General features: G+C 41.6%; 2 protein-coding genes, 1 long non-coding RNA gene and 2 other non-coding genes across 5 annotated transcripts; 3 read left to right on the top strand and 2 right to left on the bottom strand.

Moving 5' to 3' along the window:
* Positions 1 to 29,238: 29,238 nt before the first annotated feature.
* On the bottom strand, positions 29,239 to 29,319 carry Trnaa-ugc. The gene has a single exon. It is a non-coding gene; the product is annotated as a tRNA-Ala (tRNA).
* A 17,059-nt stretch (positions 29,320 to 46,378) lies between these two features.
* Positions 46,379 to 207,594, top strand: Shc3 (SHC adaptor protein 3). Its single transcript, XM_042686878.1, has 12 exons — positions 46,379 to 46,864; positions 112,065 to 112,135; positions 139,131 to 139,194; positions 142,635 to 142,754; positions 147,206 to 147,259; positions 156,141 to 156,192; positions 160,161 to 160,287; positions 170,884 to 171,034; positions 172,844 to 172,931; positions 180,361 to 180,519; positions 183,611 to 183,906; positions 207,422 to 207,594. The coding sequence occupies exons 1-12, from the start codon at positions 46,379 to 46,381 to the stop codon at positions 207,548 to 207,550; spliced, it is 1,797 nt and encodes a 598-aa protein (XP_042542812.1). The 3' UTR covers positions 207,551 to 207,594.
* On the top strand, positions 156,918 to 157,022 carry LOC122113909. Its single transcript, XR_006148477.1, has one exon. It is a non-coding gene; the product is annotated as a U6 spliceosomal RNA (small nuclear RNA).
* Positions 207,595 to 216,953: 9,359 nt separating the features above from the next.
* Positions 216,954 to 229,815, bottom strand: S1pr3 (sphingosine-1-phosphate receptor 3). The gene is made up of 2 exons (XM_042687045.1): positions 229,622 to 229,815; positions 216,954 to 220,393 (listed from the first exon to the last, which is right to left on the bottom strand). Exon 2 carries the CDS (start codon positions 220,248 to 220,250, stop codon positions 219,114 to 219,116), a length of 1,137 nt encoding a protein of 378 aa, XP_042542979.1. The 5' UTR covers positions 220,251 to 220,393; positions 229,622 to 229,815; the 3' UTR covers positions 216,954 to 219,113.
* Positions 229,816 to 236,662: 6,847 nt separating this feature from the next.
* LOC122113840 lies at positions 236,663 to 239,652 on the top strand. The gene is made up of 3 exons (XR_006148470.1): positions 236,663 to 236,796; positions 237,252 to 237,615; positions 239,452 to 239,652. It is a non-coding gene; the product is annotated as an uncharacterized LOC122113840 (long non-coding RNA).
* Positions 239,653 to 288,358: the final 48,706 nt, after the last annotated feature.

Raw genomic sequence — 288,358 nt, 5'->3', positions numbered from 1 at the left:
GGGAGTCTTTCAGACGCTGTGGAGCATGTCTGATATGAAAATGAAAGTACTCCTCCTATGGTGAAGAACTTGGAAACAATTCCTAGTCTGTTTTGGGTACCTGATGACATATCAGAAGACAACAGTGGAATAATGAATGGGTAAAGCAGGCAAATCTTTCCACGGAAATGCTACCTTACTTGGCTGCCAGGCAGTGCTGGGTGCTAGCATGCACAGAGAAAGGGAATCTTAAGAAATGCTGCCTTTTACTGAAGTGTCCATGTACATTTAAATGTAACATACAATGCTGCTATAAGCAGAACAATACACATTTCTTATGAGTAATTTAAATTATTTTTATTCTAAATTTCTTTGTGTTTTAAACGAGTCAGCTAGTAAAACTACATTCAGCAATGATTTATTTTGAGAATGTCATAGGTAATAAAACATTAGAATGTAGGGCTACAAATAACTTTTTGAATATTTGTAATTTCAAAAAAAGTTTGCTTTTTTGGCTGGGAAGGTGGCTCAGTGGTAGAGCGTTTGCCTTGCATGCCAGAGGCCCTGGGTTCGATTCCCCAGCACCACATAAGCAAAAAGAAAAAAAGCCGGAAGTGGTGCTGTGGCTCAAGTGGTAGAGCGCTAGCCTTGAGCTGACGAGCTGAGGGACAGCACCCAGGCCCAGAGTTCAGGCCACACGACCAGACTTCCCCCCCACCCCCAAAAAAAAATTATTCCTTAAGTTTGTTGTTTGGGTAAATTAAAAGTATGATCTACATAAATTTAACCTGTGAAAGTAGACTATTGGCCACATATTCTATTCAAGTGTTAGGCTTAAACTGTACTTACAAAATCTATTGAATGGAAATTTTTTTTGTGAGTAGTAGGGCCTGAACTCTGGGCCTGGGCACTGTCCCTCAGCTCTTCAGCCCAAGGCTAGTGCTCTACCACTTGAGCCAGAGCGCCACTTCCAGCTTTTTTTCTGCTTATGTGGTGCTGAGGAATGGAACCCAGGGCCTCAGGCATGCAAGGTAAGCGCTCTACCACTGAGCCACCTTCCCAGCCCACTTCCAGCTTTTTATGTGGTACTGAGTAATCAGACCCAGAGTCTCATGCATGCGAGGCAAGCACTCTACCACTGAGCCACCTTCCCAGCCCTGAATGGAAATTTTTGTAAATTTTTTTTTTTTTTTTTTTTTTTAGTGAGAGGATTAAAATATCTGTCATCTTACAAAGATCTTTCAATTAGGAGGCTGGATGTGAGAATCATTGTTCAAAGCCAGCCTGAGGAAGATGAATCCATGAGACTTTTATCCCCAGTTAATCAGCAAAAAGCTCCAGGCATGGGTTGAAAAAACTGAGGTCCTAAGCTGAAGCCCTGGGACTGGCACTAACACAAAGCAAACAAAAAAACCCACCACAAATAAGATAGTAGATCATTTCCTAAATGTGGATAAAAATATTTTAATATATCTAAGCATATTATTAAATAATTGAATTTGAATGCTAAAGTCTTTAAAAGTCTCAATTAGTTGATTCTGACCAGGGGGTTTCCATCTATAAATCTAAGCTATCTATTGGAAGTAGAAATAGGATAGATGGATGTTCAAGTTTGAGACTCCTTTTTCTCATAGCTGAGCTATGCCAGGAAAAAGCAAGCCAGGCAGGCAAAAATTGAGACCCTACTTGTCCAGCAAGTATAATGCCCTAAATTCAAACTCCAGTATTAACCCCTACCTCAAGTTAGCTGACTCTAGTTTTCTAGTATTAGCCTTAGCCTAGCAGCTCTGCAACACCTCCCATGTCTACATAGATAACTTTTTTTGAATGGAGGATCAGGTCACCATTAATAACAGAGCAAAGTATTAATACAGATTTTAAAAATATATATTCATTAGGAAGTAATTGAGAGTTTTAAAAATCTATAGTCATTGCTTTCCTTGGGTTGGTTTGTGTTTCATTTATGGTACTTTTAGAAAATTATGCCTATTCTTTTGTGTACTGTATATTGGAGACTCTTCAAAATGATGTGTGTTGAATGTGTTTATAAGATATATCCAACAAGTACTACCGCTGCCTATAACAGTATTCTTTTATTTTGCTTTTCTGTATGTATATATATGCATATATATATGTGTATATATGTATGTATGATTGTGTGTATTTATTTATTTTGGCAGTGCCAAGGATTGAACTTGAGGCTTCAACTTGCTAGGTAAGCAAGTCTAAGGGGCTTGAATCAAGCCCTTAGTCTTTGGCTATCTCTTTAAAAATTTACTTGCTATTACTGTGTGCTGGTGGTTCATGCCTGTAACCCCAGCTACTAAGGAGGTTGAGATGCAAGGATCTCAGGTTTGAAACCAGCCTGCTCAGACAGTCCCATCAATCTTTTATTCTCTTGTTTTGGTCCTTGAGCTTCAACTCAGGGCCTGGGTGTTGTCCCTGAGTCCTTGAGCTTCTTTTGCTCAAGGCTAGTGCTCTACCACTTGAGCCACTTATCCACTTCTGTTTTTTTTAAATTGTTTATTGTAGATAAGAGTCTCACAGACTTTAATGCTGGAGCTGGCTTCGAACCATGGTCTTCAGATCTCAGCCTCCTGAGTAGGTAGGGTTATAGATGTAAGCCACCCATGCCCAGCCTTTCAGTCATCTTTAAACACCGTAGTTTCTCAGCAGTCTCACTAGCATTTGGTATTGTTATTGTTTTCACTTAAGCCAGTAAAACATGTTAGTTGATAGTTCTTGTGGTTTTTGTTTGCCTTTTCCTAATGACATTGAACATCTTTCCATGTGCTAGTCACTTGTCTATTTTCTTCAGTGACATGTTTGACTCATTTGTGTCATGTTATCATAGATTATTTGTTTTTTGTAATGTTGACTTTTGAGAGAGCTTTATATGTTTTAAGACATACAAATCTTTTGTCAGACATGTGATTTGCAAACGCCTACTCTTCCAGTTGTAACTTGTGTTTACATCCTATTAACAAAACCTTTCATAGGGTAAAACTTTAAACTTTAACGAGTTGTAATTTATTGATTTTTTTCCTTTCGCAGATTCTGTTTATCAAATCCAAGAACTCTTTGCCTTCTTTGAGTCCTACAAATTTTCTCCTTTTGCTTAGACATTTTATAATTTTACATTTTATATTAAGTTCAGGATTCATTTCAAGATGGTTTCTATTGATAAGATGTCAAGGTTAGTTCTATATCTTTTTCCTCCAATTCCAGTTCAACTATCATAAGAATTATCCCTAGGAAGCAATTCCTCACAGGGGCAGAAACAGTTGACCCTTAGGCCACATAAGGCTCTTAAGATCATTTGGTAAACTGGGCACTGGTAGCTCATGTCTATGATCTGGCTACTCAGGAGGCTGAGATCTGAGGATCACGGTTTGAATCCAGCCCAGGGGAAAATGTCTGTGAGACTCTTATCTCCAATAAGCTACTCTCACTCACACAAAAACTAGAAGTAGAGCTGGGGCTCAAATGGTAGAACACTAGCCTTGAGCATAAAAGCTCAGGGATAATACTCAGCCCTGAGTTCAAGCCCCAGGACTGGCACCAAAGAAAATAATTTTACACATGAAAGGACAGACAGGTATACATCCTCAGAAGTTATTATTAATTTCTGCCCAGATGGACTATATCAGTAACTGTGCCTTAGATGTTGACATGGGCCACTTACTGGATCTTTGCAGCTGCCTCTGGGTACAGATCAGCTAATCAAAGTGACCATTGACTAAGTGATCAACGACCAAGATCCTTGCTTGGGTCACCACTAGGTCTCTATTAAGTGATCTCTCTCTCTGTCTCTGTCTCTCTCTCTCTCTGTCTCTCTCTCTCTCTGGCCAGAAAAGTGAGAGAGGGGGAACTTTATTATTGTGTGAGGACCCTAGCTACCCGTGAGAACTATGACTGGGAAGTATGGTTGGATGGTATGGACTTAGGGATGTGTTTAAGAGTAGAGATGTAGGGGCTGGGAAGGTGGCTCAGTGGTAGAGCGCTTGCCTTGCATGCCTGAGGCCCTGGGTTCAATTCCTCAGCACCACATAAGCAAAAAGAAAAAAGCCAGAAGTGGTGCTGTGGCTCAAGTGGTAGAGTGCTAGCCTTGAGCTGAAGAGCTGAGGGACAGCGCCCAGGCCCAGAGTTCAAGCCCCCCGACTGGACCAAAAAAAAAAGAGTAGAGATGTAGGAATGTGTAATCTTCTCTGAAGGCAAGTGTGTCATTGACATTTGTTTTGCAAATTCTTTATTGTGATTAAGTGATTATGTAATTTCACAAATTTTACAGTATTGAGGGATAATGATGCTTAGTTAAATTTACAAACACATTCTAACTTTCATGGGGCAAATTGTCTATCGTGGTCTATAAAGTTTATGAGTTCTATGAGCTTTGACAGTACAGTTATTTCTTCCACATCGGGTGATGTGTACATTCCTTTCCTTTTGCATAGAGTAGCTGTTCCCTCTTTCCCACTTGTTTCCTCCCTCCCATCGCTGCCACTGAGTTGCTTAGTTCATTTTGATCAATGTCCAGTGCAGCTGATGGGTCCCGCTGTTTTATGTTTTTCCCTGATTCCCTCTAGCTCTGTGTCCTTTTACTAGTTTCCCTTTCTTTTTTTTTTTTTTCCGGTCGTGGGTCTGAACTCTGGGTCTGGGTGCTGTCCCTCAGCTCTTCAGCTCAAGGCTAGCGCTCTACCACTTAAGTCACAACACCACTTCCGGCTTTTTTCTTTTTGCTTATGTGGTGCTGAGGAATTGAACCCAGGGCCTCATGCATGCAAGGCAAGCGCTCTACCACTGAGCCACCTTCCCAGCCCATTCTTTTTTTTTTTTTTTTTTTGGGTCCGGTCATGGGGCCTGAACTCTGGGCCTGAGCGCTGTCCCTCAGCTCTTCAGCTCAAGGCTAGTGCTCTACCACTTGAGCCACAGCGCCACTTCCCGCTTTTTTCTTTTTGCTTATGTGGTGCTGAGGAATTGAACCCAGGGCCTCAGGCATGCAAGGCAAGTGCTCTACCACTGAGCCACCTTCCCAGTAGTTTCCCTTTCGTATGCACATATATACCATATGTGTGATCAGCAGCATGGGGTTATTTAGGAGTGATTTGAACAGAGGAGTAGAGGTCCTTTCTTTCTCATGTCTTGTTAACTTTGTCTTATCACCTTTCATTTTGGATTTAACATCCACTTATCGGGGAGACTATGTGCTGTTTGTCTCTTTGCTCTTGGCTTACTTCACTCAACATGATTTCTTCTAGTTTCATCCATTTCCCTGCAAATGCCATTATTTTGTCCTTTCTAATGGCTGCATAATATTCCATTGTGTATAGATACCACAATTTTTGGATCCATTCATCTGTAGTGGGGCATCTGGGTTGTTTCCATATCCTGGCTATTGTGAACAGTGCTGCAATAAACATGGAGGTGCATGTGTCCTTGTATCCTGGTTCCTGTTGTTCAGGATAGATGCCTAGGAGTGGTATGACTGGGTCATAGGGGAGGTCAATATTTAGCTTTCTGAGGACCCTCCAGACAGCTTTCCAAAGTGGTTGTATTAGTGTACATTCCCACCAGCAGTGTAATAGGGTTCCTCTTTCTCTGCATCCCCTCCAGCATTTGTCGTTGGCTGACTTTAGGATGTGAGCCATTCTGACTGGGGTAAGGTACTATCTCAGGGTTGTCTTTATTTGCATTTCCTTTACAACCAGGGATGGTGAACATTTCCTCATGTGTTTCTTTGCCATTTTTATTTCTTCTGAACAGTCTCTCTTTAGTTCCCTTGCCCATTTAGTAATTGATTTGTTGGGTTTGGGAGGGATTAGTTTCTTAAGTTCCCTGTATATACTGGATATTAACCCCTTGTCTGATATATTGCTGGTAAATATTTTCCCCCAGTTAGTTGGTTGTCTTTCTAGCTTGGTTACTACGTCTTTAGCTGTGCAGAAACCTTTTATTTTAAGGTAGACCCATTTGTCGAGTCTCTCTCCAACTTGTTGTGACCCTGGGACTCTGTTCAGGAAGTTCCTTCCTGTACCTATTAGTTCAAGTGTCTCTCCTACTCTGTCCTGCAGTAGTTTCAGAGATTCAGGTTTGATGTTAAGGTCTTTAATCCATTTTGAGTTGATGTTAGTGCATGGTGACAGGCTGGGGTCCACTTTTAGTTTTCTGCATGTGGCCACTCAGTTTTCCCAGCATCAGTAGTTGAAGAGGCTGTGCTTCTTCCACTGTATGTCTTTGGCTCCTTTGTCAAATATCAGCTGACTGTAGGCGTATAGTTTTATTTCTGGATCTTCTATTCTATTCCATTGGTCTTTGGACTGTTTTTGGACTGTATGTCATTGGGATTTTAATAGGAATGTCACTGATATTTTTAAAGCCAGGTTTAATGATTTTAGTAATACATGACCCACTAAATCGGGCTTCTTTCCAGGCAAAATAACCTTTAGACAAGAGTCGGTTTGTCTAAATGGCCTGCAGAGGTTTTCCCAGGCTCTACATAGTCAAGAGGTTCTGGTTGATGTAAGCCTGGCTTGTCCAGGAAGCCCTCTCAGTGGGATACATGCCTGGGCTCTGGAAGCTGGAACTTCTTGTCATTCTAACATAGATTAAAAATCAGAGGAAGGAAAGGAGATAACAATGCATGCACAATGCCCCCCCACTTGCTTTATTTTTGAACATTTTTCTTTACTATTTGCAAGTTTTGATTTATATGGCAACAGATCATGTGCTGAAAGTCAGATTTCTGTAACTTTTCTAAGTTAGACTTATACCTGTGAGGAGTTCCGGGCCAATTTCAACCTGACAGTATACACCAAAAGGGACTTCTCTGCATTGATGGAAGGAAAGAGATCTTGTAAGTGAGCAAGAAAGAGTCCTCCATGGGCCTCCCCAAAACTGATGTAAACAGTTGAGAAGTGTTGAGAATGGGCAGGGAAGCCCCATGGAGACTGGATGGAGGGTCACATCTCTGTGACTGTAGGCATGATGCAAATCAGAATCCAGGGTTTCTGAGTAAGTAATTGCTTAGCTTCTCTGACAACAGGCTTCTCCTTTCCTTCCCCAGTTTGTAACAGCTGTGCACATAACTTCACGATATTATCTGACTTGGGAGGCAGATATGATGTGTTTGAATGTGGTGTATATATGTGTAGTTTATGATGTGTGTGTGTGTGTGTGTGTGTGTGTGTGTGTTGCTACTGGGACTTAAATTCAGGGCTTTGTGCTCTTAGCTTTTTCATTCAAGGCTGGCTCTCTACCATTTGAGCCACACTTCCACTTCCAGCTTTTTGCTAATTAGTTGGAAAGCTCAGACTTGTCTGCTGGACTGGCTTTGAACCTCCATCCTAAGGTCACAACTTCCTTACTAGATAGGACCACAGGCATGAACCATTGGCATATGGCCCTCTGAACCTTTGTCCAGAGAATTGCCAACTGTCCTCACACAGTTGACAACTGTCATTTCAGCTGTGATGGGCCTGAGCACACTGGGCCTCATGCAGTTACTGAGTGGCTGAAATGACTGGGCACAGAATGCCAGATGCAGGGGGTACAATGTAGGGTGGCATTGCTTTTTGCCACCTGGGGTGGTGTGTGTGTGTGTGTGCGTGTGTGTGTGTGTGTGTGTACCAGGCTTCCCATAAGAACACACCAAGAATACTTTCCTCTTACAAATGGGAAGAATGGAAACCACTCCACAAATGGTTTTTGCTTTTGTCTGCCTTGTTGCTTTGTCACTGACTGGATCTTAAGTTCAACTTCATCTGGAGATGCTGTTTCCAAGTGTTACTGAACAATGAGTGTGCAAAACTAGCTAAGACTTATCTGTGAAGCAAGGTCAGGCCCCAGGATAAAATGATCATTGCTACCAGGTGCAGATTCATTTGCCATGAAAAATCAAAAGAGCTTCCAGGGGAATCAGGAGGCCCCTTGATTGGGGAGTTGTAGGCACAGAGATGGTGTCCCCCCAAAGGACAAATATCCTGGCCAAGTTAGCTGTCTGCTCTTCTCTAGACTTTCCAGGGTCCTATTGGATGTGTGGACAAAGGTCCCCAAGGAGTAGTGAAGGAGTTGAGAGGGCAGCTTCTCCAGAAGCTGCCATTCATTCTAGGCCAAAGGAATCGTGCATCTATACCTGGCCCTGTTGTGCTCTGAGTGGCCCAGGCTTGCCCCAAAGTTGTGGCTGCCTTTTCTGCTAGTTACCCTACTTGGCTTCAATTTGCACCTGGTAGACATGAAATGGATTCTCTGGTGGAGATGAGCCTAGGCATAGAATATTATGGTCTGGTAGCAATCTCTCCTGTCTTTAAGGGAAGGTCTGGAGGCCTGGAAGCAGGTCTAACATAGTGTTCCAGGGCAAAAGGGGTCCAAGACAATCAGGACCAATTAGCTATCAACTAAGTTAGCTAATCTCCCTATTTGGATTGTGATGGTAGAGTCCTGCATAAGCCCTCTCTCCCTCCCATCTATCTTGCCTGCCTGCTTGCCTGCCTGCCTTCCTGCCTCCCCCCATCTCTCTCTCTTTCTCTCTCTCTCTCTCTCTCTCTCTCTCTCTCTCTCTTTCTCTGTGCCCACATGCACGTGTGCACCTGCACCTGCAGTGCTACTAAGTCTTGAACTCAAGGACTTGGGCACTATCCCTTTTTTTTACTCAAGACTGGCATTGTACCACTTGAGCCACAGTTCCACTTCAGTCTTTTTGCTGGTTAATTGGAAATTTGTCTACCTGGGCTGGCTTTGAATACTGATACTCAGATCTTAACCTTCTGAGTAGCTAGGATTACAAATGTGAGCTACCAGTGCCTGGCTTCCTCTTTCTTGTCAAAGAAAACTACATTGGACTATCAGAAGCTGAGGAAACTGGAATCAGGCAATGGGTCATTTTCAGGAATTATCAATAACAAAATATGTCCCCAGCAAATAAGAGTCAATGAGAGTTGGCTTGGTGGAACAGTCTGGATTCTAATCAGGATTTCTGATGAAATGTTACAATCTGCTTGCCAGAATATGGTTTTTAAAGACATTGAAAGGGAGACTTTAAAAATATTTTGATTTGCTTCATTTGGGGCTTTCTAAACATTTACCATTTTAAAATATTTCAGATTAATGATTCAAAATGCTATTTACTTCTGACAACTTATGTTTGGTGTATACTTGCCATTTATAAATGTTCAACAAAACCAGTCTCATGTGGCATTTTAGTAAGGCTTGTAATTGTTATTATTGATTTGTCATATGACTGCAGTGTGGATGATGAGATGTCTTGAAAGGAAGATTGATGCAATTGCAAGGGCATAAAAGCTCAGAGGATAACTAGAGAAGGTTCATTTCCCCATTATCTCCTCCTAGGACCAACTTCTTAGCAGTTTCTGATAAATTCATTGTAAGTGATGGAAGAGAATAGCCCTAAATTGAATCTAAATATGCTATCCAACCCAGCATCTCAGGCTAATACCATCTCCAGGCTACAGATAACAGGATGATGTACTACTTACAGGATTCCCCCCTTAGCAACAGAGTTGCCATGGAAACGTATGGTGACTCATTGAGAGGAAGGAAGCAAGAGCAGGCAGGAGTTTGAAGGAATTTCTCATTGAAATAATTACTGTCGTTTTTTTAGTGTGTTTAAGAATTTTTTTCTCTCTCTTCTCTCTTTCTCTCCAAAACAAGTCCTTAATAGTCTTATAGTCAAAGAGTATAAATCATTGGCTTAGATTTAAAATAGTTCTAAATTATAGAATTTATTTTTTTGGAAAGCATATTTGGAAGCACTTGGAGGTCAATTATTTCCTTTTGGGGTTACAGGGAATCATATGTATTTAAATGCTGATCCAGACATGAAAAAAGGTGGTGTACATTATTTTTTAAAGAAAAAAATCTTGTTTCCATTTCCTGGAGTTAATTTTGATAGATATTTATATGATCAAAGGCACATAGGCATTGCACCTTTGTGTTCTTCTCCTAAGAATATCCTCCTTTGGTCTAATTGTGTGTGATTAATTTGTTAGCCTGACATGCTCCTTTCCCCAAGTTGGCTGACAAGGGGACCTTTTGGAGAAAGCAGCTGAATAACCCGCTCCCTCCCTCTCACCTTGGAGTTGCATTCCATTTGGTCAGTCACAGCCATAAATGGTAACAGCAGGCCCCCTTATCTACTTTTTGGGCAGCTGCCATAAGTCTTAGCCCACCATAATGAAATTCTCTGCTTGCACATCCTGCATGAATTCTGGCCCTTACCTCTTCTAGGTTATAAAACCCTCCTTAAACTCAGAACAGCACCATTTCTCCCTTTCCTATGAGGGAGGTGGCCTTGTCAGCCCCTGCTGACAATAAACTCTTTTTGCTGTACGTGACTGTGTTCAGGAGGTCTTCTGGGATGGGTGATTTTTATGTCTAAAGTCCTATATAATTTATCATGTCCTTGGAACCAACCCAGATGCCCCTCAGTAGATGAATGGATCAAGAAGATGTGGTATATATACACAATGGAATTCTATGCCTCCATCAGAAAGAATGACATTTCCCCATTTGTTAGGAAATGGAAAGGCTTGGAAAAAATTATATTAAGTGAAGTAAGCCAGGCCCAAAGAAACATAGGTCCCATGGTTTCCCTTATTTGCAATATCTAGTATAGGTATGAGTCAAGCGGAAAAAGTCAGATAATGTGATGTTAGGAAAACAAAACCTCAAATATGTATTTTAATGTTTTTGTTTCTTTCATGCATGTGTTTCTAACGCATTTATAAGATTATTTCCTTGTTGCTTTGTATGTCCCTCCCCCACAGTGTAACCCCCGCTTTCACTATATTTGATGTCAGTATAACATGTGGAGGAGATGGGGACAAACAAGTCGTTTAAGGATTCAGGTGGACCTGTTGCAACAATGAGAAGTACAAAATGTCATGTCAAAACCAGCTTTACAATGTCGGTGGGGGGGGGGAGGGAGGGTACGATTGGTTGGGAGGGAGGGGGGAGGCCGGGAAGGGAGGTGAAGGGTAAACAAAGGAGGAGGCTGCAATGCTTGGTAAGAAATGTATGCATTATCCTGCCCATGTAATTGTAACCCCTCTGTACAGTATGTTCTCAAATAAAATAAAATAAAATTAAAAAAAAAATTTATCATGTCCTGGTGGCAATACTATTTTGATGGAATTTTATACATTGGTTTAAATACTGTGTATAATAAAGTATCACTCATTTTTGGTTAATTGAGTTTGTCCTAGCATGTCTATCTGCTTAGCAACTGCTAAATGCCAAGTCATTTAGGAAAGGTTGGGCTGTTGTGAAATCTTTTGTTTAGAAAACATCAGGGGCTTGTCTGAATCAGAACTAAGGGAGTAACAAAATGGTGTTTAATGAATTGTTCCTAATTTTGTTCTCTGTGTGTGTGTGTGTGTGTGTGTGCATGTGCACAACAGCCTGGATGATGTCCCTGTTTTTTCACTCAAGACTGGTGTATTTCTGCTTGAGCCACAGCTCCACTTCCAGCTTTTTAGTGATTAATTGAAGATAAGAATCTTATGAACTTACCTGCCTGAGCTCCCTTTGAACCATGATCCTAAATTCACAGCCTCCTGAATAGCTAGGATTATAGGTATAAGCCACCAGTGTCTAGTTCTGTAATTCTTTAGAGTAAAAATGTGATTGTTATACATATTATATATTTATTTGTTTGTTTATTTAGTGGTGTGTGTGTGTGTGTGTGTGTGTGTGTGTGTGTGTGTGTGTGTGTGTGTGTTAGAACTGGGGCTTAAACTCGTGACCTTGTGCTTTTTTTTTTTCACTCAAGGCTGATGTGCTACCGCTTGATCCACACCCTTAGTTCTTTGATGGTTATTTTAAAAGTAGCTTTTCTTTTGTTCTACTTTTGTAAGGTTTTTAAAATAACATCCTTGTTCAGAGAACACCAGTCTTTCGTCCATTAGTCTGTTGGCACCTCCACTTGGAGATCTCAGGGAACCTCAAAACCAGTGTTTGATTGCTTCCCCTATGTGTGTCTCTTCTTTCTATTATATGTGAACAGACATCTACAAACAACTAAATGTGTTCACAACTGTAGTTTTTACTCAGTAACTAGAATATTTTTGGTTATATAAGTTTTTAAAAACCAGTTTAAAAAAACTTTCCCAGATGCCCTACCACTGATGAGGGGATCAAAGAAAATGTGGCACATATGCACAATGGAATTTTACTCATCCATTAGAAAGAATAATATTATGTCATTTACAGTGAAAAGGATGAATCTGGAACAAATCATGTTAAGTGAAATAAGCCAGGCTTAGAGAGACAAACAGCACATGTTATCTCTCATATGTGGAAGCTAGATCTAAAATACAGATAAGCACAACATAATACAGGGCTTAATGCATTTACACATAAATGAATTGACTAAAGGAGTGGACACAGGAGAGGAATTCAAGGCCTGACTCCTGAACAACTAAAGTACTGCTTATCAAAACAAATACTAGGAAATAGAAACATGTTTTTTGGGGGGTGGGGGAGGGAGATATAGGAATGAAGAGATGAAAGATGAGAAAATGTAGTTATTGTAGTCAATAGATTAATGTTTTTCTTGACCTATGTCACATGTGGATAGAGGTAAACATAGCTGAATTAGAAAACTGAAAAGCACAAAGAAAAAATATTTTCTATAATCCTTTCAATTACTGTATAATTCTGGTATGTTTTCAACTAGCTGCTCTCTCTCTGGTCTCTCTCTCAGTACAGGGATTGAACCCAGGGCCTTCTGCATGCTAGGCAAGTGCTCTACTACTTGAGTTACAACTTCAGCCCCTATCTAGACTCGTTGTATGTGTATTAATACAATACTTGTGTTTTAATAAAAAGTGTGTCTGATAAAAAAATGAATATGTAACTTGTGGGTAGGGATAGGAGGTTTGAAAATCAAGGAGAGTGAGGGAAGGGGTAATTGTCTAAGAAGCATTGTACTTATAACCTGATTTACAGAATTGTACCTTCTTTGAACAATTACTTAATAAAAACAATTAATCAGAAGTTAAGCCAGACACTAGTGGCTCACGCCTGTAATCCTTGCCTACTCGGAAAGCTGAGATCTTAGGAACACAGTTCAAAGCCAGCCCTGACAGGAGAGTCTATGAGACACTTATCTCTAATTAACCAATTAACCACTAAAGCAGTTAGGCCTTTGGATTCCTCTTCTACAGGAACTCTCCTTTAGTCAGTTTGTTGTGTGTAAATGCATTGAACCATGTACATGTTATCATGCCTATCTGTATTTTAGATCTAAAGTGGAGCTCAGGTGGTGGAGCACTAGCCTTGAGCCCAAAAGCACAGGGACAATGCCCAGGCCCTGAGTTCAAGCCCCAGGATTGTAAAAAAAAAAAGTTAAAATAAGTTTGTGGTTTTTTTTTGTTTCCTTTCTTGCTCTCCTGTCTTGTCTCCCCAACTCCGTCAGGTGAAAGAACTCAGAATGTCTTTATAGTTCCAGCAAAGGTCACCACATTCCTCTCCTTATCTCCATGACCAGCAGCGAAGGAACGTTCAGGACAAGAAGGAATACAATTCTAGAGATGAATGGTCAGTACATTAAGAAATAAACAGGCCCAAAGTCAGTATCTGGCCAGTAGTACATCCACTGGGAAGCACATGTTCCCGGGCTTTGCTGTAAGAAACATCATTCATACCCCCACTCACTAGGACTGTGCTTCTTTCTGAGATAATAGCTCATAGAGTCCTCATTTTGTCCAATCAAATGAATAAGCTTTGAGTTTCTGTTGTCCAAGACCTTGATCTCATTATATGTGAATTGACATTGAGTTCAGAGGAGTGAATTTCTGGAAACATTAAGTCTTCCTTGGGTGTGTGGAACACCTATCCATGCAGGCATACACTCATGAGAGAGCTTATGGGGGCAACTTGGACATGTCCTCTGCTGGAAGCTGAAAATGGAGCTGCAGCTCAAGTGGTAGAGTGTTAGCCTTCAGCAAAAAAAGCTCAAAGACAGTGCCTAGTCCCTGAATTCAAGCCCAGAACTGGAAGAAAAAAAAAAGTAAAATTACTTTCCTTTGCCCTGATGGTTTTGAAGAAAGAGCAGAAATCTGCACTTATCAGTTCATGTTTAAAGGTAGAGATAATGACTATGTTTGGGACATGGCTTGTGTCCTCTGAAACTCATGTCGAAATTTAATACAACACCAGGCTAGCCATTTAAGAGGTGATTTAGAGGTCTGTCCATCTAAGTGGATTCCTTATATGCTTAATGGAATGCAAATAAACTAGTTGATAAATCACCCTGAGAGTGGGTTGGGTACAAGTCATTTTTTTTTTTTTGTCCATTGTAGGGCTTGAACTCTGGGTCTGGGCACTGTCCCTCGGCTCTTTAGCTCAGTGCTAGCTCTCTACCACTTGAGCCACAGCGCCACTTCCAGCTTTTTCTGTTTATGTGGTGCTGAGGAATGGAACACAGGGCCTCATGAATGCAAGGCAAGCACTTTACCACTGAGCCACCTTCCCAGCCCCAGCAAGTCATTTTTTAAATACCCATATTTCCTACCCCTCATCATACCATGCACCATGCCACCTTCAGGACTCTGCTCATAATATCATCACCAGATGTAGCTCCTCTACCTGTGACTTAACTGAGTCAAATCTTTTCTTTCTTTCTCTTTTTTTCTTTTTCTTTTTTCTTTTTTTGTCGGTCATGGGGCTTGAACTCTGGGCCTGAGTGCTGTCCCTCAGCTCTTCAGCTCAAGGCTAGCACTCTACCACTTGAGCTACAACACCACTTCCTCTTTTTCTTTTTTTAAAATCTAGTTTATTAACAAGTAGCCACTGAGCTACAGTCTCCAGCTGTTAAGTCTCTTAAAAAATAGTTATCCAGTGGCTCAAGCCTATAATCCTAGCTACTAAGAAGGCTGAGATCCAAGGATCCTGGTTCAAAGCCAGCCTGGGCAGGAAAGTCTGTGAGACTCTTATCTCCAACAAACCACCAGATAACCAGAAGTGGCACTGTGGCTCAAGTGGTAGAGCACTAGCCTTGAACTGAAGAAGTGAGGGACAGTGCCCAGATCCAGAGTTCAACACTCATGACCAATTAAAAAAAAGTTACCCAGGTATCTTGTTATAGTAATACAAAACAAATGAATACACACCATATATAAAAATGAACTCAAAATGCAGCAAAGACCTAAATACAAGACACAAAATTCTTCAAACAAAAGAAATAGGAAAACTATATTAATCTTTTCCCAGATGTAAAATTAAAACACACAAGCAACAAAGGAAACAAAGGTAAAGTAGACTACATCTACACAATCAACATAGTAAAAGGATAACCCATATAAAGAGAAAATATTTGCAAATGGTAGATCTGATAAGGCACTGATATCTGTATTATATAAGAAAATTCCTACAACTGACAAACAACTTGATGTAAAACTGGTCAAAGAATTTTAACAAACATTTCTCCAAAGATGCAAAAGGCCAAGAGGTACATAAAAAGATTTTCAACACTATCTACCATTAGGGATCTGTGAATCAGACTTACAATGAGATACCACATTGTACCCATTAGAATGGCTACTGTAAAAATAATGCCTTAGAAAATAATAAGTGCTGACAGGATGTCAAGAAATTGGAACTCTTGGGCTGGGAAAGTGGCTCAGTGGTAGAGCCCTTGCCTTGCATGAGACCCTGGATTTGATTTCTATAGCACCACATAAGCAAAAAGAAAAAAGATGGAAGTGGTGCTGTGGCTCAAGTGATAGAGTGCTAGCCTTGAGGTGAAGAGCCAAGGGACAGCGCCCAGACCCAGAGTTCAGGCCCCACGACCAGACCCCCCCCCCCAAAAAAAAAAGAAATTGGAACCCTTTTGGGTGAAAATATAAAATGGTGCAGCTGCATGAGAGATATGGCAGTTTCTCCAAAAATTAAAGATTGAATTATTGCCTTATCTAGCATTCTACTTTTTAGTATGTACTCCAAAATAATTGAAAGCAGGGAGTCCCTCATGTTCACAATTTCCAGTTTCCAGAAGCTAGAAAAAACCCAAGTGTCTGTCAATAGATGGACAGAATGTGTACTTTTGTCACTTAAGACAGCCATGTTGTTTCCTACAGAATGGGAATGGACTGGCCCAGGGGGTTTCACACCAGTTCTCTTTATTCTGTTTCTGAATTACCTGGGTAGAGTTCTGACTTCTTTGCTTTAATGTAGGTCAGTCACTAGGTTATGGATGTGGAGTCCCACATAGGAAGTCTTACATAAATAAGAATATCTGTGGTCCACTGGGGAGTAAAGGGAGCCTATAGAGAGGTTTCACAGAGAACAGTCAGGGGGCAGGCATAGGGTAGAAAGAATGTGTCTGTGATGATGATATCAAGGTCAAGCCCAACAAGGGTCTTAAGATTCAGGCTAAGGGGCTGAGAAGGTGGCTCAGTGGTAGAGTGCTTGCCTTGCATGCATGAGGCCTTGGGTTCCATTCCTCAGCACCACATAAGCAGAAAAAGCTGGAAGTGGCTCTGTGGCTCAAGTAGTAGAGTGCTAGCCTTGAGCTGAAGAGCTGAGGGACAGTGCCCAGCCTCAGAGTTTGGCCCCACGACTGACCAAAAAAAAAAAAAAAAAAAGATTCAAGGCTAAGTCTATGAACCAAATGTCGAGTCTGAATCACAGGGATATTTGTATGTTGAGGAGGGAAGAAGGAAAGGAGGGTGGCTGGAAACACCCCAGGAGGAGCTATGGGTCTGTATAACTCTTTGTTAAGGGCAACTACTAGAAGTATGATGAGCCATCTAGTCACAGTACTGGCATATTAGTCAGCCTTCTGACACTATGACAAAATATCTGAGAAAATGAACTTAAAAAGGGTTATCTTGGCTCACAATTTCAGGGATTCTAGCCCATGATTGGTTGTTCCTTGTTTTGGACCTATGTCATGGCAGCACTTGGCTGCTTACTTCACAAAAGAAAAGAAAGAGGAAAAGGAAGACACTATCTCCTTAGACACCTCCCCAACCCTTCCGCCTTGACCCAAGGATCTTTCTCAAAGCTCCACCTCTTTAAAGTGTTTCCTGTCCGAATTACCAAGCTAGAGGCCAAACTTTTAGCTCATGGGCCTTTGGAAGATATTTAAGATTCAATTCATAGCAACAGCATTATGAAATAGGATGGAGTATGCACCGGACAGCTTAGACTAGAAGCAAAATGAGACCCTAGGATCTGTCCCCTGCTGATGAGGGGCTGGTGAATGGATGCGTGAGAGAGATCGCATTGCATGTCACCAGCACATGGAACTCCTGGCCCACAGCACATGGAACTCCTGGCCCACGGGCCAAGGGCCAGCTTCAAGTCCAGGGACATTCTTTAAGTCAGAGTTATCTTGAGCATTGGCTTTGGGAGTTGCCTGCGAGGCTATCCCACTCCTTCAGAGGCCGGGCTCAGTCTTCTTGCTCCATGTTCCACCAACCTCCTACCCAAGTCTTGCTCAACATTTCAAATGTTAAAAAAAAAAACACTGGAAGATAGTAAAATAGGCAAATGTATCCCTCACCCAGACTTGCAGCTGTTTAACTGAGCATATTTTTGGAGCATTTGAGAACACACACAAAGCAAGGCAGCTCGGTGGCAGAGTGGTTGCCTAGAAAATGTAAAGCCCTAAGTTCAAACTCTATTGCTGCCAAAAAATAAAAAATAAAACACATGCCATGTCATGTGTTAAGAAAACTAAGACCTTTTTTTCTTTCTTTCTTTTTTTTTTTTTTGTGTCGGTTGTGGGCGCTGTCCCTCAGCTCTTCAGCTCAAGGCTAGCGTTCTACCACATGCACCACAGCACCACTTCCACTTTTTTCTGCTTATGTGATGCTGAGGAATGGAACCCAGGGCCTCATGCATGCAAGGTAAGCACGCTACCACTGTGCCACCTTCCCAGCCCAAACTAAGATTTTTTTTAAAGGCTAAGATCTAGAGGGCTGAGGTTCAAAGCCAGCCAGGACAGAGAAAGCCCATGAGACTCCATCTCTAAAATAACCAGCAGAAAGTCAAGCTAGAGGTATGGCTCAACTGGTAGAGCACCAGCTGAACAATCAAGCTGAGTGGGCACATGGTCTTGAGTTTAAACTCCAGTACTGGACAAAAAAAAAATAAAAACAACAACAATAACCAAAAAGGGCTCTGTCTTCATATCTGTTTAATCCAATGTTAGTAAGGTTTCTTTCTTCCTTTATTTAAAGATGGACCTACTGAATTTCTCAATTGTAAAGGTGCAATTATCCAATACTTTCCTTGTTGAGAAATATAATTTGTTATGTAAGATTCCTTTGTAAAAGTTGTTTAGAGTCTTATGTAAATACACACAAACATTAGCCAACATATGGTATATGCAAGAAAGGATTCCAAATGGGGTAACTCCTTTAAACAACTGACAATTTAACAAAATGAATACTAGAAAGTTGGAACCTAGAGTATGAATGTGGGGTGAGACCAAGGGGAAGAGTAAATGAATACAGAGATGAAGAGTGTATATATGTAAAATGGAACTAGGAATATAGAGGGGGTTTGTAGGGTTGAGATAGATGGGAAAAATTGTGAAGAGGGTAACATTGATCAAGATGCATTGTACTTACATTTATCTAATTTGGGGAAGGGAGGGGGAATAACAAAATGCTGAAACAAGGACACAGGATGACCCATTGTAACAATGATACTCATAAGACACTATGTTGGAAACGAACTTTACAACTTCTAGGGAGAGGAGGAGTTGGGGAGATGGGGGAGGGAAGGGATAGTAGGAGAAGGGGAGGGAAGGGATAGGAGAACAAAGGAGGGGATAAGAATGTTTGACAAGGGCTGGGAAGGTGGCTCAGTGGTAGAGCGCTTGCCTTGCATGCCTGAGGTCCTGGGTTCAATTCCTCAGCACCACATAAGCAAAAAGAAAAAAGCCAGAAGTGGCGCTGTGGCTCAAGTGGTAGAGCGCTCGCCTTGAGCTGAAGAGCTGAGGGACAGCGCCCAGGCCCAGAGTTCAAGCCCCACGACCGACAAAAAAAAAAAAAAAAAGAATGTTGGTCCAGGGCTGGGAAGGTGGCTCAGTGGTAGAGTGCTTGCCTTGCATGCCTGAGGTCCTGGGTTCAATTCCTCAGCACCACATAAGCAAAAAGAAAAAAGCCGGAAGTGGCGCTGTGGCTCAAGTGGTAGAGCACTAGCCTTGAGCTGAAGAGCTGAAGGACAGCGCCCAGGCCCAGAGTTCAGGCCCCACAACTGGACAAAAAAAAAAAAAAAAAGAATGTTCGACAAGGAAGTGGCGCTGTGGCTCAAGTGGTAGAGCTCTTACCTTGAGCTGAAGAGCACAAGGACAGCGCCTAAGCCCAGAGTTCAAGCCCCATGACCGACAAAAAAAAAAAAGAATGTTTGACAAGAAATGTACTCATTGTCTTACTCATGTAATTGTCACCCTCGGTACAGCATCTTCACAATAAAATAAAAATTTTAAAAAGATGCATTCTATTGTGCTCATAAACTAATATGTTCAATTGAAACTCCATTATCATTACTGAAAGATAATAAGCAAAATAAAAAGAATGACCTTCTTCAATAGAGGAAAGAAAATTGCAATAACAAAAACTTAAAGTTCCAGGCTGGGTGCCAGTAACCCTAGATAATCAGGAGGTTAAGATTTGAAGATCTGGGTTCAAAGCCAGTCTGGGCAGAAAAATCTGAGACGCTTCACTCCAATGAACCAGTAAAATGGAAAGTAGAAGTGTAGCTCAAGTGGTAGAGTGCCAGCCTTGAGTGAAAAAGCCAAGCAAGCCGGGCGCCGGTGGCTCACGCCTGTAATCCTAGCTACTCAGGAGGCTGAGATCTGAGAATCGCAGTTCAAAGCCAGCCCGGGCAGAAAAGACCGTGAGACTCCTATCTCCAATAAACCACTAGAAAACCGGAAGTGGCGCTGTAGCTCAAGTGGTAGAGCGCTCGCCTTGAGCTGAAGAGCTGACGGACAGCGCCCAGGCCCAGAGTTCAAGCCCCATAACCGACAAAAAAAAAAAAAAAAGAAAAAGCCAAGCAAGAGCACAAGTTTCTGAGTTCAAGCCCCAGACTGTCAATTGTGATGGTCAGTGGTTTAAATCACTGTACGATTTTTTGAGTACTTACCTCTCTAATTTTATGAAAATCTGTCTACCCAAAAGTAATTGGTGCTCACTGAGCGCCAATGGCTCACTCCTGAAATCCTAGCTCCTCAGGATGCTGAGATCTGAAGATCATGGTTCAAAGCCAGTCCAGGCAGGATTATAAGATTATTATTTCCAAATAACCACTAAATCTCTGAATGAAGAGGTGTGGCTCAAGTGGTAGTGTACTGACCTTGAGCAAAAAAGCTCAGAGACAGTGTCCAGGTACTGAGTTCAAGCCTCAAGACTGACACACACCCACATGAAAAATAATTGGTGAATGGGCTGGGAAGGTGGCTCAGTGGTAGAGCGCTTGTCTTGCATGCTTGAGGCCCTGGGTTCGATTCCTCAGCACCACATAAGCAAAAAAAAAAAAAAAAAAAGAAAATAATTGGTGCTCCCAATACAAGGTAATAAATAAATGTGCTTCATTGTACACGATCAAGTGGAAATTTGAGACTTGTTAAAAGATAGAATACTATTAGGGGAAGTTGAGTGACACTATGGGGAAAATGCATCTAGCATCAAAGTACAGCACTGAATTCTGCAATCTGGGCACGTCCAGTTTTATATCCACCATAGACAGGTGGATATAGAAAGTCTACTTCAGTTGCTGTGCCTGAGAGGAGTTCACAGATGAGTTTAGGGTTCTATAGAATAATTTGGGGTGGAGGGAACAGAAGAGAAGGGTGTCTTAGTTTGTATTGCCATAGGAAAAACATCATAATTTGGGTGGTTTATACACAGCAGAAATGGACTTCCAGCCTCCAGAATTCTGAGAGATCAAAGTCCTGGTGCTGGCAGACCTGGAATGTGGCAAGAGCCCACTTTCTTGTTTCTAGGTGGCATCTTCTCACTGTTCTTATGTAGAAGAAAGGACCAGGGAGCTGTGAGGCCTCAATTATTCAAGCAGTAATTTGTTCATGAAGACTTCAGTCAATTATGTTAATTATGCTTCTAGTAACTTTGCTTGCCCTGCCTTTCATTCCTAGAGGGCCCTAAATTGTGGTGGATATTCCAGGTATAGGAGAACAACTGCCTTGTGTGTACCTGGTACTACTCTAGATGTGTTCATCCTATAGAACTATTCTTTTGTGCTCTATGACAATATCTCCTCATTGTCCCCATCCATCACCTGTTCCTGCTAACCCCACTATACTAGAATCTTTTGCTCTTTTTAAGTTACAATCACAATACAATATAGGAGCAATAAGCTTTGATTGCAGTTTGCTGGTCAATTCTGCTGCATCTCACATCTGCCCATGTCCTCATCCAGAGATCTAATGTACTTCACACTGACTGTAGTTAATTATATTATATACGTGGAATTTTCTAAGAGTAGATACTAAGTTCTCACAACTCAGATGAACACAAAAGGTGATTGTATGAGGTGATAGCTATATTAATTAGCTTGACTATAGTTCAGTTTTGCCTGCATCAAAATATCATACACCTTAAACAACGCAACTTACAATTTTTATTTAAAAACTATCATTAAAAATGAAAAATTCCAACAACCCCCTGGAAAACAACGACTCTAGTTGGAATTATGCTACTAATTTAATTGGAACCAAAGAATTTAACTCACTCTTAACATCCAATTCTGATGTCTCATTCTTTATGAAGGTGGAAAAATGAGAAAGTTTTGAGGAACACCTTTGAGCTAACTGGAGAAATTTGGATACGTACTGTGTGTTAATTTATTTCCTACAGCCATAAACATCATACCTGAGCCTAGGTTCTTTGTAAAGAAAGACAAAAAGAATATTTAGTTCACGGTGTAGTTTCATCTCCATGGTCTCTGTGAGAGCCTTTGGGCTGCTTTGCAAAGGGCAGATGACTTCATGTAATGGGAAGCCATGTGTGCAGAGAAGGAAAGTCACACAGAGAAGAAACAAGAGAGTGAGCTGAGAAAGCTGATCTCACTTTATTAAGATCCACTTTTGTGGTAACCAGTCCAATGCTATAAGACCTAACACATTCCCAAGATGGGCATTCATATCTTCCAAAGGCTGTGTTCCATATGACCTAATCATCTCCCCACTAGGTCCCACTTCTTAAAGGTACCACCATATCCCAATATCATTACATCAGTATCATGAGCCTTAAGGAGACAAACTATATCCAAACCAGGGTAGTTTGGGTATCACAAGTTATTGAGGATTTTCTTTTTAAATTTCAAATCTCAGCCTCTTGAAAGGGTTAGGAGTTTATGTATGAGCCACTGGTAACTGGCTTGAAAACTTTTTTTTTTTTTTTGGTCAGTCATGGTGCTTGAACTCTGGGCCTGGGTGCTGTTCCTCAGCTCTTCAGCTCAAGGCCAGTGCTCTACCACTTGAGCCACTTCTGGCTTTTTCTGCTTGTGTGGTGCTGAGGAATAGAACCCAGGGCCTCATGCATGCAAGGCAAGCGCTCTACCACTGAGCCACCTTCCCAGCCCTTGAAAACTTTTTATAGTAGAAAAATAATAATAATAAAAAAGACTCAAGGTCAAGACTAGCAAAAGAATCTAACTAGTTGGGTGTTACATTTTGTGGTCATTGTGACATAAATGTGCTTTCATGTGTATTATATAAGAAAATATCTAGATATTAGTAGTTTACCAAGGAAAAAATGCATAATTCAAGCAAGGCACAGGTGGCTCACACCTCTAATCCTAGTTACAAAGGAGGCTGAGATCCAAGGATCATGGTTTGCAGCCAGCCTAGGCAGAAAGTCCATAAGACTCTTATGTCTAATTAACTACCATGGTAGCCCTACCACTCACATGGTAGAGCTCTAGACTTGAGCAAAAAAGCTGAGGGACAGCGCTCAAGTCCCAGGTTCAAGCCCTAGGACCACACACACACACACACACACACACACACACACACACACACACTTCCAATATCCCTCAACTAATTCCATAGACTTGTTCTGTGGGTTATTACGAAGTTGAGAAGAGATGTGGACTCCACTGAAGTGTAGTAAAGACTACAACTATCTCTCCAGATTCATGCTCCTGTGTTCAGAAGCCACACTCTTGGAGGCCCTAACACACCCACCAGGTTCCTACAAAATTCTAACAATGGAATGCAGTCCTCTCTGGAGAGTTAGAGAAAATACCCAAGACAAAAATTTATACTAGGCAGGTATATAGGTATATAGGCTGTCATTAGGAATCCAAATCATCAGATCAGATTAGTGCAAATGCAATAATTAATTACCCTAGTGTTCTTCCAAAGTGGCAGAGGAAGGACTGAGAATGACTTTCAAAGCCCCTAGAAGAGGACACACGGAATTTTCCATAGTGGGAGGACATCAGTGTTTTCCCTGATAAACATGTAGCAAAGCCTTATTTCATCCACGCAGCACAGCTGCAGTGATCTCAGCAGCTGGTCATTCACCTCACACACTGTCTTGGCAGAGACCCTGCTGGCCACAGGATTTACAGCCATCCCCAGCTCACAGGACTCTGTACAATGACTCTCTCTGCCTCCACTCAGTAGGCTGTTTCCTAGCAACAGACTCACCATAGTCTTCAAGCCCAGTGACAGACAGGAACTCAATGCAGAAAGTCCACCCCAAAAGCCTCACAATAGATCCAGCCATTCCTTTTCCATCTCCCATGGCTGCAAGTAAACTCTTGATGATTGTGGTAGCCAAAATCTACCAGCAGTTGAGGTAAACATGTTAGTATCCCTCAAGAAACATTGGAAGGAATCAACATAACTGAAGTAAGTGAACCAATGCTCAGCCTTAGAATTCATGTAGAAATAAGCATGTAAGACCTAAATATTCAATTGGTATATTGTATTTCTTGTATGTGTGTGTCTGAGTGTATGTGCTGGAGCTTGAACTCAGGGCCTGGACACACTGTCCCTTAGCCTGTTTTGTTTTTTTTTTGCTCAAGGCTGGCGCTCAACCAGTGTTCCTTCTGCAGCTTATTTCTAGTTTCATTTCATTATAATTGAAAAAAGATATTGTAAATTACTTCAATCTTCTGAAAATTTACTAGGACTCGTTTTGTGGTCCTAAACATTGTCTCTTCTGGAGACTGTTGTATGTATGATTGGGAAAAAATTGTATTTTCCCATTTTGTTCTGTATTTGTCTACTAGGTATAGTTAGTCTAATGTTTTTTTCAATTCCTTTTCCTTTTTGATCTTCACTCTGGTTCTATCCATTATTGAAAGTGAGGTATAAAGACTATTTCTCCCTCAATTTGGTCAATATTTGCTCTACTTATTTAGGAGGCCTGACGCTTGGTGCATTTATGTGTACAATTACTGTATCTTTCTGGTTAATTGTCTCTTTTTTCATTCTGTGTTTCTCTTTGTTTCTTGTAATCTATTTTTGACTTAAGGCTTACTTTGTCTGCTTTACCATGACCACATCTGTTTTCTTTGTTTGATATTTGATGCAATATTTTCTCTTCCCTTTTAGATATGCATATCCTTAGATCTAAGTCTCTTTTGGACAGAATGTATTTGGATAGAAGAATGTTTTTAAAGGTATGGGGTAAAAATTATAAATTACAAGAACAATCAATTCTATTGACATACAATTTTCAACATTAACAAAATCACGTCAAGCAAGGTACTGGTGGCTCACGCCTGTGATCCTAGCTACTCAGGAGGCTGAGATCTGAGGATTGCAGTTTAAAGACAGCCCCGGCAGCAAAGTCTGTGAGACTCTTATCTCCAATTAACCACCGGAAAACCAGAAGTGACACTGTGGGTCAAGTGGTAGAGCACTCGCCTTGAGTTGAAATGCTCAGGGACAGCGCCCAGGCCCAGAGTTCAAGCCCCATGACCGACAAAAAACAAAACAAAACAAAACACTTCCAAGCACCAGTGGCTCTCAACTGTTTAAAGGATCAGAGTCTCATGCCAGCCCAGGCAGGAAAGTCCATGAGACTTTTTCTTTTTAAAAGTTTTCTTATTGTGAAAATACAGTATAGAGGGGTTACAATTACATTAGCAAGATAATGAGTACATTTCTTATCAAGCATTTTGCCTCTTCCTTTGTTTTTCCCCTATCATCCCTTCCTTCCCATCTCCACAACTACACCCCCGCCCCCGCCCCTGCTCCTAGCCTAAATTGTAAAGTTCATTTTTCGACATAGGGTCTTATACATCTCATTGTTGCAATAGGTCCACCTGTATCCCTAGTTAAACAATTTGTTTTTTCCCTTCCCCTCTCCAAATTACCAACATCAAATACAGTGAAAACAGGGGGTTATACTGTGGGGGAGGGACATACAAAGCAACAAAAAAAAAATCACCTTATAAATATGTTAGAAACAATAGCAAGCAAGAAAAAAACCACTTGTGTCCTAATCAAAACAACACTGAGATACCACCTCACCCCAGTTAGAATGACTATAATCAAGAACTCTAATAAGAACAGAGGCTACAGGGGAACCCTACTGCATTGTTGGTGGGAGTGTAAACTTGTTCAACCACTTTGGAAAGCAGTATGGAGGTTCCTCAAAAGACTCCACATAGAGCTCCCCTATGACCCAGCAATCCCACATTTGGACATTTACCTGAATGATCACAAACAAGACCATACTAAAGCTACCAGCACAACTATGTTTATTGCAGCATTATTTACCATAGCTAAGATATGGAATCAACCCAGATGCCCCTCAGTAGACGAATGGATCCAGAAAATGTGGTTTATATATACAATGGAATTCTATGCCTTCATCAGAAAGAATGACATTGCCCCATTTGTTAGGAAATGGAAAGACTTGGAAAAAATTATATTAAGTGAAGTAAACCAGGCCCAAAGAAACATAGGTCCCATGGTTTCCCTTATTTGCAATGTTAGGCAAAATGAACTCCATGAGACTTTTATCTTCAGGAGAGGTCTACATTCAACAGGAGAAAAGCCAAGTGAGAGCATAAGACCAGAGTACCAGCATGTGTATATGCACACACATATAAGTATTGATATCATATGCTAATACAAATGCTTATTTGTTAATTCATAAAATATGCAGATTTAGAGCCAGGTGCCCTTGGCTCACACATATATTGCTAGCTATTCAGAAGGCTGAGATCTGAGGATCATGGCTTGAAGCCAGCCTAAGAAGAAAAGTTTGTGAGATTCTTATCTCTGATTAATTACCAAAAAGCCAAAAGTGGAACTGTGGCTCAAGCAGTAGAGCTCTAGCCTTGAGCACTGAGAGGCTCAGGGACAGAGCCCAGACCCTGAGTTCAAGCCCCAGGACTGGTTAAAAAAAAAAAAGTTCAGAGACAGTGCCCAGGTTCTGAGTTCAAGCCCCAAGATTGGCACACACACACACACACACACACACACACACACACACACACACACACACACTATCCAGATAAGTATTATTATTACTATAATTTTGAGATATAAATGATATTTTTAAATGCATGTAGAAACGATTCTTGTGGTTGTCTGCATGCATACCTTATTGAAATGTTAAATTTTGGTTATAGATTTATTTCCCCCAAAACATAGTTACAAAAAATAGTAACAAAAATAGTTTTCTTAAAATAAGAAAGATGTTAGGGAAACTGGGAATGTGGCTTACTGGTAGAGTGCTTGCCTAGCATGCATGAAACCCTGGGTTCGATTCCTCAATCCCACATAAACAGAAAAAGCTGGAAGTAGCGTTATTGCTCAAGTGGTAGAGCACTACCCTTAAGCAAAAAGAAACTTAGGGACAGTGCCCAGGCCCTGACTTCAAGCTCCAGGATTGGCAAAAAAAAAGGAAAGAAAGAAAAGAAAGGTGTTAGGATATATGCTTACAAGATCAGTAAGTGTGAGAATTTGGAGATGAAGCGCCATGACTTTACTTAATGTGAGAAAATACAGATGGAGAGTAGAATGAAAGGATGGGCTGAATGTTTGCGGAAGTTTAACTTTCTTCTTTATGGATCTGAAATTTGAGTGTCCATTTAAGTGACCCACAAGCTTTGTCTTTCTCATATCATAGCATAGTATCCTTACCTGTTCCACATATTCTTCTTACTAGCACAAGGACAGTGTTGCTCTTGAGCATGGTTGGTGCTATTTCTTCATAGTGAAGGCATTGGGGACCTTTGTCTAGTCAATCCCAGACTAACTTTAGCTTCCATTCTCATCCATTTATTCATCCAACTATTTACTAGGCTGTTTTTTTTTTTCTGGGAGGTGAATGAGCATGGGTCACATGCTGAACAAAATTTGCTAAAGAGATACTTAAAAGACAAACCCTTGGAGGATGGTGCAGTCCCATCCCGTTGAACTTGACATGATTCACATGAACACCAGTGATTCATCTGTCACTTCCTTATATGGATGAATGAGCATTGTTAGCATTCTTCCTCCAGTGTAGGATGATTGTGTGTACAGTACCCCCGCCCCATCCCCACCCAGATAGAGGGTGCTCTGTCTGAAGAATCCCTGAGAGTTGAGACCAGGGAAAGGGAAATAAAGGAGATGTTGTGATCTTTTTTTTTTTTTTTTTAAATACCAAGTGTCCTGACAATGCCAAATCAGTGATGTAGACTTACACATTCTCTGCCTCTATCAGTTGATAACATTATTATAGGTGGTATGAATGTTGAGTATATTAAGTAATGTCTGTTTCCTCCTGAGTTCTGCTCATACAGCAAGTGTCGACTCAAAGATGGAAATGCAGGGCAAGACTAACCTGTAATCACAACTAAATATTATTAAATGACTACCTGTAGGCTCCTTGTAGGGAAATGCTCATGTATAGTATTACAGATTATTATACATTATCCACTTACGATATGGCAGATTATTGTTGCATTATACATTATTATATATCATTCATATATTATTATACATAGCCTTAAGGATTGCTATCAGTTGTTCCTCTGGTTCCCTATGTGCTTGGAAAGGAGAGCTCAACTTTGATGTTAAGGAAAACCATACTCACCCTAGATCCTCCCTAACTCCTTAATCTAACTTTTTTTTTCCCAGGTGAGAATCAATAAACCCATTCTTGATTAAAAGATGGAGACATATCTTAGTAAAGTGATCTCATACTGAATTAATGTCATGAGCATAACTCTTTCACATATGCTCCACATACCTCAAAGTACAATACATCCCAGTCTGAAAACAGACAATTATCTGTCATTTGCTAAAATACAAATCCTGTACTTTGTTAAGTATCTTCCTCCTCATGTTACCCTCCCCCACCCCAAACAGCTGTGTTGTTACCAAGGTGCAGAACAGTACAGAATGGTTTCAAGGATTACCCTGTAATAGCACAGGGAAAATCAGAATACAAATGGTTTTATACAGAGTGATGCCTTACTTATTAAAAGTAGAATTTCTGCTGCCTGAGATCTGAGATCAGAGGATTTTGGCTCAAAGACATCCCAGGCAAAACAAGACTCCGTTTCAAAGAACAAGCTGGACATGATTTTTTTTTTTTTTTTTAAACCAGTCCTGGGGCTTGAACTCAGGCCCTGGGCACTGACCCTGAGCTCCTTTTGCTCAAGGCTAGCACTCTACCACTTGAGCCACAGCTCCACTTCTGGCCTTTTCTGTTTATGTGATTCTGAAGAATGGAACCTGGGGCTTCATGAGCTCTAGGCAAGCACTCTACCACTAAGCCACATTCCCAACCCCTGGACATTATCTCGTACCCATAATCGCAATTGTGGGAAGCAGAGGTAGGAAGATAACAGAGTCTAAGGCCAACTTTAGAGAAAAATTAGAGACCCTGGCTGAAAAATTAAATAGAAAGGGTTAAGGGCAGGACTAAAGTGATTAGAGGGTTTGCCTAGCAAGTGTGAGTCCTGGAGTTCAAAGCCCAGTATTGCTTCCTCCAAAATATGATTTCCAAGTACTTTCTCCCTCCTTTCCTTTCTTCTTTATTTCCCTCATTCCTTTTCTTTCCATCCTTTTTTCTTTTTCTTTTTTTGAAGGACTGGGATTTGAACTCAGGGCTTTGGGCCTGTTAGATAAGTCACTTAAGCCATGCCTCTGACTCTCCAACTACTTTTTCTTTTCTTTTCTTTTTTTTGGGGGGGATCCGGTCGTGGGGCCTGAACTCTGGGCCTGTGTGCTGTCCCTCAGCTCTTCAGCTCAAGGCTAGCGCTCTACCACTTGAGCCTCAGCGCCACTTCTGGCTTTTTTCTTTTTGCTTATGTGGGGCTGAGGAATCGAACTCAGGGCCTCATGCATGCAAGGCAAGCGCTCTACCACTGAGCCACCTTCCTAGCCCTCCAACTAGTTTTTCTTAAAAATGGATATTTTTGCTAAGTATGATTTACATTAGAGTACAATCCAGTAACTTTGGGAAAGTTTACAGGGCTGTAGACCATTTCTGAAATATTCCTGAATAGGATACACTACATAAAGTCATTAAAAAATCAAAATGTATGTCAAAAAGCTATAGTTAGGGCACCGGGCACCAGTGGCTCACACCTGTAGTCTCAGGAGGCTGAGATCTGAGGATCATGGTTCAAAGCCAACCCGGGTGGGAAAGTCTGTGAGACTCTTTTCTCCAGTAAACTACTAGAAAACCAGAAGTGGCGCTGTGGCTCAAGTGTTAGAGCACTGGCCTTGAGCTGAAGAGCTGAGGGACAGAGCCCATGCCCAGAGTTCAAACCCCATGACCAACAAAACAAAATAAAGCAAAAAAAAAAAAGAGTTAGAAACTAAGACAAAATCAGGAACTAAAGAAGAAAATCACTAGAGCAGGAAGAAATGGAATGAACACACCTGCACTTGAGATGAAAAATTTAGTCTCATAGCAGAAGGCAATTATCTGGCCAGAAATTAATGCCTGTTAAAGTTATAGCCATTGTCTCCAAAGTTGGTTAAAGCTACTCTAATCTGCAAACATGATTAAAGGTTGCCAGGCAATTTGATTCATTATCCAGGAAAAGTTTAACCTCTCCAACTTGAAGTCTGGGAGGTATACATATACCCAGGACAAAGACGGAATTTATTTTTTATTTTTGGCCAGTTGTGGGGCTTGAACTCAGGGCCTGGGTGATGTCCCTAAGCCTCTTTGTGTTAAGGCTAGTGCTCTACCACTTGAGCCACAGTACTGCTTCTGGCTTTTCTGAGTAGTTTATTGGAGATGAGTCTCACAGGGACTTTTCTGCTTAGGCTGGCTTTGAACTGCAATCCTCGACTCTCAATCTGCTGAATAGCTAGGATTAAAGGAGTGAGCCACTGGCATTGAGCAAGGCCAGCCATTTGAACCTCTCAGCTCCTACTTCCTGCATCAAACTGGAATTGCTTTTCTTTCCCCTTCCTTCCTTCCTTCCTTCCTTCCTTCCTTCCTTCCTTCCTTCCTTCCTTCCTTCCTTCCTTCCTTCCTTCCTCCTTCCCTCCCTCCCTCCCTCCCTCCTTCCCTCTCCCTCCCTCACTCTCTTTCTTTCTTTCTTTCTTTCTTTCTTTCTTTCTTTCTTTCTTTCTTTCTTTCTTTCTTTCTTTCTTTCTTTCTTTCTTTCTTTCTTTCTTTCTTTCTTTCTTTCTTTCTTTCTTTCTTTCTTTCTTTCTTTCTTTCTGTCTTTCTGCCTTTCTGTCTTTCTTTCTTTTTGTTTAGCTTGAACTTGGGGCCTGGGCACTGTCCCTGAGCTCTTTTTCTCAAGGCTAGTGCTTTACCACTTTGAGCCACAGCACCACTTCCAGTTTTGGAGATGTTTCACAGACTTTCCTCCCTGGGCTGGCTTCAAATTGTGATCCTCAGATCTCAGCCTCCTGAGTAGCCTAGGATTACAGGTGTGAGCAACCAGCACCCAGCTCTTCTTTCTCTTTCTTTCTTTCTTTCTTTCTTTCTTTCTTTCTTTCTTTCTTTCTTTCTTTCTTTCTTTCTTTCTTTCTTTCTTTCTTTCTTTCTTTCTTTCTTTCTTTCTTTCTTTCTTTCTTTCTTTCTTCCTTTCTTTCTTCCTTTCTTTCTTTTTTTATTGTTTGGGTCTGGTCGTGGGGCCTGAACTCTGGGCCTAGGCGCTGTCCCTCAGCTCTTCAGCTCAAGGCTAGCGCTCTACCACTTGAGCCACAGCACCACTTCTGGCTTTTTTTCTTTTTGCTTATGTGGTGCTGAGGAATCGAACTCAGGGCCTCATGCATGCAAGGCAAGCGCTCTACCACTGTGCCACCTTCCCAGCCCTTCTTTCTCTTTCTATTCCTCCCTACTTTTTCATGATTGACTTACTAAATAAATCTTAATTTGCAGTCTGCCTTACAACTTTCCTGTTTTGTAAAACCCCTTCAGATGCTTTGTGTTGTGGAGTTGGGGGTGTTAGAGAGAATTATTGGGAGCTGAGTTGAGGATCCCTCTTTGCTCTTATCAGGGTTTGTCATTGTCCCTTTCTCATCTCTGGTGACATATCCCCACCCTATAAACTTCCTTTGTGCCCATTTTTAGACCACCCCTATCTTGGTCTCATGTGGGTATTTTCCATAGATGATGGGATGTTATGTCTGCCTTTCTTTATCTCAGTATAATTTTTGTTTTGAGAAGATAGCATGTACCAGTAGTGTATCACCTGTTACTGTTAACTAGTATTTCATTCATCAGTAGGTGGATGGACATTTGGGTGGTTTCTAATTTTAGGGCTGCTGTGAATAATGATACTCTGGATATTTAGGCCCAAGGCTTTCATAGGTACTTTTTTTCATTTATTGTGGGCAGATTCCCCAAAATGGAATAAGGGTGAGTAAGTACCTTTGTTTATTTCTTGCTGGTAACCAAAACCAGGGCTTTGCACATGCCAGGCAAGTGTTCAATCACTGAGCTACATTCCTAGCCCAATATTTATCCGCTTTAGTAGCTTTAGACTGTATTGCAATGTGACTACACAGTTGTTTTTGTTCTTTTGTCATGGGGTTGGAACTCTGGGCCTGGGCACTGTCCCTCAGTTCTTCAGCTCAAGGCAAGTGCTCTACCACTTGGGCCACAGCATCACTTCCAGTTTTCCACAGACTTTCCTTTCCTACCTGGTCTGGATTTGAACTGTGGTTCTCAGATCTCCTGAGTAACTAGGATAACTGGCATGAGCCACTGGTGCCCTACTGACTACACAGTTTTGCATTCCCACCCAGACAAATGGAATGACTGATAACTTCCTTGCACTGAGGATGGAGGGCCTTGAACACTGTCCATGGGCATGGTCCAGAGCAAGCGGTATCAGTTGCTCTGGCTGGGGTCTCACCATGCTAACAGTCATAAGAAATTTTATCCAACAGCATGATTCACTTAGATCTCTGTAAATACATTTGCAGTCAGCTCCTACTGGTAGGACCACAAGATATAGAGCTATCAAGGAAAAACAAATTTTTTTTTTGTAAGTGGCTTTATACAAATGGTTCTATAAACAGTTCCTTTGACCGAATCTTGTACTGGGTGACCTGCTAAATTTCTACCCTACCCTAATCTTTGAGGACAGGATGTCTGTGGGACTGAAGTTCCTCTTCAGGTGGGCTAGCGGAAACTGATTGGATCTAAGAAGGCTGTAACAGTAACCAGCAGACAACTGCCAACTTCATTATAATACCATTTACATGCTTAATGATCCCCCCCCCCCCATGACAGCTGACAATTACCATAGTGATGACTGGAAAGAACCATAAAAGGAGTGAAAAGAGGTGTTTGAATTGCCCTGCCCATTCTCACAGAAGACATGAATATTCCTTCCCTTTATTAGCCTGTCTCCTCTTTTCATTTCTTTTACAACTTCCCCACTCCTACAAGCTAAGAAGTTGATTTTGGAATTTTTATCTCTTTTTTCTATTCTTGGCCAAGTTTCCTTCTCTGCTTAATTGGCATTTGCCATTTGGTTCCACAATTCCTAGAGATAAAAAAGGACTTAATTTGGGGATCAAAAATTGGAAACAGTTGAAGGAAGCTTGTAGTCTTCAGCCTTTCTGATTCCTCTTTTTTTTTTCTTTCTTTTTTTGCCAGTACTGGGGCTTACTCAGGGCCTGGGCTCTGCCCCTGAGCCCCGCTGTACTCAAGGATAGTGCTTTACTACTTGAACCACAGTGCCATTACCAGCACTTTTTTCTGGTTATGTGGTACTGAGGAATCAAACGCAGGGCTTCATGCATGCTAGGCAAGTACTCTACCATTAAGCCACATTCTCAGTCTCTGATTCCTGCTTCTTAATCTGAGCTACTTCTCCCTTTCCAGAGTCCTTTCCTCCAATACTTTCCTGCACAGAATGATTTTTCTGCGTGTGTCCACAGGCCCTCAAGGGCCTTCTCATTCCCCTTCCTATCCTTGCTCTCTTTAGTGGAGCAAGTCTATGGATGCTAGACAAGTGCTATACCATTCACACACACACACACACACACACACACACACACACACACACACACACACACACACACACACTCCAGTTTAGTGCTTTTCCATCAATGTGTGGTCCCTATTGAACCCCTCCAGTCTGGATGTGCTTATACATGGATTATTTCCTACCCTTCTTTCCTTTTATTTTATATTGGCCTTATTGAGGTCTGAACTCAGGGCTCTCTTGACTTGCTTGCTCAAGGCTAGTCTTCCACCATCTGAGCCATGCATCCAGCATGGGTTTTTGCTGGTTAACTGGAGAAGGAAGTCTCTCAAAGGTTTCTTCTCAGAGTAGCTTCAAACCTCAACCTTATAGATCTCAGCTTCTTGAGTAGCTAGGATTACACGTGAGAGCCTCTGACTCACATTTCTTTTTTTTTTTTCTTCTATAACTCCCCTGTGATTTGAGTGCCTGTTCTATTTCCCATTACTCTACATTTTTGTTTTGTTTTCTGGGATTTGTCAACTTTTAATCCACTCTTTGTCAGATTAATAGACTTTTTATTCTCCTAACATCCATTTGTTTCCCTCCTTCCTCCCTTTCTATTTGTTGTTGCTGTTGGTCCTGGGGCTTGAACTCTGGGCTTGGGTGCTGTCCCTGAGCTATTCAGCTCAAGAGCCACAGCACCACTTCTGATTTTCTAGTGGTTAATTGGCGATAAGAGTCTCAGAGACTTTCCTGCCTGGGCTGGCTTTGAACCTGTGACCTTCAGATCTCAGCCTCCTGAATATCTAGGATTATAGGCATGAGCCACAGGCACCTGGCCCTCTCCATTGTTATATGTGAACTTCTTCCAGAGAAACAGAAACCACATTTTGAGAGGTCAAATTGGGATTCTTTCTAAGAATATATGTGTGTGTGTGTGTGTGTGTGTGTGTGTGTGTGTGTGTGTGTGTGTATGTGTGTGTGTTTGTGTGTGTGTGTGTGTGTATATAATATATATTATATATATTTAAGTTTTTCCTTGTGCCCCTTCTTGGGCTTGAATTTAGGGCCTAGATGATGTTCTTGAGCTTTTGTGCTCAAGGCTACTGATCTACCACTTGAGACACAGCTCTGATACAACTCTACTTCCAGCTTTTTGCTAATTAATTAGAGATAAAAGTCTCATGGACTTTCTTGCCTGGGCTGGCTTTATACTGTTATTCTCAGACCTTAGCCTCTTGAGGTGCTAGAATTACAGATGGGAGCCATTGGCGCTGGCTCTTTGAGGATATTCTTTTTTTTTTTTTTTTTTGGTCCGGTTATGGGGCCTGAACTCTGGGCCTGGGTGCTGTCCCTCAGCTCTTCAACTCAAGGCCAGTGCTCTACCACTTGAGCCACAGTGCCACTTCCGGCTTTTTTCTTTTTGCTTATGTGGTGCTAAGGAATTGAACCCAGGGCCTCAGGCATGCAACACAAGCGCTCTACCACTGAGCCAACTTCCCAGCCCCGAGGATATTCTTTTTAAAAAAATTGATTTATTTTATTATAGAGGTGATGTACAGAGGGATTACAATTACACGAGCCAGGTAATGAGTATATTTCCTTTAGTATAGTGTCTTCTGTTTCCTCACTCTCTCCCACAAGTTGTATAGCTCACTTTCATTAATGTCCAGTGAGCTCCATTACTGTACTTTTTCACCCTTTCTGCCTCAAATTCTGGACCCTCCTCCCCTTACCAAAGATATATACATGAATATGCAATACATAAGGTAAAGAGACGGAATCATCAAAAACTCAAACTAAAAAAAAGTCTTTTCCCATATCTTGGAGTTTGTTTTAGTAGGTATATTATTTTATATTAATACTAAGAGGCATGTAGGCATAATGCCTTTGTGTTTCTGTCCTAAGAGTATCCTTTTTTGTCTCACTGTGTGTGTGTATGTGAGTGTGTACACGTATGTATGTATATAGAATCCTGTATAATTTGTCATATTCCAGTGTATTTTACGTCTAATTTCCACATGTCAGAGAGAACATGCACTGTTTGTCTCTCTAAGCTTGGATTATCTCACTTAACTTGATTTGTTCTAGTTCCATCCATTTCCTTGCAAATCACATTGTTTTATTCTTTCTAATGGCAGTGTAAAATTCCAATGTGTATAATAAGTACCACATTTTTTGGATCCACTCGATTGTGGGCCAGCTGTGGTATCTTGGCTATTGTGAATAGTGAGACAATGAATATAGATGTTCAGGTGTCTTTGTCATATCTTGGCTCATGACATTCAGGGTCGATGCCCAGGAGTGATATGAATGAGTTGTAGGGAAAGTCAATATTTAGTTTTTTGATTTTTTGTTTTGATTTTTTTATTTTTGGTCGGTTGTAGGGCTTGAACTCTGGGCTTGGGCACTGTCCCTGCGCTCTTCAGCTCAAGGCAAGTGCTCTAACACTGAGCCACCTTCACAGCCCCTGAAAGCCACAGCACCACTTCCAGTTTTCTAGTAGTTTATTGGAGATAAGAGTCTCATGGACTTTCCTGCCGGGGCTGGCTTTGAACCTCGATTCTGAGTAGCTAGGATTACAGGCGTGAGCCACCGGCGCCCGGCTAATGTTTAGTTTTTTAAGGAATCTCTAGACTGCTGTCCAGAGTGGTTGTACTAGTTTACATTCCCACCAACAGTGCAGTAGGGTCCCCTTTTCCCTCACATGCCTGCCAACATTTCTTGTTTGAATTCACAATGTTGGCCAATGTTACTGGGGTGAGATGGTATCTCAGAGCTGTTTTGATTTGCATTTCCTTTATGGCCAGGGATGATGAGTATTTCCTCATGTGTTTCTTGTCATAGCTCTTCTTCTGAGAAGTTCTCCTTAGCTTCCTTGCCCATCTAGTGATTGGTTTATTAGGGATATTGGCCTTTGTCTGATATATTGCTGGTAAAGATCTTTGTTGGCTGTTATTCTAATTTAGTAACTATGTCCTTAGCTGTGGGGGTCGGGGGAGGTTTGAGCTGTGGGCCTGAATGCTGTCCCTCAACTCTTCAGCTCAAGGCAAGTGCTCTACCAGTTGAACCACAGCACCACTTCTGATTTTCTGATGGTTAATTGTAGATAGGAGTCTCATGGAGTTTCCACCCAGGCTGGCTTCGAACCACAATCCTCAGATCGCAGCCTCCTGAGTAACTAGGATTACAGTCGTGAGCCACTGGCATCTGGCTTGAAGAAATCTTTTATTTTGAAGCAGTCTTATTTGTCAAGTCTCTCTCCTATCTGTTGTGTTCCTGGGACTCAAGAAGTTCCTACCTCTACCATAAGTTCTAATGTTTCTCTTACTCTCTCTTGCAGTAGTTTCAAAGTTTCAGGTCTAACGGTGACATCTTTAATCTACTTTGAATTGATATTAGTACATAGTGACAAAAAGGGATCCACTTTTAGTTTTCTGCATATGGATGCCCAATTTTTCCAACACCAATTATTGAAGAGGCTAATTTTTTCCTCTGTATATCTTTGTCTCCTTTATCAAATATCAGGTAACTTGAAGTGTATGGTTTTATTTCTGGGACTTCTAATCTATTCCATTGATCTTCAGGTCTATTTCTGTGCCAATACTAAGCTGTTTTTGTTATTATGACTCTGTAGTAGAGTTTGAAGTCTGGTATTATGATACCACCCACACTGCTTTTTTTGCCTAGAATTGCTTTAGCTATTCTAGGTCTTTTGTTGTTGCATATGAATTTTTAGATTGTTTTCGCTATCTTGGTAAAGAATGTCATTGGGATTTTGATAGAGATTGCATTGAATTTGTATACCATTTTTGGCAGTATGGCCATTTCAACGATATTGCTAGCCCAGGCAGGAAAGTCTTGAGACTTTAATCACCAATTAACCACCAGAATACCAGAAGTGGCATTGTGGCTCAAAGTGGTAGAGTGCTTAAGAAGAAGAGCTCAGGTATAGTGCTCAGGTCCTGAGTTCAAGCCCCACTACTGACAAAAAAAGGGACCTGGTACATGTCTTTTTAAAAATTTTTATTGTTATCATAAAGGTGATATCCAGTGGGGTTACAGTTACATGCTGTTACATATTTTTAAGACATATTTTATTATTTGCGGGATTTTGGGGGGTTTAAAGTCCTAGTTTCCTGGATTAGGATGCTTTTCTGGCGGTTGTGAAGGGGAGTTGCATCTAGGAACTGTGTTACAGTGCTATGTCACAGGGCTTTTCTGTGCTCCAGGAAAACACTGCATCTGAAGCTATGCAAGGGTTTCCTCTTGCCAACCTCCCAGAGCTTGATCATCTTGCAGCCTCCAGATCTGGTCAGAAGGTACACAGGGTGTTTTGCTCTGTACTTGAATGTTTCCATGCACTGAGTTTCCAGTGTGAGATTGCAGCAGCAGGCCTCGCTTAAATGGGAATCAAGGGAATCAAACTGTGTGGGACAGTGGTCAGTGTGTGAGAAGCCTCCTGAAGACTCAGAAACTCTCTCAGGTTGGAGAACTATGGCTGGTAGCTTGCCATAGGAGCATAAAAGGTTGTCATTCTTAAGGTCAGAGAGGCCTCTGGGCAGTCAGCTCTCTACTGTCTGATGCTATGAGGCAGCTGTTACTGACTCTTCATATGAAAGGGATAGTATGCATTACATGTACATAGCATACCAACAGAGGTGTTATACATGCACTAATACATAATCATGCATGAATTGTAATACGTAAAACCTCTATGTGGGAGTAGGAATATATAAATAAGAGGTATTTAAATATATGAACTATAAGGTATATATTATCATAACATGTATCCATATGAAAGACATGAAAGATAAAGATATTATACTAGCAGGTTACATGCATATATTAGTATCCATAAGTATGTATCAATCATAAAATATGAAAGAATAAATATGAAAAATAAAGGGAAAGAAAGAAATATATATGAAATAGAAAATGTGATTTATATATACAAATATAGGTTACTTAGGTTATTAGTTTTTGTAATTTGGCACAAATAATGCCCACATGAAGAGAAATATAATATATAACTACTATGACAAAATAAGTTTGAGATATGAATTATTATATATAATTATGGATCAATCATAACAAATCCATACAGAAGAGAAATTATGGAAGAATGAATACACCTTGAATATTGTATTAATATAGGCATGAATATTTATAGTATACTTATTAGTATATAAACTACCGGTTGAATTGGAACATACAAATTATTTAGCCTGAGTAATCATTTTTCTCTTGATAATTTAGTTACTAAGGTGGGTTTTAATTGTGAAAATACCGTACAAAGAGGTTGCAATTACATGGGCAAGGTAATGAGTACATTTCTTACCAAGCATTGTTGCCTCCTCCTTTGTTTCCACTTCCCATCCCTTCCCATCTCCCACCCACTCCCCCCACCCCCACACCCCCATCCCCTGTATTTTGTTTTTGAGGTAAGGCCCCATCTCATCTGAGGAATAAGGTCTAGGCTGACTTGGACTTCACTCCTGCCTCTGCCTTCTAAGTGCTGGGATTACAGTCTTGTACCACTACACCTGGATATCTAAGTTATTTTTTTAATGGTAATGGAAAATGGATTAAGACAACAATAATCAAGAATGACAGACTTTTTCCCCTTGTGATTGAGTATACTGAGAAATAATTCAGTGGCTACAAAGCAGGAGCTATAGGTAATACTGTGTTTTGGATTGGCATTGACATATTAGAAATACTCAAAGAGCCCAATAATAGGGGAAGAATGACAATGTCTCTACTCCATGACATATCACCAGCCATTGTATATAGATGATACTTTTTTTATTAATTTTTTTTGTCGGTCATGGGGCTTGAACTCTGGGCATGGGTGCTGTCCCTCAGCTCTTCAGCTCAAGGCTAGAGCTCTACCACTTGAGCCACAGCCCCACTTCCAAATGACACATTTTTTGGAATCCACTCACCTAGTGTAGGGCATTTGCACTGTTTCCATACCCTGGATATTGTGAATAGTGCAGCAATATACAAATGGCTGTGCAAATGTCTTTATAATATCTTGGCTTGTGATGTTCTGAGTAGGTCCCAAGGGACATAATCATAATGTCTTTTGAGTTCCTAACATGGCCACAGACAAATTTCTCTGCCAGTGTGTCTACTCATGATGTAGGCTCTGCTCTTCACAGCCAGCTCTGTGCCTCAGCTTGATCCAGTACCCGAATGACTTCTAGCTTCTTATGGGTTTGGTCAATGGGAAGCACTGACAGGTAATCAGAGAGTGGGAAAAGAGAGGGCTGGATATTTTTTTTTCCTGCTGTCTCTTTTCTGCCAGTGATTAGTTCTCTAAACTACAACTCGTTTTGACAGCTTCTTTTCTGAAATTCTACTGGTTCAAGAGTGACTCAGTTTCTTTCTGTTCTTTCAGCCCTAAAGCCATAAATGGCTTTCATATCTTATGAATTCTTTGTCTATCAACTGTCCTTTCAGGTGACTTGAGTCTGTCTCTATGAGATATACAGGAGGGAACTCATTTCTTACCTGAGCCTTCAAGGATCTTTCAATTTCTTCTTCCTTCCTAAGGGCAAGATGCTACACTTTCAACACAAAACTTACGTTCTGCACTTTCTCTCTTTCCTGTTTGTTAATATCTCTCCTCTATTTTGCTCTCGTAGTCTAAACAGATTCTAGCTCTTCTGTCATCTTGTGTGCTCTGCTGAATGTGCACGTATGGTATGTTATCTTACCTTCCACTTCATTCCTTCTCCTGTAAAATATGGTCTTTTCACTCACTTTTTTTTTTGCTTCTTTAAAATGTTTTTTTTTTTTATTGTCAAACTACTGTACAGAGGGGTTACAGTTACATGAGCAATGTAATGACTATATTTCCTATCAAGCATTGTTGCCTTCTCCTTTGTTTTTCCCCTACCATCCCTTCCCTCCCACCTCCACAACTATCCCCCCCCCCGCCCCGTACCCCCTCCCCAGCCTAAATTGTAGTTCATTTTCAACATAGTGTCTTGTGCATCTCATTGTTATAATGGGTCAACCTGTATCCCTATTTAAGCATTTTGTTTTTTCTCTTCCCCTCCCCAAATTAGACCAACATCAAATACAGTGCAAATAGGGGAGGAACATACAAAGCAACAACAAAAAAAAAATCACACGGTACATTATAGATATATTAGAAACAATAGCAAGAAAGAGAAAAAAAACCGCTTGTGTCCCTACCTTGGGGTTCATTTCGCTTAACATCATCTAATCTGGTCACATGTACATAGCTTTTGACCTTTACTGCTGTCCCAGACAACTACTAGTTATTTTTCACTCACTTTTTGTCTCTCTTTCAGTTGCTATCATTCTCTTTGCTAAGATCTGCAGTGATGTGCACCATCATCTATTGAGAGGGCTCAATAGCCACTTTATACAGCCTCCTTAAATTGGAGTGAGGCATGGTCATAAACATGGCTTTGAAGATGTTTTAAAATAATATGTCTTGTGCATCTAGTTCCAGCCTGCTAAGCCAAGAGGTTGTCCCGGGGATTTAGATCCCAACTAATCTACCCTTTTAGAGCTAGATTATCCTTTTTGTTCCTAACTCAGTGTGGTCTTGGCACAATGCTTTCTTTTGTGCAAAATGGAATATAAACTCTTCATGTATAACTGCTATGCTTTGCTGCTATGGTATTTGCTGGAATTACTTACCCATCAAGTTATGGTGGGTCATGACTGCTAACCACCACTATCTTTTCATACTCATTCTTCTATGGAATTTACTAAACTGGGTTTCCATATTTATTCTGTAAAATCTGACCTTTTTTTTTTTTTTTAGTTGTTCTAGGGTTTGAACTCAGAGTCTGAATGTTACCCTGAGCTTTTGTGCTCAAGGATAGCACTCTACCACTTGAGCCACAGCTCCACTTCAGGCTTTTTGGTGGTTAAGTCTCCTGGACTTTCCTGCTGTGTTGACTTCAAACCACAATTCTCAGATCTCATCCTCCTGAATAGCTGGGATTGCAGTTATGAGCCACTGGCAAGCAGCTTGCCTCTGACATTATTTGAAATGGTCGGGGCTGGGCTGGGGGAGCTGGGGAGAGTCCTTACTCTGTAGGTTAGGCTGGGGTTAAATTAAGATCCTCTTTGCCTCTGCTTCCTGAGCATTGAGATTCTAGGCATGAACCACCATACCTGGCATTTTGACTTTTTTTTTTTCTCAGCTGCCATCTGGCAAATTTAGCATTTTCAGGTTTCAACCAATCTGCTCATCAGCACAGAACACATCTATGTGGAAAAAAAAAAATCCACCAGCCAGGCACCGGTGGTTCACACCTGTCATCCTAGCTACTCGGGAGGCTGAGATCTGAGGATCACGGCTCAAAGCCAGCTCGGGCTGAAAAGTCTGTGAGACTCTTATCTCCAATGAACCACTAGAAAAAAAGAAACAGAAGTGGCGCTGTGGCTCAAGTGGTAGAGTGCTCACCTTGAGCTGAAGAGCGCAGAGATAGCGCCCAATCCCAGAGTTCAAGCCCCATGACCAACAAAAATAAAAATAAAAATAAAATAAATAAAATTAAAATATCCACCTTTCCCTCTCACCTGCCTGCTCAGCACACTCTGATGGATAGGACCCTTCCACCCCTCAGCCCGATCATACAGGGAAGAAATGTGGGCATTGTTCTGCACTCTTTTCAGTAACTGATGCTGGATGTTGTTGTTATTAGATTCTATTGACTAGGTCCAGGGTGTGAAAAATTCTTGGTCTTGTTTGAGAAAGAATTCAAGAAGAGACATGAAGGAGATACAACCGGGAGTAGGTTTTTGTTGCAAAACAAAGACAAAATGCACTGTCTAGATGGGAATGTGGGAAGGCTTAAGAACTGCCCTGAATGCCCCCCACAGATCTCAAGCTTGTAGACATAGGTCATCATTCCTGGAAAATTAGGTTATGTGCTGTTAACTTCTTGAGACTGAATACTATATTATTGACACTTTCTACATATAAACTGGAGGATTTCTTAGCTTTGGATGGTCAGACTAGGGCTATCATTTTCTATAGGGTTCAGGTTCAGTTACACCCTTTTGTGTGTCACAAGTCTTTCTATTAACACAAGAAATCCAGGATATGATTTTATCAATATCTAAACATCTTTTTAGCCCTTAGGTGTCCTGGCCCCCTGCTTTTCTCTTAGGGACTTAGGGATAAGGAGACCTCTCCATTAGCTCCTTCACGGGGGTTCAGAGTCAGAGTACTTTTTTTAAAAAAAATGTTGTTAGGGGGCTGGGAAGGTGGCTCAGTGGTAGAGCACTTGCCTTGCATGCATGAGGCCCTGGGTTCAATTCCTCAGCACCACATAAGCAAAAAGAAAAAAAAAAGCCGGAAGTGGCGCTGAGGCTCAAGTGGTAGAGCACTAGCCTTGAGCTGAAGAGCTGAGGGACAGAACCCAGGCCCAGAGTTTAGGCCCCACGACCGGACCCCCCCAAAAAATGTTGTTAGATCCTGTTAGTCTGTTTTGTATTACTAAGAAGACAATCTCATGACCAGAAGAGTTATTATGGCTCATGGTTCTGGTCCAAGGTTCATGGGGCTGCATCTGGTGATGTCTCCTATTGGCAAAGTCCCAATGTAGCTCAGTAAGTGTGTGTGTGTGTGTGTGTGTGTGTGTGTGTGTGTGTGTGTGTGTGTGTGTGTGTGTGTCCCGTCTGGTCTCCTTCTTCTTATAAAGCCACTGAGATTCAATCAGATCATTCAACACCATGGTCAGATTAAGTAGCTACTCTTTAAATAATACCTCACCAGGATTAGATTGCAATAGTTTTCAGAGAGGACAGTCTATATACAGACCATCACCCACTCTATGAAAATTTCGTCTAAATTTACGGTTACCTAACATAGTAATCTTTCCTCTCATCCGTTTCTAGGTGTTTCCAGTTGATAAACCAAAGACTTAGGCTTTGGGGAATAGGGCCTAAAATAACCCTGCACAACTCCCCAGGGAGAATAAAGATCTATCTTGTGAATGAGCGACTTGGCAGCTCTATTCTCTGCTGAGACACTGTTAGGCTTTTCTGCTTTTCTCCTATGTTTCAAAATGTTCATGCCGTCCTCCAGATACGTGTAGTTTTACTGCACTATTATGCTCTTGGAATATTAATCATAGTCTTTGGGTATATATCTTTTCATATGTAATAAATTTTGTGCAGTTATTCACATTTTTAAAGGACTCCTTTCCCTCCATTCAGAAAAATAAAAGAACTAAAAAAAAAAAAAACTCGATAGGGTAAAAGAACTCAAAGTCTGCTGTGGGCTAAAGGGTTAACTCTGTTAGCTTTGGAATTTTCCTCCTTGAAGACAGCCACAGAGGTGTTCTCTATTCCTTTATAAAAGGAAAACCAAGGGCCAGGAGCTTAGGCTTTGAATGCACATTCAGTGTACATTCATAATAAAAGCTGAACCGAATGGCACATTCATGATGCGCCTTGATGCTTGATGTCGATGAAAGAGTGAATGAAAGTTTGGGGCCCTGCTGCTCACCTCCAAGAGGCTGGTCCTGTTCACTTTCAGACATGACCCGATCTTCTTGAATTTCCTTTTAACTCTACTTTCTCTCTCTGTCTCTATGTCTGTCTCTCTGTGTCTCTCTCTTTCTTCTCTATCTCTATCCATAACAGCTGCCCTCTCCTGCTCTCCCCCCCCCCCCCCCCCCCCCCCCCGCCCCCAGCATCTTTGTGATGAAACTGGGTGGATTTTTTTCCCCTCTTGTTTTTTTTTTTTCTTCTTCCCACACTGCAGTTGGATAAAAGATCCCGCCCTTGATTGAAATGGAATCTTCCACTATTGAGCGAGCCTTTGTTGAATGAGTCATCGGCGCGGCTGCTCATTGGCTAAGGCCGCTGGAGCCCAGAGGGATTGCCTGGCAGCGGCTGCAAGGCCGGGCTTCATTCACAGAAACGCTGGCTCGCTAGCCCTTTCATTCACACAAACAGCATTTCATTCACATTTTTTTTTTTTTTTTTACAGTTTTTGTCTGCTTCTAATGAAGAGCACGGTTTGAGAATGACGGGGCTGTTTGGCTTCAGATTTGAGGGGCATTCTGATAACCATCAAAATTGCCTGTGGGGTGTGCATTTGTGGTTGCTATGCAAGCGAGGGGAAGGAAAGAAAAGTGAGTGCCGGGTGGCTGTTTGGCTAGGGCTGCAGCGCTAGAGGAGAGGCCTTGGGGACGCGTTTCCCGGGTGGGGGATGGCGGGGCTTCTTCGCACTCCTGTCTCCTGGGTGCTGGCTTCGCTTGGGGTGCCCCTCATGAGTGGCGCTCATGAAACCCCCATTCCACCAAGCTCGATCTCATGTGTCACCCATGTTCAGTTCTGGGTGTGAGGAGACTCGGGGTGACCTGATGATAGTGTGCTAGAGGTGAATTCATTTGTTTGCAGAGGAAATTACTGGGACACTTTGACAGCTCGTGTGTCACTCACTGTGTGGCAGGTTATTAATTGTGTAAGGCTGACTGGCAGAGACCATGGAGGAAGGGCTAAGTGGGTCTCAAGAGTCTGGGAGCAGACCTTCTAGGGGCTGCCAGAGCCTTGTTCTAACTGGGAGGAAGAAGGCCTGCACTTGCATGTCACTGCAAGGCCTGAGCCTGACTCCTGGAAAACAGAACAAAACAAAACAAAAACCCCCAAAGCATCTCCCTCCCTCCCCCCCCCCCCCACCCCGTAGATTTGACGTCCTCTTATTGAGTGGTTGCATTTTCTTCTTCTTGACTGCAGGGCTCTGAGCAGCAGTGATGGAAGAAACACTGAAATGTATTGGTCGCATTTCTTAGTCATTTTTTTCCCAGAGCTTAAACACATTCTGTTGGAAAGAAGCTTGAAAAGCTGCCTCTTCTTTGGAATGGATTTCTGGAGCCTGTTGCCACCTATCAAAGAAGCACTTTTCCTTTTTGGAAATGTATTTTTAACTTAACCCTGGCTGAGAAAGACCGCTGTATTCCAGCAGGAAAGACCCTGTGACAGATGCACTGTGCAGAAGTTCATACGCAGATTTATTTTTTAGTTTTTTAAAAAATGTTTTTCCGGAAGAACTGCATTGCCACAAAGACATTCGTCATGGCTGCTCTGTTGATCTGAGATGGAAAAGAAAAGCCCTGAACCTACCAATATCAAACTGGTATTTTATGTTCAAGTAGGGGTGACTATATCCTCTCCTTCTTTTGTCTTTTGCTTTTTTTTCAGTTTTTATTTTAAAATCTTGCTGCTTTCCGAATAAGAATTCATCAGGATCCACTGAAGACTTCTTCAGAAGTGGGGGGAAAAAGGCTTCGTCACATTTTAATGCTTCCCTGTCTGCTTTAGGGCTCACACGGATGAGCTGAGGAGAGAACAGAAAAGGAAAAAAAAACAACCCTACCACGGAATAATTGGTTTGCAAAAAGTTCATCTGATCATTGGAAGGAACTGGATTTACCCTTTGGCACAGATACTGGATCGAGGGTAGGGGAGAGATGGGGGGGGGGGGTGAAATAAAAAAAGGTTGGAAAGAAAATATCTGGGAAGGTAGGGGGGAAAAAAAAGGCATTTGAGAAACGATTGGTTCCAGTTGCTGTCAACGAGTGGATGTCAGATTTCTTCCCCCCCCCCCCCCCTCTTTTTCCTCCTCTTTCTTGATACAGGAAGTGATACGCAGTGCTCACCGAGCCTTTGTTGAGAAGGGTCTCCTCTCACAGTGAGTCATGCATTTTCCGTGAGAGCTGGGCGCTCTCCATCCGAGGCAACTATGACTTTGGCAAACCACACATCCAACCCCGAGCGGCGGTCTCCCGGGCGGGGGCTGCGCGGCTGTGGCTCTGCTGGCTTTTGATGGTTGGAGGGCTCGGTCCTCTTCACTCCTGCGCTCCCCCCCCTCCCCTCCTCTGGAAGACTGTCCTAGGACCTCCCTGCTCCTTGTCCCGTGGAGGGAGGGGAGGGGGGGGGGGGAACCGAGGCTCATCTGCTATGCGCGGCAGCCCGCGCCGGGGCCGGCGGCAGCAGCAGCAGCAGCAGCGCCGGGGCGGATGCGGCGAGCCCATAGAGGGGCATGCTTCCACGCACCAAGTACAACCGCTTCAGGAATGACTCGGTGACATCGGTCGATGACCTTCTCCACAGCTTGTCGGTAAGCGGTGGTGGCCGTGGCAGCAAGGTCTCCGCCGAGCGCACCACCCGGGCGGCGACCCCCTACCTGGTGTCCGGCGAGGGGCTGCGAAAGGCGTCCGACGATGGGCCCGGCAGCCTGGGCCACCTGCTTCACAAGGTGTCCCACCTGAAACTCTCCAGCTCGGGCCTCCGCGGCCTGTCGTCGGCCGGCCGGGAGCGGGCGGGAGCGCGGCTCTCGGGGAGCTGCAGCGCGCCCAGCCTGGCCGCCCGGGACAGCAGCGCGCCCCCGGCCCCCCGCGCCCCGGCTGTCAGCATGAGCACCGGCCGGAAGGGCCGGCCGGGCGACGAGCCACTGCCCAGGCCCCCTCGGGGGGTGCCACACTCCAGCGACCAGGTGCTGGGGCCCGGAGTCACCTATGTCGTCAAGGTGGGTACAGGGAGGGAGGGGGGAGGCGAGGCGGGCGGGCCGACTTGGCAGAGGATCCTGGGGGGTGGGGGGTGGGGGGTGGGATGGGGGACTCTCTGGGGATCGACTCCTTTCCTGAAGCCCCAGGGTGTGGGGAACATTCCCTGCCTCAGAAGTCACAGGAGAGGCGCACTCCTTAGCAATCAGATCAACTAGAAATGTGCTTTTCTAGAATCCATGGGGCGGGGGGGGGGGGGGGGGGGGGGGGGGAAGGGTGGACAGGGAAAGTGGCTTCACTCGACCTGCTTTCACCTGGGATCCACCCTTTTGGCATGCTTTTCCACCTGGCTTCATCAGAACCAGTGCCTCTTTTACCTGTAGGCGCCTATCCCTGGGTGCCTATCCCAAGGTCTGGCCTAGTTGATGTTTATGAAACACACTTGTGAAGCTGTGGGCAGTCCCCTCCGCCAGGACAGAAGCGCAGAGTGGCTGCTGCGCCTTCCCTGGTGGTAGGGTGGACAGGTTCTACCACAGCCCTTGGCAGGGCAACACCAAATCTGTCTTGCTTCCAAGCAGACAGATTGTACTTTCTGGTCCAGAAAAGTTATCTTTGATATGTTGTCTTTCATTCCTTAAGGCATGGTTTTGGTTTACAGCAGAGAGAAGAAAATTCGGGACTATTTTTTTTTCCAGTATCTGTAGGCTTCCATTTAAATAGGCGCCAAGGGGCCTAAGCTTGGGCCAGGGAGCCACAGGGTTGAAAAAAGTTTTACTTGCCGTAAAGAATCAGAAAATCATAATGTGCTTAGGAGAATTTCTCCCTTATTCAATCATACCATGATAGTTAAGGGGCAAATACTGACCACAGTTCAGTTAATCTGCCAAGCTCTTATTTCCTTTTGCCTATGCTTTGGGTAGCCAGACACAACCTTACAACTGGACACACTTCCAGACAAAGCAGGGAACAATCTATATGGCTTTATTTTACTCAGGACATGATTCTTTTATTGAAAAGATATGAGCCACAAACTCTACTCCACATGCATTAATTTCATTGAGAAACCTCTACTATATCTGTAAATAAGAGCTGCAGAGCCAATTCAAAAATTCAGCAGAATGCATCTTCAGGGAAAAATGTAGTATCTTGGGAATTTTGGAATCAAATTACCAAAGTAACATTTCTTTGTGGGTTATCTTTAACTGCCTAAGAAGCACCTCTAAACAATGTGACCACTGGTGTTAAAAATAGAGCCTCACCCCCTCTTGAGTCTGCATTTTAATTTGACCTGCTTCCTCAGCTTCTGAATATGGATCATTGTATTTTGTCAAAAGGGATCAGCATAAGATATGCACATTTAGTTCAGTTTACCATAAAGAAAAATGAATATTCTTCTTGTATTGCTTATTTAAATTATTTATCAAGGAGCTAAAACAAAATCAAAACAAAAAGTCCTGACAACTTTGAGGTTAACTATTAATAGAGTATATTAATTACTTCCAGAGTAGTAGTATTACAATTGCTATTCTCTCCCCCCCAACAAAAAAAAGCCTACATTTACAATAGACAAATAGATCTTGGCAAAGCTGTAAGTTATTTATATATGTCTTGTAGATCGTAGAGGGTAGCTTTCAAATTGAGAGACAGTTCTCAGAGCTTTGGTTTTGCTTTAAAATGAAGACAGACATCTAGTTCTAAAGATCAGGTGTGGCAAAACAATGACAAACATACTAAGTCTATTCTGTCTGATTTAGTGTTCTGTTCATACAAGGTTTTGTGAATTAGCCTAGCACTAGCAGTTGTTATTCCAAGATTCATGTCAGACTGGATGTGCTCAGAGTTCATATATATTCTGGGATCTCAATTACCCAGGGGTCCAGAAGGCATGATGAGTCTTCTATACTGTGGTTGATTCACCCCCTCAGCATCGTGTGAACATAAACTCAGCCGTGGTCTCTGCTTTCCTGGAGAAGTTTGCAATCACGCAGAAAGGAAATGAGACACTGAAGGATAATTTCATTTCTTGTGTGCACCTTTGATTCAAATGATCACATGGCCCTCTGTTGGTGCACATGTGCAAACTCCTGCCATATTAAGTTTAAAACCACAAACTTATTTTAAAGTCATGAAACTGGCATAAAACTTAATTTGGTGTTATTTACTGATTTTTGAGTAATTCATTTGGTATCCTTGAAGGATCCCACACATCCATCCCAGGGGACCACGCAGAGGCAGGCAGGCACAGGAGAAAGGTTATTACAAGGTTTATTGGAGGAGCCATATTTCCTCCAAGAGGGAGCACATGGCACCCTTCACCATCCAGATAGCAGGAGGGTCTGAGGGTCGGAAGTGAGGTAGATGGGAGCTCTGGTGGGTCTGGAAGGAGAGAGGGAGGGGCCAACTGTAGGAGGTGGGAACTCCAGGGAAGGGAAGGGCTCTGGTCTGGGTGGAGCTGAGGACCAAGGGTTAGCTTAATACTAACAATCCTTACTTTTGGTAGATAGAAATGAGTAATCATATGACTGAATATCAATTATAAAATCTGAAGGCTTAGACTTTGTGAAAAGACTTACTGTTCTCTTTGATGTATTTTTCTTTTTGGTGGTCCTGGGGTTTGAACTCTAGGCCTTGTGTTTGATAGGCAGGTGCTCTACCACTTGAGCCATTCCTCTAGGGCCATGTCTCTTTATCTGGCCCCTGTTTGCCACATAGTGAAAGACAGCTAGATAAAGGAGATTGATTACATGGCAGCCATGGAAAGACAGCCCTTCAATATATCTTTCAGCTGTCTTCAGTGGTCCAGACATTTGTCTTAGTTTTATAGGGAAAATTGAGGATAGGAGATGAAAAGGTTGCATAGTTAAAATAATCCCAAATCACAGGCATGTTCAGAGGTGGGCAGAGGTGGTGTCAGGTGGCCTGATAGTCCATTGTTTCAAGATTGCTCAGATGGGGTTCTAAACACATTACCGCTTCACCACTGGAAGGGAACAGGAACAAGTTGCGTGGCTGGTGGATTCCTGAGATCTTAGTTGTTCTTTTTAGGCCAGTTTCACCTTTCGCCACAAGATGATAAGAAGGCATTGCCTGACTGAAGGACAGTTTGTCTTTTTCTACAAGATGCTTATTGGTGGTAAATCCAGTCTTTCCCAGAGCCCAAGGTGATTGTGAAGCGACTGGCAGAAGACAATGGCTCAAATCAATGGATACTGGTGTAAAGTGGGAGTGGGAACGGAGTATCCAGTTCTTATCCTGCTTTTAGTTAACTCACAGGCCCAGCATCTTTTAAGTTGCCTTTTATAGTAGTTGTACTCTTTTTTTTTTTCTAAATTGAAAAAGGCCCTAGATGTTTTCCAGCTTCCTTGAAAATTTGTATACAGAACAATCATATGAAAGTTTTTCCTCTTATAGAAATGCCGATGAATCACAAGTAATATTAGGGCATTGCACACAAGAATGATGATCCATACATGTTTAAATTTCATCTACTCACTGGAGAATGAATACTGAAATGTGTGCATGTGTTTGAAGGGGGAAGAGTATTGGTCATCTAGGAAGCAGAAAATCATTTTAGCAGCAGCTTATGGTATTAATTAATGAAGAATGGAAAATGTTTCTGAGCAACACTAGAATTCAAAGCTCAAAGCAAGTTTATTATTTACTTATTTTATTTTTATTGGTCATGGGCTTGTACTAGGGCCCTAGGTGCTGTCCCTGAGCTCTTTTGCTCAAGGCTAGTGCTCTACCATTTTGAGCCACAGCACCACTTCTGGTTTTCTGTTGGCTCATTGGAGATAAGAGACTCAGAGACATTCCTGCCCATGCTGATTTTGAACCCCAATCCTCATATCTCAGACTCCTGAGTAGCTAAGATTACAGGCGTGAGCCACAGGTGCTCAGCTCAAAGCAAGTTTAATTTGTCCTTCCTGAAACCCTCCATATTTCTGTCAAATGCAGCAGAATATGCACCCAGAGAGTCCCGAGGTCTATCCTCACATCATCCAGGCCTCACTAAATATTCCAGACACTTAAAAACCAAACAAACTTGTGGTAACATAGAAAGACAAGAAAATATGCTTTGGATAGACAGGAAAGAAAAAGAAATCCAACATCAAAGAACAATGAATATTTTTGTTCAACTTCTTTTTAAAACTCAGTTTATATTTGAGCTTAACAGGGTAACCAAAATACAAATGGCTGTCAGTGATGGCATTGCCCACTTTGAAATTCTATTGCCTTAAAGTCAAAGTTGTTTGGAACACTGATCACCTAGGGCTGCTATTGTGGCTTCGCAGCTTCAAAGGCAATATTCAAGGAAATGTGAAGAAGGAAAAAGTCAGACATGTCTACAGAGGGAGGAGGAGGTGTTTAGGGTTTTTCTTTGTTTTTGTTTTTGATTTTAGTGCTGGTTCTTGGGCTGGCACTCTACCAGTTGAGCCTCAGCTCCACTTTTGGCATTTTGGTGGTTAATTGGCAGTAAGACAGACTTTGCTGCCTGGGCTGTCTTCAAACACAGATCTCAGCCTTCTGAGTAGCTAGGACTACAGGCATGAGCCACTGGTACCAGGCAAGGCTAGGTTTTAAAGAGTCCTAGACTGATGAGGTTCAACTTTGAACTGCAAGATACAGCAGGGAACTGTTAAAAGCACACTCCACATGTGTGTGTGTATGTGTGTGTATGTATATATATACATACATGCACCACACACATCATAGATGTACACATTCCCCCAGCCCACCCTACTACACACATTACATACTCATGCACACACACACTCAACAACTGACAATAGACAATTTGTGATGTCTTTTGGTGGGAGCTATTTTCTTTATCATTAGAAAATAGAAAAATGCCATATTGCTAAAAATACCCAGTGATCTCATCTATTTCTATTCACGTTTAAAAACAAAATCATTCTGAAAGATCAGCTACTAATAAAACTTTGATCCTATAAAGAAAAGACTTCTGTACTTCTGCCTTCCCACCAAGTTTTGCCTTTGATTAGTTGTCATATTTTTGAGGACTGCAGAATACCCTTTAAATAAAGTCCAGGGTGGAACATGGAAACCTGTTATACTGCCTGTCCAGCCACAGGCTCCTATAAGGGTATGCTGATCTGTGGCTTTGGCTCTTGCTTGGGTGATGGTGCACCAAGGCCTAGTCCTGGCCTGTTGAGAGGCAGGGCACCAGGTTCTTGCTCACTATGCCCTTGAGCCATCAGCCTACATCTCTGGATCTTGCCATCCTCACTGAGGGAGGAATGAGGTGATCAAGGCACAGTTGTGGTAGGGTTGATCTCTGTGGCTCGAGAGCTTTGCTGTGGTACAAGTGCTGCATTGTGAATGAGATAATTTCTTCTCCACATCTAATGCAATTGGAACAGGTGTTTCAGTTTGAGTCTAAAACTTCATATCCCCCAACAAGGCAGTCTGACATGAGGAATTCCCTCTTATTTGGGGGATAGTGAAACTTTCTGTTTTAGTCAAGACTTTAATTAATTGGGCAAGGCCTACCTGCATTGGGAAGAGCCATGTGTTTATTCAGCCTATGGATTCAAATATTCATCTTAACCAGCTTCACCCTCACAGACACACCCAGACCAATGCTTAACCAAATATTCAAGTTTTTCTTGGTCCACTCAAACAAACACATACATTGCAAGTTTATGCATAAACTTTTTTTGTTGTTGTTGGTGGTCATGGGCCTGAACCCCGGGCCCTGGGCGCTGTCCCTCAGCTCTTTAGCTCAAGGCTAGCGTTCTACCACTTTAGCCACAGAGCCACTTCTGGCTTTTTCTGCTTATGCAGTTCTGAGGAATGGAACCCAGGGCCTCATGCATGCAAGGCAAGCACTCTACCACTGAGCCATCTTCCCAGCACCCCTATATATCATAAACTTTTGAAGTTTTACTTAAAATACCTCAACCCCACCCCACTGTGCTATGAAGCATGTGTGGGGGGAGGATTCCTACTCTCTGATTTTATGGAGATGTGGAATGAGAGATGACAACATAAAGTCAACTGGAAGAGTCTCAGATTTTGTTATAGTTTCTATGGAAATCAATTAGAGAAATGTTTAGAACCTTGTTTAGGGTTTACAGTGGATAGGCACAGAAGGAGAAGATGGGTATACGAGGTAATCTAGTAACTCAGCCTGTGAAGTAACGTGGTTTGAGTCTAGAATATCCACCAAAGGCAGAGATACTATTAGAGTATAATAGGAGGAAGTTCGGCCATTGAGGCCGTGTCTTTGAAGGGAGCATTGGTATCCTGCCCCTCCCACCTCTCTACTTCAGGGCTGCATGAGGCAAACTGCCTTGCTCTGACACATAGTGGCTTCATGATGTGCTACTTCACCTCAGCCCTATGGTTGGTGGGGCCATGCAACCATGGATTAAAGTCTCTGAACAGTGAGCCCAAATAAGCCTTTCCTTTCTGTAAGATGACTATCTTACAAGATTCTCAGAGTATCGGGCTACACAGAATGTAAGGCTCAAATTGCCACTTTTACCTGGTGACCCAAGTGTTCGTCTAGTGTCACCAGCTGAGGGGAAGCAAGTGCAGCAGTAGCAGCACGTGTCATCATCATGGGTGTTAAGAGACAGCTTCTCCACAGACACCCAGGAGATAATGCATGTTTGCATCATAGTATCTGATCACAAAGCTGAAAACAGTATTTTACTCCTGATTTGTAATTAATCCTAACAGTAATAATGTACAATTTTTTCTCAATTTAAGATTTGCTCTTGTGAATTGTGTGTGTGTGTGTGTGTGTGTGTGTGTGTGTGTGTGTGTGTGTGTGTGTGTGTGTGTGTGTGTGTGTGTGTGTGCTTGTCCTGGGTCTCACACTCAGGGCCTGAGCACTATCCCTGAGCTTCTTTTGCTCAAGGCTAGTGATCTTCCACTTGAGCCACAACTCTACTTCTGGGTATCTTTTTGGCAGTTTATTGGAGATAAGTCTCATGGATTTTCCTTCCCAGGTTGTCTTTGACCTGTGACCCTCAGACTCAGCCCCCTGAGTAGCTAGGATTACAGGGCTGAGTCACTAGTTCTGTGCCCTTCTTGTATCTTCATATTCCTGTTTGGTTTTGCTAAGCTAAAGAGACTACAATAAATAAGTCCTCCCAGAAAGTGGGACTAGCCAGGGGTGAGGTTCTTTCAGGAAGTACAGCTATTCATGGAAGGTTGATTGACAGGTGGGCAAGGAGCATTGGTGCTCTTTGGCCCTAGAGTCCTTTGGTCCTAAGCTCCTCCTCCCCCTAGACTCTAAGACATTTTTATCTGTCCTCTGGCTGTCCAGATTGGTAAGACCCATGGAATCTTGGCAGCTTCTGGCACATTCTGCCTACCTACTCCTTCCTAGGGCTAAGGGTTCTGAATTGCTACCCTCTGGGATGTAGAAACTACTTTGTAAAGAACTGCTATTTATGAAGAAGTGGTGGCTGTACTCTCTAAATAACGGAGCTGTGACTTTTTTCACTGGAAGTCACAACTCCTGTAATGGATAAGAACCTTGTTTGCAGAATGACTTATTACCTGAGGTGGGAGAAGAAAATACTCAGAAAATGATGGCTATCCTGTAGAAATGTGATGTCCCCTTGTGAGCCACAGACACCCAATCTTTCACTGTCTCCACTCTCACCCCCCTGCTCCCTCTGTTTACTGTCTTGGGCAGGATCCCAGGATAGGGGTATGGTGGCATAGGTTAGCAACTGCTACCTGGTCAATGTAGTATAATTTTCAGTGTTTGCCAGGGATAACTCTTCCATGTAAGGATATGGGAGGAGGTATACAGTGGTAGTTTTCAGAGTTGCATACATCACATAGATATGATAGATTCAACCTCTCAATGTACAGTGTGGTACAATAATCGGGAAGTACTAAGGGTTAAGTATTAATTACCTTTATTTTTCTTACTATGTAAGTGTATTGACATCCTCCTTAGGTCTCCTCTACCCTAAGCAGCCTTTCTTCCTACCTTCCCTTTATGCATGAAAATAATTTCCTTTTTAAATTCTTAAAAAAGTTTTTATTGGGGCTGGGAAGGTGGTTCAGTGGTAGAGTGCTTGCCTTGCATGCATGAGGCCCTGGGTTCGATTCCTCAGCACCACATAAGAAAAAAGCCAGAAGTGACTCTGTGGCTCAAGTGGTAGAGCGCTAGCCTTGAGCTGAAGAGCTGAGGGACAGCGCTCAGGCCCAGAGTTCAGGCCCCATGACCGGACCCCCCCCAAAAGTTTTTATTGTTATTATGAAGATGATATACAGAGGGGTTACAGTTACATAAATTAGGTAATGATTACATTTCCTTTTTTTTTTTGTTGTTGTTGTTCATAGGCCTTGAACTCAGGTCCTGGGTGCTGTCCCTGAGATTTTTCACTCAAAACTAGCTCTGAACCACTTTGAGCCACAGCACCACTTCCAGTTTTCTGGTGGTTAATTGGAGATAAGAGCCTCATGAGCTTTCCTACCCAGGCTGGTTTTGAACTGTGATCCTCAGATCTCAGCCTCCAGAGTAGCTACAATTACAGGTGTGAGTCACCAGCACCCAGCTCCGGATTGTTTTTGATCAGTCCTCCACTCTCTATCTATCTGTTTACCACTATTCCTCCATCAATTTACTAATCAATTCTTCAATTCATTGGAGTGTTTTTTTCTCCCCTGTTTGTCCTGGGGCTTCAACTCAGGGCCTGGACACTGTCCTTGAGCTTTTGTGCTCAAAGCTATCGTTCTACCATTTGAGCCACTTTATTTCTGTTTTTTTTTTTTTTTTTTGGTAGTTTATTCTCCAATAATATTCTCCAAGTTTCATGGACTTTCCTGCCAAGGCAGGTTTTGAACCATGATCTTCAGATCTCTGCTTCCTGAGTAGCTAGAATTACAGATATGAGTCACCAGCACCCATCTAGAAATACTTCTTATTAGAAGAAAACTTCTGGTATCTCCATGAAATGCTCCACTCTATGGAATGAAAAGTGAGCTTCACTCATTACCCTCCCAATTACTTCTAATTGTATTCCTCTCAAAGTCTGAAGCATATATTTTTTGCCTTTATACTTTCTAATGTCCCTGCTTCACTGTATGTGCATTTGTGCACATAAATACATGCATATACATACAAACACCTTTTCCCTGCTTTTTTCCTTTGCTTTTGTCTTCTTCCTTTTTTTTTTGTCAGTCATGGGGCTTGAACTCTGGGCCTCAACACTGTTTCTGAGCTCTTCAGCTCAAGGCTAGCACTCTACCACTTGAGCCATAGTGCCACTTCTGGTTTTCTGAGTAGTTTATTGGAGATAAGAGTCTCATAGATTTTCCTGCCTGGGCTGGCTTTGAACCATGATCTTCAGATCTCAGCCTCCTGAGTAGCTAGGATTACAGGCATGAGCCACCAGTGCCTGGCTCTTCTTCCATTTTAACTTAAACATTCTCTATATATTTTGTTCTGTGAATTCTTTTTGTTTACTATGGAGAATTTTCAGGATTAATACCCATATATTGCTAATCTTTTTGATACACATGTAATCAAATTATATTTGTTTCGTTTTGTTTTTTTGGGTCCAGTTGTGGGGCCTGAACTCTGGGCCTGGACGCTGTCTCTCAGCTCTTCAGCTTAAGGCTAACGCTCTACCACTTGAGCCACAGCGCCACTTCCGGCTTTTTTCTTTTTGCTTATGTGGTGCTGAGGAATCGAACCCAGGGCCTCAGGCATGCAAGGCAAGCGCTCTACCACTGAGCCATCGTCCCAGCCCCTCAAATTATATTTGGACTACAATTTACTCCAACAGTTCTCCAATTAGACTTGTAGAAAGTATATAATTTCTTACAATAATAAAGCAGACATTTTTCTAGATTCATCTCTCCAATTTGGTGAATATTTTTTACCTATCTATGCAATAAGTTTTGATATTTCTTACTGCCTCGAATAGGGCTTTGAGAACAATAATCATGATCATTTAAAAACAGATTGTTTTAAAGGCACTCAAGTTTGAACTTGGAGCTTTGAGCTCACCTTGTGCTGTAGTAGTTGAGCCATGACTCCAGTCCTATATTTTGGTGTTTTTTTTCTTTCTTTCTTGAGATGGAATCTCAAGGACTTTTCTGCCTATGTGGCTTTGAATCTCAATCCTTTGGATCTCAGCTTCCTGAGTAGTTAAGGTTACAGATGTGGGCCATTGGTGTTTATAATGGTTGAGTATATTGGTGAATGTTGCTTTTCTGTTTTGTTTTGTTGGCATTTTTATTTTTGTTTTTCTCTTTATTGTCTTCTTTCTTTCTTTCTCTCTTTCTCTCTCTCTCTCTTTCTCTCTCTTTCTTTCTTTTTTTAAATATAAAGACCTGTCCTGTAGCTCAGGACAATTTTCTATGTGGACCAGGTTGGCCTCAAATCTTCCATCCTTTGGCCTAATTTACCTTATAGTAAGATTACAGACATGTGCCGCAAGACCCAGCCAAGGTTATTTTTTTGCTCCTGACTACAAAGTAACTCCATCTGTATTTTACCATAAAGGAAGACATTTGATATTATACATACATGTATATATACATATATACATACGTATATATACATACATATGTATGTACATATATATATATATCTGGAATCAGTCTTGAATGTTATCTAGTGCTCCCTCTTCACATTTAGTTAAGATAAATATATTTTTTTCTGCCAATGTACTGAATCATTTATCTTTCTAAAATTCATCTGTCACCTCCTAATTAAAATAAAAGCTCTATTTTTTTCCTTTGCTTACAAAATTCAATCCAAATTCCTTATTACAAATCTAAACACTTTCAGCTTTGCCTCTATTGAGTTTAGGAAACCTTGACTCTTTTCCTGTGTCCCCTTCTCCCAATACTCCCAGTCAGAGCAGAAGAGAGCCTGGTTAGCCCATCCAAGCAAAGGCCCCCTCCTGTAGAGGTTCTGCATCCTTACCATGGTCTTGAGCAGTGTCATATGCAGGTTTCACCATGTCCTTGAGCAGTGGAGCATGCTGGCTCCTGGGAGTTGCATTATAGCCCATTGCCCCTGGAAGACTTGCTGTGCACAGTGGGCTGACTGGCTGGTTTTAAACTATGATCCTAAGACTTCAGACTCCTGAATAGCTATGATTACAGGCTTCAGCCACTGATACCTGGATGCTCCTTCTCCTCCTCTTCCTCCTCCTCCTGCTCCTGCTCCTGCTCCTCTTCCTCCTCTCCTCTCTTCTCCTCTCCTCTCTTCTCTTCTCGCACCCTTGTCGTCCTCCTCCTCTCTTCTTCTCCTCCTCCTCCTCTTCCTCTTCCTCCTTCTCTTCTTCCTCTTCCTCTTCCCCCTCTTCCTCCTCCTCCTCAGGGCCTTGAGGTTAGCTGATGTTCAACCACTTGAGCTGTATCTTCAGCTCTCCTTTTTTTTTTTTTAACTGAGGTATGGGCCAGGAAGGGCACCTGGTTAGAATGGCTGAAGAACACCAGCAGAATTTGTGCAGGCTGCTTGGAGTCTCTGACTGGTTCTGGGGAATGATATGTCCCACAGACTGTCCAGTGACCTTAGAGTCACATAACTTTTTTCTAGTGGCATCGTATTAACCTCTGCATGAAGCACCTCAGGTGTCTTAACCTTATCAAGGTCTGCTTTGTGCTGAGGAAGGACTTCTACTATCTCTCTACCCTTCCTCTTTAAAATTAACTGCAGGAGGGTTTCAGTAAGTAAAAGTTCTGCAGAGCCAGGTTATTTCCAAATGGAAAACCAAACTCCTAATGTTTGTGGGTACACTTACCTCTTGTTGAAGCACACAGATTTATGAAAAGTAAAGAGGAAATGAGTAGCTAAACAAGTATTTTATCAATTAAATTATTGTTAAGGAGTTGTAGAAAGGGGCTTCCATTCAATCAATCAGTTTATTAAAGCATGCTGCCTCTTTGTCATGTTACTTCCTTCCATCATTCTCTCCCATCTTTTTTTTTTTTTTCTGGTTGTGAGATTTGAATCCAGTGCCTGGGTACTGTCCCTGAGCTCTTTTTACTCAAGGTAGTGCTCTACCACTTTGAGCCACAGCTCCACTTCCAGTTTTGGAGTGATTAGTTGGAGATATGAGTCTCACAGGGGGCTGGGAAGGTGGCTCAGTGGTAGAGCACTTGCCTTGCATGCCTGAGGCCCTGGGTTCGATTCCTCAGCACCACATAAGCAAAAAAGAAAAAAGCCGGAAGTGGCACTGTGGCTCAAGTGGTAGAGTGCTATCCTTGAGCTGAAGAGCTGAGGGACAGTGCCCAGGCCCAGAGTTCAGGCCCATGACCAGACCCGCCCCCCCCAAAAGTCTCACAGGGGTTTTTCTGTCAGGGCTGGCTTCAAACCATGATCCTCAGATCTCAGCCTCCTGAGTAGCTAGGATTACAGGCATGAGCCACCGGCGCCAGGTGCTCTCTCTCATCTTTAACAGATATTCTAAATTGTTACTATAAAGGTGATGTCAAAGGTGACCAAATGCAGCAGTGATACTCACTAGACACCCTGGTGAAAATGAACTATACAACTTGTGGGGGGAGTCAGGAGGGAAAACTAGGCAAAAACAAGGGAAGAAGTGACACTGTTCAAAAAGAAATGTACTCATTACCTGACGTATGTAACTATAACCCCTCTGTACATCACCTTTACAATTAAGAAAAAAAGAAAGTACGTTTTGGGAGCTTCATTATGCACCTTGCTGTGTCTTAGATATGGTATGTAATGGAAAAGGTGTGTGGGTGATTTTTTTAAGGAGCTTTTAAAAAATAATTTTAATTTTATTGTCAAGGTGATGTACAGAGGGGTCACAGTTACACACGTAAGGCAGTGAGTACATTTCTTACCAAACATTGTTACCCCTCCCTTGTTTTTCTCCCCATTTCCCTCCCTCCAATGCCCTTCTCATTGTAAAGTTCATTTCCAACACATTGTCTTGTGAGTATCACTGTTGCATTGGTTTACTCTTTGTCCTTTGTCTCACCATTTTGTTGAACTTGTGATCCAATTGAGCAGGAAAAGCAGCTCCATTTTAACAAAGGGAGAGGGGAAAGAATCCATGTTCCAAAAGGTGCTACTTAAGAGATAAGAGATCAGTGGTAGACTGGAATTCTCAACAAAATTTTTCCAGGAGGGTTTATTCTGGGTCCTGAAAGACTGCCCCATCGGGGGAGGGGGAGAAGATGGTGTTCCAGGCAAGGGAAGAAAGAAATTGGTAGGTGGTGGTGAGGGTCCTGTTTGCCCAGGGCATGGTGAAGACTTTCTTCTGCAGACTGGCTATAGTCAGAGAAATTGCATGAAAGCTATCAGTTGTTCTTTTACTCCAAACATGGGCTGTAGCCTCTTCAATTGAGAATGTACCCAACCAGGGTTAGAATCCTTTGGAAGTAAGCCTGGCTTTGCTTGCATTCCTTCAGTAGTTGAGAGACCCTTACCTAGTGGAATGGCCAGTGCACTGCTGGCCATTGTGCCCTGTACTCCATGACCTCCCTCCATCAGGTTGACATTTGTAGAACTGAATCCTTCCTCACCACATGGCAAACCTCAAGGAGGCTAAGGGTATGCTTTCCCTCAGCCTTCTCTTCTCAAGCTAAACATCTCTCCTTCCATCAACAGAACTGATTCCAGCCTACCTGGGATTCTTAGTTCTCTGCGTTCAGGACTGAAAATTTGCAAATAGTAAGAGATATGGTGGGATTATAGTTTTGACCAGGGTTGTTGTTGAGATATAAATATATATGTATAAATATATATATATAGCTGTATCTCTATCTATCTATCTAGAGATACACACATATTCTATTTTTTTACAGCTTTGTTCTATCTGTCAGAAAAGTAATTCTAGCCTTTGATCCATTATACCAAATGGTATAATGAGAGATAAGTTTGTCTTTATCAAACATACTGCCACCCTCTTTTCAAGAAAAGGCAAGAGAAGCTCAGTGCTGGTGGCTTATGCCTATAATTCTAGCAACTCAGGAGGCTGAGATCTGGAGGGTCATGGTTTGAAACCACTTTAAGCAGAAAAGTCTTAAGGTTCTATGCTCTATAAATCAGCACAACCATGACTAGGTGACATGGTTCACGTAGAATTCCAGTCAAGAACAAGTTGAGCAAGAGCCAAAGGCTCTGAGATCAAGTTCCAATACTGGCACCAAATAAAAAAAGAATTAAACCAGAAATCAATAATAGGAAGACAACACAACAATCTCCCAACACTTAAGGATTAAACATGTCTGGGCTGGGAAGGTGGCTCAGTGGTAGAGCGCTTGCCTTGCATGCCCGAGGCCCTGGGTTCGATTCCTCAGCACCACATAAGCAAAAAGAAAAAAGCCGGAAGTGGTGCTGTGGCTCAAGTGGTAGAGCGAGCGCTAGCCTTGAGCTGAAGACCTGAGGAAAGCGCCCAGGCTCAGAGTTCAGGCCCCACGACCAGACCCCCCCCAAAAAAAAATTAGAAAAAAAGAAAAAAAAGAATTAAACATGTCTATAAATAAAGAGAAATGACAAACAAAACCAGCCACAGTTTTTCAAATAAGTGGGACATAGCTAAAAAAGGGCCAAGAGAGAAACCAATAGTCTTAGATGATTTGATCAGAAGAGAGAAAAGTTGCCAGGTATGGTAGCACACTTTCATTACCCAGTACTCAGGAGGTAGAGGCAAGAGAAATGAGATAATGAGTTTTAGAGCAGTCAGTTGAGAGAGGGAGACAGAGACAGAGACAGAGAGACAGACAAAGAGACAAAAAGAGAGACACAGAGAGAGACAGAGAAAGAGAGACAGAGATACAGACAGACAGAGACAGAGAGAGAGGGAGAGACACACAGAGAGACAGACAGAGAGAGACAGAGAGACAGAGTTTTTTCCAACCAATAATTTGTGTGTGTGTGTTAATTTTATGAAATCATTATTACCTTGATACAAAAACTAGATAAGAAGGGCTGGAGTTGTGACTCAAGTGGTAGAGCATTTGCCTACCAAACAAGCGTGAGGCCTTGAGTTCAAACAGTAGTACTGCCAAAGGTGGGGTATGGGGTAGAGAAGAAGCATATGACAAAACAAGACAAGAATACCAGGGGACAAAAGGAAAAAAAGGAAACTATATTAAAGAAACCTAAGAGAGACTCAGGCATATATAGCTAGCTGATTAGAAACATATCTTAAGTAGTTGCTCAAAGGGGTTTCAATTCTGCTTGTGAGGACAATGCATCCTGATCAGTGTCACCCATTGCATATTCTCCCTCATCTATCCTAGCTCCACTCAACTCCTCAAGTTACCTACTTCCATTTTCACAAATGTGCATTGACTATTATGGCTAAATTCAGCCACCCTTCTTTTCTCCATTTGTCTGTACCTGCTTTGCCTGACCTTCCCTTCCCCCACAATACACGTTCTCATAGCTAGATAATTTTTGACAAGTACAAAAACAATTTGATGGAGGATAGTGGCTTCAACTGGTCACCCAGAGACAAAAATATAAATCTTGACCTAAACTCAAAATGAATCACAGACTTAAAGGTAAAATGTAAGTTATATAACTAGAAAGAAACAAAAGAGAAAAATCCTTGGATTCAGAGAAAGGATTCTTTCACTTAATATTAAAATTCATAAAAATAAAAATTGATGAATTGGTTCTCATCTATCTATCTATCTATCTATCTATCTATCTATCTATCTATCTATCTATCTATCTATCTATCTATCTATCTATCTATCTATCTATCTATCTATCTATCTATCTATCTATCTATCTATCTATCCTACCTACCTACCTATCCATCTACCTACCTACCTATGTTCTGAAAAGAATCTATTACATGGATGACAAGACATGCTACAAAAAAAATGAAAGAAAATATTTTGCAAATCACATATCCAACAGGGCACTAGTATAGAGAGTCCATAGAAACAAAAAAAAATCAGCTATAAAAGCCATACTAAACAATATTAAACTGTGAAAGAACAGACAAACAATAAGCAATAAATAATAAAACTGCAAAAATCCAATTAGGAAATGAATAAAGACATGTAAGAAATTTCACCAAAGGGCAAATAAACTCATGAAAATATGTTAACATCATTAACCATGAGGGAATTAAAATTAACACAACAGGGAGGTATCATTCCATGCCTATCACAAAGGTTAAAATAAAAAAAAAGTAAATTCTCATTAGACCATGGAGGAAGTAAATCATGCATGATTGGTGAGCTTATAAAATGATACAGCCACCCGGGAGACACTCTCCTTTGGGCTCAATGACACCTTAGAACAAAATAGTAGGCAGCATGTTAAGTTTCTTATTGTTGATTTAATTTACCGCATTCATCTTAGATCAATACAAATGCATCATCTTACAGTTCTAGAGCAGAGATGTCTGAAATTAATTTTTCAGGGCTAAAATCAAGAGGTCAGCAGGGCTGGTTTCTCCTGGAGGCTCCAGAGGAGAATGGGTATTGCATTTTTTTCCCCAATTTTGAGGCTGAAAATATTCACATTACTGCAACTTCTGCTTCATGGTCACTTTTTTTTTTTTTGTCAGTCCTGGGGCTTAACTCAGGGCACTGTCCTTGAGCCTTTTTTTGCTCAAGTCTAGCGCCCTACCACTTGCACCACAGTGCCACTTCTGGCTTTTTCTGAGTAGTTTATTGGAGATAAGAGTGTCACAGACTTTCCTGCCCAGGCTAGCTTTGAACCATGATTCTTAGATCTCAACCTCCTGAGTAGCTAGGATTATAGGCGTGAGCTACCTGCATCCAGCTCATTGACTTTATTCAACAACAACAACAAAATTTGTGGGCAATATTTCTTCTGCTTCTCCATAAGGAGGAATAACATTTGGGCTCCAACCCATATTTCAGATCAATCTTTCAGTTGCAAGGGCCTTACATGTTCCTTTGGCCATTTAAATGTACATTTATAAGTTCTAGGAATTAGGATCTCAAAATCATCACCCAGCTACAAATACTTTCTATTTTTCATTGTTTTAAAAGTTTTTATTTTTTTATTGTTATATAAAGATGATGTACAGAGGGGTTACATTTATATAAGTCAGATAATGAGTACATTTCTTTTTGGACAATGTTACCCCTTCCTTTGCTCCCTCCCAGTTTTCCTCTCCCATCCCCACCCACAAGTAAATATATTTTATAAAATTAAAAAATGCGGTTACATTATAAGCCAGTAATTTAATCTTAAACATTTAGCTTTGCTAAATAACACTTTATGCTCCGACCAAAACCTATGAATAGGCTAGGTGCTGGTGGCTTACTTCTGTAATCTTAGCTACTCAGGAGGCTAAGATCCAAGGATCATCATTTGAGGACAGCCCAGACAGGAAAGTCTGTGAAATGCTCATCTTCAATTAAGCACAAAAAAGCTGGAAATGGAGCTGTGGCTCAAGTGGAAGAGTACCATTCGTGAGTAAAAACACTCAGGGACAGAGCTCAGGCCCTGAGTTTAAGTCCCTCTCCAGTACCAACAAAACAAAAACCTGTACATGGATGCGCTTAGTAGCTCTGTTCACAATAGATGCGAGCTGATCAGAATTCAGATGTCCTTCAGTGAACTAGTGGATATTTAAATGCACTGTTGGTACATCCACATAACCGGATATTCCTCAGCAATAAAAAGAAATGAGCTATTGATACACAGGACATTGGAAAGGACTCTCCATGGAATTATACTGAACAAAAAACAGCTAATGCTAAAAGTTTAGATCCTGCATTACTCCATGTATTTGACTTTTTGGAAAATGTAATTTCAGTAACAGAAAAGAGATGTAGGGTGGGACATGGAACGTGGGAAAGCGGCATGGTGGACATGACTATAAAAGGACAATGGCCAGGTGCCAAATTATAGGCTCACACCTGTGATCCTAGCTACTCAGGAGGATTAGATCTGGGAATTGCAATTTGAAGCCATCCAGACTCTATGAGACTCTTATCTCCACCTAAAAGCCAGAAGTGGAGCTGTGGTTCAAGTGGTAGAATGCCAACGTTGAGCAAAAAAGCTAACGGATAGCTCCCAAGTTCAACCCCCGGGACATACACACCAAAAAAGGACACTATGAATGATCTTTGTGGTAAAGGAATTGTATGTATTATAACTGTGTCAATATCAATAATCTGGTGATAAAATGTTATTTTGAACAATGTTACCACTTGGGAGAAACCAGGTGTAAGGACTCTTTCTGTATTTTTTTCCAACTTCTTGTGAGTCTACCATTATCTAAGACTTCAAAGTTTAATTTAGAAAGTGTAAGTGCATACACTTATCTACATAGAGCATGGAGATAGTGAAACATATTACTCAGATATTTGTTGCTGTATAATAAGTTGGCATTTAGTAGATGTAAGCTACTGTAATATTGATCAGGAATTAGGGAGCGGCTTAATTCCTGTCTGGGTAGCTCATGAAGTCATTAAATGTCAGCTATATTTGAAGCCTGGCTTGAGGCTGGAGGGCCCACTTCAGAATGATGCCCATTGGGCTGCTAGTGCTACCGAACTGGGCAGCAGATCTCACTTGCTTTCCTAGGTGGGCCTCTCCACAGAGCTCCTTGAGTGAGTGTTCCTGTGGTATGATGGTGATTAATGCAGTAATTCCTTTTATGACTTTGTGCTGGAGTTGCGTGTGTCACTCTGTGATATTCTATTGGTTATCCTGGGTCATGCTTTTCAGTGGAGGAGGTGAAGTCCTAAGAGTATAAATACCAGGAGGCCTCAGAAAAACATACATATTGTCATCATGGATAAGATTTCCTGGGCTTTAGGCTGGAGAAAACTGTATAAAGACCTTTGATGTGAATAAGAATTAGCTCCATGGGAAAAGACAGAATTGAGAAGCTCAATGGAAAGCTGAGTGCTAGCATGCTAAGCATGCCTGTTTTCCTAGCTACTAAGGAGGCTGAGATTTGAGAATCACAGCTCGAATCTAGCCCAGGAAAAAGCTTGTAAGACTCATCTCCAATTAACTAGTAAAAACCTTTAAATGGCAAAATGCCAGCCTTGAGTAAAAAAAACAAAACAAAACAAGAGAGTACATGAGTCTCTGAGTTCAAGCCCCAGTTTAGGCACTAAAACAAAATAAAAACAAACCAAAACCAAACAAGAACCCAGCTCAATAAAAAATAATTTTTTGGGGGGGGGCTGGGAAGGTGGCTCAGTGGTAGAGCGCTTACCTTGCATGCATGAGGCTCTGGGTTCGATTCCTCAGCACCACATAAGCAAAAAGAAAAAAGCCAGAAGTGGTGTTGTGGCTCAAGTGATAGAGTGCTAGCCTTGAGCTGAAGAGCTGAGGGACAGCACCCAGGTCCAGAGTTCAGACCCCACGACCGGACCCCCCCCAAAAAATAATTTTGGCAGATGGAGTGAGCTACCCAATCTAGGAATGAATATCTTGTAAGGAAAATGTGTGTGGAAGGTAATGTGGTAGAGGGAAAGCAGATAATTTAGCAACCAGATGGGGTTCAGGGGCTAAACTGACGCAGACAGCAGCTGGTGTCTCTTCTGTAGCATGACTATTCAGGATGACCCTGTTGAGGTCAGAAGCATCCCAGGTAAGTCCAGCCTATTAGCTGGTGGCAGCAAGTATTCGTGTAAGCCTAAAGTAGACCCATGAGATCAGGACAACACACATTCAGTAATGTTGAATTTTAAACCATGAATTGGGGCTCAGTGGACTAGAATGGGGGTGCTGAGACACACAGACCAGCACCCTGGCCCAGTTTTCAGAATCAGCTGGCCCTGTTTCCCACCATCTCAGCCAGATCCTGGATGAATGGTTGCCTCCTAAGAACAGGAGAAAGAAGACATTGGGCTAAAAGATCAGTAGTGTCTTAGGGCACAACAAAGTCAGGTTTTAGAGACAGTCCCATACAATGACATGGATATTGGTACTGGGATGAAGCTCCAAGGCTGAGTGAGTCCACAGGGAAGATAGAGAGGTTGTCGCCTCAGTCGCAGATGCATCGAGAGGCCATACTGCGACTATTTTGGCCAATAATTTCTTTTTTGGTGGGTACAGGCAAAAGAAAAAGCAGTGCTTAAGACGAGAGAGAAAGGATTTTCTAAGACAAGCAGGCAGACTAGCATCGGAATGGGGAGTAGAATGGTAAATGAAGTGGTACTAGGACAAAACTAACACTTTGTCTCCCTCGTGCATTGGCTACCACATGTAGCTTTCCCTTGGTACCAATATGTATTTTTGGAATATTGCTTCATTCTTGTTCTTTGAGCAGCAGATGTGCTCTATAGTATTACTGTGATTTTATAGATGGCATCCAGCACAGTGGTTTTACTTTTAACTGATTCCCAGTCATACTTCCTTTCTGTGACTCAGCTCCCTTGTCATCATGAAACGGATGGTACACACCATCAACTAGTGCTCACAAAGCCTTCCGGTTTTTTTTTTTTTTTTTTAACGAACCCTTATACAGCATTTGAGGAAACGTAGATACAGGATTAGGATGTAGCCAAATGGATAGTTTCTTCCCTGAATTCACTGTTTGGAGTTGAAAAATGCCTGACAAAGGAAGTAAAGAAAGTGAGTCAGTGGATTGGTTTCTGTTTTTATCCCTAGCCTTTTATTCCTGCAAGAGTGTCCTTCCAGCTCCCCGCTTCTCCCTTTAACACCTGTGTGTCTGCTTCTGCACTTTGAAACACATTCTACCCCGGAAGGAGGTAAGCCTCCCCTCAGGGACTGGGGTTTTTGGAAGACGTGGACAACTTTGCTCCACTTTAACCTCCTACTTCCTCGGTTGATGCTTGTTATTCAGAGGTGCACCTGAGTCTCGTGTCAGTGGTGGTGCCTTACAGGGCCCTCGGGAAGACTGAAAGGAATGAAGACTATCATCAATTTGGCAGAATGGCTGGCAGGTGGCAAAGACACCTGAGTGTTCGCTCTCTGAGCCATTCTGGGTCCTGTTATTTAGTGCAGAGCTTACTTCTTCATAGCCCCATGAGTCAGGCCAGCCTCTGCTTTTAGTCAAAGAAGTTGATTATTCATGTGTTCGCCTTATTCCAGAGAGAGTATCGTAATGTCACAAGATTGTGACTCCAACTATGTGTCACCTCAGCTTCCTAATTTATGTGAAGTTTGGGATGCACAATGTGCTGGTACTAACACCACAAAGTGAACAGGAGATGCAATGGAATGAATGAGGCAAGTGGTGAATGCCCTTTGGGGCCTATTTTCATGGTTTCTAAAATGAGTTATGAGCCTACAGCACTATCAGGTTGAGCCTCTCATGAAGCGCAAAGGACAAGGGGATAACCCATTATAGTGTGGAGCAGACCAGACGTAGGAACTGTGGCTGGGGTGAGTGATGAGTGAGGCTACAGCTTCCCATGTTTGCACTGTAGTTGAGTATGTTGGTGAAGAGCTAGCCAGTGGCCACTGTTAATGAAGGGGGCTCCAGCTATTCTGAGTGGTTGCTTATCAATAATTTTTATTGGTTTTCTTTACATTCTCCAAGGTTTTGTACAACTTCAAGGGGTCTCTTAAAAAGGAATGACACTTAGGCCAAGGGCTGGTGACTCACATTTCTAATCCTAGCGACTTAGGAGACTTGAGATCTGAGGATCATAGTTAAAATCCAGTCTAGGCAGGAAAGCCCATGGGAATCTAATCTCCAATGAACCCAAAAGGCTGGAACTGGAGGTGTGGCTCAAGTACTACAGCAGAAAAAGCTAAGGGAGAGTGCTCAGGCCTAGGGTTCAAGCTGCAGTACTGGCACAGATACACACACGAAAGGAATGAAAAAAATAGCACTTAAAATTTTGGTTTTGTCGAGTTACAGCATACACAGTAGACCATGCAACGTTAACCATACAACATAAGGTGGTATGTATATACACTAGAAATGAGGACCTAAAGCATATTCCTGCCTTCATATTTCAGAAGGTTCTTTTATGGTTTCTAGAATGTTCTGACTAGATGGGTTCCAGTGGCTACTCAGGAGGCTGAGGTCTGAGGATCACTGTTTGAAACCAAATCTGGGCAGCAGAGTCCCCATGAAACTCTTACCTCCAATTAGCCACCCAAACACTGAAAATGGAGCTATGGCTCAAAGTGGTAGAGCACTAGCCTTGAGCAAAAGAGCTCAGAAACAGTGCCTAGGCCCTGAGTTCAAGCCCCATAAAGGACATAAAAAAGAAGAAAAAAAGAAAAAGAAAAAAAAAGTTCTATTTGGCTGCCATTGATTAATAATAGTCTTTTTTTTCCTTTTGGGTGCCAGTGCTGGGGCTTTAGTGCTGCTAAGGGGCTGGAAGCCCTGAGTGCTGTCCCCTTGTGTTTGTACTTAAGGCTGGTACTCTACTACTTGAGCCACAGCACCATATTTTGCTTTTTGGTGGTTAATTGAAGATAAGAACCTCATAGACATTCCCAACCATGGTCCTCGGATCTCAGCCTTCTGGGAAGCAGGGTTGCAGGCATGAGCCACCTATGCCGAACTCAGGGTGATGATCTTTTTAAACAAAAATTTCCTAACAATATTGGTCAGCTTGATACTGGTAAGTACTGCACATCTGTTGCTATTAAAGTTTATATCAATTCATGGTTATTACATAGAAGAACTTGTATTAATATATAAAGATATGACTGGGGATACAAAATTCTGTTAAAATAAAGAAGTGGGGCTGTGGCTCAAGTGGTAGAGCTAATGAAATTCTGTTAAAATAGCTTAAAGAGTGCTTCCTGCAGAGGACTGACTGTTGTGTATTTACATGGACCATAGGATATCCGAAAGAAAAGTGCTTTTATAAATTATTTCATTGAACCATATATAGAATAGGTTTTAATCCATATATTTACTCTAAAAAAAGATTAGACAAGTATGCTGATAAAAACTGAAGTTTTCCTCATCTGAGATGTGTATTAAAATTCAAAACAATCTCAACATTAGCACAATTAAATCAAGTCAGATTATTTTCACTTTTGTCTTTTTTTTTTTTTCCGGTCATGGGACTTGAACTCTGGGCCTAGGCGCTGTCCCTCAGCTCTTGAGCTCAAAGTGAGTGCTCTACCACTTGAACCACAGTGCCACTTCCCAGATTATTTTCAATAACTATTTCAGATGATGGGATCTGCTCTGTAGGTTGGAATGTGGCAGTGGTTGAACACAGGCAGCCAGGGTACTATCAGGGACACACTGAGGTTTGGGAGGGCCCAACTGATACATTCAGCCCACAACTAGCTTTCACAGTTCTTTTTTTTGGGGGGGAGTCCAGTCATGGACCTGAACTCTGGGCCTGGGTGCTGTTCCTCAGCTCTTCAGCTCAAGGCTAACGCTCTACCACTTGAGCCACAGCACCACTTCTGGCTTTTATCTTTTTGCTTATGTGGTGCTGAGGAATCGAACCTAGGGCCTCATGCATGCAAGGCAAGCGCTCTACCACTGAGCCACCTTCCCAGCCCAGCTTTCACAGTTCTAAAGGGTTAGTCAAGCCTACACGTTGGAGAGCAGATTTGTTTTTGTTTTTGTTTTTAGTTTTAAGTTGACTTCATTTAATCCTTAGTGAATAGAATGGACTATAGCACTGACAAATGACCACACCAACTGGCCACCTTTGGGCAGACAAAGGGCAACTTTCCAAATTTGGATAAACGAGGTACAACCTATGGCATCTGGTGATTCCCCAAGTTAGAGATAAAAGTTAGGAAGGACACTTATGATAGAGCTATTTTACAGCACAACTTTTTTTTTTTTTTTTTTCTGGAGTAGGGGCTTGAATTCAGGGCCTTGCATTATTACTTAGCTTTTTCACTCTTGGCTGATGCTTTACCACTTGAGCCACATCTTCAAGTCCAGCCTTTTGCTGGTTAATTGGAGATAAAAGTCTCTGGGATTTGTCTGTCCAGACTGGCTTCGAACTATGATCTTCAGCTGTCAGCCTCTTGAGTAGCTAGGATTGCAGGCATGAGTCTCCAGCACCCTGCTAAATCTCAAAATTTTAACCTTCATTTATTTTTATTTCTTATTTTGCATACTTATCATTTTATTGCACAAAGTATTTAATGGTCATGTCCTCAAGAGTTCAGAGTTAATGAAGTTAATATTTTTTCCTGCTTTATTAAGACATTCTAAAATAAAACCGGGTTTGTCCTACAAATCTATTTAATAGTATACTTAGTTGCCACCATTTTGATTTAGATTCCAGAAGTCTTAGCACTGTTGATTTTGAAAAAGGTTACTAATGTCATGAAAATGGTTTTCATCATAAAGAACTCTATGAAGATTAAGACACCTTAAGCATCAAGAAACAACACAGAGAATTGCTGATTTTGAGGGAAAGAACTTATTTTGTCACTACTTAGACAAGAGCCCGAATCTTGACTGTGCCAATGTTTCGCTAGACGACCCTGGACAATTCATTTGACTTATATGTTAAGGGGGACTGCTAATCTTACAATATTCCTCACAGATACATAATAATTAAATGAGATATAGTATGACTATGTAGTAGCTATAATAAGTTCCTTTTTTTTTGGTCTGAGACTGGAACTTGAACTAAGTACCTGACACAACTTTGCTCGTTGGCTAATGCTCTACCAACTGAACCACACCTCCAACTCTCTAAGGGAGATTTAGTGGAGTAAAAAGAAGAATCTGTGAAAGGGGAAAGAAATGCAGAGTCCTGATCACCTCATAGAGGATCTATAAGCATACTATTATGGCAGAAGTGAGGTTCTGAGCTGTGATGGGTAAACCTGAGGCTTTTTCAATTCTATTTCTTAGAGAATATATATATATATACACACATATATTTTGTTGGTCATGGGGCTTGAACTCTGGACCTGGGTGCTGTCCCTGAGCTCCTCAGCTCAAGGCAAGTGTTCTACCACTTGAACCACAGCACCACTTCTGGCTTTTTCTGTTTCTGTAGTGCTGAGGAATTGAACCCAGTGCCTCATGCATGAGAGGCAAGCACTGAGCCACTTTCCCAGCCCCTTCTTAGTAATTTATGACATGTAGCCACCTCCACTGATAAAAATGGCTGTTACCTGAGTCACTAAGAGTTGGCTTCACCAACAGAGAGAATCACCAAACTACTACAAATCCACAGGCCTGTTCATAACCTTAATAATTTTAATAATCTTTTATTTTCTTCTATACAAATAAATTATGCTAAGTACAGAAAAAGTAGAAAATGGATAAAAGTCTAATGAGGAAATTAAAAGCCTCCTATAACTACAACCGTGGTGACATCTATTAAAATTTCCATGACTTTTTTCAACCCTTATTTTTATTTATGCAGCATTGAGGTCAGCCTCAATAATTTGCCAATCATTAAATATTGGACAATATAGTTTTTTTTTTGTTTGTTTTGTTTTTTTGCCAGTCATGGTGCCTGAACTCTGGGTCTGGGCACTGCCCCTCAGCTCTTCAGCTCAAGGCTAGTGCTCTACCACTTGAGCCACAGCGCCACTTCTGGCTTTTTCTGTTTATGTGGTGCTGAGGAATCGAACCCAGGGTCTCATGCATGCAAGGCAAGCACTCTACCACTGAGCCACCTTCCCAGCCCCCGGACAATATAGTTTTAAATGACTAAACAATATTCTGTTCTGAATTGTGGAACTGAAACCCCTTTGAACAGCTACTTTAAAAATTTAAAAACATGTTCTCATTGTCCTGTTTTATTGTCAGTTATAGTTATTAGTTTCTTATTGTTCTTAATGTTTGAAGTAACTGTTATCATGGACATGGCCAGGAAATTAGGAGATTAGGATATGCAAACATATCCATCTTACTACATATTTGTAAATGTGATGACTGTAAATTTCTTTAGTTATTTTAAATGAATAAGCAAATATAAGTTATAACAGAATGCTTCTATTTAACATTAAATAAACTCATCATCATCAGTAGAGCAGTGTAACAAATGTAATAATAATATTTATTATTAATCTAATATGCTAGTTATTATTCTTTATAGATTATATAATAATAATTGCAATAAATGTACTGAAAAGCAAAAAAGTGTTCTATAAAATTATTGTAACTACTTAAACCTTTAAAATTTTAAATAATTAGTCTGTTTTCAATATTTAACACTATAAAAATCAATTAGTGTGTCAGTCATTAATTTATACAGAAAATTACATTGATTTTATATAAATGCCAGGCATCATTTAGGTATTGGAAGTACTATTGGATTAAGAACAGGAATGATCTCTTCCCTGTGTAGATTACATCCTGGTGAAGAAGTCAGAAACTAATCAAGTAATCAAACAAACTAATAAAATAGAAATTCAAGTAATTAAATAGTTTTAAAATTTAGAAATGTCTCCAGTAGTCAACATAATCATCTTAATATTTTTGTTAGCATACATAGTTATACATGGGGAAATTTTTTGCTTGTATTTCTTTTTTCTCTCTTTCTTTTTAAAAATTTTTTATTGTAAAGGTACTGTACAGAGGGGAGGGAAGGGATGGTAGGGAAAAACAAAGGAAGGGGTAACAATGCTTGATAAGAAATGTACTCTTGGGGCTGGGAAGGTAGCTCAGTGGTAGAGTGCTTGCCTTGCATGCCTGAGGCCCTGGGTTCAATTCCTCAGCACCACATAAGCAAAAAGAAAAAAGCCGGAAGTGGCGCTGTGGCTCAAGTGGTAGAGCGCTAGCCTTGAGCTGAAGAGCTGAGGGACAGCGCCCAGGCCCAGAGTTCAAGCCCCACGACTGGACCCCCCCCCAAAAAAAAAAGTACTCTTTCTTTTTTCTTTCTTTCTCTCTCTCCTTCTCTCCCTCCCTTCCTTTTTTCTTCCTTTCTTCCTTTGTTCTTTTCTTTCTTTCTCGGTTCTAGGGCTTGAACTGGGGCCTGGGCACTGTCCCTGAGCTCCTTCTTTGCTTGAGGCTAGTAGCTCTCTACCACTTGAGCCACAGCACCACTTCTGCCTCTTTCTGTGTATGTGGTACTGTGGAATGGAACCCAGGCTTTATGCAAGCTAGGCAGGCACTCTACCACTGAGCCACATTCCCAGTCCCTGGTTTTTTTTTTGTCAGTCTTGGGTCTTGAATCTGTGCCTGGGTGCTCTTCAGCTGTTCAGCTCAAGGCTAGCGCTCTACCACTTGAGCCACAGTGCCACTTCTGGTTTTGTGAGTGTTTTTTTGGAGATAAGAGTCACAGACTTTCCTGTCTGGGCTGGCTTTGAACTGCAATCCTCAGATCTCAGCCTCCTTAGTAGCTAGGGTTATAGGTTTTTTTTTTAAACTGTATTTTTTTTTGTCTTTTCTTTTTTGGTACTGGGGATTGAACCTAGGATGTTACACTTGCTAAGCAAGTGCTTTGCCACTGAGCTACATCCCAGCCCTATACACAGAGGAATTGTGTTGTGACATTTCTGTACATGCATATGGCACAACCCATCAACCTCATCCTCTCATCACTCCTTTCTCTCTTCTACCTTCTTAAACAACTTCAAGTGGTTTTATTCTTCCACTTTCAAACATGCATATAAAGTACTTCCACCATAGTCATTCTCTCCGTTCACCCTCCTCCCTCCCATTGAAACCGTCTCCCATTTCAGCCTGTTTTATTCTTCTGTCATTCATTTGTCACAACAGGCTTGACAAAGAAGTGTAAAAAATATAAATCAACTTCTTGATTTCAAGAAAATATAATACTGGTATAAGGGTAGACATATAGATCAATCGAGTAGAACTGAGCTCCAAAAATAAAAACATATATTAATAATGGCCAAGGGATTTTTGACTTGGATGTCAAGACCATTAAATGAGGAGTTGTCTTTTCAACAGATGGAAACAGACATTTCAATATTCACAGGAAAGTGTGAAGTTGAACATTTTCCCTACATCATATGTAAAAATTAAGTCAAAATGTGTCCAAGGTCAAAATGCAAGGTAAAAACCCATGAAACTTAAGAAGAACTTAGAAGGATAAATCTCTTTGACCTTGAATTAAGGAATAGTTTTTCTAGATACAACATTAAAGCACAAACAATACACTTTAGAGAAATATTATTTCATTAAAGTTAAAAAGTAGGCCCTAGGAAATTTAGCTCAGTGGTACAGCACTTGCCTAGCATGTGTGAGGCTCCATCTCTAGGGCTGGGTGTGTGTGTTGGGGGGAACTTGAAAAGAAAATGAATAAAGTTTAAAACTTTGTTTCAAATAACATTATCAAGAAAATGGAAAGATACAGAATGAAAGAGAACATGTACAAAGCTGGATGCCAGTGGCTTACGCCTGTAATCCTAGCTACTCAGGAGGCTGAGATCTGAGGATTGCAGTTCAAAGCCAGCCTGGGCAAGAAAGGCTGTGACACTTATTTTTTTTATTGTGAAAATACCGTACAGAGGGGTTATAGTTACATGGGCAAGATAATGAGTATACATTTCTTATCAAGCATTGTTGCCTCCTCCTTTGTTTCCCCTTCCTATCCCTTTCCATCTCCCTCTCCCCCCACCAAAGTTGTAAAGATCGTTTTTTGACATAACGTCTTGTACATCTCATTATTGCAATGGGTTCGCCTATATCCCTGTTTAAACAATTTGTTTTTGCCCTTCCCCTCCACAAATTATACCAACATTATTTGCAATAAGTAGTATATGTCTGAGACAAGCAGAAAAGGTCAGATAAGTTGATGTTAGGTGAAATGAACCCCAAGATAAGTAATGTTTTTTCTTTCATGCGATTGTTTCTAACATATTTATAAGATGATTTCTTTGTTGCTTTGTATGTCCCTCCCCCACAGTATAACCCCTGCTCTCACTGTATTTGAGGCTGTGACACTCATCTCTAGTGAACCACCAGAAAACCAGAAGTGGTGATATGGCTCTGGCCTTGAGCCGAAGACTTGAGGGACAGTGCCCAAGCCCAGAGTTCAAGCCCCACGACCGACCAAAAAAGAAAAAAGAAAAAGAAAACATGTATGAATCATATATCATAGAAGAGGCTAGGATGTAGTATATATAAAGAATGCTTAACAATAAACAGAAAAATAACTGATTAAAAAGTGGAAAAAGATTGAGTTGAGCTGGGTGCTGGTAGCTCACACCTGCAATCTAGCTACTCAGGAGGCCGAGATCTGAGGTTCGTAGTTTGAAACTAGCCCAGGAAGTCTGTGAAACTCTTATCTCCAATAAACTACTCAGAAAAAGCTGGCAGTGGCACTGTGGCTCAAGGGGTAGAGTGCTAATCTTGAGCATAAAGAGGCTTAGGGACAGCACCCAAGCCCTGAGTTCAAGCCCCAGAATGCCAAAACAAACAAACAAAAAACCAAAATGGAAAAGAAGCTGGAAGCCAACAGCTCATACCTATAATTCTAGCTACACATGAAGCAGAGATCTGATGATTGTAGTTTGAGACCAACCCAGGTAGGAAAGTCTATGAGACTCTTATCTCCAATTAGAGATAAGAAATGGAGTTGTGGCTCAAGTGGTAGAGTGCTAGCCTTGAGCAAAAAAGCTCAGGTACTGCTATCAAACCCTACGTTCAAGCCACAGTATTGGCACATAAAAAAAGGACAATGGATTTGAAAATATATTTCTTCCAAATGATACACAGATGGCTAATAATTACATGAAAAGATACTCATCATCTTTAGTAATTAGGGATATTCTAATCAAAGCCATAAAAAATAATGCTTTATACCCTCTATGGTAGCATTAACCTAAAAGATAGACAGTGACAAGTGTTGGTAAGGATGCGGAAGGTCTTGAACCTTCATACATTGCCACACATATAAGTTGTGCAGCCATTATGGAAAACAGCCTCTAGATGTTAAACTCCAAGTTATCATAGGACCCAGAAATTCTGCTTTTAGTTGTTTACCCAAGAGTTAAAAGTATATATCTAAGCCGGGTGCTGGTGGCTCATGCCTGTAATCCTAGCTACTCAGGAGGCTGAGATCTGAGGATCGTGGTTCAAAGCCAGCCTGGGCAGGAAAGTTCGTGAGACTCTTATCTCCAATAAATTGCTAGAAAACTGGAAGTAGTGCTGTGGCTCAAGCGGTAGAGCCCTCACCTTGAGCTGAAGAGCACAAGGACAGCGACCAAGCCCAGAGTTCAAGCCCCACTACAAAAAAAAAAAAAAAGGTATATATCTACACACAGAAACAGAGGGAAACGGGAAAACATACAACCGCGGGACCCATCAGCTGCACTGGTCACTGATCAAAACAAACTAAGCAACTGAATGACTGAATGGCAGCGATGGGAGGGAGGGAATGAGCGGGAAAGAGGGAACAGCTGACACTAAACAAAAGGGAAGAAATGTACATAGCGCCTGATGTGGAAGAAATAACTATTGTCAAAGCTCATAGAACTCATAAACTTATAGACCATGATAAAGACAATTTGCCCCATAAAGGTTGGATGTGTTTGTGACTTTAACTAAGTATCACTATCCCACAATACTGTGAAATTTGTGAAATTTATGTAACCACTTAATCACAATAAAAAATGCTATTAAAAAGTATATGTCGGGCTTGGAAGGTGGCTCAGTGGTAGAGCGCTTGTCTTGCATGCATGAGGCCCTAGGTTCGGTTCCTCAGCACCACATAAGCAAAAAAGAAAAAAGCCGGAAGTGGCGCTGTGGCTCAAGTGGTAGAGTGCTAGCCTTGAGCTGAAGAGCTGAGGGACAGCGCCCAGGCCCAGAGTTCAGGCCCCATGACCAGACCGCCCCCCCCCAAAAAAAAAGTGTATGTCTGCATGCAAAAATGTACTCAAATGATCAAAGCAGCTTAATTTACAGGAACCAAAAAGCAGGGACAATTTAAATGTTTATTCACTGCTAAATAACAAGCAGAACTTGACTGTTTACAGGACGGAATTACATTCAGCCATAAAAAGAAACGCAGTTCTAACACACACTATAATGCTAGTCAACCTTGAAACATACTAAATGAATACAGCCAATCATAAAAGTGCACTTATTATAGAATTCCATTGATACTGGATAGGCAGTTGCAAATCTTAAGAGACAGAAATTAGAGCACTGATCTGGTGGGGGAAGGAGCAGTGAGCTGGGATCGGGTAATGATAGAAAGTAACTGCTAATAATGTCTCTGGGAGTTTCTTTTTGGGGTTGATGGAGAAGTTGTGGAATTAAACATTGGTAGTAGTTCAGCATTGTGAACATGCTAAAAATGACTAAATTGTACACTTTACAAGTGTGAAAATTTACATTTAGTGAATTGTACCTTGCCTTATTTTGTGTGGTTTCAACAGAAAACCTGAGATGGGGTTATTTAGAAAGAGAAGAAATTTAATGAACCACCCAAAATACTGGAAGTAGAGCTGTGGTACAAATGAAAATGATAGTGCTAGTCTTGAGCAAAAAGAGCTCAGGGGCAAGGCTTAGATAGACATGCGTGCACGAACACATACATACACACACACACACACACACACACACACACACACACAAAGGTGCCCCTAAAGCCATTGGGGGGACTCTACCTTCATGATTATATCCAGCTGTAATATCAGCTCCTAAAGCCCCCACCTCCAATACCATCAACCTTTCAACCTTTGGATTCATTGTTTTCAACTATGTAGAGGCCACATTCAAACTGTAACATGCTTAAAAAAAAAAAGCTCTTGATAAATAAATGAATCAGCAGAAAGATGGGGAACTGACCTTTCCTAGCCTGAAAGATCAAAAACTAAGAAGTTTAAAGTAGATGAAGATGGGAGGATAAATATTAAGATATTAGTAGCATTGTGTTTGAGAAGATCTTAGGAAATAGGGTAGGAAGGCCCATGCATTCTTTACTCACACTTTTCTTTTTCTTTCTTTATCCTGCTAATCCTGGGGCTTAAACTCAGGGCCTGGGCACTGTTCCCAAGCTTTTGTACCCAAAGCTAGCTCTCTACCACTAGAGGCAGAGCTCCACTTCCAGCTAGCTGGTGCTTAATTGGAGATGAGATTTTCCAGCCCAATGTGGCTTTAAACTGCGATCCTCAGATTTCAACCTCCCGAGTAGCTAGAATTACAGACATGAGCCCTTGGACTTGGTTAACAACACTTCATATTTCCTTAAGTTAGGTGAGTGGCTCCTGATTAAGATTTGTATTATCACTTCCAAATCAATAATGTATGTTGTAAAAATGTGTTCTTCATATAAATAACAAAATAAAAATAAACCATCCATAATACATCCATGGAGTTGGCAATGGAAAGGAAAGGGACACTCACACAGATTTTGTAAATTGGTACAAGATTTTGAAGAATGTCAGCCCATTTGGGCTGCTGTAACAAAATATCTGAGATGTGAAAACGTATATAATAGGCGTTTATTGCTCACAGTTCTGGAAGTTGGGAAGTTTAGAATCAAGACATCAGAAGATTCAATATCTAGTGGTGATTCGTTCTTTTTTTCTTTCCCTCTTGGTTGTGGGGCTTGAACTCTGGGCCTGGATGTTGTCCCTCAGCTCTTCAGCTCAAGGCAAGTGCTCTACCATTTGAGCCACAGTACCACTTCTGGTTTTCTGTTGGTTCATTGGAGATAAGAGGCTCAGGGACTTTCCTGCCCAGGCTGGCCTTGAACCGCAATTCTCAGATCTCATTCTCCTTAGTAGCTAGGGTTACAGGAGTGAGCCACCGGCACCCGGCTTGGTGGTTCATTCTTCATAGATGGTTCCTTCTCTTTTTTAAAAAAAAGTTTAAAAATATCTTTTAGTAGTTGTACAGGAAGGGCTCAATTCAAAATATTAATTTAGGAGTACAATGCATCTTTATCAATCACCCCTTCCATTGTTCTCCCGTGTTTTTCCCAACTCCACTTTTAGCATGGTAGTAGGAGCAAAGGGGCTTGCTGGGCTTTTAATTTTGTTGTTATTTTGTATTATTCTTTCTTTCTTTCTTTCTTTCTTTCTTTCTTTCTTTCTTTCTTTCTTTCTTTCTTTCTTTCTTTCTTTCTTTCTTTCTCCCTCCTTCCTTCTTTCTTTTCTTTTCTTTTCTTTCTCACTCTTTCCTTTCTCTCCCTATCTTTCTTTTTTTAATTTATTTTAAAGATGCTGTATAGAGGGGTTACTGTTACATGAGTAAGAAATGAGTACATTTCTTGTCAAGCATTGTTACCCTCTCCTTTGTTTTCTCCTCCCTTTTTATCATCCTTCCTCCTCCCTCTGCTTTTTTCATTTTTTATTTTTGAGAGAGAGTCCTCTCCCCATTGTCTAGGCTGGCATGGAGTTCAGTGTATGCTCTAGATTGGCTTTGAACTCTTGATCTTCATGTCTTGGCCTCCTGAGAGTTGGGATTACAAGTATATGCCACTCTGTCTGGCTTGCAGGAACTTATTTTTTAAATCATGAGCGCTAATCTCATTCATTAGAGCTGTATGATCATAGCTAAATCACTTTCAAAAATCACCTCGCCTTTTACTTCCGTTGGCATTGGATTTAAATATGTGAACTTGAGGTCGACACAAATATTTAGACTTACCTTAAGAAGCAAATTGGAAATTTCCCAGCAGGGCATTACAAACCGATAGACAGTGTCCAGGATGCAGTATGTGTAAGATGATTTGATCTTGCTCAGTGTAAGCTGGCACCTTCTTGTGTAATTCTCACTGTTCTTTTTGACAGAGGAGGAAACAGAAACTCAACAAGGTCAAGTGGTTTGCTAAAGTTCACACAGCAGTTATCTATGAAGTGAATCCTTAATCCAGGCGTGGGTAACTTCAAAGTTCACTCTTGACTTGTAATGCAGGATACAAAAATGTATGCAAGTTTTCTGGGGCTTTGACATTTGCCAGCTCAGGGGAAGTGACATATGCTTTTCATGGAAAGTCTCACACTTCAAAATGAACAGAAGACAGAAAGAATGAGATCCGACGTCAGTGGCTGTTGCTTCATTTTCTCTCTGATCATTCAGCACATAGAATTTTCTAATAGATGTCCATTCAGCTATCCATTCAGGTTAAGAGTGGACATTTCAGTTAATGTATACTTCTAGAGATTAGGTAATTAGCTCAGACATTTGTACATATAGCTTGCTATTATAATTAATTTTGGGAAACTTTAAGCATCTGATTCAATGTGGAGAATGTCCGTCAGACATTCTAAAGTATCCTAGAGGCCTAATAAATGAAAGAAAAAGTTAATGAAAGAAATCATGATTCGTAAGATTCCTACATTTTGAAATGAGGTGCTGTAAGGCATCTAGGTCTCATGGCTGAGGGAGGAGTCTACAAAAGCATCTATAACTTCATTAGCCCCTGGTGAATATATTCAACATATATTTTGTATTCATTCCATGTGAAGTCTTAGGAATGCCCAGAGGAATAGAGACAGAACTCATACATTCAGTGTCCAAGTGCAAATGAGACCTGTAGTCTGTCCTGTGGGGCGGGGGGGTGGGGTTGGAGGAGGTAGTGCAGGCTCTGGCCCACCCAGCATTCTGGAGGCAAGCTGGAGTGTCAGGGTGTTGCAGAGAAGAAGATAGCAGTAGCAAAAGACCTTAGTGGTTTAAGTTTCCTCTATTCTGAGCTCTGGTAGCAGCATGTAGTTCTTCCATGTCCATGCAAGCCTTATGGCATAGTTAAAACAAGGGAAGAAGGTGTCATCCAAGCAGGCAGAAAGGTCGATGCTAATGGAATACGGTTTTCTTGTGGGATAAGGAAGTTGGTACTCAAGGGGTGAGGAGGGCTTCACTGGCAATGTGACATTCTAGGTGGATCATTAGATATGACAGGAAGCGATCTGAGAAATGGATAAGCGAAAAGAGGGTTCCAGGAAGGGAGAATCACATATGCAGAAACTGGATGCGTGAAGGGACAGGAGAGATGACTCATTTGGTTTGGCAGGAATCTGGGCAGGTCGTTGGCACAAAGAAGAGCAGAAGATGGGTGAAGTCTAGACTGCTGACGTATTCGTATTTGTGACCTACTTTCCTCACCAGAACGAATCCTCAGTGAGCAAAGGACCTCACTCATCTTGTTTGCTGATTTCTGCCCAGTGTCAAGATAGTGTTTGGCCCAGAGTGGGGATAAGTCAACCATTACTGAATGAATGGTGAGTGCTTAAAGACCCCAGCTGTGCTTTGGATCTGGACTATCTCTAAAGGCCCGTGCGTCAGAGGTTTGATCTTCAGTTTGGTATTGTTGAAGACGATGGACCTCTTGAGATGGGACCTAGTGGGAAGTTCTCAAGTTATACTGGTGTGCCCTTAAAGGAGACTGTGGGACCCAAGCTTTTTTGTGTTTCCACTATGACGTTTTACCATACTACCCCCCTCCCCATCTCGAAGTGCTGTCTCACCACTGGTCCAAAAGCAATGAGACCAACTGATCCTGGCTGAGAACCTCAAAAACTGATCCAAAGTAAATCTTTTTTCTTTCTAAGTAATTTCAGATATTTGTTATAGCAATGGAAAGCTGGCTTTACCAGTGACAGAGATAAAAACCCATGAGGCTCTTCTTGTATACCATTTAATTATTCACTTATTTCTGAGACAGGGTCTCACTGCATAGCCCAGGCTGATCTTTGATTTCCAATCCTGCCTCGCCTTCAAGAATGCTGAGAGGGATTACAGGTGTGTGCTACCATGTGCAGCATCATTTCCCCCCGTTCTGTTTCTCCTTTTGTTTTCTTCCACCCCCCCCCCTTCTTTGTGTCCGTCTCTCAGTATAGATCTCAATTCTTGCTTGAGTATAGCCTCAATAAGTCTTTCTGAGAACATTTCTGGGTGGTAAACTTTCTGAATTTATGCATACGTTTCAATTTTGACTACTTTCCCCTTACCCTTACAGTATAGTTGCAGATGCTGAAGCCTAGGTTCAAAAATTCTTTTCCTTAGAATTTGAAAGATATTGTTCATTTTCTTTATTCCTTAAATTTGTTGATGAGAAGTCACTGCTCATTTTACTTTAAAAAATGAATTCATGTTTTAAAGTGTGAGAAAATACTACATAACATAAAAGTCATCATTTAAACGATTTCTGTGTGTATAGTTCAGTGGCATTAAGTGGACTCACATGCTTGTGCCTTATTCTTTCATTAGTTGACTGTTTACACACCCTCACCCCCAAGCCTTTTAAAAATTTTCTTTTTATCATTGTTGTTTTGACATTATGCCAAAAAACGGAAGATGTTTGGATCATTTACTAATTTTGCTTAGTATTTGGTGCAACCTTTCAAATAAGGACTTGGGTTTATATTTCTGGAAGAGTTTAATTGATTACTCTTCTTCCCCTTGCCCCTCCCCCCCCCCCCCCAGTCCTGGGGCTTGAACTCAGGGGGCCTGGGCACAGTTCCTGAGTTTCTTTTGCTCAAGACTAAGGCTAGCACTCTACCACTTGAGCCACGGTGCCACTTCTGGCTTTTTTTTTTTGTCTCTTTATGTGGTACTGAGGAATCAATCCCAGGGCTTCATGCATTCTACCACTAAGCCACATTACAAGCCCTCTCCTATTTATTCTTATTTCTATACCTCAAAACTGATGGATTTGGGAATATCTGGATCTATCTTCCATGTCTATTACATTTTATTTTACCTCTCATTGTCCATTCGTACTGCTTAGGACATCTGCATGGTTCATGTCTTTTTTCCATGCTGCGTATGTAGTAGCAGTATGTGTTGTAAATGATGTATCACTTTTAGGGATGGCCTTGATAATTCTAAGTCATTGTAATCACACTCACCTTGTTGATGACTCATTCAGCAACCGGATGAAGCTTCAGCAAAAGGCATTCTTTTACCAACTACCACTTTGGGTCTTGGCACTCTCTGGGTTTCTGTATTAGTCTATAGCTGCATGCAATGTTTGGGACTTCCTTTTCCAGTCCTGTTCTGATTGGCTTTCTGTCTTTCAGAGATGTCAATGCAGCTGGTACACTGACATGCCTCTTCTGTTTCCCTCTATAGTTGGGGATCCATTGGTTCTTTCTACCTCTTCTGTACTACTAGGGCTTTGAATGGAAGGGAAGGTGGGCTTGTCTACTACATACATGCAGATTTCCAATGGGATACAACATGCACTTTGTTTTTTAAGTAGAAAAAGTTTCTTAATCATAGCACACATGTATTTCCTTAGGTTCATTTAGTCTATTGTATTTTGGAATAATACTCGATGCTGGAGAAAGACCTCATCCTGCCAGACCTGTGTGGGGCAGAGTGGGAGGTCCTCCCTGGGGCCTGTAGAGAGAAACCACTTCCATCTGTGCCAGAAGTCACCATCTAGGCAGGAGACTCAGTGCTTGTAGTAGAAAAAACTTACCAAAGCAAGAAATACTTATCAGCTTTACAAACCCAGAAAACAGGGGCTGGGAAGGTGGCTCAGTGGTAGAGCGCTTGCCTTGCAAGCCTGAGGCCCTGGGTTCGATTCCTCAGCACAATATAAGCAAAAAGAAAAAAGCTGGAAGTGGCACTGTGGCTCAAGTGGTAGAGTGCTAGCCTTGAGCTGAAGAGCTGAGGGACAGCACCCAGGCCCAGAGTTCAGGCCCCACGACCAGACCCCCTCCCCCCCCCCCAAAAAAAAACAAACCCAGAAAACATCATTTTAGGATTTTTGAGATGAATTAGTTTTATATTTAGATATATTTATATTTATAAATACATTTATATTTACATATACTTTATATTTATTATATAATAACTTAATCAAATATATTGGTTTGTCTTTGTTTATAAATATATCAGAGTATATATTTTTTTAAATGCTCAAACAAAACCAAACAAATCTCCCTGATCCTATCACATCAAGATACCTATGGTCAGTAGATAGTTGATGTCTAGTTAGTAAGATTGCAATGTGAAGTGGTCTGGATTGAAATCCTAGCATGTCCTAGTTCAGAATTCTACCTCTCACAGGCACTTGTTCTCAAGGTGTGGCCTTTCACCTGATCATTAGCACTAGCATTGCCCAAAGACCTACTGAGCTAAAAGGTCTAAGGTGGAAACTGGTAGATTGTATGTCACAAGCCCTCTAGGGGATCCTGATGCATGCTCAAGTTGGGGAACTGCTGCACTAAGCATCAGCTTCTTTTATTCTTCCTTAGAGATGGAAGTGTTCATAACTATGTAATAGTATCTGGCTTCATTCTATAGTAAAAGAATACCAGCATAAAACACAGAATGAAAGACCATCCATCAGAGCCTTCCACAGTGGTCAGTGAAGTTTCTAATTGGGTGCCTGCAGAGATCTTTGTTCTGTGTATACACAGAGACACATCTCTCTCTCTCTCTTTTTTTTTTTAATGTGTGACTTACCCTACCATTTTTGAAGTTAATGGAATTTCAGATGTATTTTATCTTTGTTTAAATCAGATTTTTGTGTGTGCTGGTACTGGGGTTGAACTCAGGACCTGGGTACTGCTCCTCAGCATTTTTGCTCAAGGCTAAGGCTCTACTACTCAGTAACCATGGCTCCACTTTCACTTTTTTAGTGGTTAATTGCAGATAACAGCCTCACAGACTTTCCTTCCTGGGCTGGCTTTAAACTATCTCAGCCTCCTGATCCACCAGATTCCTTTTGTTGTTGTTGGTTGTGATGCTTGAACTCAGAATGGAATGCCATCCCTGAGCTCTTTTGCTCAAGGCTAACCACTTAGAGCCACAGCACCACTTCCAGCTTTCTGTTGGTTAATTGGAGATACGAGTTTTACAGACTTTCCTGCCCAGCTTTGGACTAGCTTTGGACCATGATCCTCAGATCTCAGCCTCCTGAGCAGTAAGGATTATAGACGTGAGCCACCAATACTCAGCAATAAACCAGATTCTCTTTTTTTAAATTAAAAAATCAGATTCTTTATAGATCCTTGCCTCATCATAAAAATTCATGGCTATGGTCTTGAAGATCAAATGCTAGAGTTATCGGTCAAATGCTAAAATTGAAGAGACCACACTGGCACTTCAGAGACTGTGCCAAAGTTTAGATGTGATTTGTGTGCCTCCAAAAGTTGAATGTGTTTGAAGCCTGGTCTTCAGTGAGGTGGTATTAGGAGTTAAGAGGTAGGACCAAAAGGGGGTACATTAGGTCAATTAGGATTATGTCCTTAGAAGGGACTGTGGGACCATAGTCTCTCTCTCTCTCTCTCTCTCTCTCTGTCTTCCTGTTTTGAGATCTTTTCTTCCCACAAATGCCCCAACTATTGCCATGAGAAGGCATAGCCAAGGGAAAGCTCTCATCAGAATCTGTGTCATGCTGTTTGAGTCTCTGAAATAGTGAACTAAAAATTCTTGCCACTCCCCTTCCCCATTCGTTTTTTGTGTGTGCTGTTACTGTGGCTTGAACTCAGGGCACTGTCCCGAGCCTTTTTTGTTCAAGGCTTGCATACCACTTAAACCACAGCTTCACTTCCAGCTCTGTGTGTGTGTGTGTGTGTGTGTGTGAGAGAGAGAGAGAGAGTATGCAGTTAACTGGAGATAAGAGTCTTACAAACTTTGCTTCCTTGGGCTGGCTTCAAACTCTGTTCTTCAGATCTCAGCCTTATGAGGAACTAGGATTACAGGCATGAGACACCTGCACTTGACCCTATCTCTCTTGTTTAAAATAAAATGAGTTTATCTTGACATTTCACTATCACTTTGAAAGATGGACTGATACAGCCTCATTGAGGCCACAGGATGTTGTGTCTGGACATATCCCAGGGGGATAAAGGAACAGTGGTCCCTCCTTCGCTGTGCAGAGTGAGGAACATAGTTATGATCTGAGTCCTGAGTTGCAATTTGGAAAGCATATTGATACACTAACCCTGCAGATAGCTCTGTGCTTTGGGTCCCTGATTGTTTCCAGCAACAGCCTCGAACAAGTCCCAAGTGTAAGTTTCTGGACAATCAAAGCCACGTCTGATCTTCCAACTCTTCTGTGATGTTACAATTTTCTGTTGTTTTTAGACCCTGCTTCCTGTCTCTAGCTTCCCAGGTCCCACAGGCACTTCTGCAATTTAGGGTCAGATAATGTGTCCCTCAACCCCTTGTACCCTCTGAGACTCCTGGGTGAAAGGGCAGATATGTCTGCCAGTGGCCACTCATGGCCACTGCTGGCCGTGTCTCCCAGGCCTCCATGGACCTCTTGAGCAGCAGCTCAGGGGCTCTCAGAGTCTGCAGACAGTGATACAGCTGTGACTCATCTTTCCCAGCTCTTTTTTGGCTTCCTGCCCTCTCCTTGCATTTGCTGCCTGCTCAGACCCATATTGCATAGAAAAGTCCTTATCCAGACTCTTTAATAAAACAATGGCTTTTGTCTCCAGCTATTGGCTGTTATCATTCTTTTCTTCTGTGTGGAAGGAGCAAGATTTCTCATTTATTTCTTCTTGCTCCTGGTGAATTGAGTTTTCTTTTAGGGTCTTTGTAAATTGCAGCTTTTTTTTTTTTTTTTTTTTTTTTTTAAGGCTCTCATTTCTTGCCTACACACTCCCATTATTTCTTTGAATTCTTTAGCAGCTAGCTTCATTTATTCTATCCGTGACGTTCTCCACCCCTACATGTTTTGCTTTTAATGGTTCTCATTCAGAAAGCCAATTTGATTCTGTGCCCTTGAGTTATTATTTTTAATAACAGTATTATTTCTCTGTATTCCATCCACTTCCCAATGAAAACTTTCAGAAACTTGATTAGAGTGATTTCTTTAATATCACGAATCTGAGTTTTTTACAAAGTCCGCCATTGGGCTCTGTTTCCTAAAATGTAGGAATTTATTTTATTTTTTAAAATTGTTATTATAAAGGTGATACACAGAGGGGTTACGATTACATAAGCCACGTAATGAGTACATTTCTTTTTGGACAATGTCACCCCTTCCCTTACTCTTTCCCAGTTTTACCCTCCTGTTCCCTCTCATAAGTTGTATAGTTCATTTTCAACATGGTGTCTAGTGAGTACCACTGCTGCAATTGTTCACCCTTTGTCCCTCCATTTCTGTCTCCCCTGACCTCAGATAAATGAACAAACAAGACAGAAAGAAAAGAAAACAGAAACAACAAAGGAAAAAAACCCACTTCTTGTTTCCATTTCCTGGAGTTCATTTCAATAAATATTATTTTATATGACTAGAGGCACATAGGCTTGCACCTTTGTATTTCCCCCCTAAGGGTGTCTTCCTTTGATCTCACTGTATGTGAGTGTCTAGAATCCAGGGCATTTTAGATCTAGCTTCCATATGTGAGAGAAAACATGAGCCATTTGTTTCTCTAAGCATGGCTTACCTCACTTAATGAGGTAAATGACATAATACTATTTTTTCTAGTGGCTATGTAAAATTCCATTGTGTATTGGTGCCATATTGTTTTGATCCATTTGTCTACTGTAGGGCATCTGGGCTGTTCCCATAGCTTGGCTATTGTTAATAGTGCAGCAATGATCATGGATTTTGCAAGTGACCTTTTGGTATCCTGGCTTATGATGTTTTGGCTAGATGCCCAGGAGTGGTAAGGCTGCGTCATAAGGAAGATCTATGTTTAGTTTTTTGAGGAATCTCCAGATGCTGTCTAGAGTGGTTACACTAGTTTACATTCCCACAAACAGTGCAATAGAGTTCCTTTTTCTCCACATCCCTTCCAATATTTGTTGTTGCTCAAAATCACAATGCTGGCTGGTGTAATGGGAGTGAGATGGAATCTCAGAGTTGTTTTGATTTGCATTTCCTTTATGGCCAGGGATTAGAAGCATTTCCTCATGTGTTTCTTTGTGATTCTTACCTCTTCTGAGAAGTCTTTCCTTAACCCCTTTGCTCATTTAGTGATTGGTTTATTAGCTTTGGGAGGGGTTACTTTGTTGAGCAACTTGTATATTTTAAATATCAGGTCTTTGTTGGATATATTACTGGTAGAAATTTCTCAGTCTGTTGGCTGTCTTTCTAGGTTAGTAACTATGTCCTTTGTGGTACAGAAATTTTTTTATCCTGATGTAATCCCATTTGTTAAATCTCTGTCCTAGCTGTTGTGCCCCTGGGACTCTTTTCTGGAAGTTTCTGCTTATGCCTATGAGTTCTAGTGTTTCTCCTACTCTCCTGAAGTCATTTCAGAGTTTCAGGTCTGATGTTATCGTCTTTTATCTACTTTGAGATATTAGTGCATGGTGACAAATTGGGATCCACTTTTAGTTTTCTTCATATGGATGCCCAGTTTTCTCAACACCAATAGTTGAAGAAGCGATCTTTTTTTTTTCCCACTGTGTATCTTGGCTTCCTTATCAAATATCAGATAAATGTAAGTACATGGTTTTATTTCTGGCTCTTCTAATCGATTTCATTGAACTTTGGGTTATGTCTGTATGTGTGCCAATACCAAGCTGTTTTTGCTATTATAACTGTGGTAGAGCTTGAAGTCTAGGATTGTGATACCACCCATATAATTTTTTGCCTAGCATTTCTCTGGCTGTTCTAGGTCTTTTGTTATTCCATATATAGTTTTTGATTGTTTTCTCTATGTCAATGAATAAGTTCATTGGGATTTTGGTGGGAATTGCATTAAATTTGTATATCATTTTTGGCAGTATGGCCATTTTTACAATATTAATTTTACCTATCCATGAACATGGAAGGTCTTTCCATTTCCTGATGTCGTCTTTGACTTCTTTCTTTAAATTTTTATAGTTAAAATAAATATTTTCAGGCTGGGAAGGTAGCTCAGTGGTAGAGTGCTTGCCATGCATGCATGAGGCCCTGGGTTCGATTCCTCAGCACCACTATAAGCAGAAAAAGTCGCAAGTGGAGCTGTGGTTCAAGTGGTAGAGTGCTAACCTTGAGCTAAAGAGCTGAGGGACAGGGACAGTGCCCAGGCCCAGAATTCAGGCCCCATGACCAACAACAACAAAAAAATAAATAATTTCCTCATAAAGATGCTAACATTTTTTATAGGTTTTGTTATAAAGATTTTTTTTTGCTTCCTTGGTTAAGTTTATTCACGGATGTTTTATTTATTTGTTTTGAGGCTATTGCAAATAAGAATTCTCTTCCGATTTCCCTCTCTGCTTGTTCATTGTTGCTTTAAAGAAAGATTACTGATTATTGTGGGTTTTGTATCCTGCTATTTTACCAAAGTTATTGATCAGCATTAGGAGCTTGGAGGTGGTGTCTTTTGGGTTCTTTAGATATAAAATCATGTCATCTGCAAATAGGGATAGTTTGACTTCTTCTTTCCCTATCTGAGTCCTTTTTATGTTGTTTTTTTCTTACCTTGTTGCTCTGGCTAGGAATTCCAGAACTATATTGAAGAAGAGTGGAGAGAGTGGACATTCTTGCTTTGTTCCTGATTTTAGAAGAAATGGTTTCAGTTTTCCACTGTTCAATATGATGTTGGCTGTTTGTCATATATAGCCTTTATTACTTTGGGTATGTTCCTTTTATTCTTAGCTTCTCCAGAGCTTGTTAATGTGAATGGATATTGGATTTTGTGAAGGTTTTTTCTGTATCTATTGAGATGCTCATGTGGTTCTTGTCTTTGGCTCTGTTAATGTGATGCATTATATTTATTGATTTATTTACATATGTTAAGCAAGCCTTGTATCTCTTGGATGAAACCTACCTGATCATAATGAATAATATTTTTTATTAGTTGCTGGGTTCTGTTGGCTGGTATTTTGTTGAAGATCTTCTGGCTGTGCTCATCAGAGTGATTAGTCTATAGTTCTCTTTTTTTTAATTAGATCCCTACCTAATTTTGGGATGAATGTGATGTTGGCTTCATAGAATGAGTTTGGAATTGATCCTTCTGTTTCTGTTTCACGGAAAAGCTTGAGGCATATTGGTATTAGTTCAACTTTAAAAACTCTTTTAGAATTCAGCTGTGAATCCAACAGGACCTTGGATTTTCCTTGTTGGAAGACTGCTAATAAATGTAGGAATTTTTAAAAATACCCAGAATGGGAGCTACATGCCCAGGACTCAATGTAAGAAACAAAAAGAATTAAAAACCATAATATTAGCTGGGTGCTGGCAGCTCACACTTGTAATCCTAGCTACTCAAGAAGCTGAGATCTGAGGATTGTGGTTTGAAACCAGGTGGGGCAGAAAAGTCTGTGTGACTTTTATCTTTAATTAACCACCAAAAAACTAGAAGCAAAGCTGTAGTTCAAGTGGTAGAAAGTGAAATGAAGCTAAGGGACAGTGCCCAGTCCCTGAATTCCTGTTCTAGTCCCAGCACAAAAAGAAAGAAAGAAAGAAAGAAAGAAAGAAAGAAAGAAAGAAAAAGAAAGAAAGAAAGAAAGAAAGGAAGGAAGGAAGGAAGGAAGGAAGGAAGGAAGGAAGGAAGAAAGGTTACCTTGAGTTTCACTTATTAATAATTAATATTCATGGCATCTGAGGCCATAAAGTGGCGCATGGAGCTCTATGAGATACCCACAACAAATCTAGGCAGTAGCTTCATCTTTGTTCTCACTTAAGGAAACTAAAATTCAGGGAGAATTAATTCACTCACAAACACACATTCACCCTAAAATCTATGGTTAAATCTACTTGATAGAGGAGCCTAGATCTGAACCCCTATAACCTGAACATAGCATTTATCGAATGGCTCAGAAAATGAGATTGGCTTGTACACAGACAAATATCCCTCGTAGGGTGGAATTTAAAATCCTCTGCAGCGATTGCAAGTAGCTTGGGGTTTACATTTCTAAGAAGTTCCCAAGTTCTGGCTGATGCTGCTGGTTGGTGTCAATACTTATGGCTGAGAAGTGGGGTGGGCATGGCTCCTCTCTTTGATTTTCATTTATTTATTTATTTACAATTTCTTATCAGTCCTGTCTTGGAATGTTTTCTTTGCTGTTCTACATAATAGCTTTTGTATCCATTACTGGTAAATTTGAAGTCTTTAGAAGGCAAGACAACTAAATATATTTAAAAAATTAAAATATTTTTTAATTAGAAAAAGAAAGGCAGGATGAGGCTGTTTAGACTTCTCTCTACTAGAGCCTCCTTAAAGGTGTGAATTCTAGTAATTGAGGGGATAAGCAATGGAGAATTTTTATGTAATTAGAAAACACTTATTTTAACCGCTATAATTTTTTAAAAAAAATTATTGTCAAAGTGATGTACAGAAGGGTTACAGTTACATACATAGGTAATGAATACATTTCTTGTAGAATTTGTTACCCCCTCCCTCATTTTTTTGCAACTTTCCCTACCCCCAACCTCACTCCCATGTTGTAGAGAACATTTCCAACATACGGTCTTATGAGTATCACTGTTGCGCTGGTTCCCCTTTTGTCCTAAATCTCACCATTTTGTTTTTCCCCTTCCCTTCCCTAACTCAGATAAACGTATATACAATACCCAGGGTACCAAAGTCAAATACAGTGACAACAGGGGATAAACCATAGGAAAAAGAGAAAAAAATACAAAAGAAATTACATAGTACATTAAAAAGAACAACAACAAAGAAAAACCTCTTGCTTTCATGTCTTGGAGTTAATTTCCCTTAGCATCATCTTATATAGTGACATGTACATAGTAATTGAGCTATTCTGCTAATCTGCTAGGATTATCCTAGACATATACGTAATTATTACAAATGAGGCAAACCATGGGATCTATGTTTCTTTGGGTCTGGCTTACTTCACTTACGATGATTTTTTTTGCTTGAATTCAGGGCCTGGGCACTGTCCCTGAACTGCTTTTGCTCAAGGTTAGCACTCTACCAGTTGAGCCACTGTGTCACTTCTGGCTTTTTTTTGTTTATGTGGTACTGAGGAATCTAACCCAGGGCTTCATGCATGGTAGGCCAAGCACGCTACTACTAAGTCACATTCTCAGCCCTTAATATGATTTTTTTCCAAGTCTTTCCATTTCCTAACAAATGGGATGGTGTCATTTTTTCTGATGGAAACATAGAATTCCATTGTGTGTGTATGTTTCTACGTGTGTGTGTGTGTGTGTGTGTGTGTGTGTTTGTATTTCACATTTTCTTGATCCATTCATTTACTAAGGGCATTTGGGTTGGTTCCATATCTTAGCTATGGTAAATAATACTGCAGTAAACATAGTTGTGCTGCTAGCCTTAGTGTGGCTTTGTGTGTGGTCATTTGGGTAAATGCCCAGAAGTGGGATTGCTGGGTCATAGGGGGAGCTCTATGTTTAGTCTTTTGAGGAACTCCCTGCTGTTTTTCAGCGTAGTTGAACCAGTTCATAACTCCTACCAACAGTATAGTAGTAGCATTCCCTTTTGGCCACATCCCTTCCAGCATCTAACAATAATTTTATGACTACTTAAAGGTTTTTAAAGTCTTCTTAAAGCTTTTACAAAATAATGGGTTTCACTAGTACATTTTCATACATGTGTACAATGTACTGTAATCACAATTACCCCCATCACTCTCTTGTCTTCCCCCTCTCTCCCACTAGTTCTTGTCCCACCATGGTCCCCTTTCCTCTATTTTCATTTGTTTTTAGACTTAGATTCTACCTATCAAAGAAAATATGATATTAGTCTTTATGAATCTGGCTCATTTCACTTAATATGATAATCCAGTTCCATTCATATTCAACAAATGGTGGTAGGAAAATGGACATTATTTCATTCATTTTAATAGTTGAGTAATACTCTATTATGTATATATTCTGTAATTTCTTCACCCATTCATCTTTTGATGGGCACCTGAGCTAATTCCATAGGTTGGCCATTGTTGATAGTGCCATAATAAACAATAGTAGCACAAATATCGGATTCATTTGTATATATGCTCAAGAATGATATAGCTAGATCATATGATAGTTTTATTTTAGTATAGTTTGGAATCTCCATATTCATTTCTACAGTGGCTACACTAATTTACATGTCCATCAATTGTATATAAGGGCTCTGTTTACTTGCTAGCATCTTGGATGATATTAGTTGCTGTTTATTTTCTTTCTTTTTTCTTTTTTTTTGCTGGTCATGGGGCCTGAACTCTGGGTCTGGGCGCTGTCCCTCAGCGCTTCAGCTCAAGGCTAGCGCTCTACCACTGGAGCCACAGCACCACTTTCAGCTTTTCCTGTTTATGTGGTGCTGAGGAATCGAACCCAGGGCCTCATGCTTGCAAGGCATGCACTCTACCGCTGAGCTACCTTCCCAGCCAGCTGTTTATTTTCTTAATGGTAGCCACTCTAACTGGGGTGATAGGGAATGCCAATATTGTTTTGATTTGCATTTTCTGAATGGCCAAGGATGTTGGACATTTTTCATGTTATTCATTGGCTCTTTGTTCTTCCTCTTTAAAGAACTATCTGTTCAGTTCATTTGCCTTTTTTATTGATAGGATTGTTTGTTTTTTTTGGTGTTTATTTTTCATTTTGAGTTCTTTAAAATATTTTGGGTATTAATGTTTTATCCAATGAATAGCTGGCAAAGATTTTGCTCTCATTCCTTAGGCTGTCTCTCCACTCTGGTAATTGTTTTGTTTGATGTGCAGAAGCTTTTCAGTTTGATTCAGTCCCATCTGTCAACTCCTGCTCTTATTTCCTCAGTTACTAGATTCTATTCAGAGTTGTTGCCTTTACTTGAATGGTATAGCATTTCTCCTGTGTTTTCCAGTAATAGTTTGAAAGTTTCAGGACTTACATTAATTCCCTGGATCTACTTTGAGTTGATTTTTTTACCCCTAGTTTAGTCTTCTACACTTAGATATCCAGTTGCCTCATTTATTTAAGACACTTTTTCTCTGGTTAAGAATTAAATGGCTATATAACTATATTAGCATATTTCTGAGTTTCTTTCTGCCTTCCTGCCTGCCTGCCTGCCTCCCTCCCTTTGTGTGTGTGTGTGTGTGTGTGTGTGTGTGTGTGTGTGTGTGTGTGTGTGTGTGTGACAATACTGGGGCTTAATCAGGGCCTAGGTGCTGTTCCTGAGCTTTTTTGCTTAAGATTATCACTCTACCACTTTAGCCACAGCTCTTCTTCTGGCTTTTGGTGAGGTAAGGATCTTATGGACTTTCCTACTCAGGCTGGCTTTGAACCATGATCCTTAGATCTCAGACTTTTGAGTAGCTAGGACTAAGAAGGAAGCCACTGGTGACTATTGACGGGGTTATTCTCTTACATTGGTTTACTCATTTGTTTTTGTGACAATACCAAACATTGCATTGACTCTGTTGCTTACTTTCAGTAATATAATCACTTTTGCACTATTAGCTCTGCTCATCAATGAGCATGGGAGGCCTTTCATCTTGCAATGTTTCTTCACTTTCTTTAGTATTTTATAGGTTTTTTTTTTTTTAATGTAGAGGCATTATCTTTCTTTTGTTTTGGTTAAAGTTTTGCTAATTTTGTTTGTTTGTTTTGCAGTACTGGGATTAGAACTCAGACTTCTCATGTATTCAATTTGCTGTCTTGGTTGGTGTCCTACAACTTGAGCCATTCCTCCAGCCCAGGTTTTTGCTGGTTATTTTGGATATAGTCCTCTGTCATATAAACCACACCCATGTCCTTTTCACTGTAGTTGTTTTTCAAATATGAGGTTACATTGATACCAAGGCTGGGTTGAACCATGACCTTCCTATTTGCCTTTCTCTGGTTGGAATTGCCCACTTGCCCCTCTCCAGTCTTAGAACCTGCAGAACAGAACTCAGGGACTGAGATTCACTGTGACCACTTAGTGGACTCATCTATTGGTGTCTTGTCTGAGGAAGAGGCTGGATATCCTCCCTACCTTCACCCTACTTCTCTGTGACATCATCAAAATAAGATAGCTCTTCAGCGCTTGCCTTGCATGCTCAAGGCCCTGGGTTTGATTCCTCAGCACCACATAAGCAAAAAGAAAAAAAAAAGCCGGAAGTGGTGCTGTGGCTCAAGTGGTAGAGCACTAGCCTTGAGCTGAAGAGCTGAGGGACAGTGCCCAGGCCCAGAGTTCAGGCCCCACGACCGGACCCCCCCCAAAAAAAGATAGCTCTTCATTGAGGAGGGATGTCCAGATCCTTTGTAAATTATCAAATATCTGTTGGTCATATTTTGACCATCTTCGATCATACTAGAGAGATCCAATTTTATGAAGCATAGTCTTTCTCTTGGAAACTATTGTTTGTTTTTTCTCACTTTGGAATTGTACCAAGAATAAGTGAACAGGTTCTTGTTACAGTGTTTAAACAAAATTCTATACAAATAAATAGACTTCTCTCCTATTCTTACTTATTCTCGACTTCATCTCCTGTCCTGGCAGATAAAACTTGCTTCAATTTCTTTTCCTCTTTTATCTTCATGTCCCCAGTGTTCCCCCTCACCTAGTTGACTAGATTTTTCATGGTTATACTCTTGAGTGGTCCTTCATCTGGAGTCTTGGCTGGCCCTGTGAGTCACTTTGATCAATAGGATAAGGATAGTTTGATGATGTTTCTTGGAAACCCTAAGCACATATCACTTAAAAACTGACTACTTTGAGTTCATAGTTTGGGTGAACCCTAAGTATTAGGCTAATCTTACTCTATAGAGTATTATGGAATATCTTTGCACACACATTTCATGTGCTTACACAGGCATACAATTCTACACATGAAATTCATAGATCAAAGGGCAAGCCCATCTTTTCCAAATTATCTTTCAAAAAGCTTTTCATTAAATTACATTTTCTTCAAGAATATGCCACATGGCCTTCCTTCCTTCCTTCCGTCCTTTCTTCCTTCATTCCTTCCTTCCTTCCCTTTCTTTTTCTTTCTCTTTCTTTCTTTCTCTCTTCTTTCTTTCTCTCTCTCTTTCTTTCTTTCTTTCTCTCTTTCTGTCTTTCCTTCCCTCCCTCTCTCCCTCCTTCCCTCTTTCCCTCCTTCCCTTCCTCCCTCCCGCTCTCCCTTCTTTCCTTCCTTCCTTACTTCCTTCCTTTCCTTCCCTACCTCCCACCTCTCCCTCCCTTCTTTCCTTCCTTCCTTCCATTTTTCTTTCTGCTGGTACTGAGTCTTGAATTTAACCTCTTTTGCTTGTATTTGTCTTTGTTGCTTGTGTTTGTATCTTTTTTTTTGGGTCCGGTCGTGGGGCCTGAACTCTGGGCCTGAGTGCTGTCCCTCAGCTCTTCAGCTTAAGGCTAGCACTCTACCACTTGAGCCACAGCGCCACTTTTTTCTTTTTGCTTATGTGGTGCTAAGGAATGGAACCCAGGGCCTCAGGCATGCAAGGCAAGCGCTCTACCACTGAGCTACCTTCCCAGCCTTGTGTTTATTTTTTGCTCAAGGCTGATATTCTACTCCTGAAACCACAGCTCCACTTCTTCCTTTTGTTTGGTTAATTGGAGACAAGAGTCTCTCAGATTTGTCTGTCTGAGCTGGCTTTGAATGGTGATCCTTGGAGCTCCACTTCCTTAGTAGCCAGGCTTACAGGCATGAGCCACTAGGGCTCTGGCATTCCCCCTTTTCTCATCAAATTTAGCAATTTTTGCTGGATTGGAAAAAGGTAGCATTAACCAAGATGCATTGAACTTTTATACTGACATGTTGAATGGAAACTTCTTTGTACAATTAAAGCTAATAAAACATTGAAGAGAATATGTAAATAAAAATTGCATCTCTTTCAGTGCTAATTGCTCTGATCACAGATCTATTTTAGCATATTGCCTTTATTCTTCTGTGAATTTTCTATTTATAGTCTCTCTTTCTCTCCCTCCCCCTCCCCTTTCTCTTTCTCTCTCTCTGTGAATATGCACTGGTCCTGGGGCTTAAATTCAGGGCTTGGATGTACTCTGATGAGTTTTTTGCTTGGGGCTAGCATTTTCCCACTTGAGTCACAGCTCCACTTCCAGCCTTATTGGTTGCTAATTGGAGATAAGAGTCTCAAGGTTGGGTGCTGGTGGCTTGTGTCTGTAATTCTCAAGAAGCTGAGATCTGATGATCACAGTTCAAAGTCAGCCCAGGCAGGAAAGCCCCTGAGACTCTAATCTCCAATTAAACCACTAGAAAACCAGAAGTGACACTGGGACTCAAAATGACAGCACTAGCTTTGAGTGGACAAAAGCTCAGAGGAATAGCACCTAGGCACCAAGTTCAAGCCCCAGGACCAACAACAACAAGCTGGCTATGACTAATAATCCTCAGCTCTTAGCCTTCTTAATAGCTAGGATTACAGGTATGAGCCACTGGCACCCAGCTCTATTTATACTCTTTGTTTTTGTTTTTGTTTTTTTTTTTTGGGTCCGGTTGTGGGCCTGAGCTCTGGGCCTGAGCGCTGTCCCTCAGCTCTTCAGCTCAAGGCTAGCGCTCTACCACTTGAGCCACAGTGCCACTTCTGGCTTTTTTTTTCTGCTTATGTGGTGCTGAGGAATCGAACCCAGGGCCTCATGCATGCAAGGCAAGCGCTCTACCACTGAGCCACCTTCTCAGCCCTTCTATTTATACTTTTTGACTAATGTTTTCATACTGAGTTGTTGGATTAACATAATGACTCAAAAATTCTTTGAGTACCCTAGATATTAATTTTGATTATCAATTATATTGTACTTTCTCAGTCTTTTACTTGACTTTTGCTTGACTTTTCAGGATAATACACACACACACACACACACACACACACACACACACACACACATATACATGTATATATATGTGTGTGTTTTTTCTACAGAAGTTAGTGATTTTCATGAGTTCATTTATGAACTTTGAGTTTTGGGTCTTGTAATACAAATATTATTTACAACAGTATTGTAATGATCTCAAAATTGTGTTTTCTGAACCCCTTTGGGCTTTAATTCTCTTGTGTACGGTAGGCATGTTGAAAAGTAAGCACAATTCCTAAACTATTGGGTACAAAGCCCAATCCTTACAGCACCATATATATAGCCTTGTGCTGAGCTGTCTCTAGATGCTCTTTTTCTAATGGATTCCTAATCACATCATCATATTTATTTTCCAGCTCATCTTTTCTTCAGTAATTCTGCTAATGGGTGCTATTCTTTGGAACCTTATTCTAATTTCTTATATGATATGATGATTCCCAGGTTACTATCAAACAATTTTTATCCATTCCTTTTCATTTTAAAGTTTGTGCTTTTAAGGATCTTCTTTTATTAACTTATTAGCTCCGGGGAAGAAGTCTCATGGGGACTTTAATTGTCATCAAAGTAAAAGTGTAGTATTAATTTGGGAGATGAGGAATTGGCATGTGTTTATATGAAATCCTGGTGTATTTTCTCGCATGTATGCAGGTGCTACAGTTTGGATAGGGTTTGAGTATTCTTCTCAAACAGTTGTGCTGGAAATTTCATGCCAGGTACGACTGCTGAGGTAGTGGGATATTTAGAAGTAAGTCCTAGTGAGAGGAATTAAATCATTGGTACACCAACTCAATATGGATCAGTGCTAATCTTGTAGAACAGCTTAGTTTTTAAGAGTGAGCTGTTGGACCCTAGACATTAACATACAGAGGCTAAAGGGGGCTATGCATAGGAGTGGTAGACAAAGCCTCAATATCTCTGTGCATATGATCATATAAAATAATACTCTATGAAATGAGCTCCAGGAAAAGAAAACAAGAGCCATTTTTAAAGTGCCATTGTTGCTGTTTTTGTTCTCTTTTCCTTTTGTCTTGTTTGTTAGTTTGTTTGTATTTGGAAAAGTCAGGGAGGACACATAAAAGGTGAAACAAGGATGAGTAAATAACAACAATGATATTCACTAGACACTATGTGGAATATGAACTGGGTATCTTGTGGGTGGGGACGGGAGGGAAAGACTGGGAGAGAGTGACGGAAGGGGAGACATGGTTTAAAAAGGATTGTACTCATTACTTATTACCTGACTCATGTAACTGTAAACCCTCTGTATATCAACTCTACATTAACAATAAATCAGTAAGTAAAAGAGTGAGCTGTTAAAAAGCAAGGGCTACCTATGGCTTATCCCTTTCTGAATACAGCTGCTCTCCCTTCCTGCTCTCTCCCAGGCTGTGACCCTGGTGAGGTCTTTATCAGGACACTAGCTTCATGCTGTTTGGTTCCTCTAACCAACAGAATTGTGGGAAAAAGAAAAAAACAACAACAACACCCCCAACATCTTGTCATTTATGTATTATCTAGTAACAGGTAATGTTATAGAAATATAAAATGAGCTATACAGCAGGTTTTCTTTTAGTCATCTTTGCTTAAGATTTTCTTCAAATTGATCTTACATATTTAATTAGTTTATCATTGAATCTATTATCTCTTATTTTCTACATATTCATTTATTTGCTTATTTTGTGCCAATACTAGATCTTGAACTCAAGGCCTCATGCTCTTACTTGTCTTACTTGTAGCACTGGGACTCCACAACTTAAGCCATATCTTCAATCTGACAATTTCCTAGTTAATTGGAGATAAGAGTCTCAAGTTCTCAAGTGGTTTTCTGCATGTGCTGGCTTTAAACTGTGATTTTCCAGTCTCAGCCTCCTGAATAATTAGGATTACGGGTGTAATCCTAATTATAACTGGCACCCAGCTTTTAAATTTACTTATTTATAGATATTGGCAATGACATATTTTCCTCAGTATATTCTTGTTTTCTTTTGGTAGCATTTTCTTGATACAAAATATATTTTATCTTGTTAACACTTTGTCACTTTATTTAACACATACACCTTTTATTTATTTACTAATGATTCATTCATTTATTTTGTGCCAGTACTAGGGCTTGAGCTGAGGGCTCAGGCATAGTCCCTGAGCTTTTGTGCTCAAGGCTAGTGCTATAACACATGAGCCACAGCTCTACTTCCAGCTAAAAAGCCAGTGGTTAACTGGGGATCAGAATCACATAGACTTTCCTGCCTGGCTTTGAACTGTGATTCTTAGATCTCAGCTTCCTGAGTAGCTAGGATAATAGGCATGACATAGCACACTGAAAACATATCTTTTTAATTGGTGTAAAAGACTTTGGCCTTTATCTAGCAGGACTGATCCATTCATGATTATTGTGATTACTGAGTTTGAATCTATTACTTACCTTTATATTTCCTTTGCCTTTCATTTGTACATTTTCTATTTTCATTCTTTATTTTTACTGATGAGGCTAATTTTGTTTCTTCCATTTTGCTATGTTCATAGTTTGGAATTAATCATCCTGTCTTTATTTTTATAGTGGATAATTCTCTCTCTTTCTCTCTCTCTCTCTCTCTCTCTCTCTCTCTCTCTCTCTCACACACACACACACACACACACACATCCTATAACTAGTCAGATCTAGACTTATCTCCGTAAGGCACAGTGATCCTTTGTACACTTTCTTTCTACCCATGCTGACATCTGAGATTTCAGTTCTTCACCATGGTTAGAAACACATATTTAAAGCTATGAATAACTATCCAGGCATACAATGTACCTGTAAGTCTTGCTGATTCTTGTCTCATCATTTTTGTAGCCCACATCCTCCTCTTTGTTGTATTCAGGATGTTTCTGGGTTATTTCTTTCAGAGAGTGTCTGTGGGTGGTTAACTCTCCAAATCCTGCTTTTTCCTCCCACTTGAATGCTAGTTTGGGTGGAATTAAGATTCCTACCTCAATCTTCAGATTTTTTTCTTTTTCTTTTTTTCGTTTAATTATTTTACTGCTAATTCCATAAAGATAAGAAATGCCAGGATAGTAACAGTCTGGAGAAATGGTTGAAATGATTGAACACTCTTGAAATTTTAGAAGTTTCATCTCTATGGTCCATGACTTCCTAAAAGTGATGTCTGGAAGCCCTGTGGGGTTCCTCCCCCAGATCCAGTATAATTATTTCTTATAAAACAGTCTAGGGAAAAAAATAGTTAGGAAGCAATGCATATTTTGCCATTTAAGTCAGACAGAGTCATGGGCAGTCTGTCATCTGAACAGGAACTTCTGTCAGGGCTGGAAACCGCCGGTAGATAGGTGCTGAATGACAGAACAGACCAGGGCAGCACTAAAGTATTCAAAGGTTCCACTCTTAGAATGAAAACAAAAGGGTGTCAACGCAGGTTTAATGGGCTCTAGGGAAAAGAGCAGCAGTGCTTGGCTTTCAGGTTAACGGCCTCAATCTCTCTGTACAAACTTCAACCAAGGCCAAGGCCCAGTGATTGGCCCCTTCAATTGGAGGGTCCATCTTCCACCTTCCCCCACGAGACTGGAGGACTTAGCTGCCTGATGGTGAGACACTAGGCTGTTCTTTGGTAATGCTTGGCGTAGCCGAGTCAGCCTGCGATGGGGTAAGCTACATGGCAGCGGCCATGAGGCAGTGGTTGGCATGGATCAGCTTCCTGGCACGGCTGTGCAGACAGGCCTCCTGAGCTAGGCACACAGGGCTGCAGCCCGGCCATCCGACAGGAAGTCTCAGGAGTTTCTCAATGGCTGTTACTGCCACTCCATCGAGCCAAGGACGCCCTCCTGTATTTGCCCTCCTGTATTTGGGGTGCATAAAGGTTTGAATGTGAATCGTCCTCCGCAGGATTCTGTATTGGGGCCTTGGCCTCTAGCTGGTGGGTGCTACTTTGGGAGGAAAGTCACTAGGGGACACGCCTTGGAAGGGCCTATGATCCTAATCCCTCCTTACTCTGCTTCCTGTCCACCATGAAATGAACAACAGGATTGAATCTTCAGAACCAATGGGCTAAAAGAAATCTTGTCTCCTTTGCATTGTTGCTATCAGGCATGTGGCTACATACAATGATGCACAAATCACAGCAAACTTTAATATTACACTTGTTTTTTTTTTCCTGTAACTAATGTGCCTTTTTCCTCCCCTTGCTTGTGTAATGTAATGCTTTTTTATTTTATTTTATTTTTTTAGCCAGTATTGGAGCTTGAAATCAGAGCTTTGCACTCTCACTTGGCTTTTCCCCTCAAGGCTTAGTTGTTTGACCCCTTGAGCCATACCTCCACTTCCAGCTTTTTTTCCCTCCCTGACTACTTGGAGATAAGAGTCTCATAGACTTTTCTGCTTAAACTAACTTTGGGAACCATGATCCTTAGATCTTGGCCTCTTGAGTAGTTAGGATTGCAGGCATGAGCCACTTACACTCAGCCTTGTAATATTAAAAAAAAAAAAAAAAACAAACCAGATAAGTGGGAACTAAATTACTGTTAGATGAAAGCAAGTTTTGTTGTGCTATTGTAACTAGGCAACATTGAGGTAGAGGAATGTGTTTTGAAAGTTTTTACTATAGCATTGATAAATGTTTGAGGCCATAGATATGTTTAATCTGGTTTAAACACTACAATGTATGATACATTAGAATGTTGTATGATATTGTGTTAGCATGTGCAACTTTTATGTTTTTATGTGCCCATTAAGAAATAAAGTAGTGTGGCTGGGGAGGTAGCTCAGTAGTAGAGTGCTTGCCTTGCATGCATGAGGCCCTGGGTTCGATTCCTCAGCACCACATAAGCAGAAAAAGCCGGAAGTGGCGCTATGGCTTAAGTGGTAGAGTGCTAGCCTTGAGCTGAAGAGCTGAGGGACAGTGCCCAGGCCCTGAGTTCAGGTCCCATGACCAGCAAAAAAAAAAAAAAAAAAGAAAAAAAGAAATAAAATAGTACATTTTATTGTTTAGGGAAATAGTAAATTTTTATTTTCTTGTGTGAGCAGTGGACTGCTTTGATGTTGGTGGTGCTATTCCTGCCCTCTGGAAATGTGATACTGATGGTAATAGTGCAACTCTGATAAGTTAGACCTGGAATATACCTAATGTGACTGGGCTAGGGTTGTTGTTCTTTACATAATTCTGTGACTGTAGAGGTGGTGACCACATAACACTACAGTGCACACGGTGGAGGTCATATGAATCTAGAATACCTGATATGATTTTAACCCATGACACAAGAGCAGGAAAAAAAATCTCCAGAAAGTATGATGTTGATTGCAGCCATATGCACATCACTCTGAAATGTCAGCTTTATTCCCTCAGCCCCACTACATTGCATGTTGTAATCATATGTACGCATTGGTGTTATTGGTTGCCTGTGGTTTGACTGTGTCTCCTAAGGTTCATACAGTGATTGGTCCCCATGTAGCAGGTAGTAGGACCATTCAGAGACGGGGTTCTGTGTGAAGAGGTCATAGGACATTAAGGCTGACCATCTTTTGCAAAACGGTCGCTACGAAAGAACAAAACTGACCTGCGCCACCATCTCTCGTTTTCTGTCTCGCCTCCCAATCCCTACCTCACTGGTTCCCAAAGGGATGCCATCTCCTGTATGTTGACCCAGCCAAGGGGCCTCACCAGAAGCTGAATGGATTGGGTCGCTTGGTCTTATAGTTTCAGCCTAAAATAATGTGAACTAGTCTGTTAGACTATGGTATGAAGTCTGTTAGATCTCTCTCTCTCTCTCCCTCTCTCTGACTGTCTCTGTCTCTCTCTTTCTCTCTCTCTTCCAACTTGTGTCTATTTCTTTCTCTTCCGTGTTAGTAATGGGACTTGAACTCAGAGCCTAGGAGCTGTCCCTTAGCTTATTCACTCAAGTTTGACACTCAACCACTTGAACTATAGCTCCACTCCTGGATTTTTTTTTTGGTTAATTGGAGATAAGACTTTCCTGCCTGGTGTGGTTTTGAACTGTGGTCCTCAGACCTCAGCCTCTTGGATTATAGGCATGAGCCAACAGCACCTTGGGTTAGACTTTTCTTTAAAAACATAGTCGGTGTGAATTGAACCCCCTTTGTACTACTTAAATATTAATCCAGTCTTGGTTATTTTGATTAAGCAATATAAAATGGACTAAACCAGCTGGTAGGGTGGAATTCACATAAATCTGTCATGGTGGTGGCACAACTCTGTAATAATGACTGTGGAATTCAGATAATATTGAGGTGGTTACTTACATAAATAACATCATTATGTCGGAGGTACATACAATGGTGTGATTGTGGCATTCGCATAATATTGTGTGGATGAGTCTAGTACAAACAGAACTCTGTCCTGGTGTTTGTGGTGGCTGCATAGCTGATAGTGTTGACTGCATTTACATCAGTTCTGTGACAGCTGAGTTTGGTGGTACATGCTTGTGATACCAGCACTTGGGAGATGGAGGCAGAAGGATTGCAAGCTCAAGGCCAATCTGGTCCACACATTAAGACCCTATCTCAAAAAAAGAAAACAAGAAACACTTCCCTGTCTACCCTATACCCCACCACAACGAAACAGGTACTCTGTGACATTGGTGAAGGAGTTCACAATGTTGCTGTGGGGGTAGGAGTGTACAAATAGCTTAATGATACTTTTCAAGGCATTCTATCATGTTAAGGTGGTGGCGTTCATATCTCTGCTGGCTGTTGTATCCATGCACTCTGTGATGGTGGTGATGTCTGTGATCCCATGATTCCACAATAGCAATGGGGAAGCTTTTATTTGTCATGAGCCATTTGAATATGTATAACATTTTCCCCAGGGCTATACAGAATTATAAACTTTAAAATTATCCTGCTATTTCTGGCTATACATTTAATCACCTCCCCCTAAAAATGTGATAGTGGACCTTGTTTCTCTTTGGTGAGGCATGTGATGTTAGCTGGTATTTGGAAAGTTGATGTTCCTACTTGCAACTGCTTTTTCAGGTTTGTATTAGTCAGTGTGAGGATGGTTGACTCTTTGTAATGATGTGTTTTGAACAGACTGCTCATAGCAGTAAGTTGGCGTGAACACCGATGCATATTTCAATACACATCTCCTCAAAGTGAGAAATACATCCCTGCATATGTAATAGTCATAGAACTAAGCAGTGGGACCTAGTGGGGACCTAGCTTTCAGTTCCTCATCACTTTGCAACTGAATGGTTTCATGTGGTAGGTGATCAGGCCCATCAGCTGGTTCCACATTGAGTGGTGTAACAAAGATATTCGATTCCATTCATTTGCTTTTCATGTCCTTGAATCTTTCATTATATACTTTAGTTAGTTTCTCACACTCACCAAAATATTCAAATCTTGTTGGAGGCTTGTGTCCTTCTAAGGTGGGAAAATATACTGGTATTATTCAAGTAACTTAGCTTCAGATTGATAGCAGAGAGCTGAGAAGCTAATCAGGGGACTGAAGTTTGACATTCAGTATTGAGAGAAACTTGGTAATGTCCACCATGAATGTTAAGCCACACAGCCACTTGCTATTATTGTGTTCCCTGACAGGTTTCCTTTATCTCCTTGACTGCTTGACTTCATCCTACAGTTCATAAAACCTCATGAACATGTTCTCATAACTCAGCCACTGTACTTCATCGTGATAAGATCATAATCCTCAGAGTCAAGATTTTTCAGTAATTCCTTAAGGTGGCAGTTTTGCCTTTGACAAAAGGTGTGCATGACATTGCTGTTGACATCACATGGTTGAGCCACAGTGTGTGGTGTGTGATGCAAGGGTATGATTCAGTTCTTTCTTGACAAATGCAGTAACCCTTTGTGCTTCCCAGTCTTGGTGGAAGCTCCATCTATATTAAGGCCATGTAAGTTTTCAAATGTTAACCCACATTATTTTCATTGATAAAATAAGGCTTTGTCTCTTGTAGTGCCATGCATGGCTTTCAGTGACAGCAATTCATCTCATGTGGCCACATCTGCAGTGATCCAAGGAACAAGAACAGCCAGTTGAGAAATATTTGTTATGTCTATTGACTCATCTCAAGCCAGAGAAAAAGTTGGAAGTCTTCTGCAGAATCCTAAAACATTTTCTCAATATCTTGTGCTAAGTCAGTAATTCAATCTGAGACTGTTCTCCAAGGCAAGCTAACACTCCGAGACAGTTTTACATTGGTGCTAACAACTCCATAGCACCCCTCATGTACTCTTTCACAAACTCTCACTCAGCATAAGGCCTCAGCTTCCTGTGATTAGCTTGCTTCCAATACCTTTATCTGAATAACATTGTGTCTGTCATAGTGAGGCCTAGTGAAAGCGCTTTTGATTCTAAACTTTGCCGTAAATCATTGATTTTTATCCAGATGCATTTCCTCTCCCCATTCATTGAGTTTAGTATCATTTGAGCTGTAACGATTTGAGATTATCTTTTTTTATTCATTATTGCTAATGCATCACTGTGAAGTAGGAACCGTTTGTCGATTGCTTTGATCGGTGGTGGGGCTTGAACTCAGGGCCTGGGTGCTGTCCCTGAGCTCTGGAGCTCAAGGCTAGCGCTCTATCATGTTGAGCCACGGCGCCACTTCTGTTTTTCTGGTGATTAATTGGAGATTAAGCGTCTCAGGGACTTTCCTGCCTAGGCTCAGATCTCAGCCTCCTGAGTATCTAGGATTACAGGCGTGAGTCACTGGTACCTAGCTACAGTTTGCCTTTTTAACAACAAAAACAGAATCTTTACTCCATTTTTCTTGTCTATATCTGCATCAACTTTTCTGTGTGTGTTGTGTGTGTTGTGTGTGTGTGTGTCCGTGCATGCACACGCACACTGTTACTGAGGTTTGAACACTAGCCTTACTCTCCCATGAGATTTCCCACTCATGACTGTTACTCTACTGGGTGAACCACACCAGCTTTTTTTTTTTCTGGTTAACTGGAGATAAAAGTCTCAGATTTTTCTTCATAGGCTGACTTTGAAACTTGATTCTCAGATCTCAAGGCTCCTGAGTAGCAAGGATTACAAGTGTGAGCCACCAGCACATAGCATCAGCTTTTCTTCCTAGATGTGATTTGTAGGATGTCATGCCACTTTAATTTCAATAACCGTCTGGTATGAATTTTACCAGGGATGTGATTATTTTGCTTGGATTGCTGTTCTAACCCTGCATCTTGGATTTGGAGCACATCCAATGTTTTTATCATCAACTTTTGAGGTCTTTTCTGTGTACCGTGATTTCCCTAACCTTCACTAACTCTCTTTTTAAAAAAAAATTAAATTTAAAATTTTTATTTATTTATTGTAAAAGTGATGAACAAAAGGATTACAGAGTAACGTTCAAGAGTAAGGTAATAAGTATATATATATATGACTCTTTTATGGAGATGGTTGATGATGGACGTGCATAAAGGTTGGATGGAGCTATCATCTGTGAATACAGAGAAGTCTATGACATTGTTGTCAATCATCAGCATTCATGAGGAATCATCTATCACAGCTCCTCCATCAGTGGACCACTGGAATTTTGCCAGTGTGTTAACACTGCCCTCTGAGTCATTGCAATATCGTTAGATGGCCCCAGGCAGCCAATGAGAAGAATACATTGCTGTATATGTCCTGTCTATCCAATAATGGATGTACCTTGCTTGTCCCTCAGATTTTACATTAACACCATTCACTTACTATACATTTATTTTGCTATGAGCAAAATAACACCTAGATTAATTGAATTTTGAGTCCTGCCTGTGATTTCCTTTGCAGGGTTAGACCAAATGATTTGGGGCCTCGTATAGCCCGAGGGCTGGATATTCTCCAGCCTTGTTCTTACAAGGTGGGTGATGGCAGTGTTCACTGAACCCCATGACCATTGTCATCTTCTGTCACATTTGTGTGGTCCTGATGTCACTGTGTAACACTGTGGTGTCAGTCACTACATGATACGGTGACATGATGATTACGCAATTTTCCACTGCGGTGGTGAATTTCATGGATTTCTGTAGCTGTGGATGTGTGCGACTTTGCTACACTGGGGTTGGTGGTGTTCATTTGACTCTGATGGTGGTTTGCTGGTGTCAGTGACATTGATTGTGAACTCTCATCCCAGTGACATTGTGGGCTCTACATGTTTCTGTGGCATTTGTGGTAGTGTTCACATAACTTTGCGGCTTTGAGCATATCTGCCACATCGTTACTCTTGATGGTGTTGATGTTCTTTTAGCCTACAATGTTTACGTAAATCAATGACACTCTTAGTGCTGTTCACACACATCACTGTATCACTATTAGTGGTACTTACATTACTTAGTGACCTTATTCATGCATGTATCTCTGAGACAGTGTTGGTGGTATATGATAACTCTGTAACTATGGTTACATGACTGTAACTCTTCCGAGAACTGAGTTCTCCATGGCACTGACCAAGTACCACGAGAGTGACAGAGGTGATACTTAAATAGGTACATGAATTCCCATGATTCAAAACACTGGTGGAGGTGAACTCAGATCTTACGTGAAATTCATCATGGTGTGCCTATCACTCTGCTATGTTTTTAATGTATTGGTGTAATTGTGGAGCATTTGTGGTGCTAGTCATCTTGTGATGGTGGTGATGGTCTTATTCATGGGACTCTCTACCTTGGCCGTGACATTTTTGTGACTCTGTCACAATAGTGGCATTGGCAGTGATATATCATTGCAAGGTAGTAGCAGCTGCGGTGAACTATGCCATTAGTCCAGAACATTTACATTACTCAGCTACCTTGGTCATTGTGGTATTTTCAAAGCTCTGAACAGGAGTGGTAGCAATATTTGAATAATGCCATGGTTCTGGTTATGATACTAACATATGTTTCAATGTTGTTGGGGGTAGCATTTGAATAATTGTATGGGATTTATACTCTCTTATGCCACAGCAGATGTGCTATTCAAACAGCTCTATGATGGTATCTGTAGATATAGTCATGTGACTGTAATGATATTGTATATATAGTGATCTTAGAACTACAAAGTTGGGTGTGGTCATGATATTTAATCACCTTACTCCTAAATGTGATGGCTGGACCTGGAAGACAAGGGTTATCACATGACCCACCACAGATTGGTGAGCTCCACATAACTTCATAATACAGGTGGTAGTTGTCTTAAAACCTTCACTGGTAACTAGGGTATTCATAAACAGTTCAGAAGGTATAAATTGTTGGGAAGTCACAAAACTCTGAAACAGTGGCGGGAACTGTATTCACATAATTCTGCAATGTTATAACAGTTATGCTCTTACCATTTTTAAACTTTTGGTCATGGAATTCACATAACGATGCATCCATGGTGTGGGAGGATGTTCATATAACTCTGTGATATGGGTCATGGTTTTCATATAACATGGTAATGGTAGATGTGCTATTTATATTAATTTGGGGTTTGGGTTGCCTTTTTCATGGAAATACATAGCCATGGTGAGGAAAGTATTTTATAACTGTGCAACAGTGGTGATGGTAACGATATAATTCTACACTGATGTTTATCATTTCCATGTAACGAATTACATTGTCATGATATTTACACAATGGTGGTGACCATATAACTCCACCATATTATTTCTTGTGGTTTTCTTCAGTGTGGGTTATGGTATTTGATGTATCTGCTGGTCATATTTCCAGACTCAGGACATCAATGTGCCTGGCATTCACACAATTTTGTGGGCTGTGACATTCATGTAACTGTGACATTGGCCATGAAGTTGACATACCTCTGCAAAGAGGGTATTTGCATATAACCCTGTGGCTTGATAGTGATAATTATCGCATACCTCTGGGACACTGGCCCTGTTATTTTATAAAAACAGCAATGGTGTCAGTTGTCATAGTCACACGATTTCTGTGTTATGGTAGTCTCCCTCATAAATCTCAGTGGCTTCCACATGACTGGGTTGGTGATAGAGATAATCAAATAGCTGGAATATTAATGGGGAGGAAGAGCCCCAGGCATGGCTGTAGAGCCACTCAAGGATGCCAAATGTTCCTTAAAGTTCCATAACAAGATGACAAGGCCAGGCTCACATTTAGGTCTTATGAATAATTCAAATGCAGTCTTTTCTGTCCCACATCATGAGGTTTGTTTGTTAAATCTAGGCATTTGTGTCAAACATCTGTATCTTTAAACTCTCAAAAACTAAGATTGTAAATGTTGTATTTAGTTCTTCATCATAATTTAATTATGTGCACATTGCTTTATATGTTCTTCATGTATGAATTTAGCTATACATTGAGACGTGTAAATTTGAACTTCAGAAAATATATGGCAAATAATGTATAAGAAGGCTTTCTGGTAAGCTAAAGTAGATTTTTCATAGATTCACAATGTATTTGTTAGAAAGTGAAGTTTAATGTTAAAGAAAGCATGAGTCATTCTGTATTTTCATTCTGCTTTTAAATTTCTTTTTTGGTACCAGTCCTGGGACTTGAATTCAGGGCCTGGGTGCTGTCCCTGAGCTCTTTTGCTTATGGCTAGCACTCTCTATCACTTGAACCACAGCTCCACCTCCAGTTTTTTGATGGTTAACTAGAGATAAGACCCAAGGACTTTCTTGCCCCGGTTAGCCTCAAACCAAAATCCTTAGACCTTAGCTAGAACTACAGGTGTAAGCCACTGGTCTTGGGCCTATGTTTATACATCTTTAGAAGAGACAAGAACTAAAATTATGATGTTGAGATCTGGGTGTTAAATGTGTTGAAATAGCATTTGGTTAAAGATTTACGATTTCTGTAATTTGTGATGTATAAGTTGCTCCACAATAAAGTGTTCATCAAAGTGAAATACTAGTAGGCTTTAGAAAATTCAAGTGCAAGCCATGTGTGTTAGTACATGATTGTAATCTCAACACTTGGGCGGCTAAGGCAAGAAAGACTATGAATTTAAGGTGAGCCTGAAGCTAAATAGTGATACCTTGTTTCAAAAAAAAAATCAAATGTAGTGACAATTTAAGAACTCTAAATATTCTCTTATAGATATGAACAAACCTTACCATGGAACTTAGACTTAAAATTTGATTTAAGAAATGCACGTTAAGCAAATCTGGGTGGCTCATGCCTATAATCTTAGCTACTCAGAATGCTGAGATCTAAGGATCCCAATTCAAAGCCAACTGAGGCAGGGAAGTCCCTGTGACTCTACTCTCCAATTTACCAACAAAGAGCTGGAAGTAGAGGTATGGCTTAAGTGGTAGAGCAAGTGGTAGCTTTGAGCAAAAACAAAACAAAAGCAAACAAACAAACCAGAACAACAACAACAAAATGCTCGGGGAGGGCTGGGAATGTGGCTTACTAGTAGAGTGCTTGACTAGAATCCATGAAGCCTTGGGTTTGATTCCTAAGTACCAAATAAACAGAAAGAGCTAGAAGTGGCACTGTGGTTCAAGTAGTAGAGTGCTAGCCTTTAACAAAAGAAGCTTAAGGACAGTGCTGAAGCCCTGAGTTCAAGCCCCAGGGCTGGCAAAAATAAATTAAATGAAGAATGCTCAGGGACAGTGCTAGGCCCTGAGTTTAAGCCCCAGGATCAGCACAAAAATAAATAAAAAAGAAAGAAATGTACATTAAGCTGGGTGCTAGTAGATCATACTTGTATTCCCAGCTATTCAGGAGACTGAGGTCTGAGCATCTTGGTTCAAAGCCAGCCTTAGTAGGAAAGTCTGTGAGACTCTTATCTCCAATTAATCACTAAAAAGCTGGAGGTTGAAGTGTGGCTCAAGTTGTACAGCACCAGGCTTGAGAAAAAAAAGCTATGAGACAGCACCCAGGCCCTAATTTCAAGCCCTAGCCCTGGCCAAAAAGAAAAGAGTCCATTGCTTCAAAAAATGCCCTTGTAATTAAGAATGTTTTTCTCATTTCAGTTCCCTGGGTTCATGATTTTCATTTCTTCCCCTTGCAGTACTTGGGGTGCATTGAAGTTCTGCGCTCAATGAGGTCTCTTGACTTCAGTACAAGAACACAAATTACCAGGTAAGCCTTCATAAAAATGGACTCCTATGATTTTGCCTCAGTAAAGAACGATCTCAGAGTTTTTCAATCTAGCAATTGAGACTGGTGGTGAGTCAGGACTTGCAGTGTCTTAACAGGTTTGTGTGCTAGTTCATCTTTGTGATACATGACATCTAGTTCACCTTTGTGAACATGACAAGATCGCCACGTAGGAAACAACCCTTCCACTGTAATTTGTTTAGTTAATTCATAGAAGTATGGAACAACCTCAATGTTTATGTCCGTTGTTTACATAGGGAACTCTAATATGAGATTGATAATCTAAAATGTACTGCACCGTGTTCTTCTTAAAAAGGAATCTCAAGATGTCAAGAGAGAATTTCCAATGGTAAGCCTCAAGAATGAACTGCGTACAATTGAAAGTGGAAATATTCATAGGTGTAGATAATTTAGGAAAGCATGCCAATTATTTGTTAATGATTTTGAACAGTTTATACATACTCTTCAGTAATAACTGAATTGTAAACTTCTCAAAGGTCAACATATAAGCATTGTTGTAGTAGAGTTTATTCATAGACTAGTAAAGTTCATGCCATTAGAAAAAAGATACCAGTTTCTATCACTTTCTAGAGAATGAGGACAGAATCTGTGAAATAGATGTTTTTCTGTGGCCAAGAAGTTTCGTCTGCTTTGGTCAGAAAATGCCTCATGTACACCTTATTCAAATCACTGTATTGCATATCTTTGAGTTAGAAAGCAATTATTGGGCTCAGGATGTAGCTCAGTGGTAGAGCAATTTCCCAGAAAGTAATTATATGTTGTAATTATCTTCTAAGCAATGTGCTAAGTACCATAATAATACCTCTTTTCTCCTCACTGGAGAAGGTCATGGTTAAGAGTTGATTTTTCTCTTTTCAAAAAGCAATTCATGACATGTGGTTAAGAACATTCTAACACCATTGGTCTACACTTGTAAGAAGTCCATCTCCTCTAAGTTGTAGAAAATGGTTTGTGAAACTTTCAATGGCAAAAGAATGGTCTTTTGAAATGAGAGCAATGAGAAGCAAAGCTGGAATGTTTCTTTGGTTAAGCATTTATTCATGGTACTTGTGAATAGGGCACATGGGTGCAATGAAGTGGCCAATGCTTCATGTGTATATGGATTGTGTGCAATGCATGCATTAGTCATATTCTCCTATGTGGTAGTGTTTTAGTCGATTTTAACTGAATTCCTTTACATGTCCTAGAACTTCTGTGGTGATTTCATGTCACTTAAAATCTGATATAGTTATTGGGCTCTGCTGCTAGCTATGCACCTGTGTCCTCTCAGGCAAAGTGTGCTGTCTGCTAAGCTCAGCTTCCCAGTGTTGAGGAGAAAGATCCGCATGCAAAGGAGTGAGGTGCACTTAAGGGACATAGATTAAGTGTTGTTCTTATCATGTAGTGGTGTGTGGGAAAGAGGCGAGCAAGTGAATAACTCTTGTATTCCTTTCTTGGAGATCTCTGGACTACAACTCAGCTGGACAAAAGCAATAATAACATTGTAGAAGAAAGCAGGTGGGGCAGACATTGGTGGATTTGGATGTTGGATGTCTCAGTCCAGCATCGTTTCATTAGATTTGTGAGAAAGTGAAGCAATATATGATCAGGCAAGTGGAGTATGCCTCACAGACTTAGAAAACTTGGTTTTGAATTCAAATGACACCAGAATTGCCTTGGGTTTCATTGGACTCTGTGTGTGTGTGTGTGTGTGTGTGTGCATGCACGTGTGCACACACATGTGCTCACTCGTGCACACATGTCCACACACCCGCATGCGTAGGCTGTTACTAGAGCTTGAACTCAGGCTTGGGTGCTGTCCCTTATCTTGTTCACTCAAGACTGGAACTCTCCATTTGAGCCACACCTCCATGTCTGGTTTTCTGGTCATTAGAGATGAGAATCTCATGGAGTTTCCTGTTTAGGCTGGCTTTGAAGCACAATCCTTAGATTTCAGCTTCCAGAGTAGCTAAGATGACAGGGTCCAGCCACTGATGCCTGATTTTTCACTAGACATTTGTAAGCTATGTTTGCTTGTCTTCATGATGCTTTTTGTCTCTTGGTTCATCTTTACTATGTGGAATATTTCTTAGTGTAGCTAATTATTCCAGAACATTCAAAGAAAACATTTTGACAAATTAGCCTCTAAAGGAAGTCCTTTGCAGTTACAAGAGTAACCTGGCCCATGCTATAGAAAACAAAGCTGGCTTTTGCTCACAGCCTTCCTTAGATCTGAAAAGGAATCTTACCTGTAGATCTGATCTTTACAAGTAGAGCAGTTGCCTATGTAATTCCAGACGTCATACTACAAAATAAATAGCTCTCATGTGGATTACAATTAGATATGTCAGGAAAGGGAAGGGATTGATTTTTATAGCTTCTTTGAGGAAGGAGAGCACCAGTGTGAATTCCATCTCTTTGCCTTCATGCATTTGGGTAGCTCAAAATGGCTGGCTTTAGGTTTGAGCTTTAAGGGCTCAGTTTGAATATGCTCATTTGCAAGATACTTTGAGCCCAAGCTTTGCTTTTTTTTTTTTTATTGTTATTTGGAAATAAGAGCGTCACAGCATTTCCTAACTAGGCTGGCTTTGAACCATGATCCTCAGATCTTAGTCTCCTGAGTAACTAGGGTGACAAATGTGAGCCACCCAGCTCCTAGCTTCTGAGCACAAGCTTCTTATAGCCCTTCAAAGCAGTAAGGCATGGAGGCTAGGGAGCAATTGTATTTTCACAGATTTGTCTTCTTATGGGGAAAAAATTCACTTGTGAGAGCCTGGTGCTAGTGGCTTACAGCTGCAATCCTAGCTACTCAGGAGGCTGCGATCTGATGATGGTGGTTTGAAGCCAGCCCAGGCAGGAAAGTCTGTGAGACATCTTCAGTAACTTCAGAAAAATCCAGAAGTGGAGCTGTGGCTCAAGTGGTAGAGTGCTAGCCTCGCACACAAAGAGGCTCAGGGACAGTACCCAGGCCTTGAGTTCAAGCCCTAGCATCTGGGGGAAAAATAAAGTTTTTTAAATCACTGTATGTGCATCTGGCTTTGGAATCATACTCACTTCTACATTCTTGCTCCAGTCTTAACCTCTGCTAGAGAACTTTTGTAGTCTCATGCCTTCTTCATAGGTATTTACATGTAAGATTATGCCAAGCACAGGGATACCTGACATAGGTATCTAGGAGACCAGGATCAGGGCTCATAGCAGAAAGGCAATAGAGCATACCATCATGGCAGCCATGAGAAAAGTATTTTGGAGACCTGGAAGAAGGTCCTTATGGGCCAGGGTGAATCTCTGAAAATTTCTCAGAGGAGGGAGTATCTAAGTTTAGAAATTCTCTCCCAAGGGGGCATAAAACAGAGACAATGACTAGACCCTGGACTGGGCTTTCCAGTCAGGCACAGGATATCTGGAATGTGAGCAGACCACTTCTAGAAAGTCTTCTGTAGTCTCACAGGGTCCTGATAGTTCTTTTCTTTTCTTTTGTCAGTCGTGGGGCTTGAACTCTGGGCCTGGGTGCTGTCCCTGAGCTCTTCCTCAAGGCTAGTGCTCTACCATTTGAACCACAGCACCACTTTCAGTATTTTGGTGGTTAATTGGAGATAAGATTCCCACAGACTTTCCTGCCTGGGCTGTCTTTGAGCTGTGATCCTCAAATTTCACCCACCTGAGTAGCTAGAATTACAGGCGTAAGCTACCACCGCCCGGCAAATCCATTTTTGGGGGAAGGAGGGCTGGATTTACTCTTCGAAGTCCCACAGGGCCAGTCTGAACCCATGGAAAATCGACCTGAACCTCACTGATATTAGGAAACAAGGAAAGCCCTGGGGCAAAAGATCATGGGCTCTGTCCCTCCCAGGGACACTCTATTTTATGTGTTCAGTCCTCCAGCTGTATGAGGAGTGTTAGTAGTTTTATTTATATTTACCCCAAGTGCAATTTTAATATAATTTTATTGTTATTATTAAGATATTGTACAGAGGGGTTAGTGTTTCATAAGTTGGGTAATGAGTACATTTCTTTTTGGACAATGTCACCTCTATCTTCACTTTCCCCCACTTTTCCTTATTCTTGTCCACAAGTAGCACACAGTTCAATTTCCACATAGTACATATAATTTTTTGTACACTAGTGCTGAAACTTGAACTCAGGGCCTGGGTGCTGTTTCTAAGCTTTTTTTTTTTTTTGCTCAAGGTAGCTCTCTACCACTTGAACCAGCTTTTTGATGGTTAAATGGAGAGAAGAATCTCTTAGACTTTTCTTCCTGGCTGGCTTTGAACCACAATCCTCAACTCTAAGCTTCTGAGTATCTAGGATTGCCTATGTGATTCATCACTGCCCAGCTTTAGATTTATTTCTATTTGTGAGGATAAGCAAGATATCACTATAGAAACATATGTCCAGCTGTGGGCAGCGGCTAGGGATCCAGAAGGCATTTCCTTAGTCATACATGTAGGTACATGGGACTTAATCTGCATCTCTCCCTCTCTTCCTCCAGTAGTCTGAGAGGAGATGGGAAGAGGTTGTGAGGGAGGTTATCTAGAGAGCCAGAGTGAGAAGGGCACACAAAGCAGGAAAGAAGAACAGTCACTCCACCCTTTGAGCAGGATCCCCTGTGAGCTCAATCCTGGGGCCCTTTGAAGGAATGAGTAAGAGACTAGAAGCTGGGGCATCTTCCTACTGATTGCCTCCTCTCAGTGGTGAAGAACAATTCTGGCAGTTCAGCGCTACCGTGAGCTGACTGAGAAAGCCAGAGAAGCCGCCAGCAGAGGACTGGTGGCCAGCAGGGACTTGAAGGAGTAGGGCCTTTTTGAAGGGACTGTCCAGATTTCTCACAATGGCCAGGGCTGCCAGAGGACAGCACTGGCTGAAAACATGAAGCACCGGGTCTTTGCCTCCCACGTCTGGGACTTTGAATTGAGTTTTTTGGGTGGAGACCCTTCTGCCCATTGTCTGGGTCCGGTGTCTGGAGAATAGGCTTCTTCCTTCTCTGAGGAAAGCCTAGCGACATGGGCTCTTCAGCTTCCTTATCTGATGGAGGAGGTAATGGATTCAGGGTACCATCGCAGATCTAACCCATAGAAATCCAAGTGCTTCACCAACGTGAACCATTCCTATATGGTGGATCCCTGTCCAGAGAATAGCGATGTAACTTCTATGCTATTGAGAAATTTAGAACTAAGACCTGTCAAGGGCTGGAGCTATACCTGGCACATCATAGGTGCTCAACAAAGCAGATAGGCTCATGATCATAAACTTTGTTTTGCTACTGTCTCTTTATAGATGTCTACATTTGATACTATCAAATACTAATTAATGAAATTATTACTTATTCATATCAACCCGATTAATCCAGGACCTTTCTATCCTAATTGGATGAAAGATGAGTTTGATTACAGGAAGCTGAAGTTATTGAAAACATCTGGGGATGGGACATTCATTTTCACCATCACAAATGTTATTGAATATGTCTTTCTGTGACACTATTGGTGTTAGTGACAAAGAGTGATGGGATAGAGATGGGCAAGTATGAAATCACCACTGGTGTCTCAGGCACTGCACAGAGCACATCATTCATTCATTCAACAAACACTTATGGAACGCGGCTGTGGCAGTGTTTAGACTCTGTTTAGACACTGTGTAGTCACTGTTTAGACCTTGAAAATGAAGTACAAGAGCTTGCCTTCTATCATGGAGAAAAGGAAAATAAACACACAATCATCTATATAGATGACAACAAGGAGCAAAGAATGTCCATCTTTTCTCTGCCATGCAGCACCAGAAGAAACATCTGGAGTGCATTTTATTTAAAGAACCCTGAAACCTGCTAATGCCACAGTGATGGTCTGTGCTCTATAGGATCTCTGGGGCTGGTCCCCAAACACTGAACGTTTATACATGTACCATTTTACTTTTTAGAGAAGTGGTTCTCAACATTGTAGACATCACAATCAACTGAATATTACAACTTGTTTCAATAGGAATTGCTGAGTCTCCCACCCTTACTTTTTTATTTAGAAGGTCTGAGGTAGAGCATGGGAATTTGATTTCTGAGAAATTTACTGGGGATGCTGATACTGTCCTCGTACCCCACTTTGAGGACCATTGTTCTAAAATTCTCTTTTTAACTGTGGAACCATGTGCAACTACCTTTTATGATACCACAGCTTTGCAAATAAACCCATTTATTTATTTTTCTTTAACCGATCCCATTCATCCAGAAATTTTAAAAATGGAGAACATAGATGTCTTGGTGGCTGGGAATGGTTTAAATAGAATCCATACAGCGAGTTGTGGCATGCATTCCCATACTCTCTGTAGAGACCATCTGGCATGATGCGTATTTATAATCCTCATGCCAGAAGCACATTTGTGTCACAATGTACCTCTCTGACTGCTCCTTTTCTGTTTCTGAGCTCACGTAGTCCCAAAATATCATTGCAGAAGGATCCCTTTGCTCTTATCAGAGACAGTTTGGAGCCAGATTATCTTCAGTTTGGTCTGGGCTGTGTAGCTTTCCAGCTGGATGACTTTGTGCATATGACATAAGTTCCTTACATGGCGGTTTCCGTCTATACAATACAAATCATAATGGTACTTCTTCCGAGGGTTGAGAACGTATTGATATCTAAAATTGAACATTTAACTTCTTGTCTAGCACATGAAAAGCCTCACAGATGAGGGCTAAGATCAGCAGTTGAATTTTAATTCTACCTTCTCTACATTAGTAATCTCATTGTTTTTTTAAAAAACACTTCCAGGTGATGAGTTACTGCTCTGTGCCCCCAATGTGAATTTCTTCAAGCCTGGGCCTGTTTATACTAGTGCCTGCAGGACAGATGCTTCCTGGGACCAGTTACCTGTTAATGCCTCAGTCCTGCACCTGTTCTGTTTATTTACTCCTGTCTCATCTCAAGCTCCATATTGAGTTCAACTCACCTCTCCTCTGAGATCTTTTTATTTTTATTTTTATTTTTTTTTTGTCGGTCGTGGGGCTTGAACTCTGGGCCTGGGCGCTGTCCCTCAGCTCTTCAGCTCAAGGCGAGCGCTCTACCATTTGAGCTACAGCGCCACTTCCGGTTTTCTGGTGGTTTATTGGAGATAGGAGTCTCACGGTCTTTCCTGCCCGGGCTGGCTTTGAACCACGATCCTCAGATCTCAGCCTCCTGAGTAGCTAGGATTACAGGCGTGAGCCACCAGCGCCCGGCTTCCTCTGAGATCTTAACTGTAATCACATCTACGTACATTCATAGACTCAAAACCTAGGTGTCACTTTGTCTCCTCTTGCCAGCCAGGCACCAGTGGTTCACATCTATAATCCTAGCTACTTAAGAGATTGAGATCTGTGGATCTCGGTTTGAAGCCAGCCCAAGTAGGAAAATCCGTGAGACTCTTATCTCTAATTAACCACCCAAAAGCCAGAAAGAGAGCTGTAGCTCAAATAGTAAGAGATCCAGACTAGCAAAAAAGCTAAGGGACAATGCCTAGTCCCTGAGTTCAAGTCCTCCCCTCCCCCCACAAAGTCCCTGAGTGTTCAAGCACACACACACACACACACACACACACACACACACACACACACACACACACACACAGTTCTTGCTTGATCTATCCAGAATTTCCTTCCAAACATAGTACTCATACCTCTGCCCAATGTTTCCTTTGTATGTTTTCATGGTTCTTGGTCCACATCCTCAAGCCTAAATATTCAGCCATAGACATAGTTACTTCTTTTTCTCCAAGCTACAAGAACACGTAGTCTGAATTCAGACTACCTGGAGAATTTTACCTCCTTGCTCATTGAATTGGACATTAAAAGACACAGACCATTTGTCATCTATCCTAAAATACCATCTACTGTAAAACACTTCATTATTTTATAACCACTAAAAAAAGAACAGTGCCTATTAAAAGCTGACACGAAACTTTTTTTATAGCACTTGGAATCAATTTTTGTGTATTGAAAAAACTATTTTGGATTATTATAATGACATGAATTTATGTCATTATAGCACTTGGACATCTGTTAAGAAGAAAAATATAACCATTATATAAAAAAAGGTGTTCTGAAAGCTTCTTTAAATTCAGAATCCAAATATACTGAATCATTTCTTGAGTCAGAATCATTGTTAACTGTGTCTTCCCTCCTCAAGCTCTGTCATCCTTTAGACCACTTCAAGAGCTTTGGAACTCAATGACACTGGACTTAGAAAAAAGTTACAGAAAATACCCAGAGAAGGTTTTACAAATTGATTCCATCTGTACATCAAAAGTTTAAAACACATCACAGTCTGGATGTGTTTCCCAAAGGTTGTTTAGTTCAGGGTTATAAAAATTCCATTAATGTACATTTTTGTATCTGAAGATTGAAGACCAAAACTTGTATGGAAAACCCCAGAAATGCAGAAAAGTCTGACAAAACTCAATAGACAAGCTAATGGCCCATGCCTGTAATCCTATCTACTCAGGAGTCTGAGATAGGCTGAAGCCAGCTCAAGCAGGGAAGTTTGTGAGGCTCTTATCTCTAACCAACAAAAAGACTGAAGTGGAGCTGAGATTCAAATGGTAGAGTACCAACCTTGAACAAAAAAGTAAGTTCAGTTCCCAGGCCCTGAGTTCAAGCCCTAGTACCAGTACTCAGCAGACATTCTTGATTAAAAACTGTCAAAATACTAAGAAGAGAACAAAACTTTAGTCTAATAACAGAGCAGCCATTAAAACCTACAGTCAACAGCATAACGGTTCAAACAATATTTTCCCTCTGAAGATTTGGAGTAAGGTATAGATGTCTATTTTTACCACTCCTACTAACATGGAACTAGAGAACCTAGTCCATGCAGTAAAGCAAGAAAAAAACATAGGCCATACTAAGTTGGACAAGAAGAAATAAAGCTCGCTTTGTTTACAGATGATGTGATCATCCACATAGAAGATCACTGTTGAGCTGCATAGAAGTTACTAGAATTAGCCGTGAGGTCAGCAGCACTACAAAGTACAAGCTCATTATATAAATGTCTATTGTATTTGTATGTACAAACAGAAACAAATTAAAAATGAAATTTATCAGGGACCATACAATTGCATGAAAAACATAAAACAGTTCAAGTTAAATTTAGGAAAATGTGACTGCATGCTTGTGGCTCACACCTATAGGTCCTAGCTATATTCAGGAGGCTGAGATCTGAGGATTGTGGTTAGAAGCCATCCTAGGCAGGAAGAGTCCATGAGACCCTTTTCTTCAATCAACCACCAAAAAGACTGAAAGTGAGGATTCAAATGGTAGAGCACCAGCCTTGTTTCAAAAAAGCTAGGAGAGAGTTTCCTGGCTCCAAGCTTAAGCCCCATTACTGGCACACATATGCAAAAACATCTAACAAAATACATGTAAATTTCTAGCTCTGGTATTGGTAAACTTTATTGAGATAGCATAAATAAATAGAAAAATCCTGAACTAACCAGAAGATTTGGCATTGTTACAATTTCGGATCTTTCCAGATTAGCCCATTTCCAATCCAAGTTGTAATGAGAGTTCCATAGAAATTCACAATGGTCTTATAAAAATAAAGGACCTAGAATATACAAAATAATTCTGCAAAGCATTAGAGAGAGAACTCACATTGTAGTTATAGTAACCAATGCAGTATAAAGCCAGCAGGACAGACATACAGATGAACGGATCAAAAGCACTCCTGCAGAGGGCAGTCCATTCTTTTTAGACCACCTACCAAGATAACTTATTGGGGACATGACAGTCTTTTTAGCAAATGCTGCTGGGACCGTGGGATATATGCAAACCCCAAGAATAACAAAAACAAAAAAACTTCCATTTGTACCTCAGATCATATACAAGAAGTTTCAACTGACTAATAGACCTAAAGGCAAATATTGAAATTTCTTGACTTCTGCAATAAAATGTGAAAGAATGTTTTTTGTGACCTAGAGCTAGGTAAACACCAATACACTATAAAGGACAATTAAAATCCCAATCACAAAAGTAAAATAATTGACAAGTTGCCTTGATCAAAACTAGAACTTTCCTCCTTGATATATAGTTACACAAAAGAAAAAAACCATGGATTAAGCAAAATATTTTTAAAACTTACATCTGATCAAAGACCTGTGCAAAGAATATAGAATGAAATCTTGAAGTACAATTGAAAAAAAAAGAGACAAGCTGGGTACTGGTGGGTCACACCTATAATTCTAACAAGCTGACCAAACAAAGCGAACAAGCTTGAGGCTGAGTTCAAACCCCATGCTGGCGATGATGATGATGATGATGATGACGAAAGAAACCAACTTTTAGAATGGGTATTTGATTTGAAAAATAGCTCACTAAAGGAGAGACATAAATAGCTTCAGCGGTTTGGAAGAAAATGCTGAAAACACTCACAGAGCATTCTTTTGAAAAGTTGCTGTTTCACCTACATTCTTTTTTCTTTATAGAGCAGGGGATCCAATGCAAGGCCTTTGCAAATACCAGGAAAGTACTCTACCACTGAGCTCCATTCCCCAGCCCTCACATACACTCTTGATTGTTTGAAGATGGAGGCACCCATGGTTCATCCGAGGCTCGAGAGTTGAAGCAAGCCAGTTTAGGAAAGTCTGTGCGACTCTTATCTCCAATTGACCATCAAAAGCTGGAAGTAGAGCTCAGGTGGTAGAGCACTAGCCTTGATAGAAAAGCTGAGCATATGAGAGAGGCCCTGAGTTCAGGCTCTAGTATTGACACGATTAAACAAATAAAAACAAAAACCAGGCAGAAAAAACTAAGAGTGATACTACATAAAATAGCAAAAATATTAACAATTGTGAATCTCCAAGTGATTGAGAAGTGTTCATTCAGCAAATTTGAAAAAATATATTGTAATCCTATTTGTTTTTAAGTATGCAGAAGTGATGTGTAACAAAAATCTAGGCATCAGTAAATCTAGAAGAGTTCTCTAAAGTATAAAGAAACATTCTAAGTGATGAGAAGATATTGTCTCCATTGTTTTCATTAGTTACAGAATATAAAATATGATCCATACTGCAATCGCTTGCCTTTCTGATTTGATTAAATATGGCTTTTAAAATTTTTCCCTGTGCATTTACAAAGTTTTATTTTCTAATTTATTGTTAAATTTTTATTTGTATTTTTGCACTTACGAACTTTTATGACTTCAAACTAGTAGAAAAGATACCCAAATAGGACAAAGGAATCCTACATGTTAAAATAAACTGCCTAAAATCTCTAAAATTTTTGAACCATTTGAGAATAAGTTGTGATCATGCTAAAGCATAATATTACCTGTCTGTGTGCTTCGTGACACTAATAATATTTTCTTACATATTTTGACCATAGTTATCCAAATGCCATCAGTTATTGCAATAGCTGCTGCTGCTATTGTTGTTGTTATTGTTTTGCCAGTGCTGGGAGGTTTTGAACTGGAGGCCTCTTGCTTGTTCAGCTTGCTCACTGTATGCAAGCATGGCTTATTCTCTACCATCCGAGCTATACCTCTATTCCTCCTTTTTTGCTGCTGGTTTTGGAGATGGAATCTTGCAACCTTTTCAACCTGGGATAGCTTCAAACCATCATCTTCTGGATTTCAGCCTCCTGAGTTGCTAGGATCGCAGATGTGAGCCAGGAGTGGCTGACTTTTTGCTTGGGTGTGTGTGTGTGGGGGGGGGGGGGTGATGCTTGGGATGGAACCCAAGGCCTTGTGTGTGCCAGGTAGATGTAGAACTAAACTACACCCCCAACCAAACTTGTGTCCATCTCAAGCGCCATCTGAGTTGGTCCATGGTGCCATCTTGACCCGATATTAGTGATATCTACTTGGATCATTTAGTTAAGATGGTATAATTTTTTTTCTAGGTAGACAGAATTCAACCCATGAGAATTTTTGATAGAATTCATCCCATGGGTTGAATTTCTCTCTTCTTCCTTAGAGTCATAACAATTTTCTCATTAATCTCTTTGGATTTTTTTTTTACTGAGGAAGAACTAAGTCTAAAGCATCTAAATGAAGTTGGATCAAGCCCAATGACTTTGTCAATGTGAGGTTTGAGTTTCCTTTTGAAGTTCCCTGGAAAACCCTATGAGAAGCACATCAATCACTGCCTAGTAGGTGCTCAGCTAACACTTGCTGAAATCTTATGTTTTTTAGAAGTCCAGAGAAATAACAAAGCGAGGCAGCAGAGAAAAATTGCTTGGAGTAGTGAGGAGACTACTTGGAAAGAAAACAAAGTTATTAAGTCATTCTTTCCTCCTTTCTGTCCATGGGACCTTTAATGAAACCCAGTACATCTCCATGTGCTTAGCAGGGAGGCAGTTACTTAGTTTAGAACACATGGCTTCCTTTGTTTGGCCCAATGGTTTGGTGCATTTTATCCAGTTTCCATTGACTACTTTTGACTACAAGTACTACATTGGAGACTTGTTGGATAACTTAAAGGTTAGGAGCTCATAACTTCTTTTGAAGTAAAAGTAAATTCAATTAACCAATCAGAAATTTTTTATCATTTAGCTAATGCACCTTACTACTTAAGATATTAACTAAAAGAAGTACATATTGTTGGATGAGCATGAGTCTGCCCCCTTTATGGCTTGTATTCTTTTTTTAAAAAATTAAATCTTATCTGTTATCTGTCTTTCTACCTTATTATCATCTATTATCTGTCTGCTTCTCTATACACTCATCACACCCCCTCCCACCCCCCCCCCCTCCACCCAGGGCCTTGCACAGCTGAGTAAGTGTTCCACTACTGAGATAGTGCATGGGCCTCATGTCTGCACACTGCTTGTGGTGCCCAGAGCTGGCTGGTGGCCTCATGCTGTGGAGCCTCCTCTGGTGCAGCTTATGACATAACTGTCCCAGGGGCTTGAGCACCTGCTTTAAGAAGCATCCACTGTAGAAATGAGCCTGGGATGCTGTGCATTCCTTTTAACATCAGACCTTCTCCGTGGAACATTTAGGATGCTTTCATCATCCCTTATCTTGTTTTCTTCTGCCTCATTAAAACGTTCTACAGTGCCTCAAGACCAGAGTCCGGTAGAAATCGCCTCATCTGGATGCCTGTCTGCACATAACCCCAGGGCAGCTATCAAAGCCATGTCCTGGCCTCCCATAGGACAAGAAGTCTACATTTGTGTCCAGCCTTGGGCATTCCCAAAGGCTCATCCCACTTACATTCTTTCTTAATCCTTTCCCCTTCCAAGGATCTGTGAGATGCCTAGGTAATAGGGAAGGGGCCTTGGATCACACAGCCTATAGCCTGGTGTTCCTGGTATCCAAGGGAGCCTGTCTCCCTGACACCTTACTCTTCCCTTGAGTAGAGGTATTCATTTATTCACTTGGCAGTTTTAGAGCTGCTCAGGTATAGCGACAGCCTCAGTGGACGCTGCCTGGACAGCTAGGGCAGCAAGCACTGTAGGTAAGGCCCTTGTGGGGCGGAGCAACAGGCCTGCCTCTGAGGCTTCAGCCTGGCCATGGTGGGCCTCGGGACCAGCTTCTCTGTGCATTTGGGGATGGTCAGCTGATTCCAAACATACAGGCACTCGATGCCAGGAGCATGCCACCTAACATTGTGACAACCAAAATTGCCCCCAGACAAGGTCCTCCTGGGGATGGAAAACACTGGTGCAGTGCTGGGAATGTAGCCTAGTGGTAGAGTACATGCCTAGCATGCATGAAGACCCGGGTTGGATTCCTCAGTACCATATACACAGAAAAAAAAAGCTGGAAGTGGTGCTGTGGCTCAAATGGTAGAGTGCTAGTCTTGAGCTGAAGAGCTCAGGGACAGCACCCAGGATTAGAGTCCAAGCCCTACAACCAACCAAAAAAAAAAAAAAAGAAAGAAAGAAAAAAGAAAAAAACCCACTGGTGTACACTAACCTCCCCATTTTAAAAATAAATCTTATTTCATGTAAAAGAAACACATACAGGGGGCATAGAAATGGAGGGTCAAGGGTTAACAAATGTAGCAATGGTACTGGCTAGATGCTATGTTGAAAATTAACTATATAACTTGTGGGTAGGGACAGGAGGGAAAAACTGGTAGAAAATAAAGGAAGGGATAACATTGTCCAAAAAGAAATGTATTCTTTACCTGACTTATGTAACTGTAACCTCTCTGTACATCACCTTTATAATAGCAATAAAAATATTTTTAAAGAAGCACATACATATTCAATAGAAAAAATTTTAGAAAGCATAGCTATGTGAAAGTGGAGGTGGAATTTTCCATAAATTTGCAATCATATTTCTTACAAAATCTTATACCTTGTGTTTGTTCTTTCTTCCTTCCTCTTTTCTTTCTCTTTCTCTCTCTCCCTTCTTTCCTTCCTTCCTTCTTTCCTTCCTTCCTTCCTTCCTTTCTTCCTCCCTCCCTTCCTTCCTTCCTTCCTTCCTTCCTTCCTTCTTTCTTTTCTTGTTTAGTCCCAATCCTGGGGTTTGAACTGAGGGCCTGGCACTGACCCTGTACTCTTGCTCAAGGTTAATATTCTACCACTTGAGCCATAGTTCCATTTCCAGCTTCTGTAGTGGTTAATTGGAAATAAGTCTATGGACTTTCCTGTTCATGCTGGCTTCAAACTGTGGTCCTCAGATATCAGCCTCTTGAGTGGCTAGGATTACAGGTGTAAGCTACCAGTACTCAGCTCTTTGTTTTCTTCTTCAATGTAATACAAAGTAATCACCTTCCTGTATGAATTCAGTCTTAGGTTTTGTATATACATCTGTTCAGATGTTATGAGTAGAAATCAGTTTCCTAGCCTTTTACAATTGATAGGCAGTCAACAAAGTGTAGTGCTCACTTGGGGCCACATTGGATAAAGCTCCATTATAGTTTCTAGAACAGCCAGCCCAGTCTCGTTAAATCTCCTTAAATCTTGGTCTCCTGAGTAGCTTCCTATAATCCTATCTATTCAGGAGCTGAGCCAAGTGGGCCACTGAAAGTGCAGCTATAGGATGTAGGAACCCAGAACCTCTCTTTCAGCATTGTCTTTGGCACATAATAATAATAATAGTAGTAGTAGTAATAGCTGTGAATAAAGTCCCAAAATATAAACTTTCAGTAGCTTCTGATTACAAATGATGTTCTTGTTTCCTAGAACTTTTTTAGAGATCATTTTTCTTGAGACCATAATGTCTTGAATGGATCAACATATGGTCTTTTTGTGGATATATTAGTGTTGGGGGCCAGAATTAACTACTAGATTTCCTCCCTTCCCCTCTTTCCCCTCCTCCCCTTCCCCCATCCCCTCTTTTCCCCTCCCTTCCTCTTTTCTTCTTCCCTCATTTTCTTCTTCCTCCTCTTCCTCTTCTTCTCTTTCTCCCTCTCTCTCCAAGCATACACACACACACACACACACACACACACACACACACACACACACACATGCACACACATGCATGCATGCTAGAGTCCATGTGTTTCTTGAGACCATGTCTGGAATGAATCAGAAGGTATGATCTGTATGGAATATCAGTATTCTTTCTCTCCCCCAACTTTCCATCCCCTCACTTTCTCAGTTCTGAAGGAGGATGTGCAAAAACAGCTTTTATTTGGATATTGATGATAACATTCATAGTTGACTAGTGCAATATTAATGTTTAGAAGTTGAAGATATTTATAGATGGTGCCATTTTATCTTCTTAGGTAGGATTTCTTGCTATCCCTTGTATGGGCTGAGGTCTAGGTAATGAGGCAGAAGCCCCTTGCTTCAAGACTGGGAATGTGGTTCAGGGACCCCAGGGGTCTTTACTGAGGAGGATGCTCCTGACTCTGCTTCTTACCAGGGGATGGTGAAGCACACTCAGGCCTTGTGGGAAATCCTCAGTTCTTTTTTCTTTTAAATTAATTAATTTATTTATTTTTGTCCTTTGTGGGGCTTGAACTCTGGGCCTGGGTGCTATCCTTCAGGTCTGCAGCTCAAAGTGAGCGCTCTACCACTTGAGCCACAGCGCTACTTCTGGTTTTCTGTTGGTAAATTAGAGATAAGGGTCTCACAGACTTTTCCTGCCAAGCTGGCTTTGAACAGCAATCTTCGGATCTCAGCCTCCTGAGTAGCGAGGGTTACAGGCGTGAGCCACTGGCACCCAGCTAAGTGTCCTTTATTTTTGAAACATTGGCATGTATCTTTGGGGACAGTTCAGCAGTGTGCAGGTTGGTACCCATGAGAAAGCCTCATGTGGAGCTGAGTTAAACAGAACTGGATGAGAGCTGGGCACTGGCGGCTTATGCCTGTAAACCTAGCTACGCAGGAGGCTGAGATCTGAGGATCATGGTTTGAAGCCAGACTAAGCAGGAAAGTCCATGAAACTCTCATCTCCAATTAACCAGCAAAGAGTTGGGAGTAAAGCTGTGGCTCAAGTGGTGCAGTGCTAGACTTGAGCATAAGAACTAAGGGACAGAGCCGGGGCCCTGTGCTCAAGCCCTAGGATTGGCACACAAAACAAAACAAACAAAACAAGCCCATTAAACCCCTGACATCATGTCTGTGTGGCTTGGATCAGCTCATCAGAGCTGCATTTGAAATCCTCCTGTCTGACCTATTTTAGCAAGCTCTGAGACTCATGGCCCTGCACCTGCCATATCCTGTGGAGAAAGGCTTTGTGAGGACATTGCAATTTCTCAGTGCCTTAGAGATTCCAGGGCAGTGGGAGCTGTCTGGCCTAACTGGCCCGGCTAATGGAAACCTGCTAAATGGCTTAGATGCCATTTTAGAAGGAAAACAACCCAGAAGACAGAGCCTAGCTGTCTAGTCAAGTGTACATGGTTCGAACTTGTGCAACAGAAAGACTTATTTATTTTCAAACATGTTAGCTTAATGTGAATTACAACCCACATTTACAATATGCAAGTTTTCAAAATCCTAGTACCAACGTGAGATATCCAAGAATGAAGAAATGTGAGTGAGTGCCAATGTAGCTCATTTTCCTCTGTGAACTTATTACTCCTTTGAAAATGAAAGCATCTCATAACCTGCAATCCACCTTTGCCTGAATTCTTTCCCTTCCTGGTCTTCACTCTCAGCAGTTTCTCCCAGGACTATTTCCTTAGGAAGTCTCTTGCATATGTTCTCTCACCTCAAACTGCCCTCTGGGCTGCTGGTCTTGGGTGTAGGAGCAGGGGCTCCTTTTTCAGGAGAAAGTAAGGTTTCTCCTGCCATAAAATAAGAAGACTGAGTGCCCAGGTTGGAAGGCATGAAAAGATTGAGGTGGAAACAGAGACCTGGTCCTGGGCTACAATGGGAGATTTGCATAATAAAAGAGCAATGAACAGAACTGACTTGTGAAGGACCCCCACATACCATGTTCAGAGACATGTGTTCTTGCCCACGTTCAGTGGAAAGCCACGGAGGACACAAGTACATAGTCATGAGCTCAGATCTAAGTGTTGGGAAGGTATATTTGGTCCTTGTTATAGATTGAATGTTTGTGTTCCTCCCAATTTTATACATTAAATTTGGTGGTATTTGAGTGTTCACCCTCTAAGAGATAGTTAGGTTTAGGTGAAATCAAAGGTTGGACCTTCATAGTAGACTTGGTGCTCATATAAGCAAAAAACACCAGCTCTATCCCTTTCCTTCTTCCTTTTCCTTTCTCCCTTCTTTGTTCTCTCTTCTTGCTCTTGCTCTTGCTCTCTCTTTCCAAGGGAGTTTTATTCTCTGATAAGAGACCAGCCCGGAGTGCAGCACAATGCCATCAGCACCTTGGACAGCGTCTTCTCCAGAAAGTACTGCAGCACTTAGCTTCCTGGTTCCCTCAGTTCTTCCTTCCACCTACACTCCTTTGAACTTTAGGCTTCCTATGCACCACATCATATCACACCGGGCCCACACTCCTCAGCTGGTCCCTCAAAACCCCTTTCTGGCTCTGAGCCTCTCCAGCTCACCTTTCCTCTCATTATTCCTACTCCCATCTTCATACACAAACCCTACCTGCTATCCAGTTACATGCTTCCCTACTCTACAATTTGGTTCACAATGGGCTGGGAACAGTGATGGCTACCCACTCCGCAAGTGAGTTCCTCCTAACACCCTCTGCTTATCAAGCAGTTGGCCAACACCTCCATAGTAGCATAGCTGCACCAGGTTACCTACTGTTGATCTCCTCACACATCTTCCTGTGCTGGCCTCTTTGCTCCTCAGCCCTAGGTCTTCATGTTTTCATTTCCCTCTGTTCAGACACCTTCATAGCTATAGTGACTTCTATTCATAGCTGTAATAGTTGGGAATTGGATCACATTGAGCACGGCAAACTTCATTAAGGTGACATCTGCTTCCTGTTCTCCTTAAGGTGGTATTTTACTCATGGCAACCATGACATTTGTGACCATGCACGTTTATATCAATTCTTCTTTCTCAACTATTTTCCATTGTAAAGCCGAATGGATCCATGGTTCCTTGATTCTAAGCCTGGCAGTGATCTACTGCTTCTATTGGAGGACTAGAAGATACTGATAAACTTGGCAGCTGATAAGGAGCTGGGGAATTTATGAGGTGTCAGACAACAGCCATTAAGCCCCATGGACCAGAATAATCAGAGTCTCACATAAAAGAACTGAGCATGTGCTACTGCAGCAGACCTATTTTGTTTGGTATACCGAAGATTACTAAAATGATGAGTTTTGCAAAAGAGAAGGAGATGGGTTAGGTGTGTAATTCAGTGTTAGAACACTTGCCTAGCATGTACAGGGCCATAGGCTCAATCCCCATGACTGTAAGAAAGAACAAAAAAGTGGACAAGTTGATTTATGAGATAGCTCCATGGGGAGATGGGAAAGCAAATCTCAAATCTGCCTTCCTGCTGGATATTGGTGGCTCATGTCTGTAATCCTAGCTACTCAGGAAGCTGAGATCTGTGAATTGTAGTTTGAAACCAGCTTACGCAGGAAAGTCGGTGAAACTCTCTTCTCCAATTAACCAGCAAAAAGCCAAAAGTAGAGCTATGGCTCAAGTTGTAAAATATCAGCCTTGAGGAGAAAAGGTAAGGGAAAGTGTCCAGACTCTGAGTTCAGGCCTCAGTACCAACACACACACACACACACACACACACACACACACACACACACACACACACACACACTCACACTTAGCCTTTATTGTTGCTTATACTTCTGCTTTTTTCTTTCTGAGGAAAGTCACCCTCAGCCACCATGCCACCCCTCCATAGTCACCCATACTTCTTTGTCTCCTAACAGTCACTAGAGCAAAAATCTAAAGGACAGCCCAGGCCCTGGGTTCAAGCCCCAGTGCTGATACAAAAAACAAACAAACAAAAGAATAAGCTCTGGGGCGGAAGCACAGATCAGCTGAGGACAGAGATTGCCCACACATTTGGTAATGTGGAGGGTGCTAGAGGTTTTGCAGAAACAGCTTGTGGGAACAGGCACCCCACTGGAGAGGGTGGTGGGAGTATTGTGAACAACATATTTCCCAGTGATCTGGCTATAGCTATGCTGGGGGTGGTCCACAGAGTAAACTGGCTTCTGACAAGTCATTGATTATTTTCTGCCGGCCTGTTAGAAGCATCACTGCAGTCAATAGTTATGGAAGAGAGTCACATGGCTTGTCCTTGAGTGTATCCAGAGTGAGCAATATTCTAACTTAAGGCTTTGTGAATCTTCCATTTTGTCAGGGATATGACCAAATTGTCCTCATGTTCACTAATATGGAATATTCCTCTACAAAGTACTATCAAATGTAACTCTGGCTCATGTGCAGTTGAGAATTTTTTCACATTTTCAAGAGCCACTTGTATTTTCTTTCCCGAGAGCTCTTTGTCCCTACTTTTGCTAAGTTTTCTACTTACTTTTGATATTTCCCATGTTGACATATATTTACATGATTGTCTCTTTGGCTGTGAAATGTTGCCATGTTTTCTTTTTTTTTTAAAAAAACTATCTTTAAGTAGTTGTACAAAGGGGCTTCAACTGAATATGTAAGTTTGAGTATAATACATTTGGATCAATGTCATCCTTTCTATCATTTTCTCTAATATCTCCTAATCCCACCCAGTCTCTCAAGTTACCTGCTTCCATTTTCATATATGTACAATAAATATGTTATATTTTTCTTGTGTTTAACTCTTTAAAAATGTTTATTATTTATTGTTATTATAAAGGTGATATATAGAGGGATTACAGTTACATAAGTCAGGTAATGAGTACATTTCTTTATGGACATCCCTTCCCTTACTCTGTCTTAGTTTTCCCCTCCTATCCCCACATACAAATTGTATAGTTCATTTTCAACATAGTATCTAATGAGACCACTGTTGCATTTGTTGACCCTTTGTCCCTCCATTTCTGTGCCCTCCCCCTTGCCCTCCCAAGACAGGTACATGAACACACAAGACAAAAAGAAAAGAAAAACAGCAACCGAAAGAAACCCTCTTGTTTCCATGTCCTGGAGTTCATCTCGATAAATATTATTTTACAAGATCAAATTTATATAGCCATTGTGCCTTTGTGTTCCTCCTTTGGTTTCACTGTGTGAATGCCTCACTGGTCAGAGGTCACCAATGAATCTCAGATTAGAAAGGCACCCCAAAATAAGTCAGCAGGAACTGCTGAGGAGGGTAGCCGGGGAAGAGGCTGAAGGTCTGGGCTCCTGTCCCCTCTTTACCGTGGTCGACACCAACCACCTTTGCCTCCCCTGTGGAGGTCATGACCTCTCCACCCACAGCCTTCAGGGACTGGTTCTCCAGATAGCACCGAGACTGGCCCGGAAGCAGAACAGGACACCTTTGCATTCCCCACCGTGGAGGTCAATGAACCTGGAACCGCCCAGGGGAATCTCAGACTGGTGCCATCTCACTTGTGGGCTGCTGTGGGGCCTGGCATTTCTCTCCTTGCTTCCAGCAGTCTGGTTGGTCCCAAGGGTATTACCTCTCTAGGCTTGTACATTGAATGCCCATTTTTATCTTGACTTAATTTTTAGGCTTTAATTTATCATGATATGGTATAGTTTAGAACTAGCTTCTGCATATATTGTGTTTAAATTTTGATTATTATGCTGTTAGTTGTTCAGTATTTTCTTTTATGGTTTATGGGTTTTGTCTCATCCTTCAAATCAGAGATAATTAACAATACAAATTTCCCAGTTTTTTTTAAGTACTAGTATGATTTCATCACACATGAATTCAATTTGTAACCCACTTAGAGTTGATTTGCAGTTAAGACCTGAGATGGGGGCTGGGAAGGTGGCTCAGTGGTAGAGCGCTTGCCTTGCATGCATGAGGCCCTGGGTTCGATTCCTCAGCACCACATAGCAGAAAAAGCCAGAAGTGGCACTGTGGCTCAAGTGGTAGAGCACTAGCCTTGAGCTGAAGAGCTGAGGGACAGCGCCCAGGTTCAGAGTTCAGGCCCCACAACCGGACCCCTCCTCCACCCACCCCATACACACACAAAGACCTGAGATGGGAGCTCAACTTAGTTTTATTCCTGGATGATTATCCACCCACTCAACAATACTTGGGTAACTCTCTATAGATGTGGTTATTCCATGTACCACATAGGCCATTGCTCTGTGTGTGTGTGTGTGTGTGTGTGTGTGTGTGTGTGTGTGTGTGTGCACTGTGTGCACTTGATCTCACCTTGCTGTTAAATATTTTTGTTTGTGTGTTGCTTCTCCTTCTGCCAGACTATAAACCAAGAAATCACTGTTCCTCTGTTCTAGCTTCTATTGCTTCACTCTATAAATGTCTGTGTATGTATGTTTTAGGAGACAGAACAAGCAGCCAGGAAAGAGCAGAAAGAGCAGAAAGATCGACATGCCATGCAAAATTGTCCATCCCAGAGAATAAGCTGTTAGCTATGAAGGTGCTGGCTTCAGTGATGTGTATTTTTGCCTAAATTGGAAGATGGTGTGATCATGAGGCTCAGATCAGCACTTGTGGCAGGACTGGCTGTGGTTATTTTCAGATGAACGGGGAAGTTACCAAATGTTCTGTTTTCATATTAGTGGAGCTCTGAGGTAAAGATTTTTGGCGTGCTGAACTGGGGTCTGTACAGAGCAAAATATAAGAAACAATCTCTATGATTAAAAACAGGGCAAAATTGGTTCCTGGGATTCAAACAGGGATTAAATGGAATTACACAAAGCTAAATAATTATTGCCAAATGAACAAATTGTAACAGTACTGATGGCTAGAATGTACTCAGCTTAAACAGCAAGGAAGGAAATTGAGAATAGTTACATATAAAATTAGGCTTTGGAGTTAAAGTAACTAATTTCAGGCATCTAAATATTGCCTGATTTTTAATAGTTGTGCCATTTCTATTTCAAACAGAAATAGACACCATCGGCTGGGTTGAAACGAGGACTTGTGCACGTGTATTGTCATGTGAGCATTAGGCACAAATCTGTGCCATTTATGAAGGCATTTATGAAACACAGCTTGATTTGCAAAACCTCTGGAGATTCTAAAGGCTATCTCAGGGGATCCTTAGGACTTTTCTTGAACGTTTGAGCTTTGAAAAATTTCTGGAACTTCTTTCATTTACCAATTTTAAGGACAAAAATTAACTGTCTAGATGTGCCTTGAGACTTTTATGCCTTTTGTGGAGGCTTGCTGGACAGAGTTGCCCATTATAGCAGTGCTGGGTACATTCTTCCAAATGCCCCTGTTGTCTTCCTTCTCCCCTCCCCAGAAGCAGTACGGGGGTCAGAGGCCAACTGTAGAACTTCCATGGGCCTCACTAGGTGAGCCCTTGGGTAGTGTGGGTCTTTTTGAAAAACTATTGCTCTCCTTTTTTTCAGTCCATGTTGGTGGATAGGAAAAGAATCTGGTGATAACTGGGAATCTAAAGAATGAACTGAAAGGAGATACTCCATCTATGGCATTTTTTTTGTAGCTGGCTGGATCATCAGACTTAGTTGCTGTGCTGAGTTTACTATGTTACTTAAGCAGGGTTCTCTAAGCAGCTTTCAAAACTTCTATAATCCTAGTTACTCAGGAGCTGAGATCTTAGGCCCACAGTTTGAAGCTGATATAGGCAGCAAAGTTCAAGAGGTTTCTTTTCTTTTCTTTCTTTTTTTTTTTTTTGGTTGGTCGTGGGGCTTGAACTCTGGCCCTGGGCACTGTCCCTGAGCTCTTTTATTTTTGTTTTGTTTTTGGGTCTGGTTGTGGGGCCTGAACTCTGGGCCTGGGTGCTGTCCCTCAGCTCTTCAGCTCAAGGCTAGCGCTCTACCACTTGAGCCACAGCGCCACTTCTGGCTTTTTTCTTTTTGCTTATTTATGTGGTGCTGAGGAATCGAACCCAGGGCCTCATGCATGCAAGGCAAGTGCTCTACCACTGAGCCACCTTCCCAGCCCTGTCCCTGAGCTCTTAAGCTCAAGGTTAGTGCTCTACCACTTGAGCCACAGCTCCACTTCTGGCCTTTTCTATTTTGGTGGTGTTGTGGAATCGAACCTAGGGCCTCATGCATGCAAGGCAAGAACTCTACCACTGAGCCACCTTCCCAGCCCTAAGAGATTCTTATCTCTAATTAACTAACAAAAGAAGAGAAAAAAAAATCAAGAAGGGGAGCTGTGGTAGAGTGGTAGCCTACCAAAGAAACTCATGAACAGTGCCTAAGCCCTGAGTTCAAGCCCCAGGATTGGCGCACGCACACACACACACACACACACACACACACACACACACACACACACCCCTTTCTTCCCCCCAAAAATCTTAGATAAAATATAGATAATAGAGTTTATGCAGTTCTGCAGAGAGAAAACATGGCCTTCTTCTCAAAGTAAACAAAGAATTTACTCTTCGAACCTTACACTAGATGTTTGATCATTCTGATAGAGCCACAGTTAGACTAACTTAGGGCCCGGTTGCTGTCCCTTAGCTTTTGTGTTCAAGGCTGGTGCTCTACCACTTAAGCCAAAGTTCCACTTTAAACTTTTTGTGGTTAATTAGAGAGTCTCAGGGGCTTTCCTGCCTGGGCTGGCTTCAAATCACAATCCTCAGATCTCAGCCTCCTGAGTAGCTGGGATTATAGGTGTGAGTCACCAGTTCCTGGCTAGTTAGACTATTATTATAAAATAAGTAAGAGCAAGCATAAACACCAAAACTTTTGCTTTACAGTTCATTCTTTCCAAGTCCTGTTGATTCATATATAACAAATTTTCTCACATTTGACCTTTCAGAAATTTATTCCCCTCCTCACTCTCCACAATGAATTGACTACAGACATGATGCTCATCTCAACGGTCTGTTGCCTAAGGACACATCTCTCCTATAAGCACTGCATTGTGAACATGAAATTTTTTACCTAGATGGTAGAAATTAATTGCAAGATACCTTTAGTGTGGAAAGTTGGTGTAATGTCTCTGAGGGTCTATGATCTTTTCCATTCTGCCTTTCTCTATATCCTTGTTTCCCCCTACGTTCTTTTTTTAAATATTTTTTAATGTAAAGATACTGTACAGAGGGATTACAATTACATGAACAAGGTAATGAGTCCATTTCCTGTAGAGCATTGTTACACCCTCCTTTATTTTCCCCTACCATCCCTTTCCTCCCCACCTCCTCCGCAACTCCTCCCTCCCCTCCCCCCCCCCTCGCAAAGTTGTAAAGTTCGTTTTCAATATATTGTCTTATACATCTCATTGTTACAATAGGTCATCCTGTATCCTTATTTCAGCATTTTGTTATTTCTCTTCCCCTCCCCAAATTAGAAAAATGTATATACGAGATGCAGGACGTTGGAATCAAATACAGTGACAACAGGGGTTGTACCATGGGGGAAGAACATACAAAGAAACAAAAAAACCCACAAAGTACATGATAAGTACATTAAAAAGAACAGCAACAAAGATAAAACCTTTTGTGTCCCTATCTTGCAGTTCATTTTGCTTAGCATCAGGTTATATGGTCATATATACATAGCTTTTGACCTGTTCTGCTTATCCTAGACATATACTAGTTATTGCAGATAAGGGAAACCATGGGACCTATGTTTGTTTAAGTCTGGCTTACTACACTTAATATGATTTTTTTCCAAGTCTTTCTATTTCCTAACAAATCCCCTCCTGTTCTTATGCTGTATTTTCCTTCTTTACATTGGAGTTGCGTTCTCCTAGAAATCTTTTCTGATGAGCTTTCAGCCCATCTCACCATCATCTCTTACCTAGCTTGTCAAAACATTGAGCTGGGGTAGCTTTCAAGTGTCCTATTTTTTGTCACTCTAGTTTCTGTCACCTGTACAGCCTTCTTCTTTCCCTGACTCTTTACCCTTCCCAGCCTCCTGTCTGTCTGTGGTCAGAGCTGTGGTCAGAGCTGTGTGTGAGTCCCCTGACCCACTGGTCCCCTACCAATGACCCTCAACACTGAGGACACTTGTAGATCCTGGATGATGGAGCTGTTCGTCTAATGCTGTTTTAGACCCAGCCCCACACAGAATCTTGTGGCTCATTTGTATTTTAAAGAGATTCTTTCCCCCTCTAAACCTTTTTTTTTTAATCGGTCATAGGGCCTGAACTCTGGATCTGGGCACTGTCCCTCAGCTCTTCAGCTCAAGGCTAGCGCTCTATCACCTGAGCCACAGTGCCACTTCCAACTTTTTCTGCTTATGTGGTGCTGAGGAATCGAACCTAGGGCCTTATGTATGCAAGGCAAGCACTCTACCACTGAGCCACCTTCCCAGCCCCCCTCCCAAACCTTTTTATAGCCACTCCTGTTAGCTAAAATGCACTGACTATACCTAACCCCAAAACATGCAAACTTCACAACATAGCATGCTGCTGAGGGCCACTCTTTCCTTTTGCCATTCTGTGGCTTATGGGAAACTGTGGGTACTGCCTTTGCCCAGCATCTGAGAGATGATCCTGTTGATAGAACTGGAGACCATCGTATTAAGAGAAATAAGCAAGACTCAGCCAAGACAAAGGCCACAGGTTCTTGCTCATTTGTGGAAGCTCAAAGCAGTTGACTTGAATATAGAATAGAGGTTGTTAGAGGCTGGAGGTAGGAGCAGAAAGGGAGGGTGTATCAGGGTAAGTTCTATGCGTATATCAGTTTATCTTGTTATTGCATGGTAATAAAAATACACTAAAATAACAATCCTGAACTGTGAAAAATTGGATTAGACTTCAAAATCCGAGTTATGGCTTCTATTGAAAGGGATTTGTTTTCACACCATGATAAGCTGACCTATCTTCAGTTGGGGATGGTCTGTATTTGTAATTTGGTGTGTTTTCAAGGCAAGGCATCTGACCCTGACTGAAAAGTTGACAAAACAGCTTGCTGATAGGATAATCATAAAGCCCATGGACTTAGAAGTTCCTGAGATACAGAGCATCAGAAGTTGGAAGTCAACTAGCATTAGTCTGTGCATTAAAGACTAAATTGCTCATTTCAACCTTATCTGTCCATTAAACACTTGGTCTTGCAAGACTGTCATAAAACTCTTGTTTTCTGCTGTACTTCTTGTCTGCAAGTTAATTCTTTAAGCTTTGGACATCAACAAAGTGTTCAACTAAGAAAAAAGAGTGTGTCATTGGTCATAGGACACTATTTGTATACAACTACAATCATAAAAACAAGAGCTACAATATGTTCAGTGAAATGTTTTAAAATGCCTGTGTGTTGTTAGTTTACTTGGAGGACAGATAAGCTGACTCCCTGCTTCTCTCTCTTCTTTCCTTCCTTCCTTCCTTCCTTCCTTCTTTCCTTCCTTCCTTCCTACCTTCCTTCCTTCCTTCCTTCCTTCCTTCCTTCCTTCCTTCCTTCCTTCCTTCCTTCCTTCCTTCCTAGCTTCCTTTCTTCCTTCCTTCCTTCCTAGCTTCCTTTCTTCCTTCCTTCCTTCCTCTCTCTCTCTTTCTTTCTTTCTCTCTCTCTCTCTCTCTCTCTTTCTTTCTCCCTTTCTCTCTTTCTCTCTTTCTTTCTTCTGATATAAGCAAGCAGTTGTTTTCCTGGATGTTCAAGTGGAGTCTCTGGGTTTCATAGTCCCAACTGGCATGTGATAAATGACTCTGTCTCCCTTCTTCCTAAGGGAAGCCATCAGCCGTGTCTGCGAAGCAGTGCCTGGTGCCAAAGGAGCACTCAAGAAAAGGAAGGTACTGCCATTAACATCATGTGTCTCTGTGACAATGTCTCATTGCTTGGCATCTTCATTTACAAAATGATCTACTATCCTCTTCCCATGGCCTGCCTCTTATTATTTGTAAAATCAAAGAAAGCTAACATTGCTCTTGATTCCCTGTGGTTGAGGCCAGAGAACTGTCATTGCTGACCAACAGTAGACACTATGATCATTCATTGTGGTTTAATCCTGAAGATAATGACAATAGCAAATACTTGGTTAGATGTTCCTTTGAGGATTTAATATACATGAATTTACTTAATCATAGCAGCTCCTTGTGAAAGGTAGTCCAGTGGTGTGTTGGTAGCATTTTACCACCAGCTCTTGGGGATGAGGATTTAACACTTGCCAATTTCTGTGGTGTCAATACTTTTGTGCGGTTGACTTCAGCATGACATTCCTAGAAACAGTAGGTTTGGGACCCACAGTAGCACGTCATTATACAGAATTTCCACTGTACAGGTACAGCAGATGTGAAAAGCATAGGTGGGTTTCTAAAGCAAAACCATTTATCTGTCCAGTATTGTTTCTGTGTGTGTGTACACACCAATATTGCACTCATTTGGCTATTTCAATAATCACTGTCACACTATCATTTAAGCCACACCTCCACTTCTTTTTTGCTGGTTGATTGGAAATAAGGGTTTCATGGATTCAAACTTTGATCCTTAGATCTTGGCCTCCTGAGTAGTTAGGATTACAGGCATGAGCCACCAGTACCCAGCTTGTCTTTTTTTTTTTTAACTTAAAAATGTTATTATAAAGGTAATGTATGGGGTTGGGAAGGTGGCTCAGTGGTAGAGTGCTTGCCTTGCATGCCTGAGGCCCTGGGTTCGATTCCTTAGTACCACATAAGCAAAAAGAAAAAAGCCGGAAGTGGCGCTGTGGCTCAGTGGTAGAGCACTAGCCTTGAGCTTAAGAGCTGGGACAGCGCCCAGGCCAGAGTTCAGGCCCCACCAATGGATCCAAAAAATAAATAAATAAATAAAAATAAAGGTAATGTAAAGAGGACTTACATAAGGCAGGTAAAGGGTACATTTCTTTTTGGACAATGTCAGCACCTCTCTCGCTCTCTCCCAGTTTCCCGCCTGTCTCCCACCCACAAATTATAGAGTTAATTTTCAACATAGTGTCCGGTGAGAACCATTGCTGCACTTTCCACCCTTTGTCCTTCCACTGTGCCTCCTCTTTCACTCTCAAAGACATATAAATGAACGAACAGAACAAAAAGAAACAACAAAGAAAAGCTTGTTCCCATTTCCTTGTTCCCATTTATCATTTTGATAAATATTATTATTCTGTATGTTCAGAGGTACATAGGCCTTGTGCCATTCTGTTCCTCTCCTAAGAGACTTTAAAAAACTGTGATATATTTCATTGTGAATTTGCATCGGTCATTTTAATAAAATTATTAAGAAGCAGCCCATGCAATTCCTAAAAGTTCTAATGGGATCTCACTAGCTGAAACTATGCAACATCAGTGGAAATCCTACTTATAGATGATAAAAACTAAGGCACAGAGGTGAGAAATCTTAATACAGGTAGGAGGTGGAGCTGAGGTCAAGCCCAATCCGCCTGCTCCAGGGACTAGTTCAACCCTATCTTGAATAAAAAGTTGGAGTAGAAAAAAACAAAATATTTGAATTAAGAGCAAACACACACTCAAAACCTTTTTTTAGTGACACGTGCAGTAAATAAATCACTGTACTTATGATTGTGACTGTTCTCTGCCTAGAAAGAATTGTGTGTAAGAGTATCTTAAAGACCCTGAATCTGCCCCTGAGACTGTGCATTTGATTCCAACTGATTCTGGAAAACAATTCCCTGCTATTCCTAGCCCTATTCATCTGCCATTGGAGCTGGGTGGTGGGGAATCCATCTATCCATGGATTACCTGGGTTTCTAGCAGAGAACTTTGACAGCTCAGGTATGCTAGTCTAGGTTTTATCGAATCCTCTGGGGATCCTAGGGATGAAGCTCTGGAATCCTGAAAACAGGAACTAGGAAAAAATCTCAAAACAGTGCTAGGTGATCTCATTTCTCAGAACCAGGTGGTACTGACAAGCCTTGGGGTATGCTTATGGCTCTTGGTAGGTAGAAGTAGAGCTCATGATCATTGCTAGATTTTATCTTAGATGCACTTGACCCAAATCTCACAGGGGAGAAGAGCAGTGGAAGGGTATCTCTATTTTTAAAGAGTTCTTTCAAGAATGTTGACTCTTTTTTTTTTTTAAAGAAAGGATTGCCACAGAGACCAAAGGAAACAACATTTATCTGATTTCTCTGTGAAGCAAAGAGCCGTGTTTTGAATCCATGGAATCAGGTCAGGCTTGAATAGTATATATATAAGCCCAGGAGAGATTTTTTTTTAATAGAGGTTATTTCATAAAAAGTTGTTTTTAGAGGCATTTAAATTGGCTGTGCAGAAACTCTAAACAGCAAAACCCATTCTGATTGGTTTGTGGATTAGGGCACACCCATCTGGGAGCTACAGAAGGCCAGTGAATACTGACTTAAGGGGTTTATCCTTTGGTCTGCCCTTCAGCAGTTGGAGTGCATTGCTTATGATCCCTCAACTCCACTTTAGAAAGCCTTAGTGTTAGTTACTTTATTTTCTCTCCCAGGAGATTAAAAAAGTGCATGCCTGGTTAGAAATTAATTAGCATACTTATGAGAGGTTATTGTAATCTAAATGAAAAGAATGAGTTGATCCAAAAGGCCAGAGAGATGAGTGCTTCAAAGCCTGTCCAGGGACTCCAGGGAGGAAGGAAGTGCTTAGCTGGAAACTAAAGTCCTTGCATTTCTGCACAGAGACTTTTCTGAAGGAGCAGAGGAGACACAGTTATGGCCAGCCTCTGTCTCTCCATCCTGTGTTGGCTCCTGGCCAATGGGCCATCTAGATAAGCTTTGACCAGAAAGATGTTTAGACTCTTCCCTTCAGTGATGAGCATCCTGGTTACCCTCTGTGATTGCTCATTAGCTTCATGTCTGCTCTGAGAGATAGTTTGATTCTTGGTGTGCTGAAACCAGGTATCTAAATATGCAATGCTGTGTGTTTGTGAACTCCCTGCTATTTTTCCAGGCCCCATAGGGACCCCATGAGACACAAGTATGTGGTAAGAGGCAGCCAGGAAGATTGATACCTCTGACTGTCCACAAGGGCCCTCATCTCAGCATTTGCACACTAGGTCTTGGACAACTTACATATGGCATATTGTGGATTGCGCATATTAGCACTGACTCCCACCCTTCCAGTCCATCCATTTTTTTCTTGTCCTCCTGTACCTAAAGGATTAGGAGCAATCAGTGATGGTTTGGGGGTGTGCTGACATCTGTGTCTCCACCCTTTGAGTCTGAGAACACTATTTCTATAAATAAAAAGCTGAAATAATGAAACATTCTTTGATTTCACAGCCTCCAAGCAAAATGCTATCCAGCATCCTGGGAAAGAGCAATCTCCAGTTTGCAGGAATGAGCATCTCCCTGACCATCTCCACCGCCAGCCTGAACCTGAGGACACCTGACTCCAAACAGGTGTGGTTGCTCAGGGTTTCCAGCCTGGTGGAGCCCTGAAGATGGGAGTTCATGGACTTCCTGCTTGTAGCTTCCTGAGTCCATGGGCACTATGCTCATGTCACATGTTGACTCATCTGTAGACTTTGGCCACTGTGAAGAGTCATCAATGGAATGATTCATGAGCTTGCTCCCTTTCATTATATTCTAATGTGTATGTGTGTGTGTGTGTGTGTGTGTGTGTGTGTGTGTGTGTGTGTGTGATGCATGAAGTTGTTGGTTTACTTACAGTAGAGCAACAGAAGTGATGTGTGTGCAAACTCTTCTGTTCATTGTCTTTGCCCTTTTATAATTCCCTTTTTATTGTTTTTATAGACCACATTTTAATTTTATCACCTCTGAAGCAGAGAGCAGGCCATGGTTTAATTGGAAGTTGTTTTTCTTTCTTAGTGGTTTTATATTTTGGAGCATGGTCCAGTTCAGAGTGTTGCAGGATTGGTGAGATGTGATGTGTCTAGAGAATAATCAGGGTGGGCAACTTCAGAGCTGAGCAAAGCAGTATAGACAGACTTATTAAGGTTAATTCCATTTGGGATGGTTGTACCAGGCACAACATCTGTCTTCTAGGTTTCTCTATTTAGCATTAGTTTCTTAAGTGGGAAAAAAATGGGTATATGAGTGGCTGCCTGGCTACCAACAGGTCATTTCTGAAGGTCCAATGAGAAGAAGGAAGCAAAGATGCTTGTATAGTATGTAGCATGTGAACATCATCCCCTGCTCTGACCAGACCCAATGTTAGCAGTGTGAGTTACACATTGTGTGTGTGACACAATTCTGATTCTTACTGTCTTGCCAGGGATGACATCGTCACCTTTATAGGTATTTCTATTTATTGAGTACATAGTCCCAGGTAAGTGGGTTGCATCTCCAGCTCTATTGACCCTACTCTTCCCACCCAAGATGTAGCACTAAACCTAGATCTTGTGTAGATATGAGAAGGGGCATTCTGGTCTTCTTTGAACATAACTAAATACCACTTCTCTATTCTTTTATCCTCCAGAGACAACCCCCACCCCAGGAAATCCATTTTTAAGGATTAATTTTCATGTAAAGCATGTTGGTCAGGGTCAGCCTTTCTTTGAACTGTCTCCAATGGAGCTCATGCTGTTGGTGGAGACTGGCCCTTTCAGGCACTCATATTTGCACTCATATCCTATATGGCTAGTAGATCATTTGTTTTTTGGAGCCTGCAAGCTATAACCCTCTACTAGATGGGGCCTTATCTCTGAATGGCCCCTTCTTCATTCCTCACTTCTGTAAAAAAGGGATAGTTTGGCTGGTGCTAGGATGGGTGGCCCTACTCCATTAGTGCTGAGCCCCGGGGAACTCAGAAAATGCCAGTATAAAAGGATGCATTCTCTAGCAGGTTGGGTAAAGACAAAGCTCTTGGCTCTGGTTCTTCCTTTGTTCACTCTAGGTCCCAATTATAGTAAATGGGAACTCACCTGGTGAGACACACCCCTTCTCTGTCCAGAGAAAGCAGACAGACAGAACTCACAGCAAATTGCAAATAGCAGAGTCAAGATAAAACTCTGAGCTGAGTGCTTGGTGGATCACACCTATATTCCTAGCCACTCAAGAGGCGAAATCTGAGGATCAATGTTCGAAGTCAGCCCAGGAAAGTCCATGAGACTCCTTTTTTTTTTTTTTTGGAGGTTGTAGGGCTTGAACTCTGGGCCTGGGCGCTGTCCCTCAGCTCTTCAGCTCAAGGCTAGTGCTCTACCACTTGAGCTACAGCACCACTTCCGGTTTTCTGATGGTTTATTGGAGTTTCATGGAGTTTCCTGCCCGGCTGGCTTTGAACTATGATCCTCAGATCTCAGCTTCCTGAGTAGCTAGGATTAGAGGTGTGAGCCACTGGCACCTGGCCCATGAGACTCTTTTCTCCAATTAACTGCCAAAAAAATCTGGGAGCAGAGGTGTGACTCAAGTCATACTGCTCTAGCATTAAGCAAGAAAGGTCAAGGACAAGACCTAGTCATTGTTCATGCCCCAGGACTGGCACACTAAATAAATAAATAAAGACTAAAGACTTAGAGACTTTTCTGAAGAGAAAATAAAAATGGCCAATAGACACATGAGGAAATGCTCACTATCTCTGGCCATAAAAGAAATGCAAATCAAAACAACATTGGGATTCTACCTCACCCCAGTTAGAATGGCTATAATGAAGAAATCATATAACAGATACTGGAGGGGATGTGGCCAAAAGGGAACATTACTACACTGTTGGTGGGAGTGTAAACTTGTTTAGCAACTCTGGAAAGCAGTATGGAGGTTCCTCAAAAGACTACACTACACATAGAGCTTCCCTATGTCCTAGCAATCCCACTACTGGGCCTGTACCCAAAAGACCACAAACAAGGCCATACTAAATAAAACCAAAGTAGAAGCACATGCCAATACAGGAAAGTTGATTGGCTCTAATTTTCTCACTTTCTTTTCAGTTTCTGTTACTAGAAGAAGATAGATACAGGCACTGAAAAACTGTTTGGTGTTGACCTGATGTTGACTTTCATTTTTTTCCACAAAGTCAGAACTTCTAGCTTCCTTTCTCAGCTTCAGTTTGAATTTCTTTTTCTTTGAATTTCTTTTGGTTAAAAGCATGAGTTAAATAAGCAAAAATCTTATATACACAAAGATTAATGGTGCAAAAATTTTAAATGTCAGAAGTCCTAGATTTTCCTTGTTTGGGGATGGCTAGTTCTCCTTGTTCTTTCAAGAGCTGTCTATCAGTGGCAAGCGGTAGATTCTAGGGCAAGCAACTATTATTAGTTCAAGTGAATTGGGGCTTGGACACAAGCTACCCTGCCAGTCACACTGTTTTATATTCATGAATATATTCGAGTTTTTCTAGGTCCTGAAGTTTTACAAATGCCACTTAACAAATTAGGCATTTAAAAATATCTTGGGAAGCAGAGATCAGAGTATTATGATTCAAAGATAGCCCAGGCACAAAAAATGTTTACTGGACTCCATCTCAACCAATGGCTAGGTATGATGGTGCATGGCTGTCATCCCTACCACCAGGAAGCACAAGTAAGAGGTTCACACTGCAAGTCAGATCATCAGAGCGAGACTTTTCCTTGAAAATCAGCAATGCAAAAAGAGACTGGAATCATGGCTCAAGTGGTAGAACACCTACCAGTAAAGTTCAATTTCCAGTAATGCTTAAAAAAAATACCCAACAAGCAAATCTTCTCAGTGTGTGCTCAGCAATGCATGAAGGCCTAGGTTCAATGTTCAGCACCTCAAAATGGAAAAAAAAAAAGTTATGATGTAGTTTGGTTGTGTTCTACATGCAGCTTCACAGGAACATTTTTTAAATCTCCAGGATATTATTATTATAAATCATATTAAGATAATAAATGAGCTTTGTAAATCCCAACTGTCTGCTGAAGGGTGAAAGCTTGAGCAGGCTGCCCAGAAATAAACCTGGTTGCATTGGGATGGAAGCGAGATCTTCCACCCCCGAAATTCAATGTCAATCCATTGTCTTTATCAAGATAAAAATAGTGCGGAAGATTTAGACAGCTTTGGAGATTTAGGGCAGCTTCTAATTTACTCAGTGTCTGCTGAGTTTCATTTAGGCGACAGTTCACAAAGCAAATGGGAATTTCCCATTTTAAAATTAACTTGGAATGTCTTCCCTGGTTTTAAAGTTGACAAATTTTACACGTGCTTTAGGAACACACACTTTGGATATTGGCTGCTGACTTTCTGATTTAAAGAAACATGCTACAAATAAAGAGAGAGATGAGAGCACGTTTCCTTCCTAGCTATGGGGTCTATAACAGAAGCCCTGTTATACTTCTAGAACTAGGAAGTTGCACTGTTTGAGTGTGTCAGTGGCATTTCTTAACACACTTGTTAAAACTCTGACTTTGGGTTGGAGACTTGGGCTTGAGCTCAGAGCTTGTGCGGCTCAAGGTTTTTTGCTCAAGGTTAACACTTTACCATTTGAACCACTTACCATTTGGAACCACAGTTCCATTTATGGCTTTCTGTTAGTTTATTGAAGATAAAAGTCTCATGGACTTTTCTGCCCCAATTGGCTTTGAATCACAATCTTTAGAGCTCAGCCTCCTGGGTAAGCTAGGATTATAGGTATGAGCCACCAGCGTTTGGTGTCGCTCATCTTTTTACTTTGAGCAAGCTACTTGGTCTATGGCTACAAACTCCTCATCTGTAGAGGAATTCCCAGCTCCTGATTGGCTAGCCAACCAACTAGATAGCAATGGGACTTAGACTGGGTATGTTTACAACAGGGGATCTAGCTGTAGTCTTTGCTTTTGTGCAGGTGCCAGTTTTCAAGAAAGCTTGTCAATTTATATGCCTGCCAACAAGTACTTGGTTTTGCAAGACCTGGAAAGGGTAATAACATCCTGTCTCTTTTTGTTTGGGCTTGGCAGATCATAGCTAACCATCACATGCAGTCCATTTCCTTCGCCTCAGGAGGAGACCCGGTAAGTATGCTCTGATTTGTTTCTCTTGTTCTTGTTACAAATTTCTGAGAAGGGATTCTTGTATCCACAGTGTGCCCCATAAGACCATAAGACATAAAAAAGTGAATCCAACTATTTCCCCTTCTTGGTTTCAGAAGCTGCTCCCCTCCTCCTTTTTTCTTCTTCCTGTTTTGTGCCAGTACTAGGGCTTGAACTCAGGTCCTGGGTATGGTCCCTAAGCTTTTTTGCTCAAGGTTGATGTTTTACTACTTGAACTATGTTTCTACTTGGAACATTTTGCTGGTTAATTGGAGAGAAGGGTCTCATGGATTTTTTTCAGTTCTGGCTGGCTTTGAACAGCCATCCTCAGATCTCAGGCTTCTGAATAGCTAGGGTCACAGGCATGAGCCACCAGTGCCTTGCTATCAGAAGCTCTTTTTGACTGTGTTGTTTGAGGAGAGGTAACCCATGATGAGTACTTACAATTAGTTTTCATTTCATTGACAAAAAGCTTCAGAAACTCTGGAAGCATTTTCCTTCTTAAGAGGTGACAAATAGGTCCCAGTTTTCAACTATCTGAGTCTTCTCACGTATACACCTGTATTTACCCTACATTTATTTCTGGTGCTTGTACTGGTACTTGAACTCAGAGCTTGGGTGCTATCCCTTAGCTTTTGTTCTCAAGTCTGGCACTCTGTCACTCGAGCCACAGCTCACTTCCAGCGAATGTGTGTGTGTGTGTGTGTGCTTAATTGGAGTATCAGAGACTTTTCTGTTCATAGCTAGTTTCCAATCTTGATCCTTAGATCAAGCCTCAGCCTCCTGAGAAGCTACCATTTATAGTGCCCCTCTTCCTCTCTCCCTCCCCACTTCTTCTCTTTCTCCTTCTTTTCCTCCTCCCTCTCCTCAGCTTTCCCCTCCTTCTCATCTTCCTCCTCCTTCTCCTCTCCCCAGCCCCAGATAGGGCCAAACTCAGATGCTCACTACCCACTAATCTGTTGATGCTCAGTCCTTCAAACCATCGTAGGAAGGAAAGGCAGAGAGAAGAGGGGAGGAAACAGGTCCCACCCTTCTCAGCAGTGGACAGGAGAAAGGATTCTTCTCCCCTGGTACATTGTTATATTCGTTTTCACCAGTCTGGGTAAAGCTTTCACTAGTTCAGTGATATTTTTTAGGATGATAAGATGAGGATTCATTTTTTTGTGAGATACTTTTACTCAATTGAAAATAATGTTCCCCATATTCTTGTTAGTTTTTTTGGTGTTAAATAGCCTTTATATAATAAAAATAATAGTGGGTTATGGTTTGTTATTATACTAAAGTTTCAGTAGGCACTGTTATTCAAAAGTGTAGCCATCCAAGATAACCCAAGGGATTGGCATATTCATCCTCTCTTTAAGGTCAGGGACCCTGTTGATTTCTATTTGCACCATGACCTTCTTACCTCTTCTCCTGGATTCCTTTGACCCTGGTACCCTGCTGTCAAAGAATGACTGTTGACACGTAGGAAGTAAATGAAGAACCATTTCAATTGCAGATTCCAGAGCCTTCCTTTTCCTAAAGGACCAGGTGGTAGAGATCAGCAATGGGAAATCCTTGGCCAAGAACAGGGCCGGGGAGGCAACATGACTGCAGTGAGGGATGGGGCTGCATGCTGGCTGGGTGAGGGCGGGGCCCTCTGCCTTTCAGCAACCCCACCTCAGACCTTGAGCCACAGATACTGGGCAGAGGAAAAGATCTGCCCACCCCTGCATTTGGCTCTTCGCTCTCAAATCATCTCCTAGTAGTCTGAGGATGACCAGGGCACAGTTCAGCAGTCTCACCCGAGAGCTCCTGTGGCTTGAGCCCTTTACCACACTTGATGGTGGTGTTTTTCAAAAGCTTCCTCCCATAACAGATTTCTATCATTTTTCTTTTCCTCGGCTGAGCCTTTCTTTTCTTTCTTATCCTTCTGAGTTCTTACGTTTCATCCTAACAGGAGATTTTGAGTGAGATGCCTATTCAGAAAGCGGAATTGTCCACAGTGTCTACCCGTAGAGCAGTTCTTTAGATAACACCTGCATGTACATGTGTGCCTAGTTTTTACCTTTACTGTCCCTCCTCCCCCCGCCCCCCACATACACCCAGACCTTCCCCCACATGTCTCCTCCAGGATTCTGACTGATTGCTAACCCATAGTCTGTCTGGAAGCATACTCTGTCCTCCTTCCCTCCTTCTCTTCCTGGTGCTGGGGATAGAACCATAGCTTCTTAAATGTAGAAGGGAGCCTAGTATGAGAAGATAAAAGCAGATATCGTGTTCATCTGGATCAACAGCTCCTTTCAGGAAATCTTTTTACACTTTATTTTTTAACCATATTATGAAGATAGACACAAGTATCTAACTCACAGGGAGCCAAATGTATTGGCTCACGTTAGAATTGTTTTATTTATAAAGATGCGAATGAGACTATAATTTTTAAATGCCTTATTGTGTCTTCAATAAAAGAAAATTGAAAAGAAAGATTAATAACATTAAGGGACACACTTACATTAATATGTGATGCTTTGTATTTTATATTTTCTGTAACTTCCTTTTTTTTTTTTTGGTGCCCATACTGGAGCTTCAACTCAAGACCTGTTATCTTATTTCAACCTTCAGTATAATTCGACAGTGCCTTCTTCATACCTTCCCTCTCAACTGTGGTTGATAGATTTGTCATTGACATAGGGTTTTCCAATTTCTCCTTTTTCTTTTCTTTTCTTTTTTTTTAATTGTCAAGCTAGTGTACAGAGTGGTTACAGTTACATAAGCAAGGTAATAAGTACATTTCTTGTCAAACTTGTTACCCCTTTCCTCATTTTCCCTCCCCCTACCCCACTCCCCAAGTTGTACACATCATTTCCAACATATTGTCTTGTGTATGTCACTGTTGCATTGGTTCCCCCGTTGTCTTTTGTCTCACCATTCTCTTCCCAAATTCAAATAAACACATATACAATACCAGGGTACCCAAACCAAATACAGTGACAACACGGAATATACTTGGCTTTTTCATTCGCAGCTGGCTCTCTATCACTTGGCATGCCTCTAGTTCCTGTGCTTTGATTAGTAATACAAAAAAGGATTGCTTCCCATTTTATCCATTCCAAATACAGGTGAAATTATGCATGCAACCCATTACAGATTAAGCTATAGTCCTGATTTTAACATATAACAATTTATAGGTGATTTTAATGAAAGAATTCTAGGTTCTAGCTTAACACTCTGTGTCTGGATCTTAACATTTGTCCACATCAAGCAAAAATTATATATATATATATATATATGTATAATAATATGTGAATTATACATATGTACATATATATGATAAAAGGACATATCTCTACATAAAGCATATATATCTATATGTGAAAGTCTATCCATCTATCTGGAAAGTGAATTTATTTATAGGTTTGGAGAATGGGAACTTCTCCATCTGTGTCTACCTTGCCCTCCACAGAGTCAAAACTACGAGGAAAGGTGAAACAAAAGCCAGGACTAGAACTGGAACTGAGACAAGTCTTTCTCCTGGGAAATCTTTCTCTTGGCACCTAAGGCTCTTGCTGTAGGCTATTTTCATTCTCAGTATGGTTATTTCTGACAAAGATCCCAATCCCTAATGCCCCATTAAAATATCTGCCACTTATCACTTTGCCCCTTAGTCTACCCAGTAGGAAAATAGCAGACAAAATTATCAAGTTAGACAAGCTATAAAACACTATTAACTCATTTCCCCAATTAGTGCATTCACTGTGTAACTGGGCAATGTCAAGGTCATTGTATTGAATCCTAATATCCACAAGTATAGCAGCAGCTGCTCACCAGTGGCTCATATCTGTAATCTTAGCTACTCAAGAAGCTGAGATCCAAAGGATCAAAGTTCAAAACCAGCCCAGGCAGAACAGTCTTCAATACTTATCCATCTAATCAGCAAAAAGATTGACTGGAGGCATGGTTCAAGTAGTAGAGTACCAGGCCTGAAGAAGTAAGCCAAATGAAGTGTATGGACTTCAAGCCAGGATAGTGGAACAAAATAAACAAACACAAGAAGAAGTATCCTAGGAAAGGAACAACACTGGTATACTGGTAGAGCCATACCCTCACTGACCATCTGAGAGATGCACATCATATCTCATTACTGCCCTTCTTTCCCTAACTGCGTGCCAGAGTAAAGATCCCTAGACCAGCGCAAAAACCATTTATTAAAAAATAAAATAAAAAAGCCAGGCTCCGGTGGCTCACGCCTGTAATCCTAGCTACTCAGGAGGCTGAGATCTGAGGATCACTGTTCTAAACCAGCCTGGGCAGGAAAGTCCATGAGACTCCTCTCTCCAATAAACCACTAGAAAACCGGAAGTGCTGCTGTGGCTCAAGCGGTAGAGCACTCGCCTTGAGCTGAAGAGCTGAGGGACAGCACCCAAGCCCAGAGTTCAACCCCCACAACCAACAAAAAATAAAATAAAATAAAATAAAATTTCCCTGTATATACAAATGCTGACTCAAATTAATTTTGTTACCTGAAGATGTAAAAAGACATTGACACTTTATGTTATACTTTTTAAAGAACTCTGTAAACCCCAATCAAATTTGAAAGTTAAATAAAAAGACTGACTGAAGCCAATAACGTTCAAAGTTACATTAATTCACTGTGATGACAACGTTGCTGAAACTAAATATCTGCTCTTGACATGTTACTATACTGGCTGCCAAGGTTCAGAATTTTTTTAAATGTGGCCTATGAATATCTCCATGTCACCCCCGGCCCCGCCCCCCCGGCCACTTTGGAAATCTTTTTAAATTATTATTATTGATCTAAAGGTGATGTACAGTGCAGTTACGTTCACATGAGTCAGGTAATGAGTACATTTCTTTTTGAACAATGTCACCTTTTCCCTTGCTTTCTCCCTGTTTTTCCCCTCCTGACCTCCCTTCCCCACAAGGTGTATAATTCACATTCAACATAGTGTCTAGTGAGCATCGCTGCTCATTTGTTCACTTTATCCCCCACCTCTGTGCTTCCCCCTTCTCCTCCCCAGGATAGATACACTTACGTATAGAATTTTTGAGTTAAGGGTCTCGATTTCCATAGGCATTCGGATGATTTAATTCTTCTAGTACTTCCTCCTCCCAAAGCAAAAACTTTAGTTGTGCTTCATTGTGTACAACTGTGACGGCAATTTGAGTCAAGTGGAGCACAGGAGACTACTCAGTATTTTCTTTCAAATTCTTTAAAAACTCGGCACCCATAATATCCAAAACCCAACTGCAGACCTTGGCACTGAATTTGCACACAGAGCTTGATGACACACACATCCTGTCTAAATAATCCTGTTTGTTCTCCCATTAGTTTAGTCTTTCCATCCTTCCTTCCATTTCCTTTCTTCCTTCTATTTCCTTTCTTCTTTCTATTTCCCTCCTTCCTTCCTTCCTTCCTTCCTTCCTTCCTTCCTTCCTTCCTTCCTATCCTGTTCTCTTTCTTCTTTCCTTTTGCTTTCTTTTTTCCCTTCCTCTCTCTCTTGTTTTCCTTCCTTCTTTCTTTTCCTCCTTCCTTCCTTTTCTTTCTTTCTTCCTTCCCTCTCTCTTGTTTTTCCTTCCTTCCTTCCCTTTTTCTTTCCTCCCATCTCCCTTTCTTCCTCTCTTTCTTTCCCTCCTTCCCTCCTCTCTATTTCTCTCTGTCTCTCTGTCTGTCTCTTTCAAATACACACACACTTTCCTGCCAGTACTAGGCACTATCCCTTGGCCTTCTTTTTTTTTTGCTCGAGTCTGGTATTCTAACAATTGAGCCACACCTCTATGTCAGGCTTTTTGCTGGTTAATTAGAAGTAATAATCTCAGACTTTCTTGCTGGGATAGTTTTGAAAACTACAATCCTCAAATCTCGGCCTCCTGAGTAGCTAGGATTGGAGGCATGAGCTATTAGTGCCCAGATTGTCATGTTAGTTAAGCTTATGGAGTGGGGAATACAAAACTGAGAAACAATTTTTGATGACACTTCAAATGTTAGAAAACACACATAAGTTTCATAAGTTCCAGTATGAGAAATTTGATTTCTCTAAATACTCTTGGAAGTCCCCCTAAGGACCCTTGAACTCTTATATCCATGAATTTAGAATGGAAGTCTATGAGCTACACTCTGTATTTTTACCAAGAGCTCAAGACCCTCAGCTCCTCACTGCACAGCAATGAATAGAAGTCAGTTGGTCATCTCCTCCCTGCCCTACCAATGAACAGGGAGAGGAAATTACACACAGAATGGTCCTGGGTAGTAGGTCTTTGTCTACACAACTGCGGGCAGAGTTCTCCTCATTTCCTTCCCTATGGGCTTGTGCGATTCAGAAACTTGGCAGAAGTGCCAGAGAGCACCCACTACCTCCTCAGAACCCAACCAGGACTCCACACAAGTCTACACCCACTCCTCCTCATCCCGTTCTTGTAGCATATTCTAGGGTGTTGTTGGGAGAGTAAAAGCTGCACCCTTTGCTCCTAGACAGTGACAGGAGTCACCACAGAAACCCCTGCAAGTGCTGATGACATCTATCTACCCCGGAGCCCTTCAGAACAGTGGGGTTGGAAATTAGCTACAAAAATAGGGTGACTTGAATAGCTACACTCAGAGTTGGGTTTTTTTTTTTTAGTGCTGTAGTTTTCTCTCTTTTCAAGAATTCAGAGTCTGATTAGCTCCTTGATTACTTGTTGAGAAAATAGCAGACACAGGGCTGCCTTGGCATACCTTTGTGATCTTGCTTTCTTCTATGCATTGGTTTCAGTAAGGTGAGGGAGGAAATTCATATTCCACCTGAAAGAACAAACCTTCTCTATGCAGTGCTTATAAATATGTTTTTGAAATTTTATATTAACATATATTAATTGTACAAAATGATAGATTCCATTGTAACACGCATGCATGTTTCTGATTTCACATGTTACATGTCATATACTTAGATTATATCTATTCTGTTCAAATACCCTCTCTTATTCCTCTCCCTTCTTTCCCTAGTCCTTTTTCTCTAAGAGTCTTCCTTCTATTCTTTTTTAATTTAATTTAATTTTTTTACTCTCCACATATGTGAAGTGGCTTCTTTTAAAGATAAAAGAAAAGTTTAAGGACCTGGTGGTGCAATGGTAGCATGTCTGACTCCAAGAAAAGTTTATTAGAAGAGAAATATGACAGAGTACAAGAGCATGCAGCCTTGATATGCCATGCAGAAGAGAGCAGTTGAGTCTATTCTACCATCTTGACCGCTTCAGCCATTTTCTTCCTTGCAGAGGTTGGTCTTGGATTAAAAAGTGAGAACTGAAAGTCTTTGTGATGGGTGGATCTCCTTTTCATTTTCTGTAGGTGTTTGATGTACAACATGATATTATTGTTCCAAGTTTGTCTTATTTGGCTTAAGTGATCTCTAGCTTCATCCATTTACTTACAAATGACCTGATTTCTTTTTTTTATTTAATGTCTAAACAATTCTCTGTTGTGAATACAGACCACATTATCTGTATCCTTTTATCCTGTGGCACTTAGGCTGATTCCCTATCTTGGCTGTTGGAAATAGTACCATTATAAACAGCTTAATGGATGAAAATATTTTCTTTTTCAAAAGAAAGAAAATAAGAATCTTGTGTGTGTGTGTGTGTGTGTGTGTGAGAGAGAGAGAGAGAGAGAGAGAGAGAGAGAGAGAGAGAGAGAAAGAGAGAGAGAGAGAGAGAGAGAGAGAGAGAGAGAGATAGTCCAGAAGCTTGAACCCAAGGGCTGTCCTTGAGCTTCTGTTCTCAAGACCAGTGCTCTACCACTTGAGCCACAGCTCCACTTCTGGCTTTTCCTACTCAGGCTGGCTTCTAACCATGATCCTCAGAACTCAGCCTCCTGAGTAGCTAAGATTATAGGCATGAACCACTGGTGCTGGGTGAGAAGAACTATTTTATCTTTCCCACACAGAGTGTTTTCACCCTAATCTTCACATAACCACTCTGCTTTTCTTCCTGAATAGAGAATTTTCTCTGATTGTGGTCCCCACCCCAGTGGTAGTTGTGACTTGTCAGAAATCTAGCTTGTGAGCTCTGCCAGAGATCCACCAGATTGGGAACTCTGAGGTGTGGTACAGTTCTCTGTTTAAGAAGCCCTACAAGAAACCCTGACAGTAACTCAAATTTGAGGGCACTGCCAGCAATGCCATCCATCTGTGGTTTACGCTAGTATAATTGGGAGCTTTTAAAAGTTTCTGATAGGCAGGTCTCACATTCAAGCCAGTTAAATCAGATGATCTGGGTGATAGGACTGAGCTTCCCAGGAGGTCCACCATGAGAGACTAGGTACCTTGTCTTCTTTGCAGAGGCCACAGCATCTGCACAATTCAGACCCTTAGGTCCCCAGGATCTGCATTATAAGATCTCCATGTAATACCTGCTTGCCTTTTCATAAGATACCTTGGTTGGACTGTTTTGTAGGCAGCATTTGATTATGTTTTCTTGGTAGGCCTAGGGGATCAAACTCAGGGCCTCTTGTCTGGTAGGCAAGTGCTCTAACACTGAGCTGATTTGTGTGTGTGTGTGTGTGTGTGTGTGTGTGTGTGTGTGTGTGTGTGTGTGTGTTGTGAGTGCACGCGCATGCTGACTTTACCACTTGAGCTGCAGCTCTACTTCCAGCTTTTTGCTGGTTTATTAGAGATAAGAGTCTCACAAACTTTCCTGCCTGTGCTGGCTTTGAACCATAATCCTCAGATATCAATCTGCTGAGTAGCTAGGATTACAGGCATGAGCACTGGTGCCTGGTCATAGCCCTGATTCTTTAGTGGTATGATGGATAGGCATGTAGTATAGACACTGTATTCCTGTGGTGTTACCTCTCAGTGTGATGAGTGATCGTCTATCATCTTTTTCTTAACAGGACACAACAGACTATGTTGCCTATGTAGCCAAGGACCCTGTGAATCGCAGAGGTAAGCAGACTTGGTCCTCATAATCATTCATTCAAGTACAGCTAGGTTTCATTAGCCCTGAGTAGCAGGTGTTCCTCATTATCTCAGCTTCTGCCACCAAATGAGCCTGTCTCACATGATATTACCAAGGGTAATGGAGGTTTGCAAGGGCAGCACATCACCTGGTTCAGTTAGATTTGAGACACAGATTTATACACACACACACACACACACACACACACACACACACACACACACACACACCTGTATTCAGATGGCTATGGTTTTACATCTGACTTATAGAGCAGCCTTCATGGGTGCTGTGATACTGTACCTGTGACATTGTGTATCTGAAAGATTCCACACTTGCCTATCCTCCTTTCTGGCTTCTGCTCTTCTTTTGTGCTTACTGTCCTGTCTCCTGCGCCTGAGGCCACCTCCACCTCCAAGTGCAGGGGAGATTGTCCCTGATACCCCTTTAAGCCTCCAGGGTTTGATGGGAGAGAGGCATTTGTAAACCCAAAAGCCTATTGGAAGGAAGAGGAGAGCTGGTGGTTTGACTAAGACTAAGGAGGGTTACCCTGGCATACTATCTCAACAATGGAAGTTCATTAATGAAAAGCACCAATAAAATTCATAACAATTCAATGCATCACTTCCTTCTGTTCCCAACCCTTCCATTCCTTCCAGCCACCATCCCAGGGGCTGCTGACTTCCCAGTTGAATTGCAAAATTTTAAAAAAGGAGTGCTCACTTCAGCAGCACATAGACTAAAAGTGGAACAATACAGAAAAGATTAGCATGGCCCCTGCACAAGGATGACACACGTTTGTGAAGTGTTCCATATTTTTCTAAGTTATTTCGAAAAAAAAAAAAAAAAAGGAGCTTTGCACTGCTGGCTCATGCCTGTAGTCCTAGCTACTCTGGAAGCTAAGATTTGAAGATCTCAGTTCAAAGCCAATCTGGCAGAAAAATCTGTGAGACTCATCACTAGTTAACCACCAAAAAGCCAAAAGTAGGGCTATGGCTCAAATGGTAGAGCACCAGTATCGAGTACAAAAAGGACAATGCTCAAGCCCCAGTACTGGCACACACACACACACACACACACACACACACACAATTATATCAACACATATGTTCTCCTTCTTTTAATATTTCGATTAATGAGACTTTACATTCTGTTTTGTCACACCCCCTCATATCTTGGACACATTTTCATACAAACCAATCAATTAACCTGCAAGGTAGAACTCACCTCCCAATGGGGAAAGACTTCTGTAAATCCTTCCTTTATTCTTAAGTCTTTCTTCAACATGGTGCAGTGTGACTCTTAAGAGACTGTTTCAGAGCAAGAGAGATAGGTAATATGCCAGTGGACCATTGTGATTTCTCCTCAACCTGACTGGAAAGTTTGCATTCCTATTTAAGTAAATGTGAGGACCATTTTCCCTCTGGGTTTTTGCTGAGCCTGGGTTAAGGAGCAGTGAGGGGGAGTCTCTCAAGTCTCTCAGTGATGCTTCAGGTTGAAGATCACAAGATCATACTGTTTGTCCTTCCCAGGCAAGCTCAAGATTGTCATATGCCACAATTTGGGTTGCGTTGGGGGACAGAAAGGGAGTTCCTGTAGCTGAGATAATGCATGTTATAATATGGTAACTTCCTGTTCTGCAACTGTCACTTCCCAACAGAGATGGGGCAATTAGAAAGCTTTGAAGTACAGTATATGCAGGGGAGAATTCCAATTAGCCTACAGTGTAACAAAATGACCATCAGGAAACTGGAACTTGAGGTATGAGGGCAGGAGACAAGGTCAAGGGGAGGGTGTAGAGATAAATGAGATGAATGAAGAGAAGGGTGGAAAAATACAGTCATAATATTTAAGGTATATGTATGGAAACAGAACTAGGAAAACAGAGTATGGCTGGAGTTGGAAGACATAGAGAAAATGATGAAAAGGGTGACATTGATTAAGATGTTATACTCATAAACTGACATGTTGAATTGAAACTCCTTTGTCCAATGATTCAAAGATAATAATAATAATAACAATAACAATAATATAAAGTTTTGAGTGGAGAAGAGAATTCAGCGGAAAGTTCTGCTATTCAGGGAGTGGCCATCTAGGGTAGGCCTGGGACTCGGGAGCAGAGAAGGATCTGCTGATGGATGTAGCCTACTGATCTTTTCTGCCAAGTACTAGGTGTAAAGGTAGAGCCAACTTGGACCCATTCGACCAGTCCATGTGCCAGCCAAAGACCACTGGCCAACCCCCACTGATGCCACAGAGACACATGAGCTGAGCCCTGCCTGACCCATTTTACATCAGGAAATATAATAAAATAGTTGTCATTAGGCCACTAAGCATGGAGTAGTGGAAGACAAGTGTAAGCGTACCCCAGTCAGTATTGTACATACAGGCCTGGCAAAGCTCAGACTGCTTTCTACAACACAGCACTGTGGACTGGGGATTCAAATGCAGGTGCTTATTTCTCACAGCTCTGGAGGCTGGAAACTGAACCTCGAGGTCAAGCAGACCTGAGGCCCAGAGAAGGCTCTTCCTGGCTTGTCGATGGCCCCTTCTTGCTCTGTTTTTCACATAGTGGACAATGGACAAGAGAGTTCTTTTTTTTTTTTTTTTTAGGGGGGAGGGCATCTTCTATCAGGAAACTGAGCCCAGTCCTGAAGGGCCTACCCTCCATCCATCTGGACAGCAGGACTTTCAAAAGGGAAGCTCTGGGCTCCGTGAGACCGAACATGGGGGCAAGCGGTGCTCTGGAAGGCAATGTCTTTTCTTCTGGAGTTGGTTGGCACTGCTTCCGGAGCCAGCTCAGGTTCAACAGTGTGGGACGGTGCATAGCCTTTGCAGAGAAGAGTGACAAGGAAATTGCAGCCATCGATGTTGTCTGTCATGTTTCTGTTGCCCACACTGGGGAGGCCCAGGCAGGAAATTCTGTTAAATAATAAAAAGCCTACAGTGGAGGTGTGGCTCAAGTGGTACAGCCTTGAGTTTAAGCCCTAGTATGGGCACAAAACAATATAATTTAAAAATTGTATGTAATTTTTAGTTTACATATAATAAAGCCACCCTACTGTGCAATAGAACCCTAGAATTTATTCCTACCTAACTCTACTTCTGTGTTTGTTTACTAATCCCCTATCAGATATATTTACAGTGTGTATTGTGGTATTTTGACAAATTTCTCTAATATGTAATGATCAAATCAGGATAATTAACATTTCTATCATTCACCATTTCCTTCAGTAAGAATATTTAAAATTCTTCCCTCCTGGGAAAGTAGCTCAGTGGTAGAGTACTTGCTTTGCATGCATGAGGCCCTGGGTTCAATTCCTCAGCACCACATAAGCATGAAAACCAGAAGTGGTGCTGTGGCTCAAGTGGTAGGGTGCTAGCCTTGAGCAAAAGAAGCTCAGAGCTAGTGCCTAAGTCCTGAGTTCAAGCCTCAGGACTAGCAAAAAATAAAAATCTTTCCTCCTCCTCCTCCTCCTCCTCCTCCTCCTCCTCCTCTTCCTCCTCCTCCTCTTCTTCCTCCTCTTTTTGTAGGTTATTAGAAATAAGAGTCTGATGGACTTTTCTGCCTGGTCTGACTATGCAATCCTCAGCTCTCAGCTTCCTAAGTAGCTAGGATTACAGGCGTGAACCACCACACCTGACTAGATCTCAGCCTCTTGAGCAGCTAGGATTACAGACATGAGCCACTGGTTCTCTGACTTGAGACACAGATACACACACACACACACACACACACACACACACACACACACACACACACACACAAGAACCTGTAATTTTCACCAACAATATCTCTGAGAAGTGCTTATCTTCCATCATCACTGGAGGGGCCTCTGGGAGAAAGACCCATGTACAAAGTAAAAAAGAATCCTCTGCCTCTTTCTCCCCCTGTTTTCTGCAAGGAGCTCTTGATTGACAGGCTACCAATTCCCATATCTGTCTCTGTCTCTCCCAGCTTGCCATATTCTGGAATGCTGTGATGGGCTGGCTCAAGATGTCATCGGCTCCATCGGACAAGCCTTTGAGCTCCGCTTTAAGCAATACCTGCAGTGTCCTTCCAAGATTCCGGCTCTCCAGGACCGGTGAGTTGAGCAATTCTATCATCTGCAAAGCTTCTCTGTGTTCTATGAGATCTTTCCTTTTTAGGACCATCTCTCAGACTGCAGGCAGACCTATCCAGCTCATCAGACACTTGGTTGTTGCTGGGCTATGGCACTGCAAACAGACAGATGGAGACCAGAGTATGGATGATGCCTTCAGACATTTTCTTGAAACTATAGTATTGGTAGTCAAGGTTACCAAGAAAAAAAAAGAAGAAAAACAACTTCACTGTGCGATTTTGGTCATTCTGTTCCTTCTGAAGCCATGTGATTTTTCCCCCCATATGTCACCTGCTGGGGCTATGTCAACACAGTTCTAGGTATCCCATTGTCTTTGTCACATTTAGGTAAAGTCCTGTTACAAAAGAAGCTCCCAGTGGTTCCAGTGCCATTGCTTCAGGGCCTCTGTGACAGAACAGCTTTGGGACTTTTGTGTCTGCTGTGTGGCTCTGGGCAAGTTCCTTAAATTCTCTGACTCTTGGCAGCTTTGACTGTAAAATAGGAATGACACCTGGTGACAGCAGTTTTAATGAAAAAGAATAGTGAATGTCAACAGCAGTTAGGAGCTACTTAGTTTATTACAATATTCAGAATCTGCCATTGCATTTGCATATTTATAAGAATAGTCCATGTAGCAAAACACTAAAAAAAAAACACCCCAAAAACCCACTTCTGGCTCTACTGGGCGCTGGTGTCTCATGCCTTTAATCCTAGCTACTCAGAAGGCTGAAGTTCAAAGCCAGTCTGGCTAGACAAATCCAAGAAACTCTTACCTCTAATTAGACATAAAAAAAAACAAAACTAGAAATGTTTCTTGGCTCAAGTGGTAGAGTGCCAGCCTTGAGTAAAAAAAAGCCAAATGAAAGCGTGAGGCTCTGAGTTCAATGCCCAGAGCTGGCACAAACTATGTTAATAAACAATTAATAAATTAAATTAAAAATAAAAAGTATTGTAGGTTTTTTGTTTTGTTTTGTTTTTTTGGGGCCCTGTCGTGGGGCTGAACTCTGGGCCTGGGCACTGTCCCTCAGCTCTTCAGCTCAAGACTAGTGCTCTACCACTTGAGCCACAGCGCCACTTCCGCTTTTTTTCTTTTTGCTTATGTGGTGCTGGGGAATCGAACCCAGGGCCTCATGCATGCAAGGCAAGCGCTCTACCACTGAGCCACCTTCCCAGCCCCATATTGTAGGTTTTTTGGTGTTCTTTTTGTGATTTTGTTTGTGTTCTGTCCTTGATGAAGCACTTCATGAAAATCTGTTATAGTGATGTGTTCACTGCAAATAAATTTTCTCTCTCTTTTTTTTTTTTTTGCGGGTCGTGGGGCCTGAACTCTGGGCCTGGGCGCTGTCCCTCAGCTCTTCAGCTCAAGGCTAGCGCTCTACCACGGGAGCCACAGCGCCACTTCCAGCTTTTTCCATGTATGTGGTACTGAGGAAACGAACCCAGGGACTTATGCATGCAAGGCAAGCACTCTACCACTGAGCCACCTTCCCAGCCCTAAATTTTATTTCTCTTAGCTTTACTTTGTACTCCCAACTGGTAAAGTGACACTCCATAAAATAATCTTGAAGCCACTTCTTCTTTTGTCTTTGATTTGAAATTTACTTGTGTAATGTGTGAACACTATCACCTTCAAAATCTGGAGCAAGCTTTTTTTTGAGATAATTAAAATACAATTCTTGCTTAGAGACAAGTATGTAAAGAATAAAACAACAGTTGATTGCATTAATTAGTGAATTTAATATACATATTTATGACTAGAAAGAATACTAAAATATAAATGAGACACAGTTATTTATAACACATGTTACAAACTATTAGCTTTACTACAGAAGAGGTTTTCTTTGAGTAGTTCTGCTTAAGATTCAAGAAACATGAACCAAAGACATAATAGTAAGTTCTAACGTAAGAAATACAAATGTTTAATAAATGTAGAAGCTGTTAAGTGAGTTTAGCAATTGAAGTTTGAAAATTACAGTAAATAAACATCATTTATATCCTTTTTGGTAGAGTGCTTGAAAATTTTAATTGAAGTATCAATTTTTTGTTTTGTTAACCCAGCAATCCCTCTCATCAATATGTATAGAAGACACACACACACACACACACACACACACACACACACATACACACTCTTATACACACACATATCCAGAACCTATCCAGAACCTTTTTATTGGTAATAAGAGAAGCTTCAATAAAATATGCAATTATAGCTAATTGGAAAGTCTACACAATAGAATACTAGCCATTAAGTGTTATTTAACAAAAATGTGGATATGCTTACCATATAATGCACTCCAATTGTCTACTTGAATGTTTTCCCTCAACAGTTTGTTTCCTATGAATGTGCTAGGAAATGGAGATTCCCTCTTACTCCCAGCCAGCTGCACTTCCCCTTATCTGATACTTGGTATGTTACACAATTCTGAGATATTTGCTCTAGGATTCACAGAGATAGTATGCCATTGCCATCTAAACATCAACTTGTCATTGAGGTTACTACAAAAAAAGCAATCATTAAAATTCTCAGAGAAGGGGCTGGAATGTAGCTTGGTGATAGAGTGCTTGCCTAGCATGCATGAAGCCCTGGGTTCAATTCCTCAATACCACATACAGAGAAAAAGCCAGCAGTGGCACTGTGGCTCAAGTGGTAGAGTGCTATCCTTGATCAAAAGAAGCTCAGGGACAGTGCCCAGGCCCTGAGTTCAAGCCCCAGGACTAGCAAAAAAAATTCTCAGAGAAACTTTTCTCAGTTAGAAATCAGAAAATAGAAAGTTTTCTTAGTACTAGATATAGCAAGCATATTTCTACAAGAGAAAAATATTACAGAGGTTTTACATACATTGATACCTACATAAAAGCTGAACCCAATATAATTTTGAGTTTCCAGAATTAAACAGAAAATAAAATGCAGTTGCTGAATTTAGCAGTGAAGAGGCTTTATACTCTCATGACAAAACACAGACTGAAAATTGGAATGCTTAAACTGACTTCTGACTCAATCTGTAACAGGCATAATTCATTTTATAAGTTATTCTAGAACAGCCATAATCAGTTTGAACCAATCTCATCTCCAACTACAAAATTTAGCAAGTAGGAATTGCCTGAAATAATTATTTCTATGTATAAGCCTATGCAATGTGGATAATATTGGATAGCCTAAAATGCTATATACTAGTGGATGATGTTATAGTAATTTAAATGGAAATATTCTCTATGCTATCATATCATGTCTTTTATTATTAATGATAATTATAAAATTTTGATTTTATTTACATTGCTTTGTAGAAATTCAGTTAGTATAGTAGTATATTATTGATATAAGCATATTATATAATACATTGCATTATAAAATTATATATAATATGTATGCAATGTATGATGAATATGTATATACACACATATACACTATATATATTATTGTAATATTTTTCAAAATGTCTAATATGGAGCTCAGAAGACATTTTTGGGAACAGTGCTTTAATTTTCTAAAAACAATAAAAGTAACATTAAGTCTAACATGTTTATTGTGTACCTAACTGAAATATATTTCTGAACCATACAATCCAATAGAAGTAACATATTATGACTGATCACATCATTTTCACATTGAAAATATTTAAATTAAATGTTTCTAGGAAGTGTCATAGCTTTGTTGGAATTAGGTCATGTAAGAAAACTGTACCTTCATGTACATAATTTGCAACCAAATCAGGAAGTCTCAAGAGTTATACCCTTCTCCAAAAACATTTTTTTATCTTTTAAAACAAATTTTACAGTATATGGCTCCTTCAATAACAACAACAATCTAATATTCATACTATGAATAGTCTTGGGGAAGGCTAGGCCTTTGACATGAAGTAACAAAGATGTATGTTATAATATAGAAATAATTTGTGATTTCAAAGTGTTAATTTTTGTTACTTTTCGACTGACTGCATGTGTTAAGCCGCTATCATTAAGGCTTCTTTCATTTCCCTTCTCCTTTGCTTCTTTCTGGAAAGAGACTCCATTTCTTTTCTTCATCCCTTGGAATATTTCCTTTATCTCATTGTTTTGGAGGCACTTGTGAAGGGCTCACTAGTCCCAGTTGATGGACAGTTCAGCAAGCACAGACAGTTCAGGAAAACTGTCTAAGGAGGGTTGGAGACTGAACATGATCAAGATCCAGATGGTCCTGGTCTGACAGTCAACACACTTCTTCATCTATGTGTGATGGAGAGGTGGCCATTGAAAGAGTTCATTTATCTACATGGATTACTAGGATAAATCTAAAAAATTTGATAGAGTGGCAAAAAGCAAGTTACAGAAGTTACATCTTGAAAAGCACCTAACAGTTGTTATGTATCATTTATAGTTCCATACAATTTTAGAGGGAAGATGGAAATATCAATTAATGTTACATATCACCTTCAGAGTAGCCAAGGAGGCAATAAGGTAGAAGGATGGTTGGCTTTAAACTGTATTTGTCAAATGTATTTCCCCCTTAACACTTTATAATGAAAAATGTTCCAGTAGACATAATGAATTTACAGTGAACATCTATAGATCCATCTCTAGAGCCTACCAATCACATTTGGCTGTATCACCTATATATCTATCCAGCCAAAGGAAATTTGACAAATTTCCCTTGCATTCTTCCTTCCTCCTTCCTTTCCTCTTTTTCTTCCTGTCTTTCATCTTTCCTTCCATCTCTCTCACTTCCTCTCTCTCCTTTCCTCCCTCATTTCTTTTCCTCTCTCCCTACCACCCTTCTTTCCCTCCTTATTTTCTTCCTTTTTTGTTGTTCCATGAAAATCTTTTTTTTCTTGAAAGAAAGAAAGCCTAGAGCAGAGCAAAATGTTAAGTAATATGGCTTTAATGTCAGTGGTGGACATCCAGGTGTCTTTAAATTTTATTATGACAATCTTCTGTATTCCTGAAACATTGCATTAAAGTCAAGTAAATGCTGTTACAAACTAGACAAAAACTGGAAAGGGAGTTAATTCACTCTGCTTTTCTGCCAGTAGAGCTAAGCTATAAAGCCCTGTATAAAATACCTTGATGGTTTGGGGGGAAAGAAAGGGAAATAGGTAGGATCTAATCCACTGAGAACAACTTCAACCCTAAATGCAAGTATTCCTAGCACATGGTTTCTAAAACAGAAAACTGCACTGCCATTTTTCCTTAAGGTGGAGATGGGATTTAGGTGAGGAAGAAATGACTGGGACAATACTGGGGTCTACTGTCATATCCAGGAAACCTCAGTGAACAATGACTGGGGAACTTTCTTGGCTGGATTGATTACAGCTAGCACTTTCACTCGAGCCACACCTCCCATCCAGCATTTTGCTGGTTAACTGAAGATGAAGTCTGGTGGACTTTTCTTCCCAGACTGGCTCTGAACCATGATTCTCCAGGTCTCAGTGTCTGAGTACCTAAGATTACAGTCCTCAATACCAAAAGAAATTTAACACCCATTAGCAGCAACTTAGAATCCTTTTCTTCTCACTCAATCACGCTGTACTTTGTGTCTACATGGTTTGCCAGTTTTTGAGATTTGGTCTGATTTTTGTATCAAAGTATTACTGGCTTCACAGAGTTGGTTTGGAGGTATTGTCTTCTCTACTAGTTTTTAGAAGAGCTTGTAGAAAATTTTGATGATTTTCCTTTACATATTAGTTAGAATGCAGTAAGAAGCCGTATGATCTTGGCCCTTTCTTGGATGGTAAGCATCCCCTTTTCTTGATCAGAGTGTTCTATCTGTCTCTAGGTCTGGCTGGTATATTATGTTGCTCAAGTCCCCATTTCCCCACCAGTTGTTCTATTCTTGAAAGCTTCACGTCAATAGCTCTTAGTGTGATTGTTGAATTGTCTGTTCATCTCTTTTTTTTCCCGTAAGGTGTATCTCTCATATTTTGATTATGTTAATATCTTGGTTTTTGTTGTTGTTGTTTTGTTTTACGTTCTGGTCATGAGACTTGAATTAAGACCCCCGGACACTGTCCCTTAGCTTTATTTGCTCAAGGCTAGTGCTCTGCCACTTGAGCCACAGCTCCACTTCTGGCTTTTTGGTGGTTAATGGGAGATAAGAATCTTTTGGATTTGTCTGCCCAGGCTGTCAATAAACCTCGATCTTCAGATTTCAGCTTCCTAAGCAGTAAAGATTAGGTATGAGCCATTAGTGCCCAATCTAATCTCTGTTTTTTAATTGGAGTGTTTAATGGATTGATAATTATTAACAATAAGCCACATATTACCTAGCTTTTTTTTTCTTTTTTTGGTTGGTCTTGGGGCTTAAACTTTGGGCCTATGCTCTGTCCCTCAGCACTTCAGCTCAAGGCTAGCACTCTACCACTTGAGCCAAAGCTCCATTTCCAACTTTTTCTACTTATGTGGTGCTGAGGAATCAAACCCAGGGCCTCATGCATACAAGGCAAGCACTCTACCACTGAGCCACCTTCCCAGCTCCTTACCCAGCTATTTGATATTTTTTCTATACATTTTATGCCATTTTGTCCTGTTATTTCTCCATGACTATCTCCTTTGATATTAATTAATATCTTTTGAATGTGAAAGTCTAATTTGTTTGCTGTTTCTCTTACTTTTTCGTGGTACAGGGGTTTTTGAGCTTGGTAGACAGATATCCCCACTTAAGCCATATCTTCAGCCCTCTTTACTCCAATTGCTTCTGAGATAGGGTCTCATTCCTTCTCTCCCTAAGACTGGACTGTAGTCCTCCCATTTTTGCTTCTTACCATAGCTGGAATAAAAGGCATGTAGCATCACACCCAGATTTTTCTCTTGACTTAAGGACTTGAAAATGTAGATTTTATAAGATTATTTCTTTGTTGCTGTGTATGTCCCTCCCATGATATAACCCCTGCTTTCACTGTATTTGAGGTTGATATAATTTGTGGAGGGGAAGGGAAAAAACAAATCATTTAAATAGGGATACAGGTGGATCCATTGCAACAATGAGATATACAAGTTGTTATGTGGAAAAATGAACTTTACAACTTTGGTGGGGGGGGGGAGGATTGGATCGAGGGGTGTGGGGAGGATGGGAAGGGATGGGAAGGGGAAACAAAGGAGGAGGCTACAATGCTTGATAAGAAATGTACTCATTATCTTGCCCATGTAATTGTACCCCCTCTGTACAGTATTTTCACAATAAAAAAGAAAATGTAGATTTTTAATGCATATGCATCAGGTAATAAGTACATTTCTTTTTCAACCATGTCACATCCTTCCCTGGCTCTCTCCCAGTTTTTCCCTCCTGTCCCCACCCACAAGTTGTATAGCTCATTCTTGACATAATGTCTAGTGATTATCACTGCTGCATTTGTTTACCCTTGGTGCCCCCCTTTCTGTGCCCCTCTTACCCTCCCAAAACAGATGAGCTTATAAACAAGATAGAAGGTAAAGAAAGAAAAAACAGCAACAAAAAAGAAAACTCTTGTTTCCATTTCTTGGAGTTCATTTTAATAAATATTAGTTTATATGATCATGTGCACTTAGCTATTGAGCCTTTGTGATCCTCTCCTAACAATATCCTCTTTTGATCTCACTGTGTGAATGTCTAGAGTTCTGTAAATTTTATTGGTGTATTTCTTTCCTTTTATCACTCAGTGTGTGTACTTATAAATTTGTAGGCACATTCTAGTTACCACAAACGAGGAAAATCGTGCATCTTGTGTTTCTTTGGGTCTGGCTTGTTTTGCCTAATATAATTTTTTCCAAGTCTTTCCACTTCTATGGTACAATATCATTCTTTCAGATGGAGGAGCAGAATGCCATTGTGTACATATACCACATTGCAAATTTAGATTTTATTAGTGCTCATTAGTGATATGAGGGGGATTTCATTGTTACATCGCCACACATGTTTATACTGTATTTCGATCAATCTCATTACTCTCTAACACTCTCTCTGCTCCCTCTCTCTTCTCTCATAATGTTTTTTTAACCTGGCCTGGCTTGACCTGAAACTGTGATCCTCCTTATCTCAGCTTTCTGTATAGCTGGAATAAAAGGCACAAACCACAGAGCTTAGTTAAGATAGAGTCTGTGAACATTTCCCCTAGGCTGGCCTTAAGCCTTGGCCACAACGGAAACCACATTTATTCTCTTTTCAATTGCTGTTTTTTGTGATTGTGTGTTTTAGTGACTTTTGTGCACTAATTGTGTAAAGTTTCTAATTTTTTTGTCATACATATCCACTGATGGTCACTTGGTTAGCTATATTATATTGCCAGTGATTGGAGAGAGATTTCCTTAAATGTCTGAAACCACTAGGTCTTATTGTCTTTGCTGCTATGCGTGTATGTGTACATGTATGTGTGTGTACCTATGCGTGTGTGTGTGTGTGTGTGTGTGTGTGTGTGTGTGTGTAGACACTTCACTAACACAGCCAGGAAGTTAACAAGGTTGCCTGAGCCTTCACTTTAGCCCATGCAGAGCTCCAAGGTCAGTCAGAGGTGAGAACTTAGGACATTCCTGCATCTAACCTGGGCAGGCACACTGCCCTGGCCATGAGCATAGTCCATGCATTGTGTGGCCTTTTGGATCCTCAGAAACATGTGAAGGTTCTTAGCATCCCAGTAGAGAACGTATTTCCCAACTTTTCCTTTTCACCCTTTTGTTCGATCTATTGTTTGACCTGAAACTTAGCCACTATTTCGGTAGACCACATTTGTTTTGACACGTGCCCTGTGGAGGAGTTTTCCTCTTCTTCAAGCAAGCTCTGAATCAGGTCAAGTAAAGGCTACATTGGCAAATACAAAGAAATGATAACTGTTTTAAGGAGCAAGATATGCTAATTAGTCTGATTCCTCATCATATATTATATGTACACTCACATAATTATCATGCTGTACCCCATAAATATGCACAATTATTATGTGTTAAATAACTTTAAAAGGGCAGCTTTGGGAGTTGGGTCCTCTGAGATCAATTAGATAGGTGAATAATGCCAGCTCTCTGGGAATGGGGTGTTGATGGAGTTTCTTCGGTGGTCTCCTGGGTGCTGATTTTCACTGTGACTGAAGGTGGCTGACTTTCACAGTCATCCACAGAGATGGAAATAAGGTAACTTAAAATGCCACCATGGGCAGGGTGCTGGTGTCTCACACCTGTAATCTTAGCTATTAGGAGACTGAGATCCAGAGGATGGGAGTGCAAATCCATCCTAGACAGAAAAGTTTGTAATGCTCCATCTCCAATTAACCAGCAAAATGACAGATGGAAAGTGTGGTTCTAGTATTAGGGCACCAGCTAAGTGGGTAATCCAAGCAAGAGGGAGAGGCCCTGTAGCAGAAGAAAAGAAGAAAAATAAAAGTATAAAAAGAAGAATCACATTAGTACTGTTTTTAAAGGTCTAAAACAAACAAACAAAGAAACACCCCCTACACTGCTACAAGTTTCTGGTTAATTTCCATATTTCTGAGAAAATAAATCCTGATTAAGCTTTTCTCCGGCCAGCTTATTGCTACTTTCAATAGAGAGTTTTTAGGGATTCTTTTTTTAATCATATAAAACATTTATTTATTTTTTAATTTAGATTTTAATTTTATTGTCAAGGTGATGTATACAGGGGTTACAGTTACATGAGTAAGATAGTAAGTACATTCCTTGTCAAACTTGTTACCCCCTCCATCATTTTTCTCCCACTTTCCCTCCTTCCAGCCCCCCTCCCACCAAGTTGTACCGAACATTTCCAACATGTTGTCTTGTGAGTATCATTTTGCACTGGTTCCCCTTTTGTCCTTTGTCTCACCATTCTTTTGTTCCCCTTCTCTTCCCTAATTCAGATAAACATAAATTTAGGGGTTTTTAATCTGATATTTTTCTGTGATATCACTCAGGAAATATTGATTTTTAAATTGTTTTTGGTTTATTCTAATTTCATGACTTAGTACAATGTGCACTTTTGCACATTGAGGATCTAGTTTCCTTTGGGCAAAAAATAATTTCTTTCTCAATTAAAATCTACTTTTAAAAAAGCCTCGCTTCAAATATGACAGTGATTGGAACTTTAAATAAGGCAGAGACTTGGGTTGAAACAATCATGTTTTTTCACATATATCTAAGACATAGATGTCTGATGAAACAGTGACTAAATTATCTCTTCAATACTTTGCAATAAATTATCCTTTTCGATACTGTTACAAAATACTGAAGGCAGGCTAACTCTATAAAAGAAAGAGGTCTATTTAGCTCACCTGTTTAGAGGTGCAAGGGCCTGGTGCTGGCATATGCTGAGCTCTACTCAGGGGCCTCTTGAATGTATCACAAAATGCATGTGTGTGAGTGTAAGAGTGAGGGGAATATCACCTCTTGAAACAAGAAGCCAGAGAGAAACCAGGGTCCCACAATCCTTGCTGAAGCTGTTCATGGCCTCAACTGGCTATAGACGTCTTAAGGTTCCCGCTATCTCCCAGCACGGCCACTCTGAAAACAAAGTTTCAACACTGGAAGCTTGGGGTGACAGATTTTCATACCCGCACCATGTCCTAACCATAGCCAGCATTGACTTGATTTGCTGTCTCTGCCTCTAAGCTCCAGGTTTCCCAAAAGCCTTTGGTAATCTTTTAACAGGATGCAGAGTCTGGATGAGCCATGGACAGAAGAGGAGGGAGAGGGTCCAGACCACCCATACTACAATAGTATTCCCAGCAAGATGCCTCCTCCAGGAGGGTTTCTTGATGCTCGACTGAAAACCAGACCCCAGACCCCTGACACAGCCCAGGTAAGTCTTATACTTTTCTCAGAGGATAGAGGCTCACTGAACTTTATTGACACCTGTTTTTGTCCATTTGATTTCAGGCAGATAGTCCATTTAGTTTTTGATTCAATTGCTCATGAATTTTCTTTCCCTGGGTTTCATAAAATATCAAAAACCAAAGCTTAACACATCACAGTAGCCAAATGCTTTGGAATAATCATGTGATTCCTCACAAATGTCAGCTTCGTCTCAGAACAAGTACCAGCCTACCGTGATCTTTTTAGTTTTCTTTTTACGTGCCAGTCCTGGAGCTTGAACTCAGGGCCTGGGTTCTGTCCCTGAGTTATTGTGCTCAAGCCTAGTGCTGTACCACTTTGAGCCACAATGCCATTTCCAGCTTTTTGGTAGTTAATCGGATATAGGAGTCTCAAGGACTTTCCTGCCTGGCTGGCTTTGAACCACAGTCCTCATGTCTCAGCCCCCTGAGTAACTAGGATTTCAGGCGTGAGTCATTGATGCCCAGCCTTACTGTGATCTTAATGAGTGGAAGACATAATTCAAGGGTTTTAGGAGACTTGTGGTGCTTTGCATTATCTAAAAGGAGAGTGGATAGAGGCCATTGTAAGAAATTTTATACATTTCTTTATTTTATTCATTTCCCTTTCAATCCCCAAATTTCACTTTAACTTAAAACTGCTTTCTATAATTATTATACCTCTATTGTTTTTATTTTTTATATTTTGTCGGTCGTGGGGCTTGAACTCTGGGCCTGGACACTGTCCCTCAACTCTTCAGCTCAAGGCCAGCACTCTACCACTTGAGCCACAGCGCCACTTCCAGTTTTCTTGTGTTTTATTGGAGATAAGAGTCTCATGGAGTTTCCTGCCCAGGCTGGCTTTGAACCACGATCCTCAGATCTCAGCCTCCTGAGTAGATTATAGGCGTGAGCCACCAGCACCCGGTTTATACCTCAATTTTTTAAGAATGCTTTTCCTTTGCCTTTTCTGTGGTGTTGGGATTGAACCTAGAGCCTTATGCAAGTTAAGTATATACTCTACCATTTAGCTATACCTCCAATCCTGGCAATTTTTTAAACATTCAATGATAATACCATACATAAAAATAACAGCATAACAATGAAATCAAGGATCTAAGACTAAGAAGGAATTTTCTGCATTCTGAGTGGCTTTTTTTAAGTGTGGCTGTAAGTGCATGGACTGGGTGGAAAGTAGTATATAATTGATAGATGCCTTTTATTGAAATTCTTTTTCTTCTTTCCTTCTCTCTTTCTTTCTTTTCTTTTCTTTTATTTTTGGTGTGTGCCTGTATGGAGGCTTCAACTCTGAATCTGGGCATGCGTGTCCCTTAGCTTTTTCACTCAAATCTAGCAGTCTACCACTTGAGCCACAGCTCCACTTCCAACTTTTTGATTAACTGGAAATAATAGTCTCATGACTTTCCCACTTGAGCTGGCTTTGAACCATGATCTTCAGCTCTAAGCCTCCTGAGTAGCTAGGATTACAGCTATGAGTGTCCAGGCAACTGGCTAAAATACTTTTTTGGTGACTATATATGGACAAGTTCGGTATATTATTGCACTTGGAGAGATTCAGCTGTCATGATAACAAGGAGGATCCAAGTACAATTTCAATGGGGGTGCATCCTTCTCTCTTCCATACAAACTTACTTGCCAGCTATGGCAAGGTATGAGCCATAGCTAATGGCAACTATGAGGCATGAAGGGAAAATGAGGCGCAACCAAGGAGGCAGTTAACCTACCAACATCCCACCTGCTCTCCTATGGTTTTCAAAGTGTCTATATTGTGTCTGTAGTTTGCAGGAAAAGAGCAAACTTATTACCAGGGAAGACACTTAGGAGATACGTTTGGTGAAGACTGGCAGCCAACACCCATCAGGCAAGGTGAGAGGCAAGGTAAGAAACACACAATGCACTTATAACGTGTGATGCACACATCCGGTGGTGGGCCATTTGTCCACTTCCTGTGCCGTAGGAGAGAAAGCTCCTGCAAACATTTTCTGGGATTGGCACTACAGATTCCTGACTAGACCATAGAAGTCAGATGGCAGCATTCTGTCTTTGGGTGTCCATGGGCACACATTCTGCATTATCTCTTGCGGTGCTGGGTCTAGCTGAGACCTGCCAGCATTTAACATCCTGGAGAATAACCATCAAAAGACTTCCTCTGGCCAGACAACTCACTAGCCAGAACTGGCTGAGGAGCTCATATCCCAACAAGATCTTTCCCAGTTTTAGTTAGGAACTGAAGAAGCACCTCAGAAGTGGATTTTCTACTCAAATTCTATGTTCCCCAGCAAAGTGAGCCCCCCCAGGCTCCAGTGGCAACTTGTCTTGTTTTGCTTGATGCACTCCTCCTTATACTCCCCATACCTCAGGAGAAACAGACTCCTGCCCAGATTTGGGATTAATAGAACAGTAAGCACCATCAGTGTGGGTCTCTTACAGGCCCTGTGTACTTTTACAAGATATGTCTATGTCTTCGCAAATCTAATAACACATGCTTATTATATCACACCCTAAAAAGAATTTAGATGTAACCAAATCTAATTTAGATACAACTGTGTATTCTATATATGTATCTAATGTAGATATACCCCAATATAACTATGATAATCTATACAGTTAAGAACTATGAGCTACTCATGTCTCTACTTTCTAGTTACTAATATGCATGTGTATGTATTCCTTCCATAATATTATCTATTTATTTATCATCTGTCTACAAATCTATCATCTATCCATCTATTATCTATCATATATCTACTGACCTACCTAGATTTTTTTTACATCAATCTATCTACCAGTTATCTGTCTATCAAGCATCACTCTATCTATCCTTTAGGGACCCCTTTAAATTTTCACCTCCTCAAGAATTATCACCACTTTTTTTTCTTTCATGCGATTGTTTCTAACGCATTTATAAGATTATTTCTTCGTTGCTTTGTATGTCCCTCCCCCACAGTATAACCCCTGCTTTCACTGTATTTGATGTCAGTATAATTTGTGGAGAGGAAGGGGAAAAACAAGTCATTTAAATAAGGATACAGGTGGACCCATTGCAACAATGAGAAGTACAAGGCGTTATGTAGAAAACGAACTTTACAACTTTGGTGAGGGGGGGGAGGGGGAAATGTGAGGGGGGGCGGGGGGAGGATGGGAAGGGATGGGAGGGGATGGGAAGGGGAAACAAAGGAGGAGGCTACAATGCTTGATAAGAAATGTACTCATTATCTTGCCCATGTAATTGTAACCCCTCTGTACAGTATTTTCAGAATAAAAAATAAATAAAAATTAAAAAAAAGAATTATCACTATTTTTAATAGGTGGTCTGACAAAGCCCATTGGGTCTGGATGAGATGGATATATTCACTGCCTTATGAATATAAATTCAAGAACTTACTAGTTCAGTGTTAAGACCTATCTTGTCATTATAACTATTCATGCCAGGGAGCAAGTGACAATAAATTGTTCCACTTTTTCCTGTAAGTAAGAATTCTGTTTCTAGCTTTTCCCAATGAAAAGAAGATCCATACTGCTGACCTAGTCAATACAATGTGATGACCTGACTGAAGCTACCCGAGCCACAACTCAGCCTCAAAAATGTGATTGAAATAGCAAATAATGATTATGATTTTGCTAGAGGTACATTTTCACTATGAACTTGTCTTCTTTGCCTTATATCTATTAAAAATGCATTGAAATAACATATGCAGGTATATATAATCTATTTAAAATGTATTGAAATAACATACACAGATATATACATATATAACTATAAGATCAAAGAAGACATTATTTCTTCTGTTTGCTTTATGGTAAAATATTTTACATTTATTTAAGAATAGAACATTTGCATATATATTCTAGTTATCCCAGCTAGTAGAGAACAAGGAAATATAACAGGCTTAATCAAGGTAGAGTGAACTTAATACACATTCACTGTCCAGAACACAATACTCATAACTTGCACTAAGTTTCAAGCTCTTTTTCTTTTTTGTCCAAGACCAGGACGCAAACTTGGTACCCAACATTTTTGCTCATTGACCAGCACTGTACCAACTGAGCCATGGCTCCAACCTCTATTTTTTTTTTGGTCGGTCATGGGGCTTGAACTCTGGGCCTGGGCGCTGTCCCTCAGCTCTTCAGCTCAAGGCGAGCGCTCTACCACTTGAGCTACAGCGCCACTTCCATTAAGCTCTTTTTTAAAAAAAGTAACCACATTTTTCCAAAGAACAAATAAGAATACCCTTTATAAATTTGCCAGTAGATATTCTTCTAAATGAACATAAACTTGAATAATATCAAGATGTGTGTCCCTCAGTCCTACTCAGCACCTGCTGTCCTGGTCGATTGGAAGGTTAGGAAAGACAGACAAAAAGGATGGAGCTCTTCATCTTTTCCTTTTTGAAATTAGTTTGTAAACTTCAATTGTATTTATTTGTTTGTTTGGGGGGTATATTGTGTGAAGGGGCCTCATGCTCATGTGCTCTCATTTGTCTTTTTTGCTCAAAGCTAAAACTCTACTTTTTGAGCAATACCCCCACTTACAGCTTTTTGTTGGTTAATTGGAATTAACAGTCTCAGATTTGTCTACCTAGGCTGACTTAAGCTAAGAACTTCAGTTCTCAGCCTCTTGAATAGCTAGGGTTATAGTTGTAAAACTGTTTCTTTGCAGTACATACAACTGTGTAAACCACAAGTAATGGTTTCTAAGCAAGTATAGGTTATCCAGAAGCAGCATCTTAAACAGTAGAGAAAAGAGCAAAAGTAGGTTTAGGCTTTTTGAGGTGAGACTTCCTAGTAAAGTATTGTTAGCATGATACCATATTCTTACCCATTTACAGTGGTACTCACTGGTAATCCCAGTATTCAGGAGAGAAAGGTAAATTTGAGACAAGAATGTGCTATCTACTGAGTTCTAGGCCTATTGGGGCTACATAGCAAGACTTTGCCACAAAAAGAAAAAAAAAAGTCTTGAACTAACTCTGTCATCTGTACTAAGACAACAATAAAGTATCTAGAATGACTATATAACACAGTGCAAATGTATATGAAAACAGCATAAAGAAACCCATAAAAGCTGTTGGCTAAAAAGGAGATGGAGGTGAGAAAAGAGTAGAATCTGTGAGCCATAGTAATGAAAGCAGCTTAGTACTGACCCAAAAATATACTCAAGGACCAATGGAACAGAAGAACCTCAGACCCACAGTCATCTAATATTTGATAAGGAAGCCCAAAACATGGGAAAACTGGATGGCCACATGCAGAAAACTGAAACTTAGTCTCTATCAGTACTAACATCAATTCAAAATGGATCCAGGTCTTCAATATAAGACCTGAGACCATGAAACTACTACAAGAAGGAGTAGGAAAAACATTAGAACTTCTTGGTTCAGGCAGGAACTTTCTGAATAAAGTTCCTGGCATTTAGCAAATCAAAGAAAAAATTGATAAATTGAATTGTATCAAACTAAGACGTTTCTGTATGGCAAAGGACATAGCTAACATGCTAAAAAGTCTACAGAATGGAAGAAGAGCTTTGCCATCTGTACATCAGACAATGCTCTCTTACTCAATTAATAAATGAGCTAAGTAAAGACTTCTCAGGAGTAAAAATGGCAAATAGACATATGAAGAAATGCTGAACCTCCTTGGCCATAAAGGAAATGCAGATCAAACAACATTGAGATTCCATCTCACCTCAGTTAAAATAGCCATCATTAAGAATACAAACAACAATGTGAAGGGTAAACCAAAGGAGGAGGCTGCAATGCTTGGTAAGAAATGTACGCATTATCCTGCCCATGTAATTGTAACCCCTCTGTACAGTATGTTCACAAATAAAATAAAATTAAATTAAAAAAAAAAAGAATACAAACAACAACGTGCTGGCTAGGATATGTGGGAGAAGGAACCCTAGTACACTGTTAGTGGAAATATAACCTTGTTCAACCACTCTGAAAAGAAGTTTGGAAATTCCTAAAAAGCAACTAAGCATAGAACTACCCCTATAATCCAGTGATACTGCTCTGGGACATTTATCTAAAAGATTACAAATCAGGTAACAGCAAAGCCACTTGCACAACCATATTCATTGCAGCACTATTCACCATAGCCAAGGTATAGAAACAGCCTACATGCTCCTCCATGGATGAAAGGATCAAGAAAATGTGGTGTATATACACAATGAAATTGTACTCATCCATTTGCAAAGAAATGGATAGACCTAAAAGAAAATATAGTAAGTGAAGTAAGTCAGGCCCAGAGAGACAAAAGATACATGTTTTCTCTCATCTGTGGAAGCTAGAACTAATTTATAAATGTATAAGTACAGACCTATAGCCACCTAATATTTGATAAGGGAGCCAAAAACACAGGATGGAAGAAAGCCTATTCAACAAATGGTGCTGGCAGGATTGGCTATATACATGAAGAAAACATGTTAGATCCTTATATATCACCCTGCACCAGAATCAGTTCCAAATGGATCAAAGACTTCAGTGTAAGACCAGATAACCCTGAAAGTATTACAGGAAAGGATAGGGGAAACACTAGAGCTCTTTGGCACAGGTCGAAATTTCCAAAGTAAAGATTTAGAATCACAACAAATCAAAGAAAGACTGGATAAATGGGATTGCATGAAACTGAAGAGTTTCTATCTGGCAAAGGACATAGCTAGCAAAATAAATAGAAAACCCACAGAATGGGAGATCTTTAGTAACTATGCATCAGAGAAGAAGAGCCTCATATCTAAAATACGCTTAGAGCTCAAAAAATTACCCCCCCCCCAAAACAAATCCTCAAAGAAACAATGACCCCATTAATAAGTGGGTTAGAGACTTTTCTGAAGAAGAAATAATAATGGCCAATAGACATGAAGAGACATGAAGACACATGTTGAACAATGCAAATCAAAACAACATTGAGATTTCACCTCACCTGAGTTAGAATGGCCATTATCAAGAAAAGGAACAAAAACTGGTAGGATGTGGCCAAAGGGAACGCTACTACACTGTTGGTGGGAATGCAAACTTGTTCAACCACTCTGGAAAGTAGTATGGAGGTTCCTCAAAAAACTAAATATAGAGCTTCCTTATGACCCAGCAATCCCACTCTTGGGCATTTACCCAAATGACCACAAACAAGGCCATACTAAAGTCACCAGAATGGCCATTTTCATTGCAGCATTGTTTACCATAGCTAAGATATGGAATCAACCCAGATGTCCCCCAGTGGACCAGTGGATCAAGAAATTGTGGTATATATACACAATAGAATTTTATGCTTCCATCAGAAAGAATGGCAATGCCCCATTTGTAAGAAAATGGAAAGACTTGGAAAAAGTTACATTAAGTAAAGTAAGCCAGATCCAAAGAAACATCGGCTGCATAGTTTCCCTCATTTGCAATAATTACAATTGATAATTATAAATCTACAAGTAAACTCAATGGATAGTAAAAGACAAATAAGTAGATTAATTTAACAGCACTATAAATATTCACACAGTGAGAACAAAGGAGAATATTCTTAGGAGAGGATCACAAGGGCTCAATAGCTATGTGCATATGATCATACAAAATGAGGCTTATCAAAATGAACTCTGAGAAATGGAAACAAGAGGTTTTTTTATTGTTCTGCTTGCACATTTTTGTTTTGGTTTTTACTTTTTTCTTTGGTGTATCCCGTTTTGTCACTGTTTTTGATTTCTGTACTCTTTGTCTTGTATATAAGTTTATCTGGTTTGGGGAGTGGAAGGGAAAGCACAAAAAAGGTGGGACAAAGGGTGAACCAATTCAGCAGTGCCACTCACTAGGCATTATGTTGGAAATGACCTGTACAACTTGGGGAGGGGGTTGGGTGTGTAAAATCTGGGAAAATTAGGGAAGAGGTAACACTGTTCAAAAAGAAATATACTCATTACCTGACTTATGTAACTGTAATCCCTCTGTATGTCACCTTTACAATAATTTTTTAAAAAAATAAGTATTCAAATAAACACATATGGGGTTATATGCAAGTGTACACAAATGAATTGACTGAAGTACCATTTGCAAGCAGAGGGAATTCCTTAGATAGATGTGTAATTCCTTAGAGAAACTAGTTCACAGTCCAACAAAATGAAAACCAGGAAATTGGCACTTGAAAGGTGTTTGGGGGAGGTCAAAGGGAGAGGAGGGGAGGAATGAAGAGAGGAAGGGAGGAGGAGAATGCATTCATAATATTCAAAGCATGTCCTTTGAAACTAAGAGAACAGAGGGAGGAGACAGCAGGGGAGAGAATGCTGAAAGGGGTGACAGTAAGATGCGTTGTACTTTTAAAGGGATTTGTTGAATGATAACTTCTTTGACAACTAGCTCAATATAATGGAAATATAACTTTAAAAAGAAATCAGCTTTGTGGGAGGAGGACACCAGTGAGAGGAGGCTGAGCTGAAAAGGAGGATGAAGGAGGTTGAATATGGTTGAATAGATCATTTGCAACTAGAAAATAGAACAGTGAATGTGATGAATTTGGGGGGGGGGAGGGAGAAGAGAAGAGGGTCAAGGAGAGGGAAGGTTATGGAGTGATGAGGTTGATGAGAATGCATTGTAATTGTGCAGGAATGTAACAAATACAACCTTTCCCTTTATAACTAATGCTAGCTTAAAAAGAAGACACCAAAAGTATTAATAACCTAGGGCAGATGCAGAAAGGAGACTGCCCAGGGCATTCTTGCGGACACATTTGTGAAGACAGACACATACCCGGAAGAGAAATCCAGGACAATGCTCTTGATCAGTGCCTCTAAAGCCACCTCTGGGTGACAGAATAGCCTGAACCTCTAGGCCCAGCTCAACACCTGTTTTGCCCCCCAGGATGTCCCATGGGAACAGCGTTGCTACCTCAGAGGAGGTATTATTATGCACTCAGCCCAAGTTTCCTCCTTAGACCCATGACATCAGCAGCAGTGGCTGTTTGTAGTGAAGGTGTCTCCTTCCATTGGGGGACACTTTATAATTCATAAAGCATCCAGTGACACTTGAGTGTCGTTAGAAGACTGTGGTTCTGCTCAGTCATTTGATCTGATTTGGTTTTGTAAAAGAGGAGTTGAGCCATTTCCCCTGAAGCATCTTGGTGTTGACCCCAACATTGAAGACTAAAAGAAGACAACTTAGGTAGAGGGCACATCCAGGAGCCATATTCTTATTGGTTGGTTCAAGCTCCCCTGCATGGAATGCTGGGTAGGCCAGTTACAGACACACAAGTGGTATTACAGTCCTCTTGCCATTCTCAAAGAAAAAAAAGTGCTCAATTCTTTTTTTAATTGCAGGGTCCTTGGACATTTACAGCATGCCAGAAGGGAAAGCCAATATGGCCCCCATGGGAGAAGCACCCACCTACATCAACACCCAGCACATCCCAGCACAGGCCCTGCCAGCCGCAGCCAGCAGTGCAGAGAGCAGCCCACGGAAGGATCTCTTTGACATGAGTAGGTTTCTATTTGTCTATCCTTTCGTTCTTTTCAGAAATTAAAAAAAAATGCCTTTTTTTTAAAAGTGCAATTACTGAAATTTCAGCTAGCAGGGTTTTTCTTTCTTTTTTTAAATTATTGTGAAAATACCGTACAGAGGAGTTACCATTACATGGGCAAGGTCAGGGTTTTTCTTAATGCCTATGATTTAACTGTGTTTTTCTGGGCTCTAATTGGTCTCATTGAAAGTTTTGAGATTACAAACCCTCTCTTGTAGTCAAGAGACAGAACCAGTTTTCCCTGCATTTTGGAATTGCTCTTGAAAACTTGCTAATGTGTTGAAACAAATGACATACACAAATAAATGCATTCATTTATCTACTCACTTAAATATTAATTGGCCATGAGGTGCTAATTATTGTATTATTTACTAACAATGCAAGGATGAAATGGCCTGTATTGACATAGGTCTCAGTCTATCAAGCAAGACCAAGACAGGATCAAGAAATCACAATGCATTTCTCCCACACATGTACTTTCTCTCTCTTGTTTCTGTGTCCCTACATTCTCTCTCACTTTTCTCCTCTTTTTTGTTCTGATTCTCTCTCTTTCCTACTACCCGAAAGACCAATAATGTTGAGTGATTTTCTACATGTGTTGGGCCCTTACTATTTTATTTCATTTTATCTATCACCCTGCAGGTAGATTTTATGATTACTTTTTACCTTTTTGTAGTGTAAGAGGAAGTGGAGAATCCTAGAAGTTAGGTAACTTCCCATGAAAGGCAGCCTTGTTGCTCCAATTCTTGCCATTTGTGGTGATGTGTGTGGTGATGACAGGGCCCTGTGTTCATAGAACAGACAGCATCATGACCCCATACTGGGCTTTCTCTTAGCCATGTGGCTTCCCTAACACACTGGACTTCCACCTGAACCCAAAAAACTCTTTGAGTTTCAGTGCTTGGAGATAGCTAACAGAGCCCTCAGTCTAGTCCTTCAGATGAAAAAAGCCAGCTGCCAGTGGCTCATGCCTGTAATCCTAGTTACTCAGTCAACTGAGATCTGAGGATTTCAGTTTGAAGCCAGTCCTGGCAGGAAAGTCCCTGAGAGTCTTAACTCCAAATAACCAGCCAAGAGCTGAAGTGGAGGTGTGGCTAGAGTGGTAGAGTGCCAGCTGTGAATGCAAAAGCTGAGTGAGAGCATAAAGCCCTGATTTCAAGCCCCAGTACACACACACACACACACACACACACACACACACACACACACACAGTGGAAACTGTCCAAGAATGGTGAAGCCACTTTCTCAAGCTACAAAGTAAAGCCCTTGCTCTCCAGCCCCAGTCTCAGTTTCTGTAGTATTCAATGTTGTACTTCCAAGCAGTCTATTTTTATGGTTTAATTTCATCAATTTACTTCTCACCTCAAAGGCTGAGGAGCGTGAGATGGGTGTGAGGTTGGAAAAAATTGAGAACCAGAGCCATCCTCTTTCCATCAATGAATTTCTACTCCTTCTCCGAAAACCAGACAAAAAAAAAACAAAAAGTAGCAATGGCTTAGTGAAGTTGATGTCCACAAAGAGGTGTGACAATAAAGCCAGCATTCTATTGTTTCTTTTGTATTGATACTGCTAAATGATAGTAGCAGTGGCAAGATGGTGATGGATGATGATGATGATGCTAGAGGTGATGATGGTAGTGATAGTAATGGTGACCCTGGTGCTGGTTGATTTTGAAGATGATGGTGATGGTGATGATGATGGTAATGTTGATGATACTGATAGAAACAATCTGAGAACAATAGGGGTGTTGCTGACAGTGGTGATGTGCAATACACGTTTTCAGCCTATCCATGTAATCAGATAAAAAGAAAAGGTTAAGAAAAGCCCACATATATCAATAATTTTAACCTTCCTTTCTGTAAAAGATCTAACATCTGTAAAAGATGTAACAGTTGTCAAATAGATCTAATTGGTTTCATGTATTCTTTCTTCTTCTTTCCATCCTCTACTAATATTTCCCAAATGGGGTTTATTTTAAAGCATCCATCAAGTACTTACAGAGGACAAACTTGTGTCCTAGAAACAATGGTATCTGTGCCAGGAGAAACCCATTCCTGCTCTGTGGTGTTGTCTTTAGGGGTTATGTCATGTGTTCCTAAATAACCAGCGCAACCAGTCATACTTCACAGTTGTGTGTCACTGAGTGGGCTTTTCAAGGCTTTTGTCCATACCACCATACTGGAAAATTAAGCATTGAAATCGAATTAGATGTGCCTGGCTACTTCTTTTGCCACTAGTATTTATTGCTGTTAGAGCAGCAATCTTGCCAGGCATAGGTCTATTAGAGTGAAAAGTGTGTTTCAATAGGGATAAAGCCTTGCTTTTCCCTTTGGAAAAAATTACATTTGGAGGTTAAGAGATGGAAAAAGTCACATTAGAGGCACTCAAAGATTTTGAGACAAACTGTTGGTAGATTGGCCTTAGGTTTTTTACATGAAGTCAAAGCCTGTGGCTTTTCTTTTCTTTTGTTATTGGCAAGTTTTATCTGAATAAAACTTCATTAAGGAGGTTGACAAATGGGCCAGGGAAGTAGATGGTGTGAAATATCTATACTTTTTTGGTTTTTTTTTTTGCCGGTCATGGGACCTGAATTCTGGGCCTGGGTGCTATCCCTCAGCTCTTCAGCTCAAGGCTAGCACTTTACCACTTGAGCCACAACACCCGTCTTTTTCTTTTTATGTGGTGCTGAGGAATCGAACCCAGGGCCTCATGCATGCAAGGCAAGCACTCTACCACTGAGCCACCTTCCCAGCCCTATCTATAGCTTTTTGAAATGTGTCATTCTACCTTTTTAAAGACTGTGCTGAAAGCCACATCACACAGTACCATTCTCAGCTGGAGAGACTTTCCAGACTCACTGGAGAAAGCCATGTTAAAATCTGGGCTGTGCTTTAAATGCTTGTTAGAATGCGTCTTGTGATATTAACTGCTAGTTCTTTTTCTCTAGTCCCCCTTTCTTGAGGAGTTGTGCTTGCATTTTCAGCGTTCACACTGTATTTTTATCATTCATTCTTGAGTTTGACTCATTGCTGGAAAATGTTGTTGGCAGAACCTTTTGAAGACGCTCTCAAGAACCAGTCCCTGGGACCAGTGTTGAGCAAGGCAGCCTCTGTGGAGTGCATCAGCCCTGTCTCACCCAGAGCTCCAGATGCCAAGATGCTGGAGGAGTTGGATGCTGAGCCTTGGTACCAGGGAGAGATGAGCAGGAAGGAGGCCGAGGGGCTACTGGAGAAAGATGGAGACTTCCTAGTCAGGAAGAGCACTACGAATCCTGGCTCCTTTGTCCTCACTGGCATGCACAATGGCCAGGCCAAGCACCTGCTACTGGTGGACCCCGAAGGCACGGTAAGGCAGGGGGGCAGGGCCTTCTAAAGAGCCAATACCTACTTGGTTGTGCTTTTGTTATTGTCATCTCTACTTTTAACTGTGTCTGCTTAATAGATATTCATGGGATAACTACCATACTGCTTTCCCCACCTGCAAGAGTCTGCTAGGGACAGACAGAGGACCCAAGCCTTATGCACAGTGCTTGGGGACAGATAGCCGTGGTCAGTACCCCATGGGAGTAATAAAATTTTGAAGATTATCATGGCCCAAGGCTAAAAGCCTTGACTTTTATGTTCTGTAAGATAAATAAATACAGAAATTTCAATTTACTACATGGGAACCTAAAAAAAAGTTAGGTCCTTATCTCACCTCTATCTTTTTTTTTCTGGTTATGGGGATTGAACTTAGGGCCTAGGCACTGTCCCTGAACTTGTATAGTGAAAGCTAGCTTTCTGCTACTTGAGCTACCATTCCACTTCTAGCTTTTCCTGTGATTAATTGGAGATAAGAGTCTCATGTACTTTCCTGATTGGGCTGGGCTTCAAACGGTGGGCCTCAAATCTCAGCCTCCTGACTAGCTAGGATTACAGACATGATCCACCAGTGCCTGGCTATTCATATCATATTTTAAAGCACCTTCAGTTGAAACTGAAACCTAAATGTGAAAGAAAAAAGAAGACTATAGAGAACCAGGAAAATAAAAACCAATAAGAAAAAAGCTGTCTAGAACTATGAAGGCAAAAGCAATAAAAAGAACATTTTCACAATACATTCACAGTGGACAAAGTTTGACAGACTCCGGGGCTTCTAATATTTATCACAAATATTTCCAAAAGGTTGAGTTTCTGAATTTTTTATTTGTGGGCTATAAAATGTTATGAGTAATAAGCAACCCCCCCCCACACACACTAATTACTCTTTTCTTCCAACTAGGAGAGCTAATATCAAATGGTATTGAGTTGGAAATTTAATGTCGCTGAACAATTCTGTGCATTTGGCTACACTGTACATTTTCTGATTAATAAATATATTTGTCTAGCCCAATAATTGCTATATTTAGTAAGCACAATTAAATCACCCTTACCATTAAGTAAATTCCAGTGTTCCTTTTTCAAGCCTCTTATAAAATGAAAACAACATAAAATAAGTAGTTATTTAAATAATGGTGTTTGGTTGGACTTAAATACAGTTTAACTTTGTGTGTAGGAGGTGGGGATAGCAGAGTTACCTGATAGAATTCAGAGGTTCCTACCAGGTGCCTGCATACCTCAGCTCTTGGTGCTCTGGGAACAGTTCTCTCTGCATAGGTCCTCTTCCATCCCCACCAAGGCAACCACTTCCCCAAAGCTGGAATAGAATCAGTGTGACCACTTCTTCCAGTTCATCTAATGAACACACACACACACACACACACACACACACACACACACACACACACTCCCAAAATGTATGTTTCTGTGTTTGTACCTTTCAGAAATTTGCAAAGATCATGTTGTTCTACAAATCCTCTTTCATTTTATTCTTTTTTTTTTTTTCCCCTGAGGATAAAATGTTTTGGAGATGCCTCCCTGTGCTTTCTGCGTAGGGGCTCATTACCTGGGTGGGGTGCCAGAGGCCCATTGTATGCACTTGATACTTATCACTTATGAGCTCTCTAGCGAAGGGAGTCTAAGGGAGTCTCCCGCAGACCTTGCTGCACCTTTCTGTCTGTACTTGGGGTGTGTCTTTGGGCAGGTGTCAGCAGCAGTGGAGATTTGGTCAGAGGAAAGGCATACATTCAGTTTCACTAGGGTTTGCACTTGCATTTTAAAAAAACGATCTAGCCCATTCAGGAGCACATAGTAGACTATCAGAGGACCCAAATCCTTGCTTTTCCTTGGTAGTGTTTCCCTAGTTTTGCTAATCTATGGGAGTAAAGAGTAGAGGGATATCTCATGATCTGATTTTTCAATTCTTTAATTACATATCATAAGCAGCTTGTCAGGTACTCCCAATAAATTTAACTTCTCGTGTTTTTCTTTTGTTTTTCCTTCCTTCATTTGTTTGTTCCTTCCTTCCTTTCTTTTTTTCTCTCTCTACCTTACTTTCTTCTTTCTCTCTTCTTTTTTTTTTGGTTCTTTCTCTCTTCTTTTTCTTTCTCCTTCTTTCATTCCCTCTCTCCTTCCTTCCTTCTTTCCTTCCTGCCTTCCTTTCTTCCTTTCTTCCTGCCTGCCTGCCTTCCTTCCTTTATTTATTTTTTTTGGGGTCCGGTCATGGGGCCTGAACTCTGGGCCTGGGCGCTGTCCTTCAGCTCTTCAGCTCAAGGCTAGCCTCTGCCACTTGAGCCACAGCGCCACTTTTGGCTTTTTTCATTTTGCTTATGTGGTGCTGAGGAATCGAACCCAGGGCCTCAGGCATGCAAGGCAAGCACTCCACCACTGAGCCACCTTCCCAGCCCCACTTCCTTCCTTCCTTCCTTCCTTCCTTCCTTCCTTCCTTCCTTCCTTCCTTCCTTCCTTTCTTCCTTCCTTCCTTCCTTCCCTTTCTCTCTTCCATTCTTTTATCACATCCATGAACATAGCATAAATCTCTACTTACTCAGTTTTTCTTTGATATCATTTCAAACTTCTTCATTTCTTTGTCCAGTGGTTTCCTAGAGTATCTAATTTTAGCCTTTGTTCTAAGCCTTTTTTGTGTTTAGTTACTTTTTCTCAAAAGTACTGCTTTGAAAGAGGAATGTAGTGTATTTGGTGCCCAGAAATGTGATTCCAGCAGTTTTGCCAGAACACTGGTCTTGCTTTTGTACGGTGTATCTCTGCTTCCCAACGCCATCTTCCAGCAGTTTTGCCAGAACACTGGTCTTGCTTTTGTATGGTATATCTCTGCTTCCCAACGCCATCTTCCAGCAGTTTTGCCAGAACACTGGTCTTGCTTTTGTATGGTGTCTCTGCTTCCCAAGGCTATCTTCACGCCTGTTCTTGCCCACTGCACTTAGGGTGCCTTTGAGCACTGTCCAGAGGGGGTGCTCTTTCATGGTCCAATGTGACAAGGAGTGTTTTTGGAAGAGAGTTTACAGTAAGCTTTTGGTCCTTCTTAGCCTAAATGATTCTAATTGTTCATTCCTTCATTCCTTCATTCATCTGTCTATTCAAAAAAAAATATGTACTGAAGCCAGGCACCGGTGGCTCATGCCCATAATCCTAGCTACTCAGAAGGCTGAGATCTGAGGATTGCAATTTGAAGCCAGCCCAGGCAGAAAAGTCCATGAGACTCTTCTCTCCCCAAACTACTCAGAAAAAGCTGGAAGTGGCACTGAAGCTCAAGTATTAGAGCACTAGCCTTGAGCAAAAAAAGGCTCAGAGACAGTGGCCAGGCCCTGAGTTCAAGCCCCTTGACTAGTGGGGCAGGGGGAGGGAGGGGAGATAAAAAAAAGTACTGCATGCGGAATCCAAACATCACCTTCAGCACCTTGTATGTATCTTGATCTTGTTTAAAAGAAAATCTCTGCTTAGTGGAATCTATAGATTACTTTTATCATATATTGGTATTGAATTTTATCACATTTCTTCAGTATTTTTTGAGATAATAATGTGACATTTTTCTTAAATTCTTCAATATGGAGGATTACACAGATACATTTTTCTGATATGATGATCTTATCATAACACTGTTTATCTTGGCATAATAGTTGAGTTTGGACATCTATTTTTTTCATCAATTTTAATTGCTCTTCCAACTGAGTTATTTCAGCACAGCCTACTCTTTTTTTTTCTTTTTAAGGGTTGTTTTGATCTCTGTTCTTAAGTAAAATCTGTTGTAATTGTGTTTGCTGCTTCTATTTGTATGTGCTTACTAGCTTGGGTAGCAAGGTGCTATAGTTATACTTGCCTTTGTATATGAGCAAGGCATACTTAAGATTAGATGGTTTATTAGGAAATCTTTCCCTGTGTTACCTTAAATTTGAAACTCTTGTATACTCACTATTTCTTTATTCTGACTTAACTTTGCTCTAACACACTTACCGTGAATAATCATTTGTTTGTTTATTTTCTTATTATTTGCTTCTCCCTTTTCTACTAGACTATTATCTCTGTATGAGTAGTAGTCTTACTTATTGCACTATCCTCCAGTACCTGCATGGTGCTTGGCACATACTAGGTGTGCAATAAGCACTTGATGAATGCTTGATCAAGTCAGGCTCTTACGATTAGGAACTGAGAATCCTATGAGATTACCTGAGGAAAGAGCCACACGCTACTAATATATAGCCAGACTCCATGTGGTATATTGTGCAGATATAAAATAACAAGCAAGATTTTCTATAGAACTAGTTCAGAGTTCTATCTATTTTCATTGGCGGTCCAACAATTCAGTTGTGGTTCCCTAAAAGAAAATAGGAAGCCAGGTACTAGTGGTCCTCAACTGTAAGAAGGCTGAGATCTGAAGGTTGTAACTCAAAGCTAGCCTGGATAGATAACTACAAGGGACACTTACTTCCAATTGGAAGTGGAGGTGTAACTCATGTGGTAAAGTACCAGCCTTGAATGAAAAAACCAAGCATGAGTGAGTGCAAGGCTCTGAGTTCAAGCCCCAGTACTGGCACAAAAAGAAGATAGAAAAGGAAAGAAGGAAAGAAAGAAAGAAAAGAAAAGAAGGGAGGAAAGGAGGGAGGGAAAGAAAGAGTTATGAAAGAAAACAGGAAAGACATTTATCAAGCAATTCTAAGAAAATAGAAATATTTCAGTTGAAATGTGTGGTATTTAAAAACACAAAGTAGTGAAATCTAGCTAAATGTCATTATGCTATAGAATAAAAATGAATCACATTTCTGTTTACTTCATCTTTACAGACCAAAGACAAGAAGAGATGTAAACCACTAACAATGAATTAACTACACAATCACAAACCAGTATCACAATGGTGGAGAAATAGAAGTAATAGAGTTGTGATAACGTTGTTAAACTAGGTGGTCACACAAACCAGTCCTAAAGCTGTGTTAGTTATAATATAATTTCATTATTAGAGGAGAGATTTGCAGCCCAGTTGAGAGCCCTTGTTATGACAAACTTAGTAATGACTGCTCTTTTGGGGGTCTTTTAGCTGGATCTGATTATCTAGTTTAATTGATCCTGTGGAGGATAGCTTTAGCTGAAAAGAAAATGGAAATGAAAAACTTAATTAAAAATGTAAGTTGCTTCCTTGCTGTGAGGACACCAAAATAGATGTGGAACACATTCTCTTCAATATTTATTCATCTGATTTTCATGGTAATTGGCTGGTCTGTGAGTATAAAGGGGGAGACTTGGCAGAACAGATTACTCAGAGAAAAGAGGGATGCAGAACCAAATCTACATCTAAATTTACTCCGGAGTCTGCCAGGCTCAGGGCCCTCCCACTGTGCATCAAGGCCACTGGAAACCAAGTGAGAAGACCATCAGTGGCAGCTTCTGAGCCTCCTTGGTGACAGGCACAAAATACAGAGCCTAAAATAGCAGCTGGAGAGAGCCAGTAGATTGGGTCTGTGGGAGAGGCTTCAGAGAGGCAGCCTGGAACCCCTTTATTTTTCTTTCTTGGCATCTTCTGGATCATTTAGTCAGCCTGTGTGTGTGTCTGAAATTATCCCCTGAGTCACCAATGAGTCATTGATTTATCCCTTTGGCCTTTCAGGAGCAGCTCAGTGGAGGGGGGGGGGAAAGGAAGGAGGGGACTTGGGTTTTCATTGGGATAAGCCAGCACCACACAGTTAAAGTGGGATCTTCATGAGCCTGATTCACTGTGGTCTTAGGTGACAGCACTTTTCACAGCCCCTACGGGGGATTTTACTCATTAGATTACAAAGCAGTAACAACTGTCCAACGCTGCCATATTTCCTAGATTTTTCTTCTGTATTGAGACAAATTTTTAAAATATGATTGGGGAATAAGATTTTTTGAGAACAAAAGCAAAACAGAAAATAGAATTGTATCAAACTTAAATGATTCTATACCCACAACCAACAAAGGGAAGAGATAGCCTAAGAATTTGTGAGATGTTCATCTGATAAAGCACTAATATCCAGAATATGTAAAGAACTCAAACAACTCAACAGGAAAAAATCAATTTTAAAAATTAGGCAAAAGTTCTAAGAAGCCATTTTATAAAGCATCTCCAAATAAATTAACACATATGTGGAAGAAAATACTCAGTATCACTAATTGCCAGGGAAATACAAATAAACCACAATAAGATACCATCTCACCAAGTTAGCATGGTTATTGCTTTTAAAAAGACCAAAAAAAAAAAAACAAACAAACAAATTCAGGCAAGGATACAGAGAAAGAAAACTGTGACACACTGTTGGTAGGAATATAAATTAACGCAACTACTATTGAAAACAGCATGGTGGTTCCTTGAAAACTTAAAAATAAAATTATACATGATTCAGTAATCTCACTGCCCAAAGAAAATAAAATCAATATGTCACATGTACCTGTATACTTTATGTTTACAACAATGCTCTCTAAGATCTGGACTCAACAGATAAATTTCCTCTAAAAATGATAAATGCATGTCACTTGTAACCACACAATTGTAACTGGAGAACATTATGTCAAGTGAAATAAGACAATCACTGAGAAACGAGTTCTGCATGATCTCACTCATATATAAGATATAAAAGAAGTTATTTCCTAAAAGCAGATAGTAAAATCGTGATTGTCAAAAGCCAGAGAGGTTGGTAAAAGGGAGATTGGGAGAGTTTGTCAGTAGATATGAAGTTACAGTTAAATAAAAGGAATAAGTTCCTGACTGGGCATTGGTTGTTTATGCCTGTAATCCTAGCTACTCGGGAGGCTGAGATCTGCATGATCATGATTTGAAGCCAGCCTGGAGAAGAAAAGTCTGTGAAACTTCGTCTCCAAAATAAGCAAAAATTCAGCTGCAGGCATGACTCAAGTGGTACAATACTAGTTAAGCAAACAAGCTGAGCAAATTAGAGGCCCTGAGTCCAAACACAATACCACAAAAAAAATGAAAGTGTTATAACTAACAATAATATTTTATATTTTTCAAAGATTAGAAGACTCTGAATATTGTCACCACAAAGAAACTGTGCATTTATGAGGTAAAGGATATGCTAATTAATCCAGTCGGTGCTTATACAATGTATGCACGCTTCAAATCATCATACTATTCCTCATAAATGTATACGATCAGTACACATCAATTTTAAAAGGGTCCCATAGCCTTCCACTTAGTAATGCCTTACTATGGTCAAATTCCATTTGTATCAGGAACAAACAAGACATGAATTCTCAGTGGCTTTACCTAGTAGAGCTTCAGCCCCAATACACACCAAGTCAAGTCTCCTTGATCCACCTGGTCCTCGGTGACTCAAGACCCAGGTGGTATTCATCTTTTACATTCACTTTCTCACCACAGAGGTGCAGTGGAGAGGAGGGACTAAGAAAAGCTCACTGGATCCCGAAGGCCTCTCTGGGGATGTGATATCTCCAGTCCCCTCTTGGTCCTGTCTGAAGACAGGAAGCTAAATGTTACCGGAGGTGAGCGGTATTCTCCCAACAAGCCTATTTCATCAACACACCTTTCAAGTTTCTATCAACACAATCATGTAAATAAATAAGATACTACAGAAAATGTATTATTATTATTATTATTTTCAGGCATGGGCTTGAACTCAGGGCCCTGGGTGCTGTCCCTGAGCTTTTTTCACTCAAGGCTAGTGCTCTACCACATTGAGCCACAGATCCACTTCCCAAAAAAAGGATTGATAGAAAAGCATTATTTCCATCCTAATAATCCCATTTTGGGGTGTGTGGACTTCCTGAAACTCGGGGCCTGGAAGCTATCCCTTAGCTTTTTATTTTCATTCAAGGTTGGTGCTCTACCCACTTGAGCTGCGTAAGGAGACTGGGTCTGTGCTTCTCCTAGATTTCCCCTGATTATTTCCCTAGATGGTTTGCTTTTATTTCACACCTCCATTGGGTTTAAGTGTCCTCATCTGGTTTGCTTTGATTATGTATAGCACTTTTGTTAGGTTTAATTCCACGCACCTTATGTGATTTTGGCCTATATAAGCCTATGTGCCACTGGTCTTTGAGACAAAAGTCTGCCAGCAGTCCTCTGGCTTTCCAATAAAGACTCCCAATTTGGCTTCTCATCAGTGGGAGCGTCTCTGTTTCTCACAACTGAGTTTCCTTACAACAGAGCCACAGCTCCACTTCCAGCTTAAATTTTTTTTGTTATTATAAAGGTGAAATACAGAGGGATTACAGTTACATAAGTCAGATAAAGAGTACATTTCTTTTTGGACAGTGTCATTCCTTCCCTTACTCTCTCCCATCCCCCTCCCCACTCTCTAGAAGTCTAGAGAGTGCCAACGCTGCATTTGTTCACCCTTTGTACCACTATTTCTGTGTCCTCTTACCCTCCCAAGACAGCTAAACAAACAAACAAGACAAAAAGAAAACAGTAACAAAGAAAAAAACCTCGTTTCCATTTCCTGGAGTTCATTTCGATAAATATTATTTTATATGATCAGATGCATGTGTTCCTCCCCTAAAAATGTCCTCCTTTGGTCTCACTGTATATGAATACCTGGAGTCCTGTATAATTTTATCACGTCCCAGTATATTTGATATCTAACATTGGCATATGAGAGAAAACATACGTCATTTGTGTCTCTGAGCTTGGTTTACCTCACTTGACATGATTTACTCTAGGTCCATCCATTCACTTCCAGTTTTGAGACTGATGGGTAGTGAGAGTCTCGTGGACTTTCTTGTTCAAGCTGAGTATTAGGATTACAGGCATGAACCACTGGCATCCAGTCTCATCTCCATTTTTGAGAGACAAAGTTGCGTGCAGATTCTCTTCAAATTTCTCTTTTAAAGATCCCTACGCACTACAATCCCAAAGGAATGTGCTTAAAATGTTATTCATTGATGTAATTGTTTAAGGTATTGTTTCTTTTTGTTGCAAAGAAAAACTAAAGTTTTAATCATTTCTGCTATTTCTTTGTCCACAAGTTTTTCATTTTTCCAGCGTTTGTGTCCTTGAACACATGGAATCTCTCTTACTCATTTCCTTATCAGTGGGGAGCAGCATCTCATGAGTCCTTCACCTGCCAAAGGCCAACTGGTTAGTCCTATTGGCTCTTTGAATTTCTGCCATAATATGGTGAGCAGTTACAGGTCCAAAGGGTCAAATGACTTCGAACTAAACCTCTGAACCTCTAAAACCATGAGCCAAAAGAAACCTTTTTTTCCTTAAAGCTATTTAATCTTAGGTATTTTTGTTATGGTAACAGAATGCTAACATTTCACCCCATACTTCTTATTGCCGTCTCACAAAAATAATGTCATCCCTATTTCATGACATCCTGTAAAGTGCAGATGACTGGCAGGGATCATTTTGATTGCTTCCTGCAGGAGGTGATGGCCAGGCCTTCCCACTGGGAAGGATATATTCCTCTTCCCTTGGTAATTAATACATATTTGGTGGGCAGTTTTAGAAACAATCTAAATACTATAGCTCCTAGTCAAAATTTCAATGATAGTCATTTATTTTTGTGATGGCATTTTTACTTATTGGACTTTAATCTGTTACTACATTGTGATGCTTTGGTGTCCTTTTGATATACACTAACCATTTATCAACCATCTCTTCCCCTCTGACAAACTAGTAGCTGATTCATCCTCTCCCACCAAATTCTTCAATCAGTCATTTTTTCTAAGAACCCTGGGGCTTTGATGGGGGGAACGATGTTTAGAAACCAAGATCTCGGCACAAGCTGTGCTTATTGGAGTTGTATTTCAGATCTTCACTACTGTGTCAAAATTCCTGATATAATCATCTTGGAAAGAGAAAAGATTTCTTTTGGTCATGTGTGAGCAGGTTTCCATCCACAGTTGTGGGGCCCTGCGGCTTTGGGCTTGTGGTGAGGCACTATATCATGGCAAGAATGTGTGAAAGAGGAGATAACTCACCTTATGGAAGCCAGAAAACAGAGAGAAGGAGAGAGAGGAAGAAGGAGAAGGAAAGAGGAAGAAGGAAGAGGAAGAAAATGAGGTAGAAGAAGAGGAAAAGGAAGGAAGAGGAGGAGAGACGAAGAGGAGGAGGAGGAAGAGAAAAGAAGAGGAGAAGGAGAGGGGGAGGAGGAGGAGGAGAAAAAGAAGGAAGAAGAGAAGGAGGAAGAAGAGGAGAAGGAAGAGAAGGAGGAATAGGATGGGGGAAGAGAGAAGGATCATAGTCCCTGTATCCAGTCCCTCAGTAATGAGAAGACTTCTGGTCTCTATCTCACATCCTAAAGATTCCACCGCCTCCCAGTGGTATCACAATCTGGGACCAAGCTTTTAACAGATAGGCCTTTGGGAGACATTGAAAACTACAGCAGGGATGTTGCTGATCCCAGGTCACTTAAAGGAGAGTCAGGTTATACACACACATACATGCATGCATATGTCCACACCTTCACACACATGCATCTTCACACAGACACACATAATCATGCATTCTCTCCGCACACCACACTCAAATCTCCACCCACATGCATGCACACACATACATTAATATCTATATATAATGTATATAATTTCTATATGCATATATACTGGAAAACATGATTCTAGGACACATCTTCTGATTCCAGTCTAATGTCACAGGACTTGTTATAGTTTTTGCCTTGTCTACATTTAGGACTCCTTTCTCCAACAATGAGTAATCTGACTCCCATTAGCTGTAGTGTCTTCACTGATTTGTCCAACATCCACCTCCATATGTAAACCTTCTCCTGTCGTGGCTGCTGTCTGTTGCCTACATGGGCATTTTCCTCACCTTGCCTGACTCCTCCCATTGGATCATGGACTCTTCTTACTATGCTTGCTCTAACATCTGTCCCTGGCCCACCCTCATGGCCTAGACTCTCATGGGAGGATAAAGCAGGTAGACCATAAGTCTCAAGCCAACCTGGAAATTCTGGAAAAATCTCATCTCAAAAGACAAATAAAAAAAATTAGCATCAGGTTAAGGAGGTCAGAGAAATGAGATATTAACTGGTCCAATGGAGAAGTAAGTAAGGGAAGTATAAAGGGAAAGAAAAGAACTTGCAGGATAAAGAAGGAAAATAAAATTTTATATTGTGAGCCAGGCACCAGCCCCATACCTATCATCCTGGCTATTCAGGAGGCTGAGATCTAAGGATCTCCATTCAAAGCCAGCCTGGGCAGGAAAGTATTTGAGACGCTCCCAATCAACCACCAGAAAACCAGAAGTAGAGATGTGACTCAAAGTAGTAGAGCACTAGCCTTGAGCAAAAAAACTCAGGGAGAGCACCCAGGTCCTGAGTTCAAACCCCAAATCTGACAAACAAAAAAGTTTACATTGTGAATATTTAAATTAATAGGGATAGTCAAGTGAAAAAGAAAAGAAGATTGTAAAAAGGAAAAATGACAAAGAAACAAAACTAAATTTAAAATATTTAATTAGGAAGAGAATGGGTTTCCAGTTTTCCGTGGGTGTCACTCATAAATTCTAATAGCTCCAAATCATTTTATTTGCATATATTGGTTGCCCAAGGGGGGGTTACGTATTTGCATATACTAATTTGCATATATTGTTTGCATGCATTGATTGCATAAGGGGATACATGTACACAATATATCGTGACCAAATTCACACCCTCTACTATTTTCCCTCATTTTCCTCCCATTTTAAAAACAATTTCAGCACATTTCATTGCTCTATTTTCACATGTACTTCAACCATGGTCACGCTTCTTCACCCTCCCCTTTCCACTGGTACTCAGCCAGAATCCACCATATAGTTCTATCATTTGTTTTCTTCAGTGTGTATTAATTGCACAAAGGGTTTTCGTTGGTGCCAAGGGGCCTTTGTTTCTCTGGCTAAGTTGCTGATAAGTTTGCCAGGGATGTGTTGCTTTGGCTTCCTGTTTTCCTTTGTGTTGTTCCCTAGCAACCAGAAGGCAGGTTATGTGGGAAGACAACTTGATGGCACTGCTTGTAAACTGTCTGAAGACCAGTGCTGTTCTCTAGAACCTCTGATTATCTGGTCCTGGGATGCTGAGCCCCTGGGAAGATGCATTGCTTCCAGAAGAGGCTCCACTCCATGGCTTCTGTTCTGTAATTTTCCCCATCCTGGAGCTATGCCCAGATGGTCATATGGACTGTTTTTTGTATGGAATTTTCCATATCCCTGATTCAGACGTTCCCCTCTCTGGATATCCTAGTCATCACTCAGTAAGAAAGTCCCTTTGTCATTGTGTCCATACAGACAGTGCAAAGCAGGAACCCCTGTAATGCTGCTAACCATCTGGGTCTCAGTGTTGCTTAAACACCTTCTAAAAGTGCACAAGCTAGGATGTCTGTGCATGATGCAGTCCCCACACACATAGAGTGCCAGGAACAAGAGTGTTTCCCAGTACCTGTATGCTATAATGATTCTCATACTCCTTCCGGATAAGGCTACAAGCTGCTCAAGATCAAGTCCAGGGTTAACTGTTTTGGAGTCATACTTCGTTTCTTCTCCAACTCCTCTATGCCATACCACTTCGGTCCAAACCATTCGCTGAAACTCTCTCTCTCTTTTCTCTCATTCTATTCCAACACCCTCCCTCTTCTTTTTTTATGAGTCTCTGTTTACAGTCGAGAATACTGCATTTTTTTTGAAGCTTTTATTCTGTTCTTTTCTTTTGCTTCAATTCTTCCCTCTGTAGTTGCCTTCCCTTTACATTTGGCACTAGGCTCTTTGCTTGGACTGGAGTGGAGCTGGCTATCTTCCGTGTCTGTGTGTGTGTGTGTGTGTACGCGCGAGCGCGCGCGCACACGTGGGCATGTGCATTAGGGCTTGAACTCAGGGTCTGGGTGCTCTCTTGGCATTTTTGCTCAAGGCTGTTCCTCTACCACTCGAGCCATGCTCCACTTTAAGCTTCTTGATGGTTAATTAGAGATGAGATCCCTCCACCCTCTCTGTCTCCCTTTTTTGTTTTAGAAGTTGATTCATCCATCGCCTTTTATTGAGTTTAGAAAAGTAGGGTAGGGAAACACTGCTGTTCCAAAACAGATACTTTTAAAATATCAATGCTTCTCTCCTCTCTTATTATTTTCTATGAAGCTTTCATCAAGCAAAATTCAACAAAAGAAACATATTGGTAAATTCAGCATCTTCCTTAGTCACTAATGGGTGGGGAACTTTCTGGTCAAAGATGTACCGATGCTTCTTGTACCCAGGAACTGGAAGACAATGTGCCCTGACTTTGCTGTCTTCTGAGTGGGTCCTGATTGGGGACATTTCCTATATGCATTTCCTTTGTGGTCACTGTGATCAATTCTTGACCTTCGTTTTCCTTCTCTGTTGTTAGAAACATTTTACTGGCTCTTGGGCAAACTTGGTGATGTTGGAGGCTTCTTGGTATCTTGAGATTAGGAAAGGAAGGGAAATTAGACCTGGAAGGAATGGGTCCAGGCTCCCAAGGGAGCCCCAGAATCTCTACTCACTAGGCTTAGCTGGTCAGGGAGAGCAAGAGAGTCGGGCAAGAGCAACCCATTCAGAGCCCCATGTGAGCAGAGATTTGGGTAAAAGGCAAGGGCTTATGGGGGGACTGGGTAGTGGGCAATGAGAGGATAGTAGGACTCCAGTCATGGTTCCTGGCATCGCAGTGTCAGCCCTGTACCTCCACCATTACATTAGCAAAGATTTTGGACCATGTCACAATTCCAAACCCACTGGAGGCCCAGGCAGTTCTGGGCTGGGTTTACATCCGCCTGGCTAGGTTAGAGTTACACACTGGCCCTTGAGTGGGTATGGTCTTCCAGTAGATCCAGCCAAAGCCACGAAAGGGCAGCATTCTCTGTGTGTGCACACCCTACCCTTCCCAGCTTGGATCAGGACACATCCCATCCCACGGCTTGGCCCATTCCAATGTGAAATCATCTTATTATTGATTGAGGTCACTTTTTTTTTTGTTTTTAGTGAAAAGTCTTGGAAGTGTTTCTCATTGCCTACAAGCCAACTGCTCTCACATGGTTGGAAGCAGAGCACACAATCCCTGCCTTCTTGATACAGCCACCTCCTGCCACCCTTTCTACAGGCCGGTCTGGGAGCCTCTGCCTCCTCCTTTCTTTATGCTCCTCCTTCAAATATTGACCAAACTGCCCGAAATAACCTGAAAGCTGCCTCTTTTCCCCACCACGTGGCACTCAATGACCGCCTACCTCTACCCTCAGCACCACCATTGCTGGTGTCACTTCTCTATAGAACCTTTCTGGGGACAGATGCCCTGAGTAGTTCGTGTCTGTAATCCTAATTACTCAGGAGGCTGAGTTATGAAGATCACAGTTCAAATCCAGCCTGAGCAGAAAAATTCTTGAGATTTTTCTCTCCAATCAGAAAAAAAGCCAGAAGTGGAACTGTGGCTCAAGTGGTAAAATACTAACCTTGAGTGAAAGCCAAATAAGATGCAAGGCCCTCAGTTCAAGTCCCAGTGCTGGCACACACACACACACACACACACACACACACACACACACACACACACACACACACTCAAACACCTTTCTGGGATGCCATCTGCCATGGTGCTGTTAAATTTCACAGGCTACTAAGAAAATAGCAACCGTGGGCACGTCCTGAGTACTTCTTCGGGACCCTGTCCCACACTCACTACTTCTGGTCTAGTAATTGTGTAATTCTGACCATAGTCCTGTGTCATAGGACACGTGAGAGTTCACAGAATGCTCAGGGAGCCTGTGAAGTGGGGCTGGCTTACATGTGGCAAGCGGCAAACTTTGCTTCTTGTTCCTGGCATCACATTGCTTCACACAGGGCCAAGGGCAGGACAAACAGCACTTGAGAAGGTACATGGGCAAAGATACTGCTGTATGTGTTCAGAAAGAAAGGCCATGGAGCCACCAGGCTGTGCACAAATGTTGGGGGGAATCTCCAGAGGATGGTTGCTTTGTTCTGTTCAGCTCATGCCAAGAGCTGAGTGAACTGAAAAGATATTATTAATTCTACTTACCAATCCAATGTGTGACCAACGGAATGTTGAAATGCTGTTCTAATCCAGTGTTCTCAGGATGAGGTCTACATCCAGCAGCTTCAACCCCACCAGGAACCTGCTAAAAAAAAAAAAATACGGATTTCCAACAGTCCCAGATCTTAGAGTTGGAATCTGTTGAGTAAGGAGTCAGCAGTGGAAGCTTCATCAGCCCTCCAGGAGCTTCTGATGCATTCAAGTTGAGAACTGTGGTTGAATACAACAGAATCTTTGGAAGACCAGAAAGAATAGGTGAAATTCAGACAGCACACAGCACAGTCACAGTAGAGGCAGGGTTTGAACCCAGGACCTGTCACTTCACCAGCAGTGGACTTTTCCTTTGCTCACTTCTGATCCTGTACTGCTTTCCATGTTGACTGAAACCTGAGAAGGGATAATCTAGATTTGTGGGTTAATCAGATTTAAAAAATGAATTTCTACCTAAGTTTTGAAAGGCAGATAAGGTGAAAAGCTACAGTTTGGATCTAGAATGTACCCTAAAAGCAGGTGTCAACAGCATGGCTCCATCTTGTGGCACTGGTGTAAAGTGGTGGAACTTTTAGGAAGTGGGCCTAGTGGGAGGAAGTTAGATTATTGGAGGCAGGCGTGGTGGGGGGGGGGGGGGGGAGGGCTGAAGGGGATCTTGGAGCTCAGCCCTTTCTTTCCACTGGACACAATGAGGTGAGCAACTTCTACCCCTTGTCTACCTCATGATGTGTTGTCATAGTCCCCAAAGCAAGGGCCCAACTCACTATGGACTGATGCCTTCAAAACAGAGCCAACTAAACCTTTCTTCTTCATAAGATGATTAAATTATGCTTTTTAAAAATACACATACAGAACATTTTCTTTTACATGAACAAAAATATTTGTAGTTTAGCGATCCAGTTTATGTTGAAAATTTAGCTCATTGTTAGGAGGCACCCTGTCCCATGTACAAAAGATCCCAGTAGGCAGCAGACAATATAACCCTTAAGGACAAAACATCTAATTTAACTGTCCTTCTTGTATTTCTTAAAGAAGATACTCTGTTTATAAATTAAAGTTTAGTTAGCCTTTTTTCAGTCTTTTAGTCTTTTTTGCTCAATATTTTGAACACCTCCCTCTTTTTTTGTAGAATTTTTGGGCCTCTCTTGTTTTTCTCCTCTCCAATTCTTGTTTCTTAGCAACACACTTAGCTTATATTTGTTCATATTCTTCTTTTGCTTTTTGACTTGAGGTTTTCTTTTTTCTTTGAAATAGTCATGACATTTACAGTTTTGCTCTCTTGTTTTCCTGATGAAAGCTAGTGCATACCACATTAGTCTTCAGACAAAGTTTGATCAGTGTTACACTGTTCTTCATGCAAAGGCGTGGTCAGCTGCTTTTTTTGACAAAGGCCAGCCAAGAAGAAAGGTTAACCTTTCTTCTTCAGCTAGATAGAGATATTTCAGATGATCTGGGTAATGATCTGTGAATTGAGATTCTGGAGACATTTGATCCTTCTTTTCCTCTGTAATGTTGCTGAATCTTCCTTTATTTTCTAAAATCCAAAGCCCATCCCTTGTAAATGCTCCCTACAAATGCTTGTGGGTAGGTAGGTTATCATATCTTCTATCTCACAGACTCATTCATAACATGAAGGTATGTTTTGTCATAGTGATGGAAAGTTGATTTAACACAGGAAGAAAGAAATAACCAGGAAGGATCAACCTCTCCCTTAATCCAGACCAATTTTGTAGAGGTGGTAGCCAAGAATAGAAACACTGAGACAGCTATAACTCTCAAACATGTACTTGGAAATCAGAGCAAATATAATATTTGCTAATGATTCTGATGTCCCATCAGTATCAAGTTGTTTCTCAGGTATCATTAGTTCAAAATGGATACTCATAATTTGATTCCTTCTCATGAAACTTCCTTTCATTAGTGGCACCCAAGTCTTGTCTACGTTCAATGATTTAAAATATTGTAAGTAACCCAGAAACGAGGTGGAGGAGCCTTGTCAGGCTGGCCACTCCCAATGGCCAATCAGATCGCCTCATACAGGTCAGAGATAGGTGTGTCTGAGGCTTCTGGCTTATCTGACCCACAGTGAGAAAGCCTGGACCATCCTTCCCCTAAGAAGGCAATCCCAGGAGTGGCTTATATACTTAAATGACCACCTGCCCAGAAAACCGTTCCATACTACAGCTAATAGAAGTTGGACTGGGGCAACAAGTATGAAGGCTGTTGTTTTCAAGCATCCCTTTCCCCAAATGTCCCAGATCACATGGTAGGGCAAGCTCATTCCCCTTCCTGCCTGCAGCTAGGTGACCCTACACTCTTCCAGTCTTCTGGACCCCTGGAGGACAGTTAAGGCACTTTTGAATAGTAATGAGGTTTTAAGGCTCTGGCCCTGGTTCTCCACTGGGGGCGCAATTCTGGCAAGATCATAGAACATCCCTGCTGGGAAGTGACTGGAGCAGAGCTCACTGTTCAGTAGAACGAACTGGAACTTCTGCTCAGGCTGGTGGATACTCATTGACTGCTATCGTTGACATTGGGCTTGGCTATCTCTCTACCCTGCAAGAGATACAGAGACCATGCTGTTGCCAAATTTATCCAGTCTCCTCTGATTCCGCAAGGCTGTGTGATTTCTTCCTCTAGTAGAGATCTTGATTGGGAAGGACCATCTCAGCAGTGTTGCTTTGGACAGCCTGTGAAGCAGAGTGGATTACACTGGGGACTGTTCCCTCCCATCTTCTTCCTGAGTTGAACATTTTGGGCCTCCAAATAGTAACTGAGTTATTCCCTGTTTCCAGACACTAGATAATGTTGAAGGAATCTTCAAGATGGAAAATTTCAAATTCCCCAACCAGGCCACAAGGAGGCGATAGAATAACAGAGTTTCCACCCTGTGGGGAGTGGGAGCGTGGGGTGGGGGGTGGAGGAGTCTGGACCCTGTCCCTTGAGACTCAGGTGGACTATAGGGAGAACTCACTGCTCAGTTTCCCCTGAATTTCCTCCATTGTCCCAGCTTTGCTCTGAGTCGTGGAGTTTGGAGAAGTATTAGGTTGGTTTATGGGAAGGCTGTGTCCTTGCTGGGCCCTCTTCTCTGTGAGTTGACTTGGTGCTGTCCTTGGGGTCACTGAGGTGCTATGGGGGCAGTCATCTTTGGAGATAGTGAGTAGGGTGGCCCCTGCCTCCCACTTTAGGAGCAGAATAAAAGCTTGATATGTCCTCTCCATGACTTCTCAAATGGAGCTCTAGAGGCCTGTTAGAGACAACTCATCTCCCATGATCACCTGGGCTTTGACAGGTGGAATCAGGGTCACAGCAGAGCTTTGAGGGATGGGTAGAATCCCTGAGTTATATTCCTGGGATGAGAGACTGCTATTTCACTCAGCTATAGAATTCCTGAGACATCACTTTTAAGGTGGAATTGCTGTGATAGCCCAGCTAACAACTGGTGTAGTATAGGTAGTTCTCTATTTCTATGGGATCCATGTCTACAGGATCAACTCACTGAATCTCTCTAAGCATGTGTGGACTATTTTCTTGCAATTACTCTATGAGTGATATACCATAACAATTAGTTTCATAGCATTTATATTGTATTGTAAGGCATTTAGGAATGGTTGAAGTCTACAGATTAAATGGAAATATTATACCATCTTAGGGTAAAGACTTGAACATCCTGTGATTTTCGTAAACCTCGCCTATACTGTAAGAATGATCTTGCTGCACTATTCACAATGACCAAGTTATGGCAACAGACCAGATACCCTACAATAGATGAGTGGACCAAATGTGGTACCTGTACACAATGGAATTTCACACGCCTGTTAGAAAGAATAATATTATGTCATTACCTTAAGTAAGGTAAACCAAGCTCAGAGAGACAAAAATGGCACATGTTTTCTCTCATATGTAGAAACTAGATCTAAAATATACCGGGACATGATAAATTTTACAGGACTGTAGGCATTCACACACAGTGAGACCAAAGGAGGATACTCTTAGAGCACAGAGACACAATGCCTATGTGCCTCTGATCATATAAAATAACATGTATTGAGCTGAACTCCAGGAAATGGAAACAAAAGGATTTTTTTCTTTGTTTTTGTTTTCGTTCTCTTTTCTTTTTGCTACTTTGTTCATTTACCTGCCTTTAGGAGGGTATGGGGGAACACAGAAATGAGGGGATAAATGCATCAGTGGTACACACTGAACACTATGTTGAAAATAAACTATACAACTTTTCGGTGGGGATAGGAAGGAAAAACCGTAAGAGAAGGGGTGGCATTGCTCAAAAAGAAATGTACTTATTACCTGACTTATGTAACTGTAATCCCTCTGTATACCACTTCTGTAATAACAAATTTTGAAAAAAAATGGAAGCTACAAACCCAAGTACTGAAAGCATACTACCATTCAAAATGGCTGGGATAGCTATGTGTGGATCTTGCAAGGGCCTGGAAAGTGTAAAGTAACCATATGAGAGCAGACAAGGCTTGCAGCTCCCTGAATTGTTGCTACACTTTGGACTCTAAATGCTTTGGAAGGCTCACATGCACCATCTGAGAGCAAGAGGCTTCCCCTAAGACTTTCTCCACCAAACCTTTCTGATGATCACCAAGTGTACAGAGCCCACCCAGACAGCAGTGCTTCCCTCCAGCCTGTAAGTGTCCCTTAATGAGTATTCACAAATGATTTAGTCATTGCTGATGCAGAGATGTAGATATCCAGGAAGTATGGCTTACGGCCTACCCCTCCCCCTACCTGTACATTCTTCTCACAAAACCTACCCTCTGCTGGGCACCAGTGGCACACATCTGTAATCCTAACTACTCAGGAGGCTGATATCTAAGGATTGAGGTTCAAAACCAGCCCAGGTAGGAAACTCCTATTTATCACTAAAAAGAAAAGGTGGGACTCAAGTGGTAAGGAGCTAGTGTTGAGCCTGGGACAGTGCCCAGGTCCTGAGTTCAAGCCCCAGTACCAGCACACACACACACACACACACACACACACACACACACACACACAAATGTTTTTTTTTAGTTAATAAAGGGAGAACTTGCTTTTACTTCTTTGCTAAATTTTACCCATTTCTTTCATCTGTTCTCACAAAAACCATCTCTTATTCAACTCTCAAGCAGCAGCAAAGTTTAGTCTTGGGATGTGTGTGTGTGTGTGTGTGTGTGTGTGTGTGTGTGTCGAGATGCTTAGGCATTGAGCTTTTGTGTTTCTCTCCTAAGAGTCTTGAGAATTCTGTAGTTTATCATACCCGAGTGCATTTAGATCTAATTTCTGCAATAGACGAGTGGATCAAAAAATGTATAGTGATACACAATGGAATTTTACACAGCCATTAGAAAGAATAAAATAAGGTCATTTGCAGGGTAATGTATGGAACTAGAACAAATCGTGTTAAGTGAGGTAAGCCAAACTCAGAGAAACAAAGTCTTGATTTTTAATAGACTTCATTTTTTAAAAGAAGTTTTTTGGTTTGCAGCAAAACTGACTTTACAGGCCAGAGATGTTCTGTGGAAGGCTCATTTCCCCTTAATGATCCACCATCAACATAGACACACAGAGCTGTCTGTTTGTAACCAACACTGTCATTCAAAACCCACAGTTTACCATAGGGTTCATTCTTGGTGCTGTACATTTTGTGGGTTTGGACAAATGTATAACAATGTGTGCCCACTTTTGTAGTATAATACAGAGTAGTATCATTGCCCTAAAAATCCTGTGTGCTCTGCCTACTCATTCCCCTCCCTTCCTAGGAACCCCTGGCACTCATTGATCTATTTACTGTCCTCATAATTTTTCATTTTTCAGAGTGGCACATAATTGGAATCATACAGTATGTGAACTTTTCGGATTGGCTTCTTCCAGTTAGTAGCATGCATTTACATTTTTTTCCATCTCTTCTCATGGCTCTTTACTTTGTAGTACTGAAATGTTGTCCAAATGTATGGTCGTACCACAATTTATATTCTTACCAATAAGGATATCTTGTCTGCTTTCAATTTTTGGAAATTAATAATAAAGCTGCTATCAACATCTGTGTGCAGGTTTTTGCAGAGACATAAACTTTTCAACTCCTTTGGGTACATTTCAAGAAGCATGTTTCCTTCTAAGAAGCCACTGAATTATCTGTGGCTGTTCCATTTTGCGTTCCCACAAGCAGTGATCGGGTGGCTGTTGCTTCACCTCTTTCCCAGTACTGATGTTGTCTGTGGTCTGGGTTTCGGCTGTTCTCATAGGCATGATATAATCATATCTCACTGTTGACTTAGGCTGCATCCCCTTAATAATGTCCAATGTAGAAAACATTTGATATGCTTATTTACCAACTATTTTCTTTGATGAAGAGACTCTTCCGTTCTTCAAACAATTTTAATTGGATTATTTGTTTTCTTTTACTTCCTTTTTAAGATGTCTTTATTTTTCTGTTAACAGTCCTTTATCCTATGCACTTTTTTTTTTTTTTTCTGGTTATGGGGCCTGAACTCTGGGCCTGGGCACTGTCCCTCAGCTTTCAGCTCAAGGCTAGCACTCTACCACTTGAGCCACAGCACCACTTCTGGCTTTTTCTGCTTATGTGGTGCTGAGGAATTGAACCCAGGGCCTCATGCATGCAAGGCAAGCACTCTACCACTGAGCCACCTTCCCAGCCCTATCCTATGCACTTTTAAAGAAGATTTTTCTCCCCTGGTCTGTGGTTTTTCTTTTTAATAACTTGCCCTAAAGGTTATTGCCAAATCCAAGGTTGTTTAGCTATTTTACTATTATTTTCTTAGATTTTAATAGTTTTCTGTACAAGTCTGTAAGTCTGAGTTGATTTTTGTGTCTTGATAGTACTGGGGTTTGAACTCAAGGCCTCATGCGTGCTAAGCATACCCTCTACCATTTGAGCCATACCCCTCCCCTTTAGTTAATTTAGTATATAAGTTAATTTAGTATATATAAGATCTCTTTCTCTCTCTCTTGATTTTTTTTCCATGTAGATGTCCAATTGTTTCAGACAGTATTAAAAATACTGTCTTAGCTGAGCATAGAGTTAATGCCTGTAATCCTATAGCTACTCAGAAGGCTACAACTTGAGAACCTCAGTTTGAAGCCACCTGGGCAGACAAATCCATGAGACTCTTATCTCCAATTAATCAACAAAACTCCAGAAATGGAGGTGTGATTCAAGTGGTAGAGCACCAGCCTTAAGCAGAAAAGTTAAGGGGGAGTGCAAGGCCCTGAGTTCAAGCCCCAGTACCAGCACGTATACCAAAAAGCTCTTACCTTTTATCCACTATGTTTCCTTTGCTCCAAGTAGAGTTCAGTTGACTATAGTTGTATGGGTCCCTATTCTGGTTCACTGATTTGTCTATTCTTCTACCTATACCAAAATATACATCACAAAATTGAGTAGAGATCAGCTTCCAAATTCATTCTTTTCAGTAACATGTTGGTTACTTTGGATCTTTTTCTCTCTTTTTAAACTAAAGTAAAAAGCTTGTTGATGCCTTGAATATAATTTGTAAAGGTTTTCATTGAGATTATATTGAATTTAGGAAGAATTGGTGCCTTGATAATAGTGAGTCTTTGTATCCATGAACATATAATACCTTCTCCTTTTATCAGGTTCTTTGATTTCTTCCATCAGATTTTTGTAGATTTCTTCACAAGGTATTTACATATTTCTTCAGATTTATAGCTAAGTAATTCATTGAATAGCTAAGTGTTCAGGTTTTGAGCATGCTATTGGTACTGGTTTGTAAATTTCCAATTTCTGGTGCATAGCAAAGTGATTGAATTTTGCGTATTAACTTTGTATCTTGCAACCTTTTTTCATTCCCTAAATCTTTTAACATCCCTTTCTTGTTTTAAATGTTATTGTAAAGGTGATGTGCAGAGGGGTTACAGTTACATAAGTCAGGTGATGAGCACATTGAACAGCATCACCCTCTCTCTCATTATCTTGCAGCCTTAACAATGACTGTTGGTTTATTAGTTCAAGTTCATTGTCGTTAAATTCGATTTTCTTCATGGACAATCTTGCAGTCTGAGAAGAAGGCAGTTTTATTTCCTCCTTCTCAATCCACATACATTTTATTTCCTTTACTTGTCATATTTCACTAGCTGAGATGTCTAATTCCTTGTCCCAGTTGGGTCAGGAAAGGGAAGAATAAGTCAGACCGGGCCCATTAAGGCCTGGGAACTGGGGCATTCCATGGTTCCATCTTAGAGAAGTGGGCAGATGAAAACACACTGAAATAAAGTCAGTGAGTAATGTCTGTGCAGAAATCACCTCTAAGGCACAGACAGTCCTTGGGCTGCAGGGAACATTGTCTCCTACTGGCCCTTCTGGACCAACTCAGGCAATCCAGCTGATTCTATCTATCTATCTATCTATCTATCTATCTGTCTGTCTGTCTGTCTGTCTGTCTGTCTGTCTGTCTGTCTGTCCAGCTATCATTACCTGTGTTCTCTTTATGCCCACAGATGAGCTCAACTTCCCCATTATTTTTTCCACAGATCCGGACAAAGGACAGGGTCTTTGACAGCATCAGCCACCTCATCCACCACCACCTGGAGAGCAGCCTGCCCATCGTCTCTGCTGGGAGTGAGCTCTGCCTCCAGCAGCCAGTGGAGAGGAAACAGTGAGCCTGTCTGCCCTCTCCCGATGCTGAACGCCAGGTCAGGAGGACCTGGGTTCCGTTGGTCTTGGGCTGTGGGAACTGAGGCAGTGGCCTGTGGTCTCAGCATTTTCTTCAAAATCCCCCAAAGGAAGGTTTCCTTCATAAACTTGTAACAGATTTCTCATATGCATATTAAAAGTGTACATATCTATACATCCTGTACAAATTATCCCTCTATATTTATATTTTTTAAGATTAAGAAAGATGTAAGACTCATGTTCTGTGGTGTATGTTTTTAATGAAGAAAAAAAAAAAAAAGAAGTGTCACCGTAGTTGCACAGGCAAAAATTTAACTCACCTGATCTAGTCCACTGGGAAGTTTTACTAGGAAGTTTTAACCTGAAGCATTACCCAAATAAGCACAAATTCAGGGGAGGAAGGCAAGCAGGAAGCTATAAATGGTATCTAATCCTATGTTCAAGTATTGTGTGACCACTGGCTTGGGATGGCTGGTGGCTACGGGGGAATGAGCCTCCTCTGTCAGCTTGCTGGGCTGATGTCTGTGCCCCAGCCCTGCACACCGCCGTGTGCATGGAGTTTCCTAGCAAGACCACTCACTGCAGCATCAGTAAGGAGGAGGTGGCACTCAAGGCCCTCTAGGTCACACCGAGAACATGGCTACTTGCCACCACTTGACCCAGGGAGTGTTCAGGGTTCTTGAGGATTTGTTTAAAACTAAATCTGCCACAAAATAAAGGTCACCAGTCAAGACCTTGATTGACAAGTGCTTCCTTGTACTCACCCAGATAGATGAAATGACTATCTCTGGATGACCCTTGAAACAGATTCTTGCTCTGGATACCCTTCTAGTTTACAGGCTGCTTGGAGAAGCTGCCAGTGAAATTGCCACAACTCACTCTTGCAGTCAATAGAGGGAGGAAAAAGCATGGGAAAGAACCATGCAAAGACCAGTGCAGACACATGAACACACACACACACACACACACACACACACACACACACACACACTGGCCATTCATAATTCTTGGGTCTGTGTGTACTTGAGACAATGCTCTAGAGCCTCTAGAATCAGTGAAAGGTCCCTGGGGGTGGTGAACCACCTTGCTGCCTCTAGAAGCTTCCAGGTCACCCCAAGCGGTGGGTGTATGGCCCACAGCCCTCATGCTAGACATTGTACCTTCCAAATCAAAAGTCATCATTCTATGATGGCTGGCCTCATGTCCGTAAGTTGACAATTGTTATGACCTTTAAAAAAATATTTGGACTGGGATTGCCCTCATAGATGTTACCTAGATACTACAGCTTTTGAAACAGAAATCTCTGACTCATCTGTGGGTTGGCACCTCTTCATGTGGCTGTGACACCCCTGGCTAGCTGAACCAAAAAAAAAAAATTCTGCACATGCTTAAGGTTGGCTAGTGATACATTGGATTTTTAAAAAGGAGTTAAGAGGAAACAACCATAATGGTGGGTTGTGATTCTTCAAAGTTCTGATAACTAAGTGTATCTATCCTGTTCTGCTTTGGGGTAGGTGGAACTAACTTGTCAGGATGGGTTGGGGCAAATCCTAGGCTTTGTCCATGAAGGCTTCTTTAGAGCTTTTGGCCTTTGAGGATCCATGGATTTAGTATATCTCCCTAAATGTTCTGTAGCAGATTGGAACTCAGAAGAGTGTGGCACTGGTGTAGATTTCCTGCTGCTTCCTGAGTGATGCTTTTCAGGAACATGGATGTTGTCTGGAGTCAGGGGCTCAGTTAGGATGCAAGTGACAACCAGCTCAGGCTCTTGCTCACGACCATGGAAACTGTGGGGTAGATCCAAGCATCACCAAGCACTCTGATCTCTGGGAAGCGGTGACACACACCACACCCGCACACCCACACCTATGCCCACACACACATCTGACCGGCTTGTATGTAAATGTAGATCTAAGAATGTATCAAATTACCTCTTTTCAACATTGTTTCATTCCTCACTTGTGTGAGACCAAAATGCTGCAAGTTTAGGGGTACTAGCAAAGTAGTAAGGGTACCAGCAGAGGTTGAGACCTGTAAGCACTCTAAAATTTGCTCTACTTTATTTTCCTATGGAGAGTGAAAAATATGTAATCCACAGTAATTAGCTCTCTTCTTTGCAGTTGTGCTGATTTTGAGGGTGATAGGCTATATGCATAATATTTTTGCATGATAATTTAGAAAACTTAAAGTGCTGGATCAATTTTTTATCTATAATATTAATTCAAAATACATAATTTTGATCTCTGATTATAAGGTTGGAACCACTGCCAAGTGGGAAAAAAAAACTCTAGCATTTCTTTTTAATCAGAGCAGATTTTAGAAGTAGCAGGTGACAGTTCTCTCATCTTCCCCACCCCCACCCCCCTCTCTCTTCTGTTGGTAAAGTGTGTTAGGGCCTGTGAGCTAATTATCTCACCTCTTTCTTCAAGGGCCACATGATGGGGTGTTCCTGGGAGCCTTACTCACACATGGGGAAACCAAGGCTTGCTCCAGGCCATGTGATTAGCTGGCAGCAGAGCCAGCCTGCCTCACTCAACCCTCCCTGAGGGCTGCCTGGAGCATAGGATCTGCTTGCAGCAGAGCCTCCTTCCTACTCAGCCTGGGCCACCTTCCCCCATGATTCTTAGACTCCATTTCTGCTCAGGTCTGGCAGGGCTATTGGACAGCAAACACAGGCAGAATCATGCTCTGTCATGCACTCAAGGACTCTGACTCTCGGGGCCCAGTGGCTGCGTGCCAGGCAGGGCTACCCTGGGCCTATGGAATGTGCCCAGGCCACACTGGCCCTCTTCTGGGAGTGCAAAGATAGGGTCCCACAGTCTTTAAATCACTCCCTCTCTGTCCTTGAGCAGTAGCCCTGCAGCACCCCTACTCTTCTGGGTAAATTAGCACGTTTTAAATGGCATCTGTATCTGGGCGAGACAGACTGGGACACCCCGTGGGGTTGTTCATCTTGGTCCAGTCAATTATGATTCTTGACCACCCAAGCTGGCCCTCAATGTCTCCCGGTGGTAGCATGGCAATCTGAGAAATGATATGGCCAAAGCACTCAGTTTTCCACCCTCTGTTTAAGCTACCATAGGTGAGACTTCTAATATTTGAGGAACTACAAGACTAAGTGCCTGCTCAGTCTTGATGAGCAAATTTCTGATTCAGGCCATTGCCAGTGTTGAGACAGATGGACCAATGCCCAGACAAACCACATATGGTATCTCTGAAGGTGTCCCAGTGGCAGACTGATAAGCCATAAATGGAGACAAAGACCTAGGGAGGATTAGACCCTAAAGAGCCCAAGGATGCAAGGTCATGGATCGTGCATGTCTAGGCTCCATGCTTATCCTTGAGGTCTGCAGGTGCCCCAGCTCCTGAAGTGAAGCTTTCTCCTAGTAGCCCCAGAACATCATGCAGCTCCCTTATCTAAGTGAGGCGTTAGAGTGGACATCCTTTCCCTCTGCTTCAGTTGCCACTTGGTGCCAGTGTCATCTTTCCTTCCTGTTGGGCTGAGTTGAGCAGAAGCCTGGACTACAGACCTGTGTGGGGCAGTATAGCCACAGCGGACTCCTGTGTTCAGCCTTAGCTCCAACCAGCTTCAAGCTGGATTTCTCTAAGTTGTGGCTTGCTCCACTGGGCAGGACACACACTGTTCCTACCACGACAGTGTTAGGGGTTGATGAATATATGCCATTCCTGAACAGTGACTCCCTGAGATCCTTCATTCATAAAAGCACACATGGACTCCCTTGCCCAGGGAGCCCGAGGATGTGTGCTATCTGTAATCTTCCTGTGCACAGCCGTAGCCAGATTGGAAGTGAGTAGAAGGATTATGGAAAGACTGAAAAATATAGCGTTGCATCCATATGAATCTTTGCAGTAGCTTTTGGTATAACTCTGCCTCGCCTGGAACCTTTGAATGTGTTCTCTAAGAAAGATAAAGTAGATACACCCCTGTGCCTGGAACCGATTGAAAAGCTCAGGCTTCACATGAGATCAACAGAATAGTTGGCTTTACTAGGTGAGCTGGAGGAAACTGGAGCTGTGTGACCTCTCAGAGATGGCGCCAGTCAGTGCTGACTTTAAGAAACAATGCAGCACTTACTAAGCTCCTTTGTGGAACTTAGTATGGAACACTCCATCCTCCAGCTTTACATTGAGTCTCCCTCTCAATAAAGAAGCAGGGCTTCTTTGCTTCCGAGATCAGAGCTTGGTATAGAACAGGGACAATTTCTGGCCAGTTGGCGCATGCCTGGGCACCCTTTACAACCTAGAGGATGTCCTTGGACATAGGCAGGTGTCCAAGGTGTCTAATGAGCAGGCTTGGAGTGGAAGGTCTACATCAGAACCCTGTTTGTAGGTTCACAGGCAAATCACAGGGCTCTGCTTCCTGAGGGCCTGACTCAGAGGATCTGGGTCAGAAGGGGTCCTGACTCAGGGGATCTGAGAATTTGCATCACAAATACATTTTGAAGGGATACAGATGAGACCAGTCAGGAGTCTTGACTTTGAGAACCACCAACTGATGACAGTTTTCAGTTTCCTAAGCTCCTACTCAGAGCTGACCCTTCTTTTTTATGATTAAGTTTTCATAGATACCAGGATCCATGCTGTGAATAGAAAAATGGAGAATTAAGCTGGGTACTGGTGGCTCATGCTTATAATCCTAGCTACTCAAGAGGCTGAGATCTGAAAAAGCCAGATGGGGCAAGCAAACTCGAGAGGTTCTTATCTCCAATTAGCCAGCAAAAAGCTAGAAGTGGAGGTATGGCTCAAGCAGTAGAGCACCAGCCTTGAGAAAAAAAGGTAAGGAATGGTGCCCAAGCCTGAGTTCAAGCCCCAGTACCAACATACATAAATATACACACAAAATAAAATAAAATAAAATAAAAATGAATTAATAAGCACTTCCAACTCCATGCAACTGTTGCTGGCAGATAAAATGCCATCTGCCAGACGCGATATATTTATAATAAGGTTTATACATATTTATAAGTTTGCAAGCAACAAATGAAGTTTTAAAACTGGCATATTTTATAGCAGCCAAAATTTTGCAACCTTATTCCAGGACTTATGAATGTGAATTGCATATGTATATACACACATATATATATACTCACATTGATTAAAATGACATGCATCTCCTCTGTGAGTATGTCCACACACAGCTTGGCTGTGTTCTATATACCCTGGGATTCCTAGGGTTTTGTAACTAACAAAGACAACTAGAAGTCAAACAAGCCTTGAGAGTTGATTGACAGGTCCTGGCATCCACAGACACAGGGATGAGAGGCCTAGATGCTATAGGATTTGAGACTCAACACAAAGGGAGCCGGAACAAGGCACAAAGGAGAGGCACAGAGGACCATAACAGAGGACAAGAGGAAAGAGAAGCCAGCAGGTGAAGACAAGGAAAGGAAGACAGAGCTAGGATAAAAGTAAAAATGGCCAGGCACAGGTAGCCAATCCATGTAATCCTAGATACTCAGGAGCTGAGATCTGAGGATTGTAGTTTGAAGCCAGCTCAAGCAGAAATGTCCAGCAGATCCTTGTTTCCAATTAACCATTAAAAGACTGGAAGTGGGGCTGTGGCTCAAATTATAGAGAACCAGAAAAAAAAAAAAACATTTAGGGACACTGCTATTTACTAGCATTCACACACAAATCAAAAGTAAAAAAGAAGAAAAAGGAGAAAACAAGAATAGAACACCTCAAATTTCACACCTTTATCTAGCAGCACACAACTCCTTGTACCATGAAGGAGGCTGTGTTCTTGGTGGCATACTGGGTTCCTGCATCAACACAGCCCCCTGCCTTATTCTAATCAGTATTCCTGGCCATTAATAAATCAATTCCTTTGTGGCAAGCTCTGAACTAGGCTCTTAGGATAGAGAAGTAAACCTAGGAAGACCTGCTTGAGTGTATAATGTGGTAGAAAACCTGAGAGTGGTGGAGTATGATTGTGTGTCTTGTGCTTGTGCGTCAGCTGGAGCAGCTGATATAAGGCACCAGACGGCATAAAGCAGGGTCAGAAGAGGTAGGAGAGGGTGTGGGAGACTCAAGACTAGGTAGGCCAGGACAGCAAGAGCCTGGGATCAGCAGGATGCTGGAGGGAAGGGGGCGACTCCTAGCCTTCCTTTCCTCTCCCTGCTGCCTCAGATGCCCTGAATAAGTGATTTCCTAAGACTTCAAGCACACAGGCTTCTTCCCTTGGGATGGGAGAAACATTCACAAAGGAGAAACCACAGGAAATGGAACATCACATTTTTAAGTATCCGTTGTGTGGGCTCTTTTAAAATCACTGTAGTTTAAAATTAATGCCTGGATGTGTGGGTGGGGAGACCTTGTGAGTTTTTGAGGTTACGGACTCACTGACACACACGTAGACATGTTCAACACAGCCAAAGTTCTTAACCCACCATGGAAATCAAGCACAGAAACGAATGGTCAAATCCACCTCTGAACATGGAGTTCTTATTTTTGTAACAATTGCGTATGAGTTCCCAGTGAAATGTTCTCTGTTCATTTGACTTTTGAATATAACTTGTTCCAGAATGTTGTGACATTAAGTTATGTGAATGTTGCTTTGTAGTCAAAATTAAATATTTCGTGTTTCAATCCCAGGATGAGGAGACTTTGGCTTCATATCAACTAAATTGTGTAATACTAAAGGTATTTAGTGATTTAAAAAAAAAATGGATGGCTAATTATACATATTGATCATTATTATTTGAAAACTTTGTTTGGCTTCGATTACATTTTGTAAAACTAAGAATTACTGTAACAATTTGTCTGGGTATATTGCCAAGTCACCCCTTTCCTACTTTGGAATGGAATAGTATTGACTCTCGGACATCTTTGAGGAGGGGAAATATCAAACTGACTTCAGGGTTTTTGTTTTTGTAATTTTTGTTCTTTGGGAAATGATAAAATCCAACTTATTTGGCTAATGATTTGGACTTCCAACAACATAGGGGAAGGTAGTTGGATCCAATGCCCCCCCCCCCCCCCTCATTGCTAGAGAATTCAGTCTTCTTCTGGGAATGGCATGGGTTCCACTCACAAGCTGTTTACTGTGGAGCAGGTATAACCCTGTGCTTTGGGGATCACCAGGTGTCAAGCGGCAAGTAGCAACTCCAAATGTCATCACCATAGCCTCAGAGTGGAAGGTTGACACATTTAATTTAGGCAATGCTGAATTTCTCATACTAATTGGTTATATCAGAAAATGTGCCTTCATTGTCCACATAGTGAAACATGTATTTCTGATTACATAGCAATCCCTTGGGATATTTGATTTAGATACTAAAAAAGTTTGGGTGTTGAGGTTTTGCACTTGTACATACAACTTAAAAGCATGGGATGGCAATGTAACTGGCAATGTAACTAGATGTTGTCTATAAAATGCACCTTGTGACCATTTCTGTGAAAGGCCCTTTACCAACTTAGAGTAACTATGGTTCAACAGTTGAGAGAAACCATCATTTTTAATAGTTAATTGTTTTGATGACTAATGATGCAAGTCTGAAGGCAATAAAGATTATTGTGAAAAGTATGTCATTTGGATAATGGATCTCACACGTCTCACAAAAAAGAGGAAGGCATCATGCAACTTTTCTCTAGAAAAGCTATATTCTCAAGCTATTCTTCAAGTAGAAAAACTGACAGCTTGGCAGAAATGTCCTTAGGGTATTGGTGCCAAATTTGTGATCACTAAACATCTAGTTGGCCATGGACAGGATCAAAGGTAGCAGATGAGCCAGAAAGTTGCAGTGCTTGATGGTATTGGAGGAACTTCATGAACTGCAATGTCACCACCAGAACATTTATGTCAGATACCAGCTGTTTTTTATAAGGGACCTGGGATAGAAAGATGTATACCCACCACTTGAGGAGGAGAAAGCAGTACAGTGGGCTGATATGACCTGATTTCAACTCTAAAAAGTACCATAGCAAAGAAATCAGAGCCTAGGGCTCTAACAACTGTCTATTATTACCTTCCTAAAAACAGTAGAATCTACCAAACTGGTAGCAATAGTACTCAATACACCAAAGCTCCATTAAAACACCATTTACAATATCATTCTTTCTAATAGGTGAATAGAACACTACTGTGTATAATACCATATTTTCTTGATCCAGTCATCCACTGAGGGGCATCTGGACTGATTCCATATCATGGCTATGGTAAATAATGCTTCAATGAACATGGTTGTGCTGGCAGCTTTAGTGTGGCCTTATTTGTTCTCTATTGGATGAATGCTGTGTCACAGGGAGCTCTATGTTTAGTCTGTTGAGGAACCTCCCTACAGCTTTCCAGAGTGGCTGAGCAAGTTTACATTCCTACCAACAGTATAACAGAGTTCCCTTTTGGCCACATCTAGAATTTTGGTGAAATACAATCTCAGTGTTGCTTTGATTTGCATTTCTTTTATAGCCATCTGTCAATTGGCCATTTTTACTTCTTCTGAAGTCTCTCTTTAAGTCATTAGCCCATTTATTAACTGGATTGTTGTCTCTTTATGGTTTCAGAAAGAATGATATTGTACCATTCATGAGAAAATTAAAAGACTTGGAAAAAAATATATTAAGTGAAGTAAAGGGGCAGTCCCAGAGAAAATAGGTTGCATGGTTTCCCTCATTTGTGGTGGCTGGAATGTGTCTATAAATCTACAAGTAAACACACTGGGTTGTAAGCAAGGGGTCACAAATAAATTAACTGAAATATAATAGACTCGATGTAGAGCCCAAATAGTGTAACTCTTTAAAAAGACTTACTTCAAAGCCAATCAAAATAAGTACTAGGAAATAGGTACTTTCAGTTGGGTAGGGTAGAGCCAAGGGGAGAGAGATAGAAGAATAAAGTAGGGAAGTGGGCTCCCTGCCTGTGTGTGTGTGTGTGTGTGTGTGTGTGTGTGTGTGTGTATATATATATATATATATATATCACAGAATTGTGAAATATAAGGATCCAAGTAGGGTGAAGATGTTGAGGTGATGACACAGATCAAGATGTACTGCTTTGTTAAAAGGCAAAAAAGTTAAATACATAACCTAAAACAAAGGTAAGTAAGGGAAGGGGTGGGTTGGGAATGGTGGGTGAGAACATAAAAAGGGGTGACATTGATCAAGATGCACTGTATTTGTAAACTGGTGAATGGCAACTCCTTTGTACAACTACTTAAAGATAATAAAAATATTTGAAAGAAAAACACCACCATCTACCATAGTGGGGAAAGGTAAAAGTAGATGCTGGTTTAGGCTTCTAAATATGGTCTATTCCCAAAATGCTAATCAGCACAGGTAAGAGGTAAAAAGTAAGCCCACCATACCGTACACTTTGAGGGGTCATCCTGGTGAAAACCAGAAAACAAGCCACCATACACAGACTCCTAAGAATGGGTTTATAGAAAAACTTTTTGGTTTTATTTAACAAACACATACTAGAAAACAAACATTGCTACTTGCAATGAGGTCTAATGTGTAGGTTCTCTGAGGCATTTAAGAGCTCCTGTTTCCAACCTTCAAGATAAGGGCTTTGGCATGGTTAACTTCTAAAGTATCTCTTTACTGCCTGGCTAGTTAGAAAAGTGCATATGGGTAGCAAATGTGATTGGTTTTTGCATATATCATATAAGCAAATAAAAATTTTAGTGTATTTGAAATTTCAATTGCTTGAAAGTTTTGTGATATTGCCAAGGATCTTACGCCATGCCACAAACATGGCACTCCCTGGTGAGAATGATGGGTGTGGCTCCTTAAGGACTAATGAATGACATTGGTACATATGGAGAAGTCTGGATTATAGGCAAAGTGGTACTAATTAATATTAATAACAGAGATCCAAGGCCTCCAATGCAACTCAGAAACATGCCAGATAAAGTTCTAATTTCATGTCTCATGAGAAAATGTGTCTTGACTTCTGAATGCTTTCTTTTCACGTTTTCTTTTTCTCATCTGAATGCTTCCATAGAACTGCCCTAGGCTTTTCTCAGGCTACAAGGCAACAATATATACCCCCTAGAGTATTTCTTGACTAGTAAATTCTCATCACAAACAAAAATTATATAAGTCTTTGGTAAATACGTGGAAGTTAGTCAAGACTCAATGGAAAGTTCCTAAATAAGAGTAACTTACATCAGGCAACATCTAGGCATGAATTTCTTCTAGAAGTCATTCATGTGTCATGACTATTCTGTCTTATTAAATCCTTTTAATAAGACAAAATTCTCACAGAGTTTCTAAAACTTCAAGGGGCTTTGCTATGAGGCTCACCCAAATGAGAATCCTATTGAAGGTTGTTTTTGTCTGTGTTGTCACAAAGAGCTCAATACAGTAATGGCGGGTATGCACTAGATCTATGTTTGTGTTTACTTCTCATCCATGTATTGCATTCACACTCCTGGGCAAGGAGCTCATACAAGAGGTTGTTTTGCTTTCTCTTTATAAGGTCATCAGAGCAATACAGGATCAACTGAAAAATAAACTTACAGTATATCATGTAAGACTTACAACAGGTCAGCTCTATGAAGAAGACAGAAATGGCCAGGTTACATTTCCTGACAATCTGCAATTCTTAAGAGCAGTCACGGTCAAGGCTTGCTTTTGTAGAAAGCTGGGAAACTGCTGATGGCCTCAGTTCCTTGGCCAAGCTCCTCACAGCATGGAGACTGTGCTTTTGTGATATAGAATCAAACATGATCTAGAACCATAGTGGTATCTTGTAAACCTCTCCTTTGGAAGCTCTTCATTACAGTAAGCAGACTCATAGTTCTTTTTTCTTTGGTGGTCTCCCCAGAGTCCTGAAAGATCCTGGCTGGCTTTTCTGTGTTTTGCAGACAGCCCCAAAACAATCACACACAGGGAATACACAAAGGAAGGAATCCAGATTGAGTTTGGTTAGACTCATACATCTGGGCTGGACTCAGAAAAGCCTTTCTGTGGACTCTGGGCCTTTAAAAAACGTGCTTATTCCAAGACTTTATATCAGCCTGTGGAGACGTGCAGTGGAGTGCCCGCCTATCCACACCCTGTCCTTGACCCCGGGGCTGCAGTCAGGGTATGTCTGTACAATCACTCAGTACTGTGTCCAGTACTGAGACTTTCTGTGGGCTCTATCTGCAAAGGCCCGGAACACAACTCAGACGCAACCAAAATGGACAAATATATGAGCACCTATTCTTTATGCATAATAAATGTAGTGTGAAGTTATCAGAATATCATCCAGAGGCCTACAGAGGAATGAACACCCTGTGCACTGTGCAGTATGATCTTCCCTCCCTGGGGACAAGAGCAGGTGGTGTCCAGGACTCCATGGAAGGCAATGGATGGTGTCAGCAGCTTAGTACATGCGGAAGATTCTGGGGCCTGAAGCAGCCAGGGCACATCATCTACATTGAAATGGGTTGGTAGTTCTTGGGGCCCCCTTCTCGGGAGATTTCCACACTGGGCAGGCTCTTGGGCAACAGCTTTCCCAAGTCAAGCTTTTTAAGGGCCCACATGGAAGGGACACATGCAATAAATAAGAGCATGGCTGCACAGCTGGTCCCATGGAGACGCTCATTTGCAGAGGATCCCATTCTGAAGTGTTCGGTTTCTGTCAGTGATGCAGAAAGAGGTGGCTGTGTGGGGTAGTTCTTCCTTGATCTTTGGTGAATGATTGCTGTTGTTGCTAGTGCTTGATTTGCTTCTGCTTGGGTCAAGAGCAGGTTGCATGGGTGAGGCCCGGGCCCCCTTGCGCCTGACCAGGCAGCTGCAGATGAGCCGGAAGAAGGCACGCCTCATCTCCTTGCTTGCCAATGTGTAGATGATAGGGTTCATGGCAGAGTTGAGGACAGCCAGCATGATGAACCACTGATCCCTGAATAGGATGGGGCACTCCTTTACCCTGCACGCCACATCAATGAGGAAGAGGATGAAGAGGGGGGACCAGCAGGCGATGAACACACTCACCACGATCACCACAGTTCGCAGTAGGGCCATGGAGCGCTCTGAGTTGCTGTGATTGGTCACCTTGCGGCTGCTAGACTTGACCAGGAAATAGATGCGGGCATACAAGAAGACGATGGTCACCAGGATGGCTATGAAGATGCTGATGCAGAAGGCGATGTACTTCTTGGAATAGAGGGGCAAGATGGTTGAGCAGTCAGAAAAGTTCTGCAGACAGTTCCAGCCCAGAATTGGCAAGGCACCCAGGGAGAAGGCAATGAGCCAGCACATCCCAATCAGGAGGAAGACTCGGTGTTTCTTGTTGGCATCGTAGGGCCGCATCTTGATCATGGTTAAATGCCGCTCAATGGCGATGGCCAGTAAGCTGCAGGTGGAGGCCCCAAGGGCCACAAACATACTGCCCTCCCTGAGGAACCAGACCGTCAGAGACAGGCTAAATGTCTTCTTGCCCGACATCAGAATGTTGACCTTGTAAGCTATGCCAGCCAGCAGGTCACAGAGAGCCAGGTTACCAATGAAAAAGTACATGCGATTGTGAAATTTATTGTTTTTCCAGATGGCGATCAAAACCATCAGATTCTCCAAGACAATAAAGCTGCAGACAACCAAGAAGAGTATGGTGGTGAGGGTGCTGTCCTCAGGGGGGTCCCGCAGTCTACCCTCCAGTTTCCCCACATAGTTGTAATGTGCCAACAGAGTCTCATTTCCCAAGGCGGGCCGTGGGTGTGGCGGAAGCATGGTTGTCATGGCTTGGCGATGACAGATGGTTACCTCCACAACCCACAAGAGGGCGCCCAGGGAACATTCATTTCAGAGGACCACCAGGATTGCAGTGCGGCTTCAGGAACGTGTGCAGGCCACACTCCAGCAGGGATGTTGAAAACAGCCTCCTAGAACAAGATGAAAGGAGCAAAAGCCATAGATGAAGTGACCCACCTTAAGAAACTGTGGATGACAAACTCTGAAACCTTCAGAGAGCTGGCAGGATCAGGGCTGGAGAGAGGGGTTTAAACGCAGGCCAACCCTCTGAGTGGTGATAAAGGCCAGGGAAAATGATGAGGGGTCTGGAGTTTCAGGACAGAGCAATTCCATGCGTGAATCATTTAATCATGTATCCAACGTGCACAGTCCCAAATAGAGCCTCCCACTTAGAAACTTCCAAGCACTAACCAGGAAATGCTAGTGTGTTAGTCCTCATCTACCACAAGGGAGCTGGTAAGCCATTATCCCCTGTTACCCAGAGGGAAACAGGATTTTTCTCAGGACAAATCAAAACAAACAAGAAAACCCAAGATGGAGCCAAAATGATGCCCACTGGACTTCTGAGACCTCCCTGATGAGTGTTGGCGTGACACCGTGGGAAGTACCCATTATTGCCTTGGGCGGCCTCCCTGGAAGTCTGGATGGGCCTTTGGTCCACCTGGCAGAGAGCCCTAAGGCCTGACCATGCAGTCAGGACAGGAAGAGCAGCCTGGGGGATGGGGGCCCTGAAGCCACTTCGCTGAGCTGGTGGCTGCTGGGAAGGAATATAAATGGGCACAAACAGTAGCAGCTGGCTTTACTGAGATAAAGAAAGAAAGGAAAAGTGATGACATGAGTTCTGGGAAGAATTTAAAATGCAGAGGCCTAGGCTGATGTCGCTCCAGTGATACAGTGTGTTCTTAGCATGCTGAAAGCCCTGGGTTCAATCCTCGGCACTAGAAAGAAAAAGGAATCAGAGGCGTGCAAATTTGAGCGGGAAAATACGGCACCATAGGAGCCCTGAGATAGCAAAGGCCGCACAGCCAAGCACCGACCCCCAGTGGGTTTTGAATTTGAACACTCTTCCTCTCTTCATGCCCTGGGTACATCCAGTCTGTCCCCAGCGGTCATCTTAATTGTCCTCCTGTGATATTAATGGTGCTGCCTACCAGCTCTCAAGTCAAACATTCCTTTCCATGGATTAGCATCCATTTAATAGGTATATATATATATATATATATATATATATATATATATATAAAACTATATATATGTATATGGGATAGAGTGAATAATTCAGTGTATTACACAGTGTGTATTGATCAAATAAAGATAATTGGTATTTCTATCTCCTTAACATGGATCATTTGTTTGTGTTGAGATGTTCTGAGTTCCTCTTTATAAAATAAATACTAGTGTATTGTAAAGTAAAGCCACCTTACTGTACATCTAAAGCTTATGCATCTGTACCTTGGACCCATTACCCAGTCTCCTCCTATCCTGACTCTCAGCTTTTAGTGACCATTATCCTCACAGAAACACCTTTTTAGGTTAATCGCATGTGACTGAGAACATGTGGTATCTTTCTAGATTCACTTACTTTACATTAAAATCATTTGACTATTTAAATATACAATGGAAGGCCAAGTAACAGTGTTTATGCCTATAATCATAGCTATTCAGGAAACTTAACTGTTTGGGCTGGCTTTGAACTTTGGTCCTCAGATCTCAGCCTCCTGAGTAGCTAGGATTACAGGCGTGAGCCAGGGGTAGCTGGCAACCCATAGCTTCCTGGTAGAGATTTCTTCCCTGGAGCTTGACAGAATTCACTGTTCTGTAGGCCCTGGGAGCTGTCTGAGCTGCTGTCTGTTCACTGGCAGGAACTGCTTCTACCCAGCCCCTCCACGAAGGCTGTGTGAGATCCAGAGGAATGGAGTCAAGGACAGCTTGAATGCTGCATACTGGGAGAAACCTTGGGTGCAGCTGAAGTTTTCAGAGCATAGACTGGAAAGCCATTAACGTGTGATATGCTTTGCCTAGAGTATGTCAAGGTATACTCCTGCTAACATGCTGCAGTTGGAGTTATCAGGCCCAGCACCTTATATATTAATACGTAGGTAGTCAAGCAATTCATGTGCCCCTTTCTGTTCCTTGTCCACTTACGTTTTCATCTGTGAAGGTGGACCACAGAATTACTGTGTCCATGCCCTCCCTGTTCCATTTCTATCCCAAAGTAGGGGCATCTCATGAGCTCACTGAGACAAAAGCAGGAAAGGGCTGTCCCCAGAGAATAGGCTTGGCATGAAGTGGGTGAAGTACCCGGCCCCCACCATAGCTGGGCTAGAGACTGCTGTGCCATACTGCTTAGTGGACCTACTAGGTTTGCACAGCTGCCAGAGGAACTATCCTGTATCCTGCACCCTCCCTGCCAGGCTGTCATGGTGCCATCCATGCTACCACTGTGCCCAAGTTTGCCTCAGTATATCCTTGGGCTATCTGTTCTGCTATCAGGGGCTTCTGTCCCAGAGACGGACAAGCTTGTCCAGAAGGTAACTGCAATGCCAATGCCAGAAGTCTTGTCTCTCAGCTGGAGTGGGATTTCAACAGCAGCCCGACAGGCCCCAGCCTTTTAGGTAACAGGGCCATGTTTACAATTTAAAATGTTCCTGTGCTGAGTCAGCTTGTCTCCTGTGCCTCACATTATCTCAAGACAATCCCATACCCACTTTGAAAGTCAGCAACACCTAGGATTTGGGTCAAAAGTGAGGTAGAAGGGAAGGAAATCTCTTTAAAATGGCTCAAGAGATGCTCAAGAGAAAGAGCAAAGAGTTCATAGACACAGGCTCTGCAAGCTGACATCTTTCCTTTTCCTCCTGAATTTAAGGCTGAGTAGAAAGTCAGGTGGCTCACACCTGTAATCCTAGCAACTCAGGAGGCTGAGATCTGAGGATCATGGTTTGAAGCCAGACCAAACAGACAAATCTGAGAGAATCTTATCTCCAATTAACCAGCAAAAGGGCAGAAGTGCAGTTGTGGCTCAAGTGGTAGAAAAGTAATCTTGAAGTAAAAAAAGCTAAGGGGGAGTACAAGCCTGTGAATTGAAGCCTTTGTATGAGCAAAAGGAACATTGAGCTGAACAGAACAGAAGAAAAACAAGCAAACAATACAAACAAGTAACTAATAAAAAATGACCACAACAAAAAGAATAGAATCCGTGCCAGAAACTCAAGACTATGAATTCTGAGGACAAGCATGCTTTACATCTCCATGAATGCTTGTATCATTTCTTTAATTAAATATTTATGATTCAAGGCACATGTTTTTGTAGCACATCCTTTGCTAAGCATAATTCTCTGCCTTCGCAATTGGGAGATATCTGATTCTCCTCAGAATCCTAAAGTACATTTTTTTTCCCCTCTGGATTATCAATAATTACAAAGCTGAGAGTTAAGTGCTGAGCTAGGAATCAAAAAGTGCTATCGATTGTGGCTATGTCTACGCATCTTTATGCATGGTCAAAAGCATGTTATAGAAAAGTTCTCTCCTCTGGAGAGTTTGTTGGAAGAAAGTTCCACCTCATCCCCTGGCACCAGTGAACCCTGACAGGAATGAGGTGGAAGGAAGGCTCTTCAAGAATGATGCATGCTTGGAGACCAGCCTGCCACGGCTCAGAAACAACTTCAAGTCAGCACCTAGACCAGTAAGAGGATAGGCCCCACCCCTCAGGGTACCTCTACCTCTCCTGGTCATCACTCCCAACCCTGAGTATGACAACAGTATGCATGTCTCACCCACCCCTCTCCCCCAAGGCAAGTCTAGCTTGTTTCTGTTCTTAGAAGAAAATGGGGCCACTAGATACAGCTGTGTCTGGCACATTTGCTCAAGTGGATCATGGCTAGGGGATCACCTATCCTGTGGGGACACATACCACCTTCTGTTCACTGCGGATCATGGTCACAGGTAATGTCTTCCATCACCTAAGTGATGCTGTGAAGATTGATTGAGATATTCTCTTGGTGAGTACGTGCCCACATTTTTACCAGTCGCCCTTGGTTTCTGAGTGGCAGGCGAGTGTCTAAAGTGAGCTTTAACCATGACACAGAGGTGTTGGGCTTTCTAGAGATTACTGACCAGTGATCATTTAGGCTACCCTGAAAAACAGGTGTATGTGGAGAGACTCAGGATGTGTATGCATGGGTGGGGTTGTGGGGGGAATGCATACAGGGCAGGACTGGTATAATAGACAGGTTTGCATTTTGCTTTATCAGAAAAGACTAAAGCTAGAGGTGGCAGTGACATTGTAAGCCTTATGCAGCTTAATTTCCACATGAACATTTAAAAAGGAAGTCCAATGTCATGAACTGTAGCTATATGTAGACTAGTTATATATATATATTTGCATATGACACTGAGGCATATTCCAGAAGGTATGGGAATATGGAAACCCACACGGAGATACAGATACTTTCTTCTCATTAGCATCCTCCTGCTTCTTCCTCCTCCTCCTCCTCCTCCTCCTCCTCCTCCTCCTCCTCCTCCTCCTCCTCCACTTCCTCCTCCTCCTCTTCTGCTTCCTCCTTCTTTGTGCCTGTACTGGGGCTTCATCTCAAGGGTTTACTCTCTCCTTTAGCTTTTATGCTCAAAGACAGCAGTCTACCACTTGAGCCACAGCCATTTCCAACTTTGGGTGGTTAATTGGAGATAAGAGTCTCAGGGAGCTTCCTGCCCAGGCTAGCTTTGAACCATGATCCTCATTATCTCAGCCTCCTGAGGTAGCTAGGATTACAGGGCTAAACCACTGGTGCGAAGCAGCAGTACTTCTCTAACCAACAGGAATTCCTTAGCAGATCCTTGCCTGAAAGTTCATTAGCACCCAGCACTCACTTCTAAGTCCTGCACCAAGAGATCACCCTGAGGACCAGGGTGGACCCCTTAGTACTTGTGCACCCCCAGCTCTGATAAAGACTTCAGTATTTCACATCTGTATCACTAGTCATTCTGTGTTTCCCCAAGCCACTGCCCACATCTCAGCTTCCCTTCCCTTAGAATCCCTGTAACTTCAGTGTTTCCCTTGGCCTCATGAAGCTCAAATCATTCAGACGACCTCAAGACATTGTAACACCAACAGCTTTTGGCTGAGAAGGAGAAGGATGCCTTCTAGGAGGTGATTCTGTGCTGGATAACCCCCAGTTAGAGTGTGTTAATGTCAGGGAAGCCTCCCTTCCCCCATGGCTCCAAAGGAAGCGTCCCTGGGGAAGGTGAGCCTGGGAGAGGGGCAGATGGACTCCAGATGTGCTCCCCACACTGGTCACTCACTTTCTCCACACAGGGTACTTTGAAAAGTAAACAAACTATAAAAGGAAGGAAAGGAGGAGGGCAGAAAATATTTCTACGATGTCTAGCCCCTTTCTCCTCCTCCTGCCCTTTCCCCTCCTCAAGAATGCACAAATTTCCCTTGGTCAGATTTGGGACACTATATATATTTTTTAGACGCATGTCTTCCCTGGGAAATCATCCTTCATCCTTCCAACCGAATTAAAACACAACTCAGAAAGCAAGTATTTTTCCTTCGTGTGTGTGTGTGTGTGTGTGTGTGTGTGTGTGTGTGTGTGGGTGTGTGTGGGTGTGGAGAGAGAGAGAGAGAAAGAGACAGAGAGAGAGAGAGAGAGATTATACTGTGATTTGAACTCAGGACCTGGGTGTTGTCCCTAAGCTTTTTTTGGTCAAGGACAGTGCTTTACCACTTGAGCCATAGTGTTACTTCCAGCTTCTTGGTTATTAAGTAGAGATAAGAGTCTCATGGACCTTCTTGCCCCGGCACCTTTGAACTGTTGATCCTCAGATCTTCCTTCCTTCCTGCTTCCCTCCTCCCTTCCTTCCTTCTCTCCTTCTTTTCTTCCTTGCCCCCCCCCCTTTCAAAAGGACTTAGGAAATAATGAGCTGGCCCTTTCAAGACTCCAGAAAAATTCCTTTGCTAATGAGTCTTTTCCCCTGCTCTGGGTTTCTTGGGTGACCTCACTCTGCCTCCAGAGATAGTCTATTGGCAAAATGCAGCCTTTGCACACACAGGCCCATGCACTTGACACTTGATCTGAGCCTAACAGTGAAGGGCCCCAGAGGGGAGAGGGATAATAATCACCACTGACAAACCAGGTAAAGGTAAATGGCTGCTTGAGGGCTTCCTGCATCCCTGTGGCTTTTCACATGGTCCTTGTCTTTGGCAAACAAAGCTAGGGTGCCATTACAGAGCTGGGCATCATTCAGGAAACCCTCAGTATGGAGGGCCCCAAGTGTCTTCCCCATTAACAGTCTCCTGGGTTTCCAGACTTATCCATGGAAGGCAACAGACTTTGACACAGTCTTTTTCTAGCTGCCTCCATTGCTCTCTCCTCCATCATATTCAAGCTTTCTCTTTCTGCTTATCCCGAGGGAAAGGAACTAAATTACTACAGAGACTACCACAAAACAAAATAGAGGGGCAGAGAAAATAGGTTTCATGACCGAGCTAAAGACAGGTGAATGAGAAGTATCCTGTCCAAGATGTTCATCTATGGTCCCTCCATGTCATGTCTGGTCCCTACAGTGGTGTGTGCCATGGGAATGAGGCTGCTAGGGAACATATATCCTTATGGGTCACTATTGGTAGAGCCTAGCTGGACTGGATGCCCATCTGGTTCTGGACTATCCCATCAGAGACCAGCTCTGGATAAGGCTGTCACCTTCCCATTTGTCCTATAAGAGGTCTCAAGAGCTTCAGCAGTGTGTATTACAGTTGCTTCTAGCTACTGTACTAGTAAAATGTCAGGATGCTGTTTCAGGGGCTTTATTGAAATATGTAAAAAAAAATTCTGGAGCCAAGGAAATGGAGTGGAAATGTCCAAGCCAAGAGTATGGTGAACCATGTGAGGGCCTCCCTGAAGCTCACTGTGCCTGGACACTTGCACAGCTTGCTGACGGGGAAAAGTCACCCACTGGGGCAGCACTCCATGGAATCTTTAACCTCACTGAATTGGTCCTTGTCCGGTCCCTCAAAAATGGAATACTAAGAAAAATGAAGAAAGGGAGAGGAAAAGGGACAGGGAGAAAGAAAGAGAAAGGGGAAAGGAGAGGGAAAGAGAAAGGGAAAGGGAGAGGGAAAGAAAATGGGAAAGGGAGAGAAAGCATTATGTCCCATAGTGCTAACAAAAGCAATGATTGAAATGCCTTATTAAAGGAAGCTTACACATCATATTATTACCTCCAAAAGCTTATGGAAATTCCCTTGAAAGAAGTTAGTTGACTAGAAAACAAGAAGCAACGGAATCTAAAATCTATCAAGAAAGGGATGAAGGGATTTATGAAAAGAGAGAAAAGCGAGGTAACCTATAGCCCCATGGTCCCAGCCAACACACATAGACTGCTCAAAGGAGTGGGTTTCAGGCTTTGGCAGAGGAAAAAGGGCTCTACCACGGAGCAAACATATGTTTTTCAAGATGATGACATGCTTCATTTTTTTTTTTTTTTGTCACAAAAAGTACATACACCAAGCGTAGGAGTGAGGAAGATGAACTGATACCGTGCAAGTGTCATAATTTCTAGAAAGAGGAAAATTAGTTTGTGAATTGTAAGCAATCAGGTCATTGGGCCAATAGGTAAAGCTTCTTTCACTGGAAATGAGAATTTCTCCCATCCATATATGGTAGAAAATCGGAAGAATCCTTTTTTTTTTCCCCCAGCGTACAGATATAAAGAGAAAAACAGCATTTTTCAAGATGAAAACTGGCTATGTCATCATTCTTTCTGTACCTTAAGAGGAAGGTCTGAGAGGCTGGTCTTTAGGCTAGATCTCTGGAGTCAGGGAATGGCAGTGGCACTTAGGCCCGATAGAATGGCTGCTGGTTTGTGGTTGAAAAAAAAAAACCAATGTGTGGTTCTTCCATGACCACAAAAGGATTTTTCCTATTACTATTTCCTATTATTCCTATTATTATTTCTCTGTCTCAATTAAGAAATTATACAGATCTAGACCTACCCATAGCTCCTCAAACACAATGTACTACTACCACTACCACCATCACAAGAAAATCATCGTCAATCATATACCTACAGAGCACAATCTTTTCCTGTGCTTTCCAGGAAATACAGTTTTCTTAACCCTACCTTCAAGATTTTCATCTATGAAAAAAAAGTTGGCAAAGCTAAATTATAGACATGCCACAATCTAACACCACCCATGATTTGCTATGTCCAGTTTTTAGAAAGATATAGAATTCTGGAGGCCTCAGATCCGAAACAGAGATGAATAACTTCTGTTCCATGACTACCCCTTCCTAATTATAATGTTCAAAACAAAGTATATTCCCTTTAAAAAGTTCTGCAAGATAAGCTGGGTACTGGTGGCTCACACCTATAAATCCTAGCTAGTCAGGAGGCTGAGATCTAAGGATCACAGTTCAAAGCTATCCTGGGCAGGAAAGTCTGTGAGATTCTTCTCTCCAATGAACCCCCCAAAAGCTTAAAGTGGTAAAGTGCTATTAGTCTTGAGCCCAAAAGCTCAAGGACAGAGCCCAGGCCCTGAGCTTGAGCCCTAGTACCAACACACACACACACACACACACACACACACACACACACACACACACACACACTATGCAAGAAATCCATCTCTTACATCGAAATATAAAAATGCCACAAGGCATATGCCATTGTGAGTATCCAAAGCCAGACAGAGACAGGGCATTGAGAAACTGTGGAGTTAAAAGCCCTGAGCCCCCTTCCTACACTTTACCTCAGTAAGGAATGTGGCAGGCCAGTTTTCCTCTGCGAACCTCATTAATACATTGTGGGAACTTGGTCTTCCAGCTCCCATCCTGACAGCTCTAATTGTCTTGGTGAAGAAACGTTAGGAAAACTGGAATGTGGCAGCTAATGGGACTTCAAAGAATGCTTTGTCCAGGAGAAAAAGGTCCCACTCTTCCAGTCCCCAGGGAGGGCGCCTCGCTTTTTAGGCTACCCAAAGAAAACGACCGACCGCCGCGACCTCTCTATGGATCAGCTACCTAACGCTGTCCGGGTTCTTCCAGATACAAGTGTCTTTTTCAGAAAGCTCAGTCGTTGACAAGGAAGTTACAGCCCTCTGCCTCGGGGCGGGGTGGCTGGGTCACACGGAGGGGTGGGGATGTGGGTAGGGGGTGCGGATGCGGGGCGCTCCAGTGTGGCCGTGGCCGCAGCGCTCACGTGCGCCCAGGTCACAGTCGGGCCCAGAATCGGGGGGAATTTTGTCCTCAGAGTGGACCCAGTAATGTCCCCCCCCGCCCCAGCGCGCCCAAGCCGGGACCCCCCACCCAATAACCCACCCCCACCCCCCCTCCCCGGCCAGGACCCGTCCCGCCACTCACGTCTGTCTGGAGAGGGTGTCTGGGACGCCAGCATCCTGGCGCGAGCGCGCGGTGGGATCGGGGCTCTGCTTCCACGGCTCTGATTGCAGTCTTGCTTCAGTTCAGGAGGTCGCTCTGGGTCTGGGGTCCCCTCCCCTCTGGGGTTCGTCCTGCCGCCTCGCCCCAGCTCGGTCGCGCGTCCCTGGATGCGGCCAACTCAGCCTCTGCCCCGGCGAGTCCCAGCCGCAAACTTTTTCCAGCTGCCCGCCGGGGCAGGGCCCCGCGTCCGCCCGCCCCGCCTCGTCTCCGCCCTTCTCCCCGCCCAGCCTCGGGGCCTCGCCCAGCCCCTGTCACCTGCGCAGGCTTGAGCCAACCCCTCCCTCTCCCACTCCGCAGTCCCTGCCGGACCCCACTTGTACCCCCCCACACACACCTCGAGAATCGACCCCTGGATGTATGTCAGGGACGAACTCTATGTGTCACCCTGGACACATTAGGATGATACCAAAACCAAACCCGGTCCCGGGGCTTGGGAGGACGCCTATCCAGCTGATAACGAAGCTCTGAGCTGAATATTATAATTAATGCTGATATCACCACCGTTACTATTACTACTGTTAATAGAGTTATCATTAGCCGGGCCTGGGTGACTCATGACTATAATACTTGCTACTCAGGAGGCTCAGGTCTGAGGATCACCGTTTGAAGCCAGTCAGGGCAGGAAAGTCTGTGAGACTGTTAGCTCCAATAAATCAGCCAAAAGCCAAAAGTGGAGCTGCGGCTAAAGTATTAGAACACCCATTTTGAGTGCAAAAGCCAAGTGTGAGCAAGAGCCCATCACTGCCCTGAACATGACCATTTCCCACCAGCCAGAGCGTCTAGGTCAGCAGTTTTGCTTGTCCTTGTCCCTTCTTGGCCATCCTTGTCCACCTTCTGTCCTGCCTCCTCCTCCCGGCTCCAACAGTCACTGTGCAAGGATCCCCGATCCTGAAGCTGTTTCCACTTTTACATTTACGAATAGTGTAGAAGATTTCATCCCATTCACCTCCACTTCTACCAGGCCACCTCCACACCTCCTGTGTGTGCCAGGCTTTGCCTCCTCTGCCAGGATAACAGAAATATATATATAGCCAGTCAGTCCTGGGGCTTGAACTCAGGCCCTGGGTACTGCCTCTTTGTGCTCAAGGCTAGTGCTCTACCACTTGAGCCACTGCACCACTTCTGGCTTTTTCTGAGTAGTTTATTGGAGATAAGAGTCTCACTTTTCTGCCCAGGGTTGGCTTTGAACCAAAGCTAACCAAGTAATCCTCAGATCTCAGCCTCCTGAGAAGCTAGGATTACAGACATGGGCCAGTAGTGCCCGGCTCAGGGAAATCTTTATAGAAACAAGAATCCCCTGGAGAGCACTATCCAATTGTCAGAAAAGCAAAGCAAAGGTCTACATGCCTTGATCACAGAAACAATCCTAGAAGCTTTGGGAAGAATGGCGATCAAGAGAGAAAAAGAGAGGGAAGATGGAGGAGGAAAAGGAGAAAAAGGGAAAGGAAGGAAAAAGATGTAAAAAAACTATATATATAGAGGAACCAGAAGCCTGTTGTCCAGAGCAAGATAAAATTCCTTGAGCAGGCAGGATGGAGGCCCCTGGAGCATATGGAGTTCTTGGTGACCAATTCAGCTTTACCTTGTCTCCAGAAGTAAAGCCCCATTCAAGCTTGCCATGCAATGGGGATCAGCCTGTGCTTATTTGGAATGCATCTGGACTATGAAAGTTGGCAGTAGAGTGAAAGCTAGCAGCACTTCTGGCTGTGGTGAGAAACTCAGGCCCTTAGGGACATGAGTTTTACCCAGGGGAGGCCACAGGGAGGGCTCTTGCCTACCTCAGGCACTTAATGGCAAAATGGGTCTCCTGACCTGGGGGGGACTTCCCCAGTCTTTTCACTTGTTCTATTTGCATGGCCTTCCAAATTTTCTCAGTGCTTTGCACATAGCTCTAAGTAGCCAAATTGCAAAAGTAAGACCCTCTGGGCTTCCATTTGCCTGACCTCTATCTCATCAACTACAAGGGAAGGAGAGGTGAGAACTTGCTCTTATGGCCATTCATCTCATGGCCAATGTAACAACACACCATGATGCACAGTTGGCTCAACAACAAGTTTGCTAATCAACTGCTTCCTAGTGTTTAACAGTCAGTGCTGGGGCACTAGCTGAAGGTTTTGTGTGTATGTGCCAGTACTGGGGCTTGAACTCAGAGCCTGAGTACAGTCTCTTTGTGTTTTCACTCAAAGCTGGCACTCTACAACTTGAACCATAGCTCTACTTTTTGATGGGTAATTGTGGATAAGAGTCTCATGGATTTTCCTGCCCAGGATAGAGCCCTGATTGAACTGCAATCCTCAGATCTCAACCTCCTAAGATTACAGGTTTGAGCCACCAACATCCAGCTTCTGAAGTTGGTTTTGATTGGTCCCTGTCTCCATTTCCTAAGAATATCTTTAACCCTAATATAACAGGACAGCTAAGAGTCTCAGCAATGCCTTCACAACTTATCTCAGAAACTGGATGCCAGTAGCTCTGAGAAATAATGGGGTTCTTAACTGTCAATTGTAGGTGTCCCTAAAACAGATCAGGGATTTGATTCATGCTATTACTGAGGTGTCCCTGAAACACTACTCCAATGAGGTTTCTTTTCTGCTAAGATTTACCATCTGGTCCAGCTGTCCCTCCAGCTCAGATTTCCTCGCATATAGCTCTGAGTAGCCAAATTGCAAAAGTCCGACAGTGGACCATGGGCTTTGTGCCTCCACAAGTCCTCTAGAGACAGACCTCTCTCGTTGTTTCTCTATGGATAATGAGTTCTGTGGACTCCTAGTACTCAAGGTTCTCAAGAGAAAAAAACTTCAGGGCTGGGATGTAGCTCAGTGGTAAAGTGCTTGCCTAGCAAATACAATGTCCTGGGTTCTATTCCCAGTACCAAAAAAAAGAAAGAAAGAAAAAAGAAAAGAAAAGAAAACATATATTTTAAATATAAGAAAGAAAAAGAAGACAGAAACTTCATAGACAAATACCAGATTCTAATTATAAAGGAGAAGGGAATTAGGAAGTCAAACATCCTGGTAGATGGATGTGAATCCTTTAGACAAGAGTGTGCAGGTGAATTACGCAAGAGTGTACTGGTTAATTACACAGTACTAATTGGAAAAGAGTAATGGCTTTCTATTTTTCTTGGAAACACCTGATAGGTATGATGGTTGATATATGTGTCAACTTGATTGAGTAATGGGGTACCCAGATATTTTGTCAATCATTATTCTGCATGTATCTGAAAGTGAATTTGGGGATGAGCTGAACATTTGAGTCATCAGATTGAGTAAAACAGCTGGCCATCCCCAGTGTGGTAGGCTTCATCAAATCAGTTGAATGCCTGAGTAGACATTTTTGAAGATCAAAGACTAAATATTCTCCTGGTTAGAGAAGATGTTATTTGCTGACTGTCTTTAGACTTAAGGACTCTTCCTGGTTCAGCTTGAGCAGGGATATCAGGTCTACAGATTTGGGACTTCTCAGTTTCCATGATGGTGTGAACCAATCCCTCATAGAAGGTGTGTGTGTGTGTGTGTGTGTGTGTGTGTGTGTGTGTGTGTGTGTGTGTGTGTGTGTGTGTGTGTTTCCTATTCAGTTTCTCTGCAGAGCCCTGACTGCTGACCCAGTAGCTTCAGGACAAGGGCAGACCTTTTCACAGATAGAGACCCTGTGGTAGAAAGAAGCTCTGGGCAATGTTGGGGACTGGGGACTTGTGGTCACTCTGCAACTAGACCAACAACCTCAAACCACTTCCTCACTGCTGGCTCATTATACACAAACCATGGGAGACCTGGCTTCAAAATATTGACATAGATGTGGGCTTGCAGAATGACACTTAGTGTCCTGTTTAGATCCAAAGGAAGCCTTTGACTTCTAGAATCCTTCAAGGCAGAGGATTTACTCAGTGACAGAGATACCAAAGCTTGATGGCTACACCACCAGCCACCCTCACCATCCCACCCCTGCTCTATCCCCAGTCTTCATCACCCTTGAGAACCAGGAAAAGTTGCCAGACCTATTTTCACACACTAGTGTGTGTATGTGGTATGTATATGTGCGTGCATGGTGTGTGAGATATGTGCATATATGTGTAGTATATGGATGTGTGTGTAGTGTGTGTGATACGTTGCGCATGATTGTGTGTGTGTGTGTGTGTGTGTGTGTGTGTGTGTGTTCTGGTGAAGGAGGGAATATGTTTGACTCTTCAGGAGGATATGTGGGAGTACCCTGAGATAAAATGAGAAATCGGGACTTGCCCTTTAGTGTTCATTGGATATACTCCTCAATCTTCAGGATTTACTCTTTTTATGCTGATGAGTGGATGGGTAGCTGAGGGTCCTAATTAGTTTTAGAAAGCAACCACTGGGGAACTTTCAGTCCCAAACCCCAAAATTTAGAAAAAGGCTGGAGAAGAGCTGTGACAGAGGCCAATGATGTCTTCAGTGGTGCCTATGGAAACTGCTGTATCAGAGCTAGGTGCTTCTGGGAGCAGCCTGTGAAGGGACCTGGAAAGCTGTGAGAACTTCACGCCCCTCCACCACACCTTACCCTGTGCATCTCTTTTTAAAATGTTCTATGAATTGTTAGGGGAAATTATCACACCTAAAGGGTTCCTGGAAATCCCTTGATTGGTGGTTGAGAGGCAGAAGTATGGGACATTGTCTGTGGTGGGAGCAGTTTTGAACCATTGACTCCTTTAACTTGCAGTCTCTGGGTAGTCAGTATGAGAAAGAAGTGACTGGTGGGCACTGGAAAATTGGATATTTGGTTGGAAGCAATCACCCCAATCAGAAATATCCTGTTAGCCCTAGGTTCTGCTGCTCCCCAAAACATCTTTCACAGTCAGCAGGAGGAGGCCATGTCCCAAGCAGGTAGTGGGCATAGCCCTTTCTCATTGGGGTGTCCTTGCCCGTCTCTCTCACCCCAGTCCTCACCTCTTCTACTTCCCTCTTCACTTCCTGTAGCTCCTCTGTGCTTCAGCCAGCCTGAGCCCAAGAGAATACTGACTGAGACATTAAATCTGCAATGCTTTGGCACCTTTTTGTTTTTTCCTGGCACCTTTTTGTTTTTCCCTGCTTTTGTGGGTTCTGATGTGATTCCAACATGTAGGGGGATTCCAGGGTTACCATCCAGGTCTTAACAGGGCAAAGCTTCATCTGCTATTTGATAGTAGGAATTTGTCCTGTGGGTTACTTGAGAAAATTCAGAAAGACACATGGGCATGGAATTGCTCATGAGGCCAGAGAAACAATGACCATCCTTTAACCAGAGCTGAGTACATCTGTATGAGCATCTGTGCTTGCTCATAGGATAAGATGGCTAAGATAATCTATCAAGTGAAATCAGTAAGGCATAATTTCCTTTGGGTTAACCCATATGCAATTCAATCATAGAATATGATATCACATATAGTCATGTCTTGATGCCCACAGGATTGGGCCTAGAATCCCCCCGGGATTCTAGGCACCAAAATATGCAGATTAGCCAGATGCTGGTGGTTCAGGCCTGTAATCCTAGCTACCCAGGAGGCTGAGATCAGAGGATCTTGATTTGAAGCCAGCCCAAGGAGAAAGGTCTGTGACATTATCTCCAATTAACCAGCAAAAAAAGCCAGAAGTGGAAGTGTGGCTCAAATGGTAGAGTGCCAACCCTGAGCAAAAATGTTTAAGGGACAGTGTCCAGGCCCTGACTGTAAATCCCAGTACCAACACACACACACACACACACACACACACACACACACACACACACAGAGTCCAGATTAAAAGGTACCATATTTACACATAATCTATGTACAACTTTTCATATACTTTAGCTCACCTCTAGATTACTTATAATACCTAAGATAATGTGAATACTTTGTAAATGGTTGGAATCCTGTGTTGTTTAGGAAATGATGACAAGGAAACAGCTAAAAGTGCTCGAATCTGTGGATATGAGACTCTGATGTGGAGCCTGGCTATATGTGAAATGCTTATAAAGCTGATAGAAGAGACAAAAACAACTAGCCATGGCTGAGGTTTGGAAAAGGAATGGGTTAAGAGGAGTTGGGCAGTGCCAAGAAGATACAGGGTTTCATTGGAGGCCGATAAACATGATCTAGGCAGGCACTGGTGGCTCACACTGTACTCCTAACTATTCAGGAGATTGAGATTGCTGTTCAAAGAAAGCCCAGGCAGGAACGTCCTTATTTCCAATTAACTATCACCAAAAAGCCAGAAGTGGAAGTGTGGCTCAAGGGGTACAGTGCAAGCTTTGAGGGGAAAAAAAAAAGCTAAGAGACAGCACCCAGGCCTTGAGTTCAAGCCACACTTATGCGTGTGTGCACACACACATGAATTTTGATTTGCATTTCCCTGATGACTAATGACATTGGTAATTTTTTCCATGTATTTGTTGGCATTGGGGAAGCACTTGAAAATAGTGGTACAGGCCTTAGCTTGCTGGATAAGATCTCAAAGGCACAGGAAACAATAGCTCTTAAAGGCCCAGATCTGTTGAGGGCAGAGAAGGAACACCCACAGTGCATCTGCTATGGGTTAGGGACGGCATTGGCTTGCGCCATCCGCCTTTGGTGATGCAGACAAGCTTCGTTGTGGTTTACACAGGAGAGAAAAGGCTACGAAAGGGGAACTCAAAGCCTACACGGCCTAAAGGGGAGCTAGTGATTGTCACACAGCCCAAATCCTGCTTCCTCTCTGTCCTGCTGGCAACCACCCCACGTTAAAAGAAGAGGAGCAAAATGTGATCCAAATGATTGTAATGTAGGCCCAGAGTATGTTAAACTGCAATATCACTTTAAGACCTAGAAAAAAATAAGTAACAACTTTGGACACTGGGCAGGACATAAGATGGAGATGTTTTCAGAGGTGATAGCATCAGATAAAAGGGGAACTGAGATCTCACCCAGGGCAGAGGGGCTCGTTTGCACATGCATGTACGTTTCCTGTAAGAGCCTTTTCTGACTCGAGCTCATGGCAAAGCACAGGTTGGAAGACATCCGGCTGGCTGGGTGGTGGCCAGGTTGATTTACTCCCCTTTGGATGAGGAATAAAAGAGCTTGTGGCGAAGCTGGCATCTGAATTTCACAATCAGGCCATACAATCAATCTTCAGGTGACTGAATGCTTTAGGTCCAATTACCTCTCAAAATTGTTTGTGTGTGTGTGTGTGTGTGTGTGTGTGTGTGTGTGTGTGTGTGTGTGGTGTGTGTGTGGTGTGTAGGCCACAGCAAGGAAATTGTAACAAGGGCTGGCTTTCTGGCTCAGCTCTGTCCATTTACAAAGTGTTCATAGATAAGGTAAGCTGCATGATTTAATACAAATGCTTAGTGATGTTCATTTACTACCCAGTACACAGAGGGATGGATGGGGTGGCTGATTGTGTTGGAACCCATCTGCTTGGACTGGTTTGGTGCATTTCCCAGTGCCCCTGGGGTATGCACAATTGTCGGCAACACTTCTGAAAAACTGCTTTTTCTTGGCGACCAAATGGTTCACTTGGTGGCTGGGTTGGGAAAAGGGTGGAGAGAAACATAAATAGTAATTGCCAGTGTTCTCGCTTGATCAAAGGCTGTGGATTGCAGGAAGAAAAGACTAATGATTTGATGAGTCCCTAAGAGCAAGTACCAGCAGATGTTGGCCCAATGCTTCCCATGGATGGACCAGGTGCTACTTAAGGAGGTTCGCTTTCCTTTCTGCAGATTCCCTTCATACCAGCTCCACCACTTTCTTCAGATGAGGAAAAGAGTAGTGCTTCTCACTGATGTTCCCAGACTGGCACAGCTGGTGAAAGTCAGAGCTGTGACTTCACACTTGAGCATCTGTTCAGATGCTTTGACCAGGTGGATTTCGTTAATCTCTTGGAGTGCTTTTGCGATTGCTGGAAAATACTGGCTGACTCTTTCTCCAGAGCTGACCAAACCTTGGATTATATGTAAATAGAGAAGAAGTTCAGGGACAGGAGGAGGAAGATGGACCTATTTGAGTTCCTCCATCTTGTCTGTCTTTACTTCTATCAGTTCTGTATTGTCATGGGGTGGTTTAGGTGAAACTGAATGGAACCCATGTTATATGGCAAGAAAATGGAGAAGCCACATTTTGGGAGGTTGAATTGGGAGTCTTTATTAAAAGGCCAGCGATCACAAGTGGACTCTTGTTGAAAAGACCTGCAGCCCCATGAATATACTTAATACTGTCTGAAAACTGAGCCAAGGGAGAAGGAGAGGAAAGAAAGTGCCGAAACCAGATCAACTCTGATGGAGAGCCAGGGTGACTGGAGAAGAGCCCAGAGGCAGTAGGCAGGACACAGGGCATGAAGCATAGCGTGGAGACATGAGACATAGTGTAATGATATCTGAGCTGGTCTAGACCTAAATAGGCACAGGGAACCTGAGAGTTCACAATCCAAGACTGGCAGGTCCAATAACCTATTGGCCAGGTCCCCACTTCTACCTCTAGGGAGGAGCATACGCATCACCTGAGAGGTGGGACTTCCCTGCCTCCACTATGAAGACAAGATAGTGCCAGTCAAACCCCATACCCTATCATCTACCACGTGGGCAAGATGGCATCAGTTAGATTCCGAATCCCTACTCCACCCTTAGTATCCCTTTTGGGAGCCCCTGCCACTGAAGATGGCAGACCTAGGCTGGGCTACCTCAGGGAGAACAGAAATTTCTCCACATCATTCTTGATTCATCCCTGTGGATCAGCCCCTTTAACTACAGCTTTTTGTAGCCTATGTGTATTTATTCCCATAGTAGTGAAGGAAACAAAAGGGAACTGTCAGGTAGATAGGGATTTAAAAATACGGCAGCCGGGCTGGGAAGGTGGCTCAGTGGTAGAGCGCTTGCCTTGCAAGCCTGAGGCCCTGGGTTCGATTCCTCAGCACCATATAAGCAAAAAGAAAAAAAAACCGGAAGTGGCGCTGTGGCTCAAGCGGTAGAGCGCTAGCCTTGAGCTGAAGAGCTGAGGGACAGTGCTCAGGCCCAGAGTTCAGGCCCCACAACCGGACCCAAAAAAAAAAAAAAAATACGGCAGCCTATTATAATTAAGTATTTTGCAAGGTGATACTTTATTGATTGGGTCCCACAACTTTCTTATTGTTTGTTAATTTCTAAGCAGATCCTTTCTCTAAATCCTCTCCTTAGGGTCATGTTAAGGTTAAGAAAACTAGACGGGACTACAGAGGGATAGAGACATGATCTGGTTTCAGTTTTCTAGTACAAGATACTGCCCTGGATCCTAACTAACCTATCCTTTCAAAACCAGGATTCTAATGGAAAGCCTTGCAATGCTTTTGTTGTGACACGTTTTTAATGCATAGCAGATCTCTTGCATATAAAACTTAGGCTCTAATACACTCAGAGATCATATCCCAACCCTGTAGCTTATGGGCAATAACTAGCCAGTAAATGTCCATCTAGCTGTTTCCCGTACTGTAAGTCAGTAAGAGATCAGGAAAATGATGATTGATATTTATAAAGCCAAATGCTATGATATGATTGTTCAAAAGAAGCATTCAATTTTATTTAGGTACTTTATTTCATTGATTATACCTACACCATAAGTTTTGATTTATGCATATGTATGCACATAATTAAATTACAAGAAAAAATTATGGCAGAGATATGTGTGGCAGATAGCATGTGGCTGATCATGATATATCTTCTTCTCATGATGCCCTGGGTTCCTGCTCAGATCCTTCATGGTCTCACAGTGCCTTGAGCTTACTCAAATTCGTTTTCTTCCCATAATGCCCTGGTTGCAGTTAACCAGTGAAAAGAGCCAGAGAAGCACCTGCTCAAGCTATCAAGCAATCAGCCCAAAGTCCAGGAGAGGAGCTGTAGAAGGAGCCCCTGTACTCTGAAAGACTCCATTGGACTCATCATGACTGAGGCCTCTCTCTACAGAGAATCTATTTCATTGCTTTCCTTTTGCTTTCAAATAAACTTGCTCTGTCTGCTTTAAACATGTTCCTGCTTTTTAATGCTTTCATTGGGGAAAAGTTGAACATAAATCCTAGATGGTATCATGAGTAAGTAAATCTTACTTTATAATTAATTTTTTTAAGCTTAGGTAAAAGCAAGGAAAGTCTCAAGTCAATAGTTGAAGCTCACTTCAAGAAACTAGAATATGCAAAACAAAATAAACTTAAAGCAAGCAGAGAGGCTGATATAATAAAGGGAAAAGCAGAAATGAGTAGAACCAGGGAAAAAATTACTGAGACAGAAGTTTCTTTGGAAAGATTCTGTTTGCTAATACTTTGTGAGGAATGTCTGTGTCTACAGTAGGAGAGATGTTGGTTTGCAGTCTGGTTTTGCATTGTAAAAGTATTTCAGTGAGGCAGTGCCCACCTCACTGGCAGAAGCTTCCAGAACAATCGGATAAGCAAAGTGTCTTGACCTAAGCCTTAGACTTAAACAAAGGCTAACTCAAAAGATCAGATTTCAGTAAAAAGCATAAGAACAGAAAAGGTTCACAAGATAATACAGAAGCCTAGGGCTTGATGAAGCATAATTCAGTATAATAGAGGGCACGGTCTATAAAAGAGAACTTACCCATAAACAGGACCTTGTCAAAATGGAAATGTTTGCTTTGCAGAGAAAAAAAAATAGACGAGCTAGAAATTGGAAGAAAATATTTGCAAACCACAGGTCTGACACAGGGCTCTTATCTAGAATATATAAATAACTCTCAAAACTCAGCAGTTATAAAAAACAATCCAAGCAATTCATAGAACATGAGCCGAAGATGTAGAGATCACATGGATGGACAATAGATATGAGGAGCCATGAGGACTGTGCAAGTAAAGCCACAATGAAGTTTCACTATGGATCTATGAGAAAGACTCAAACAAAAAGTACTGCTTAAATAGCAGCTGGAGAGGAGAGGAAGAAATCCGATCACTATAGTGGGAATGTGGACTGGTACTGTTCTGGAAAATAAGCTGTTTTCTGAAAAGTTATACTTTACAATACCTAACAATCTAGTAAATGCCCTCCTAAGGGTGCATCTCAATGCAATAAAAATAGAAGTCATCAGCCAGACCCCAGTGGCTCACGCCTGTAATCCTAGCTGCTCAGGAGGCTGAGATTCAGAGGATCTTAGTTCAAAGCCAGGAAAAGTCCATGAGACTCTTATCTTTAATTGACCATCAGAAAGCTAGAATGGAGGGAGGCATGGTTCAAGTATTAGAGTACCAGCTAAACAAGCAAGTTGAGTAAACACAGGCCCTGAGTTCAAACTCCAGTATTTCTTTAAAAATAAACAGTCATCTCAATGAAAGCTATGGAGTATGCTCAGAGAACTCAGATCAGAGCAGCTCTTATCTCCTGAAAGTCCCAAGCTGGAAACCAGCAAAGCATTTCCACTGAGTAAACTATTAAAGCAATAGAGGCCCGTGTATTGTGGAGTTTTCTCAGCAATAAATAAGAATCCATGTTGAATATGAGTCAGCCTGGATAGAGCTCAAGGACACTAGGTTGAGTGGGAAGAGTCAAGCTCTAATGGCCAGATGCTGTATTTTTTTTTCTCCTTTTTACTCTGCTATTCTATCAGAAGTTAAGGTGGTGAAAGGGATGTGTCATTCCACATAGATCACTTAACAAATTATCATAGCGTGCTTTTAGTATATCTTCCTTGACCAATGAACCAATAAAGACCTGGATCTAATTTATAATAAGAAACAAAACAAGCCAGACAGTAGAGAGAAGCTCAAAGTTTAAGATTTCAGTGACAAAACAGACAAGTCATAGAAACAGCCCAGATGCCCTACATTGGATGAGTGGATCAAGAAAATGTGGCACATATATAAAATGGAATCTTACTCATCCATTAGAAAGCATGATATTATGCCATTTGCAGGGAAATAGGTAGATCTAGAACAAATCATGCTAAGTGAAGTAAACCTGGCTCAGAGAGACAAATGGCACACGTTTTTCTCTCATATGTGGTTCCTCTCCCTCATGGGACACATGTGGTAGCAGAAAAGTGTGTTTAGAAATCCCATAGACTTGGTTTTGAATTATGTTGTTCCTGGTCACGTGGTCTCAATGAGGCACGTTTTCTCCCTTAAATACAGGATAGAGCTCACAGGATGAAAATCTTGAGCCAGCAAATCCTAGGATCCTGAGGTCAGTGGGAAAGCTGGAAGGAAGCCCTGGGGCTGAAGGCTGGAGGCTGTCTATGCTAGAAGAGACATGCTGGGGGCTGCATGGCCACATCCTGTTTTAAGGAGCTAGGGTTTCTGGGATTTAGAGCTTACTTGTTCTCATGTTGCCTTTGACTCTGCCTTTCAGATAACAACATGGCTCCCAACTGGTTCACTTGTCCTAGGTTTATCCACTCATCTTCTCTTGGTCAAGCTGAGCATCTAAAAATTAATTGAAGGGGTTCCCAGTCAATGTGGGTACAACACATCTCCATCAATGTCAGCCCTTCCTTCATTCTCCCTCATCTCTCCAACCCCACCCATCCCCTCAAGTTCCATTTTTCACATGTGTGAATTGAATATTATGGCTGTATTCTATCTACCACCCTTCCCCTCAAAGTTAGTCCACTATCCCCTCTTCATAACCCCACCCACCTCTGACAACACCTGTCCCAGCTTCCTGACATTCATTTTGTTAACCTGTAAGTTAGTTCTTGTTCAAAGGAGTTACACCACTGGAATTCTTCCCAGTATATACAATATTTTGGTTAGCATGCCTATATATATACATATATATTCCTATATGCATAATTTAGAACTAACTTCCACATACATCCTTTGTCTCTCTGAGCCTGATTTATTTCGCTTAACATAATTTTTCCAGGCCCATCTATTTCCCTGAAAATGGCATTATACCATTCTTCCTGATGGATGATTAAAATTCCATTGATCTATTTGCCCATTGCAGGGCATCTGGGCTGTCTCCATAGCCTGGCCTCGGTGAATAGTGCAGGAATGTCTATGGATGTGCAAGTGTCCTTACTGTATCTTGACTGAGCCTCTAAAATTTAAAATCACAATATTGAGAAGGTTCTCCCCCCACTCCCTACCCCGACTCACACACTTTCTCCTTCTTTATTATCTCTAAATGCTCGTGTGTACCATGTGTTTTTCAAACCCTGTCATATTCTCCCCTTCTCTCCCTCTATTGAATACAATCTACTCTCAGAAGCAAGGCTGATTGCTTCCGGTACAATGAACTCTCTTTCCAGGTGACAGAATTCCCACTATCTGCATGGCTTCAAACAGCAGGTTGAACTTTGTACCTAGCAGTTATTTTCTCGTTCATGGTTTGCCTCTGGTTTTATTTATCCCAAGCTTCCCTGCCCCTTACCATTTTCTTCCTTTGAACTTTTTAAGCTTGAAGTTTTTGTCAAACGCCAGGTCATCCATCTTTGTCTCTCTATGCATAGATACAAGTTGGAGTAGACAGCACATGCTATCGTTTGTTCCATTTGCTACAGGGTTGGTCCTCAGTGCAGTGCTGTCAGGAAATGGTGGAATGTTTAGGAGAAGGGGCTTAGTAGGAAGTCTTCAGGTCACTGGTTGGGGAAAAGACCCTGAAAGGAGATTTCCACTTTTCTTCTGTGCCACTTCCTGGCAATCATGAGGTAGTGTGTGTGTGTGTGTGTGTGTGTGAGAGAGAGAGAGAGAGAGAGAGAGAGAGAGAAAGAGAGAGAGTCAGACATACAGACAGACAGAGACAGACAGAGACAGACACAGACAAAGAGAGACACAGAGAGAGACACAGAGAGAGAGGGTGGTGGTCTTAGGGCTTGGCACAGTCCCTGAACATTTTTTTTTTCTTCAAGACTAGTGCTCTACCACTGGAGCCACAGTTTCACTTCTGGCTTTTTCTTTTCATAGTTAATTGGAGGTAAGCATCCCATGGATTTTCCCACCCTGCCTGGCTTCAAACTCTACTCCTCAGATCTCAGCCTCCTGTGTAGCTAGGGTTACATGTGAAAGCCACCTACACCCAGTTTGAGTCACCAGCACCTGGCTGAGGTGACTAACTTTGATCTACGATGCACGGCCTGGTCATAGGCACCAAAGCAATGGGGACAGCCAATGATAAATAGCAGCCTCCAAAACTGTGAGCCAAAGTAAACCTTTCCTCCTTCTAGTTCATCATCCAGGTATTGTGTTACAGTCATGGAAAGCTGGCTAACACAGTTGGTACCTTTGCTATACAAGCCCAGGGGTCCTTGGCTTGGCCCCCAGTCATGCTCTGGCAATGGAACTCTAAAGTCTCTTCACTCTGATGACAGCAACACAACCCCTCACGTGACAACCACGCTCCTGCCTCTTCCGCTCCTTTTTGGAAAACGATCGTTTCCTTCCACTCTTTCTTCTCTTTCCCCTCAGTTCACTCTCACTTAGCTTGAATTTATCACTCCGCTCTAGAGATCTCCCAAGCTTAGCCTGCTGCTGCTCCATAACCTGGGCTTTTTGTTGTGCCCTCTACCAGATGCTGTTCAGCTATTCAGGTGACTCCGCCCTCCACCATGCTTTGTCCTCCGCTTTTTAAAAGACTGGTTTTCCCTAAGGCATAGTTAGCCATGCCTATCTGAAGGCTGGATCAAGGATCTTCTCATTTTTAACTTTCCTCATGGTGACAAACATACACCTCCAAGCTTCTCCCAAATTGTGCTTCAGATTAGAGCGAAAGGGTCTTTTCAAAATGTTCCTCAGTGATAGCCCAACCCCTGAAGTAATATCTACCCCCTTTAACAGCCTATATACCCTGTGTACTATGGCCCTAGCCTGCCTCTTGCCTATCATACTTTGTATTCTCTTGACATTGATCTTCATGTGATACCTTTGGAAATCTTACACTTCACATGCTGTCTCCTGCCACAGGGCCGTGGCACATGCTGTTCACCCACGTCTTAAGTGTTTTCTGCCTTCTTTACTTCATTGCTTCCAGTCAAGCCATCTGTTCCTTCAGGAAGTCTTCCCTGATGTATTTGATTTGCTCCATAGTCCATCCTGACCATTCAAGAGAGAAATACTTTTGAATGTTCTTCTTTCATTCCCAGTGCTTTCCTACATCTTCCCGGAGAGGCTGAGCTATGTCACCAAGAGGGTCTGGATCTCTGTTGTACTTTAGCAATAGGTCTCCTGAGGTTTTTTTGCGTCATTGAAGCCCATCCCACTCAGGTGGGAGACCTTCGGGTGCCCTGTGGATGGAGCGGAGACAGAGTTGTCATTCACTTTCCAGGCCTGCACTGAAATGATGCACTTCCTGATCTGTTTGAGGAGGGTGTGGGAGGGTTGTATGTTTCCAGTAGTTTACACGAAAGATACCTTTGTTTTATTTTTTTTTAATTACATGAGCAAACACTCAGGATGTGGAGACTATTTGAGGTCTCATAGTCCTGTACACCTTGCTAGGCACCTTGGGGAACCACCTGTGGACCCCCCCCACACACACCCACACATACCACAGCTTGGACGGCCTGGGGAGGGGTGGGGCTCACCCGGCCCTGGCCCCATGTGCAGCCAGTGACATCGCAAAGGAAGGATGCCAGGCTTCATCCAATGTCAAGTGGCTTTCACTCACCAAGTTACAGCATGTCACAGTTGATTGCCTGGTATAAGCAGACAGGAGTGGGAGCTACACTTGGAACCAGTGCTGGGAAAACAAAACAGACAGCTGCTTTGAGAAGGAGCCATCACCTGGAGTTGGGAGAAATGCGGGCTCCACAGTTTTGTGGTCCTGAATCAACGGGACCCTGAGAAGAGTGCAGTGTGTGTGTTTATATCATGTGTGTGCACAAATATGTGTCCTGGTATATGTGCATGTGTGCATATATACACATACACACAAACACACACAAGCATGCACAAACATGAATACATAAGGATGCTTACATACATGAACATACACATAGGCATGCCCGCATAGGCATACACATAGCATGCATATATGCATACATAAGCAAGCATGAGTGCATAGGTATGAATATGTAAACATGCATATATAAGCATGCTGCATACACATATAATCATGCCTACATACATGCGTCATCACATGCTTTCTTTTTGTCTTGTTTGTTCCTTTATCTGTCTTTGGGCAGATAAAAGGGGGACACAGAAATGAAGGGACAAATGGTAAACAAATGTAGCAGTAGTACTCACTAGGCACTATGTTGAAAATGAACTATACAACTTTTTAGCCAGGTACTGGCCACACTCCTAGCTTCAAGGAGGCTGAGATCTGAGGCTTTTAGTTTGAAGACAGCACTGAGAGGAAAATGAGACTTTTATTTCCAATTAATCACCAAAAAGCTGGCATTAGCGGTATGGCTCAAGTGGTAGAGCACCAGCCTTGAGTGAAAAAGCTAAGGGACAGTGCCCAGGCACTGTTTTAACTCGGTTTTTGTTAATTGTGTTGGGAGAACATCTCAAGTGTAGATGGTTGTGTTTTCTTTCCCATGTCCATCTTGTTTAATGTGGAGTCCAATGCAGCGAGGTGGATGAGCAGGACTTGTGAACGCTGCTGCTGATGTGGTGCTGAGCTTCCTGTGCAGGACCTGTCCACTCGTCATCCACACCCAGTGGGTTTACATCCTTCTAACTAAGGCTAAAGTGGGAATCTGCCTTATGCAGCAGCCTCCCTTTTACCATGCATTCAGTCATGTAGAGAGAAAGCATGTCACAGTGCCCTTTAAAAAAATAGGAAGCAAAGTTTGGGCAACTAGATGCTTTGTCCCCCCAGACCGCCTGTTTGTGTTTTTGCAGGTACTGAGGCTTGAAGTCACAGCCTCATGCCTGTTCTCGGCTGGCTTTCTCACTCAAAGGTGTCACTGTACCACTTAAGCTATACTTCCACTTCTAGCTGGTGAGCTGACAGAGTTGCTGTCATACCATCCTTACTTTCCAGGGGTTTGGGCCTAAGAAAAAGCCCAAGAGGACCAAATAGTGATTGAGATGCATGCAGAAGAAGTGATATGCATAATCCAGCATCTTAACAAGGAAGGAGGCTGACACTGCAGGCAGGCATCGGAAAGGGGCTGGGGGACAGAAAACCCCAAGATCCAAAGAAATAATGAGGATGGAGGGACAATCGGAGAGAGCCTTTCCTTGCTCTGTGGATTTCAGGACAGCACACCAAGAAGTGCAAGGTGCAAGGAGCCCCGAGTCCCAACCAGGCCGGCAGAGGGATTGAAAGATGGAGCTTTTGCTCCTCTCCCAGCCAGATGGGCTGCCAGAAGCTGAGATCAAAGAATCTGCTTGGCTGCAGTGATTGGGCGACTAGGTTCCATTCCCTCCCAGGAGGGGTTTCCTGCAAAGAATGTTCAGGAATGCAAGGGGAGGGGGAGAAAGGCTGAGTTGACCTGTGGGTCAGACAGAAAGCTGGATCCCTGCAGGGAGGGCGGAGCTCTGTCTGTCTGCTGCCTGGGACAATACCATAGTAATGTTAAACTTCAGAACATAGGAGAACTCCCAGATTGCTCACGTGTGTGTGTGTGTGTGTGTGTGTGTGTGTGTGTGTGTGTGTGTGTGTGTGTGTGTGTAAGTTTCTAGGTACTCTGACAATATAATTAAAGACTAAGTGGGCTGGAGAAGGGGGCAAGGAATGAATGACTAGAAGCCTATGGCCTTTCTGAGGATGATCTCAAAGCTAGGACATTTGAGATGCCCAGCTGGAGTAGTCATTAAACCAAAGGTTGACAGGCAAGGTCATAAGTAGACTTGCTCATTCTGGGGTTCTCTTTTCTTGATTTATTGGCTTGCCCCTACGATCTCTCTAAAAATCACTGATGTATTTTGTGTTAGAAGAATTTCTGAGTAACATTCCATCCCAAATCCTTTCTGAGGGAGGCAGAGCAAAAAAGAGCATTCATCCAGACAGGAAACTCAACAATGAAGTCCCTCAACATAGGAATGAGCGTCAATTTAGATCCAAGCTCGGAGACAGAGAGTACAGATATAGGAAAGGACTGAGAGGAAGGACTGGTATTTCAGATGACCTAGGAAGCATCTCACCTCTAAAAACATAAAGACACTCCCAATCGGAAGCTGGGACCAGAGGCCAGGGGAGACTAAAGGTCTGCTCTCCCAGATGAGTAATCTGACAGATTCAAACAGAAAGAGTAACATCACAGTCACTTGAAGAACTCGTGCATGTTAACCAACAGGCATAGAGTCGGATAGGATGTCCGCTGCTGTGAGGACAGGGGTACTTTGTATAGGGGCTTCTTGAACTTCACCTGATGATGAGATACTCTTGAGAAGTCCTGAGCATTTCCCTCCTACTATTCCCGCTCTCATCTAAAGGCAAAAGCATTTTGTTCCAATTTGATCCGACCTGCCCAGCTGACCTAGCTCAGTGAAGCTACCATTCCTCACTCTTTCCTTATAGAAGTTCTTGCCAGTGTCTCCCTTTGTGCTTTAGAAACTCCGCTTATATTTATAGTCACACTTCATTGTGCCAAACACTGGCTCACTGTCACAGCCTTGCCAGGAGGCTTGCCCTTCTTCCCCTCAACAGTTGCTTTAGTTCTTCCCTCAGATTGACCCTACTTGTACCTGAGATTTGACTAATGACTTCAACACCAAGTGATTTCAAGGGTCTGGTGGGGAAGACACATTTCAAGTACCTGGATGGAAGCTTGGGCCTACTTCTCCAGGCCTGGGTGGGAAAGATGGCAGGCTGGTGTGATGTGGCAGCCAGCTGTGACTTAGCCCACGGGCAGGCCATCAAATTCAGGGTAGCAACTTCAAAGCTAATACTTCTCCTGGCTTATTAAAGTTTAACAGACAAATGAAAATTGTGTATGTTTACTGTGTACAGTCTGATGTGTTGGTACATGTACACATTGTAAAGTGGTTAAATAAGGCTAATTAACATTATCTATTACCTAATATACTTCTCATTATTTTTTTGTGGGGAGAACATGTATAATCTAATCTTAGCAATTCTCAAGTATATCATACATTATGGAAATACTCACCATGAGCTGGGTGCTGGTGGCTTATGCTTGTTATCTTAGCTACTCTGGAAGCTGAGAGCCAAGAATCAAGGTTCAAAGCCAGCCCAGGCTGAAAGGTCCAAGAGACTCTTATCTCCAATTTACCACCAAAAAGCTAGGAGTAGAGCTGTGGCTCAAGTGGTACAGGACTAGCCTTGAACAAGAAAGCTCAGGGATAGCACCTATGCCCTGAGTTCAAGCTCCAGAAACAGCTCTCTCTTTCTCTCTCTCTCTCTCTAATCATGCTGAAGGTAGATCTTCAGTTGTATTTCATCCCTCTAACTGGATCTGAGCCACAGATCCCATTTATTCTATTCCTAGCCCCCGGCTAGCTTCATTCTACTCTCTCCTCTCTCTACGTTTTTTTTTCTAGTCCTGGGGCTTGAACTTAGGACTTGAGTACTGACTCTGAGATTTTATCCTCAAAGCTAGCACTCTACCATTTGAGCCAGAACTTACTTTTGGCTTTTTCCCCCTGGCACTTTATTAGAGATAAGAATCTCATGGACTTTCCTGCTCTGACTGGCTTCAAACTGAAGTCCTCAAATCTCATCCTCCTGAGTAGCTAGGATTACAAGTGTGCCTAGCCCTCTCTCGGATATTATGATACTATGTAGGAGTATGGATTTGTTCCTCTACCAGATAAAGAATGAAGAAGCAAAGGAGTAGTGAAGAGAATTAAAGCAAGAAGTATATCGAAAGCAAAAGTAGAATATAGACTCTTCTGTAAAAGAGTAAGGAGCTGGAAGTGCAATGGAGTCCCCCAGAGAAGTGGTCTTTATGCTTTTGCAATTCTCCTGCCATGGGACATAGTTGGTCAGTGAGGGCCCATGCATCTACTTCTGCTCCTCATTCGATTCTTCTGCCACTGGGCATGGGTGCAGAATTAAGTTTGACTGCTCATGCCTCACTATGCATGAAGTATTACCTCACTATTGACCTAGGATTCTAAGTGGAAACCTAGGGCATAATGGGAAAAAGAAGCACCATTTTGATCAGGAACCCAAAGTACTATGGGAACAAGAAGCACTGTACTGGGCCACCTGTTGTCTTCCCTGTCATTTTCTATCACTATCTACATAAGAGCTTCTCTGTCTTTCCCTCAGTGAGTTCAATGTTTTCAGATTCTACACTGAAGTGAGATCCTATTATCATTTGTCTTCTGCACATGACTTATTTTAGGTCTTCAAGCTCATACTTTTTATTATCAGAATTTCATTTTTTTTAAAGGCTGAACAGTATATTCCATTCCACATATTCCCGATGCATGCCAACTATCTGTTAGTGGATCTCGTATCTTGCCTACAGTGAATCATGCTCAATGGGCATGGTATGAAGATGACTGAGGTACTGATTTTGTTCCTTTGGCTGTAGCTTCAGTGATGAGGTGGCTGAATCACATGATGGTTCTAATTTTTTTCAGACTCCCTCTCTAATGTTACCCACACTGGATGTCCCAAGTGACATCCCCACCAACAGGGTGGAAGGGTTCTTTTCCCTTCTCATCTTCACCAGCACTTTTGTGCTTTTGATAACAGTCATTCTAAGAAATGAGAGGTGATTTCTCATTGTGGTATTGATTTGCATTTCCCTCTTGAATTGTTTTTTTTATATCTTTGTTAGCCTTTTGTGTCTTTTCTGAGAAAAATATATTCGGGTCCATTGCCTATTTTTAAATTGTATTCTCTCCTATTGAGTTATTTGAGTCTCTTACATATTTAGATATTACCCCTTTGCAGACATATGGTTTGCAAATACTTTCTCCCATTACGTGGGTCTTTGTTTCATTGTCTCTCATTCTGTTGGTTGTTTCCTTTGTCATGTAGAAGCTTCTTTGGTTTGATGCAATCCTATTTGTCTATTTCTGTTTCTGCAGCCTTGTTGTTTTTTCTTGGGTGGTGGTGGCAGTGGTGAGGATCACACTAAAAAAAATCACTGTTAAGACCCATATTTGGTTTCTTGATATAAATCATTAGTCTATGTTTTCTTCGAGTGGTTCTATATTCTTTAATCCATTTGGGGCTAACTTTACAGTGTGAGATAATTGCATTCTTCCACTTCTGAAACTTCTTCAGAGGCTCCATATCAGAGAATCTCAGCTAGAGGTGATGCTTTTGCCCTCCTGGGCATATATGGTGATGTCTGAAGTTATTTTTTATTTGTGACACCTAAGAAGAGGGAATTGTACTGGCATCTATTAGGGACAGGACAAAAACATTGCTTACACAAGACAGCCCTTCCAAGAAACAATAATCTAGTCCCAATGCCAATACTTCCAAATTATTTTGAAAGTTGGTTGTGCTTAAAACAACACCAAACAACACCAAACAACAACAACAACAACAACAAGATTCCCAAAGCGTGCTATGCTTTCTTTTTATTTTCTTTCTTCTTCTTTTTCCCCTTTTTGTTGGGCATGGTGCTTGAATTCAGGGCTTGGGTACTGTCCTTGGGCTTTTTTGCTCAAGGCTAGCACTGTACCACCTTGAGTTCCACTTGAAGTTTTCTGGTGGAGATAAGAGTCTCACAGGGACATTTCTGCCCAGGGTGGCTTCAAACCATGATCCTCAGATCTCAGCCTCCTGAGTAGCTAGGATTACAGGCATGAGCCACTGGTGCCCAGCCATGCTGCTTTTTCATGTGTCTGAAGTCCTTGCCATATCCTCTCCCACAACACGTCCAAGCCATGGAACCTTAGACCTACCAGCTCACCTGGCTGTGGGCTGGAAAGGCTTCATCCTAGTACAGGCTCCTCCCAGAGCAGATGCCAGCACACAGTTTAGCAGAAGTCCACTGTGGGAGGGGCAACTCCAGGAAGCAGTACTGAGGACACAGGAAGTGAGGCAGAAAAAAGATCTCATGAGCATGGGAGCTGTGGGTACTTGTAGCTCCCTGTCCTGTGGCCCCTCCATGGACTACAGAGGCTACACTCAGCGTGATTTCCCCACAGTTTGCAGTTCTGGACCTCTCTTTTATGTTGTCATGAGATGAATAACCTGGAATGACTCTGTAACTGGACTCCAATAATCCAGCACCATGACCACTTTCTTTCTCACGAGAACCTTCCTACAAGAATGGTCTCAGCCTGACTTTCTGAGCTGTAGTCAGCAGTCCAAGATGGATCTAGAAGACGCTAGAAGTACAAAAGCCCAGTGTGTGTGGCTTCCTGCTCTTGTCTATGAAAAGCTGGCACTAATGACCTGTGGTCTTTCAGGGATCCCTGAGTTCTGAGTAAGGATGAGAATGAGTGACTCTCAGCATACTGTTTGGTCCTCCAGCCCTGTGACAGTTCCTTCTAAAAGCTGTTCTAATAGGACAGTGGGCCTCAAATGTAGCCCTTTCTCCCCCCCCCCCCCCCCCCACAACCTCAGGTAAGAAATACAACAAAATAGATAAAAAGAAAAGAAGAGAACATAAAATAAAATAAAAACAATAACTGAAGAAAAAATAAAAATAATAACATAACAACATTGAAAAAAGCAATAAAAATGCAAATTCCACCCTAGCCTGCTGAATCAAGAACTTAGCGGGGTAGACCCCAGTGATCTGCATTTTTCAAAAGTCCTCCAGTGGATTCTGATATGTGAAAATGTTTGTAAGAATGATCAACTTCCTACTCATACAGGTAGCTGGAGCAAAGTTCAGCCCACAGTTACCAACACCAAGATAACCCCTTCTTGTTGTCATTTTGAAATGAAGGGCAAAATGAATACATTCTAGCTTCAACATTCTAGCTTACTTGGCTTACTTACTCACAGCTGGCACTCTACCACTTGAGTCACATCTCCAGCCTTGCTTTTTGCTGGTTATTTTGGAAATGGAGTCTCTTAGACTTTTATTCCTGAGCTGGCTTTGAATTGTGATCCTGTAAATCCCAACCTCCTGAGTAGCTAGGATTATACACAGGAGCCAAGGTGCCCAGCTTCTTAGTGGACTTTGAAACAAAAATCATAACTTTGCAAATGGCATGTATGAGCAATATATTATTAGTGTCCCTTAGCTCTGCTATAGATGGTACTCTGACATGAATGTCATAATTATAACCATTGTCCAGGTTGTTTTTCAAGGACCTGAAGGATGCTTTTGTCAAAGCTGCTGATCCTTCACTTGAGTGACCTTTGACTTCAAGAGGATAAGACTTCACCTTCAAATCCTGCCATTTCTGCCATGTGTCCTATGAAGAATTATGAAGACTGATTATGAAGACATGTGCAGGTCACTGATTTTTTTCACCTTTCCCTACCTTGCTGTCCTATAACTATCTCCAAAGCCTAGCCTCACATAGACAGATTTGATACTTGGGTGTTCTATCTGCATGTATAGTTGTTTTATGAATAAATGTACTCTCTGTTGCAAACCTTACTGCTCCAGTGATTGGTCTACTGAGTCTTCACTCAAGGTCAGATTACAACCATATTCTCATAGCAAGCTGGGCCTCTTCTCTGTAGTGTTTACTGAACACCATTGAAGGAAACTTTGCTCAGATGCCAAGAGAAATGGGCCATGAGTCCATCAGCCAGAGTTATATTGAGGAATTTGTTCAGGTGATTGTGTGTCTGACAGGTTCAAAATCTGCACCCAGCCTGGAGACCCAAGGGAGAGTTGAAAAGCTGATACTGCAGTCTGAAGGCTGTCAGAATTCAAAGTTTTATCTCTGGAGAATGGTCTTCTTCCATAATATCTTCAACTGATTAGATGTGGTCAACCCACATTATAGAGGATAAAGTACTTTATTCAAAAGCCTGCTGATTTGGATACATGTGAAAAAAAAAACTGATCTTCACAGCAGGCTTCTGACCAAATATCTGAGAGCCATAGTCTAAGCTAAGCTGACATATAAAATCAATTATCAGGATGCAATACCTATGTGCCTCTGATCATATAAAAACTAATACAGATTGAAATGAAATCTAGGAAATGCAAGCAAGAAGGTTTTTATCTTTGTCATTATTTTTGTTTTATGTTCTTTTTGCCCTGTTTGCTCATTTATATGTCTTTGGGAAGGTAAGGGGAGGCACAGATATGGAGGGACAATGGGCAAACAAATGCAGTAGTGGTACTCATTAGATACTATGCTGAAAATGAACTATACTACTTGTGGACAGGGATGGGAGGGAAAAACTGTGAGAAAACAAGGTAAGAGGTGACATTGTCCAAAAAGGATGTAACCCCTCTGTACGTCACCTTTTTAATAACAATAAAAAATAAAAATAATCATCAGCTAGGTGCTGGTGGCTAACGCCTATAATCCTAGCTATTCAGTAGGCTGAGATCTGAAGACCCAGGTTCAAAGCCAGCCCAGGCGGAAGTCCATGAGACTCCTATCTCCAATTAACTAGCAAAAAAGTCAGAAGCGAAGCAGTGGCTCAAGAGGTAGAGTGCTAGCCTTGATCAAAAATGCTGTGGGACAGCACCCAAGCCTTGAGTTCAAGCTCTAGTACTGGCACACATGCGCGCGCACGCACACACACACCTCTAAGCCTAACAGAGTCCTTGAATATGGGTACGAAGCCATTTTCTAAATGCACAACTGTGAGCACATGGGTAAGTCAGGCACTGGTAAGCTTGGGAGCTGTGACACACATGCAGGGAATTTTTGTTGCAAACCAACATGAATCTATAGTACTCACTTGGTGATTTTTGTTTTGAGACTTGGTGATTCTGTTTTACAGAAAGTCTTTAATGAATCAGGAGACTGGCCCAGAGGATTCACAGCAACAGCTTTTAGTTGCAAAATGTTTGCAGTAAGTCACAGGTCCATCACTGGGAAATTAGATAAAGAAGTGATAATATATTCAGAAAGTATTAAAAGCAGAATGACCTAACTTTACCTGGCATGCAGATAAGCCTCCCAGACAAATGCAAATCACAGAAGAATGTCTGCAGAGTGATTCCATTTATGGAGCACTTAAAGACACATGAAATGATGACAAGAAACCTCATAGGATGATTTCATTTGCAGTACAACATGACAAATGTGTGGAATGTAGGATACTGCCCAGAGAGAGGGAGAAACACCTGCAGCCCCTACAGAGAGGGGCAAAGGACTGAATAAAAAAGTATTTAAAGTACTCAAGAGATAATCAGGAGGACTGAGGTTCAAGTCCAGCCTTAGAAAAAGTCAGGAAAAAAAAAAAACATTACAAACAAACCTATAAACCCGACGATGGGGGAGGATAGTTGGAGGATCACAACTGGAGGCCAGCCCCGGTAGAACCCGAGGAACTCGGCCTGAAAATTAAGCTAAAAGGCCTAGAGACATAGTTCTAGGAAGAGTGATTACCTATCAAGCCCGAGGCCCTGAGTTCAAACCTGTCTTGCTCCTCCGCCCCCACAGAAAAGCTCAAAAAGAAGTGGACTTACAAGTATTAATTTTTCTATGCAAGTCATGATATTAAATCAATAAAATATTTATCTCTTTAAAAAAAAAAAAGACTCTCCAACCATATTGCCAGAGTAGGGGAAGTGGCATTTGTCTGAGCAACGGCTTCCCTATCTGGGTGGTGAACCCCATGGCAATCCATTGTTTTTGTTTTTGTTTTTAAATTAATTGATTTTTACAATTATTGTTAGTTGTACAAAGGAGTTGCTCTTTAACAAAGAAATTTATAAATACAATGCATCTTGATCAATGTCACCCCTTTCAACATTTTCCTCCATTCCTACCCCTCCCCTCACTCTTCTTAATTTTGTAGGTGATACATTGGATTCTTAGACTGCATTCCTCTTCTCTTCTCCTGTTTTAATTCTGTGAGTCATCCCTGTAAACGATGTGCAAATAAGGATCTGATCTCAATGTGAGCCCTATGTACCTGGAAAATGTTTGGCACTTACTAGTGCAACAAGCTTTTTTTGTCTGCAGTTCTTTTCCGCACATCCCTGCCCACATCTGTTCAAATTCACCATGTTGGCAGATCTAACTGGGGTGAGTTGGAATCTCAGAATTGTTTTGATTTGCATTTTCTTTGTGGCCAGGGATGATGAGCATTCCCTCATATGTTTCTTTGCCATTCTTACCTTTTCCTCTGAGAAGTCTCTCCTTAGCTCTCTTACCCATTTAGTGATTCGTTTATTAGCTTTGGGAGAAGTTACTTTCTTGAGCTCCTTCTATATTTTGTATATTAGGCCTTTGTTGGGTATATTGCGGGTAAAGATCTTCTCCCACATTGTTGGCTGCCTTTCTAGTTTAGTAACTGTGTCCTTTGCTGTGTAGAAACATTTTATTTTGCTGTAATCACATTTGTCAAGTCTCTATCCTATCTGTGTGCCCCCTGAGACTCTTAGTGTTTCTCTTACTCCCTCTTGCATCCTATCCCCATCATTTTCTTTGAGAAAGCACAGTCTTGCTGAAGACAGCTGTGGGCAAAACAGTTCTATGCCTTCTTGCCTGTTTTATCCTCCACCAAACAACAGAGAGGTTAAACACAGGTTCCTTGTTTGGGAACATACAACTGTGGATCAGCAGTTTTTGTTTGGTCATATGAACTTCTATTTGTGTCTCCAATCTGTCATCTGCATAATTTTGTTTTAGTTTTATGTGTGTGTACCAGAAATAACATTGAAATATCAAAATGAAGGATCAATCTGATGATGGATTTTGGTTCCAGTGCTCAGTACTGTAGTATGCCAACTGAACCCAAACAGACTAACACATGAGCTGACAATGGGGAGGGGAGGGTAGCATTAGTCTCTTGCATCCCATGGCCACCCAAGTATGAATGTTGGGGTGGTATGGGATCTGGGTGGGCAGAGATTACTCAGTCAAGTGGCATAGAGAAGCTCTGAGCAAAAATATGCCAGTTGATCAACAAAATAGACATGTCACATTCAAAAGCATGTGTTGGTTTATTATTCTCAGTGACTTGAACAAAATATAAATACTTTCCCATACTGTATCTCATACTTGTCCTAATGGGTAGTAATGCTCCCATCTTGACTTTAATAGCTACCAAGTAAGAATTGGGATCTAAGCCAGACACCGATGGCTCAGATAATCGAGAGGCTAAGATCTGAGGATCATGGTTGGAAGCTAGCCCAGGCAGACAAATCCATGGGATTCATACCTCCAATTAACCAGTAAAAGGCCAGAAGTTGAGATGTGGCTCATGTGGTGGAATGCCAGCTTTGAGCAGAAAAAGTCAAGTAAGATATTTTTGTGTGCATGGTACACACACACACAGACACACACACACACAAGTGGGAATCTGTTTTTAAAAATGATAGTTGTACAAAGAGGTTTCATTTTGACATGTCAGTTTATAAGCCCAATGCATCTTATTCAATGTCACCCCTTCCATCATTTTCTCCTATTTTTCCCAATCCTGTCCATCCCCTCAACTTATCCGGCTCCATTTTCACATATATACATTGAATTTTATGACTACATTCAGCCTTGGGGTCTAACTGGTTTGATAGTTCAATCACATCTTTTTTTTTCTGGTCTTGGGGATTGAACTCTGGATCTAGGCACTGTCCCTGAGCTTCTTTTGCTTAAAGCTAGCACTCTAACACTTGAGCCACAGAAACTTTTTCTGAGTAGTTTGTTGAAGATAAGAGGTTCACAAACTTTTGAACTGTGATCCTCAGATCTCAGCCTACTGAGTAGATAAGATTATAGACATGAGCCACCGACACCTGGTCAATCACTTTCCTTATAGTATACTCTGTGCCAACTTTTGACATAATATCTGTAGTTGTGCCAAGTTCCTGGCATACTATCACTGTGTATCAGGTATGGACTTCACTGGGTAAGATCAGGGAAGGGCATGAGGGAAATGGCAGTCCAGTAAGGAGAGCCCCAGTGATCCTTACTGGGAGAAATCTGAACACACAGATGGCTTCATAAATGGACTGGATTAAAGAATAGAAAGAATCCCCCATAACTGGACAGAGATTCTCGTTTGTTAGGTGAAAGGCGCTTCCATTTCTTTCAGTTGACCAAGGATTCCCAGTCTATTTTGAGCAAGCTCTTTGTCAGGAACATATTTCAAGCTCATTTGTCACTTGTTTATTTGGATTCCTGTGATGTCTAGACTGTCCTGTTGACATATATTATGCACATGCTAAAATAATCACAAAATAGGAATAATAACAAGATTTTGTTTGCATGCTGAGTGACCCTTGTTTAGGAGACAATTTTAGAAAGGCAGTGGAGGACAACTGAAGGGCAAATCCCATGTTCATCTTCTCCAAACAGAAGTTCTGAGGCTGAGGAGCTTCAGAGGAGATGTGTCCCAGTTCAAGTTCTCCCATTATCACAAAATACTCAAGACAAGGTGATTTATAACGAACAGAAGTTAATTTGGCTCATGGTCCTGGAAGCTGGGAAGTACGAAAGCATGACTTCCACATCTGGTAAAGTTTTCTTGCTACATTATCATGTGGTAGAAGAGAAAAATCAAGTAAGAGCCAGAAGAGGCCAAATTAGTTTTTAAAAACAATTAATATGATTCTTATTAGAAAGATTAAGTCGTGTTCAATGTATAAATTAATGGGTTTTGGGTGTGTGTGTGTGTGTGTGTGTGTGTGTGTGTGTGTGTGTGTGTGTGTGTGTGTGTGTGTGTGTGTGTGTGTGTGTGTGTGTGTGTGTGTGTGTGTGTGTGTGTGTGTGTGTGTGTCCTGGGCCTTGAAATCAGGACCTGGGTGCTTTCCCTGAACTTTTTTTACTCAAAGCGAGTGCTCTATCACTTGAGTCACAGCTCTACTTTGGGCTTTTTTTGGTTAATTGGAGATATGAGCCTCATAAACTTTTCTGCCTGAGTTGTGATTTTCTTTTTTCTTTTTCTCAAGTTGATGGACATTTTGACATGGACATTTTTGCCTGCACTGGCTTCAAACTGTGATCCTCAGACCTCAGCCTCCTGAGCAGCTGGGATGACAGGTGTGAGCCACTGGCATATGGCTCACTGTAACATTGTCCACGTGCATACACCATGTTTTAAGGATTCCAACTTCCTGCTCTTTCTTCTTGTCCCCTCTGACTTTCACTTACCCCATCCCTAATAGATCTTCTTTTTCCTGATATAATAAATAACTCAGTGCTGAAATAAGGACATCAATACAATCTTGCAGCCTGTATGATTGGCTCACCTCATATCTGACTCTGTTTCTCAACACTGTCACACTTAAGGATTAAGTTTCTAACACATGACCTTCAAATCACAGCAAGGCGCAATCTGAGACTCTTGTAAGAGCAGTGTGATATGGGGAGGCTCCTGAAGGTGCTGCAGGAGGTGAAGTTACTAAGCAAGAGTAGAATCTCTGTAGGCCTGGCGTTCCTGATGCTTTTCTCCATCTAGGCCTCAGGCACAACTTCACAAACACTGGCACCACTGAACAAATCCCATCACAGCCTCTTTGCTATGCCACCAAACCGCTGTTAGGAAGAGTGGATATCTTCTCTGGTCCTTCTCCATACCCCTCCTATTCCCACTCTAGGATGCTAGAGCCCGAGGCTTGGAAGAACTCAGGACTCTCCACATCAGTCTCCGGGACAGAATTTTTGCTGTAAGCTTTGTAGTTCAAGAATGCTAAGTCCCTTGAAGATTTGGAAAAATAGAGGAACAAAAAGGAACTAATTGTCATCATTTTTTGCTCTGATTACCCAAAGCTATGGGTACTTTGGCATCTTTTCTTCCAAATACTTTTCTTTGTGGCACATGTGTATATGTATGTATGTTTATATTTATAAAATTGTGTAATTTAAGTATTTGTAAATCAGTTTTCCTTTTCTGTATGTGTATCCAGGACCTTGTTTGGCTTCTTTGCTTAAGGTTGATGCTCTACCAATTGGGCCACATAGCCAGCTTTTTGTTTAATAGAGATAAACAATCTCATGGATGTTTCTGCCCCAGCTGGTCTCAAATTGTGATCCTCAAGTCTCACTCTCTTGAGTAGTTAGGTTTACAGTCATGAGCACCCAGCTTGAATTTTACATTTTAATATGTTAGCTACAGGTTTTCAGCTGATTTTGTGTTCTTGAACATCTCTTTTCATTGTGGCAAATGGATCATTTTAGCCATATCTAAGCATGCATGCAATAGTATGCTTAATAGCATTAAACACATCTGCATTATTGAGCCATAATCACCACCATTCAACTCCAGAACTTCATCTGAAAGTCACCTTGCAAATCTGAAACTACAGATTGTGACAGGTGTCAGGATTGCACAGTATTTCTTTTCTTTTTCTTTTTTTTTTTCTGGCCGGACATGGGGTTTGAACTCTGGCCTGGGCACTGTCCCTGAGCTTTTTTTTGCTCAAGGCAAGTGCTTTACCACTTGAGCCTAGCACCACTTCTGTCTTTTTTTTTTTGTCAGTTGTGGGGCTTGAACTCTGGGCCTGGGCATTGTCTCTCAGCTCTTCAGCTCAAGGCTAGTGCTCTGCCACTTGAGCCACAGTGCCACTTCTGGTTTTCTAGTGGTTTATTGGAGATAAGAGTCTCAAGGACTTTCCTGCCTAGGCTGGCTTTGAACCGTGATCCTCAGATCTCAGCCTCCTGTGTAGCTAGGATTACAGGCGTGAGCCACTGGCACCAGGCCAACTTCTGGCTTTTTTGAGTGGTTTATTGGAGATAAGAGTCTCACAGACTTTCCTGTCACAACTAACTTTGAACCACGATACTCAGATCTCAGCTTCCTGATTAGCAGGAATACAGGCATGCATAGTATTTCTTGTGCAGATATCCTGTAATTTATTTAACTCATTCTTTATTCTTAAATGGTTCATTTATTCACATTTTGGGCCTATTATACACAACACAACAGTAAATATCTTCATAGCTAAATACCCTCTGCTGCAAGAATCTACCTCTAACTAATATCCTGTTCCAAACAGTTCTCCAGTTAGAATTAAGACCTTTACAACCCTTAAGAAAAAAAGGTATCCAAGAGACCCCACTGTACAATTGAGTTAGCATATTCAGCAAGAGACAAGGCTTAGGAAGGAAAAACAACATTTTAGGGACTATATACACATTACCATGTTTTTTTTTTTTAATGTAATTCCCTGGATATCCTTTCATCTTTCAGCTTTTAGAATTTAACCTCCACCCCCCCCCCCACCCCCCATCCTGGGGCTTGAACTCTAGGCCTAGGAACTGTCCCTGAGCTTCTTTTTGCTCAAGGCTAGTGTTCTACCACTTGAGCCACAGTGCCACTTCTGGCTTCTGTGTATGTGGTACTGAGGAATAGAATCTAGGGCTTTATTCATGTAAGGTAAGCACTCAGCCACTTAGCCACATTCCCAGCCCTTAACCATCTTTTTTTTTTTAAATTAACTTTTTATTTCAGCTAGTTTTTTATTTTTAGTAGTGTTTTAAAGATAGCACAAACATTTCTCATCTTCATTCATTCCCTCTAATGTTCAAATCTTCCATTCAAACCATCTACTTTTGTTCATACTAAGAAAATGGTATTGATATGACACCAATAACCAAGCCACACACTGTCTGTCCATTACTGTTACCAGTTCACACCCATGTCCTTCCTTCTGCCTCATCTGGTAGTCCATGTAGTGCTGTCACAATTTCTCACTCCCTTCAGGTCTGTGTCCGTTTCTGGCCTCTCCTCATTGTCATGGCTGTGATGGCTCTGAAGAGATTGAGGCAGGTATTTTGAAAAGTGTCTGTATCCTGTTTGGGTCTAGGTGATATGATAAATTCTGGGGACAAGGCACAGAGGCCTCACTGTCTCCCATTGGCATTCACAATGCCAGATGACATCTCTGTGGATGGCGCTCTGGGCTTCCCTGGTGGAGGGGGTACCTCCAGGGCACCTCCAAGGTGGCCATCAAGTCCATCTCAGACTCAAGGAGAGTAGAAGGGATGAGAGGTGCTCATCAAGGGGGGGGGAGGTGACATCTACTTCCTGGAGGTGGATCAAACAACTTTTAGACATATGTTTAAAAAAATCACAAGAATTATTAAACATTTGGAGTAAGTGCTTTGAGGCTATGCCAATATCCTGTGCTTTCTCCAAGTTCCACCCCACCCACTCAGCATCACTGCTAGATCTAACCTGCAGCAGTCCCCACTGTGGTGAAAATCACTTGTGGTGATTTTCCAGTCCCTTCTTCCTTTATTATTTGGAGTTTTGGAAGACAGAGTTGCCCTATTTCTTCATTTATTTGTTTTTTAGTCATTTATTTATATACTTGAGAATATTTATTTCATTCTCCAGCTTATAATCTCATGTTCTCCTTATTTATCTTGTTGCTCAACTTTGTTCCAACTCGGGTTTTGCATTCTTTTAAGGTTTGGCTTCTGTGCTATTTCAAAATATCTTCAGCTTGTAACTTTTTCCTTCCCTCCTTCCCTCCTTTCTTCCTTCCCTCTTTCCTTCCTTTCTTTCTTTCTTCTTTCTTCCTTTTTTCTTCTGAATATTTTCTTAGTTTCTAGTGCTTGAAAATGTTCATGTCTTGGAATCAGCCACATCTCTCAGGAATTATGCTTTTGTTCATTGGAAAATGATGTTCCTAGGGTCTCACATTTCAAGACATGTTTGATAGACAGAGCTACTGACTATAGAGATGTTCTTCAACTTATGAGAGAGCTATATTCTAACCAAGTAACAATATAAGTTAAAAATTTAAGACAATAACTTCTGGAACATCATAATTCAGCAATCCAATTTCTGTAGCACATTGGCGATTCAAGCAGGGCTTGCTGTTCTAGTTCTTGCTGGATTCACTGCCAGCATTGCAAAAGAGGATTGTCACACATATCTCTAACCTGGGAGAATATCAAAATTCAGAAATTTTTTTTTTGGTTGGTCCTGGGGCTTGACTCAGGGCCTGGGCGCTGTCCCTGAGCTTTTGTGCTTAAGGCTAGTGTTCTACCACTTTGAACCACAGTACCACTCCTGGTTTTTCTGGTGGTTAATTGGAGATAAGAGTCTCACAGACTTTCTTGCCTGGGCTGGCTTTGAACAGCAATCCTCAGAACTCAGCCTCCTGAGTAGCTAGGATTGTAGGTGTGAGCCACAGGCACCTGGAAAAATTCAGAATCTGAAGTACAGTTTCTACTTAATGTGCATACTGCTCGCAAATCATTGAAAAGTTGAAGGCTTATGAGTCAAAACCCATCTGTATATGTACATGTGTATACCCACCTGTGAATATACATATATCTGCACTTACCTGGGTATCATCTCATTCATATTTACATCTTCTGCCTCTGTCCATCACCATTTTATTTCTGGTATAGTTAAAATTTGCATACATATTTTATTCCTACAAATGGTGTTTCCCTAAAACCCTTTTGTTTCCTATGTGACTAAACTTATACACCAAAAACCTCAGGAAAACAATGGCTAGAGAAGAAGAGCCCGTATCTTTCTCTGCCAACCCCATGATCATTCCAGAGAGGTCAGGAGGAAGAGGAGGAGCAGACAGACCATCTGGGTGGCAGTTGTAAGAGGCTAAGTTGGTGAGTAGATGTGGTCACCCTGTTACGTTACTGTGCTTTATGTGTGCCCTGCCTCCTGCTTTCTTGAATCAGACAACATGGGTGTAACAGGGTCGTGGGGTAGTGGGCAATGAGGCATGAAGACTCTCCAATAAAGAAGTGTTCCTAAGAATCAAAGAGGATGGTCCCAGCTGGGAATCCTACCCACTACTAATTCAAAGTTGTCCTGGGGGATTAAACCACTGATGGTTTGAATGCAGGACTTTTCTTGTGAGAGAAATCTACCGGATTCTGGATTCTGCATCATCCTAGGTGTCTTTAAGCAGCTTCTAGATGGAAGAGATCAGAAGTTACTTTTGTCATGACCATGGTCCCATGTGAACTAGAGACATAGCTCTTTGTTAATAGTCCTTTACTTTGGCTTATAAATATTTACCAGTAAAAACCTATAAAAGGTATACCAAAGAAAATTAAAGCAGTGTGTTGTTCAACTATGAAAAATAAATGCTGAAATGTTTTTATATTTCTTTTCCTCTGAAATGGGCCAAGAACTTGGAGCCAATATAACTTGGACTCCAGGCTCCCTAAGGACACTTCTTACTGGCTTTTCCCCTTGCTTCTGCAGCTCTGAATTGCTGGCTTTTGGGTGGTTTCCTTCATTCTTCAGATCCATGAAGATATACCTCATATTCACTTCCTAGGGCTGCCATAACTAGGTGGCTCAAAGGACCAAAAGCTAGTAATTTCAAAGGACAGGATGTGTTACCTCACAGTTTAGGAAGTCAGAGCTTCCAACCAAGGTGTCTTCAGGCCACACTCCCTCTGGAGGCTCTGGGGCAGGTTGCGTCTTGGTCGCTGTTTTGCACCATGTCTTGCCTTGAGGATAGCTTGCTATAGTGCCAGCCTTGCTATAATCTCAGCTTCCACTTCTACCTGGCAGCTTCTCTTGTGTGTCTGCATCCAAATCTCCCCACCCCTTACTCCATGATGACTTCGTCTTAAGCTGATGGCATTTGTAAGGAACCTCATTTAAAGAAGCTCATTTAGGGGCTGGGAAGGTGGCTCAGTGGTAGAGTGCTTGCTTTGCATGCATGAGGCCCTGGGTTCCATTCCTCAGCACCACATAAGCAAAAAGAAAAAAGCCGGAAGTGGCGCTGTGGCTCAAGTGGTAGAGCACTAGCCTTGAGCTGAAGAGCTGAAGGACAGGGCCCAGGCCAGAGTTCAGGCCCCACTACCGGACCCAAAAAAAAAAAAAACCTAAAGAAGCTCATTTACTGTCAGTGCAGGTGGCTCATGTTTATAATCCTAGCTACTCAGGAAACTGAGTTCTGAGAACTGAAGTTCTGAGCCAGCCTGGGTAGACAAATTCAAGAGACTCTTATCTCTAATTAATGAGTAAAAAGTCAGAACTGAAGGTGTGGCTCAAATAGTAAAGCACCAGTCTTGAGGAAGAGCTCGAGGCCCTGAGTTCAAACCCCAGTACCAACATGCATGTATGTATACACACACAGAGAAAAGAAAGAAAAAAAGGAAGAGAGAAGACAGAAAGAAGGAAGGAAAGAAAGAAAAAAGAAAAAAGAGAGAGAAAGAAAGAAGAGAGAAAAGAAAGAAGGAAAGAAAGAAAGAAGGAAAAGAAAAGAAAAAAGAACCCCATTTTCAAGTAAGGTCACCACCAGTGTTTAAATGTGATTCTGTTAGCAAAAACAGCTGGACATAAGCAAGGAAGAAGACAGTCGACCTCTAGACCCCTATCTGGGGTAACAAGCACTCTAGGCTTATGACTAACTCCCTCCTACAGGGGTGCATCTACATTTCAGAGCCAAGCATCTGCCTAACATTGACTTTAATGGATTAATTACATGGCATTCATTTAAGTCACAGGTGACAGCCAGGTGACCCTCAACAAGTGGCTCTAGACCTAGGCCAAAAGTGGCCCAGCACGCATGCGCCTGACCACATTTGCACCACTCTACAGGGTCTTCTCACAGCCCGGCTACATGTGGGTATGATCCATGCAAGTTGATAGTCAGAATTAAGCGCAGACTCATACTGCTTTGTATCCCCACCCTGTTACTGGATAAAAGACTTGGGGCAGGAAGACTTGGGGCCCTCATATTTTTTCTTCCAACTGCCTGTGTACTTCTGCCTTTAATAAAAGCCTCTTCCTTTTCATAATACACTTTCTTTTGCCTGTTTATTTTCTTTTTATCCAACTGCTGGGATGTTGTTCTAATTTTAAACACTGCACCTAAGAACAGAGGCCTTTGCAACGTCATGGTATTCATTGACCTCTTGACAGCTGGTCACAATTTGTCCTTCAAAGGTTCATGCTTTGGGAGCTTGGTTCCCAATCTGGAAATGTTGGAATGGTGGGAACTTGAGCTTAAGAGGTGGTGTCTAGTGGAAAAAGTAGATCACAGACATGCTATCCTCTTGGTGGATTAATGCTGTCACACAGGAGGAAATCAGGTCTGTGGGTTTGGATTAACTCCCATTCAACTGGTTGTTCTAGAATAATGCTGCCACATGGGCTCAGTCTCTTCTGCTGCGGCTATTTCTCTTCTGCTTATCTGCCATGCTGTGGTAGAGCCAGCGGGTCTTTGCTAGGAAGCCAGAACTTTGTTTGGGTTTCCGGGCCATCAGAATTGTCAGCCAAATTATCTTCTTTTCTTTTTACAGTACTCAGAGTCAGCTTATCTGTTACAGCCACACAAAAGGAGAAAAGAAAGTCATATATACAGGTTCCAGATGGACAGGAATTTCCAAAGTGGCTCTTCAGTCTTCATGGCAGAGTTATAGCAAAGAATAAAGGAAGCACTGTTTCCAGAAAACACTTAGCATTGTGCACAGGAGGGCATAGAGTCAGGAAGTGGTAGTCTCTATTAGTAGTCTAGTTAGAGCACTCTATCTATACCACCTATACTGCTATATCTCTAAATGTATATAAAGCTCATTCTAGGTTCATGGTCTGGGTTGGAACATATATTACATATGCATATACATATAATTAGGGTGTATAGATAGAGATACACTATGTAGTACAGATTGTAATGTATGGCATAATGGGTTAGAACAAGCAGTATATTTTTCCCTTATGGTATTACAACATGGCATAACATACCAGGCATGATTGTCCATGGTTTTCCTTTGGGTGGACACATGAGTGTGTACCTAATCTTTACCCCATGTCTCCCGGTGTGTACTGACTCTTCCAGGGTGTCAGTACTTCTGTAAGGGATTCCCAATATGAAGCCCTGTGTAAGTTCTGACTTAGAGTTTCATTCTTGTCCTTGATCCCTGAAAGAGAGTGGCATCAATTCCTATGCCTCAGTGCCTGTGGCTGGAGTTCTGTTTGTTCCCCCCTGCCTGCTCTGGGACCCTCTTTCCCTGCAGGTGAGACTTACACCAGGATCAGTTAAAGATGTCTTTCCAGGCTGATGGTTACAATTCTTGGACTGCCCAGTTGTTGCATGAGGTTTCTGAAAATAGGCTTGCATGAATTTTTCTTGGTGCCTGAATTACTAGACGAACCTAATATCACTTCTGTTAATGAGAGCCGTTTCTTTAGAAAGTACTAATCACTCTACTCACTGAAGTATAAGTTACTGATAATCACAAAGAGGATGATTTAAAGATAAACAAAAACAGGGTTAAGAATTTTTTTTAGTTAAACGTGTTAAGTCTCTGTTAAAGCTGTAGCTAGTCAATGTCTCTAATCAAGCTTTGTCTCCAGTAATACTTTTGTTGTGTTTGTGTGCCTGGACCAGAGCTTGAACTCAGAGCTTCGAGCTCTTACTTGGCTTCTTTACTCAAAGCTGTGTTCTGCCATTTAAGCCATACTACCACTGGTGGTGTTTTGCTGGTTAATTGGAGATAAGGGTATCTCAGATTTGTCTTCCCAGGCTGGCTTTAAACCAGGATCCTTAGATCCTTCTGAGTAGCTTGGATTACAGGCACTTCACAACATTGTTACTTTTTTTGTGAATTTTCTTGATCACAAATGGAGGATAAGTTGCTCTGAGGTGTTTTGGGGGCCCAGAAATCGGGCTCTGGTTTCCCCCCAAGCCTCCTGGCTGCTGGGGAAAAGCAGAGAGGGTCCTGGCTGCTGGATGGGTCCAGCATTCCTGTGCACCAGGCCAGGTAAAGGGAGAAGTCTCCAGAGATTCTCACCCTCAGCCTCCTCTGCCTCAGTCATAGCTGACACCCTTGCTCTCCCTCACTTCTCAAATGAACTGCAAACAGAACACAAATTATACCCTGTTGATTTTCTGTTGCCATGTCACATAAACATACACTGTAAAGCTTTTTAGCCATGAGGATGAGATCTGTGGAATGAGGGAGTGAAGAGCTCCTTAGATCCTCTCCAATACAATGATACTTTCACTGCTGATATTCCTTTAATAAACAACCCAAGTCTCTGGAAAGTGTCCTAAGACCACACAGCACAAGGATAAACATTCATTTAAGAAAAATATTCTTGGTCAGAACAGTGTGGATCCGTGGTATTTGAGCTATAGCCTGGGATTAGGCTGTCAAGAAGTTAGGGGGTCCCTCTCCCACAAATCCTAGTCAACGGAGTACAGTTTGGCTCAGGGATTGGCAGGCAACAGCTTTTCTCATCCCCAGTCCTGTACTGAAATAACTCTAGCCAATGGAGGGGACCAGACTTTTCTTCTTCAACCCAGCCCTTTGTCAGGGGTGAAGGTGGAGCTCCACTCCAAGTGTGACAGGCTGACTGTACAAGGGTCCTAGCAACTCCCTGCCCTTCCTTCCTTCCTTCCTTCCCTCCTTCCTTCCTTCCTTCCTTCCTTCCTTCCTTTCTCTTTCTTTCTTTCTTTCTTTCTTTCTTTCTTTCTTTCTTTCTTTCTTTCTTTCTTTCTTCCTTTCCTTCTTTCTTTCTTTCTTCCTTCCTTCCTTCCTTCCTTTCCTAATTTCTTTCTTTCTATCATTTATCTATCCATCCATCCATTCATCCTTACTGGTTTATCTGACTGGACCTATAACATATAAAATGTAATATATTTGACAGTAAGAGGAAAAAGGAAGTGCTTGAACACATTAAAAAAACCTGTTTATTTTGTCCAAATTTCATGAGGTACAAAATTATGTAAAGTAATTGTAGCAACAATTGCTACATACCTAGACATAATATGACATCATCAGGTCATAAAAAAGGATCTGGGAATATGCAAACCTCACTGGAATTCAGTTTAAGTAATAATCTGAAGAACTGTTTAAGTGATACTCTGAAGTAATTATGATACGTTAAAGATGCATATTGTAAACTCTAGATTAACCATTAAGAAAGCAATTTGGAAAATGGCAAGAAATTAGTAAGGAATTAAAATGTTCTATTATCAAACATTCATTCACTAAGTGCCCAAACAGAAAGAACAGAGGGGGGAAATAGCCAGACACTTAAGGAGAAAATGTGAAACTTCAGTTAAACAATCGAAGGCAGAGATTGTATAAATTTCTCTCCTAAAAAGGCCAAGTTATAGCTTGTTTATAAGAGCACACTGTAGCTACAAAAGTTCAAATAGGCTGAAAGTAAAATAATGGAAAATAATTACCTTAAAAACAGCAGCCATAGCCAGACACTGGTGATTCATGCCTATAATCCTGCTAATAAGGAAGCTGAAACCTGGGGATTGCAATCTGAAGCCAGCCCAGGCAGGTAAGTCCACGATACTCTTTTCTCCAATTAACCACCAAAAAGCTGGAAGTGGAACCATTGTGGTTCAAGTGGTAAGAGCATCAGCCTTGAGTAAAAGACAAGGCATAGCACCAAGCCATGAATTTAAGCCCTAGTATCAACAACAAACAAACAAACAGCAAACAGCAGAGATGGAATTGACTATACTCATTTCACACACAAAAATAGATCTTAATGTTCTTGTGGATAAAAGGGCACCTTAAATAATAATAAAGGGGTTAGCCCACCAGGAAGATATGATAATAATTAATAAACATTGACTCATCTAATAATAGAGCTCAAAATTACTTAGGGGAAAAACTAAAAGGAAATAAATAATTGAATAATAAAAGTTGGAGATTTGAATGCTCAACTCCCCCACAGTATAACCCCTGCTTTCACTGTATTTGATGTCAGTATAATTTGTGGAAGGGAAGGGGAAAAACAAGTCGTTTAGATAAGGATACAGGTGGACCCTTTGCAACAATGAGAAGTACAACTTGTCATGTCGAAAACAAACTTTACAACTTTGGTGGGGAGGGGGGGAGGATTGGGTGAGAAGGGTGGGGGGAGGCTGGGAAGGGATGGGAAGGGGAAACAAAGGAGGAGGTTACAGTGCTTGATAAGAAATGTACCCATTATCTTGCCCATGTAATCGTAACCCCTCTGTACAATATTTTCACAATAAAAAATAAAAAAAAATTATTAGGAGGAAGAAATGACAGGAGGGAAAAACTGGAAGCAAATGAGAGATGGAGTGACACTGTTCAAAAAGAAATGTACTCATTATCTGACATATAACTGTGACCCCTTTGTACATTACCTTTATAAAAAAAAAATTAAGACATTAAAAGGTAGCTTTAAAAAAAGAAACCACATGATCATCTAACTACTGACCATCTCAATGAGTATAGCTGCATGAATTTAATTCTGGGTCTTTTGTTCCATTGTTATTAATTCCAGTTATTGATGCTATGGTACCTGCAGTGGCCACAACAAAAAAGTAACCAGTTACTGTGATAAGCTTTCTTTGTATTAATTTATCTGATGCTGACATAAAATTGAGGCTTGAAGTAAGCTCAAGTTATTTGTAGGTTAATATTTACTAGTTCAACCTTTGGGAAAGAGTGGGAGGTGCTTTGTGATTCTTGGTTCTAAAGGTCCAAGAGGAAGCTAAAGTTCTCAAACTGCTGCATACTTTGACAAGGAATCTACTTCTTTATGCAGACAGTCTGTTGTGCACTGTGGTTTCAGAGTGCAATAATTTGTACAATCGTTCCCTCCCAAGTACACCTTAGACAGAACAAACGTGTTTTTTCTATATAGTTCCTTGCCTTAATAAATACGTAATATAAATTTAAGCAGACTTCTATTTTGTATTTGTAAACTACAAAGTAAAAAAATTTGAACATTTTGTGGAGTTTGTTGCATACTCCAGGTGAGAGTTAACTTCTAAACAAACCTATAATATTTCATCTGAAAAAAGAGTGGGAGGTGGAAAGTCAAGATATGCTATTTCAATGTGTCCTTGAAAGACAGTGTTATTTTGTTTATTGTTCACTTTTTTAAAAAAATCATTAAATTACAAAGAAGGAATTGAAAAGTTCCCAAGAATGGCGAACACCAAGGTTAACCACTGTTAACATTCTAGTACATTGTGTCTGATTTTGTGTTTCCATGAATATATAATTTTGCAATGTATGGTTTCTGAAGTGAAATGTATATGTATCCATGAGTCATGAAGAGCATAAGTAAGCTCAACAAAAACTCAGCTATCCCCTGATGTTACTTGGCCCACAAAAATTTCTTCAATGACTTAATAAACATTCACCGCAAGAAAAAAAATTATTAATATGATTTAATGATTTAATTGTACAAGTGCTTCCAGTGTAAAATTTCCATGCATGCATATAGTATACTTTAATAAAATTTACTCGATCTAGATTATTCTTTTTTTTTTTTTTTTGGTCGATCTTGGGGCCTGGACTCTGGGCCTGGGCACTGTCCCTCAGCTCTTCAGCTGAAGGCTAGCGCTCTACCACTTGAGCGTCAGCCCCACTTCCGGCTTTTTCTGCTTATGTGGTGCTGAGGAATCGAACTCAGGGCCTCATGCATGCAAGGCAAGCACTCTACCCCTGAGCCACCTTCCCTGCCCCTAGATTATTCTTTTTTAATATTTCCTTTCTCTTCCATCTTCCTACTCAGAATATCTTACTTTCCAAAATGTATAAAATATGTAGGCAGAAGATGGGGGAAAAAAGCAGAAGACTTGAGTAGCAGTGAAAAACAACTAAACCTAATAGACAAATATGAAATGGTTCCCTCAACAGCACATTGTATATATCTTAGCACATTGTAGCATATGCTAGCCCCCCAAACAGACTTCAATAAATCTAAAAAAGGTACAAAATACAAACATTACACCTCTCGGGGACACAATTAAGTAAATTAAAAATCATTAACAGAAGGAAATTTTGACTCTACTGTACATACATTTGGAACTTGATCACCATACTCCTAAATATGGTGATCGAAAGTCAGAAAATTCTTTGAGAAGAATAAAAATAAAGACCAGATAAAAAATAAAGTATAGGGGACAAGGAGGGAATTGTATATTTATTAGTTCTCACTAAAAATATTTGATATCTCCACTAACCTTCCACTTTGACAATAGTCAAAAGAAGAGCAAACTAAACATTAAGCAAAGAAATTACTTTATTTTTATTTTTTGGGTCCAGTCGTGGGGCCTGAACTCTGGGCCTGGGCGCTGTCCCTCAGCTCTTCAGCTCAAGGTTAACGCTCTACCACTTGAGCCACAGCGCCACTTCCAGCTTTTTTCTTTTTGCTTATGTGGTGCTGAGGAATTGAACCCAGGGCCTCAGGCATGCAAGGCAAGCGCTCTACCACTGAGCCACCTTCCCAGCCCAAGAAATGACTTTAAAAACCAAGAACAGTTGAAAAATTAATGAAATGGGGAAAAGTAAAACATTAGAAAATTGAGTGAAACCAAACTTGATTTTTAAAAAAAACAACAAAATTGAGAAACTTTTGCCACTAATGATTAAGATGAATAAAAGATTATATCCTCAAGAGACAGCAAGCATTTTAATGACCTATTCTGAACAATGATATGCCAGCAAGTTAGCTAATTCACATGAAATGGATAAATTTCTAGAAAGATACAAATGATTGGAACTGATTCAAGAGGAAAAGGAGTATCTGAATAGACCAATTACAAGTAGAGATCAAATTAGTAATATTTGAAAAATCCCTCACAGCATAGCTCATTCTCTATAGCCTAGCTGATGAACTCTACCATTTAAGGAATGGAAGAAGAAATAAAAGGAATGGGAAAAGAATCCTTTCAAATTCCCTCTGACTCCAGTAATCTGATATCAATACCAGGAAAAAAAACATAGAATAATATCCCTTGTGAATATAATTGTAGAAATCCTCAAAATACAAGCAAAAAGAATCCAGAAAGGCTCAAATATAATTACAATAACAATACAATCATCAATACAATAAGCACAATAGCCAAATAGGACTTATCTCAGGAAATCAAGTTTGGTTTAATCATCTAACAATCAATTCATATCATGCAGTATATTAATAAACTAATAATATGTTTTAGACTGATCATACTAATAAGTGCAGAAAGTCATTTGACAATATCCAAAACTCTTGTGATAAAATCATTCAATCAATAAGAAATACAAGAGAAGTTCCTAAACTTCATACTAGAAAAGCCACAGCTAACATGATCATAGTTAAAAGGGGAAACAGAATGTTTTCCCCAGAATATCAGGAGAAAAACAAGAATGGCTTATCTCAACACTTATAGTTAGCTTATATTTGAATTCTAGCCCAAGAAATTAGGCACAGAAAGTAAGAGGCATCCAGTTTGGCAAAGAGATAAAAATATATTAAAAGATGGCATGGAATAAGGAAATCATCATAAAAATACACAATTAGAACTAATAAATGAGTCTAGCAAAGTCTCAGAATATAAGTTTGATAGACAAAAATGAATCACTGGGCTGGGAAGGTGGCTCAGTGGTAGAGTACTTGCCTTGCATGCTTGAGGCCCCAGGTTCGATTCCTCAGCACCACATAAGCAGGAAAAAAAAGCCGGAAGTGGTGCTGTGGCTCAAGTGGTAGAGCACTCACCTTGAGCTGAAGAGCTGAGGGAAAGTACCCAGGCCCAGAGTTCAGGCCCCACGACTGGACCAAAACAACAACAACAACAACAACAAAAGTGAATCACAATTCTATTTACTAGTAATGAAAGAAAAGAAAATTCTGATTTTCAATAGTATTGAAAAAATAAGATAATTAGGGTTAGGAGGGATGTGGGGAGAATAATACAAGATGCCTTGTATTCATAAACTGCTTTGTTGAATGTCAACCCTATTGAACAATTAATTAAAGATAATAAAAATATGTTTAGTTGAGCATTGTGGTCCATATCTGTAATCCTAGCTTCTCAGGAGGTCAAAATCTGAAGATAAAGGTTCAAAGCTAGCCCAGGCAGGAAAGTCCATGATACTCTTTTTTGTTTAATTTTATTGTCAAGGTAATGTACAGAGGGCTTACAATTACATATGTAAGGTAGTGAGTACATTTTTTGTCAAACATTGTTACCTCTCGCTCATTTTTCTTCTACTTTCCCTCACCCCCAGTGCCCTTCTCCTTCATGAAAGTCTTATCTCCAATAAACAAGAAAAAAGCCAGTAACGCTAAGGCTTAAATGGTAGAGTGCTAGTCTTGAACAGAAGAAGCTCAGAGACAATGTCCAAGCCCTGAGATCAAGAACCAGGACTAGCATATAATATATATATATATATATATATATATATATGTATATATATATATATATATATATGTACAGACATATGTATATATAACATACATACATGTTTTTAAAATAGGAAGCTTAGGGATAAATTTAATTTTTAAAAAAATCTATGTGGAAATTTGTGTAAATCCTGGGAGAGAGCAAGGGAAGGGGTGACATTGTCCAAAAACAAATGTACTCTTGGAAGTGGCACTGTGGCTCAAGTGGTAGAGCGCTAGCCTTGAGCTGAAGAGCTGAGGGACAGTGCCCAGGCCCAGAGTTCAAGCCTCATGACCAACAAAAAAAAAGAAATGTATCTTTACCTGACTTATAAATGCACTGTTTATCTGACTTATATAACTGTAACCTCTCTGTATATCACCTTTCTAATAATGGTTTATATAATGGTTTGTGAAAAGTAATATTGTTAAGGTGGCCATCCTTCCTCAAAATCAGCGTAATCTCTATTTATACACAAAAAACTTGTACATAAATATTCAGAGTAGCATGATTCCTAATACTCCCTAAGATAGAAACAGCCCAGATGTCCACCAACTTCTGAATGAGTCAATAAGATGCGGCTATCTATACACTGTATTATTATCCAGCCATGTGATAACATGAATAATGATCCATGCTACCACATGAGCAAGCCATGGAAACAATGTAGTGAAAGAAGCAAGTTACTGTATTTTCACAGAAATATCCACAAGAGATGTAGAGACAGAAACTAGTTCAGTAGGACTGGGCAGGAGTGAAAGGGAAATATGGAGACAGCTAATGAGTTCTGAGGTTCTCTAAAGAGGAGTGAAAGTGTTCTAAAGTTAGGTAGTGCTGCTGATTGCCTAACCCTGTGTCTACCATAAAATGCTCTGGGCTATGTATATTTAATGGGCGAACTGTGTATATGAAATATAATAGAGCTGCTTCTCCCAAACCACCCATTTATTATCTCTCAAACATGAGTCAGGAGTCTGGGCAGCTTCAACCAATGAGGCCATCATGCTCATTGGAGAAGGTGTTTCCTTGCAGCTGGGATTGAAGCTCTTAGCTTCCAGGGGTCTTCTGTGTTACCGCACCATAGGGTCCTATCCTTAGGCAAGTCAGATTGAATCTTCTTCAAAAACAGCAGCAGTGTCTCTGTGTATGCAACCATACAAAGCCTTACATGCACTGATGGTAGCTGGGCCACAGCAGTGAAAGCCCATAACTTAGTGGTGTTGCACAGGTCAGAAGCAAGTCAGAGGTACTATCCATGTGCCACAGGAGGAAATCACATAGAGCATGAAGGGGAGTTGGGGAGGGTGGGCGTATCCTGGAGACATCTCAAAAACTTTCCCTGTTGGCATCATCTCCTCTCTCACCTCAGTAACATCCAGCAAGATGATTTTCCCTGAACTGAATTATTTTTAAGTCTGGTTCTCTGCTAGGGATGTGGTGTGTGTGTGTGTGTGTGTGTGAGAGAGAGAGAGAGAGAGAAAGAGAGAGAGAGAGAGAGAGAGAGAGAGAGAGAGAGAGAGAACATGCCAGCCAGGCACTCTACCTCTGAGCTACATCTAGTCCATCTGCTAGAAATTTCTTGAGCCAATTTCTCTTTTTTGTCATTCTCTCTTCCTCCATTAACTTCTCTCTTTCACTATTTTAAGTCCTTCAAAAATAAGGTAGTCTAGTTTAAAAAAAATGGACGTCAAATGTTCCGCCCTTACATGGTCGCAGGTTGATAGGAGTCTAGCTGTTTCCTGACGGAGGGAGAGGCCAGAGCACTTCAATATCTAATAAAGCTGTCCTGGACAGGCTTCCCATCATCTACACTAATAAAAACCTCCCCCACTGCCTCCCAAGTCTCCCTATAGTTAATTTGGGAATGTTTTCATGTGGTTTGTTTAATGTTTATGAAGTCCTGAAATGAGCGTGTGAGTTTCAGAGGGAACACGGAGAACTTTCGTTCGGTGACCTTTCTCACCTCCAGTGATGACATCACACACCCAGCACCTGCAGCTCCTGCCTGGGCTAAGAGAGCATGCCCCACACATCAGTCTTTCCAGGAGACACAACTGAGTCAGACACACCTGACACCAGAGTTGTTTCTTGAGACAGATTCTTGTTATGTAGCCCAGGCTGGCCTAGAATCCATAAATCCTTCTATACAGGCATGCACCACCACACTCAGTTGAGCCAGGGTTGTGATTGCCTGGACCACTTGATGATTTTTTTCCCCCTGAGAACGAGCTTAGGTGATGCTCAATTTTAGAAGTCCACAGATGCTATGGCTTTAACCTTGCTTATTGGGTCAGCATTTGATAGGCTAAAAACACACACATACAAAACGGTTTTTCTAGAAACACTTGACTGAATGCTGGCTGCTTGACAGGAAACTAAGGGCTTAGAAGACTGCTTCTCCCTTCTGTAATGAGGGCATGCCGTGGTGAGTCTTGTTTTTAGAGATCTGGGCCATGTCTACACTGTCCGCGGCAAGAATCTTTCCTTCCCAGAGCTAAAAGATCTAGGGGAAAGGCTTAGATTGACTTTAGTGGTGTCCAGGAAAAATATCCTGCTTGGAGAGCATGGCTCAGCAGGTGGTCACCCTTGTGGTCCAGTTGCCTCAGACCAAGAAAACTGATCTGTCAGAAGACCAGGTTGAGAGCATGGGAAGAAATACAGATGCTCCTCAGCTTCATCTGGGGTTATGTGCTGATAAAACCATCTTAAGTTGAAACTATCCGAAACCAGAAGAGTTATCAATACACTGAACACCCAAGGCTGGCAGCACATGACACTCAGCAACAAAGCCCAGTATTGACGATTCATCTCAGGATTGTGGGGCTCACCAGGAGCTGTAGCCCACTGCTGCTGCCTCAAATCTTGAGAACTTCTTCCTGTCAAATGTGATTCTGAAAACAAAATTCAAAATCTGAGCTTTGGTTTCTGCTTTGACACCATCTTAAAAATAAAAGATTGTGAACTAACTGGTTATAAATTGGGGACCATCTGTGAACCATATTTTAATCATATGTAACAATCAGGTTGGGAGTCTAGAAGGCTAGGGGTTTCCTAAACTATGGTGTGGGGTGAGAATGCCATAGTTTAGATCTGAATGCCTTTTGAAGGCCCATGTTTTCATTCTGTGGCATGATTAGGAGGTGGTTAGGAGGTGGAGCTTAAGGGAAGGAGTTAGGTTATTGGAGGTGGGTGTTGAAGGGAAAACTGGGCTGTTGGTCTTTTACTATCTCACTCTTTGATGTCTGGATATATGAGACGAACAGTCTCTCTGTACCACCACAGGCCCAAAGGTAACAGGGACCACCATGAGCTGGTTCTCTGACACTATGTGCAAAAATAAACCTTGGGTCTTTTAAATTTGGTTTTCTCAGGTATTTTGTTACAGTGGTAGAAAGCTGACTAACACAGAGGTTGAATAATTCATTGGCTTGACTTCCTGACAGACGAATGTGATTGTTAGGTTTGAGACACTGATGGCAAGAAGCCCAGAAGACGTGTGAATCTGTTAAAAATTTAATAATTGAGCTGGGTGCCAGTGGCTCACGCCTGTAGTCCTAGCTACAGCCTCCTCCACTCAGGAGGCTGAGATCTGAGGATTTTGATTCAAAGCCAGCCCTGTCAGGAAAGGCCATGAGACTCTTATCTCCAATAAACTTCTCAGAAAAAGCTGGAAATGGTGCTGTGTCTCAAGTGGTGGATCACTAGCCTTGAGCACAAAGAGGCTCAGGGATAGCACCCAGGCCCTGAGTTCAAGCCCCAGGATGAGGGAAAAGAAAAAAGAAAAGAAAAGAAAGAAAAAAAAGAAACACCCAAATCATGGAATTGCTGAGTTGCTTCTTGTATAGATGCTCTGGTAATGTCCTTCCCACAGATCATGTGGCTCAACTGTCCTAACCAAATGCCATGAAGAGGGCTCCAAAGGAGTTTGGCCAAAGGTTACTTGAGGTTATGTAAAGAATTTTACTAACCAAGATGTTTGTAGCTGACAAGAGTTGGCTTCAAGTTAGAATGAACAACAAAGCTAGACTAGGTTTTCCCCCACTGTGTGGATATAGGTAAATGGAACTGTGCACATGAAGGCTTGGGGAACAGTGTGTGTGATGGGCATTGTTTCCTCCAGACCCTAGTGGTAGATCCCAGTTCCTGGGAGGTTCCAAGGTTCTAGTGCCTGACCTGAAGTCCACCTGCCATTTACTAGCCTGTGCTTTTAGTCTATAACCTCTCATAGATGTGCTAATATCTGAATATTTATCAACTGAAATCATTTTGGGTGGCTCAGTGGTAGAGTACTTGCCTTGCATACATGAGGCCCTGGGTTCGATTCCTCAGCATCACAGAAGCAGAAAAACCTTGAAGTGATACTGTGGCTCAAGTGGTAGAGCGCTAGCCTTGAGCTGAAGAGCTGAGGGACAGTGCCCAGGCCCAGAGTTCAGGCCCCACGACTGGAAAAAAAAACAATCTGCAGCAAACCCTCTAAACTGTCCATTCGTCATGGAAGGAACGAAGTAAGGCCTTGCATGGCATTTGACTGAGTGGTAGGAAGATGTATGAGCAGAAAAAGGTTTTGTCAGAAATGTAAGTAGCAATAGCAACCCTATGGCTTTTGACTCCTCCTACATGCTAGAAGATGTCCTGAACAGGTATTTTTATCTGGTCAATGCTGGATGGATTGCTATAATAGAATCCTGAGTCACAGTGACTTATTTTTTTAAATAAATTGATTATTTTGGTCAAGTACAAGTGTTCATTTCTGCAGCTAGCCTGTAGAGTTTGCATCTCCTAGTCACTCAGGTGGCTGAGATCTGATGATTGTGGTCCCAAGTCAACACAGGCAGCCAAACTTAATAGACTCTTAGCTCCAATTAACCAACAAAAGGCCAGAAGTGGAGGTCTGACTCAGGTGGTAGAGCACCAGCCTTGAGCAAACAAGCTAAACAAGAATGTAAGGCACAAGTTCAAGCACCAGTACTTTCAATGAAGAAGAAGGAAGATGAGGAGGAGAAGGAGGAAGAGGAAGAGAAGCAAAAGAATCAGAAGAGGAAGAATCAGGAGAAAGAAGGAAGAGGAAAAGGAGGAGGAGGAAGAGGAGGAGCAGAAGGAAGAGGAAAAAGTAACCAATGGCTCACACCTGTAATCTTAGCTACTCAGGAGCCTGAGATCTGAGAATCAATATTTGAAGCCAGACTCTTATCTCTAATAAACTACTCAGGAAAAGCCAGAAGTGGTGGTATGGCTCAAGTTGTAGAGTGCTAGTCTTGAGCAAAAGGAGCTCAGGGACAGGGCCCAGGCCCAGAGTTAAAGCCCCAGAACTGGAAAAAGAAGAAGAAAAGCAGCAGCAGCAGAAGCTCATTTTGGCTTACTCATAGTTCTGGAGATTGAGAAGTCTGAGATTGAGTAGTCACATCTGGCAAAGATACTGAGCTCTCATGTCACAGTAGAACTTGGAAGGGCCAGTGGGTGTGTGTGGAAGAGACAAAGCAGAAAGTGCAGCCTTGCTTTATGGCAATGTCATGTTGTAATTCATCTAGTTCCTCACAAATGAATCCAGTCCTACCAGAAAGCCACAAATTCCTCTTAATCACCTAGTCTCCTCTTACAGCCCTAAGTCCTGGCACTGCCACCATGGCAACCAGTTTTCAACATGGGTTTCAGAAGAGGCAGTGCCAGATCATAACAAAAGCTTGTGGGGCTTGCCTGACTTTCCCAGCTGGGGACAGCAGCTTAGCTTTTTGCAGCCCGGCTCCCCAGAGCCTGGTGGAGCCACTCCTTACCTCTCCAGCACTCTACAGGTTACCCTTTCTAGCTCTTATGTGCCAACCCAAAGGAGACCCATGTCCTGCCAGCAGCCTTGTGCATGTTTCCTGGGATGTCTTCTGGGAGACTCCTGTTAAAGGGATTGTATGAACTCTCTAAGGTGTGGGAGGCTCCCCCTGAAGGGTTTTCAGGAACTCTTTGAGGTAATATGCCCTTTCAGAGCACCATTGCTGGTCCACTCTTGTCTCTGCAACTCCCAATAGCCTGTCCAGGCAAGTGTATTAAAGACTGAGTACTGTCCACACAAGAGAAAGTGTGGTGCATTTACTCTTGATCTTTCTGGAAGCCATTTTTTCCCCCAAAAGTCATATGACTTTCGACGACGACATCGTTTCCTGTGTTACATAGCCACAGAAGCCAACGGGGTCATGTGGATGGTAATGGGTAATGAGCTCTAGGCCTGTGCGCCAGTCTTAAGAGAACAAAGAGAACTGGAATTTTGTAATTTAGGGTCTGGACGCTGGCTAGGCCTTTAGTACAACTACATTGTTTCCAGTCTAATTAGCACAGACTGGTTTTCTCAGCCACACAGTCATCAGCTCTTCCTTAGCCCTTGGTGGCACAGTGAGCCACCAAGCAAGAGTCAACAATACCCAGCCTGCATTCCACACTGTGACAAGCCAGTACATGAACCCAAGACAGGTCATGTGGTATTTGGCTCTCTGTGCCTGGCTCATCTCACTTCATATAATGTCCTCCAATTCTATTCGCCATGCCACAAATGTTAAGATGTCTACTTTTATGATTTATATGTATCACTGTGAATATATGCTACCTTTTCTTTATCCATTCGTCTGTTGATAGACACATGGGTATTTCACACGTATCTTTACAATGTCAATGAATATAGTAGCACAGTCTTCTCATTGACATATTCATTTCTTTATATGAGAAAGGTTGTGTTTAGCTAGGTGCCAGTGGCTCACACCTATAATCCTAGCTACTCAGAAAGTTGAGATCTGAAAATCCTGGTTTGAAGCTAGCCTGGGCAGACAAATCTGTAAAACTCATATCTCCAATTAACTGGCAAAAAGCCAGAAGTAGAACTGTGACTCAAGTGGTAGAGTACCAGCCTTGGGCAAAAAAAAAATGGAATATGCAAGGCCTCCAGTTCAAGCCCCAGCAACAGCACATACACGCACAAAAGTTGCTCTTATGAAAGTAGAGATAGAATCATGTTGAGACTGGGGAAAAGAGTAGACTAGAATAAGGATGATGTGCAGGTACCAAAATACAGCAAAATGGTAGAAATGAGTCCTAGTGCTCTAGGCCACAGTAGATGACCAGAGTTAAATATAATTGGTTACATATTTCAAAATAGCCGAAAGAAAGGGTTTTGAATGTTTCTGACACAAGGCATGGTTAATGTTAGAAGTGATGGAAATGCTAACCACACGAATTACCCATTGTGATCATCACATTCTACTCCATAACTCTGTAAAATGTCTTCAATGATTAAAAACAAGAACAGGTAACATTGACCAAGAAGCATTGTATTCATAACCTGATTTGTGGAATTGTTATCCTTTTGTAAATCTACTAAATAATAACAATAAAAAATTAAAGAAGAAAAATAATAAAATGAAACAAAACAGGAAACACAGTTAGCTCCAAAACCCTAGAATAGGAAAACAAAGAGTGAGCCACAACTAGTTTCTGACATGGATGAGTAGAAACATCCAGTTGCAAGGCCCCAGGGTGATGTTGACAGCACAACACAGGCTTCTCAGTAACATGAGGACAAGCACAGCAAAGCTGGACAGGAGCAAAAGGGTAGGAAACAAGATTTGGAAATAGAAATACTGTGTAAATGGCTAGTGCCAAAAAAGGAATAGATGAATTCCAGAGATGGCCTGCTGTGTGGGCACACACTTTTAGAACAATTACCAGCCTTACCTGTGAGTGCCATCTGTGATGTCCTTAGCAGTGATATTCTCATCTACGTAATGATGATAGTAACACCACATGGATCTAATCATTTGGTGCCATCATCACCATCATAAGCATTAACCTTATCACCTTTACCTTCTTACATCATCATTATCACCATCAGTGCCATCACTGTTATAATCATCACCATCAGTGTCATTAATGCCTTCATCATTAGAATCACTGCCACCATCATTATTGTCGTCACTGTTATCATCATCACCATCATCTTCATCACCACGGTCACCATCATTGTTATTACCAGCACCAGCACTATAACCATCATCATCATCAACACTACCACCACCATCCTCATCATCACCATCATCACCATTGTCGTTACCATGATCACCATTATCATATCATCATCTTTTCCAACACTATCACTAACATCATCATTGTCATCATTACCATGGTCATTTTCTTCATCATCAACACCATCCTCATTATCACCATCATCACCACCACCTTATCATTGTTATCACCAACATCATCCACACCATGATCACCATTGTCAAAGCATCATCCTCTCCATCACTGTCACCAACATCATCATTGTCATCATTACCATCATGATCATTTTCTTCATCAACACCATTATCATCATCATCGTGATCACCACCATTGTCATCATCATCATCATCATCATCACCATTGTCATCATCACCATCATCATTATCATCGTCTGGACAGGGTCTTGGGCAAGACCTCCCCAGGCCAGCCTGGAATCCTTGTTGAACAAGGGCTCTGCCTCTCAAACAAATGCTGTCTTAAAGTAGTATAATCCACAGCCAACTGCTATAGTCTTTTTCTGGGGGGGGTGGGGGGTGGGTCTGGTCATGGGGCCTGAACTCTGAGCCTGGGCGCTGTCCCTCAGCTCTTCAGCTCAACGCTAGCATTCTACCACTTGAGCCACAGTGCCACTTCCATTTTTTTTTTCTTTTTGTTTATGTGGTGCTGAGGAATCGAACCTAGGGCCTCATGCATGCAAGGCAAGCGCTCTACCATTGAGCCACGTTCCCAGCCCCCAACTTCTATAGTCTTTTAAACTATTTTAATATTAAATTTATCTTCTTAATGAACTTTAACATGAACAATCCAATGGCATCAAGTGCATGTGTACTTTTGTGCAGTCATCATGACTGAACTTTATCGTGCACAACTGAAATTCAATGCCCTATGAACACCAGCTCTCCTTTCTCCTTGACCCAGCGCTTGGTAACCACCACTCCACTCACTGTCTCTATAAACTTGCCTCCTAGTGATACCTTAGGATATCATACTCTACGATATCATTGGAATCATGCAGGATCTTTTTTTTTGAAATTCTATTATTAATTTATATATTTTTTTTTATTGTAAAGATATGCAGGATCTTTTTTGTGACTGGTTTATTTCAATTTATAAAATGTCCTCAAGATTCACCTATGTTCTAGTATGTGTAAAATGTTTTATTCTCTTTTAGGACTGAATAGTAACACACTATATAAAGGGACTCTATTTTACTTGTCACTCATCTGAGAGGGGACATTTGGATTGCTTCCACCTTTGGGCCAGTATGAGTGATCTGAATATGAATGTAGAAAAATGAATACCTTCTTGAAACCCAGCTTCAATCCTTTTGGGGGACAGACTTTCATTGACACACGCACTTCAGTGACAATGTGTTTTTCTTGCAAGCTGTCTCTAGCTGCTCTCAGTGACTAGACCTGAGGATGAGTAGATCATCAGGAGTGAGTGCAGAGTCCCAGGCCCAACCTTTGCTTAGACACTTAATAGAGCTTGGAAAAAAATGAACTTAATTGTTGTTAAAGAGATACTATACTACCTTTTTTCTTTTTCTTTTTTTTTTTTCTTGTTGTTGGTCGTGGAGGCTGAACTCTGGGTCTAGGCGCTGTCCCTCAGCTCTTCAGCTCAAGGCTAGTGCCCTACCACTTGAGCCACAGCGCCACTTCTGGCTTTTTCTGCTTATGTGGTGCTGAGGAATCGAACCCAGGGCCTCATGCATGCGAGGCAAGCACTCTACCACTGAGCCAACTTCCCAGCTCACTACCTTTTTTCTTTTGTTTTAGTCATTCAACATCTTAGGTATCAACACTCTCTTTTTCAGGTTTTAAATAGTTTTGGCAACAGTCAAGACTGATTTAGCTAAAAAATAAACACCTGCATTTCTATAGAACAAGACAGATTTGAAAGGAAAATGAACAAATTACAAATCCAAAACAAATTATACCAGCATTAAGATTTTTTTCATAATTTTCAAAGAGGAAATTACATCTACCGTGATTTTCTGTTGTTAGAGAATATCTTTGTTTTGTGTCACTGTACCAAAATAGCAGATGCCGGATACATTATAAGCTAAGAGCTTTATTTGGCTTACGATTCTGGTGACTAGAGGGTCCAAAGAACATGGTTCAGGAATCCTGGTAAGCATGCTACAACTGTATAATAACATTGCAAAAGAATGGAAAGGGAAAGGTGCTTAAGGAACCAAGTATGTTGGCCCTCCATTAATCCATCCCTAGGGCATTCCCTCATGACCTGACCTGACTACCACCCAGAAGGCTTCATCTCTTAAAGGTCTCTCTACCTCAACACAGCCCCATTGAGAACCCAGTCACCAGCAGAGGAAACTCCAGAAGACACCCTGAAACCATACTCAAACCTTAGCAGAAGCTCATTCTAAATTGGTAAGACAAATAAGAATAAAAGCCTAGAATTATAGAACCAATTGTTGACTGGCATCTTTATAATATATTGCTTTCCGAAACCCAAACAAAATTAAAAACCCCAGATATGTAGATCTGTCTATTAAATGGCTCTGAAGTGATCCTGAAATCTCTTCCCAATAATTGGGACATTCCTCAGAATTGAGGGACCATTGACATGGTTCCCTCCACTTCTGTTCAATGAAAATTCAAGTTGGGTGCTGGTGGCTCATGCCTGTAATCCTGACTACTCAGGAGGCTGAAATCTGAGGATCATGGCTCAAAGCCAACCCAGGAAGAAAAGTCCAGGAGACTCTTATCTTCCTGAGACTCTTATCTTCAATTAATCAGTAAGTAGTTGGAAGTAGAGGTAATAGCTAGAAGGCTGGTGCTCAAGTAGTAGAGCACCAGCCCTGAGCAAGAAAGCAAGAGACAGCATCCTGGCCCTGAGCTCAAGCCCCAGTCCTGGCACAAAAACTAAAAGAGAATTCAGCCATCAGCAAAGTGGACACCCCTGGTTTTAATAAAGCAAACTGTACTACTGTTCTTCCTGCCATAGAGCATAATTTACTTTTTTTTCTTTTTGTGCCAGGGCTGGGATTTGAACTCAGGATCTGATTGTTGTCCCTTAGCAAAGCTCAGGGCTGGGATTTGAACTCAGGACCTGAGTGTTGTCCCTTAGCAAAGCTCAGGGCTGGGATTTGAACTCAGGATCTGAGTGTTGTCCCTTAGCAAAGCTCAGGACTGCCATTCTCACTTGAGCCGCAGCTCCCACTTCTGGCTTTTTGGTGGTTAGTTGGAGATAAGAGTCTCACCGGTTTGTCTGCCCAGTCTTCCTTCAAACAGTAATCCTCAGATCTCAGCCTCCTGAGTAGCAAGGATGACACTCAGGAGCCACCAGCACGTGGCTTAAGCCCTATTTATTAAAGATCTGATTATACCTGTGGCTGGTTTCCTATGCTGGCTCACGTAAACCATCATTTTGTAGACACAGAACAACCTATACTGTCATTTCTGCTGTATGGTGTGAGTCTAAAACAGAGTTTCATCTGCTCTGGAAAATGAAAGTCCTGTCTCTGCCTGTCTGGGCTCTGTAGCTGCCTACACACAATGCTGCACCTCAGTGTTCACAAGACTGCTCCCCCACTCCCCCCCATCCTGCCCCACCCCCGGTTCTGTAGCTCTGGATCTGCTGCTCTGGAGTAGTAGAGGAGGCGGCAGCCTGGCTGTCTCTGCTGTCCACTGGCTGAGCCTGGGGCAGGCAAGCTTGGGCTAGAAGTTTGTCTCTGCTACTATTTTTCCCTGGCAGCCTCTCCAGGGGAATCCAGAAGAGAAAGAGCAAGAGAATACATGCAGCATTTTTGGATCACACAGGCTTCTATGCTTGGCCTCCTTTCCTCTGATCCTTGGGCAAAGACTTGTTGCATCCTAAGGATTCCCATTGCATTTCACTTGACTTCTTGGAAATGCATGAATATTGTGTCTAAACCTCAGCAACATTTGCAACTTTAATTGACTCATCGAGTAAAAGTTTGACTATCCAAGCATCTGCCTCAGTTGTTTGAAGGAAGTAATTGAACACCCAGGGTTAGCTTCAGATTTTTGCTTTATAATCAGTGACAGCTAGAAAATCTAATGTAGAAATAGGATCATTTTCTTCCTATTTGTCCTTTGTAATTTTTCTACAGGAAGTATTATTAATCGCATAGTTTTATTTTATTTTTTCTGGGTTTTTTTTTAAATACACACAAAGAAAAGTGTGTTGGGAGAGACGCATGACAGAGAAAGAAAGAGCCTTGGGCATAGACATGCCGCAGGAAGGCAGCATTTCAGCCCATATCCACTATCTTGGCCATCTTTCTCATTACAGAGCTTGTCTTCGGTTAAATTCTGAGGATTAGAGTCCTTAAAGATGGCTTTCTGATTGGTGGGTCTTCTTTATTTCCTGTAAGGTTATGACACCAAAGATTTACTGTCTCATCCTTATTTCCCCATTTACGCCCATTTTGTTGTCAGATTTGGGTTTACGAGCTTCTCCTGACATCAGTAAGTTTTATATGCCACAATTCCCTAATTAGCTGCATTGCTACTAACTCATATCATCCTCCCCGCCCCCCCAAAAGAGGTAACCTTAACTGCTGTTAGGCAAAAAGGGGCAACCTCCTCTCTTGCTACTTCCTGCGGATTCTGGGATTTTTATTTAAAATAAACAGCTCTCTATGGCCTTGAGATGGAATCCAACTTGAAAACCAAGTAGAGACTGATCCACTATGCACCACCATATGTACCTGGGAGGAGTTTTGCGGTACTAAAATGACCCAAGTTTCAAAAATTATGATCATTTTTTTTTCTTTTCTTCCAAAAGGTTGTGGGTTAAAATACTTCAGTGAGAAGTGACGCTGTGGCTCAAGTGGTAGAGCTGAAGAGCTGAGGGACAGCGCCCAGGCCCAGAGTTCAAGCCCCATGACTGACAAAAACAAAACAAAATACTTCAGTGAAGGCTGCTTTTATGTAAATTAAAGATCAGGTTGTGGGTTATTCTGAACCCACTGGTCTAAGCAAGATGTTAATTATTTGCTCTTCCTACAGGTCATCTGTGTTAGTTCTCCATTATTGTCACAAAGTACCTGAGATAATACATTTAGAATGAGAAAAAAAGTTGGTTAAGCTTAGTTTCAGATGTTTCATTCCATATGGTCAGACAGAACACCGTGGTGAGAAGCACAGCTGTAGCAAGCTGATGCTCAGGTAGCCCAAAGAGAGAGAGGAAGTGACCTCCCAATAACTCCTCCCAGACCTGTTCCCAATGATATAACTTTTTTCCACTAAACATTGTAAAACTTCTGCTATTTCTTGATAATGCTGAGTTCGAGACCAAGCCTTCAGACAGGAGCTTTCAATGACATGTGAGACCCAAACTCTAGCCACAATGATGAGATCGGCTCCCTTTCCTTCACATCAGTAAACTTCGTAATTAAATGGGAAAGATTCTTCATCTCTCTTTTTTTTAATTTTGGTAGTGAGGTTTGAACTCAAGGCCTATCCCAGGCTGCACAAGTGCTCTACCATTTGAGCCACTCTCCCAGTCCTGGATCCTTCATGTCTTGTGACTTGAGAGGCTGAATTTCAAGGCCCACTGCTGATGGGTAATAAAGTTCTATCTCCTGTTTTCTGAATAAAGGTTAGTGACACCTTACAGGGGAGTTTGTTGAGTGGCAGGACCCATGTGAAATGCATGTTGGGAGGCTTTGGTGGTCTAGGCAGTGAAGAGAGGAAACATATTACCTAGCCAAGGACCCAAGGCCACTGCTCCTTTCCACATCTGTCCTCCTATCTTTCCATGTGCAGGAATGCTGGGCACTGAGACCAGCTCTTCCGTCCTAGGAATGGATGGACAAGTCAGTGTGATGCTCCTGTAGTAGTGTCAGGATTTTTCCAGATGAGTAGGCAGGAATATGTTCCCTGCCCCACTCTCTTTGTCCCTTCTGCCTCTTTTCTGCCATTGTGGGCCATGAAGCTACAAGGACAAAGAGTTGGCCTCTCATCAGATCAGAAGACACTAAGAGAAAGGGGAGCTATTTCTCCTGTCCACATACTTTTCTCTAGGTGGAAGGAGAATGTAAGATTGTCTGTCAATACAGCCAAGCTTAATCCCAACTGATTCATATTAGTCGGGGCTCTCCTGAGAACCAGAACCAAGAGGACAGTAAAAGACATACAGCTAAGGTGTTTAACAGGAGACTTGGCTCATGTCATTGTGGAGACTGAGAAGTCCCATCATCCCCCCTGTGCAAGTTGGAGCCAGGAAATCCAGTGGTGGCATGGTTCACTCTGAAAACTACTGGTGGAGGAGCTCTGAGGTCTAAGGCCAGGACAAGATGGACAGCTCAGCATAAGAGGAGAGAGTACTCACCCTTCAATGGATTGGACAAGGCCACCCACATTGGTGAAGGATTGCCTTTACTCAAACTATGATTTCAAATGCTGTTGTCTTCCAGAAATGCCCCCCTCAGACACACCCAGAAACTAATGTTCAACTACCTGGGATTCTGATAGCCTAGCCAAGTTGTGACCTAAAATTAGAAAATTGATATTATTTTAAATGGTTTTCCAGTCATGTGGTAAATCACTGGAACAACTTTGTGCTTCCTTTCTTCCTTCTCTCCTTCCTTCTTTCCTTTCTTTTTCTTGTTTTGTTTTCTCCCTCCTTCCCCTATTTTTTCATTCTATCTCTTCTTTCTTTTTTTCTTTCTTTTTCTTTCTGCCTTCCTTCCTTCTTGTCCTTCTTTCATTCTTTCCTCACTTTCTTTTTTTGCT

Source organism: Dipodomys spectabilis, unplaced genomic scaffold, assembly GCF_019054845.1.
Source record: "Dipodomys spectabilis isolate Male_0828 unplaced genomic scaffold, ASM1905484v1 ptg000098l, whole genome shotgun sequence".
Classification (NCBI taxonomy): domain Eukaryota; kingdom Metazoa; phylum Chordata; class Mammalia; order Rodentia; family Heteromyidae; genus Dipodomys; species Dipodomys spectabilis.
This window is presented reverse-complemented; position numbering and strand designations above follow the sequence as displayed.

Coding starts and splice junctions, on each gene's coding strand:
- Shc3 (XM_042686878.1), top strand. CDS start 46,379: ATGCTTCCACGCACCAAGTACAACCGCTTCAGGAATGACTCGGTGACA. Junction 46,865..112,064: donor GAGTCACCTATGTCGTCAAG/GTGGGTACAGGG, acceptor TTCCCCTTGCAG/TACTTGGGGTGCATTGAAGT. Junction 112,136..139,130: donor ACAAGAACACAAATTACCAG/GTAAGCCTTCAT, acceptor CTTCTTCCTAAG/GGAAGCCATCAGCCGTGTCT.
- S1pr3 (XM_042687045.1), bottom strand. CDS start 220,250: ATGACAACCATGCTTCCGCCACACCCACGGCCCGCCTTGGGAAATGAG.